The sequence below is a fragment of the Staurois parvus genome, unplaced genomic scaffold, assembly GCF_062004578.1.
Source record: "Staurois parvus isolate SC_StPar_1 unplaced genomic scaffold, SC_StPar_1.0 ptg000315l, whole genome shotgun sequence".
NCBI classification, from domain to species: Eukaryota; Metazoa; Chordata; class Amphibia; order Anura; family Ranidae; genus Staurois; species Staurois parvus.
This window is the reverse complement of record NW_028318111.1, coordinates 61433-333666: the sequence shown is the minus strand read 5'-3', so window position 1 is coordinate 333666 and position 272234 is coordinate 61433. Positions and strand designations below refer to the sequence as shown.

At 45.4% G+C, this 272234-nt stretch overlaps 3 protein-coding genes across 4 annotated transcripts in view; 2 read left to right on the top strand and 1 right to left on the bottom strand.

Moving 5' to 3' along the window:
* The first annotated feature begins 80308 nt into the window (after positions 1-80308).
* On the top strand, positions 80309-150382 carry PRKAG3 (protein kinase AMP-activated non-catalytic subunit gamma 3). 2 transcript variants are annotated; one of them, XR_016313614.1, is made up of 13 exons: positions 80309-80518; positions 91528-91573; positions 93160-93266; positions 95651-95732; positions 104162-104220; positions 111430-111475; positions 111561-111615; positions 114703-114829; positions 120079-120244; positions 135581-135618; positions 136419-136565; positions 141474-141649; positions 147620-150382. XR_016313614.1 is itself a non-coding variant. In XM_089683562.1 (13 exons), exons 1-13 carry the CDS (start codon positions 80468-80470, stop codon positions 147640-147642), a joined length of 1041 nt encoding a protein of 346 aa, XP_089539688.1. In that variant the 5' UTR covers positions 80310-80467; the 3' UTR covers positions 147643-150382. The 2 variants fall into 2 exon arrangements, 1 of the variants encoding a protein (XP_089539688.1); XM_089683562.1 differs by having other exon boundaries at positions 80310-80518; positions 141474-141567.
* An 11904-nt stretch (positions 150383-162286) lies between these two features.
* Positions 162287-249519, top strand: SLC23A3 (solute carrier family 23 member 3). Its single transcript, XM_089683561.1, has 12 exons — positions 162287-162493; positions 175872-176023; positions 193149-193243; positions 205766-205839; positions 208489-208670; positions 217131-217251; positions 217345-217522; positions 217961-218214; positions 242462-242567; positions 244328-244495; positions 246993-247088; positions 249139-249519. Exons 1-12 carry the CDS (start codon positions 162395-162397, stop codon positions 249441-249443), a joined length of 1830 nt encoding a protein of 609 aa, XP_089539687.1. The 5' UTR covers positions 162287-162394; the 3' UTR covers positions 249444-249519.
* A 7875-nt stretch (positions 249520-257394) lies between these two features.
* BCS1L (BCS1 ubiquinol-cytochrome c reductase complex chaperone) overlaps positions 257395-272234 on the bottom strand; it is a 22427-nt gene continuing 7587 nt past the window's right edge. The window contains exons 4-8 of the mRNA XM_089683560.1: positions 270239-270433; positions 266731-266794; positions 262144-262313; positions 261165-261282; positions 257395-257938 (exon numbers count right to left, since the gene is read on the bottom strand). Of these exons, the coding sequence (XP_089539686.1) occupies positions 257686-257938; positions 261165-261282; positions 262144-262313; positions 266731-266794; positions 270239-270433 (800 nt within the window). The 3' untranslated portion in view covers positions 257395-257685. The remainder of the gene's footprint in view (positions 257939-261164; positions 261283-262143; positions 262314-266730; positions 266795-270238; positions 270434-272234) is intronic.

Below are 272234 nucleotides of genomic sequence, written 5' to 3'. Positions count from 1 at the left end.
GGATATAGTGGTACAGTTGAGTACAGTAGGTTTCCATACAAATGTTTTAGTTGACCGTAACAATGGGATGTCATACATTTTAAACTGGGATACATAAAACAATAGATGGGGATAGATGAGCATAAAATAAACATACAAAGAAACAAGGAAGATAAAGAGGGAACAAGACTGAGACTGAGAAAAAAGATTCTTTAAAATTCACAAAACTAAATTTAACCACATAGCAAACCAACACCTACTGAAATGTAACATGTTGCATGAATGCTGACCTGGGGTACCTCCACAATTTGACCATGCATGATGTTACATAATATGTGCTCATCAGATGCTATCAAAGCTCATGTTCTACAGAGTGGTGGGGCATGCAGTAGTCAGCCATGTAAACACAAGCAATCTAAACTGACTGTGCTAATAACTTAGGCTTAATTACTTCTCAGCAGCGTCTTTAAACTCAGACTTCTTACGAGTTGCTCTAAAATTAGTACACAGCTGTATGCTGTCTGTTTAAAGCATGCAGACTGGTGTCTGATCTGTAGCGCCAGTGAGGGGCGGCATCTTGCGTTGTTACAATGCAAGGCACTGTTTACCTTTTTTTTTACTTTATTGAAATGTCTCAAGTGATGTTTCATAAATTTTCATTGAATGATAGATGGTGACTTCAGATTTGCTTCTTTGCATTGCAAAAAAAAAATCAGCATGTCTGCAGTTTTATGCAATACACTACAACCTACCTCAAAGCAGCGTTGTGGTGTACGGAGGGCATATTATTATACAGGATTTATATAGCGCCAACAGTTTGCTCAGCGCTTTACAATATAATGGGAGACAATACAGCAACAATACAGTTCAATACAAGAAGGATAGGAGGGCCCTGATCCTGGGAGCTTACAATCTAGGAGGGAGGGGCTAGTGGTACAAAAGGTAATAACTGTGGGGGATGGACTGGTTGGAAGAGTAGAAAATTCCACTATTAGCTGAGGGCAGGATAGGCTTCCCTGAAGAGAGAGGATTTCAGAGATCTCCTAAAAGTGTGCAGAGTAGGCAATAGTCTGATAAATTGGGGTAGAGAGTTCCAGAGGATGGGGGAGGCTCTGGAGAAGTCCTGGAGATGAGCATGGGAGGAGGAGACAAGGGAGCTAGAGAGTAGGAGGTCTTGCGAGGATATAGTATATAGAAAACTGTTGTGCCCTTGCTGTGACATGGTGTAAATCTGTGTCGGGGGCAGTATTTCCAATAGGAGTGAAGATCAAGAATATGGGAACATGTCAAACTTGAAGGAGGTAGGTTAAAAACTAACCTTAGAAAGTTGTTGGGTTTTTTTGTTTTGTTTTTTATTGAAAGAATAATTGATACTGGGAAGACACTTCCAGCAGAGGTAGCAAATCAGTCAACAGTAAGTCAAAGTTTAGTATCTCCATTCTGTGTTTTGGTTTGGTATATTGTAATATGGCAGCTAGATGTGTTTCTATGGTAGCGATGATATATTTAGATATAGATAGATAGATATATATATATATATATATATATATATATATATATATATATATATATATATATATATATATATATATATATATATATATATATATATAGTGGCATGGATGTATTGGCTTTCTATTCCCTGATAAAGTCATGTGACTCTGTAATGCAACATGTTGGGAGGAGCCAATGACATCACACAGCAGAGCAAGCGGGCTGTCATCTTGCACAAGACATTTACCATTGATATGTATGTATGTGTGCGTTTGTGCACCAGCCTATGTGCACTTTTTAGAAAAACAATAATAAGGGTGCACTGGAGACCTCTGCAGAAGAGCATTGTGTTGCAGAGATGAATAGGAGGCAGCTAGGCACTTGAGCAGCTCTCAGGAGCCTAGACGTCCAACTCTGTGTGAACCAGAAAGACCAAAAAGAAAGGGCCTCTAAGTGCTCTAGTAACTTTATATTATAAAAGCAGATTAAACACATTCATAATTCTAGTAGATAACGGGCTCATCAAATATAGAACCACTGCAACCGTGTCCAACATCAAAAGCTTGGCTTGATTCACAGTAGGCCATGCTGTCCAGCAGCTGTGGAACTGTATCACCATCTAGATCAGCAATGGGCAAACTACGGCCCGGCGGACCTTTTAATCCGGCCCGCAGAGCTAGGCTCCCCTCACAGTCCGCCCTGAAGACCGGTGTAGCATGAAAATCTGTCTCCTATGAGGATCTGTCCCCCTCGACGTATCTGCGCATGTGCCGGAGATCGCCGATCGGCTGCTAATGCCTGAAACTGGCACATGCGCAGATACGTCGAGGGGGACAGATCCTCATAGGAGACAGATTTTCATGCTACACCGGAACGGCGCGGGACAAGGCGAGAGGAACGCGGAGCAAAGGTAAGTGAATTGACACAGGGGGGACTTGGGGACTTAATATGGGGGATGAATTAATATAGGGAATGAATTACTATATGGGGGATGAATTGCTATGGGGGATGAATTACTATATGGGGGATGAATTACTATATGGGGGATTAATTACTATGCTTACTATGGGGGAATATTACTATACTTACTATGGATGACACATACACATAATTTATCTACTCTTGGTCCGGCCCCCGGGTCCAATATATGAACCCATTGCGGCCCTCAAGTCAAAAAGTTTGCCCACCCCTGATCTAGATGGTATCCCAGCTTTCAAAACCAGGGTGGAACGCACAGAAGCAAAAGTGACATCACAAAGTAGGGGGTGGTAATGTGTTTTGAAGTATGCGCTCCTTTATCAAACCAAACTTCCCACCAAGCTTCCAGAACAAAATCAAATTGAGCTGTGCAGTGTGCAACCATTCACAGGGAGCTTTGTATTCTGTGAATGCAAAGCTTCCTCTGATTGGTGGAGGGTGGAGATTGGCTGAGGTGGAGGGGCAGGCAGATGAAGTCACAATCAGAGGAAACTTTGTATTCATTCATAGAATGCAAAGCTCCCCAAGAATGACTGACTGAGAAGCACCCAGCCCAACTCTATTTATTTCTGGGAGCGGAACAGGAAGTTCCCATCCCGCTACTGGAACATGGCGCTGTACATGTACAGGTGCATCTCAATAAATTAACTTTTTGATTATATTCTACTTCAGTAATTCAATTCAAAAAGTGAAATTCATATATAGTTTCATTACATACAGAGTGATATATTTCAAGCATTTCTTTCTTGTAATTTTGATGATTATGGCTTACATCTAGTGAAAACCCAAAATTCAGTAAATTTCCAGTAAAGGTTTCCCGAGCCTTTAAATGCTCTGTCTGGTTCAGTAGGTTAAACAATCATGGGGAAGACTGCTGACTTGACAGTTGTCCAGAAAACAGTCATTGACACCCTCTGCAAGGAGGGTACGTCACAAAAGGTCATTGCTAAAGAAGCTGGCTGTTCACAGAGTGCTGTATTCAAGAATATTAATGGAAGGAAAAAGTGTGGTAGATAAAGTTGTTAAAGCAACATGGTTAACCGCAGCCTTGAGAGGATTGTGAAGCAAAGGCCTTTCAAGAATTTAGGGGAGATTCACAGGGAGTGGACTGCGGCTGGTGGCAGAGCTTCAAGAGCCACCACACACAGACGTATCCAGGGCATGGCCTACAACTGTCACATTCCTTGTCTTACCTGGGCTAAGGAGAAAGGACCTCTTTTCGGATGAAAGTAAATTTTGCATTTCATTTGAAAATCAAGGTCCCAGATTCTGGAGGAAGAGAGGCACAGAATTCAAGTTGCATGAGGTCCAGTGTGAATTTTCCAGAGTCAGTGATGATTTGGGGAGCCATGTCTGCTGGTGTTGGTTCACTGTGTTTTATCAAGTTCAAAGTCAGCACAGCCCTCTACCAGGAAATTCTAGAGTACTTCATGCTTCCCTCTGGTGACCAGCTTTATGGAGGTGCTGATTCTATTTTACAGCAAGACTTGGCACCTGCCCACACTGCCAGAACCAATACCTGGTTTAATGATCATGGTATCACTGCTGGACTGGCCAGCAAACTCGCCTGACCAAAAACCCCATAGAGAATCTGTGGGGTTTTGTCAAGAAGAAGATGACACCAGACCCAACAATGCAGACAAGCTGAAGGCCGCTATCAAAGCAACCTGGGCTCCCTCAGCAGTGCCACAGGCTGATCACCTCCATGCCACAATGCATTGATGCAGTAATTCATGCAAAAGAAGCCCCGACAAAGTATTGAGTGCATACTATACTGTACAAGGACATACTTTTCATTAAGTCAGCATTTCTATAGTAAAAATAATTTTTGTTATTGGTCTTCTGTAATATTCTAACTTTCTGAGATGTTGAATTTTGGGTTTTCGATAGCTGTAAGACATAATCATCAAAATTAAAAGAAAGAAATGCTTGAAATATATCATTGTGTGTGTAATGAATCTATAATATGTTTCACTTTTTGAATTGAATTACTGAAATAAATTAACTTTTTGATGATATTCTAAGTTATTGAGATGTACCTATATAGCAAAGACTACAGATGGGTAAAACAGACCACACTGCCGCTGCATCTGTTAGTAAAGGTAATATTTCCAAGCTGGTCCAAAGAAACTATTTAAACTTCACTAAAAGCTGGTGATCTACTTTAACTTGTATAGAAGCATCAGAATATAATCTCTGGAAAGCAATCCCTTCCTTTAATTACTTGCTGCTCTGGGCAATTTTTTTAATTTTTCACATATGTGTAAATATCAGTATTTTTTGCTAGAAAACTCTCATTCATTATATACTTTCTGAAAGCAGAGGCCCTGGAGAATAAAGTGGTGGCTGTGGCAATTTTTTTATGTCGCATGATATTTGTGCAGCTGTTTATTAAACACAAATTTTTAGGAAGAAATATACACTAAAATGAATATTATTTGTTTTGTATGGGTTTGATGGTCAGCCGGGTGTTCACCAGCCATTTTATTTATGGTCATTTTGAAATATCCTGTTATAGAGCTCTATTGGATTTTGTATATTCACCCACATTTCATTTTTTTATACATCCCCTATTGGTGCGGCTTCACTGACTCGAACGGGTGAGTTTGACTGGAGGTGCCACCTGTCAGCTCCACAAGCCGAGTTAAGTTTGCTGCGGCTGTGATGCAAAGTCTCGCAGCGACCACATTTCTACAATCTCCCTATGGCTGTATGATAGATTTTAGATGGCCATGAAAACCACGGCTTAATGGCCCGTTTTTGCCACAGCCCCCTTTCATGGCTGCCTATGTGAAAGAGGCCTTGGGCTGAAGATACTACTTACCTGGCAGTAAGCAGATAAGGAATATGACTTCTCTGGCTGTTCTTGGCCCTTCAGAATACACTGGATTAAGAGGCTGAACAAGACAGCCAGGCAGCTAACCTTTTTACAATACCCCCCCTCCCCCCCTTAGTTCTCAGACTATGCAAGAAGGAGTAGGAGGATTACACCAATGGTCAAAAAGTCCAAAGTGGTATTTTAATAAAGAATAAATTCCATGAAAGCCGGTGTGTATCGGGGTGGGGGGGTCTGGATACCCCCTTTTTATGAGGACTACAGCACAAGCAAAAAGTGCATATAAAAGTTCACATACGCCCTCCTAACCCTCTTGTATTGAGCTGTATTGTTGCTGTATTGTCTCCCTTTATATTGTAAAGTGCTGAGCAAACTGTTGGCTATATAAATCCTGTATAATAACAATATACACTCACCGGACACTTTATTAGGTATACCTACTCAATTGCTTGGTAACACAAATTGCTGATCAGCCAATCACATGGCAGCAAGTCAATGCATTTAGGCATCTAGACGTGGTGAAGACGACTTGCTGAAGTTCAAACTGAGCATCAGAATGGGGAATAAAGGGGATTTAGGTGACTTTGAATGTGGCATGGTTGTTGGTACCAGGCGGGCTGGTCTGAGTATTTCAATAACTGCTGATCTGTATGGAGTGCATGGGTTGTTACCGACATGTGGGGAAAATTTCATGTCATGAGCACCTTTAGAAATATATTTACAGAGAAAAATGGTGACGTGTTCAGTACTTATTTTACCCGCTATAGCTGTTTGTTTGTCTGTGTCCATGTGCAGAGTGAATGTAATGGGAGGGATTTCATAATTGTCAATCAACTGGAAAATTCTTCCTGCATTTAAAGGAAGTGATATGTAAATAATAAAGCAGCCAACACTCTAAACTGATACCTTAACAGTCAGTGTAATCAAATAATAAAATAGTGCAGCGCTAAAAAACACCATAAATAATATTCAAATCAATAAATCATGCAATTGTCACACACAAAACAATAATTAGTGATAAGATCAATATAGATGTATATGGTGTACATACTAACTAAAGTGCTCACAAAGTGCATCCTGAGGTCATCTACACGGCCTCTATAAGGTGTCATCAATACCACACAAATGATTGGTAAACAATAAACCCCCCAACACCTCCTACTTAAGTAGGTATATCATGAAACTCCTAAGAATGGGGAAATAACACACAAAGGGACTTGTGCAAAATATATAAATACCATAAAGTGACCAAACTAATTATTACATACAAAATGCAATCATAAATAAAAACTGTAAAAAAGGTATATAAATAAATATATATGTAACAGATAAAGTCTCTAATAGTCCATAAATCTTCCAAATCAATTGTGCTTCAAAAAAACTTCCATGCAGAGTGAAAAGTTTGTGAAAATTGTGATGGTGTCTACACACATATCCTCAGTGGCTAAATTGCCCCCTCACCTCCTTTTAGCGAGCCACTGGGCCACCTCGCTTTCAGGGTCACTCCAGGATCCTTCTCTGGCAATAGCTGGTATCAGAAGTAATCCACCTGTGGCCCCCTCTCTGGTAGGTAACACGGTTCTCCAGGCCCCCCATGACATGTACATCTGCTATATAACATACTCTCCCATACCCCCCATGGTGAGAGACAAAAGATCCTCCACAGTGTAGTAATTACAGTAATAAAGCCTTTATTTCACCCCCTTCCAGTCCGGACACTTTCACCCCCTTCCTGTCCAGGGCAATTTTCAGCTTTCAGTGCTATCACACTTTGAATGACAATTGCACGGTCATGCAACACTGTACCCATATGAATTTTGTACAATTTTTTTGAGACAGATAAAGCTTTATTTTGGTGGTATTTATTCACCGCTGGGATTTTTATTTTTTTTTGCTATGTAAATGAAAATGTCCAAAAAAATTTTTAAAAAGTGTTTTTCTTATAAAATTTTGCAAATAAATAATCTTTCATCATAAATCTTGACAAAAATTTATTCCGTTATATTTTTAGTAAAATAAAAATAAGCCAAATTAGTTTAAAACCAAAAATGATAATTTTTAAACTTTTTGTTACATTTTTATATTATTGTTTTTTTTTTTTCTTTTACATATCGTCACCCAAGCAGTACAGTGTCACCATGGTGACACTGTACTACTTGTGGGGGTGATGAAGATTTTTTTTTTTTTTTTTTTTTTTTTTTTTACAGTGATTGCTTTTACACCCATATAGGATGTAAAAGCAATCATTTCTCTTTCTCTCTGTCTGCATTCTTGCAGCCATTGAGAAATACTGAGTGGGCTGTGATTGGTCACACCTGTTGTGAATAGCCTTGTACCATGTGACCTCTGTGATCATTCACAGATTTCACACGTAGTAAGCAATGATGTCACAAGTGACATCTTGCTTACTACTTTGCATGTGATCACTGATTGGTCTATCAGTGATCACATGATCGGGACCTCGTACAGAGGTCCCGTCCGATGATCGGTGTTTCACTGTGTCCTGAGGACACAGCGGGCACCGGATCGTGGTGCTGAACGCTCCCAAGGAGTGCGCACAGCTAGAAAAGGCGGGTGCCGTTTATGAACGGCAACCCGCCCCTGGAGTGCCGCCGTCCTGCCGTTTATAAACAGCAGGCGGACGGCAAGAGGTTAAATAACAAATGCCCACTCACTTGTATAACATCACAAAATCGCATATAAACCTCATGCTTGGGTGTACTGCATGGCTTAGGGAAATTGGGTGTCCTAAGATGGCGTCCACGCCGGATGTGCGTCACCACGTCCTGGAAGCTGCGTCACTGCGTACCAATGCGTTGCGTCACTGAAATCACTCAGGGTAAGTCACGTGATTTCAATGACGCACTGAGGATGTGTGTACACATGATCACAATTTTCACAAAGTTTTCACTCTGCATGGAAGTTTTTATGAAGTTTTTTGAGTATCTCACCAAAAATGACATTTTTGTTGCAGAGGATGCCCAATATCCGACTTGTATCTTAGTGCAGACTTCTGGGAAATCAGCCAACCAATCACACAAGCAGGAAATGACATTTGTGGGGGGCGCTCTGTACACCATCTGTGTGTAGAACACCTCCAGGCTGCCATGTTGTATATTACAGAAGATCACAGCGCTGATGACTGAACAGGAAAGGTCATTTCTAATAACATTCAATTACAATATGACTTGTGTCACAATTCTATACACTACAGGAGATTTTTATTTGCCATTTTCTTCCCCACAAAACTCGTTGTTGAAATGTTTTATATCACAAAATAAATACCGGGTGCAGACATGACAGGAACTACAGAACACGCAGATTAAGAAAAAATAAAAAAATCTGTATTTATTGAGTTACAAAGAGAACAAGAAAAAGGTTCAATATAGAGAGCACTTCGTGTAATCCAGAATACAAGCACATATGTTACATACAGGCAGCAAATAAGGGGGGGGATTATATACAGGCAGTAAATAAGGGGGGTGGTAAATACAGGCAGAAGAGAAGAGGGTGTTATATACAGGCAGTAAAGTAGGGGGGGTTATATACAGGCAGTAAATAAGGGGGGTGGTAAATATAGGCAGAAGAGGGCGTTATATACAGGCAGTAAAGAAGGGGGGGTTATATACAGGCAGCAGAGAAGGGGAAGTTGTATATACAGGCAGTGGGAGGAGGGTGGAGGTATATACAGTCAGTAGAGAATGGGGGGTATAGATTGGCAGTAAAGAAGGGGGGGGTTATATAGAGGCTCAGTGTATACTATGAATGCAGAGTGAGGGATAAGTGGTCAGTTTTTTAAGGGGGGGAGGTAATATTGCGGTATATATGAGCGGTGGGAATGTAAAAAGGATGTGTGAGGTGTATATACAGGATCAGTGCTCAGTATACAGTGGGGGAGGGGAGGGGTGTGGTGTATATACAGAGGAGGGGGGAGGGCTGTGGTGTATATACAGAGGAGGGGTGCGGTGTATATACAGAGGAGGGAGGAGGGGTGCGGTGTATATACAGAGGAGGGGTGTAGTGTATATACAGTGGGGGAGGGGTGTGGTGTATATACAGAGGAGGGGGGAGGGCTGTGGTGTATATACAGAGGAGGGGTGTGGTGTATATACAGAGGAGGGGGGAAGTGTATATACAGAGGAGGGGTGTGGTGTATATACAGAGGAGGGAGGAGGGGTGTGGTGTATATACAGAGGGGTGTGGTGTAAATACAGAGGAGGGGGGAGGGGTGTGGTGTATATACAGAGAAGGGGGAGGGGTACGGTGTATATACAGAGGAGGGGGGAGGGGTGTGGTGTATATACAGAGAAGGGGGGAGGGGTGCGGTGTATATACAGAGGGGGGTGTATACACGGCGGTGTCTGGACTCAGTGATAATATATATACAGGGAGGGGGAGGAGGACTCACCGGGAAGTCTATGAAGGGATTGGCTGGCCGGGGGTGGCTCTCTCCTCCCGCTGGGCTCCGGCCTTCCTCCGTTCCATCTCCTCCCGCCCTCTGTATGCCTCGGCTGGTTGTCCGGACTACCAGGAAGTTGTTGGGGGGAGGAGCCGGACTATGTTTACCTCTGGGCCCCTCCTCCTGTCTCTGATTGGTTGCGGTCATGCTCCCCGGCAGACCCGCCTTCTAGGCGGAGCCCAGATTGTGCGAAAGGAAATTATGAAGGCAGAAACATCTGTAACTGTCCACCAATCAGCTTCATTCTTCCGTGCTCAAAGCTTAACTACATAAGGAGAATAGAGAAGCTGATTGGTCGCCATGCACAGCCTCTCCTGTGTTGATAAATTCACCGCACTGTGATTGGCTGAGCGGAATAGAAGCTCAGTACATGTCCCTCCCCCAGCTTTAGTTCAGGTTCTCATCTATTCTGTGCTGGGGGGAGGGGCATAGAAGGTAATAGATCCCAATGTCTGTATAAAGAGGACCTGTCACCCGGCATCATATCACAGATCTATATTTGTATGTGACACATGTATGGGACGTTATCAATGTTTGTAAATGTTGTCAGGGTGGAGTGACTGAGAACCATTTCAGTTTTGGGTTTTATATATTTTATCATCATCCCGACAATCCTGGTGTTAGAGGCACCGTATTGGTTTCTGGGGGGAATGGGCGGAGATTGTATGTCCATATATGGTCATGTGACCAGGGTGGATTTGAACAGGTTTTTAAAAAAAGTGGGCGGGGCTTGTATGCCCATATATGGTCATGATAGAGGAAGTGATGTCACAGTGAGCAGATTCTATAAATAGAAGTCAGCACAGCAGTCAGCCATTTCATTTGAGCGGTGCACAGGAGAGGACGTGGTTTCAGATTTCTCTGAGATTGGAGTTTCAATCTTTGGACTGAAGAGGACGTCATCATGAACGCCTGGAAGAGATTTTATCGTATTACCAAGAAGTTGGATGAAATCATGGCAGCGTGCGAGGAGGCCAGAGAGAATATCTGTCTGAGGATTCGTAGAGTCGGCCAATGGTTTCTCCATTGTTTTCAGGGATTCGCGGAATTTGGAAAAACGGCTTGGAAATGCAGTAAGTGTTTATATGGATGTTGTACGGCGTAAGAGGAGGAGATTATAGGAGGAGGGAGGAGCTTAGTGTTCGCTCCCAATGTTAGTTCTATTCAGACAGAAGAATCCTCTAATAATAGATCCCACACAGGACTTTAGTAATAATAAGAATCCTCCGAGACTAAAAACAATCATCTTGTGATAGGATTATTTTTAGTATTAGTAAGAATCCTCCATGCCAGGACCGAGGATTGCCATCCTGTGCGGGTCGCAGGATTGGTGCAAACCAGAGGGACAGACAGGAGGGAAGAAGGAAGAATCACTACTGGAGGCAGGATCCCCCAGGAGCAAAACAAAGCCAGGAGGGTGTCATATGACGTCCTCCCAGGATAATAGGATTCTCACTCAGCCATCATTCTACAACGGGGCAATCATTGTACAATGACAGCCATTGCTGTGGTGTCTGTTGTCGGTGTTCGGATAGGGAAGCGGTAGTCTAACGGAAGTACCCCAGCGCAGCCTGGGGTCGGTTCCATTACACCTATTGTACAATGACGGCCGAGTGGGATCCCTATTGTAGAATGACAGCCGAGCGGGATCCCTATTGTACATTGACGGCCCAGCGGGATCCCTATTGTGCAATGACGGCCTAGCGGGATCCCTATTGTAAAATGACAGCCGAGGGGGAACCCTATTGTACAATGACGGCTATACGGGAACCTTATTGTACAGTGACGTACATGCGGGATCCCTATTGTACAATGAGGGCCGTGCGGGAAAACTGTTGTACAGTGACGGCCGAGCGGGATCCCTATTGTACAATGACGGCCGAGCGGGATCCCTATTGTACAATGACGGTCGTGCGGGAACCCTATTGTACAATGACATCTGTGCGAGATCCCTATTGTACAATGACGGCCGAGCGAGATCCCTATTGTACAATAACTGCTGAGCGGGAACCCTATTGTACAATGACAGCCATTGCTGTGGTGTTCAGACAGGGTAGTGGTAGTCAAGCAAAGCAAAGTACCCAAGCAAAGCCTGGGGTTTGTTCCGTTACACCTATTGTACAATGACTGCCGTGCGGGATCCCTATTGTACAATGACGGTCGTGCGGGATCCCTATTGTACAGTGACGGTCGTGCGGGATCCCTATTGTACAATGACGGCCGAGCGGGATCCTTGTAGTACAATGACGACAGAGTGGGATCCCTGTTGTACAGTGACAGCTGAGCGGGAACCCTATTGTACAATGACAGCCATTGCTGTGTTGTCTGTTGTCGGTGTTCGGATAGGGTAGTGGTAGTCTAACAGAAGTACCCAAGCGCAGCCTGGATTTGTTCCATTATACCTATTGTACAATGACGGCCGTGTGGGAACCCTATTGTAGAATGACGGCAAAGCGGGATCCCTGTTGTAGAATGACGGCAAAGCGGTATCCCTATTGTAGAATGACGGCCGAGCGGGATCCCTATTGTAGAATGACAGAAAAGCGGGATCCCTATTGTAGAATGACAGCCGCGCGGGATCCCTATTGTAGAATGACGGCTGAGCGGGATCCCTACAGTAGAATGACGGCCGAGCGGGATCCCTATTGTACAATGATGGCCGTACGGGAACCCTATTGTATAGTGACGGCCGTACGGGGACCCTATTGTACAATGACGGCCGAGCGGGATCCCTATTGTACAATGACGGCTGTGCGGGAACCCTTTTGTACAATGAAAGCCGTGCGGGAACCCTATTGTACAGTGACGGCCGAGCGGGATCCCTATTGTACAATGACTGCCAAGCGGGATCCCTATTGTACAATGACGGCTATACGGGAACCATATTGTACAATGACGTCCGTGCAGGATCCCTATTGTACAATGACGGCCGAGCGGGATTCCTATTGTACAATGACGGTCGAGCGGGATCCCTATTGTACAATGACGGCCGGGCGGGATCCCTATTGTACAATGACGGTCGTGCAGGATCCCTATTGTACAATGACGGCCGAGCGAGATCCCTATTGTACAATGAAGGCAAAGTGGGATCCCTATTGTACAATAACTGCTGAGCGGGAACCCTATTGTACAATGACAGCCATTGCTGTGGTGTTCAGACAGGGTAGTGGTAGTCAAGCAAAGCAAAGTACCCAAGCAAAGCCTGGGGTTTGTTCCGTTACACCTATTGTACAATGACTGCCGTGCGGGAACCCTATTGTAGAATGACGGCCGAGCGGGAACCCCATTGAAGAATGACGGCCATGCGGGAACCCTATTGTACAGTGACGGCCGAGCGGGATTCTTATAGTACAATGACGGCAGAGCGGGATCCCTATTGTACAGTGACGGCCAAGCGGGATCCCTATTATACAATGACAGCCATTGCTGTGTTGTCTGTTGTCGGTGTTCGGATATGGTAGTGGTAGTCTAACAGAAGTACCCAAGCGCAGCCTGGGTTGGTTCCATTATACCTATTGTACAGTGACGGTCGTGCGGGAACCCTATTGTAGAATGACGGCAAAGCGGGATCTCTGTTGTAGAATGACGGCAAAGCGGAATTCCTATTGTAGAATGACAGAAAAGCGGGATCCCTATTGTAGAATGACGGACGAGCGGGATCCCTATTGTAAAATGACGGCCGAGCGTGATCCCTATTGTAGAATGACGGCCACGCGGGATCCCTATTGTAGAATGACGGCCAAACGGGATCCCTATAGTAGAATGACGGCCGTGCGGGAACCCTATTGTACAGTGACGGCCGTGCGGGAACCCTATTGTACAGTGACAGCCGTGCGGGAACCCTTTTGTACAATGACAGCCGTGCGGGAACCCTATTGTACAGTGACGGCCGTTCGGGAACCCTATTGTACAACGACGGCCGTGTGGGAACCCATCATTGTACAATAGGGATCCCACTCGGCCCTCACTGTATAATAGGGTTCCCGCAGGGCCGTCACTGTACAACAGGGTTCCCGCTCGGCCGTCATTCTACAATAGGGTTCCCGCTCGGCAGTCATTCTACAATAGGGTTTCCGCTCGGCCGTCATTTTACAATAGGGTTGCCGCTCGGCCGTCATTCTACAACAGGGTTCCTGCTCGGCCGTCATTGTACAATAGGGTTCCTGCACGGCCATCATTCTACAATAGGGATCCTACTGTGCCGTCATTGCACAATAGGGATCCCGTATGGCCGTCATTGTACAATAGGGATCCCGCGCGGCCCTCATTCTACAATAGGTGTAACAGAACCGATCCCAGGCTTTCTTGGGTACTTTACTTTGTTTGACTACCACTACCCTGTCTGAATACCACAGCAATGGTTGTCATTTTACAACAGGGTTCCCACTCGGCCGTAATTGTACAATAGGGATCCCACTCTGCCGTCATTGTACAACAGGTTTCCCGCACGGCCGTCATTGTACAACAGGGTTCCCGCTCGGCCGTCATTGAACAACAGGGTGCCCGCTCGGCCGTCATTGAACAACAGGGTGCCCGCTCGGCCGTCATACTACAACAGGGTTCCCTCTCGGCCGTCATTCTACAACAGGGTTCCCGCTCGTCTGTCATTCTACAATAGGGTTCTCTCACGGCCGTCATTCTACAATAGGGTTCCCGCTCGGCCGTCATTGTACAATAGGGTTCTTGCTCGGCCGTTATTTTACAATAGGGTTCCCGCTCGGCTGTCAGTGTACAATAGGCCGGGCGGGAAGGAATTAGGAATACCCCAATTTAAAAACAAATGTAGGACTTATGCATATATATGTGTGAAAGAGACCACAATAACAGCGCTCTTAAATTGCAACTAAAATAAATAAATAAATGAATGAAATAAATAAATGTGTACGGGATGTACTGGATGAAAGGGGTGTACAGGATGTAAGGGATGTACTGGATGTAAGGGTTGTATAGGATGTAAGGGATGTACAGGATGTAAGGGATGTACTGGATGTAAGGGGTGTACAGGATGTAAGGGGTGTACAGGATGTAAGGGATGTACTGGATGTAAGGGATGCACTGGATGTAAGGGATGTACTGGATGTAAGGGGTGTACAGGATGTAAGGGGTGTACAGGATGTACGGGATGTACTGGATGAAAGGGGTGTACAGGATGTAAGGGATGTACTGGATGTAAGGGGTGTACAGGATGTAAGGGGTGTACAGGATGTACGGGATGTACTGGATGAAAGGGGTGTACAGGATGTAAGGGATGTACTGGATGTAAGGGATGTACTGGATGTAAGGGATGTACAGGATGTAAGGGATGTACAGGATGTAAGGGATGTACTGGATGTAAGGGGTGTACTGGATGTAAGGGGTGTACAGGATGTACGGGATGTACTGGATGTAAGGGATGTACTGGATGTAAGGGATGTACTGGATGTAAGGGATGTACTGGATGTAAGGGATGTACTGGATGTACGGGGTGTACGGGATGTAAGGGGTGTACTGGATGTAAGGGGTGTACTGGATGTAAGGGGTGTACTGGATGTAAGGGGTGTACTGGATGTAAGGGGTGTACTGGATGTAAGGGATGTACTGGATGTAAGGGGTGTACTGGATGTAAGGGGTGTACTGGATGTAAGGGGTGTACTGGATGTAAGGGGTGTACTGGATGTACAGGATGTACTGGATGTAAGGGATGTACTGGATGTAAGGGATGTACTGGATGTACTGGATGTAAGGGATGTAAGGGATGTACGGGATGTACTGGATGTAAGGGGTGTACAGGATGTAAGGGATGTACTGGATGTACTGGATGTAAGGCCAAGCAGATATTCTAACAGGAAGCTTCACTGATCTACCACGGCGTTCCATAGTGTCACGGTAGTTCATTAAAAACTGCAAACCAACAGCCACTAAGGCTGCCAGGACTTGCAGTTCATTCATGGAAGTCTGTGAATGAATGACCCGGCCATGTGGGTGGAGCCCCACACAGCTGCGCTGTTTTCAAATTTTGCAGATATTAGGTGGGGGTGGGGGGGGGCTGGCGATTCTGCAGCTCTGGGAACATGTGACATGATTTTGATTATCTCTTGCATATCGGCACCCCAGCTGTAGTTGTCAGATCTCGGCTCGGTGGGGGAAAGCAATCCCTTCCTTTAATTACTTGCTGCTCTGGGCAATTTTTTTAATTTTTCACATATGTGTAAATATCAGTATTTTTTGCTAGAAAACTCTCATTCATTATATACTTTCTGAAAGCAGAGGCCCTGGAGAATAAAGTGGTGGCTGTGACAATTTTTTTATGTCACATGATATTTGTGCAGCTTTTCATTTAACACAAATTTGTAGGAAAAAATATACACTAAAATGAATATTACTTGTTTTGTATGGGTTTGATGGTCAGCCGGATGTTCACCAGCCATTTTATTTATGGTCATTTTGGAATCTCCTTTTATAGAGATACCGTATTTTCCGGCGTAAAAGACGACTTTTTACCCCTTGAAAATCTTCTCAAAAGTCGGGGGTCGTCTTATACGTTGCAATAGTGGTGTGACCCTCCTGCGCTCCAAATAATGTGTTTAAACAATTAACAAATAAAATAAATGGACCCCAAACAGCTGCTAGCATTAAATCATATACCAGTGATCAAGTGAATATAAACCATATAAATGCTGCGCTACATTCAAAAATAAAAGTGAATGTGGAATCCAATGACATAAATCAATATAGTGACAATAAAAAACCATATAAATGCTGCGCTACATTCAAACTAATTAAAGTGAATGTGGAATTAAATAACTTAAATAAAATAATAGCAATAATAATAAATATAATAAAAAATGTGCTTAGTGATAACACAAAAATGATGGCAAAACACAAACTAAAATCAATACGCATGTGCATAAAAATGCACATACATATATTACATCACACGTGCAAAATGTGAAGTGAAGTTAAATCTAAATAATACACGCAAAACTCAAAGTCCAATAATGGAATATTAAGGTGAAAAAAGTCCAATAATGGAATATTAAAGGTGAAAAAATTTTGGTTTTGGTAAACTGTGTTTCCAATATGCTGTAAGGTGACCACAGGTGAAACAAAACGTGCAGGTATCTGGGTGTAGATAACTTGTGAATCCAACCACCTTCTGGATTAGCCTCTCACCTCATCTCTTCGACCCTTGCGGGTCACAGAGCAGTATGGATCTCTCTCACAGATCCTCCAGGCACCACAGCACTCCAAAACCACTTCTCAGGATACAATATTCCCACTCAGCTCTTCTCCAAGTGTAGATGAAATATCACTTTCCCAGAATAAAACAAATGGATCCTCCCATAGTGTAGTAATTTTATTATACCATAGGAACATCACATGTATAATAAAAAAGCACTCACGTAGCAGCCAGTCCACATTAAACCCTCATGCTCTCAAATGAGGATATGTGTATATAAGTTGGGTGTACAGCTGAGTCCACAGGTGTACCAAGATGGCCGCCACGCCGGAAATACGTCACCGCGCTACGCCAAGCGCGGTGACGTATTTCCGGCGTGGCGGCCATCTTGGTACACCTGTGGACTCAGCTGTACACCCAACTTATATACACATATCCTCATTTGAGAGCATGAGGGTTTAATGTGGACTGGCTGCTACGTGAGTGCTTTTTTATTATACATGTGATGTTCCTATGGTATAATAAACTTACTACACTATGGGAGGATCCATTTGTTTTATTCTGGGAAAGTGATATTTCATCTACACTTGGAGAAGAGCTGAGTGGGAATATTGTATCCTGAGAAGTGGTTTTGGAGTGCTGTGGTGCCTGGAGGATCTGTGAGAGAGATCCATACTGCTCTGTGACCCGCAAGGGTCGAAGAGATGAGGTGAGAGGCTAATCCAGAAGGTGGTTGGATTCACAAGTTATCTACACCCAGATACCTGCACGTTTTGTTTCACCTGTGGTCACCTTACAGCATATTGGAAACACAGTTTACCAAAACCAAAATTTTTTCACCTTTAATATTCCATTATTGGACTTTTTTCACCTTAATATTCCATTATTGGACTTTGAGTTTTGCGTGTATTATTTAGATTTAACTTCACTTCACATTTTGCACGTGTGATGTAATATATGTATGTGCATTTTTATGCACATGCGTATTGATTTTAGTTTGTGTTTTGCCATCATTTTTGTGTTATCACTAAGCACATTTTTTATTATATTTATTATTATTGCTATTATTTTATTTAAGTTATTTAATTCCACATTCACTTTAATTAGTTTGAATGTAGCGCAGCATTTATATGGTTTTTTATTGTCACTATATTGATTTATGTCATTGGATTCCACATTCACTTTTATTTTTGAATGTAGCGCAGCATTTATATGGTTTATATTGTCTTATACGTTGGTATACAGCATACTGACACTTTTTAGGCGGGTGGCGCGGTGCCGCCGCCGCCGCCCCCCCCCTTCCAACGGAAGGGACACTAAGTACAGGGGTGGGCAGGGGCTGTTTCTTACCTGGCTCCGGTCCCACGATGATCCGGTCCAGGAAGCGCGGCTGCTCCTTCAGTTCAGCCACTGGATGTTCGCACGGCTGCTCGGCTCCGCCTCCTCAGGAGCAGCAGGTAAGTGTTCAGTGTAGAGGTGCTGCTGCAACCACATATGCTGGCTGTAGCAGCACCATACTAGAACAGGGTCAGCAAGTGTAATTGGTGTCAGTGGGAGGAATAGTGCCCCATCATTGGTGTCACTGATACCAACGATGGAACACTATTCCTCCCACTGACACCAATGTTGGGGCACTATTCCTCCCACTGATACCAACAATGGGGCACTATTCCCCCCCCCCCACTGACACCAATCATGGGGCACTATTCCACCCCCCACTGACACCAATGATGGGACACTATTCCTCCCACTAACACCAATGATGGGACACTATTCCTCCCACTAACACCAATGATGGGGCACTATTCCTCCCACTGACACCAATGATGGGGCACTATTCCTCCCACTGATACCAATGATGGGGCACTATTCCTCCCACTGACACCAATGATGGGGCACTATTCCTCCCACTGATACCAATGATGGGGCACTATTCCTCCCACTGATACCAATGATGGGGCACTATTCCTCCCACTGACACCAATGATGGGGCACTATTCCTCCCACTAATACTAATGATGGGGCATTATTTCTGCCACTAATACCAATGATGGGGCACTATTCCTCCCACTGATACCAATGATGGGGCACTATTCCTCCCACTGACACCAATGATGGGGCGCTATTCCTCCCACTGATACCAATGATGGGGCACTATTCCTCCCACTGACACCGATGATGGGGCACTATTCCTCCCACTGACACCAATGATGGGGCACTATTCCTCCCACTGACACCAATGATGGGGCACTAGTCCTCCCACTAATACCAATGATGGGGCACTAGTCCTCCCACTGACACCAATGATGGGGCACTAGTCCTCCCACTGGTGTGCATTGGAAGAGGGGTAGTCTTATACGGCGAGTATAGCCCAAACACTACATTTTAGCAGGAAAAGTAGGGGGTCGTCTTATTCGCCGGCAAATACTGTATATTGGAATTTGTATATTCACCCACATTTCATTTTTTTACACATCCCCTATTGGTGCGGCTTCACTGACTCGAACGGGTGAGTTTGACTGGAGGTGCCACCTGTCAGCTCCACAAGCCGAGTTAAGTTTGCTGCGGCTGTGATGCAAAGTCGCGCAGCGACCACATTTCTACAATCTCCCTATGGCTGTATGATAGATTTTAGATGGCCATGAAAACCACGGCTTAATGGCCCGTTTTTGCCACAGCCCCCTTTCATGGCTGCCTATGTGAAAGAGGCCTTGGGCTGAAGATACTACTTACCTGGCAGTAAGCAGATAAGGAATATGACTTCTCTGGCTGTTCTTGGCCCTTCAGAATACACTGGATTAAGAGGCTGAACAAGACAGCCAGGCAGCTAACCTTTTTACAATACCCCCTCCCCCCCTTAGTTCTCAGACTATGCAAGAAGGAGTAGGAGGATTACACCAATGGTCAAAAAGTCCAAAGTGGTATTTTAATAAAGAATAAATTCCATGAAAGCCGGTGTGTATCGGGGTGGGGGGGTCTGGATACCCCCTTTTTATGAGGACTACAGCACAAGCAAAAAGTGCATATAAAAGTTCACATACGCCCTCCTAACCCTCTTGTATTGAACTGTATTGTTGCTGTATTGTCTCCCTTTATATTGTAAAGTGCTGAGCAAACTGTTGGCTATATAAATCCTGTATAATAACAATATACACTCACCGGACACTTTATTAGGTATACCTACTCAATTGCTTGGTAACACAAATTGCTTATCAGCCAATCACATGGCAGCAAGTCAATGCATTTAGGCATCTAGACGTGGTGAAGACGACTTGCTGAAGTTCAAACTGAGCATCAGAATGGGGAATAAAGGGGATTTAGGTGACTTTGAATGTGGCATGGTTGTTGGTACCAGGCGGGCTGGTCTGAGTATTTCAATAACTGCTGATCTGTATGGAGTGCATGGGTTGTTACCGACATGTGGGGAAAATTTCATGTCATGAGCACCTTTAGAAATATATTTACAGAGAAAAATGGTGACGTGTTCAATACTTATTTTACCCGCTATAGCTGTTTGTTTGTCTGTGTCCATGTGCAGAGTGAATGTAATGGGAGGGATTTCATAATTGTCAATCAACTGGAAAATTCTTCCTGCATTTAAAGGAAGTGATATGTAAATAATAAAGCAGCCAACACTCTAAACTGATACCTTAACAGTCAGTGTAATCAAATAATAAAATAGTGCAGCGCTAAAAAACACCATAAATAATATTCAAATCAATAAATCATGCAATTGTCACACACAAAACAATAATTAGTGATAAGATCAATATAGATGTATATGGTGTACATACTAACTAAAGTGCTCACAAAGTGCATCCTGAGGTCATCTACACGGCCTCTATAAGGTGTCATCAATACCACACAAATGATTGGTAAACAATAAACCCCCCAACACCTCCTACTTAAGTAGGTATATCATGAAACTCCTAAGAATGGGGAAATAACACACAAAGGGACTTGTGCAAAATATATAAATACCATACAGTGACCAAACTAATTATTACATACAAAATGCAATCATAAATAAAAACTGTAAAAAAGGTATATAAATAAATATATATGTAACAGATAAAGTCTCTAATAGTCCATAAATCTTCCAAATCAATTGTGCTTCAAAAAAACTTCCAGGCAGAGTGAAAAGTTTGTGATGGTGTCTACACACATATCATCAGTGGCTAAATTGCCCCCTCACCTCCTTTTAGCGAGCCACTGGGCCACCTCGCTTTCAGGATCACTCCAGGATACTTCTCTGGCAATAGCTGGTATCAGAAGTAATCCACCTGTGGCCCCCTCTCTGGTAGGTAACACGGTTCTCCAGGCCCCCCAGGACATGTACATCTGCTATATAACATACTCTCCCATACCGCCCATGGTGAGAGACAAAAGACCCTCCACAGTGTAGTAATTACAGTAATAAAGCCTTTATTTTACCCCCTTCCAGTCCGGACACTTTCACCCCCTTCCTGTCCAGGGCAATTTTCAGCTTTCAGCGCTATCACACTTTGAATGACAATTGCGCGGTCATGCAACACTGTACCCATATGAATTTTTTACCATTTTTTTGAGACAGATAAAGCTTTATTTTGGTGGTATTTATTCACCGCTGGGATTTTTATTTTTTTTTGCTATGTAAATGAAAATGTCCAAAAAATTTTTTAAAAAGTGTTTTTCTTATAAAATTTTGCAAATAAATAATCTTTCATCATAAATCTTGACAAAAATTTATTCCATTATATTTTTAGTAAAATACAAATAAGCCAAATTAGTTTAAAACCAAAAATGATAATTTTTAAACTTTTTTTTACATTTTTATTTTTTTATATTATTGTTTTTTTTGTTTTTTTTTTCTTTTACATACTGTCACCCAAGCAGTACAGTGTCACCATGGTGACACTGTACTACTTGTGGGGGTGATGAAGATTTTTTTTTTTTTTACAGTGATTGCTTTTACACCCATATAGGATGTAAAAGCAATCATTTCTCTTTCTCTCTGTCTGCATTCTTGCAGCCATTGAGAAATACTGAGTGGGCTGTGATTGGTCACACCTGTTGTGAATAGCCTTGTACCATGTGACCTCTGTGATCATTCACAGATTTCACACGTAGTAAGCAATGATGTCACAAGTGACATCTTGCTTACTACTTTGCATGTGATCACTGATTGGCCTATCAGTGATCACATGATCGGGACCTCGTACAGAGGTCCCGTCCGATGATCGGTGTTTCACTGTGTCCTGAGGACACAGCGGGCACCGGATCGTGGTGCTGAACGCTCCCAAGGAGTGCGCACAGCTAGAAAAGGCGGGTGCCGTTTATGAACAGCAACCCGCCCCTGGAGTGCCGCTGTCCTGCCGTTTATAAACAGCAGGCGGACGGCAAGAGGTTAAATAACAAATGCCCACTCACTTGTATAACATCACAAAATCGCATATAAACCTCATGCTTGGGTGTACTGCATGGCTTAGGGAAATTGGGTGTCCTAAGATGGCGTCCACGCCGGATGTGCGTCACCACGTGCCGGAAGCTGCGTCACTGCGTACCAATGCGTTGCGTCACTGAAATCACTCAGGGTAAGTCATGTGATTTCAATGACGCACTGAGGATATGTGTGTACACACCATCACAATTTTCACAAAGTTTTCACTCTGCATGGAAGTTTTTATGAAGTTTTTTGAGTATCTCACCAAAAATGACATTTTTGTTGCAGAGGATGCCCAATATCCGACTTGTATCTTAGTGCAGACTTCTGGGAAATCAGCCAACCAATCACACAAGCAGGAAATGACATTTGTGGGGGGCGCTCTGTACACCATCTGTGTGTAGAACACCTCCAGGCTGCCATGTTGTATATTACAGAAGATCACAGCGCTGATGACTGAACAGGAAAGGTCATTTCTAATAACATTCAATTACAATATGACTTGTGTCACAATTCTGTACACTACAGGAGATTTTTATTTGCCATTTTCTTCCCCACGAAACTCGTTGTTGAAATGTTTTATATCACAAAATAAATACCGGGTGCAGACATGACAGGAACTACAGAACACGCAGATTAAGAAAAAATAAAAAAATCTGTATTTATTGAGTTACAAAGAGAACAAGAAAAAGGTTCAATATAGAGAGCACTTCGTGTAATCCAGAATACAACCACATATGTTCCAATACAGGCAGTAAATAAGGGGGGTGGTAAATACAGGCAGAAGAGAAGAGGGTGTTATATACAGGCAGTAAAGTAGGGGGGGGGGTTATATACAGGCAGTAAATAAGGGGGGTGGTAAATATAGGCAGAAGAGGGCGTTATATACAGGCAGTAAAGAAGGGGGGGGGTTATATACAGGCAGCAGAGAAGGGGAAGTTGTATATACAGGCAGTGGGAGGAGGGTGGAGGTATATACAGTCAGTAGAGAATGGGGGGTATTCACAAGCAGTGGGGAAAGGGAGGTATAGATTGGCAGTAAAGAAGGGGGGGGTTATATAGAGGCTCAGTGTATACTATGAATGCAGAGTGAGGGATAAGTGGTCAGTTTTTTAAGGGGGGGAGGTAATATTGCGGTATATATGAGCGGTGGGAACGTAAAAAGGAAGTGTGAGGTGTATATACAAGATCAGTGCTCAGTATACAGTGGGGGAGGGGTGTGGTGTATATACAGAGGAGGGGGGAGGGGTGAGGTGTATATACAGAGGAGGGGGGAGGGGTGTGGTGTATATACAGATACAGAGGAGGGGGGAGGGGTGTGGTGTATATACAGAGGAGGGGGGAGGGCTGTGGTGTATATACAGAGGGGGGAGGGGTGTATATACAGAGGAGGGAGGAGGGGTGCGGTGTATATACAGAGGAGGGGGGAGGTGTATATACAGAGGAGGGGGGAGGGCTGTGGTGTATATACAGAGGAGGGGTGCGGTGTATATACAGAGGAGGGGTGCAGTGTATATACAGAGGAGGGGGGAGGGGTGTGGTGTATATACAGAGGAGGGGTGAGGTGTATATACAGAGGAGGGGGGAGGGGTGTGGTGTATATACAGAGAAGGGGGAGGGGTGCGGTGTATATACAGAGGAGGGGGGAGGGGTGTGGTGTATATACAGAGAAGGGGGAGGGGTGCGGTGTATATACAGAGGGGGGTGTATACACGGCGGTGTCTGGACTCAGTGATAATATATATACAGGGAGGGGGAGGAGGACTCACCGGGAAGTCTATGAAGGGATTGGCTGGCCGGGGGTGGCTCTCTCCTCCCGCTGGGCTCCGGCCTTCCTCCGTTCCATCTCCTCCCGCCCTCTGTATGCCTCGGCTGGTTGTCCGGACTACCATGAAGTCGTTGGGGGGAGGAGCCGGACTATGTTTACCTCTGGGCCCCTCCTCCTGTCTCTGATTGGTTGCGGTCATGCTCCCCGGCAGACCCGCCTTCTAGGCGGGGCCCAGATTGTGCGAAAAGAAATTATGAAGGCAGAAACATCTGTAACTGTCCACCAATCAGCTTCATTCTTCCGTGCTCAAAGCTTAACTACATCAGGCGAATAGAGAAGCTGATTGGTCGCCATGCACAGCCTCTCCTGTGTTGATAAATTCACCACACTGTGATTGGCTGAGCGGAATAGGAGCTCAGTACATGTCCCTCCCCCAGCTTTAGTTCAGGTTCTCATCTATTCTGTGCTGGGGGGAGGGGCATAGAAGGTAATAGATCCCAATGTCTGTATAAAGAGGACCTGTCACCCGGCATCATATCACAGATCTATATTTGTATGTGACACATGTATGGGATGTTATCAATGTTTGTAAATGTTGTCAGGGTGGAGTGACTGAGAACCATTTCAGTTTTGGGTTTTATATATTTTATCATCATCCCGACAATCCTGGTGTTAGAGGCACCGTATTGGTTTCTGGGGGGAATGGGCGGAGCTTGTATGTCCATATATGGTCATGTGACCAGGGTGGATTTGAACAGGTTTTTTTTAAAAAAAAGTGGGCGGGGCTTGTATGCCCATATATGGTCATGATAGAGGAAGTGATGTCACAGTGAGCAGATTCTATAAATAGAAGTCAGCACAGCAGTCAGCCATTTCATTTGAGCGGTGCACAGGAGAGGACGTGGTTTCAGATTTCTCTGAGATTGGAGTTTCAATCTTTGGACTGAAGAGGACGTCATCATGAACGCCTGGAAAGCCTGGAAGAGATTTTATCGTTTTACCAACAAGTTGGATGAAATCATGGCAGCGTGCGAGGAGGCCAGAGAGAATATCTGTCTGAGGATTCGTAGAGTCGGCCAATGGTTTCTCCATTGTTTTCAGGGATTCGCAGAATTTGGAAAAACGGCTTGGAAATGCAGTAAGTGTTTATATGGATGTTGTACGGCGTAAGAGGAGGAGATTATAGGAGGAGGGAGGAGCTTAGTGTTCGCTCCCAATGTTAGTTCCATTCAGACAGAAGAATCCTCTAATAATAGATCCCACACAGGACTTAGTAATAATAAGAATCCTCCGAGACTAAAAACAACCATCTTGTGATAGGATTATCTTTAGTATTAGTAAGAATCCTCCATTCCAGGACCGAGGATTGCCATCCTGTGCGGGTCGCAGGATTGGTGCAAACCAGAGGGACAGACAGGAGGGAAGAAGGAAGAATCACTACTGGAGGCAGGATCCCCCAGGAGGAAAACAAAGCCAGGACTTCGGGTTAGTGTTAGGAGGAATATTCCTTGCCTTAAAAACAGGAATCCTCTAGTAACAGAACCCACATAGGACTTTATAGAGGAATCCTTCCAGACTTAAAAAAAGATTTCAAGAAAAAATAGCTGCAAGATTTAGCGGGACCTATTACCTGCATAGGATGTGCAGGGATGCTGGGAGGAAGTTGGAGAGCTCCAGGGGAAGGTGGGATTGGCTGGGGAAGAGGCTCCATGCCAGGACCTAGGATTGCCATCCCGGTGCGGGTCGCAGGAGAGGTGCAATCTAGAGGTTCAGATAGGAAGGAAGAAGGAAGAATCACTACTGGAGGCAGGATCCCCCAGGAGAAAAACAAAGCCAGGAGGGTGTCATATGACGTCCTCCCAGGATAATAGGATTCTCACTCAGCCATCATTCTACAACGGGGCAATCATTGTACAATGACAGCCATTGCTGTGGTGTCTGTTGTCGGTATTCGGATAGGGAAGCAGCAGTCTAACGGAAGTACCCCAGCGCAGCCTGGGGTCGGTTCCATTACACCTATTGTACAATGACTGCCAAGCGGGAACTCTGTTATACAATGACGGCCGAGTGGGATCCCTATTGTAGAATGACGGCCGAGCGGGATCCCTATTGTACAATGACGGTCGAGCGAGATCCCTATTCTACAATGACGGCCCAGCGGGATCCCTATTCTGCAACAACGGCCGAGCGAGATCCCTATTGTACAATGACGGCCGAGCGGGATCCCTATTGTAAAATGACAGCCGAGCGGGAACCCTATTGTACAATGACGGCTATACGGAAACCATATTGTACAGTGACGTACATGCGGGATCCCTATTGTACAATGAGGGCCGTGCGGGAACCCTGTTGTACAATGACGGCCGTGCGGGAAAACTGTTGTACAGTGACGGCCGAGCGGGATCCCTATTGTACAATGACGGTCGTGCGGGAACCCTATTGTAGAATGACGTCTGTGCGGGAACTCTATTGTACAATGACATCCGTGCGGGATCCCTATTGTACAATGACGGCCGAGCGAGATCCCTATTGTACAATGAAGGCAAAGTGGAATCCCTATTGTACAATAACTGCTGAGCGGGAACCCTATTGTACAATGACAGCCATTGCTGTGGTGTTCAGACAGGGTAGTGGTAGTCAAGCAAAGCAAAGTACCCAAGCAAAGCCTGGGGTTTGTTCCGTTACACCTATTGTACAATGACTGCCGTGCGGGAACCCTATTGTAGAATGACGGCCGAGCAGGAACCTTGTTGTGGAATGACGGTCGAGCAGGAACCCCATTGTACAGTGACGGTCGTGCGGGATCCCTATTGTACAATGACGGTCGTGCGGGATCCCTATTGTACAATGACGGCCGAGCGGGATCCTTGTAGTACAATGACGACAGAGTGGGATCCCTGTTGTACAGTGACAGCTGAGCGGGATCCCTATTGTACAGTGACGGTCAAGCGGGATCCCTATTGTACAATGACAGCCATTGCTGTGTTGTATGTTGTCGGTGTTCGGATAGGGTAGTGGTAGTCTAACAGAAGTACCCAAGCGCAGCCTGGATTTGTTCCATTATACCTATTTTACAATGACGGCCATACGGGAACCCTGTTGTACAGTGACGGCCGTGCGGGAACCCTATTGTAGAATGACGGCAAAGCGGGATCCCTGTTGTAGAATGACGGCAAAGCGGAATTCCTATTGTAGAATGACGGCCGAGCGGGATCCCTATTGTAGAATGACAGCCGCGCGGGATCCCTATTGTAGAATGACAGCTGAGCGGGATCCCTACAGTAGAATGACGGCCGAGCAGGATCCTTATTGTACAATTACGGCAAAGTGGGATCCCTATTGTACAATGATGGCCGTACGGGAACCCTATTGTACAGTGACAGTCGTGCGGGAACCCTATTGTACAATGACGGCTGTGCGGGAACCCTTTTGTACAATGAAAGCCGTGCGGGAACCCTATTGTACAGTGACGGCCGAGCGGGATCCCTATTGTACAATGACTGCCAAGCGGGAACTCTGTTATACAATGACGGCCGAGCGGGATCCCTATTGTACAATGACGGCTATACGGGAACCATATTGTACAATGACGGCTATACGGGATCCCTATTGTACAATGAGGGCCGTGCGGGAACCCTGTTGTACAATGACGGCCGTGTGGGAACCCTATTGTACAATGACGGCCGAGCGGGATCCCTATTGTACAATGACGTCTATACGGGAACCATATTGTACAATGACGTCCGAGCGGGATCTCTGTTGTACAATGAGGGCCGTGCGGGAACCCTGTTGTACAATGACGGCCGTGCGGGAAAACTGTTGTACAGTGACGGCCGAGCGGGATCCCTATTGTACAATGACGTTCGTGCGGGAACCATATTGTACAATGGCGTCCGTGCGGGAACTCTATTGTACAATGACATCCGTGTGGGAACTCTATTGTACAATGACGGTCGTGCAGGATCCCTATTGTACAATGATGGCCGAGCGGGATTCCTATTGTACAATGACGGTTGAGCGGGATCCCTATTGTACAATGACGGCCGGGCGGGATCCCTATTGTACAATGACGGCCCAGCGGGATCCCTATTGTACAATGACGGCTATACGGAAACCATATTGTACAGTGACGTACATGCGGGATCCCTATTGTACGAGGGCCGTGCGGGAACCCTGTTGTACAATGACGGCCGAGCGGGAACCCTATTGTACAATGATGTTTATACGGGAACCATATTGTACAATGACGTCCGAGCGAGATCCCTGTTGTACAATGAGGGCCGTGCGGGAACCCTGTTGTACAATGACGGCCGTGCGGGAAAACTGTTGTACAGTGACGGCCGAGCGGGATCCCTATTGTACAATGACGGCCGTGCGGGAACTCTATTGTACAATGACATCCGTGCGGGAACCCTATTGTACAATGACGGCCGTGCAGGATCCCTATTGTACAATGACGGCCGAGCGAGATCCCTATTGTACAATGAAGGCAAAGTGGGATCCCTATTGTACAATAACTGCTGAGCGGGAACCCTATTGTACAATGACAGCCATTGCTGTGGTGTTCAGACAGGGTAGTGGTAGTCAAGCAAAGTACCCAAGCAAAGCCTGGGGTTTGTTCCGTTACACCTATTGTACAATGACTGCCGTGCGGGAACCGTATTGTAGAATGACAGCCGAGCGGGAACCTTGTTGTAGAATGACGGTCGAGCAGGAACCCCATTGAAGAATGACGGCCATGCGGGAACCCTATTGTACAGTGACGGTCGTGCGGGATCCCTATTGTACAATGACGGCCGAGCGGAATCCTTGTAGTACAATGACGGCAGAGCGGGATCCCTGTTGTACAATGACAGCTGAGCGGGAACCCTATTGTACAATGACGTCTGAGCGGGATCCCTATTGTACAGTGACGGCCAAGCGGGATCCCTATTGTACAATGACAGCCATTGCTGTGTTGTCTGTTGTCGGTGTTCGGATAGGGTAGTGGTAGTCTAACAGAAGTACCCAAGCGCAGCCTGGGTTGGTTCCATTATACCTATTGTACAATGACGGTCGTGCGGGAACCCTATTGTAGAATGACGGCAAAGCGGGATCTCTGTTGTAGAATGACGGCAAAGCGGAATTCCTATTGTAGAATGACAGAAAAGCGGGATCCCTATTGTAGAATGACGGACGAGCGGGATCCCTATTGTAAAATGACGGCCGAGCGTGATCCCTATTGTAGAATGACGGCCACGCGGGATCCTTATTGTAGAATGACGGCCATACGGGATCCCTATAGTAGAATGACGGCCGAGCAGGATCCCTATTGTACAATGACGGCAAAGTGGGATCCCTATTGTACAATGACGGCCGTACGGGAACCCTATTGTACAGTGTCGGCCGTTCGGGAACCCTATTGTATAGCGACGGCCGTGCGGGAACCCTATTGTACAGTGACGGCCGTGCGGGAACCCTATTGTACAATGACGGCCGTGCGGGAACCCTATTGTACAGTGACGGCCGAGCGGGAACCCTATTGTACAATGACGGCCGTGCGGGAACCCTATTGTAGAATGACGGCCGAGCGGGATCCCTATTGTACAATGACGGCCGAGCGGGAACCCTATTGTACAGTGACGGCCGTTCGGGAACCCTATTGTACAATGACGGCCGTGCGGGAACCCGTCATTGTACAATAGGGATCCCACTCGGCCCTCACTGTATAATAGGGTTCCCGCAGGGCCGTCACTGTACAACAGGGTTCCCGCTCGGCCGTCATTCTACAATAGGGTTCCCGCTCGGCAGTCATTCTACAATAGGGTTCCCGCTCGGCTGTCATTCTACAATAGGGTTTCCGCTCGGCCGTCATTTTACAATAGGGTTGCCGCTCGGCCATCATTCTACAACAGGGTTCCTGCTCGGCCGTCATTGTACAATAGGGTTCCTGCACGGCCATCATTCTACAATAGGGATCCTACTGTGCCGTCATTGTACAATAGGGATCCCGTATGGCCGTCATTGTACAATAGGGTTCCCGCACGGCCCTCATTCTACAATAGGTGTAACAGAACCGATCCCAGGCTTTCTTGGGTACTTTACTTTGCTTGACTACCACTACCCTGTCTGAATACCACAGCAATGGTTGTCATTTTACAACAGGGTTCCCACTCTGCCGTCATTGTACAATAGGGATCCCGTATGGCCGTCCTTGTACAATAGCGTTCCCGCTCAGCCGTCATTGTACAATAGGGATCCCGCTTTACCATCATTGTACAACAGGTTTCCCGCACGGCCGTCATTGTACAACAGGGTTCCGGCACGGCCGTCACTGTACAACAGGGTTCCCGCTCGGCCGTCATTGAACAACAGGGTGCCCGCTCGGCCGTTATTGAACAACAGGGTTCCCGCTCGGCCGTCATACTACAACAGGGTTCCCTCTCGGCCGTCATTCTACAACAGGGTTCCCGCTCGTCTGTCATTCTACAATAGGGTTCCTGCTCGGCCGTCATTGTACAATAGGGTTCCCGCTCGGCCGTAATTCTACAATAGGGTTCCCGCACGGCCGTCATTCTACAATAGGGTTCCTGCACGGCCGTCATTCTACAATAGGGTTCCTGCACGGCCGTCATTCTACAATAGGGTTCTCGCACGGCCGTCATTCTACAATAGGGTTCTCGCACGGCCGTCACTGTACAATAATGATCCCGCTCGGCCGTCATTGTACAATAGGGTTCCCGCACGGCCGTCATTGTACAATAGGGTTCCCCTTCGGCTGTCATTATACAATAGGGTTCCCGCTCGGCTGTCATTGCACAATAGGGATCCCGCTCGGCTGTCATTGCACAATAGGGTTCCCCTTCGGCTGTCATTGTACAATAGGGTTCCCGCTCGGCTGTCATTGCACAATAGGGTTCCCCTTCGGCTGTCATTGCACAATAGGCCGGGCGGGAAGGAATTAGGAATACCGCAATTTAAAAACAAATGTAGGACTTATGCATATATATGTGGCAAAGAGACCACAATAACAGCGCTCTTAAATTACAACTAAAATAAATAAATAAATGAAATAAATGTCTAGAAAACCCAGAACCTCAAAATAAAATGAAAATTTGTGACACAAAAATTATATAAAAAATTATATAGTGAAAATCAAATAACTGATCCTAAAGCGCAGAGCAAACTCTTGGCGCTCTAGAAATCCTGTATAATAATAATAACAAAGTCCATCAAATAAAGTCCATATACTGTACATATCATATGATCTTCCTTCAATGAAGATATGGAATCTTTCTTTCACACATAATCAATCCTCCACCAATGTGAATGATCCAGTGCTCAACACCCCATCAAAGTGCAAACTCACCAGATACGGGTGATAAACCAGCATATCTTATAGATCAATGGATGTGAGATAAATCAGCAGCATATCGTTAGTAATCATTCATCAGATGATCTCAGTAATCTCCATCATATTGAGCATGAGCCACATGTGAAGAAATAGAAAACATAGATTATAGATAAAAATAGATATAATAAATAGAACATACCTGTTCCAAGATGGCGACGGAGCAACATGCCATCAGAGAGCTCCGTCGCCCCACTGCCTAATCCGCTGCCATCCGGGCGGCAACGTACACTACGAGGGTCCCGACACACCTGCGGCCCCTAGTGAAGCATCCGGGAGGGGTCCTGAGCAGTTTTGGCCCCCTCCGAAATCGCAGCCTACTATAACCGGCGAAGCCGCGGCCTTGATTTATTTGCGGGCCGACTTGCGGCACCGCTGCCGAATCGCGGCGCCGCCGTTCCGTCCCTCGGCTCCTGCCCTCTGACACACAGTGGGGTGGTCCTCCCCAGGCGGCCCCTGACCCTCTCCACCGTCTCCAGGGCCACAGCAGCCTGACGCAAGGTGACAGCAACCACCCCACCAAAGATCCTACAACGGTGCCACCTCCTCTTCCCTCCCCCTCTCTGTTGGGGTCCCCCAGGGCTCTGTCCTTGGACCCCTTCTCTTCTCCATCTACACCTCCTCCCTTGGCAAACTCATACACTCCCACGGCTTCAACTACCACCTCTACGCTGATGATACTCAAATCTACCTATCCACCCCTCACCTCACCCCCACATTCTCCGCCCGCATCACTCACCTCCTAAACGACATCTCTGACTGGATGTCGCTCCATTTCCTCAAGCTCAACCTCTCCAAAACCGAGCTTCTCGTCTTTCCCCCTTCCCGCGCCCCCCCCCATCCTTTCCATCACTACCAACAACACCACCATCAATCCTGCCCAGCAAGCCAAGGTCCTTGGCGTCATTCTGGACTCAAACCTTTCCTTTCAACCTCATGTCAAATCACTTACAAATACATGCAGACTCCACCTCCGGAACATCGCCAAGATACGCTCCTTCCTTACCCCAGACACCACTAAACTACTCGTACACTCCCTGATTATCTCACGCCTTGACTACTGCAACTCCCTCCTCACCGACCTACCCCAGTGCAAACTCTCCCCGCTTCAGACCATCCTGAACTCAGCTGCCAGACTCATCCACCTCACCAGCCCCTCCACCTCTGCCTCCCCCCTCTGCCTCTCCCTCCACTGGCTCCCCATTGCCCAACGCATTAAATTCAAACTACCGTATTTGCCGGCGTATAAGACGACTTTTTGACCCTTGAAAATCTTCTCAAAAGTCGGGGGTCGTCTTATACGCCGGTACACATGTTAGGGGGGCTGCGGCATTAAGTACAGGGGTTTGCAGGGGCTGACGTCTCTTACCTGGATCCAGTCCCACGACGATCCGGTCCAGGAAGCGCGGCGTCTCCTTCAGTTCGGCCACTGGATGTTCGTGCGGCTGCGCGGCTCCGCCTCCTCACCGGTGATTGGCCGCCAGAACTGTAGCTCAGGAAAGGCACACAGGCGGCCAATCACCGGCGAGGGGGCGGAGCCGAGCGGCCCCGCGAAAATTGAGTGCCGGAGCAGCAGGTAAGTGCTCTGTGTAGAGGTGCTGCTGCAACCACATATGCTGGCTGCAGCAGCACCATACGAGAACAGGGTCAGCAAGTCTCAGTTGGAGGAATAGTGCCCCATCATTGGTGTCACTGATACCAATGATGGGGCACTATTCCTCCCACTGATACCAACGATGGGGCACTATTCCTCCCACTGACACCAACGATGGGGCACTATTCCTCCCCCCCACTGACACCAATGATGGGGCACTATTCCCCCCCCCACTGACACCAATGATGGGGCACTATTCCTCCCCCCACTGACACCAATGATGGGGCACTATTCCACCCCTCACTGACACCAATGATGGGACACCATTCCTCCCACTGACACCAATGATGGGGCACTATTCCTGCCACTGATACCAATGATGGGGCACTATTCCTGCCACTGATACCAATGATGGGGCACCTATTCCCCCCACTGATACCAATGATGGGGCACTATTCCTCCCACTGATGCCAATGATGGGGCACCATTCCTGCCACTGATACCAATGATGGGGCACTATTCTTCCCACTGATACCAATGATGGGGCACTATTCCTCCCACTGACATCAATGATGGGGCACTATTCCTCCCACTGGTGTGCATTGGAAGAGGGGTAGTCTTATACGGCGAGTATAGCCCAAACACTACATTTTAGCAGGAAAAGTAGGGGGGTCGTCTTATACGCCGGCAAATACGGTACTCACTCTGACCTACAAGGCCATTCACAACACTGCCCCTAACTACCTCACCGACCTGATTCCCAGGTACCACCCTACCCGTACCCTTCGCTCTTCACAGGACCTCCTTCTATCTTGCTCCCTGGTCTCCTCCTCCCACGCACGACTGCAAGACTTCTCCAGGTCCTCCCCCATCCTCTGGAACTCACTACCCCAATCCATCAGACTGTCACCTTCCCTCCTCACCTTCAGGCGCTCCCTGAAAACCCACCTCTTCAGGGAAGCCTACCCCACCCTCACCTAACAGCCGCTGCCCTTCCCTCCTCCTACCACTCCATCCCCCACAGCCATTTCCTCCTGTACCTCTACCTCCTCCCTCCTAGATTGTAAGCTCGAAAGAGTAGGGCCCTCTTACCCCTTGTGTGCTGTTTGATGTTACTGTACTGTTTCATATATTGTCCCCCCCTCTATTGTACAGCGCTGAGCAAACCCTTTGGCGCTATATAAACTCGATAAATAAATAAATAAATAAATAAAACTCTCTACAGTGTAAAAACGTTTCAGAAATTTTATTCCAACAAATTCCCAATTAAAACTGCACTCACATTAAGCAAATATAAAGCCTTTTAATTTAAAAATTGTTCCCAGCCTGCAGCGCTTAGTACACGGCTTCCAACACACACAGTGACGTCTCACCTGCCTGCAACAGATGACGCGATTGCAGTCATGTGGATCAGACACGTGATAATGGCGTACGTGATGACTTCACTGCTGGATCAACTAACGCGTTTCGTCACACGACTTCGCCCGAGGGTGTGATTAGCAGTGGATTAAGCTAGCTCTTATAGAGCCACACAGTCTCCCATTGGTTGGCATAGATTTACATAGCAACACCTTCTGACAATTGAACACAGGATGACCCAAACTACACTGATTGCCTCATTTAGACACCTTATCAGAGGAGAATATGAAACTACTCATTAGTGTATAGTAGCAGCTCCAATATAATCAACTATTCTAAATACTATATTCATGATGTGCGATGATATAGGCTTTAGGATACATTGATTCTATATCAATTTTTTTCTTTGGTCTATATTTTTCTAAATGTAGGACTTTATTGTTGTTTAGGATAGTCCTACACTTAAAAAAAAATCCTCTAGTCAGAGGCATGACTAGAACATTTAGGGCCCCGGTGCAAGAAAATTTGAAGGGCCTCCCTGAACTCTGACCAAGGCTCTTGCCACCGATACTGGGGCCCTTTACTTCCATTGAATGGGCCCTTTATTACACATACCTTCCAAATGTCAAACTTGAGAATGAAGGATACTTGAGGGAGGCAGATTTTTTGCAGGTAAAAAAATGTGCATTATTTATGTCCAAAGGAGCCTGGAAAGCATTGCACCAACAAACAGTAGATGGCTGATGCCATGCAGGTCTGCAGACCTGTCAGAATATCTGTTTGTCGTACGGGATGCACGGGGTGTATGGGATGTACTGGATGTAAGGGGTGTACGGGGTGTACGAGATGTACTGGATGTACGGGGTGTACGGGATGCACGGGGTGTACGGGATGTACTGGATGTACGGGGTGTACGGGATGCACGGCATGTACTGGATGTACGGGGTGTACGAGATGTACTGGATGTAAGGGGTGTACGGGATGTACTGGATGTACGGGGTGTACGGGATGCACGGCATGTACTGGATGTACGGGGTGTACGGGATGCACGGCATGTACTGGATGTACGGGGTGTACAAGATGTACTGGATGTACGGGGTGTACAGGATGTACGGGGTGTACTGCATGTAAGGCCAAGCAGATATTCTGGCAGGAAGTTTCAATGAACTGCCACAGCGTTCCATAGTGTCACGGTAGTTCATTGAAAACTACAAACCAACAGCCGCTAAGGCTGCCAGGACTTGCAGTTCATTAATTCATGGAAGTCTGTGAATGAATGAATGACCCAGCCGTGTGGGTGGAGCCCCACACAGCCATGCTGTTTTCAAATTTGGCAGATAATAATTGGGGGAGGGGGGGGTGCGGCTGCGGCTACGGGAACATGCTACATGATTTTGATTTATTATCTCTTGCATATCGGCACCCCAGCTGTAGTTGTCAGATCTCGGCTCGGTGGGGTCTGTCAATGTAGCCCATGCTGGTAGGCCTATGCCAGTCTTTGGGGTTGGTTTCCTAAATGCAAATTTACTGTTTGCTTTGCATGGGATTGCAGAACGCACCCCCAATGACCAGAACATTCCCCAAATACGACCATTAAGAAAGAAACCATTAGGCAGATTGTGGCAAGAAATGGCCGCTGTACTTTATTGGTGTTACACAAAATAAACCATTTCCATACTACAATAACCATTGATGATACTCAACATGCAAACTATAATAAAACCTTCTTCTGGCTCAGTTATTGGAACTCGAGCCATCACATCTGTACTTCTGAAAACGTCCCCCCACACAAAGTGCATGCAACAAAAATGGTGGGAGGGGAGCTCTTCTGCTTGCAGGCTGGCCACTGATCCAAATGATCCAGGTGCCCCTTATATCCTGTCCGCCAATGCTCCAGAAACTTCCGTGACTCCCAATTGGTTCCTAGGAATTTGGCTTAACAATTTAAAGGGGCCAACACCAAATTTCCCCACATGTGACAAACCCACCATTTATAACTACAAAGAAGCCCATTTGAGAGGAGAGGGGCCAACAGTTTGCTCAGAGCTTTACAATATAACGGGAGACCATACAGCAACAATACAGTTCAGTCAGGGCCGAACTGACCATTTGGAAACTCGGGCACTGCCCGAGGGCCCGGGGTCAGTAGGGGGCCCCATGAGATGCCCCGGTACCTTTTTCATAGGCTTTTTTGAGTTTGGGCAAGGACACAGGGGCCCAATGATCCCCTATTGCCCGTGGGCCCCATGAGTTGTCAGTCCGCCCCTGAGTTCAATACAAGGGGGATAGGAGGGCCCTGCTCCTCGGAGCTCACAATCTAGAAGGAAGGGGCTAGTGGTACAAAAGGTAGTAACTGTGAGGGATGGACTGGTAGGTAGAGTAGAAGATTCCATTATCAGCTGAGGGCAGGATAGGCTTCCCTGAAGAGATAGGTTTTCAGTGATCGCCTAAAAGTGAGCAGAGTAGGCGATAGTCTGATAAATTGGGGTAGAGAGTTCCAGAGGATGGGGGAAGCTCTGGAGATGAGCATGGGAGGAGGAGACAAGGGAGCTAGAGAGCAGGAAGTCGTGTGAGGACGGTTTGGGTGATATTTGGAGACAAGATTGGTGATATAATTTGGGGCAGAGTTATAAATGGCTTTATATGTGATTGTTAATGTTTTGAATTTTATCCGTTGGGCAATGGGAAGCCAGTGGAGCGATTGGCAGAGAGGGATGGAGGACACTGAGTGGGGGCCAGTGGAGGGATTGGCAGAGAGGGGTGGAGGACACTGAGTGAAGGGATTGGCAGAGAGGGGTGGAGGACACTGAGTGGGGGCCAGTGGAGGGATTGGCAGAGAGGGGTGGAGGACACTGAGTGGAGGCTAGTGGAGGGATTGGCAGAGAGGGGTAGAGGACACTGAGTGGAGGCCAGTGGAGAGATTGGCAGAGAGGGGTGGAGGACACTGAGTGGAGGCTAGTGGAGGGATTGGCAGAGAGGGGTAGAGGACACTGAGTGGAGGCCAGTGGAGGGATTGGCAGAGAGGGGTAGAGGACACTGAGTGGAGGCCAGTGGAGGGATTGGCATAGAGGGGTGGAGGACACCGAGTGGAGGGATTGGCAGAGAGGGATGGAGGACACTGAGTGGAGGCCAGTGGAGGGATTGGCAGAGAGGGATGGAGGACACTGAGTGGAGGGATTGGCAGAGAGGGATGGAGGACACTGAGTGGAGGGATTGGCAGAGAGGAATGGAGGACACTGAGTGGAGGGATTGGCAGAGAGGGATGGAGGACACTGAGTGGAGGCCAGTGGAGGGATTGGCAGAGAGGGGTGGAGGACATTGAGTGGAGGCCAGTGGAGGGATTAGCAGAGAGGGGTGGAGGACACTGAGTGGAGGCCAGTGGAGGGATTGGCAGAGAGGGGTGGAGGACACTGAGTGGAGGCCAGTGGAGGGATTGGCAGAGAGGGGTGGCTGATACAGAACAGTTAGTAAGGTGGATGAGTCTGGCAGGGTATTCTTTGCAATATGAAATTTCACCATATTCACTGGGCCAAATTCACTTGCAAAGTGCAACTTTCCTTGCAAAGCAAAAAACTTAATCAACCCTTTTTGTTATTCCTATGTCCAGCAATACACCTGACTTATAACCACAGAGACACTGAATATCCTTTAGAAAGCTGCTGTAGTCTGGGGTGTGGGAGTTTATAGATGAACTTGGGTTGTGGCCTTTATCACCACACCAGAATGCTTATGTTAATGGTGACGAAGTAGAAGAGGAGTCTGATGTGTTCGCACATTATTATGCGGTGTCGTCAGCTCAGCTTGTTAAACCTCCTCCTGTCCTAGTGAGCACGCAGCGGCTGGTTTAAAGCCGTGAGGCAGTGAACTGGTTAAGGAGAACAGGTCCTGCACTGACAATATTTAGCAGAGACCAAAATTAGCCAGAGCTCCCCCCTCCCCCTTCTGCCCTGGCGCTTACACAGCTGGGGTGTCACTCGGGAGTCCCTAGGACGCCAAGTCCTTCCACTCAGAGCTGTAAGGCCTGGAATCCTGCAGCTGTCACTGAGCTCACTCTCCGTACACCAGGGACTTGTTTCCAAGCCTCCACCAATCAGAGAGCACAAAATGTATAGACTTATTAAAGAAGGACTCCGGTCTAGCTAAAAACCGGATGTGAGAAGCTCTCATGCTCACCAAATACAATAAACGGCGGTATTCGCTTTGCATCATACTGATTAATTGCACGGATGGTACTGTTGCATTAGGGGAGCATTTTTCGTGTCCTGCTTTATATCCACTCATCTATCGCATCCCGTGGAAAAGAATAGGCCATGTTTCAGACAATAATCCCTGCAAGAATGGAAGCTAGAAGGAAAGGAGCCTCTGATAGAACATCCATGTTTCCACATAGGGTTGTTTATCCAATTCCTGCCTAGCGTACGTATATAAACGTCCTGGATGAGAATTGGTTATACCAGGGTCATGCTTGCAGCTGCAGCCATGATCCTAGTATCACATTTTTTCAGCCAGCTTTCAAGTAAAAGCGACCTGAGCAGCCTCCCCACTGCCCCTCACCGTTTCTGGCCTCTCCTGTCCCAGCGGGGAGCCCGGGATCGCTGCAAGCTGTCAGATCAGCTGAGCACAGAGGAGAGGGAAGAATATCCTTTCTTCCTTCTCTGTGGCGAAAGAAGCTGGTATTGAGGATTTTGTGCAAGAATGGAAGCTAGAAGGAAAGGAGCCTCTGATAGAACATCCGTTTTTCCACGTAGGGTTTTTTAACCAATTCTCATCCAAGACGTTTATATATGTACACTAGGCAGGAATTGGTATACCAGGGTCACGGTTGCAGCTGAAGCCATGATCCTAGTATCGCATTTTTTTTCAGCCAGCAACCAGCTTTCAAGTAAAAGCGACCTGAGCAGCCTCCCCACTGCCCCTCACCGTTTCTATCCCCTCCCGTCCCAGTGGGGAGCCCGGGATCGCTGCAAGCTGTCAGATCAGCTGAACTCAGAGGAGAGGGAAGAACATCCTTTCTTCCTTCTCTGTGGCGAAAGAAGCTGGTAATGAGGAGGAATTTGTCACTTCTGGTCTTGGTTCCTTGTTTACCTGTCCGGCAGTCGATCAAACTATGTATGATCAGCTGCCGAGGAGGGATCAGGGATCTCATAGATCTTTTAATAAAGGGTATCTGTCACTGCCTGAACTATCACAAAGGATGTTTAAATAAAAAAATTAAAAAGTTAATTAAAAAAAATGGAAAAAAATGAACGCATCGTCATGGCCTTGTGCACACAGGTACTGCACACATATGTAAACAGTGATTGCACCACACATGTGAGTATTGTGTCAAACGTCATCAATAATTCTAGCACCAGACCTCCTGCGTAAATCTAAGCTGGTAATCTGTAAAGGCTTTTAAAGCGTCGCCTATGAAGATTTTCAGGTACCGCGGTTTGATGCTGTTCCACGGGTATATGCAGTTTTAAAGCGTGACACGTTAGGCATCCATTTACTCAGAAGATGAACGAACGAAACCAGCGCTCCAGTCTTCATACAACCAAGGTGATGCCAAAATGCCAACCGAAGAGGTGCTGCCCTTTTAAGATCGGGGAATCTGACCACTAGTGGAAAAGAACAAACAAGGGCGCACTCTCGTCGTGCATTACCATGGTATAACACGTATTTATTAAATGAAAAGAGAATATATACTTACAAACCAACGTGATAAAAGGCAGTAAAAAGTGGTCCACAAGGACAGTCACAATGCATCTGTATCTACTGGTGCAGATAGGCTAACGCGTTAAGAGCTCTGAGGAAGGGGGTTTAGCTCCCGAAACGCGTTAGCCTATCTGCACCAGTAGATACAGATGCATTGTGACTGTCCTTGTGGACCACTTTTTACTGCCTTTTATCACGTTGGTTTGTAAGTATATATTCTCTTTTCATTTAATAAATACGTGTTATACCACGGTAATGCACGACGAGAGTGCGCCCTTGTTTGTTCTTATCCATTTACTCAGAGCAACATCATCTTTTATATTTTGCCACAAAAAGATTATCATATTATTTCAGGTACTTATATAGCGCCGTCAATTTACGCAGCGCTTTACATATATAATGTACATTCACATCAGTCCCTAACCCTCAAGGGGTGTACAATCTAAGGTCCCTAACTCACATTCATACATACACATACTAGGGACAATTTAGACAGGATCAGATTATCCTACCAGCACGTCTTTGGAGTGGGGGAGGAAACCGGAGTACCCAGAGGAAACCCATGATGGCACAGGGAGAACATGCAAATTCCAGGCAGGTGGTGCCGTGGTTGGGATTCGAACCAATGACCCTAGTACTGCCAGGGGGAAGTGCTAACCATTTAGCCGCTGTGCTGCCCATATTGTGTTTGTATGCACTCTGATGCATTTAAAGTCTAAGTTCACGCTTTGTAAAATATATAAAATAATGCACATCTTTTTTTGCAGGTAAAAAAAAAATCTGCGTTTTATTATTTTTTTTTTACATTGCAGCCTGTAAAGTATTGCATCCGCGATCAGCAGATCATGGGTGCAATATCAGCATCCTGCAGACTTTAAGTAAGCTGTCCATACCTCCTGTACAGGCAGGTAGTTACTGAATGGCCTGAAGAATCAATGAACTGCAAGAGCGCTGACCAGTACAATTGCATTTCACGAGCTACAAGTTGTCAGCCGCAATGGATGATGGTACTTGTATTCTATTCACTCACAGGAAACCGTAAATGAATGACACGGCAGGATGGGTAGAGCTCCACACTGTTTTTAAATTGTGGTAGCAGGTGCGGGGAGAAGATCCTCCATCCGCTGTCACAAAGAAGGGAGCGCTGGTGGTGGGAGGTGGATGCATTAGAGAATGATACATGTAACATACTCCTAAAGGTGAACTTATCCTTTAAGTCATGGGTGCTCAACCAGTGGCGTTACAGCTTTTGCAGAACTACAAGTCCCATGTGGCATTGCAAGGCTGACCGTTACAAGCATGACTTCTAAAGGCAGAAGCATGATGGGAGTTGTGCAACAACTGGAGGGCCACAGGTTGAGCACCCATGCTTTAAGTGTATTTTTTGCTGAAAATTTGCCTTTGATAAGCATCTGTACAAATATTGTGAAACATAAAAAAAATTGCAGCAACCACCATTTTATTCTCCAGGGCCTCTGCTTTCAGAAAATATATAATGTTTGGGGGTTCTAAGTAATTTCACAGCAAAACAAAATGCTGATTTAAACATGTACAAATGTCAAAATTAACCCCGATAGTAAGGCCCCATGTACACGGGACACTTCTGAACGATGGAAACTGACTGCTGGAAAACGTAGGTTAAAAAACGTCTGTTTAGCCGCGTTTATGCGCGTTTGTGTGCGTTTTTTAAAGATAAGCACAGGAGAACCTTCCAAATGCCCAGAATGCACTGAAAAGTGGTAAATTATTAACTATTTCAGACCGTTTCAGAGAAATACAGAGAGTAGAAGCAGAGACAGCAGTATGTGTTGAGATTAGCTTAGGTGTGAGTTGCTCATTAACATTTCTTTTGCTTCCAAGGGTGGGAAAGGTGTCTGGTGGAGGGAGTCATTAAGGTCACCTGGCAGGGGGTCGTCATGAGGAATTTGAGGTGTGAATGGTCATTAACATATGTTTTGTTTCCAATGGGGCAGAGGCCTGAGGTGTGAATTGGTCATTACAATGTGTGACAAGCTTGGTAGGAACATCCTGTGTTCAGTGTTTTGTCCATTTGAGTACCTTGAAAACGCTTTGCGTGCATTTTTTTGTTTCCAAGGGGGGAGAGGTCTGAGGTGTGAATGGTCATTACCATATCTTTTGTTTCCAAGGGTGGGTAAGGTCTGAGATGTGAATGGTCATTACCATATCTTTTGTTTCCAGGGGCGGGAGAGGTCTGAGGTGTGAATTGGTCATTATTATGTGTGACAAGCTTGGTAGGAACATCCTGTGTTCAGTGTTGTCCATATGAGTACCTTGAAAACACTTTGCATGCATTTTTCATGATGAAAAAAAGGCTCTTGACAGCATCGGGAACTGGAAGAGTTAAAAAAAATTGCAAACGCTTATAAACGCGATTTGCCGCATTTACACGCGTTTTGCGTTTGAAACGCTGATAAAATCAACTGCTGAACACAAGTTTGGTGCGTTAAAAAAAAAAACTAAACTCCAATGCCTGTAAACAAAGGAAAACATTAGGGTGAGTTCAGGGGCTGCTGAAAAAAATGCTGAACAGCTCCTAAATGGGAGTTTATCAGCTGCAGTGTACATGAGCCCTAAGAGGTCAAGGTTTTTTTTTTGTTTTTATTTTGTTCTCCTTCCCAAAAAACTGGAGTTCTTTATAAGTTGTAGCTAACCTGAAATGTTATTTTGAATGTCAAAAGGTGGCAAAAATGTATTTGGCAGACAAGTGGGGTCATCCAGTCAGCAGATCAGACTTTCTTGCAGGTCAGCCTGGTGAAAGGACATCCCCTTTTAGATTGTAAGCTCTAACACGCAGGGCCCTTCGAATCCTCCTGTATTGAGTTGTATTATAACTGTACTATCTGCCCTCATGTTGTACAGCGTTGCTCAAACTGTTGGCACAATATAAATCCTGTCTATTAATAATCACCAATGACGGAATATGGACTGCACTGTGTATGACACAGCCTCTCACAGAATAGGGATAGGCATGCGCTCTCCAATATATGCTTGGGAAGTGATGGATTTGATTTCCTCAAAAGAATGTTCTCCTAAACAGGATGAGGAAGAAAAAAATGAGACCAGAAAATCAAGGAATTTAGCAGCAAATGAGGATGCCTCCCAGTTTGCAACACTTTTCTTTTGTATAATATATGTGGAAGGTGCAGCGCTTATAAACAATATATATGCAAAAGTCCCTGGTGGATCAAAAAATAAAGGATATGGGGTAGTCCCGTAAAAACAAGTAAATATAAATAGTTGAGGTGACTGATATCCATGTTGAGGTGGTAATGAAATGCGCACTCACCGGACGCGCATATTAAATGCGCCTTGTGTATAATAATCCTGCTGCCAGGTGATGGGTGGTCTTCCCTCTATCGGATCCTAGGTAAGTTGTCCTTCTCCTCAAGAGGTCCCCCTATATGGTCCTAGTGGATGTTGTCACTCCGGATGGCCTGGGTGGTATGTGGTAATCCGTTCTTGGAGTAGGTCTGTGGACTGTTATCTACCCGGAGGCCAGAATTCCTCCTGTCGGCTCACTGCATGAATGCAGACCACCCATCACCTGGCAGCAGGATTATTATACACAAGGCGCATTTAATATGCGCGTCCGGTGAGTGCGCATTTCATTACCACCTCAACACGGATATCAAAGTCACCTCAACTATTTATATTTACTTGTTTTTACGGGACTACCCCATATCCTTTATTTTTTGATCCACCAGGGACTTTTGCATATATATTGTTTATAAGCGCTGCACCTTCCACATATATTGTCTATTCCATAGGTCATTGGTACCTATCTTGTGCATAGCAGCTTGTTGATTTTTACTAAGGCGCTTTTTACCACTTCTTGTACACTTTTCTTTTGTATGTTTGCACCCCCTGCACCTACAATTCTTGGCAGCCAACTGAGACAATTTTCCACAGGCCTGCGACACAAAGCGTATGTAAAACCTAATAAATATAATGACTCTTTCTTTATCCCCTAAAATTATACCTTCTAAAGTGAAAATCTACACATATATAAGATATAAAATTATAACATAATACAAGATAAAATATAAATAATGTCCCAAAATGTCTCTAAAAATTCAAATCACTTTCTCTTTCACCTCCACATCATCTCTTGTGATACTGTGTACGAATTTCCAGATATACTGATCCAACGTTGAAAAACCTCAAAAAACATAAACTACAAATAGTGTATTACCTTAATTAAATCACAAATGTGCAATATCTGTCATGCACACTCCATAACAAGTGTCAAAACAGTGAAAAAAAAAAAAAAAGATTTATATATATATATATATATATATATATATATATATATATATATATATATATATATATATATATATATATATAATTATAACCAAGGAAATAATAAATGTGCGTGAACAAAATTATTCCAAAATCACTCAGATATGTGTAATGTGTATCTTACTAATTGTGACAGTGAACTCAAACACTACTAATATAAAACAAACAAACGTGAATACAAAATGCTGTGTCATAAAAGTGAACACTCCAACTTAGTGCAGCAAATGAACAATTACCCTATAGAGGTAATAATCCACTTTTCAAAATAATAGATGCTGGCACCTCCAAACTTCTTGTTATCTTATATATGTGTAGATTTTCACTTTAGAAGGTATAATTTTAGGGGATAAAGAAAGAGTCATTATATTTATTATATTACTTTCAAGGGTGAAAGTTTGTTTTCTCTTTTTTTCTTTTGGGTTGTAGTTATTTAAATTTGGGAGTGTTCGCAATATTGGTATGTAAAACCTAACAATGAACTTTTCCTATGTAGTCCATTTTTGTGTGTTGAATATATTTATTTTATTTATTTATTTCAGGTACTTAGTGCCGTCAATTTACGCAGCACTTTACATATATATTGTACATTCACATCAGTCCCTAACCCTCAAGGGGTGTACAGTCTAAGGTCCCTAACTCACATTCATACATACACATACTAGGGACAATTTAGCCAATTAACCTACCAGCATGTCGTTGGAGTGTGGGAGGAAACCGGAGTACCTGGAGGAAACCCCCGCAGGCACAGGGAGAACATGCAAACTCCAGGCAGGTAGTGCTGTGGTTGGGATTCGAACCAACAACCTCAGTACTGCCAGGCGGAATTGCTAACCATTTAGCCACTATGCTGCCCAATATACCATTGAAAGTGTTTTGTTTTCTAACTGATCGATGTAAAAAAAAAACTTGGTCATGTTAGAAATTCAGATTTATCCTCTGCATAGTTCCTGTGTTGTCTCAAGGAGTCTAATTTGCCTCCAATGACGACACAATAATTAAGCCGACCATAGCTGGATAAAATCTCAGGGGACTGGCTGCGATTCGATCCATCTATGGGCAGGCTGGTTGTACACAAGTTGGTCATTCAACTTGGGAACAACCAGCCTTTCAGATTTTGTACATGTGAATACAGCCGGAGGATATAGCCCCTAGCAGTAATCATTGTATTCTGCTGGCCTGGGAAGGCTCCCTGCTGGCAGGACACAATAGCACCGCAGGAGGGATTTCCTCATTAATGCTCTGTGTGATTGCAGGAAAGAAAATCGAATCATCTGGCTTTCCATAGCCTACACATTGTATGGATCAGAGAGTGGAAGTGGTTGAGTAATTTGGTAAAAGGTTAGGTAGGGCTGGTACCACCAAGTCCACAAAAAAGCTGCAAGTTTTCAGCTCATTATTGGCTATAAGCAGAACTTCACCCCAAAAGGGGAAGTTTCCGTTTTTCCGCCTCTTTTCCCACTTCTTGGAAACATTTTAATTTTTTTTTTTGGGATCGCTTAAATTGTCCAAAATGTCTTGGTATGCTGACGCCTTAGGAGTTCCCTTTACTGGAATGAAGAGGCCAAGGCCAAACCCTGAAAAACAACCCCACACCATAATCCCCCCTCCACCAAACTTTGCACTTGGCACAATGCAGTCAGGCAAGTACCGTTCTGGCAACTGCCAAACCCAGACACGTCCATTGGATTGCCAGACAGAGAAGTGTGATTGGTCACTCCAGAGAACACGTCTCCACTGTTCTAGAATCAAGTGGCGGCGTGCTTTACACCATGGCATCCAATGCTTTGCTTTGTATTTGGTGATTTAAGGCTTGGATGCAGCTGCTCAGCCATGGAAACCCATTCCATGAAGCTCTCTACGCACTGTTGTTGTGCTAATCTGAAGGCCACATGAAGTTTGGAGGTCTTTAGCTATTGACTCTGCAGACAGTTGGTGACTTCTGCGCACTGTGCGCTTCAGCATGCGCTGACCCCGCTCTGTCATGTGACGTGGCCTACCACTTGGTGGCTGAGTTGCTGTTGTTCCCAGTTGCTTCCACTTTGTTATAATCCCACTAACAGTTGAGCGTGGAATATTTAGTAGCCAGGAAATGTCACGGATGGACTTATTGCACAGGTGGCCACCTATCACGGGACCACGCTTGGAGTCACTGAGCTCCTGAGAGCGACCCATTCTTTCACCAATGTTTGTAGAAGCCGTCTGCATGCCTAAGGGGATGGATTGTATACACCTGTGTCCATGGAGGGGATTGGAACACCTGAATCACATGATATGGAGGGCGGGCCCAATACCTTTAGCAATATAGTGTATGTGTCTTTATAAACAGTTTATATATCCAGAATACAAAAAAGACATTTTTAATGCAACGCTTAGGATTCACTCAGTCAACGACGTTTATAAAAAAATAACTATTATGTACAAAATATAAAATGCATTCCAAAATGTAATTTAAAACCAATTGTCCATGGGTATACGCTGCAGTACATACAGCACAGTATTTTGCATGTAGCACAGTAGTTTAAAACCCTTGTCAAATGCATTTGTGACACAATCCAAAGTAGGTCAATTTCAAGGGTTTAATTCATCTAGAACTAATATATTGATTTACATAAATATATAGATACATTCCAAAAAATAGGTAGACAAGATGCAAAATCATCTGGCCCAGCCAATTAAGATGGCTGAAAATGGCAAGCTTTGAAGAAGACTGGCCAGGATGGAAGCACCGATAATGGAGGGGAGCAAGGACGTTGCAATGTTAAAAACGATCACTTTGCTGGGTAAGTGCATACTTGGGCATTATGGCAAAAAGATCCTGAGGGCCCCAACTTTTACTTTTTTGCTGTTTTATTTCCACTTTAGGAAACATTTTGTTTGGTTTCTCCTGTGCTCCATCCCAGATTCTCAGTAGTGACAGAAATAGCTAAGGAGTGTGGAAGTGTCACCTTATGACAATGGATGTGTTTGAAATACAGATTGTGTACACATTGAATATGTAAAGTTAAACAGGAAAAGAAAACTGGTAATGGGACATTGTCTGAAAAATTATATTATGACGATAATTCAAGAGCTGGGGCACCCAAAAGGGACCTGCAAACCCAACAAAAATCAGATCTGTTTTGTTTAGTTTTTTCTGTCATTTACAGCAGGGTCATTCAGGGCTTAAAGAGACCTTGTCATCAACTTGAATAAATTGTGGTAAAAGCATAAAAAATGATTAATTTAACCCCTCGCCTACTGTGCACTTATACCCCCTCCCTGCCCAGGCCAATTTTCAGCTTTCAGCGCTGTCACACTTTGAATGACAATTGCGTGGTGATGCAGCATTGTGCCCATATTACATTTTTATTATTTTTTCACACAAATAGAACTTTCTTTTGGTGGTATTTAATCACCGCTGAGTTTTTTATTTTTTGCACTATAAACAAAAAAAGCAAAAAAAAAGTTTTTCTTTGTTTTTATGGTAAAATTTTGCAAATATGTAATTTTTCTCCTTCGCTGATGTGCATTGATGAGGTGGCATGGATAGGCAGCACTGGTGGGAGGCACTGCAGGGCACTGATCAGTGCCAATCTGCTCTGTGACAGCTGCCGGTTATCAGCAGTACTTTCTTCAAGCTGTGACAGTGTGAGCAAAGTGCTGCCGATAACCGGCAACTGTATTTTCTCAGAGATCTGCTGTGTCATTGGACACAGCTGATCACGTGGTAAAAGGCCGCTGTGATTGGCCTTTTACATCATCGTCCGTAGGACACAGCGATTAAGGGGGATCGGCGGGTGCTCCCCCCTGGGGACACGCAGGAGGGCTCGCTCTGGGAAGATCACGTGGTAAAAGGCCGCTGTGATTGGCCTTTTACCTCATTGGACACAGCTGATCCCGTGGTAAAAGGCCGCTGTGATTGGCCTTTTACCTCATTGGACACAGCTGATCCCATGGTAGAAGGCTGCTGTGATTGGCCTTTTACCTCATTAGACACAGCTGATCCCGTGGTAGAAGGCCGCTGCTGTGATTGGCCTTTTACCTCATTAGACACAGCTGATCACGTGGTAAAAGGCCGCTGTGATTGGCCTTTTACATCATCGTCCATAGGACACAGCGATTAGGGGGATCGGCGGGTGCTCCCCCCTGGGGGCACGCAGGAGGGCTTGCTCTGGGAAGATCACGTGGTAAAAGGCCGCTGTGATTGGGCTTTTACTTCATTGGACACAGCTGATCGCGTGGTAAAAGGCCGCTGTGATTGTCCTTTTACATCATCGTCTGTAGGACACAGCGATTAGGGAGATTGGTGGATGCTCCCCCCTGGGGGCACGTAGGAGGGCTCATTCTGGGAAGATCACGTGGTAAAAGGCTGCTGTGATTGGCCTTTTACCTCATTGGACACAGCTGATCACGTGGTAAAAGGCCGCTGTGATTAGCCTTTTACCTCAACGTCCGTAGGACACAGCGATTATGGAGATCGGCGGGTGCTCCCCCCTGGGGGCAAGCAATAAGGCTCGTTCTGGGAAGATCATGTGGTAAAAGGCCACTGTGACTGGCCTTTTACCTCATTGGACACAGCTGATCCCGTGGTAGAAGGCCGCTGTGATTGGCCTTTTACCTCATTGGAAACAGCTGATCACGTGGTAAAAGGCCGCTGTGATTGGCCTTTTACCTCATCGTCCATAGGACACAGCGATTAGGGGGATCGGTGGGTGCTCCCCCCTGGGGGCACGCAGGAGGGCTTGTTCTGGGAAGATCAAATGGTAAAAGGCCGCTGTGATTTGCCTTTTACCTCATTGGAAACAGCTGATCACGTGGTAAAAGGCCGCTGTGATTGGCCTTTTACCTCATCGTCCGTAGGACACAGCGATGAGGGAGATGGGCGGGTGCTCCCCCCTGGGGGCACGCAGGAGGGCTCGTTCCGGGAAGATGTCATATGACGCCCTCCCAGAACTGGGTAACCGCGCTGTGGCCGTCATTCAGCTATAGCATGGTTACCAAGTGGTTAAACACCCTTATGTGACAATGGTGAGCCAGGCACCAGTACTATCACATGTAGTAAATCCCCTGCTCCTCCACACCTGAAAGTAGTAGTGGGCTCCCTCCAGGCAAACCTGCTCTTAAAGTGACACAAAAGGTACAGTTTTGTTTTGTTTTTGTTTTTTAATAACAAACGTTATACTTACCTGCAATGGTTTTGCACAGAACAGCCAAGATCCTCCTCTTCTGAAGTCTCCCACTGGCGCTCCTCTCCTTTCCTGAGTGCTTCCATATGGGAGCGCTTGTGCATGCTTGCTTCCATAATACACACAAAGCACAGCTTGGCCCTGTCCCTGACACTATCTCAATGGCTGTGATGGACAGCAGCGGGAGCCAATGGCTCGTACTGCTGTCTCTAAGCCAATGTGCAGGGAGAGAGCTACGGCTCTCGTGCACATCGCTGGATCAAAATGGGGCTCAGGGGCTGCAGGGAGAGCTGCACACAGGTTTTTTGCCGTTATACATAGAATGCATGAAGGTAAAAAAAAACCTCAGCTTTTAGAACCACTTTAATTTATCTACTGCTGTATATGCTCCAACTTGGAGATTCTCAAAAATATTGAGTTAGGACCACAGTATACAGAGGAGCCTTGGTGTGGGCACTGCGGCTGTCACATATATTTGCATCAAACCCTCTGTTTTAATGTGAATTGCTAGACAGGGTCAATTTGGTTTGTTTGCAGGCTAGCTGGTAAGTGTACTGGGAAATTTTTGTTTGTGATACTAGGTGTTTGCTCATGGTGGCTGAACATAGAAGGCCAGGATAGATGAGTATGTGCTGTTGCAAAGTGATTAGCCTCCCTGGCGGTATTCCCGAGTGTAGCTCGGGGTAAAGTTTCAGCACCACAAGCGGTAACCCCGAGCTACACTCGGGAATACACTGCAGCGTTGCTCCGGGATCTGTTCTTCTCTTACCTTGTCCTGCGCTCCCGCGATGTCCCCCCTGCAGCGTCCCCGGCAATGTCCTCCAGCCGATGCCGGCATCTGTCTTCTGGGTTCCGTTCCCTGCGACGTCGGGACGTACGGGGGACGGAACTGGCGGGAAATTTGAAAATGACAAAAAGTGACGTTCACTAAATTCAGTAAAATCACATAGTATTCCATTACTGTATCAAACCATTTCACATACATTTTGTCCCGAGTGCTTTGTCCGGCGCCCTGCCTGCATTTTTACTGTTCTTTCTGCCTGGAAACTGAGAAACGTCCATGGCGTCCAAAAAGCGTTCCTTTAGGTCAAAAGCGGTTTTAGACCGGCTAGAGAACAGCGATAGTAAATCAGAACCACTTGCAGAATTGAGTGATAATGATTCGTGGGGGAAATTCCTCATCAGACACTGAAAACGATTCTGTGACTGCGCTCAGTGATGTGCGAACTTGGCGCTCTATTTCAAATTTCAGTGTTTTTGGTTTGATTATATTATTTAATTAAATTTATTATTATTATTTTATTATTTTTTATGAATATTTATTATATTATCATTTATTATTTCGTGTTTCAAATTTTATCATACCCGGGATGTTTACTAGACTTTTGTTCGGACAGATTTCAGTGAGTTATTCCTAAGAATTACAGGCCTACAATAAAAAAAAATACATATTTCCATGCAAAAAAAGTACCGCTTTGAGCACAGAAATATGGACATAATCAGACCGCTAGGGAGGTTAAAAAAAAGACGTGCCATGTCCCTGATTTGGAACAAAGTCCTTCTGTCTCTTTTTCCTCCTCATTTTTTTGGTCCGATCTATAAAGTTGTAAATAAAATGCACTATTTATCTTTCAAAAAGTGTTTCACAGTGATAAACCTTTAATCCAGTTTCTAAATTGTTGAATTTGTAAATTTCAAAAGCCAGTAGAAAAGAATAGTAGTGGTAAAAAAAAGCACTTGTGGGTTTAACTAATCTTTTTTTTTTAATTCTCCTTTAAGGGGGTGTTGCAAGGGGTGTGTCCTATGTCTACATACATCTTCTACTAGGTGTCCCTCATTCCCATCTCAAAAAGTTGGGAGGTGTGTGTATGAAAATGGGCATCTCCAGGTACTGGTTGCTACTGCAGGGTGCATCATGGGGTCTCCATAACCCTGGGACAGCTGCAGTATAGTCTCCAGGTTCAGAATTGTCATCTTTGACCAGATTTTGTGAAGCTCAGATGTCCAGTATTGGTATGTGCCAACTTGAAAATAACCATATGACTTATTTTTCTGATTGACAGCAGGTCTAGGAACTAACGTTTTCACAGTAAAGGACGTTTTATCTTTGGACCTTTAAAGTCAGAATGGAGTTACAAAGGAGTTGAGCAACACCCTTGAGGAAAAATATCACCAGCTAGTGCACATTTTAACAGATTGTCAAAGACCCACAGTGTATTGTAGGGTGCTCTGGAGATTCTCCTCCATTGTCTACATTTGCATACCATGGGTGGAGGGTTTGGAGAACTCCACCGCCTGTGGAAATGGCTCCTAAATCTGGCATTGCCAATGTTAAGAGGGACCTAGTTTTCACGTGCAGAGTAAGTTGTGGCTTGTGACTGGTGCACTTTAAAGTGAAACTTCACTCTCTCAGTCAACATTGACTGTTTTTAATCCCTATGCTGCCAGCATTCGTAAATAAATGAGAAAATAATATATTTACTTGTCTTTAAACTTTTATATATATATATATATATATATATATATACCCTGTTCCAAATTATTATGCAAATTCTATTTAAGTGTCACAAAAATTAAATATTTTGTTTTTCAGTGTAGCTCATGGATGGCATTGTGTGTCAGGGCTCTTTTGATCACTGAAAACAATCTCGGACACCTGTGATAATTAGATTGGCCGGTGAGCCCAATGTAAGGAAAAACTACTAAAGGAGGGTGTTCCACATTATTAAGCAGAGCACCATTTTCAAGCAATATGGGGAAGAAAAAGGATCTCTCTGCTGCCGAAAAGAGTGAAATAGTTCAATGCCTTGGACGAGGTATGAAAACATTCGATATTTCACGAAAATTTAAGCGTGATCATCGCACTATGAAGAGATTTGTGGCTGATTCAGAGCACAGACGGGTTGGTGCAGATAAAGGCACATTGAGGAAGATTTCTGCCAGATCCATGCATCGGATCAAGAGAGCAGCTGCTAAAATACCATCACATAGCAGCAAACAGATATCTGAAGCTGCTGGTGCCTCTGGAGTCCCACAGACATCAAGGTGTAGAGTCCTCCAGAGTCTTACAACTGTGCATAAACCTTCTATTCGGCCACCAATAACCAATGCTCACAAGCAGAAATGGCTGCACTGGGCAGAAAAATACAAGAAGACTAATTTTCAAACAGTCCTGTTCACTGATGAATGGCGTGCAACCCTGGATGGTCCAGATGGATGGAGTAGTGGATGGTTGGTGGATGGCCACCCTGTTTCAACAAGGCTGCGACGTCAGCAAGGCGGTGGTGAAGTCATGTTTTGGGCCGGAATCATGGGAACAGAGCTAATCGGCCCCTTTAGAGCCCCCGAAGGTGTAAAGATGACCTCTGCAAAGTATGTGGAGTTTATGACTGACCACTTTCTTCCCTGGTACAGAAGGAAGAACTATGCTTTCTGTAATAAAATCATCTTCATGCATGACAATGCACCATCTCATGCTGCAAAGAATACCTCTGCATCAATGGCTGCTATGGGGATAAAAGGAGAGAAAGTCATGGTGTGGCCTCCATCCTCCCCTGACCTCAATCCTTTGGAGCATCCTCAAGCAAAAGATCTATGAGGGTGGGAGGCAGTTTACATCCAAACAGCAGCTCTGGGAGGCTATTCTGACATCTTGCAAACAAATTCAAGCAGAAACTGTCCAAAAACTCACAAGTTCAATGGATGCAAGACTTGTGAAGCTGCTATCAGATAAGGGCTCCTATGTTACAAGGTAACCTGACCGGTTCAAATGTTTACAAAGTTAAAATGTTGTTAAAAGTTTGAATGAAATAGCTTTTGATTTCAGTAAATTTGCTGCAAACACAACAAATGACAATTTTCAGTTCTTTACAACCTATAAAGTGTTTTGAAACTTCCTGTGCGGAATAATTTGGAACAAAAATCCTGTTATCATTAGGAGGTTTGTTCAATAAAATGTGAATTGTACTCTTATAGGTGATAACATGAGAATTATACCGACTGTTATTTACATCAATTATTTAGGGAAATGAGAAAAATATCATTTGCATAATAATTTGGAACAGGGTGTGTGTGTGTGTGTGTATATATATATATATATATATATATATATATATATATATATATTTCTTCAGTTACTTCCTGGTTTAAAGGAATGATATCATACATCCCAGGAGTCTTCAGGCAGGGAGGAAGGGTTTTCTCAGCTAAGCACACCCTCCTGTCTGCATTCCCGAGCTAAGGGCAGATTCCAGGAACTAAATGCTACATGAACCATCTGACCTTACTTAAGATGACCACAGCCAGAAGAGTTAGGGGGTGTTTTTTTACAGTGATTTCTCAGCAGAATAAACCATGGAGACATGGATGGATGGGGGAGTTTGCTTTGATTATTAAAAATGAATTGAATTGCATTTTTGGTTTGTGGTGCTCAGTGTAGTTCCTCTTTAAGATCTCAAGTTACTAAACTATTACCTTTAGAAACATTGGTGCTAATGGTTTCCTATTATAACTTCTCTCTGACAAGTGAGTAAATATAAAATACAAACATTTAATAGGGAGAGTTATGGCAACAGGTGCACTACGACATCGCAACAAAGTCGTCCGGCCTTCCTACAAATAGGTTAGGTCAACAGCACCAGGGTAACAGATTGGCACAAACCTAGGTCATTGTGTTGCTAAATGTCAGGATATTTTTCAGTGCTGCAAGAGGTGACACTCAGTCATTCCCAGGACACCCAGCCACCTGGTTTTGGTTAAATCACAGCCTGGCAGACACACAACAGGATTACTTCTATGGACGGAGCATCACTGATCACTATAACAGACCACTAATAGAATATATGGTTTGTGGTGTAAAAAAAAAAAAAAAGTATATGATTTCCACACAAGTAACTTTACGTTTGTATAAACACATTCATGAGTTGTCGGACTATACAGCAAAATACAAAAAGGAACACCTATTTACATTATAAAGCTGTCCAAGTGCTGACACTGGGTGATGCCTGAACAAAGATGGTGCTGTTATGTTGGTGAGAAAAGTAGATGAAGGCACTGCCGGTGGGAGTACTGTGATCCCTGTGAGAGGTAATAAATACTGGACACATTACTTAGCATGTGTAAAAAGAATATCAGTGCAAAAAAATTATATAAATATACCAGAGTGGAATGCACACGGAAAGCTGCATTCCAGGGCCATCTTCACTTTGTTTTTTCCATGAGAGCTGCCAATTCATTACTCTGTGGAAATCTTCAGTGGCAGAGATTATTATGATGGTCATATTCAACTGACTAAAGGCGTTTTCTGTGTTTTTAACGTGAGTGCAATTGATGCAGTTTTTTAGGAAATAAATTGCTTTTGACAATATTCCACTATTAGTTTTTTTTTTCTTTTTTATATTGAGCAAATTGTGTGGGAAATCCTTCTATTGGAGCATCTTTCTGAATGGTGGAAGTCCCTATTGGCAGGATATTCAATATCCAAAAAGCGTTTTTTGACTCTTAAGCTTTTGAGAGTCTATTACATTTGGTGAGTAATATATGTTGGTTATCACAGATGGTGTCAACACACTGAAGTTTCTTTTGCACGTGACACATCACGATTTCTTTGGAGCACATTGGATGTGGAATATTTTCAATTTTTTGGATTGGGACTTTTTTTCTGGTTTGGATTTGGACATTATTATCATTTTATTTATTTTTTTGCGCTGTTTTTTTTTTGTTTTTTGTTTTTTATACATTTTATTGTTTGATTATTGGTCAACAATGAGCAGGAGCATTGGTTGGTGAATTTATTTTATAATTAATTTTTTTTGGCGCAGGTTTTGGTTGAATACATTACTTAGCATTCATACACTTAAAGCAGAACTTGCAGTAGAATGTAAGGTCTGCGTATAATGTCCAGGTCCCTTCCCTAACCTTAAGATAGTGGGCTCAAAACATACCTGTAAAGAAGATTTTATACTTACTGTACCCCCATACTCCTTATTGATGGCTGTAATTATTATTATTTTATTATTATACAGGATTTATATTATTATTATTATACAGGATTTATATAGCGCCAACAGTTTGCTCAGCACTTTACAATATAACGGGAGACAATACAGCAACAATACAGTTCAATACAAGAGGGAAAGGAGGGCCCTGATCCTTGGAGCTTACAATCTAGGAGTAATTTCACTGTCTTTCAGAGGAGACGCCTCACTAGCAGGTGAAATTATTATTATTATTATACAGTATTTATAAAGCGCCAATAGTTCGCTCAGCGCTGTACATTACAAAGGGGGACAGAACATGTGACAGAACAATACCAATACAATGCAAAACATGAGGGGATCGAGGGCCCTGCTATTTGGAGCTTACAATCTAGGAGGGAGGGGATGGTGGCACAGGAGGGGATAGCTGTGGGGGATTGAGTGGTAGGAAGAGTGGAGGAGGTTGGCAAGTTAGCAGGGGTGGGGTAGGCTTCCCTGAAGAGATGGGTTTTCAGGGTGCGCCTAAAGGAGAGGAGAGTAGGTGATAATCTGATGGGTTGGGGCAGGGAGTTCCAGAGGATGGATGACACCCTGGAGAAGTCCTGGAGGCGGGCATGGGAGGAGGAGACCAGGGAACTAGAGAGAAGGAGGTCTTGTGAGGAGCAGAGTGTGCGTGCTGGGCGGTACTGGGATATTAGGTCAGTGATGTAGTTCGGGGCAGTATGGTGGACAGCTTTGTACGTCAGTGTTAGGATTTTGAATTTGATCCGTTGCGCAATCGGAAGCCAGTGGAGGGATTGGCAGAGGGGGGTGGCGGAGACAGAGCGGTTGGAAAGGTGAATGAGTCTGGCAGCCGTATTCAGGATGGACTGAAGCGGGGATAGCCAGCGGCGAGGCAGGCCAGTGAGGAGGGAGTTGCAGTAGTCGAGTCGTGATATGATGAGGGAGTGGATGAGCTGTTTAGTGGTTTCTGGGGTTAGGAACGTGCGGATTTTGGCGATGTTGCGGAGGTGGAGTCTGCACAAGTTTGTTAAAGATTGGACTTGGGGCTGGAAGGATAGGTTGGAGTCCAGAATGACACCAAGTACTCTGGCCTGCGGGGCGGGTTTGATGGTGGCGTTGTTGGATGTGATGGAGAAGTCAATGGGGGGTGGTGTCCGGGCTGGGGGGAAGACAAAAAACTCGGAGAGAGAGACTTTGGAGAGGTTCAGTTTAAGGAAGTGGAGCGACATCCAGTCTGATATGTCGCTCAGTAGGTGTGTGATTCGGGCGAAGACCAAGGGGGTGAGGTGGGGGGTTGAGAGATAGATTTATGTGTCGTCGGCATGAAATCATGTAAGACACTCTAGTCCAATGCAAAATACATCTCATGAAATGCTGGCTTCTCTTTTCCCCAAGATCTCACCGGAAGGAGTGTGTCTAGGTATTGGGGACAGAAGACAGGGTGAGATGAGTATAAAACCACCATCCAAATCATCTTCCAGGACAGCAGGTGAGAGACAGGCATCTCCTCCAACAGGTCATGGAAAAAGAAGTCCCTCCACTGAACTGGTCAGTAAAGCTGGCCATATGCTACTAGAATTTGTTCAAAATTTTTCGTGTTAGGATTGTTTGGTCAATTTCCTAATCATTAAAGGGGCCAAATCAATGTACATTTTCAACTGCAGTGATGAAAACATTTGAAGGAACATGATGGAAAACTTTTCTTGAACAAAAAGAATTGCCAATAGTGTGGTTTTTGTTTCAGGAAATTACTTTTGCTGCAAAATTGAATGTTTAAAAGCAAATAAAATTTTGAAATGCTTCTGAACATCTGCATGATGTTTGTCAAGTCATCTGATGTACTTTAGCATTCTCACACAAATGTTTGTAATCTAGCAGAATGTAGGCTGCTTTACTGTGTTCCTCAGTCAAGAGGAAATTTACTGCTTTGAGCCTGGTGGAAGGAGGCTTCTTACAGAATTCTCTACTGCAGTCCTCCACCCAACCCTGGTTTTCCCCTCACCCTCCTTTTAAATGGTGAAACTCTTGTCCATCTTGGTCCCACTCCATTTTCAGTATCTGGAGAAGGTCATTACTGGGTAGGAACTTACCCTCTTGGTTGACCGGCCTGGGCTGATCTTGTTCCCTTCTGGGGTCACCCTCTTTTACCCCAAAACAGAAGTGGAGGTATCCAGGAATTTGCTGTTTTACACTTAGGCACTAGCAGAACATCCATAAGTACCTGGACCAGTCGCATGTAGGTTTAATGGTATTTTTCCACTTTACAAAAATGTATCGAGCCTACTATCATCAGGATTTTTTTTTCAGATGGTGGAGAACAGAATTATGAATGAACCTTACATTTTACTGCAAGGTCCACTTTAAAATGAAACAATAAATATAATGTTAGATCCACTAAAATCTGCAGCCATCTACAATTTTCTACACCAATTTGCTGGTATCTGTGAGAATAAAGTTTTGTTTGTAGAAGAGAGTTTCCATAACCACCGTCCTGCACTTGTAATCGGCTCACTGCCTGTGTAGGTAATCTGCATAGAGCCTTAGGTCATAGGCAGACTGTTTCCATAGACTATAGCAACCATTCTCAACCACTGTACCTTCAGAGGCTTCTAGAGGTTCCTTGAGCTGTGACTAACTTCATATCTGATGGTCAATGCATAGTTTTGGGTACTATGCCACTTGGCGAAACCAGCGCCATGACACCAGTGATCTTTATAGCAGTCCACAAGAGTGGCATCCTAACCAATAATATAAGGGACATTCATCCAACTGACCATCAATGTGAATAGCAATTTTCATGGTGACCATTGTTGTATTATTATTATTATTATTATACAGTATTTATAAAGCGCCAATGGTTCGCTCAGCGCTGTACATTACAAAGGGGGACAGAACATGTGACAGAACAATACCAATACAATGCAAAACATGAGGGGATCGAGGGCCCTGCTCTTCCCAGCTTACAATTGTTGTAAGGGATATTCTTCCCACTGACTATCAATGTAAGGGACAGTCTTCCCAATGACAACCAATGTAAGGCGCATTCTTCCCACTGACCACCAATGTAAGGAGCATTCATCTCACTGACCATCAATGTAAGGAACATTCATCCCACTGACCACCAAGCAAGGAGCATTCATCCACTTATCACCAATGTAAAGAGAATTCTTCTCGATAACCACCAGTGCAAGGAATTGCATTCTTCCCACTGATCACCATGTAAGGAGATTCCTTGTCATTGACCACCCATGTAAGGAGCATTCTTCCCACTGACCACCAATGTAAGGGACATTCTTCCCACTGACCACCCATGTAAGGAGCATTCTTCCCACTGACCACCAATGTAAGGGACATTTTTCCCACTGATCACCAATGTAAGGGACATTCTTCCCACTGACCACCAATGTAAGGGGCATTCTTCTCACTGACCACCAATGTAAGGGACATTTTTCCCACTGATCACCAATGTAAGGGGCATTCTTCTCATTGACCACCAATGTAAGGAACATTTCTGGTGGAGATGCTGGGAATATATTATTTCCTAAAGAAGCAATAATGACAAAGTTTGAGCCAGACAGCAGAGCAGCTAAGGATCTCCAGCATGACCCATGTGTCTGGGGTTAATGTGAGTTCTGAGTGGGAGATGCTGAGAGCGGATCTCAGGGATGGAATTAGCAGCTATCATATTTTACCAACATCCTAATATACTTACTGCAACCGATGCATCAACTTACAACAACTGTGCCCGACCACATCTAAGATATCTGTATTACATTTCCAGCTATGACATGAAATATTTACCCGCCTTTAAAATCATTGCCCCTATTTTAAAAAAAATGTGTGTGTGCTGACCTTAGAGTAGGCTGTAACAAATATGTATACATGGCCAAATGTGGTTTAATCCAATGTCTAGTACAATTTATGATGCGCCTTCCCACTGTCCACATGTGCAGTAGAACCCCACAGGCTTTCCTGAGCAGCAGATGCTCAGGAAAACGCCAAGTTTTTGTTTCAGCAACTCAACTCATTCTGCATCCCCTCCCAGCAGTGAGTTGGAAGCTCTTCTCACCCCGCTCTCCCTCCCAGCTGTGACTGAGCAACTCAACTTCTGCTACCCATCCAAACAGTAACTCAGCAGCTCAGCTCTCCTGCTCCTTCTTCAGCAGATCATCGCTCCCCATTACCCCAACTAGAAGTGATTTAGCAGCTCAGCTCTTCTGCTCCTTCAGCAGATCATCGCTCCCCATTACCCCAACTAGAAGTGATTTAGCAGCTCAGCTCTCCTGCTCCTTCAGCAGATCATCACTCCCCATTACCCCAACTAGAAGTGATTTAGCAGCTCAGCTCTCCTGCTCCTTCTTCAGCAGATCATCACTCCCCATTACCCCAACTAGAAGTGATTTAGCAGCTCAGCTCTACTGCTCCTTCAGCAGATCATCACTCCCCATTACCCCAACTAGAAGTGATTTAGCAGCTCAGCTCTCCTGCTCCTTCTTCAGCAGATCATCACTCCCCATTACCCCAACTAGAAGTGATTTAGCAGCTCAGCTCTCACTACTCCCGCTGATGGCAGTTACTTACCAACTCTACTTTTCCTGATACCAGCCTCAGCAGTAACTTGGCAGCTCAAATTTCCCTGCTACCCCTAAGCAGTGATTTAGCAGCTAAATTCCCCGCTCCCTCTTCTAGCAGTTACATAGTTACTCTGGCTGAAAAAAGACAAAAGTCCATCCAGTTAAACCAAAGAAAAAAAAAAAGTTATAATCCTACACCCACAGTTGATCCAGAGGAAGGCAAAAAACCCAGCAAAGCACGATCCAATTTGCTCCTGCAGGGAAAAAAATTCCTTCCTGATCCCCCGAGAGGCAATCGGATATTCCCTGGATCAACTTTACCTATAAATGTTATATCCAGTTATATTCTGTGTATCCAAGAAAGAATCCAGGACTTTTTTTAACCCCTTCACGCCTAAGGGTAAAACAAATCTAAATGCCTAAGCACAATTCTGCAACGTTGACGTGTTAGTAAAACCGTACATATCATCACAACTACTTTGTACATCCAGGTGGATTATACCTTGTTTTTTTCAGGACAAATTGGGCTTTCATTTGGTGGTAAATGGTAATGGATAGCTCCTAATTTTTTTTTTATTATTAAAGGAAAACTGGACCAAAATAGTAAAAAAAATCATTTTTTTTAATTTAACTGTGTGTTTCTTGTTACGACCATAACCTACCACCAAAGAACAACCCAAAATACATTCTCCAGTTCTTGACGATCGCAGAGATACCATATATGTGTATGTTATTTGTTGTTTGTACCCGTAGTACAGTCCAGAAACAACAGTGCGCATTTTGTTTTTGTCTTTTTTTTTTCTACATAAAACACACTGTCACTGACATTGACATTAACACTAACTGACACTGATACCAATTTTTTTTTAAATCCTGACCTTTGACCCTGACCTTTGCCTTTGACCCTGACCTTGACCCAAACACTAACCCTGGTACTGAACTAGATCAAACCTTAATCTAGGTATTTTTCTTTATTTTTTATTTTATTTTTTAATATTTATTTATCTTTTTTTTTTTTTTTTACAAACTTTTTTTTTATCTCTCTATGTCAGGAGTTCGAGAGATACAATGTATCTCTCTTCTCCATTCATAGAGAGAGAGAAAACAAGGAGGCCGGGCTGCACAGTGATTGATCACTGTGATAGCCAATCAGAGGCTATCACAGTGATCACGTGACCCGGAATCGGGAGTCCCGGGTCCCGATCGTTAGAACGGGACCCGGGGCTCTCAGTGACACCGCGGTCTTGGTGCTGGGAGCGCGCCGAGCGGCGCGCTCCCAGCACAAAGACAGGTACGCAAATATGCGGCCCCACGGAAAAAAGCCCAGGTCCGTGAGGCCGCATATTTGTGTTACGTCGGTGTCAAGGGGTTAAGCAATCCACTGAGCTGGCCACAACCAACTCTTGAGGGAGTCTATTCCACATTCTCACATCTCTCACTCCGCTCCCTCTGCTCCCTTTTCCAGTAGTCAGAAGCCCTCTAATCTCTCATTTAAACACAGAGCAGTTGAACTTTCTTGTATTAACCTATAGTTGGTAAGGTTGAATAAAGACACCAGTCCATCCATTCCAACCTGTATTAGTGTGTGTTCATGTCAAAAAATCGTTGACAGGAACCCTGTATACTGTGTTCGTTAACCACTTCCATATCAGGCAATTTTACCCCCTTCCTGCCCAGGCCAATTTTCAGGTTTCAGCGCTCTCACATTTTGAATGACAATTGCGCGGTCATACAACATTGTACCCAAACTAACATTTTATCATTTTGTTCACACAACTAGAGCTTTCTTTTGGTGGTATTTAATCACCGCTGGGGTTTCTATTTTGTGCTAAATGAACAAAAAAAGACTGAAAATCGTGAATCTGTTATAAAAGTTTGCAAATAAATAATTGTTCTTCATAAATTTAGGCCGAGATGTATTCTGCTACGTCTTTGGTGAAAGTAACCCAAATCAGTGTTTATTATTTAGTTTGTAGGAAAGTTGTAGAGTTCAAAAATATATATAGATCTGAAAATGTATCAATCCTGAAGTACTGACGGCCAATCTAATTTCTTGAGGCCCACAAATGTCAGAACAGTACAGATATCCCCTAAATGACCCCTTTTTGTAAAGTAGACAGTCCGACATATTTTATAAGAGGCATGGCGAGTTTTTTGAAGTTGTAATTTTTTTGTCATGATTTTTCGGAAAATTAAGAAATTAAAGAAATTATTTTCACCATTTTTTTTTTGTACATACTGTCAGCAGTACAGTACAGCGTCATCATATAACTGGTGTGGCAGTGATCAGGGACACTGACTGGTGACAGTACGAAAAAAAAAATTATAAATGTTTATTTATTTTTTATTACTTTTTTTCTTTTTTTTTAAGATTTTTTTTTTTCATTTTACACTATGCCCAAAGTAGTATAATGTTACCATAGTAATATTGTACTACTTTGGGGAAGTGATCAGTATTTTTTGTTTTTTTACACAATTTTTGATTGCTTGTAGCGAAGAATTTCTTTGCTATAAGCAAGCATTTAACTGAATGAAATCAATTCATTCAGGTTTTTTTGTTGTGATTAGCTGTGATTGGCCATAGCTAATCACCTGACACAGATGGGCTGTAATTGGCCCAGCCTGTGCATGTGATCACTGTGACCATTCACAGCTAGACACACTTGTATAAAATGGATGGCATGAAAGGAAGCCATCCATTGTATACAACTGTCATGTGACCTGCTGTGATTGGTCACATGGTACTGGCAACAGGGCTGGTACACAGATCTGTCACCGGCCATGTCTGAGGTACACGGCCGGTGACAGATCTCGCCACAGCACGGCCCTGCGGGTACGCCAAAGTGCGATCCGGGAAGGACGTCATATGACGCCCTCCCGGAGGGACGAGATGTTCTTCTAACCATAGACCGGGCGGCAAGTGGTTAAGATACCCGTCCAAGATCAATACTTCCCGCTGACTAGTGTGGAAGTGAGTGCCACATTCTTACCACACTGACATTGTAAAACCCCCCACGCAGTTATAGGTTAAATTGCTTCTCCTCCAATTTCATTGAGTGCCTGTGTGACTTTTTACACTCCCCGAGACTGAGTAATTTATTACCTATACTAGAATCTCCATTGAGGTATTTGTATATCCATATCCTATCTCCTCTCAAGCGTCTCTTCTCCAGGGAGAAGAAGTTTAATGTTTGTAGCCGTTCTTCGTAACTGAGATTCTCCAGTCCCCTTATTAACTTTTTTGCCCCTCTCTGGAATATCTCCAGTTCCTGCACCTCCCTCCTGAGGATTGGTGACCAGAACTGGACGGCATACTCCAGATGTGGCCAAACCAGAGTTTTATTAATTGTCAGGATTATTGTTTTATCTCTGGAGTAAATTCCCTTTTTAAAGCGGAGTTCCACTCACCCTGTCAAAAAAATAAAAGTCAGCAGCTACAAAAACTAGAAACAGCCACTTACCTGTCCCTCAGTCCCGTGGTGTGTCCTCTGCAGCCCATTTCACCGGCCGTCCTGTATTCCAGGAGGCCGGCATCTTCAGTAAAGGCACCCGGCGGTGCAGCTTGCGGCTTCACAGCCGGGTACCTGCTGCACATGTGCAAGTAGCGCTGCGCTTCATGAATGGTCCTGTAGTCTTCTGGGACCTGTCACGTGTCCCAAAAGACTACAGGGGGGGGGCACCTTCCGCTTCCGATCGCCTATTCGATTGGACCGGAAGTGAGAGTGGGTACCTGTCATATTCGGGTACCCGCTCCCCCCCCCACCCCCCAAAGGTACCAATCCTTAATGGGGAGTGGGGGAGCAGTCCTTAAAGCGGAACTTCCCCTTTTGGGTGGAGCTCCGCTTTAATGCATGCTAATCTGCTAGCTTTGCTTACTGCAGCTTGGCATTGCATGTCATTGCTGAGTCTGTCATGTACTAGGACCCCCAGATCTTTTTCCATCCTAGATTCCCCCAGAGGTTTCCTCCCTAGCGAGTCATTTGTGTTCATATTTTTTAGCACCCAAGCGCATTACTTTACATTTTTCAACATTAAACCTCATTTGCGGAGGTGCATGCGTGGCTGGGAACGCTGATGGCCGCATTCTCCTGAGCTCCGCTCATCTCCTGACCCTGGAGACTCACCCACGGTGCATCGCTGTTCCACAGGCGTCCCTGGGTGAGTCGTATTAGCGGGGCACCCAGCTCTGCAGGCCCCAGCCTCATAATGGGGACGATCGGGCGCTGGAAGCCTCCTTCGCTGCTCCATCGCCGCCCCATCGCCGCTGCAGCGGTTCCTTCTTAGGCCGCAATCCCCGGCCTCAAATACGTCCGCAATCCCGCGGACGTGCTGCAGCGGGCCCCCAGTGGCGGCCGGAGGTACTACATCAGCTGCTTCTACAATGCAGCCAACCTCCTCACTCCCTCAACATCACCAGATGGAGGAATCCGAGCCCCTGACTCCTGTAGGGGGGGCAGTAGAGCACCCTTTGCTGAGCCCTTCTCCATCCGCCCCTGCCAATCCCCATGTGTCACCTAGTCTCACGATATCTGCGCTGGAGGAAAAACTGCAGGTATTTTTACACAATATTACCGCCACTATATCCGCTGAAGTGAGCAAGTTGGCTTTAGCTCTTCGTGGAGAAATAGCGCAGATTGGGGAGCGTGCGGATCAATTGGAGAATAAATTTGATGAATTGGTGCAATATGTCCATGTCTTGGAAGAAGATAATGCATATCTGAAACACACCATGTCCCAAATTCAGCTCCAACAAGAAGATTTGGAAAACGGGGAATGCCGGCAGAATGTCCGTATTTGCGGTATGTCTGAATCTATTTCTGATTCCCAAGTTCGCCGACATCTCTTGTCCTTCACCGCAACTGCCCCCTTGGTCCCAGAAGCCGATTGGCGCATGGACAGGGCCCTCCGATCATTAGGTCCCAGACCTGCTGACTGCACCAGACCACATGATGTCATCGCCCGCTTTAATTTTTTTGAGAGCAAGGAAGCCTTGTTAGCCTCTGTATGCAACATTCCTTCCCTGGAATTTAAAGGGGACAGGCTTCAGCTCTTTTGTGATCTCTCTCCAATTACCTTGGCTAAACGGCGGGCGCTGAAGCCACTCACCACTCACCTTCAACACCATCGTGTCCCCTATCGCTGGGGTTTTCCCTTCAAGTTTGTCATCTCCAAAGATAATTTCCAAGTTACTCTACGTGATCTTTTTGAGGTGGACTCCTTCCTGAAGCAATTGGGACTACTTCCTCTGCTGGAAGACAATTCCTCATTACCGCCTACTCTATCTCGTCCTTCCGCTACCGCCAACAAGATTTGGACACCAGTTCGTAGGGGCCAGAAGCGTCCTTCACGTACTCCACAACGTCCTCGTTCCAGTGACAAGCCTGCTTGATGCTTCTCTGAGGTGATGCTTCTTCTTCTGTGGGCACTTCGGGGTTGTATCCTTACCTCCCCCCTTTCCCTCTCCTTCCCCCCCCCCCCTCTTCCTTTTTCTTTTTTCCTGTGCTGGGTGCCTTCATATGTCATATTTTTCTGGCCAGATTTGCCGACTGATATGTTCCGGTTGTCCTGTTGCCCCCAATTCCGTCCAGACATTTGCCTGGACGACTTGGGTATTGATGTTTCTCCCAAGTCCATATCGTTACAGATATCTATGTTCTTTATTGTAATTTTTTTGGGTTTGTTTATTAATGTTATTAGTTCTCTGTTTTGTCTCATCGATGGTATCTCATTTATCTTTTCTGCTGGTACACGTGCCTTACTCATTGTCATTTTGTGATGGCTTTACAACTTCTGTCATATAATGTTAAAGGCCTTAACTCTGTTCAGAAGCAGTGGATGGCTTTGAAGGACTTCCGATCCTCAGGAGCAGATATTATTTTTGTCCAGGAGACTCATTTCAAGTCAACGGGCTCCTTTCGTTTTGCCTCCAAGGTTTTTTTCTCAATCCTATTTGGCCTTTGACCCATCTGGTAAGGCTGGAGTGGCAATACTGATTTGGACACATTGCTCCCTTCGGGTCGTCTCCTCCAAGGTCGACCCACATGGTCGCTTCATTCTCCTAGAATGTATGCTTGGTGCCACACCCCTTATTTTGCTGAATCTCTATGCTCCGAACTCAGGTCAGGTACAATTCCTTACACAAACACTTGCCAAATTGGGCTCCTTTTCCATTTCACACATGATTATAGGGGGTGACTTTAACTTAATCCTTTCACCGCACAAGGATAGGAAGGTCTTCCTCGAGTCCACTCCTTCGAAGCGACAATGCTCCTCCTCGAAATCCTTTTGCAAATTGATCAGGGAGCATCATCTCTTTGATGCCTGGCGGATTCGGCATCCTACCCACAAACAGTTCACCTTCTACTCCACACCTCACTGCTGCTACTCCCGCTTAGATCACTTCTTTATTTCAGCTCCTCTTCTTCCGCTCCTAGTTTCCTCTGACATCAACCCTATCATATGGTCTGACCACGCCTCCCTGACCTTAAATTTGTTATTCCCCAATGTTATGCCAAAATCAGGCCATTGGCGTCTCAATGAGTCCTTTTTAAGCACGGAACATCTCCATGCTGAGCTCTCACAGGGACTTGATATGTACTTTCAACACAATGTAGGCTCTGTACCATCTACCTCAACCGTATAGAAAGCCCACAAGGCGGTATTTCGAGGCCTTTGTATCTCCATGGGTTCCCGCCTGAAGAAATCCTCAGAGAGTGCCAGGATTACCCTAGTTCGCCAGTTAACCCTAGCTGAATGTAGACTTCTCGCAAAGCCGTCTATTTCTGGGCTGTATAAAGTGACCTTTCTATGTGACCAAATCAAAACTCTTGATGCTTGTAAGTCCACAAAATCTCTCCTCTGGGTCAGGCAGAAATTCTACAAATTCTCTAACAAACCCCACCGTATGCTTGTCAATAGACTTAAAGCACAGTCCCCTTCTACATTGCCGGACCATCTTGTCCAGCCGAATGGGAAATACTTACGATCCTCGTGTGATGGTCTCCCTTTTATTATGAGTCCCTTTACAACTGTTTGACCCCAGACCTCCACTCCCCTCTCACAGAAACTTCTTTTGATAGGTTTTTCAATCCTCTACTATTACCGAAGCTATTGCCTTCTGACATTGCGGCCCTCAACGCTGACATTACATCCGAAGAACTATTTGATAGAGTCAAACATCTCCCCTCACGCAAAGCTTTGGGACCAGACAGACTTCCCTACTCCTATTACAAGACTTTCATTGGTATCCTAGCTCCCCATGTTCTTTCTCTTTATCACGATTTTTTCAGAAGTATTGTTCCCCAAGCTGATTTTTCCCATGCATACATCTCTGTGATTCCCAAACTTGACGAGGACCATTCTATCTTAGATAATTACCGTCCTATTGCTCTACTGAATTCTGATTACAAGATTTTTACTAAGATCCTAGCCAATCGGTTATCTAGGCTCATCTCCAAGCTCATACACAGAGACCAAGTTGGCTTTGTTCCTACCAAACATGCAGCGGATAATACCAGGAGATTCATTGATCTGGTTGACTTGGTTAACCGGTCCTCCATCCCCACTATTTTATTGACTGCCTCAGCTGGCCTTATATGTTTATGGTCTTGGAGAAGTTTGGCTTCCGTGGCCCTTTTGTGGCAGCTTTAAAAGCTCTTTACTTTCACCCTTCCTCACAGGTCAGACTAGCCTCCTTTCTTTTCCCTCCTTTCCAGATGTCGAATGGTACGCGGCAGGGATGCCCACTCTCTCCCCTATTGTTTATCCTCTGTTTGGAACCATTGGCTATTGCAATCCGGTCCCATCCTCACATAAAAGGGAAAATGTCTCATGACCATGAATACAAACTATCCCTATTTGTAGATGACATTCTCCTTACTCTCTCGAATCCCCAAATATCCCTCCCAGCATTACATAAACTTTTATGACAGTTCAGGACTCACTCGGTTTACAAGGTTAACACATCCAAGACTGAAGCACTCCCACTCCACATACTACCAGTTATCCTCTCATCCCTCCAAGACTCCTTTCCATATCGATGGTGCACCTGTTCTTTAAAATATTTGGGTACTAATCTTACTTCTTCTTACAGGTCTATTTATGATGCCAATTTCCCCCCACTATTTATAGCTATTTCCCGTTCCTTAAAGTTTTGGGATACCCTACCCTTATCATTCTTGGGTCGTATCAACGTCATAAAGATGACTGTACTACCCAAACGTTTGTATTTATTTGCAACTCTACCCATTCCTGTTCCCATGTCCAAACTACACTCCCTCCAGAAATCCCTTCTACAGTTTATTTGGCATAATAAGCGGCATAGAATCGCATGTAGTGTGCTACTGTCTCTGCGCTCTAGAGGAGGCCTAGTAGCACCGGATATTGTGACCTACTATTATGCTACTCATCTCCGCTTCATTCCATCAGTCTCCCCCCAATCTATGGACTGAGATCTAGTCCTTACAATTGGCTCTCTCCTCTGGTCATCCTCGGCGGTGGATGTGACCCCTTTCTGTCGTCTCCTCTTCGGCCCCATGCAATTCTCCATGAGTATTAGGAGGAAATGTAGGACCAGGTTTGCGCTGACCTCAGACTGCTCTCCACTGACTAATAGCCTCTTTAACCCCAACCTTCCAGATAGTTTGGCCATGTCCCGGATGCTCCCTTGGGTCACGGCCAAACTCTTCCAATTGCACCACCTACTACATCCTGTTACTCAGAAGTTGCAACCATTCTCCTACCTCCAGAAAAAAGATCTGCCTTCCCAACATTTTTATATATACCTTCAGATACGCCATTTTTTCTCCACTTTGACTCTTGGGAAAACCTCTCCCTTTGAGCGTCTGTGTATACAGGGCCCACATCAAAAGGGTATAATTTCCAATACATACAAACCTTTAATGGACGCTACCCATCTCTCTAATGACACTCACCATTACATGCGCAAGTGGTCCCAGTTTTTGCAATGTGACATCGATCTAACACAGTGGAAGAAAATTTGGGATAAGATGCACTTTCCCCCCCCCAAAAATGTGGGAAAATGTCCGTGCATCAATATGGAGCGGCCGGCCAGGTACTCCCACCGCTTCCACCGTGTTATAATACTGGGCTGGCCACTCAACTCTTCTGTACAGCAGAACCTGCTCCTCGGTCCTACCTGTTCCTCGGTCCAGCAGTGTCCTCACTGCCTTCTCTCCCTGGCGCTGGCATCTTTAGTGTGGGCACCTGGCTGTGACAGCTTGCAGCTTCAAAGCCGGGTGCCCACTGCACATGCGCTAGAAGCGCTGCACTTTGTGAATGGTCCGGTAGTCTTCTGGGACCTGTCACGTGTCCTAGAAGATGGGGAGGAAGGACAACTCTGTGGAAGTGGGAGTGGGTACCTGTCAAATTTGGGTACCCATTCCCCATCCTCTGCTCCCCAAAGGTCTGTAGTCTCTGGTCATCTCCTGAACTATGTCCGCAGTCTCTGGTCATCTCCTGAACTATGTCCACAGTCTCTGGTCATCTCCTGTGCTGTGGCCGCAGTCTCTGGTCATCTCCTGTGCTGTGGCCGCAGTCTCTGGTCATCTCCTGTGCTGTGTCCGCAGTCTCTGGTCATCTCCTGTGCTGTGTCCGCAGTCTCTGGTCATCTCCTGTGCTGTGTCCGCAGTCTCTGGTCATCTCCTGTGCTGTGTCCGCAGTCTCCGGTCATCTCCTGTGCTGTGTCCGCAGTCTCTGGTCATCTCCTGTGCTATATCTGCAGTCTCTGGTCATCCCCTGTGCTGTGTCCGCAGTCTCTGGTCATCTCCTGTGCTATATCTGCAGTCTCTGGTCATCCCCTGTGCTGTGTCCGCAGTCTCAGGTCATCCCCTGTGCTGTGTCCGCAGTCTCAGGTCATCTCCTGTGCTGTGTCCGCAGTCTCTGGTCATCTCCTGTGCTGTGTCCGCAGTCTCTGGTCATCTCCTGTGCTGTGTCCGCAGTCTCAGGTCATCCCCTGTGCTGTGTCCGCAGTCTCTGGTCATCTCCTGTGCTGTGTCCGCAGTCTCCGGTCATCTCCTGTGCTGTGTCCGCAGGCTCTGGTCATCCCCTGTGCTGTGTCCGCAGGCTCCGGTCATCCCCTGTGCTGTGTCCGCAGGCTTCGGTCATCCCCTGTGCTGTGTCCGCAGGCTCCGGTCATCTCCTGTGCTGTGTCCGCAGGCTCCGGTCATCTCCTGTGCTGTGTCCGCAGGCTCCGGTCATCTCCTGTGCTGTGTCCGCAGGCTCCGGTCATCTCCTGTACTGTGTCCGCAGGCTCCGGTCATTTCCTGTACTATGTCTGCAGTCCATTGGTTTAGAATATTTTTTTTCTTGTTTTCCTCCTCTAAAACCTAGGTGCGTCTTATGGAGCGAAAAAATACGGTAACTGGTTTGGGGTTTAGGGTCATTTCCAGCAAAAAAAAAAATGCAGATTTTAACATTTGAAAACATTTTTCAAAATGCCCCGGTAGACAAGTGGTTAGGAAATGTAGTGTTAGACCCTTCTGCTTCTATTGATTGTTGTTATTAGTAATAATATTTGTAGGAGGACTGAGTGGATCAAAATTTCCAATCCAGTTTGTCATTTCTTTACCAACTGTAATTACACTGCAGTCATATGAACAATGTGACGGCTTGGAGAGGCTTGGCATTAAATGTTTTCACAACTCTATTATCTTTTGGCAAACATAATATGAAGTGTTATGCCGTTATCAAATGACATAAATAACTACCTCGTATAATACAGGCAAAGGCGGAAAATTGGTTTATACGATATCTGGAAGCACCGGGGACTAGTACTGGAATACTCGGCCATTGAGGGAATGTTTAAGAAAACTTCTGAAGAACAGCCAGTAACGTCTGGCATTGGTCCCATTGTCTGTGAGAAAAGAACAAAACCATTGCAACAGCCAGGGAGGAGTCCCAACTTCCCTTTCCGCCTATTAATAAAGAAATTAAAGTATATGTAAACCCTAACAATGAACTTCTCTTTAGTGCTCCCTCTTGAGTTCTGCGATATACTATTAAAGCGTTCACCTTTACAAAAGTATAAATGTATAGGTGAACTAGCAGCAGAACACCCTTACCATCCCTTTGGTCCTCATTGTACTTATCATCCCTTTGGTCCTCATTGTACTTATCATCCCTTTGGTCCTCATTGTACTTATCTCTGGGGTGGCCAAGCTGTCAGCACCCCCACAGCCACTCCAGAGGACCAGGGATTTGAAATCTCTGCTCTTCTTTCTCTTCTCCATCAGCACTTCCAGGACAGACCAATTGGATTCTGATTGGTCAGAGAAGAGCAGGGTTTTTATATCCCTGGACCATCAGAGTGACTGCAGGAGTGCTGACAACTCAGCAACCCCATAGATAAGTACAGGACTGAGGGTGTCTGGTGTTAGTTCTGCTTTAATTCTCTTCTGTAAAAGTGAACTAACCCTTTAACAGTGTTTTCTTACATATGGTCAATAAGTGAATAAAATACCTGTTGATCAATGAAAGTCCGTTGAACTCTGCAGAGTTATCACCCCTGCTCAGTTTACCTCCGGGGACTACAGAAAAGCTCAATGTTATGGTATAGAGATGAGGAGGGAGGTGTTCTATAGTACGAGTACTCTGTCTGTGCGAAATCCATTCTCTGTGCTTGGGAGCGTACTATTCAGCATGTTCTTTGCACGAACAAAGCGGAGCATTTATGCGGCCCCATGGATAAAGAACCAATTCTCTGAAGCATATACTGTATATGTGTGCACTCAGCAGGAAGGGGTTAATATGAGGATAACACACACCACCCACACAAGATTTTGAATTGTGTCTGTGGGAATTTGTGCCGATTCATTCAAATGAAAATTTGCGAAGTCAGGTGCTGATGTTAGAAGACCTGGCTCAAAATCGTGTTCCAATCCATCCCAAAGGTGTTCAGTAGGGCTGAGGTCAGGGCTCTATGAAGGCCACTAGAGTTTCTCCACTCCAAACTCATCAAAGTATGTCTTTATGGAGATCTTGGTTGAGACAACCTGGCTCATTCCAATTCATCTCAAACGTATTCAGTAGAGTTGAGGTCAGGGCTCTTTGCGGGCCACTTGAGTTACTCTACATCAGTGATTCTAACCTTAGAGAGACTAGGGCCTTCCATGCCCCACTATGACCATTATCAATGGGTAGATCTTAGTTGGCCTGTTTTGATGAACCCCTTTTTAAACCTTCTCTACGCTGTCCATAAGGAATAATTAAAAAAGTAAACGTTCGGTCTATAAATGCACTTCATAACTTATTATCATAAGAAGCTATAGGGCTGATCCAGGAAAACTGATCAAATTCTTGTTTATTGTTTCCCCCAAAATAAGTAGTGACATCTCTTTGGTCCTTATTAGTTACAGCTCCATTTCTCTGCAAAATTTCAGTTCTCATTTTTAATGTAAAGTTAAGTTCACTGCAGTGTCACAGGCTTGGGCTTGCACAGACCAGCATCAGCAGCATATAGACCAAGATCCTCCATGGCACTGAGATTGGCACTTTGGGCACTCCTGCTTTCCCCTTTAATGAGGGAAAAGCGGCAAGGCTCTGTACTAGTAGGGAAGTGGTATGCATCACTTTACTAGGATGGTCAGGTACCCAGGGTGACCACAGCTGGCCAGGAGGGCCCAGCATCTCAAACCCCTACTCTGGGAATGCAAGACAGTGCTCTTCTGCTGAGCCAAGGCGCCCAACTGCTCCAACAGCTAAAGTCTATCTATCAGAGGATATAGGAAACCAGGGCCCAGAAGGAGGAAGGCTGCAGGCTAGTACCAAGCCATGGCCTGGTGGTTGTGAACCACTGTTCTACACAAAACTCATCAAACTATGTCTTTATGGGGCTGGCTTTGTATAAAGGGGCACAGTCATGCTGGAACAGAAAAGGGTCTTCACCAAACTGTTACCACAAGGTTGGAAGAGCACAATTGTCTATAATTATCTTTGTATGATGTAGTATTAGCAGGATCCTTCACTGGAAACACCAGAACCCAACATACCTTTGACCATAAAATGTGTGTTTATTGGAATATCAGTAACCATATACTGTACTATACATTGCATTATTTAAAGGATTGAAGTGCAATGTGTTGCTTTTTCAATCGTAATGATGACAGAGAGTTTTTCATTACCATGGAGCAAACTGTGCTGAATGAGTCTGTCAATCACAAAAACACATAAAGGGGAGTGCTCATTGAAATCATACAAGAGATCCTTAGTTTGGCACCTTTTGAATGCGGCTAAGTCCTTACTTCCCAGACATTGGAAGACCGCTCATACCCCCTCGATTCAAGACTGGATAAGAAAGGTTAATGTTATTCAGGAATTGGAATGGACACTGACTATGACTGATGACATGGTTCCCAGGTTTCACAAATTGTGGTCCAGTTGGTATGCTTTCACTTTTTCAGAAAGATATAAAGGGCTGATGGACAAATAGCTCTTTTTCTGTTTTGGAAGTTATGCTGGGGAATTCTGGGCATCTCTTGCGGAGATGGATTTGTCCTTACTTGTGCTTAAGTAGATTAGGTGGTGTAGCGCTAATACCATGTGATACTTATGTATACAGAGAGTAGTACAAGCGCCTAAGTATAAAAGCAACAAGCTGCTATGCACAGAAAAGGTACCAATGACCCTAGGAGAAGGCAATGTATATATAAAGTGCAGCGCTCAATAATAAAATCAATGAAAAGAAAATAAATCCTTAATGAATCAGAAATAAATATATGCATAAAAGTTCAAAAAACAAAGGATAGTCCAGCAAATCTATATAAGGATATAAGTGCTCAAGGTGACTTGGATGTGCGGTATCTGTGTGATAGTGATAAAGCAATGCGCACTCACCGGACGCGCATAATAAATGCGCTTTGTATATAAATCATCCAGATGTCGTCTGATAGTGGGTGGTCCTCCCTCTGTTTGGTCTGAGGCAGATGATCCTCTTCCACTAGGGGTCCCCCTATGTATTCCTGATGGGTATTATCCCTCTGGTTAACCAGAGCTTACAATCTAAAGGAAGGGGGAGGTGATACAAAAGGTGATAGCTGCGGGGGATGATCTGGTGGAGGTGATTCAAGTACAGTTCTTAGGTGGAGGTGGGTTAGGCTTCCCTGAATAAGTGAGTTTTCAAATATCGCCATATAGCACAAAGTCCCAAACGTATAGCTGTGATGAATCAATCTTCGACCGTGAAAATGAATACGTGCTCAAGTGCGTCAGACCATCTGTCACCATCTAGCGTGCACGCTAACCTCCAATCTTTGACCCTCAAGGAGTCATAAGGCGTAACAGATCACCAGTTAGTCCCATGTGGGATGAATCTCACTCTCTGGATGGACACAGGATCAGCTTCCACACAGCCCACGGTTAATCAACCATTACAATGGTAAGGCACCTTTACAAAACTCCACTCTCCCAGTGGCTTATAAACAGGGAATCAGAGAAAAATCCACCATAGTGTAATAAAGTAAAGCTTAATATACCATACACAAATGCCAAAGACCTACTCACACATTAAAATCGGGTCATAGACCTACCAGGCATGAACTGTATAACCCACAGTCAGCGTGCTTGCATAGGGAGTCCAAAGATGGCTGCCGTCCGTGCGTAATTTCGTCACCACACTCTAGTCTGACATGTTGCGTCACGATAACACGTGACTTCTGCTATTTTCTTACTTTCTTTCCTAGCTTTTCATTTGCCTCTGTTCTTACTTTTCTTTCTATCAGACTTGATGATTGTACCTGTAAATTGTAAACGTTTTACTATATGAATGCTTCTTAATGTTTTGATTATACTACTGAGTTTGCTCCGAAACTAATTTGTAAACTGTGTATGATTATATGCTATGCTTTCTTGTAGCTCATTCTTGTTCATATGTTCTGCTTTTACTTTCTGAATAAAAGCCAATTGTTTAAAAAAAAAACAAAACAAAACAAAAAAAACACATAAAGGGAGGAAATTACACTGATTTTTCTAAGCCTGGCTACATTCCGATAAATGTATTGATTCGGAGGTGGCTACTTCATAGATTTTTCTATGGAAATAATTTAGCTGTGGACATCACCATGCAGAGGGATAATGGTGTTTACTGCAGGACTAATGATTACAAAAAAATCTAAGTTAAAGGCCAAAAAAAATCTTAGTTAAATACATTGCAGGTGCATCAAAACAAAAATCAAAGTCTTGCAGTTGGTTTTCTTTAAAAATCAGCCACATCCTGAGCAGAAAAGTCTGTGTCCTGCCAGCATGCTGCAGAGTAGGACTCTAATGCCCCGTACACACGATAAGAAAATCGTACAAAACAATTTGCGGAACTGTCACGGATCCACGATCGCCGCCACCAACATGCGACAATCGCCCGACCGCGACTAACAGTAATACGTCATGCCCACGACGTCAGACCCCAGACCTTCTCACCAAACTCGTGACCGAGGGACCGGCCGATCTAAAACCGCGGTGTGACGCGCGTAACAAGGCCACACTCAGCTGCACCCAGCACAGCGATTGCCCAGCTAATGGACTACAATCGGTGCCTGCAGCCTGAATGCGCTTGTTACTGGGTCGGGTTAATTACGCAACTAACCCTCTACTGCCACCACCACTTTTGTCGGAGGCTGGGAAACTCCCGTTATCAAATATACACTATAACAATTGAAATATTGATCTATATAGCACAGTCCGCGGACCTGTTATACAGAGATATACCAAACAGTAGCATCTCTTCAAAGGCAGGGATTCGTGAATTGCAAGTAACCGCTTAGAAACAGTTTAACACTTTCAGAAAGAAAGATTTATTACTAAAAGAGTCAAAACAGGTGCAATACAATATTTACAAAGAGATGTCACAAAAATATATATATATGTATATAAAGACACAGCAAAGAGATAATTAGGAAGAAGATTACAGGGTTAAGTTACTTGCCCATATGCCTGGGTTTGCAGATCCAAGCTGTAGAGCAGGGTGATTTCTTGATCTCCTTTTGTTACGATGTTGCTGGGAGATCTCTGTGTGTGTCAAGCTCTAACTCACTTGTCTCTTCTTAAAAGTCCCTCTCGAAGGGGGGGGGGGGCTCTGACTACACGTTTTGGGAGTGGTCAGTGGGAAACTCAGTTAAAACTAAGGCTTCATAATCCATGACATGAAATATACAGTTGACCTGAGGAATGTGCAATTACTCTGGTCAGTTTGATAATGTGTGGGCTTACATAGTTTTGGGTGACAAAAGTTACACTTCAGCAGACGGCCTGGCTCCAATCTCATGTCTTAACCTGGTTGTCCCACACCATCTGTCAGGAGATAACCTTTGCCTCTCAGGACTGGAAAGGGGGGATGTGAGGAATGATTAGAGGAATACCTTAAATAACAGAAAGGAAAAGAAGAACTCCGCTTCCAGCTCAGATGAGCTAGTTTATTACACAAAAAGAAGGTTGAAGGAGAACTCCGCTGCAACTCAGATGAGCTAGTTTGTTACAGGAACCACTGATCGAACAATTTTCTCTTCGTTGATGAGCAGGATGTTTTAACCGATAACGATACTGTGAACAAAAAAATCCGGTTGAACAACAGTGAAAATTGTTGTCATTTCGCATACGAACGACCGATTTTCTATGCGGTGGTATGACGGTTGTACAAAAAAAATCTATCAAGCGCTATCACGCATGAGCGGAAACAGAAGATGACCCTGTGTTTATGTCCGAGGAATCTTTGTAAACACGAACGAAAAATCCGAATGTTAAAAGTTAGATTGGCCGAATGAGATCATGATACCAGAATTCTGCAGATTATATTTTATGTATCACTATTTATTTAGATACAGTGAGGAACAGAAGTATTTGAACACCCTGCGATTTTGCAAGTTCTCACACAGAAATCATGGAGGGGTCTGAAATTCACATTGTAGGTGCATTCCCACTCTGAGAGACAGAATTTAAAAAAGAAAAATCAGGAAATCACATTGTATGATATGTTAAGAATGTATTTGTCTTGCACTGCTGAACAGAAGTATTTGAACACCTGAGAAACAGCAAGAATTCTGGCCCTCAAAGACCTGTTACTGCGCCTTTAAAAAGTCCACCTCTACTCCACTCATGCCGACTGCCACCAATTAAGGGTAGAGTGCAGCGTGGTGTGTCGGCAAGCAGAGAACACACAGAGGCCGGATGAGACTGAATGATGTATTAAAACAGTTACAATACACAACCAGGCCCGGTGGGCAGGCACAGCCAACCGGAGCCACTTATGAAATTTCTGCAGCGAGGCATATCGTAAGATGATCCCAACAACTTCTGCCATGAGCAGTGGGAATGTGGCCTGGAAGTTCCGCACCCAAGAGGGAGGCTTCGTGAGTAAAGATATAATGGACCCTGCATTTTCCCTACTCCTCTGTAACCTCTCCCTACCACTATGAGCTGTCCGTGCCAGATGGAGAACCTGTCCCTACGCTAGCTACTCACACAAAGCTCACCAAACCTGGGAGCCAGGGTCTTAAGTAGACTCTGCCCTGACCCAAGATGGCTACCAAGGTCAGGTGGAGTGCCAGTGTCCAATCAAACAGCTATCTCCCTAGTGACTGCAGGAAGTCATAGAGGAACCATGTTCCTCACAACTTCCTTCCACTACTGTACTGCCGCTTCAGTGGAGCGCCACCTACAGAGGGGAGTACAGACTGCACCTGCCTACATGTAAGCCATGATGTTCAAGGTGAAATGAAATACGGTGGCTTTCCTCTGTGCCTACAGGCAGAATACAGTTTCACAGTATAGCAATAGACCTTGTTGCTGGCTGAGAAGAGACACAATCCTTCTGTATGTGAATGTGGGCCTGAGAATGTCGCCATCCCACACTGAAGTTGAACTAATGCTGTACTGTAATGGTTTGTTGTACTCCCCAGTAGCCCCTAGGGGGTGTGCTGTTGGACCTGTTTACAAGGTGGTTGTGTGCATCATACTAGGCTCAGGTTTGAGATTAATAAGTAAAATTTATGTTTTTTTACATTTTAGACTGGGGTGCCTTCCAGATTTTGTATTATTTTAAAGGCTGAGAAACGCTGACCTGGTAGAAGAACGTGATGTATCTACTCAGCTGCTTCTCTTCACCCTATTGTTGCATCAGATCTCCGCCAGGGATCTACAAGTGAATTGGCAGCAAGAGAAGTGTTGGCATCTTCAGGCTCCTGCAAGACTCTCAACTACTGGAGAACATATTGGGGACTTGGTGAGCTGCCAGAGACTGGAGCCAGGAAAAGGAGGGGACACATTCTCCATCTGCAGATAACCTCATCCATGGAGGAACTGCCAGAATCTCAGGTCAAGCCCCAGCCAGAAAAGTCAGGTTGTTTACATCAGTGGGTGTAAATATTACTGAGACCTGGCCCAGGAAATTCTTCCAAAACTTTCCATGCCCCAACAGTAAAAAAAAAAAAAAAAAAAGTTTATACTCGCACAATAAAAGTATGGGGATGTAAAATATGTATTGAAATGCTGAAAGGCTATGGATGGGTCAAGGTGCCAGTGTCATGGATGGTGGCTAGGAGACTCTGCAGCAGACTTGGTGGCCCTGTAGGGGATGAGGTTTGCGGTAGGAGCTGGGAGTCTCTCTAGGAGGCAGCCAGAGACATATGGGGAAGGGGGGGGGGGCGGGTTGGACGCTCTGCAGTAGTCTGAAGGGCACTGCAGGATGTGGGTGGTGGTTGGATGGTGATTGTACCGTGCCATCATACCATTGGATGGAGGTTGTACTGTGCCATCATACCATTGGATGGAAGTTGTACTGTGCCATCATACCATTGAATGGAGGTTGTACTGTGCCATCATATACTGTAGATAGATGGAGGTTGTACTGTGCAGTCACACCATTGGTTGGATGGCTGTGCCGCGCCGTCACACCATTGGTTGGAGGCTGTGCCGTCACACCATTGGTTGGAGGCTGTGCTGCGCCATCACACCATTGGTTGGAGGTTGTAGTGTGCAGTCACACTATTGGTTGTAGTGTGCAGTCATACTATTGGTTGTAGTTTGTGCCGTGCCGTGCCGTGCAGTCGCACCATTGGTTGGAGGTTGTGCCGTGCGGTCACACCATTGGTTGGAGGTTGTGCCGTGTGGTCGCACCATTGGTTGGAGGTTGCAGCGCGCGGTTGCACCATTGGTTGGAGGTTGCAGCACGCAGTCGCACCATTGGTTGAGCGTGCGGTCGCACCATTGGTTGGAGGTTGCAGGGTGCGGTCGCACCATTGGGTGGAGGTTGTAGCGTGCGGTCGCACCATTGGTTGGAGGTTATAGCGTGCGGTCGCACCATTGGTTGGAGGTTGTAGCGCGCGGTCGCACCATTGGTTGGAGGCTGTGCTGCGCCATCACACCATTGGTTGGAGGTTGTAGTGTGCAGTCACACTATTGGTTGTAGTGTGCAGTCATACTATTGGTTGTAGTTTGTGCCGTGCCGTGCAGTCGCACCATTGGTTGGAGGTTGTGCCGTGCGGTCACACCATTGGTTGGAGGTTGTGCCGTGTGGTCGCACCATTGGTTGGAGGTTGCAGCGCGCGGTTGCACCATTGGTTGGAGGTTGCAGCACGCAGTCGCACCATTGGTTGAGCGTGCGGTCGCACCATTGGTTGGAGGTTGCAGGGTGCGGTCGCACCATTGGGTGGAGGTTGTAGCGTGCGGTCGCACCATTGGTTGGAGGTTATAGCGTGCGGTCGCACCATTGGTTGGAGGTTGTAGCGCGCGGTCGCACCATTGGTTGGAGGTTGCAGCGCGCGGTCGCACCATTGGTTGGAGGTTGCAGCACATGGTCGCACCATTGGTTGAGCGTCCGGTCGCACCATTGGTTGGAGGTTGCAGGGTGCGGTCGCACCATTGGGAGGAGGTTGCAGGGTGCGGTCGCACCATTGGGTGGAGGTTGCAGGGTGCGGTCGCACCATTGGGTGGAGGTTGTAGCGTGCAGTCGCACCATTGGTTGGAGGTTGTAACGTGCGGTCGCACCATTGGTTGGAGTTTGTAGCGCTCGGTCCCACCACTGGTTGGAGGGTGCACTGAGTATTAATAATAGATCATTCCCCGTGTGTGGGGTGATATGCGGGGATGTTGCTCACTATCGCCCCCTCTGGCTCTCTCTAGTAGAGCAGGCTGTGTGCTCGGTGATGATCCCGGGACTCTCTGACATTCTATCCGGAGTCCGGAGGAGGAGGAGGGGAGATCGGGAGGAGGAGAGCCGGGACACACAGGAGGAGATCTCCGGGGAGGATGGGGTAGGAAGCCGGCACAGCCGGGCTGGTAGAGGAGGCAGACATGGAGGTGGAGTGTGCCATGGAGGTCATGGAGAGCGACGACCCCGAGCAGGTGAGAGACTCCGGGGAGGGGGGGATCAATGACCGCGATCTACCGGGGGAGGGGAATGGGGGGGTCATTGACCGGGGGAGGGGATCAATGACCGGGATCTACCGAAAGAGGGGGGGGGGTCCATTACCGGGATCTAGTGGGGGAGGGGATCATTACTGGGAGGAATGTGATCAGTGATGATGAATATACACAGCTCTATATACCCCCCATATATATATAATTATATTTATCCTTCCGTTTTCTGTATACATCTGTTCTCTCTGTGTTCTATATCTATATACAGGAAGATGACAGATCTCTATGTATTCATCTGTCAGAAATAGAAGATTTGTAAACTTCCCTCTGTATCTGCTCCATATAATGTATCCAAATGTATCGACATACAATGTATCCAAATGAATCTACAAAAATGTATCTGTATACTCATCACTCTGTATACCTCATTATATATCTCTCTCTTTTTGTTCCTCTCTGTGTAATCATTCCTCTGTATATGTAGATCTCTCTCTCATATATATATATATATATATATATATATATAACTGTGCAAAAGGTATAGGCAGGTGTGAAGAAATGCTGTAAGGTAGGAATGCTTATATATATATATATAAATTGTTTCATTTTCTCAACTTACAAAATAATGCATAGTGAGCGCACAGAAGACAAATCCAAATATAATCAATATTTGGTGTGGCCACCCTTTGACTTCCACCCAGCATTGGTTCAATTCTTCAAGCTCTGTTGAAGGAGCAGAGAGACACAAGCACTGTTGAGGACCGTAGACGCAGTGGTCGGCCAAGGAAACGTAATGCAGCAGATGAAGGACACATCATTCTTACTTCCCCGCCACATCGAAAGATGCCCAGTAGTTCCATCAGTACAGAACTGGTGGAAACCAGTGGGACCCAGGTACACCCATCTACTGTCTGGAGAAGTCTGGCCAGAAGTTGTCTTCATGGAAGAATTGCGGCCAAAAAGCCATACCTCTGATGTGAAAACAAAGCTACGCTACTCAACTACTGTATGCATGAAAACATAGGAACTAGGGGGCATAAAAATGGCAGCAGGTGCTCTGGACTGATGAGTCAAAATCTGAATTATTTGCCTGTAGCAGGAGTCTGTTTGTTTCCGAAGGGCTGGAGAACAGTACAATAATGAGTGCCTGCAGGCAACTGTGAAGCATGGTGGAGGTTCCTTGCAAGTTTGGTGCTACATTTCTGCAAATGGAGTTGGAGAATTTCAGGATCAATTGTGTCCTCAATGCTGGGAAATACAGGCAGATTCTTATCCATCATGCCATACGATCAGGGGTGTGTGTGATTGGCTCCACATTTATTCTGCAGCAGGACAACCACCCCAAACATACAGCCAATGTCATTAAGAACCAGGGGTGGACTGACCATTTGGAAACTCGGGCACGGCCCGAGGGCCTGGGGTCAGTAGGGGGCCCCATGGGATGCCCCTGGTACCTTTTTTCATAGGCTTTTTGTTTGGTCAAGGACACAGGGGCCCCATGATCCCCTATTGCCTGGGGTCCCCATGAGTTGTCAGTTTGCCCCTGTTAAGAACTATCTTCAGTGTAAAGAAAAATAAGGAGTCCTGGAAGTAATGGTTTGGCCCTGATTTCATCATCACGGAGTGTGTCTGGGATTCCATGAAGAGACAGAAGGATCTGAGGCAGCCGACATCCACAGAAGGTCTTCGTTCTCCAAGATGTTTGGAACAACCTACCTGGTGAGTTCCTTCAGAAACTGTGTGCAAATCTACCTAGAAGAATTGATGTCAAAGGGCGGTCACACCAAATGTTGATATGATTTGGATTTATCTTCTGTTCATTTACTTTCCATATTGTTAATTGATAAATCTAAACTATCAACACTTCTGTTTCTGAAAGCTTTCTTCATTTACATCTCTCTCTGTATGTGTGTATGTATATGTATATATATATATATATATACACACAGTGCTCAGCATATATGAGTACAATAATAATAATATCTCAATGAACACGAGCAATTTCCAAAATGTTGTCAAAACTGAGTCTTATAGAACATTTGTTTCACTTATTACATGAAAATAAGGTTAATAATAATAACTTAGATTACAAAATCTTCAGTTTTACTCAAATTAATTGATGCAAAAATGAATCTTTTTCCATTCTTCAAGAACGACCTCTTTTAGAGCCTGGATGCTGGATGGAGAGTGATGCTCAACTTGTCTCTTTAGAATTCCCCATAGGTGTTCAGTTGGGTTCAGATCAGGAGACATACTTGGCCACTGCATCACTTTCACCCGGTTCTTCTTCAGAATTGCAATAGTGGCCTTAGATGTGCGTTTTGGAAAAGTGCACAATGACCGAGGGCCACCAATGAAATGCAGCTCCCCGACACCAGCAGCACTCATGCAGCCCCACAGAAGGACACTGTCACCACCATGTTTCACAGTAGGCACCATGCATTTTTCTCTGCTCCTCACCTTTGTGACACCATACAGTTTTTAAGCCATCAGTTCCAAAAACATTTATCTTAGTGCCATCTCTCCAGAGTACAGAGTCCCAATAGTCTTCTTTTTCAGCATGGGCCATGGCAAATTCTAGGCTGGCTTTTTTGTGCATGAGCTTTAGGAAAGGTTTCCATCGTGGACGACACCCATGCATGCCATTCCTCTGCAGTGTATGCCATATTGTGTCACAGGAAACAATCACCCAAGTTTTGGCTTTCTCCTTCTTTAGCTAACTGCAGTGAACTTGCATGGCGATTTTCTTCATCCCTTCTCATCAGAAGATGGTCCTGTTGAGGTGTTAAAGTGGAGTTCCAGTCCCCCAAATTTTTTTCTAAAAGCAGATCCACGATGACATTAAAAATAACAATCAGAATTGGAATAATGCAATATTGATATCTAAACTAAAATCTAAACTTCGCAAATCGTTCACACTTACCTGGATCTGGGAATAAAGGAGTCGCCATGATGGTTGTGGGCATCTGAAGCCTGCAGGTCTTTATTTCCTGAATTCGTTCTGCTGGCTATCCCAGCATGCAACATGCGTTCTCGCGCATGCGCAGTGTAGACAATGCTCGGCGCGACATGTGCAGTATAGGTTGCCATAGCAATGGTGGGGACGGATGAAGTTCCCACCCCCCGCCCGGCAACCTCTTCCAAGTCTCGCAAGCACAGGAAACCAAAGGACTCCTAGGATACAGGAAACGACACCCCGGGAGACCTTGCAAATCACCGATCTACGTCATCGCCTAGGCAGTCGGGACCGGAACTGCAGGCTTGCAGAAGATAAAACGGTGTGTATATAAAAAAAAAAGTCCAACTCGTGCTTCTTTTCACAGGGACTATCTAATAAGGCCAATTAGTAAAAATGGGTGGAACTCCGCTTTAACTTCCATGGACGGCCTTGATGTCTCTGTGAGATGGTTGCAGTTCCATCTTTGTTAAATGTTTGTATCACTTTTGCTACAGTATTCTGACTGATAAGTAAAGCTTTGTTTATCTTCTTGTAGCATTCTCCTTTCTTGTGTAAAGAAGTATTTTGCTTTCTCCGGCCTTGTGACATTTCTCTTCCATGTGGTGTCATTGCTGACAGCATGAAATGGGAGGGGTTTTCTTTGTTAACCCCTTTACACTGATGTCACACACATATGTAGTCTCACAGAACTGGGCTGTTTTCTGTGGGGCCGCATATTTGTGTACCTGTCTTTGTGCTGGGAGCACGCCATACAGCGCTGTTGGAGTGTACTCATTTATGCTGAGCACTGTGTATGTGTGTGTATATATTTATAGTTAAATATTTATATATATATATATATATATATATGTATGTAAAGTGCTGTGTAAATTGACAGCGCTATATAAGTACCTGAAATAATAATATATATATATTGCTTAGCATAAAGGAGTACACCACAACAGATTTGTCTGAAAATCTGTTGGGGTGTACGCAATACATATATATTTATTTTTCCCTCTCTCAGTATTTAATTATATATATATGTGTGTGTGTGTGTGTGTGTGTGTGTGTGTGTGTGTGTGTGTGTGTGTGTGTGTGTGTGTGTGTGTGTGTGTGTGTGTGTGTGTGTGTGTGTGTGTGTGTGTGTGTGTGTGTGTATATATATATGTATTGGTCGGCCTGCTTTTACACGCACATGAACTTTAATGGCCCCCCAGTTTTAGTCCGTAGGGTTCAATATTGAGTTGGCCCCGCCCTTTGCAGCTATAACAGCTTCAACTCTTCTGGGAAGGCCGTCCACAAGGTTTAGGAGGGTGTCTATGGGAAGGTTGGACCATTCTTCCAGAAGCACATTTGTCAGGTCAGGCACTGATGTCGGGGGAGGAGGCCTGGCTTGCAGTTTCCGCTCTAATTCATCCCAAAGGTGTTCTATGGGGTTGAGGTCAGGACTCTGTGCAGGCCAGTCAAGTTCCTCCACCCCAAACTGGCTCCTCCATGTCTTTATGGACCTTGCTTTGTGAACTGGGGAGCAGTCATGTTGGAACAGGAAGGGGCCATCCCCAAACTCTTCCCACAAAGTTGGGACCATGAAATTGTTGAAAATGTCTAAGTATGCTGACGTCTTAAGAGTTCCCTTCACTGGAACTAGGGGGCCAAGCCCAACCCCTGAAAATCAACCCTCCACCATAATCCCCCCTCCACCAAACTTTACACTTGGCACAATGCAGTCGGGCAAGTATCGTTCTCCTGGCAACTGCCAAACCCAGACATGTCCACTGGATTGCCAAACAGAGAAGTGTGCTTGGTCACACCAGAGAACACGTCTCCACTACTCTAGAGTCCAGTGGCGGCGTGCTTTACACAACGGCATCCGACGCATTGCATTGCACTTGGTGATGTAAGGCTTGGATGCAGCTGCTCGGCCATGGAAACCCATTCCATGAAGCTCTCTACGCACTGTTGTTGGGCTCATCTGAAGGCCACACCAAGTTTGGAGGTCTTTAGCTATTGACTCTGCAGACAGTTGGTGACTTCTGCGCACTGTGCGCTTCAGCATGCGCTGACCCCGCTCTGTCATGTGACGTGGCCTACCACTTGGTGGCTGAGTGGCTGTTGTTCCCGGTTGCTTCCACTTTGTTATAATCCCACTAACAGTTGAGCGTGGAATATTTAGTAGCCAGGAAATGTCACGGATGGACTTATTGCACAGGTGGCCACCTATCACGGGACCACGCTTGGAGTCACTGAGCTCCTGAGAGCGACCCATTCTTTCACCAATGTTTGTAGAAGCAGTCTGCATGCCTAGGGGCTTGATTGTATACACCTGTGTCCATGGAGGAGATTGGAACACCTGAATCCAATGATTTGGAGGGCGGGGCCAATACTTTTGGCAATATATATATATATATATAACAACAGAGAGCTCTCTCTCCCCCTCCCCCTCCCTCTCTGTATGTGTGTGTGTATATATATATATATATATATATATATATATATATATATATATATATATATATATATATAGATAGATAGATAGACATACACACACACATACAGAGAGAGAGAGCTCTCTCTCTGTTTATATATATATATATATATATGTGTGTGTGTGTGTGTGTGTATTTATATACAGCATGTGGCATGTGTCTATATATCACAGATACCCAGAATCCCCCTTTAACTGGGCTATTACACCTGCACAGTGAGCCGGCTCTCAGCACAGAAACCTCAGCCGCCCATGGATCCATATGTTTGGTATGTGGACATTAAAACCTACCCATTTTGCCACTACACATATGCATTATATGGGCGGCAAGAGGTTAAAGCTGGCCATACATTATACAATCTGATTATACAATCTCCTTTAGATCTACTACATCAACTAATGTAGTATAAGGTCCTGCCTGGTTTAATACAAGCTGCATGGATTATTTACGTTTTTTCTGCTATTACACAGCTTTGATAAATCTAAAGGAGATTGTACCGAGGTTGTATAGTGTATGGTCACTTTTACACAGATCTTGCATTTGTCATCATCCACCTCTGTTGTTTCTGTCCTCATCTACTGGAGTGGCTGGTAAGGAAAGTGTGGCACAATGTGTCTTATCAGTTGATGTTGGAGCAGGGGCGGACTGACAACTCATGGGGCCCCCGGGCAATAGGGGATCATGGGGCCCCTGTGTCCTTGCCCACACTCAAAAAAACCTATAAAAAAGGTACCGGGGCATCTCATGGGGCCCCCTACTGACCCCGGACCCTCGGCAGTGCCCGAGTGCTCAAATGGTCAGTCCGCCCCTGTGTTGGAGATGCTTAGGGCTCATTCGCACCAGCAAAGTTGTCCAGTGCACGAGCGAGGCAATGTATGTCTTGTGGCATCAGTTCATACCAACAGATGTGTGCTGAAAACAATTAGGACATGTTGGAAAAAGAGAAAAAAATCAAATCCTATAATGCGTTCTATCAACACATTACAGCGCAAGTTCACAGCACACACCAGCATGTACCTAATGTGCACCATGTGGTGTGAATGAGCCCCGCAGGTGATTGTGAAATCATTCCGGTTCTGCTCTCTGTATTCCATAATCCTGGAGTCGTCCTTGTATCACAGAAGGGGCAGCCGGTGATGTGTGTGCGGATGAGTGATCCGGGGATTAATGTGGATTGCAGGAAGGAAGACCGAATTATTTCCATGGCACACTGGATAAGCACAATCCGAGGGGATTTGGCGGTTTCTACACACAATGCATTTTTATTTCTGCTGCCCATTTTATTTTTTAGAAAATATTGATGTCTTAGCCTAGGTGCACTTATATGCAAGTGCAGGACTGCATATTAATCGCACATTCACGCACCGGCATGCAGCCGCCCCCAAAAACAATGCTGCACGGAAAACGTATGGGGGTGCCGTTTAGGACTCATGCACACAGGACGTTTTTACAGCTGCTCCTAGGGGCGCCTGGAGTTTTTCTTTCCTGCCTTTAAACGCCCCTCCATGTTGGCCTCTGAATCCATCCACAAATAAACTTTAGAGGCAGGAAAGATACCCACTGCCAGTGCGACCGCAAGCAGCAAAGTTTTGCCAGAAAAATTGCTTGTGTCTTCTTACCCCCGATTCACACCTATGCGGCCATGTGGGCCGTGTTTTGCTTGGGCAGGAGAGCCCATTCATTTGAATGGACTCCCGTACCCGTGACATGCAGGGAAAGAAGTCCCTGCACTACTTTGGAAAACGCAGCCCGCACGGGAACCTCAGTTCTCAGTACGGTTGCGTTTTCCAGTGCGGGCGGCGTACCATTAGAACTAATGGCACCCACCCACGGGTCCTCAATTATCTGTGCGGGTGGTGTGGCTGCACGGATCAGCAGCGGCACCACCCGCACAGATGTGAACCGGGGGTAAAGCGGAGTTCCACTCACACTGTCAAAAAATAAAAGTCAGCAGCTGCAAAAACTGTAGCTATTGACTTTTAAAAAACAACTACTCGTCTGTCCCACGATCCCGCGGTGCCCCCGCCGCAGCTCGTTTTACCGGCCATCCTGTATTCCAGGCACTGGCATCTTCAGTGTGGGCACCCGGCTATGACAGCTTGTGGCTTCACAGCCAGGTGCCCACTGCGCATGCATGAGTAGTGCTGCGATTCCTGAATGGCCCCGTAGTCTTCTGGGACCTGTCACGTGTCCCACAAGACTATGGGGAGGGAGGGGGGAGGACAACTTCTGCTGCAATCGCCTAGGCGATCGGAAGCAGAAGTGGGAGCGGGTACCTGTCAATTTCGGGTACCCGCTCGCCAAAGCTGCCAATCCTTAATGGAGATCGGGGGACCAGTCTTTAAAGCAAAACTTCCCCTTTTGGGTGGAACTCCACTTTAATGCATGTAAATGCGCATTGATGCAAGTTGCGTTTATCTCTTGAGCGTTAATTCATTTCATTGGTCAGAATAAATGATTTATTTCGGCCAATGAAGTGAATTAACTTCCAAATGCTTGACGCGCCTAAACGTGTTACCAGGGGCGGACTGACCATTTGGAAACCCTGGCACTGCCCGAGGGCCCGGGATCAGTAGGGGGCCCCATGAGATGCCCCTGGTACCTTTTTCATAGGCTTTTTTGAGTTTGGGCAAGGACACAGGGGCCCCATGATCCCCTATTGCCCGGGGGCCCCATGAGTTGTCAGTCCGCCCCTGCGTGTTACACGCTTCTACAAACATCAGGCTTTTCTTTTTTTGGCCAAAACACTGCTGCCAGGAGGAAGGCTTCTAAGAGAGTAAAGAAAATATGTGTATGAGACACATCCAAAAAACGCGGTGCGGTTACCCGCCTATCGAAACCACATGGTGCAAAAACACCATGCGATGCCTGTGTGGCCACGTTTTAGAAAAAGTTGCAAGGACATTTTCCTTACAGAAAACGCAGACAAAGCAGCCAATTCAAATGAATAGGTTGCCGCGCACCTTCAGCTTGCACAGCCACATATATATGAACCGGAGCTTGGGGATGATTTACACTTGCAGTCAGTGGGGGGACCACACCATAACCGTGAGCTAAATGCTAAGCTCATGGTTGTAGCATGGTGTTCCCAAAATCTGTTCAGCTGTCAAAAAAAAAAAACGCATTCAGGAGGTGGCAGTATCCCCTCCCTAATGCCTGTCAGCTGCTCCTGTTATACTGTCTGAAAAGTGATCCATGGTAGGGGTCAGGAGTAAGTAATACAGAGTGTGGGGGTCAGAAGTACTGCAAGTAATACAGAGTGCAGGGGTCAGAAGTACTGCACGTAATACAGAGTGCGGGGGTCAGAAGTACTGCACGTAATACAGAGTGCAGGGGTCAGGAGTAAGTAATACAGAGTGCAGGGGTCAGGAGTAAGGGTGCACTCACACTAGCACTTTTAATTGGCCCTGTTGGCCAATTCATTTGTGTAGTGTGAGTGCTCCGAGCCATGCCCGGGACCACTTGGAACAGATGGGTCACTTATGGTCTGGTACGGTCTGCTGCAGTGTGAATGCAAACCATGCGGGAGTAAAGTTCTCTCCTTAGATACGTGAGTAGGGAAGCAGGGATCTCTGGTTTGGTTTGCAGTGGAGTGTGCCTGGGAACACTTCCTAACAATCCAGTGTGGGCGCAAACCAGAGGTGGAGGGGGGTGGAGTGGGAGAATCGGACTTGGGCATGGCTCAGTTAAACTGTTAAGTAGTGCAGAGGTCAATAGTATGTAACAGAGTGTAGGGGTCAGGAGTAAGTAATGCAGAGTACAGGGGTTGGAAGTAAGTAATGCCGATTGCAGCGGGTCAGGAGGAGGTAATGCCGATTGCAGCGGGTCAGGAGTAAGTGATGCCGATGACAGCGGGTCAGGAGTAAGTAATGCAGATTGCAGCGGGTCAGGAGTAAGTAATGCAGATTGCAGCGGGTCAGCAGTAAGTAATGCAGATTGCAGCGGGTCAGGAGTAAGTAATGCAGATTGCAGCGGGTCAGGAGTAAGTAATGCAGATTGCAGCGGGTCAGCAGTAAGTAATGCAGATTGCAGCGGGTCAGGAGTAAGTAATGCCGATTGCAGCGGGTCAGGAGTAAGTAATGCAGATTGCAGCGGGTCAGCAGTAAGTAATGCAGATTGCAGCGGGTCAGGAGTAAGTAATGCAGATTGCAGCAGGTCAGGAGTAAGTAATGCAGATTGCAGCGGGTCAGCAGTAAGTAATGCAGATTGCAGCGGTTCAGGAGTAAGTAATGCCGATTGCAGCGGGTCAGCAGTAAGTGATGCCGATTGCAGCGGGTCAGGAGTAAGTAATGCCGATTGCAGCGGGTCAGGAGTAAGTAATGCCGATTGCAGCGGGTCAGCAGTAAGTGATGCCGATTGCAGCGGGTCAGCAGTAAGTGATGCCGATTGCAGCGGATCAGGAGTAAGTAATGCCGATTGCAGCGGATCAGGAGTAAGTAATGCCGATTGCAGCGGGTCAGGAGTAAGTAATGCAGATTGCAGGGGTCAGGAGTAAGGGTGCACTCACACTAGCACTTTTAACTGACCCCAGCCCCATGTGCGGGATCACTGGGAACAGGTGGTCCCAAGCAAGGTTCACTGATCCGGTACGGTATGTTATAGTGTGAGTGCAAACCTTGCAGGAGCTCCCCTTTCTCCACAGAGAACTGTGTAGTGAAACAGGGATTTCTGGTTTGGTTTGCAGTGGAGTGTGCTCTAACAATCCAGTGCGAGTGCAAAACAGAGAGGGAGTGGGGAGAGGGAGAAATGAACTCAGGCATGGCTCACTTAAACTGGCCTGAATGCAAGTACACCTTAAGTAGTGCAGAGGTCAGTAGCTTGTAACATAGAGTGCAGGGATCAGTAGTAAGTAACATAGAGTGCAGGGATCAGTAGTAAGTAACATAGAGTGCAGGGGTCAGGAGTAAGTAGCACAGAGTACAAGGATCAGGAGAAGGTTACACAGAGTGCAGGGTTTAGGAGTAACACAGAGTGAAAGGGTCAGGAGTAAGTTACACAGAGTCCAGGAGTCAGTTACACAGAGTCCAGGAGTCAGGAGTAAGTTTCTCTGAGTCCAGGAGTCAGTTACACAGAGTCCAGGAGTCAGGAGTAAGTTACACAGAGTCCAGGAGTCAGGAGTAAGTTACACAGAGTCCAGGAGTCAGGAGTAAGTTACACAGAGTGCAGGGGTGAGGATTAAGCTACACAGAGTTCAGGTGCCAGGGGGTCGTCATCTACCCATGACATGGCTGCAATTGATGGGTAGATTATTACCTGGTTGCTGACCCCAGGGTTAGAGGATAAATTACCACTTTAATAAAGTGACTTTGTCACCAAATACAATTTGAAAAATCCCTCTGAAAGAAGAGAGGTAAAACGTACGATCTACAATCCCATAATTTGACTGAATATGCTTTTTAAATAGGACAGAATGTATATATATATGAAGATTGGCCAGTCTCAGCTTTATGCAGAAGTCATTTGCAGAGACGTTTTTTGCTGAGCTGATTTGTCTTCGCCTGTCACATAGAATACCCCATGTAGTGTGCACTGCATTCCCCATCCTGACATGTTTGTCTTTGTTGTAGGAGGAAGTCTTCCCCTTTCCGGAGTTTCCTATCTTTTCCTCACCAGGTAATATAAGAAGAAATCAATAGTCTTATATTTTTTTCTTTGTTATACAATATCTTGGATGTAAACGGCTATATTTAAACAAATGGATAGATTGTTTCTATGTATAGTTTGTAAGTTTGTATGTAGAATGGATCTGTATTTGTTCATTACATAGACAGTCTATGCTTACTACTCAGTTGTGTTGCCCAATGACAGTACTTAACTGCTTTCCCACCGCCCTATAGCACGGCACAGCCATCCAAAGCAGTGTGATTACAGTGAAGCACCAACACACACCGCCACCCCACCCCTTAAAACCACCCCATTTTTGCTACCCCCTTTGGATGCTAGGATGCTGGCACAGCAACCAATGACACTGTGGCCCAGCTGCCAGTGTCCCAGCAACCAATGATGGGGCAGCATCAATAAAATCAAAGGCTCATCACAAAAAAGACAGCATGGTCCAGTCTCCTTAGATGGTGGCTATTGGGGGACTGTAGGCCTCCAAATGGCTGATGCGTCTCGAGGCAGAACCTCTTCCTCAGAGCCCAAGGGTTCTGTGAGTATACTACTTTTTATTCAATAAAACTCATTTTTAGAAGGTAATGCTCTAGGCCCATGTGCCCTCTGTTTGTTTCTTTGCCCACCGCTTCTTTGGATTTCCCTGGTCCGTTGAGAGCAGTAAGGCTTGCATTCCCAAAAAGTACTCCATGTGGGGTCACTGACGTTGTGAAGCTCTTTGTCCAGCCCAGCAGTTTCAGCATTCATTTGCTCATGCTTTTTTATCTGACTTCTCACCCATGTGCTTGGCTTTGTTTATTCCAGTAAAAAGCAGCAGGAGTGTGCCTGCCTATGAGGCAAAGCGAGGCGACCACCACAGGCAGCGGCACTGAGGGTGGAGTGCCCAAACCACACAGTCCTCCCTGCAGCTCTGTAATGTTGCGTTACTAAGCTGGTTGTTAAGACGCTGGTTTGCTGGACCACACAGCGCCATTGGTTGTTTTGGTGCAGTTGCCTGCCATCACTGTAACAAACAGTAATGCTGTAAGGACCAGCTGCCTGCATCCTAGTATCAAATTGTACCATGCAGTGGCATTGGTTTCTAGGATACTGGTGGCCCAACCAATGTGATGTTACTTGTTGTGCCAGCACCCTGGCAACCAAAAGGGGACAGCAGAAATGAGGTGGCATCCAGGGGTGTGTTTGGGTTCATGAGGTTGGATCCGTGGGCACGGTTATTGATGCTGCCCAGAGATTGGTTGCTGGGACACTGGCAGCTGGGCCACAATGTCATTGGTTGTTGTGCCAGCATCCTAGCAACCAAAGGAGGTAGCAAAAATGGGGTGGCATTCAGGGTAGAGGTGGGTAGATGGTTGTAGTACTGGGGTTGGGAGTAAGAGGGTGCTCAACAATTAACCAAGGCATGCTCCTGTGTATTCTGTGATTACGGGGTGGCCCCCCACTGACTGTTGGGTAAGGAGTTTGCCAAATTTCTCAGGCTCAGAAGGACAGGATGGTCCCGAAAGACCCAAAAAACATCAGAAGCACGTGGTTGGTATTCATGTATTGATTCATATTCTTCTAATAATTGGTGGTCTGTCCTGCAGATTTGGGGGAGGATGCCGGCGTCTACATGGAATTCATGATGAAGAGCCCATGTTATGACGCTATCCCTACAAGCTGCAAGCTGGTTGTGTTTGACACCTCGCTACAGGTCAGTACAGCTATCATCACAAGTGTTGGACCTCTGCAACCTTCTAAGCTAACTTCATATGGAGGTTTATTGTAGACAGCAAAGATAGCTGGAACCCGGCATTGTCATAAATAGTAAAAATATAATTCGTTCACTGATCTTTAAAACCAAAGAAATTATAATGGCTCCACCCACAATTCCACAGTGCGGCACCAACATACATTTATCATTGCAACCCTTGTGCCCAGTATGTTGCCACAAATCACCATTCCATCGCGAGTGATTTACAATTTCAGTGTTGGTTCTTTAAGGGAATCAAGGAACAAAAGCAAAATTGTCACACACATATAAAGCTGCTTGTGTGACTGAGCTATTCATTCAGACTGTGTTGCTGGATGTCGACAAGGGAGAGGAGTTGGGAAGAAGATGTACAGACTGGGGGTAGAGGAGGAGTGAGAATGGATGGACTGGGGGAGGGGAGTGTCTGGACTGGGGGAGGGGAGTGTCTGGACTGGGGGAGGGGAGTGTCTGGGCCGGGGGGAGAGGAGTGTCTGCGCCGGTGGGGGGGGAGAGGAGTGTCTGGGCCGGGGGGGGAGGAGTGTCTGTGGGCCGAGGGGAGAGGAGTGTCGTGGCCAGGGTAGAGGAGTGTCGTGGCCGGGGGAGTGGAGTGTCGTGGCCGGGGGAGTGGAGTGTCGTGGCCGGGGTAGTGGAGTGTCGTGGCCGGGGGGGGGTGGAGTGTTGTGGCCGGGTGAGTGGAGTGGAGTGTCGTGGCCGGTGGAGTGGAGTGTTTTGGTGAGTGGAGTGGCCGGGGTAGAGGAGTGGAGTGGCCGGGGGAGTGGAGTGTCTTGGCCAGGGTAGAGGAGTGGAGTGTCATGTCCGGGGGAGTGGAGTGTCGTGTCTGGGGAAGTGGAGTGTCGTGTCTGGGGGAGTGGAGTGTCGTGGCCAGGGGGGGTGGAGTGGAGTGTCGTGGCCGGGGAAGTGGAGTGTCGTGGCCGGGGAAGTGGAGTGTTGTGGCCGTAGTAGAAGAGTGTCTGGGCCAGGGTAGAGGAGTGGAGTGTTGTGGCCAAGGAGTGGAGTGTCATGGTCGGTGGAGTGGCCGGGGGGGTGGGGGGGTGGAGTGTCATGGCCGGGGGAGTGAACTGTCTGGGCTGGGAGAGAGAAGAGTGTCTGGGCCGGGGGAGAGAGGAGTGTCTGGGCCGGGGTAGAGGAGTATTTGGACTGAGATAGGGGGGTGTCCAGACTGGGGTAGAGAAGTGTCTGGAATGGGAGAGAGGAGTGTCCAGACTGGGGGGAAAGATTCTGGGTTTAAGTTAATTCCCTGGCAGCTAATCAAACTTGAATAGGGCTTGATTACCTGCAGTTGAGACATTGGACGCCTCATAGACACCTGATGTCTCCTTAAAGAGGACCTGTCACCTGTCCATGCTATCACATAGAAGCTGGTTAGCCATCTTGTGAAAGCAATACAATTAAATAAAAAAAGCGTTAAAAATGAAATATTAAACAAAGAAATCTAATAAAATGTAAACATCTCCCCTTCACCCCACACATACATGCAAATGCAGGCATAGGGCGTGTACGTGTATGTAAACAGCAATTTTGACACACGTGAGGTATCGCCACCAACATCGGAGTGAGAGCAATTAATTCTTGGGCCGTAATTCACTGTTGACTCTAAATTGATAACCTGGAAAGGCTATTAAACCTTGCCTATGGACAATTTTGAATGCCAACATTTTTTGCCATATTCACAGCACGTTTTGAGGCTTGACATGTTTGGTATCTGTTTGTTTGATGCAACCCCATCTGGTATATTTTACTAAAATGTGTATTGTAACGTGTTTGTGTGCACTAAAATTCATTTTTTAAATTTTTTTTTAATATGCGCTTGATAAACAGCTGGACAAATATCATGCGATGTGAACACTACCATCATTTCCATTCTCCAGGGCCTCTAGAAAATATATCATTTGGGGGTTCTAAGTAATGCAGATTTTAACGTGTGTGAAAATTTTTGAAAATTGCCAAGGCAGGAAGTGGTTAAAAAAAAGGACCCGGAGAGACAATGGCCTTGTGTGATTCGATGTTGCTGGTATTCATGCACATCGAACATACATGCACTTTCGCAGGCAAAATAGCTCTGCAAATGTTTTATAAATCCCCCCTATTTGTGCAGACTGGCCTGCTATGCCTGTCCCATTATCCCTAGTCTGGTTTATTTGTTTTAGTAAATCATCCCAACTAAGGGAAAGTTCTCCCAGCCGTATATTCTGGGATTGTGTGTCCGTCAGCCAGCTGAACTTTCTGTCCTCACCTCTAGCATTGATTTGTCTCCATCCTGGGTGTCCTGTCCCAGTACATTCTGCTTCTTGGTATTCATCCAAGCCTTCTCTCTCTGCACACAGATAAAGAAAGCCTTTCTAGCCTTGGTGGCCAATGGGGTGCGAGCGGCCCCTCTCTGGGATAGCAAGCAGCACTGCTTTGTGGGTAAGTGTCCGCGGGGCCCCCCATATAATGCTGATGGAACAATTGCACTTTTCCTGGATACAGGCTGAGATGTTACAATATTCTTTTCTTACAACTCCGTTTCTATATTGAAATATATATATATCAGGGGCGGACCGACCATTTGGAAACTCGGGCACTGCCTGAGGGCCCGGGGTCAGTAGGGGGCCCCATGAGATGACCCTGGTACCTTTTTCATAGGCTTTTTTGAGTTTGGGCAAGGACACAGGGGCCCCATGATCCCCTATTGCCCGGGGGCCCCATGAGTTGTCAGTCCGCCCCGATGTGTATATATATATATATATATATATAGATATATATATATATATATGAAATTGTATGAGTTTTCTAAGTTTTCAGCCATGATTTTATTAAAGTCGGACTAAAGGCAAAACGTTTTTGCATTTTGCCATCTCTGGGCAGCACAGTGGCTAAATGGTTAGCGCTTCCACCTGGCAGTACTAAGGTCGTCGGTTTGAATCCCACCTGCCTGGAGTTTGCATGTTCTTCCTGTGCCTGCGTGGGTTTCCTCCGGGTACTCCGGTTTCCTCCCCCCAGCTCCAAAGACATGCTGGTAGGTTCATTGGCTCCTGTCTAAATCACCCCTAGCATGAGTATGTATGAATGTGAGTTAGGGACCTTAGATTGTACGCCCCTTGAGGGTCAGGGACTGATGTGAATGTACAATATATATGTAAAGCGCGGTGTAAATTGACGGCGCTATATAAGTACCTGAAATAAATAAGTTGCATGTATATCATACAGGTGCAACTTTCATGTGACTTTCGAGGGTTTACTTTGAAATCTATGACCCTCAAGTCACATGGAAGTTGGATCAAAGTGCAGGAACTACTTTCTAGTCACTGAGGATTAGGGACTGATATAAATGTACAATATATATATAGCGCTGTCAATTTACGCAGCACTTTACATAAGTACAGGAATACTTCGGTTTATAAATTGAATGCGTTCTCCAGGATGTTTCGTATTGGGAAAAATTTATAAACCGAAACGCGGTTTCCCATAGGAATGCATTGAAAACCAATTTATCCGTTCCGGAGGTTAAAAAAAAAAGTCTTTTATCTGTCTTTATAAAGTGCACTTTAAAGGGACATGATTAAAAAAAAAATCGTAAGTGCATTGAAAACCAAATAATCCGTTACGGAGATAAAAATAAAGTTAAAAAAAAGGCTTATCTGTTCAAAACTCTTTTTAAAGTGCACGTTAAAGGCACGGAGTCGGCACTATAAACCTCCCAAGCGCAATGCATCCTGGGGAGACTTACTTCATATTGCAAAAAATATTTGTAAACCGAAACGCGGTTTCCCATTGAAATGCATTGAAAAACAATCCATTTCGGAGGTCAAAAAAAGTCTTTTATCTGTTCAAAATGCTTTATAAAGTGCACTTTAAAGGCATAAACACTGTACAGGGACATGATAAAAAATGAATTCTTAAATGCATTGAAAACAAATTAATCCGTTCTGGAGGTCAGAAAAAAGTTAAAAAAAAAGTCTGTTCAAAACTCTTATAAAGTGCACTTTAAAGGCACGGGGTCGGTGCTATAAACCTCCCAATGCATTCTGGGGAAACTTACTTTGTATTGCGAAAAAAATTTGTAAACCCAAACGCTGTTTCCCATAGGAATGCATTGAAAACCAATTAATCTGTCCGGAGGTCAAAAAAAGTCTTTTTATCTGTTCAAAATGCTTTATAAAGTGCACTTTAAAGGCATAAATACTGTACAGGGACATGATTAAAAATTAATTCATAAATGCATTGAGAACCAATTAATCTGTTCTGAAGGTCAGAAAAAAGTGAAAAAAAGTTTTATCTGTTCAAAACTCTTTATAAAGTGCACTTTAAAGGCATGGGGCCGGCGCTATAAACCTCCCAGGCGCAATGCACCCTGGGGAGTCTTAGTTTGTACTGCGAAAAAAAATTTGTAAACCGAGGCATTATTTTCAATGGGTTTTCATTTGTAAACCGAAAATGACATTAACCGAGGCGTTTCGTAAACCGAGATACGCCTGTACCTGAAATTAATAAATATCTGTCACATTGTGGAGATTTCCCTTCACTTCCTGTCCCATAGCCAAATCAGGACGTGAGAAGAAATCCCTCCAATGTGAGGGAGTCCCTGAACTAGTGTCCCTATTGGAAGATTTCCCCTCTGGTAACAACCCAAAATTTGGGATTTTCTTTACCTATCACTCTTGGAGGTAAACAGGACAAATAGAGGGTGATGCTCGTAATGGGGACAGCAATAAAGACCTGACAGGTCTTCTAATCCATCTCCACTACGAAGAGATCCAGACTAAAAAATGTTTTGCCTTTATTATACTTTAAGGGCCCGTTCGCAGTGTGCAGCAAAGCATACTGACTGTGTTCATTTGATGTCTACCATCCATTCTAAATGGTACCTCATTGCACCTTTCGAAGGATGCACTTGTCTTTTCAGCACACTGCCATACCACTGCATCTATCATGCGTTGCTGCTACACGTTGCATTAGAATGCATGGTAACTAGTGCTTTGCTGGAGCACCATAGTGTGAACAGGTCCTTATCGATCATCTCTTTGGGGACACCTGCCTTTTGTGGTTTTTGGGTCCTGCTCATGGGTTACTCCTACCACCAGCAGTGCTGTTGAGAAGGACCTTTGTGTGAAGGCAGCGGCCTCTCTGCAATGGTTCCACGCACCCCTTACCGAGCCAGAGCCCAATAAGGACCCTTATGTGGACGCAGTGGCTTTTCTGCATAGGCTTAACACATCCCTTACTAAGCCACAGCTCAATAAGGATGCTTGAGTGGAAACAGAGGCCTCTCTGCAGAGGTTCGACACCGCTTACTGAGCCAGAGCTCAATAAAGACCCTTGTGTGGAAGCAGTGGCCTCTCTGCAGAGGTTCGGCACACCCGTTACTGAGCCAACTGAGACAGATCTCAGTAAGGACCCATGTGTGGAAGCAGTAGCCTCTTTACAGAGATTTGACATGCCCCTTACTGAGCCAGAGCTCAATCAGAACACTTGCTCAATCAGGACATTCTGCAGAGGTTCCACACTCCTTACTGAGCCAGAGCTTAATAAAGACAGTTGTGTGGAAGCCGTGGCCTCTCTGCAGAGGTTGGACACATCCCTTACTTAGCCAAAGCTCAATAAAGACCCTTGTGTGGAAGCGGTGACCTCTCAGCAGAGGTTCCACATCCCTTCCTGAGCCAGAGCTAAATAAAGACCCTTGTGTGGAAGCGGTGGCCTCTCTGCAGAGGTTGGACACACTCCTTACTGAGCCAGAGCTCAATAAGAACACTTATTTGGAAACAGTGGCCTCTCTGCAGAGGTTCCACACCCCATACTGGGCCAAAGCTCAATAAAGACCCTTGTGTGGAAGCGGTGTTCTCTCTGCAGAAGTTCCACACCCCTTACTGGGCCAAAGCTCAATAAAAACCCTTGTGTGGAAGCCGTGGCCTCTCTGCAGAGGTTCCACACCCCTTACTGAGCCAGAGCTCAATAAAGACCCTTGTCTGGAAGCAGTGGCCTCTCTGCAGAGGTTCCACACCCCTTACTGAGCCAGAGCTCAATAAAGACCCTTGTGTGGAAGCGGTGTTCTCTCTGCAGAAGTTCCACACCCCTTACTGGGCCAAAGCTCAATAAAAACCCTTGTGTGGAAGCCGTGGCCTCTCTGCAGAGGTTCCACACCCCTTACTGAGCCAGAGCTCAATAAAGACCCTTGTGTGGAAGCGGTGGCCTCTCTGCAGAGGTTCCACACCCCTTACTGAGCCAGAGCTCAATAAAGACCCTCGTGTGGAAGCGGTGGCCTCTCTGCAGAGGTTCCACACCCCTTACTGAGCCAAAGCTCAATAAAGACCCTTGTGTGGAAGCCGTGGCCTCTCTGCAGAGGTTCCACATCCCTTCCTGAGCCAGAGCTCAATAAAGACCCTCGTGTGGAAGCGGTGGCCTCTCTGCAGAGGTTCCACATCCCTTCCTGAGCCAGAGCTAAATAAAGACCCTTGTGTGGAAGCGGTGGCCTCTCTGCAGAGGTTCGACACACCCCTTACTGAGCCAGAGCTCAATAAGAACACTTATTTGGAAACAGTGGCCTCTCTGCAGAGGTTCCACACCCCTTACTGGGCTAAAGCTCAATAATGACCCTTGTGTGGAAGCGGTGTTCTCTCTGCAGAGGTTCCACACCCCTTACTGGGCCAAAGCTCAATAAAGACCCTTGTGTGGAAGCCGTGGCCTCTCTGCAGAGGTTCGACACATCCCTTACTTAGCCAGAGCTCAATAAAGACCCTTGTCTGGAAGCAGTGGCCTCTCTGCAGAGGTTTCACACCCCGTACTGAGCCAGAGCTCAATAAAGACCCTTGTGTGAAATCAGTGGCCTCTCTGCAGAGGTTCGACACACCCCTTACTGAGTCAGAGATTGAGCTATCTGATCAGCAGGGAGCATGAGCTGTGCTGATTGCAGAGCTACAGTTCGAACTCATCAGGGGGTATGTTGGACCTCTGCAGTGGAACCACTGCTTACCCATGGAGAGCATTGCAGTTTGAACTAGGTTCCCCTCTGACCCTAAACCTCAGCCTATGGACTATGGGATTTGCAATGTGCACATGACCACAACTAATGTGCACTGCTCACTCCAAACAGAAGTGAGGGGGAAAAGGAGAGCTCACAGGAGTACGAGGAGGCAGAAAAAAACACAGTAAGAAACAATAAAAAAAAAAAATGACATGGCCGCTAAATAGTGGATTTGCATGGGTCATATATAAAGATATCAATTCTTGTCACTACAACTCTCCAGCATCTGCCAGACACTGGGGTGTTAGGGTGATAGGTTTGGGGTGGAAAGATCCGTTTAATGCAAAAAAAACAAAAACAACAAAACAGAATTTTTAGTGCAGATGGCTGAGTTAATGTTGGTTTCCCAGAGGATTCTGTGTATGCACTAAATTATCTGCAGAAAGACGAGACCGGACTGTGGGGTGATGAATTCACATGGCTGATGTACAAAGCAGTCACCGGGTCCAGCACTCGGAGCGGTGCCACATACAAGGGCAGAACATGCTGTACAACTGACGGGGGGTCAGCGCCCTTCTGCGACTGAGACTTCCTGATTAGAAACCACGGAGAATAGAATGTTTTTCTAAAATTTTGCAAATAAATAATCTTTCTTCATCAATCTTGACCAAAAATGTATACATTTTTTATTTTTTTATAATTTTATTTATGTTTATTTTTTATTTTTATTTTTTTTTACATACCGTCATCCTAGCAGTACAGTGTTACCATAGTGGGGGGTGATCAAGATTTTTTTTTTTCACACTGCGATTGACAATTGCGCTGTCATGCAGCACTGTACCCAAATTTATTTTTTTGCATTTTTTTTTAGACAGAACTTTCCTTTGGTGGTATTTATTCACCACTAGGATTTTTTTTTTTTTGCTAAATAAATGAAAAAAGACCAAAATGTATACATTTTTAATTTTTTTTAATTCTATTTATGTGTTTATTTTTAAATACCGTCACCATAGTGACACTGTACTGCTTGTGGGGGGTGATCAAGAATTTTTTTTAAAGGCTGTAAAAGCAATCATTTCTCCTTCTCTCTGGCTTCATTTCTGCAGCCATTGAGAAATACTGTGAGAGCTGTAATTGGTCACAGCTTATCACATGGTACAAGGCTGCTGTGAATGGCCCTGTACCATGTGATCTCTGAGATCATTCACAGAATTCACAAGTAGTAAACAACGATGTCAGGAAGTGACATCTTGTTTACTACTGTTCATGTGATCACTGATTGGCCAATCACTGATCACATGATCGGGACCTCACCAGGGGCGGACTGACAAGTCATGGGGCCCCCGGGCAATAAGGGATCATGGGGCCCCTGTGTCCTTGCCTACACTCAAAAAAGCCTATAAAAAGGGTACCAGGGGCATTTCATGGGGCCCCCTACTGACCCCGGGCCCTCGGGCAGTGCCCGAGTGTTTGAATGATCAGTCCGCCCCTGGACCTCACACAGCGGCCCCCGTACAGCGATCTGGACACGGCAGGCACAGATTGCAGTGCTGCGCGCTCCCAGGGAGCGGGGGTGGGACATTTAGAAACATCCCCTTGCATCGGCAATGCTCCCGTCCGACCACTTATTAGCATGGGCTGGACGGGAAGAGGTTAATTTACATGATACCTTCTATTTCTGTATATGGATGATGGCACTGTAATTATTTTAATTAAAACAAAAAAATGTAAGTACCTTTTTTTTTCCCTAATTGATGTACAGCTGTCACATTACCCAGCTCTTTCCCAGACTGTCTGTAGGGAAACAGTGGCAGGAGGAGCTTCTAGCCCTCTGCTGCTGGTCACATGTTCAACATTTAACAAAAAAAAAAACAGCCTATGGGATACAGTGTAAAAATAAATAATGAATATCAATAAACTGTATTAAATTGAAAAAACATATTTTTTAAATAACATGGCTTGGGTGGATTTTTACCAATCACAGGCTGTGTCACGCCCCTCCAGCCTTAGAATAACATTGAGGTGAAGCCTCAGTCACTCAAGATGTAATATCCCACCCCTACTGTGTTTAGCAGGTTAGTGGGTATGGAGGAGGGAGGGAGGGAGTGGGCTGTCATTTATGACTGTGTATACACCCACATGTGTGACTCTACAGCACGGGTGGCAAACTGGCAGCCCTCCAGCTGTTGCCAAACTACAAGTCCCATGAGGCATTGCAAGACTGACAGTTACAAGCATGACTCCCAAAGGCAGAGGCATGATGGGTAGTTTTGCAACAGCTGGAGGGCCGCTAGTTTGACACCCCTGCTGTACAGTCACATGGGCTGCTCAGATGTGATAGGGAGGAAATGTTCAGCATAGAAACTCACTGAAAACTGAGCATGTGCAGTAGCTGCCAACACTGCTCTGTAAAATCCCCAACTGCATTGGGGACATGAAACAGGAGGGAGAGATAGAGAACAGCAGGATCAAGCAGGTTTTTGCAGATTACAGAAATTGAATCCCATAGTGACTGAGTGAGTATGAACAGCATGTAATACACTATTTATTGATAGTTTTTTATGATGTGGGTTTAATGACACTTAAACTTGTCGGTTGGGGGTGGTAAAACTGCAGCTTAACCTCCTATTTCTACTGTCCCTCGGCCTCCCATGTGAACGAGGCCTTTTAGAGCCATGTAAGATCAGGGATATCACTGTACTCGGATACACCACGTGCAGCGTCGCTCTGTTTAGTAAATTGTTCTCCGCTAGGAGGCGATGATGTCATAGCTTGGCTCATGCAGAAAAATGTTTTAACCACCTCCTGTCCGGCCGTTGTATATAAACGGCCGAGCGGTGGCAGTGCAGGGTAGGCTGTTTATAAACGGCCTCCGCCCCCTGCTTGAGTGCGACCCTGGGACCGCGCAGCACCGCGATCCGGTGCCCGCTGTGTCCTCCGGACACAGTGGAACACCATTCGTCGTACGGGACCTCTGTGCAAGGTCCCGATCATGTGATCACTGATTGGCCAATCAGTGATCACATGCAGAGTAGTAACTGACATCATTGCTTACTACGTGTGAAATCTGTGAATGATCACAGAGGTCACATGGTACAAGGATATTCACAACAGCCTTGTACCATGTGAAAAGCTGTGACCAATCACAGCTCACACAGTATTTCTCAATGGCTGCAAGAATGCAGCCAGAGAGAAGGAGAAATGATTGCTTTTACAGCCCTTACGGGTGTAAAAAAAAAAATCATCACCCCCCACAAGTAGTACAGTGTCACTATGGTGGCACTGTACTGCTAGGGTGACAGTATGTAAAAAAAAAAACAACATAAATAATAATATAAAAAAATAATATAAAAATGTGAATCATTTTTTTTAAATAAATTATAATTTTTGGTTATAAACTAATTTGGGTTATTGTTTTTTTTTTTTACTAAAATGATAACTGAATACATTTTGGCCAAGATTAATGATGAAATATTATTTATTTGCAAAATTTTTGGAAAAAACCCACTTTTTTTCAAAATTTTTATACTTTTTCTTTTATATAGCAAAAAAAATAAAAATCCCAGTGGTGAATAAATACCACCAAAATAAAGCTTTATCTGTCTCAAAAAATGCTAAAACATTCATACGGGTACAATGTTGCATGACTGCGCAATTGTCATTCAAAGTATGATAGCGCTGAAAGCTGAAATTTGGCCTGCACAGGAAGGGGGTGAAAGTGTCCGGTCTTGAAGTGGTTAATGATCAGTGTCAGTTGATAATTCTGATCTAATCGCTGACTGTTTTCAGATTTTTGTAGTCTAGCTCTGCGCTGACCGTTCTTATAAAGAGGACCTGTCTCATAATAACCATGGCTCCCATAGACTGGTGACCGTGTATCCTATGTTCTCCCCAGGAATGCTGACCATCACTGACTTCATCAACATCCTGCACAGATACTACAAGGCTCCGCTGGTAAGTGGAGAGAGGGATAGGGGGGGACAATTCTCAGTGGTGCAGACGCAGTATTTTACGGAAAAACCACAGTCTAGAATCAGCCATAAAATAGAATGGCTGCGCTGAAAGTGACAGAATGAAATATAACTGAGCTGCCAACACACCGTGTATAGGATACACTAGACCAGTGTTTCTCAACCTTTTTTCAGTCAAGGCGCCCTTTCAAATTATGGACAGTCTTGAGGCACCCTTTCAAATTATGGACAGTCTTGAGGCACCCTTTCAAATTATGGACAGTCTTGAGGCGCCCTTTCAAATTATGGACAGTCTTGAGGCACCCTTTCAAATTATGGACAGTCCAGAGGAACCCTTTCAAATTATGGACAGTCTTGAGGCACCCTTTCAAATTATGGACAGTCCAGAGGAACCCTTTCAAATTATGGACAGTCTTGAGGCACCCTTTCAAATTATGGACAGTCTTGAGGCGCCCTTTCAAATTATGGACAGTCTTGAGGCACCCTTTCAAATTATGGAAAGTCTTGAGGCACCCTTTCAAATTATGGACAGTCTTGAGGCGCCCTTTCAAATTATGGACAGTCTTGAGGCACCCTTTCAAATTATGGACAGTCTTGAGGCGCCCTTTCAAATTATGGACAGTCCAAAGGAACCCTTTCAAATTATGGACAGTCTCGAGGCACCCTTTCAAATTATGGACAGTCCCGAGGAACCTTTCAAATTATGGACTGTCCCGAGGCACCCTTTCAAATTATGGACAGTCCTGAGGAACCCTTTCAAATTATGGACAGTCTTGAGGCGCCTTTTCAAATTATGGACAGTCCTGAGGAACCCTTTCAAATTATGGACAGTCCTGAGGAACCCTTTCAAATTATGGACAGTCCTGAGGCACCCTTTCAAATTATGAACAGTCCCGAGGCACCCTTTCAAATTATGGACAGTCTTCAGGCACCCCATTCTAAAATGTGAAAAACTATTCTAATAGTTTTATATAATGCAGCAACATCCACACATGTAGGACACCCAACATTAGAGGGGATTTATTCTTCCAAAGCAAATACACTTCTGCACACTGGTACTGACTAGTATTCCAGCGTTTCTCCTCTCCCTCAGTTTTTCTCCATCACTGATCTAATGTGAGCCCAGCACTGATGGAGAGGGGCAGCGGAGGGTCAAACTAGGATGCTGTGCAGGCAGCTGACATCCTCCTTATCAACTGATGATGTCATTGGGTGTGAGGACCCCGGTGGCTAGAAGGTCGTAATGGCGCACAGTGAAAACCTGTGAGTTTGTGCAACTAAAAGGCCGGCTTGTTCCACCCGCTGGCTTGTATACGAGTTTTGGGCAATTTTTAGACATTTTGCCAAGGCACCCCGAAGAAACCTCAAGGCACCCCAGGGTGCCTGGGCACCCTGATTGAGAAAGGCTGGACTATACCAATAAACATCAAAAGCCAAAAAGTGCATCTCCTAAGACAAGTTAAATAGATGATAATATGATAATCCAGAGTAAACCAGTGAAGTAAATGAAAATTATCACATATTAGTTCACTGTATTATCCATGAACACCTTCCACCAGTGATTTCCTAGGAAGCAATTGTTTGTGATCTTCCTCTTTAAATCCACAAGTGCAATTCGTGTTCCACCCACCACTCTGAGACCTACCAGAGAGATTGTGACCCTCCAAAGTCAGCAAATGCTTGTTGTATTCATCAGTATGAAGCACCATGGAATGAAGTAGATCACAGGTCCGCTTTGACCCTCTATACAGTCAAGGCCAGGCATATAAGGGTAGAAGACAAAGCAAGACCACTTCGCGTGGTGTAACTCCGGTATATATTTAGCTTAGCATGGAAAGACATGTCAGCTACAACTCCCAGAATCTTTGAGGGTATGCCCACTGACATCACAGCTTCTGGCTCTATCCAACGCGTTTCATCATAAATGACGTCCTCAGGGGCACCAATGCCCCGATGATGTCTTTTATGACGAAATGCGTTTGAAGGAACCGGAAGCCATGATGCTTAGGCTCCATGCACACTGGGCATTTTATTAATCCTGGTAGCAATATTAATATGTAAAGTTGCATTAAAAACGCAAATTTTTAGCATTTTTGCATTAGCGTTTAGCCGTGTTTTTCTGGATTTTTTGTGTTTTTTACACAAAAAATGAACTTTTTGCTAAAAAAAAATGACCAAAAATGCTGGTTTGCAGCATTTTACCACTTTTTTCCTCATTACAGTGTTTTTACAGCTAAAAAACTCCTCTAGAAACCCACTAGTTCTGGGGTTTTTTCCAGCCAGAAAACGCTGAGTAAAGCCTATGTGTGCATGAACACATAGGATAATATGCTGGGGACAGGGGTGGACTGACCATTTGGAAACTCAGGCACTGCCCGAGGGCCCGGGGTCAGTAAAGGGCCCCATGAGATGCCCCTGGTACCTTTTTCATAGGCTTTTTTGAGTTTGGGCAAGGACAGAGGGGCCCCATGATACCCTATTGCCCAGGGGCCCCATGAGTTGTCAGTCCGCCCCTGGCTGGGGAGTTTACTGGCTGTAGAACAAAACGCCAAAAACAGCCGCTGTGTAGGGCAGCACAGTGGTTAAATGGTTAGCACTTCCGCCTGGCAGTACTCAGGTCATTGGTTCGAATCTCAACCGTGACACCACCTCCCTGGAGTTTGCATGTTCTCCCTGTGCCTGCGTGGGTTTCCTCCAGGTACTCGGGTTTCCTGCCACGCTCCAAAGACATGCTGGTAGGTGAATTGGCTCCTGTCTAAATTGTCCCTAGTATGTGTATGCATGAATGTGAGTTAGAGACCTTAGATTGTACACCCCTTGAGGGTTAGGGACTGATGCGAATGTACAATATATATGTAAAGTGCTGCGTAAATTGACGGCGCTATATAAGTACCTGAAATAAATAAATACAAACGTCCAGTGAGCATGAGGACTAATGCACATGTGCGCGTACCCTCGAGGGTTATGTGCGTCTCTACACACACAATTGCTCCCGAAGAACTCACTAGTGGAAGTCATTCACAGATGATACTGTGGACTATTACGCGATCATTTTCATTTACTTCACTGGTTTATTGTGGACTATCATGTGATCATTTATTTGTGTTTTACGTGTTTTAAGCGCTGTACTGTTTGGATTTTAGAATCAGCCATAGACAGGAGATAACAGTCTGAACAAATGTGTGCATTCAAGGCAAGATATTTTATCTGACCAAAAAAAAAAAAATGTAGGAAGCTCATTTATGTTTAATAGGAAGATATCGAGGAAAAAAATCAATAGTCTATTTATAAAGGAGGCACCGCAAGGTTTGCCCAGCTAATGTGCGCTGGAAATCCCTGCGTCTGTATTTTACAGCTTTCAGCTGTCATTCAGAGAGGATTCACTTATCAGCATGCAACATAAGGCTAGGTTCACACCTATGCAGTTTGCGTTTGATCCGTTTTTACGGTGCGTTGTGCGTTTTTGCACATATGTTTTAGACGTGTTATCTGTTTTTTTTGTTCTTGCTGCTAAGCAAATTTAAAACGCATCAAAAACATGGCAGAAATACATCAAAACAGCACTCATGCTTTTCTGCAGCATTTCCATTGAAGTCCATAGAACCAAAAACGTAACTTTTTGCATTCAAAAAAGTCCCTGACCCTTTCCAAAAAATGCACCGGGTGAAAATGCGGAGATGTGAACCTGTCCCATCGGAAATCACGTTACATGGACTGTATTGTGTTTCTGCAAAAAATGGGGAAAACGCTTAGGTGTGAACCTGGGGTAATCCTAGGTTCACATATGTGCGGGTGGTGCCGCTGTGGATCTGCATGAAAATCCATGCAGCCCCACCACCCGCACAGAGAAATGCGAACTCGTGGGCGGATGCCATTACTTCTAATGGCACACCGCCCGCACTGGAAAACGCAACCGTATTGGGAACCGAGGTTCCGGAGCAGGCTGTGTTTTCCAAAGAAGTGCAGGGACTTCTTTCCCTGCGTGGCACAGGCACGGGAGTCCATTCAAATGAATGGGCTCTCGTGCCCGTGAAAAACACAGCCCACACAGCCGCATAGATGTGCGGGGGTAATAGAGAGCTATTAATTGTAAACAAGGTTCACCTGTGACATAAAAAAAAAAAAAATCAAAGATTCACCCATCTAGCCTACAACATAATAGAGCATTCACCCATTTCAAAACGGGCCTTAACCCCTTAATGACAAAGGTCCCAACAAATCATTTGGAGCCAATGGAGATCTATGGATTTTTCTCTTTATTACAAAGGAAAACTGACCCAAAATAGTTAAAACAATTTTTTTTTTAAGTTAAACTTTATATTTTTTGCCATTACTAAAACCCACCAATAAAAAATAACCCATAGTAAATTCTCTTTCTCCTGACAATCACAGTGATACCACATATGTGTATATTATATGTTGTTTGCAGGGGCATCCCTAGGGTTGGTGTCACCCAGTGCAGTAACACTTAGTGACACCCCCCTCCGATGATCCCTGCAGGATGGATCGGATCTGCGGATTGCGCATAATGGATCAGACTCCGATCCATTATCCTCCCCAATCCGCAGATCCGATCCATCCTGCGGGGATTGTTCGCTTGCAACCTATACGGGGTGACACCAAACCCTCTCCACGAAAAGGCAAGTTTTAAAGCGAGCCGACGATCCCTGCAGGATGGATCGGATCTGCGGATTGGGGAGCATAATGGATTGGACTCCGATCCATTATGCTCAATCTGCAGATCCGCTCCATCCTGCGGGGATTGTTGGCTTGCTTTAAAACTTACCTTTTCGCGGAGAGGGTCTGGTGTCACCCGGTGCGATAGGTGTCACCCAGTGTGATAGGTGTCACCTGGTGCGGCACGCACCCCCCCGCACCTGCCTAGGGACGCCCCTGGTTGCTTGTACCCCAGAAAGAGTAGTGCGCATTTTGCACTTTTTCTTACCCTGCTTAAAACACACTGACATTACAGGGGCGGAACAGCTGGCACAGTTTCTCAGTGGTGTGCCGAGAGGTGGAGCCAGCTGCCGGTCAGGCATCTGGGCGGATTCCGACATTATTGTCGGGATCCCTGTGGAAAGAGAGAAGAAATGTGCCTCTAGGGCATGAGAACAAAACCACTCACATAGTTATGATTTTATTCAGGCTCATCTGTGTTAGGAGGTCCCAAGTCTCTAGGTGGATGCAAAATGTCGCTGCTGCAAACCCTGGAGAGAACTAAGGAGGCCGGCCAGTCACTGTGCATGTGTCCGCGGGTCCAGGGAGTGCAATGTCGGCATGATGACCTCAGCAAAACCACAATGCAATGTGACGCGTTTTGGAGCATACGCCATGCCACGCCGTGGTGTGCCCCTTTCTCGAGCAATAATACAAGCCAATGGGAACCTCTTATATATATTGCCCACCCACAGCACAACGCATGATCTGAAACGCATCGTATTGCATTGTGGTCATGCTGCCGACGTTGCGCTCCATGGTGCACTCCTCTGACACGCACACAGTGAACGGCCAGCCTACATCCTCGGTTCCCTCCGGCGTTTGCAGCAGCAACATTCAGCATCCACCTAGAGACTTGGGACCTCCTAACACAGAGGAGCCTATGTACCACCATGACTGTACCACCATGTAGCACCATGACTGTACCACCATGTAGCACCATGACTGTACCACCATGTAGCACCATGACTGTACCACCATGTAGCACCATGACTGTACCACCATGTAGCACCATGACTGTACCACCATGTACCACCATGACTGTACCACCATGTAGCACCATGACTGTACCACCATGTAGCACCATGACTATGTGAGTGGCCTTGCTCTCCTGCTCTAATAAATTATTTTAATACTACACTTGGAGGCACTTTTCTGTTCTCTTTCATTCCAGAGCCTGCTACAGCCTTTGAATAAACTTGCCCTAGTACTATATTTTATGGACTATTATGACACAACATTGGACTTTCACACGAGGACTATTTGATCTCATTGCACCTTAACCCCCGGTTCACATCTCCGCGTTCATGTGGTCTGCGTTGTGCGTGGGCATGAGAGCCCATTCATTTGAATGGACTCTTGTGCCTCGGGACACGCAGGGAAAGAAGTCCCTGCACTTCTTCAGAAAACGCAGCCCGCACAGGAACCTCGGGTCCCAGTACGGTTGCGATTTCCAGTGGGGGCGGCGTGCTATTAGAATTAATGGCACCCGCCCGCGGGTCTGCATTCTTCTGTGTGGGTGGATTTTTGTGCGGATCCGTAGCGGCACCACCCGCACATATATGAACCAAGCCTTTATCTCTGTTTCGGGATCCCTGCGGAGCCTGGACCGGTAGAGTGATGCCTAAATTTGGGTCACAGGAGTGCAGAACTACGGTCATTGCTGTGACCCACATGGCTGAAAGAGCTTTGGCTATACCTCTTCCTTAACCCCTCTGGAGGTATTCCTGAGTGTAGCTCGGGGTTAACTTTCAGTACCAAAAGCAGTAACCCCGAGCTACATTCAGGAATACACTGCAGCGTTGCTCCGGGATCTCTCTTGCACTTACCTTGTCCTGCGCTCCCGCGATGTCCCTCCTGCAGTGTCCCCGGTAATGTCCTCCAGCCGATGCCGGCATCTGTCTTCCGGGTTCCATTCCCTGCGACGTCGGGACGTACGGGGGACGGAACTGGCGAGAAATTCAAAAATTTTAAAAGTGACATTCACTAAATACACTAAAATCACATAGTATAACATTCCTGTATCAAACCATTTCACATACATTTTGTCCCGAGTGCTTTGTCCGGCACCCTGCCTGCATTTTTACTGTTCTTTCTGCCTGGAAACTGAGAAACGTCCATGGCGTCCAAAAAGCGTCCCTTTAGGTCAAAAGCGGTTTTAGACCGGCTAGAGAACAGCGATAGTAAATCAGAACCACTTGCAGAATTGAGTGATAATGATTCGTGGGGGAAATTCCTCATCAGACACTGAAAACGATTCTGCGAATTTGCTCAGCGATGTGCGAACTTGGCGCTCTATTTCACATTTCAGTGTTTTAGGTTTGATTATATTATTGAATGAAATTTATTATTATATTATTATTTTTAATGATTATTTATTATATTATAATTTATGATTTCGTGTTTCAATGAAATGTGAAATCGGCAGGGTGTGCCCCGCGCCCTGGCCTATAACTGGTGTTTTCCTTGTCTTTAGGTTCAGATATATGAACTGGAGGAGCATAAAATCGAGACATGGAGAGGTAAAGCTGATACAGGGTACTTGGTGATTTCTCTGCCGTTTGTTGGAATTGGAGAGAAATTCTCTGCTTTGTGTTTCTCTTGCAGAAGTTTACCTGCAGAGTTCCTTCAAGCCGCTGATCTATATCTCTCCTTCAGACAGGTACGACTCCGGGTCCAACCTTCATACCAGACTCAAGGATTTGTATTTGATATTTGCAGCTTAAAGTGTATCTAAATCAGAAAACATTTCTTTTATTATTTATTTATTACTTTACTTTTCTTTTATTAGTGTTGGGTATAGCAGGGAGGGGGTTAGAATGCCTGTCAAGTTTTTATTGTCTTGTAGCCCCCATCACGAAGATTTTCTCTCCTTGTCTGTACTGATCAGTTTACGTATTGGGTGTAAGGTTAGGAGTGCTAGTAAGGACGGTCATCTACTTTGGCGGTTTGCATAAAATGTTTGTGAGAGCATCAAATATATCTAATGTGCTTCAGAGGAAAGCCTTCCTCTTCTTCAGGGCTTAAAGCAGTACAAAATCCCAAACCAAAAATATAATATACTGCAGCTTACCAATTGTGACGGACCGCCTGGTACTTTGCCTGGGTGCTTCTGTCGGAGAACTGCTTCCTCTCCGCTGGGACACAGGACCAAGGTATTATAGCTGAGCATCGCACCCAAGTGCTAAACGACACTAGCTTGGGTGAAAACTGGAACTCTTTAATGAACAGAAATACAGGGTTTTTTTTTAAACACTTCAGAAATAGGGGCAGTCCCCCCATGAACAATAAAAACAAATATTACACATTGGGACAAACATCCCACACTGATCAGATAACGAGGTAAAGCTGACACCAGACTAATCCCATCATGTAGGAACCTCCAGGAGGACTAGTCAACAGACAGAAACAATAGGTGACCCAATTAACTCAATTAAGAATGGAACAAATACACAACAGTAAACATATCCCACCCTAATAGACAGATTGCAACAAGAGACCTCAGCATCAGGTTGTTTTGAGCTGATTATATGAACATCTGCACTGAGTCTCAGGAGGGGGCGTTGAAGCAGTCAATGCTGATTTGGGCACAAAGACCCCATATCTGTCCTCCAGTTCACCCGGCCTTAACGCACCTCCTGTATTAGAGCGCCCCCACTCTGGATGATGGAGCACCTTTGGACAGCAGCACTGTCAGTCTGGGGGGAGGGGAGTGCTAGATTATTATTATACAAGATTTATATAACACCAACAGTTTGCTCAGCGCTTTACATTATAGTGGGAGACAATACAGCAACAATACAGTTCAATACAAGAGGGATAGGAGGGCCCTGATCCTGGGAGCTAACAATCTAGGAGGGAGGGGAGAGATAAACTAGATATGCTAACACATTGATGACAAACTCCAGCTCATACTTTATAATTAGTTACAGCAACATTTTATTTCCCTATTGGGATAAAGGTTTTCCTTCCATCCCTCCCTTCCTTCCACCCCTCCTTCCTTCCACCCCTCCTTCCTTTCACCCCTCCTTCCTTTCTATCCACCCCTTCCTTCCTTCCTTCCTTCCTTCCTTCCTTCCTTCCTTCCTTCCTTCCTTCCTTCCTTCCTTCCTTCCACCCATCCCTCCCTTCCTTCCTTCCTTCCTTCCTTCCCATCCACCCCTTCCTTCCTTCCACCCATCGCTCCTTTCCATCCATCCCTCCTTTCCATCCATCTCTCCTTTCCATCCACCCCTCCCTTCCTTCCACCCACCCTTCCCTTCCTTCACCCCTCCCCTCCCTCCCTCCCTTCCTTCACCCCTCCCCTCTCTTCCTCCCTCCCTTCCTTCCACCCCTCCCTTCCTTCCACCCCTCCCTCCTTTCCATCCACCCTTCCCTCCCTCCCTCCCTTCCTTCCTTCCTTCCTTCCACCCATCCCTCCCTTCCTTCCTTCCACCCCTCACTTCCTTCCACCCCTCCCTCCTTTCCATCCACCCCTCCCTCCCTTCCTTCTTTCCTTCCTTCCACCCACCCTTCCCTTCCTTCACCCCACCCTTCCTTCACCCCTCCCCTCTCTTCCTCCCTCCCTTCCTTCACCCCTCCCTTCCTTCACCCATCCCCTCCTTCCACCCCTCCCTTCCTTCCATCCACCCCTCCCTTCTTTCCATCTACCCCTTCCTTCCTTCCATCCACCCCTTCCTTCATTCCACCCCTCCCTTCCTTCAAGGGGGAGACGTTAGTGTGTGTGGGGCTGGGGAGCAGTAAAAATGCAGCTCAGCTGTGAGCTGAACTCCCCCCCCCCCCCCCCAGAAAAAAAAACTATCTGCAGCCCTGCTCCCCCTCACAGAACTTAATCACTCATCCTTCACCTTTGTGAAGCACAGTATCATCTTTAGCTTTAGTAGTAGTGGGAGATTCGATCCAAATATCCCAGACCTTATGGAACTTTTTGGGGCAACTTCAGGAGAGGTACGTCAATTTATATATTGGGACCACTAAGTTGACCAGTTTCTTCCAGTTCTCAAGAGTAGGGGGTCTATCCGATTTCCAGGACAATGGCTTTCCTAGCATAGCACAGCAGACCCAAAAGTGTTCTAGAGGCCCTCGAAAAGTCTACATGATTGACCAAACCCAGGAGACAAATGACTACCATTTGAGGGACTGAAATTGTGGTTACTGAGCAAATAAACTTTAGGATATCAGCCCAAAATACTTGCATGTTGGGAACAGGACCAAAAAACATGAAGAAAGTCCGCAGGAATGTCTCCGCACCCCCAACAAAGAGTTCAGCTTTAAGGCTTGATTCACATATATGCATTTTGAATTCGATGCTTTCTCCAGTGCTTCTTGCAGTTTGTTTTGCGTTTTTGACGTGTTTTGACCACATTTTGTTCAGCTTTTTTTTTTTTTTTTTGGTTGCTGTTCAAAATACAAATGCTAAATGCAGCAAAATTGAACTACCGTGCATTTCAGCAGCTTCTCCATTGAACTCTATTGCCGCAAAAATGCTGCTTTTTGCTTTCAAAAAAGTCCAAAAACGCAGCGGCTCAAAAAAGCACAGATGTGAACATGTCCCATAGGAAACCATGTTATGTGGACTGTAGTGCGTTTCTGCAAAAAGCTCTAAGAAAACGCATTGGTGTGAACGAAGCCTTAAGTCAGGTGAGCAGATGTTTGGCCCTCACCACCCTTTGTATGGCATTAGGAGTTCTCTGATTTACTGTCCTTCTTGTTGGTTGGAGTTTCTCTTCACGCCTTCTGTCTTTTCCAGCTTGTTCCGTGCCGTCTACTCCCTGATCAAGAACAAGATCCACCGGCTGCCGGTCATGGAGCCCATATCCGGGAACATCCTGCACATCCTTACACACAAGCGCCTGCTGAAGTTCCTCCATATATTTGTGAGTGTAAGGCAATGAAATGTTGAAGATTCTCCGTATCCCGTGAAGGCAAACTGGCATCATTTAAATCTGACCTTCAATCTTGCCCAGTTGTAGCGGCTCCTCTTCTGGTCTGAAATGGCTTACCCTCCCCCTTTTCCTTCCTTCCACCCCTCCCTTCCTCCCTCCCTTCCACCCTTCCCTTCCTCCACCCCTCCCTCTTCTGGTCTGAAATGGCTTACTCTGCTTTCACCGCACACTGTGAGCTTCTTAGGCTGGCCATACACGTATAGACTATTGTCCGTTTACAGTGCAAACGACTATTCATCTCTCGACAACAACTTGTCCACTAAACACATAGAATAAAATTCCTCTTCCTTCCTTTCTTTCACCCCTCCCTCCCTTCCTTCCACCCACCCCTTCCTTCCTTCCACCCCTCCCTCCCTTCCTTCCTTCCACCCCTCCCTTCCCTACTTTCTTCCTTCCTTCCACCCACCCATCCCTTCCTTCCACCCCTCCTTTCCTTCCACCGCTCCTTTCCTTCCTTCCATCCCTTCCTTCCTCCCAACCATCCAACCACCCCTCCCCCTCTTCCTTCCTTCCACCCCTCCCTCCCTTCTTTCCACCCACCCCTCCCTCTTCTGGTCTGAAATGGCTTACTCTGCTTTCACCGCACACTGTGAGCTGGACATACAGTTGCAAGAAAAAGTATGTGAACCCCTTGGGATTACGTGGAGTTTTGGATGAATTGGGCATAATATGTGCTCTGAACGTCATCTAAGTCACAACAATAGAAGAACACAGTCTGCTGAACATAATACTACACAAACATTAGATGCTGCCATGGTTTAATTGCACATAACATGTAAACATTCACAGTGCAGGGAGGAAAAAGTATGTGAGGCCCTAGCTTAATGACTTCTCCCAGAGCTAATTGGAGCCAGGAGTGAGCCAACCTTGACTCCAATCAGTGTGATGATATTGGATGTGTTGCTGACAGCTGTCCTGCCCTTAAAAAACACACACCTGTTTTGGGTTTACTGGTTTCAAGAAGCACTGTCTGATGTGAACCATGCCTCGCAGAAAAGAGCTCTCAGAAGACCTACGATCAAGAATTGTTGACTTGCATGAAGCTGGAAAGGGTTACAAAAGTATCTCCAAAAGCCTTGATGTTCATGTGTCCACGGTAAGACAGACTGTCTACAAATGGAGAAAGTTTAGCACTGTTGCTACTCTCCCTAGGCGTGGTCGTCCTGTAAAAATGACTGCAAGAGCACAGCGCAGAATGCTGCATGAGGTAAAGAAGAATCCCAGAGTGTCAGCTAAACACCTACAGAAATCTCTGGCACATGCTAACATTTTTGTTGACACATCTGCAATAAGGAAAACATTAAACAAGAATGGAGTACATGGGAGGACACCACAGAGGAAGCCATTGCTGTCCAAAAAGAATATTGCAGCACGTTTGAAGTTTGCAAAAGAGCACCTGGATGTTCCACAGCACTACTGGCAAAATATACTGTGGACAGATGAAACCAGGATTGAGTTGTTTGGGAAGAACACACAACAATGTGTGGAGAAAAAAAGGCACAGCACACCAACATCAAAACCTCATCCCCACTGTAAAACATGGCGGAGGGAGCATCATGGTTTGGGGCTGCTTTGCTGCCTCAGGGCCTGGACGGATTGTTGTCATTGATGGGAAAATGAATTCCAGAGTTTATCAAGACATTTTGCAGCAAAACGTACCACCATCTGTCCGCCAACTGAAGCTCCGCAGAGGATGGGTGATGCAACAGGACAATAACCCAAACCATACAAGTAATTCAACAAAACAATGGCTGCAACAGCACAGAATACGCCTTCTGGAGTGGCCCAGTCAGAGTCCTGACCTCAACCCGATTGAAATGCTGTGGCATGACCTTAAGAGAGCAATTCACACCAGACATCCCAAGAATATTGCTACACTGAAACAGTTTTGTGAAGAGGAGTGGTCCAAAATTACTCCAGATCGTTGTGCAGGTCTGATCTGCAACTACAGGAAACGTCTGGTTGAGGTTATTGCTGCCAAAGGAGGGTCAACCAGTTATTAAGTCCAAAGGTTCACGTACTTTTTCCTCTCTGCACTGTGAATGTTTACATGTTATGTGCAATTAAACCATGGCAACATCTAATGTTTGTGTAGTATTATGTTCAGCAGACTGTGTTCTTCTATTGTTGTGGCTTAGATGACGTTCAGAGCACATTTTATGCCCAATTCATGCAAAACTCCACGTAATCCCAAGGGGTTCACATACTTTTTCTTGCAACTGTATATTCGTATAGACTATCAGCCGTTTAAAGCGCGAACGACTATTCATCTTTCGACAACGACTTGTCCACTAAACACATAGAGTAAAATTCCTCTTACTTCCACCCACCCCACCCTTCCTTCCTTCCACCCCTCCTTTCATTCCATGCCTCACTTCCATCCACCCACCCCTTCCTTCCTTCCTTCCTTCCACCCCTCCCTTCCTTACTTTCGTCCTTCCGCCCACCCCTCCCTCCCTCTTCTGGTCTGAAATGGCTTACTCTGCTTTCACCGCACACTGTGAGCTTCGTAGACTGGCCATACACGTATAGACTATCGGCCATTTACAGTGCGAACGTCTCTTGACAATAGACACATAGAATAAAATTAGTTCAAACATTCTTCTTCCGGTTCATCAAAGGGCATGGGAAATACTAGACTTATTCGTTTCGATTAACACATAAACATATACACTTTGGTTGAAACAATGAAAGTTTTCACTTCCAATCTGTCAACAATAGCCGGGCCTACTTTTGAAATCGGCTGTAAATCGAGTCCACTAACGGCACGAATGTCGAACGATCTTTTCAAAAACTAACTTTTTCGGCCGATATTCTATACATGTATGGGGGGCATTAGAACATGCAGCAAGTCAGATAGATCTGGTTAAAGCAAGCCCTCATCCACCTCTGTGACAATGGGCACTGTGGAGAATTTCATCTTCAAAATTCACAAGATGTTTATTTTCTATGGAGAGCAGAATCTTGGCAGGCTGCCAGCCCTGTAATATAAACACACATCTATAAAATACAAAATATGAGGAGCCGCTTGCAAAAATATCCAAATACAAGATATAAAATGCTGCGTGAATTATGAACTGTTCATGGACACATGTATTATTTAATGACTTGATTATTGCACTTTTATATGCGCTGATCATTTGATTATATATGAGTAGCGCAATACTTTATTACATTGTAAAAATGCTGTACTTCCCCATTAAGTAATATAATTCAACCACATAAACCAAACCAAGCACCTTTTGAAATAGTGCAATTTTTTCCAGTGAAAATAATATTAGTGAAAAATGATGACACCAGATTTTAATATAGTGAATATCCATGTCACATCATGAAATTGTGAATAAATTCCTCCAGTGCAGTGATTATTCCAGCCATTACTGTGCAATGCAAGCCACTTCCCAGGTTAAATATTATTATTATACAGTATTTATATAGCGCCAACAGTTTGCTCAGCACTGTACATTGCAATGAGAAACAGTACACGAGACAGTACAGTAACAATACAATGCGATACACGAGGGGTTCGAGGGCCCTGCTCCTTGGAGCTTACAATCTAGGAGGGAGGGGATAGTGGTACAGGAGGAAATAGCTGTGGGGGATGGAGTGGTGGGAGGAGTGGAGGAGATCGGCAATTAGGTGAGGGCGGGGTAGGCTTCCCCGAAGAGATGGGTTTTCAGGGTGCGCATAAAGGTGAGGAGGGTAGGTGACAGTCTGATGGATTGGGGTAGTGAGTTCCAGAGGATGGGGGAAGCCCTGGAGAAGTTCTGGAGACAGGCATGGGAGGAGGAGACCAGGGAACTAGAGAGTAGGAGGTCTTGTGAGGAGCGGAGAGTACGTTTTGGGTGGTAGATGGATATCAAGTCGGTGATGTAGTTTGGGGCAGTGTTATGAACAGCTTTGTACGTCAATGTTAGTAATTTGAATTTTATGCGTTGGGCAATCGGAAGCCAGTGGAGGGATTGACAGAGGGGGGTTAGTACGGTGGATACGGAGCGGTTTGTAAGGTGGATGAGTCTGGCCGCAGGATTCAGGATAGACTGAAGCGAGGATAGCCTGCGATGAGGTAAGCCGATGAGGAGGGAGTTACAGTAGTCAAGTCGTGATATGATAAAGAGTGAATGAGTTGCTTAGTAGTTTCTGGGGTTAGGAACGGATGTATTTTGGAGATGTTACGGAGGTGGAGTCTATATGAATTTGTCAGCGATTGGACCTGGGGCTGGAAAGACAGATTGGAGTCTAGAATGACACCTAGTACCCTGGCTTGCGGGGTGGGACTGATGGTGGCGTTGTTGGTCGTGATGGAGAAGTCGGGGGGGGGGGGGGCACAGGCTGGGGGGAAAACTAGGAGCTCAGTTTTGGAAAGGTTTAATTTTAGGAAGTGGAGTGACATCCAATCTGATATGTAGTTCAGTAGGTTAGTGATTCGGGCGGAGACTGAAGGGGTGAGGCGAGGCGTAGAGAGATAGATTTGCGTATCATTGGCATAGAGATGGTAGTTGAAGCCGTGGGAGTGTATCAGTTGGCCAAGGGAGGAGGTGTAGATGGAGAATAGAAGGGGCCTGAGAACAAATATGACCCCTAATCGTCTGAGGTCTTATATACTTACTGTGTATTACAAAAGGGTCGTTGTATAGGTGGTAATGGGCAACCTCTGCAGTGATCCCTCAAAGGATCATATATATATATATATCTCAATGAATTTGCCACAGGATGGACCATAAAAGAAGAAGAGGACCCCACATAGAGTCGAGCTGCAGTATATTACATTCTTATGTTTAGATCAGCCTTTTTCAAGCTTTTTGCCCAAGAGGAAACCTTAAAAATTATTTTCTGGCCTTGGGAAAACCCTGCCAAAATCAGCTCATTGGAAGTCAGTGTGGAAATTGCACCTTACATGGATAACTATAGACAGCTTAAAAGATTATTGGTTTTATGCAGCTAACTCTGCCAGGTTGTGGCCCTGGAACTATGAGGGCACCATAGGTCAATTAGCCACAGCCCAAGGAACCCCAGGCAACCTTTGGAGGAACCCTAGGGTTCAACAGAACCCAGATTGGGAATGGCCAGTTTAGATACACATTAGGTTAGAGTTCCTCAAGGTTTGTAGGTATAATGTGGTGTTCTGGGAGCTCATTGTGAAAATGTCTTACTTGGACTCTTTGTTGTCCCAATGACAGGGGGGCACCATTCCCCGGCCTCGCTTCCTGCAGAAGACCATCTTGGAGCTGGGCATCGGGACCTTCAGGGACGTAGCCGTCATACACGAATCATCCAGTATATACAACGCTCTGGAGATCTTTGTAGAGAGAAGAGTGTCTGCCCTCCCCGTAGTAAATGAGGCTGGTGAGTACAGATGCCTGACTTGCCGATTATTGATCACCAAAGTCTCCATCTGCAATTAATTGTGTTAAGTCTGGAAACCAAGCCTAGGACAAGGAAATACTTAAGCAAAGATAAAAACCACATGTACAACGATCAGTCAGTACTGAGACACAAGAAGGTGAAGAGGAGCTTGTTTCTGCCACCTCCCAAGGTTTAGAGTTGGTCAGTAAAGACACCTATCATATTAAAGGACCAAAAGGGATATGCAGAAGGGGGAAGGGCCAAGTATGACTTTTACTGGAAAATTCAGGATTTGCATATACGTTCATCCATCTGTACAACACTGACTGTTTGTCATATGGTTTTACTGAAGGTTGTGGAATTTTCTCAGGTGTGTTACAGGTTACAGAAGTTGCCTAATGGGCCTCTCTCTGCCATTTGTATTGTAGGAGCTTTCATTTCTTTAAAGCAAACGTTTACTTTGCCTATGCAGGGCAAAAGCAACAGGTTCTCTTTAATCTAATATACAAACAAATGGCAACTACCCCAACCTATAACTAGGCTTTGCAAACAAGGAGCACATGGAAGGACAACGCATGTCAAAAAACAAACAAAAATTCCAGCTCACTTACCAGCCAGCCTGCAACAACCCGAATGAACAGTTCACGTTAAAACAAGGGGTTTCGTTTGCACACATTTGCAAACGAAGCCCCTTGTTTGAATTTGGGTTGTTGCAGGCTGGCTGCATAGTGAGCTGGCAATTTGTTTGTTTCTCTTTAATCCAATTCCTTCCTCTTCTTTGCTCACCTGCTGTCTGGTTCAGGTGCTGTGGGTGGAAAAAAAGTCCTGTTTTTCTGAGTATGGAGGAGCGTATGAGTCACTCCGTGCCAATGCTGGGCCAGTTGCCAAGTCCATAGCCCTGAGCAAGTTATGACTTGAGCAATTCATAGCTCCCACAGGGCAGCTTCTTCTGCTCCTGGCAACTGAACAGGGCAGCGTGGGAGTGTAGAAGAATTGAGTATCTTTTGCTTTGGAGGCGGCCATTACAATGAGCCCTATGTGGGCAAAGCATAGAATCACTTTAAATCGGGGGTGCTCAACCTTTTGAGAGCGAGTTCCACTTAAAGCGGAGTTCCACTCACCTGTCAAAAAATAAAAGTCAACAGCTACAAAAACCGTAGCTGCTGACTTTTAAAAAACAGCCACTTACCTGTCCCTCGTTCCCGCGATATGTCCCCCGCAGCCCGTTTCACCGGCCGTCCTGTATTCCAGGAGGCTGGCATCTTCAGTGTGGGCACCCGGCTGTGACAGCTTGCGGCTTCACAGCCGGGTACCCACTGTGCATGCGCGAGTAGTGCTGCGCTTCATGAATGGTCCTGTAGTCTTCTGGGACCTGTCACGTGTCCCAAAAGACTACAGGGAGGGAGGACACCTTCCACTTCTGATTGCCTAGGTGATCGGACCGGAAGTGGGAGCGGGTACCTGACAAATTCAGGTACCCGCTCCCCCCCACCCCCCAAAGGTGCCAATCCTTAATGGGGAGCGGGGGAGCAGGCCTTAAAGCGGAACTTCCCCTTTTGGGTGGAGCTCCGCTTTAAGTGATATGGTAATCAGTCGTGGGCCACAATGAAATGAAGTGGTTCAGAATTTTGATTTTTTTTTATATATTGAATAGCATAATGAACATTTTCTTCCTGAATGGAGGCTGAAAGGAGAAGAAGCCAGCTTTCAGTGGTTTCAGGAGGAAAATGGAGGATCGGTTCCTGTATATGCCACTGCTGTCCAAGTGCAAAACAGAATGTGAAAGGGAGGCTGCATGTGCCCGCTGAAGCATGGGGCAAGGTCGCCATTGCGACCCCTGGTGCTACACTAGTGGTTGGGGGAGGGGATGTAGTAAATAAAAATCTCGCCTTTGGATTTTACTGCCCCCAAACCTCAACTGTAAACAAGCCCTTATTGTCCTGAGCCTTCTATAAAGCTGTTTTTACACTGATGCTCTGCAGTTTACCCGCAACTTGGGTGCAGCGCAGTGCACCTGCAGCTTTCCTGTGGGTTACCTGCCCTTAGCATAGCAGGGGCGGACTGACAACTCATGGGGCCCCCAAGCAATAGGGGTTCATGGGGCCCCTGTGTCCTTGACCAAACTCAAAAAAGCCTATGAAAAAGGTACCAAGGGCATCTCATGGGGCCCCCTACTGACCCCGGGCCCTCGGGCAGTGCCCGAGTTTCCAAATGGTCAGTCCGCCCGTGCCATAGACTTCTGTTATATCTTGCAGGTGTAGTGCACTTCCTGAAAGTGCACCAAAAATCCTGCATTCGGAGTTTTGCACTCCTGTAACCTATTTTCAGACAACAGCGGGCAAGGCTGGGGAAAGATCCTGACTCCCAGAGTCTGGAGCGGCATCTGGCTCGGCACCTCAGCGATCTACTGAGAGCCTGAGCCAGCCGCTCCCTTCCCCTTCATATCCCAGTGCTCCAGTGAGCTCCAGGGGGAGCAGAGCAGAGAGCGGTGACTGACAGTTACCGCTCTCTGCTTAGAGCGGCGGTGAGAACTCGGTGATCAGTGGTCATGTGCTCGCTGAGTTTTCACACTTAGAGCCGGTGGGGGACAGATGCAGCATTCACCTAAGTAAGTATAATTGGGGAAGAAACTATAAGTCCATACTTCTCTTTTTTTTAACATTCTTTATTTATAAAGCTTTTTCACAGAACAAACATACAACAATAAGGCAAGTAGGTAGATGCCGCCATAAAAGACAACGAACCAGGTTCAGTCCAGATACGTATAAAATCCAATTGCCATCCCCAAAAAGAGCATAGTGTACTACACTGGGCCGAGAGTCATTGCAAACCGACCAGTCTACTAACCATGAGCAAACACTAACCGCATCCAAAACAGAAAACAAAAAGAAAAAGGAAAGAAGGAGAAGGAAGAAAGAGGAGGAGGAAAAGAAGAAAAAAAAAGGGGGAATGGGGGGAATACCCCAGAGAAAGGAAGGAGGGATAAAAGCCACAGCAAAGGGGCAAAAAGAAAATGACGAGAATGATGAAGGGACTTCAAGCCATACTTCTTTTTTAATGCAGCCAGATAAAACCCATCAGAATACATTATATTGTAGGGGATACAGCCTCCGTACCCCGGCAGACCGTGTCCTCTAATCTGTGCTATACATAGAACACCGGAGTCATCGAGAGCAGGAGCTGGATAAGATTTTTCCTCCCCGCAGTGCAGGAATTCTGGGAGTGTTCCATGACCTCTGAGAGCCTCTAAAGGGAAACTACCGGACACTTCTGAATTTTATATGTGTGAGTCCATAAACAGCTGATGGATCTGCAACAGGAGAAATTCTATTATACATCAAATAGAGTGTCATCATAAATTATCTGTGATGCGTTACATAGAAGGAAGGTTCAGATTGACTCCAGGAAATGAAAGAATCAGCCCTCTAAAAACTGACGTGGTAGAAGCTAGAGAACTGAAGAGCTCCTAGGCACAATTCAGTAAGATTGACCCTCATTCTCTTATCCGCAACCCCAACACCAACCCTCTCTGTAACCCCAACACCAAGCCTTCCTATAACCCCAACACCAACCCTCCCTGTAACCCCAACACCAACCCTCCCTGTAACCCCAACACCAACCCTCTCTGTAACCCCAACACCAAGCCTTCCTATAACCCCAACACCAACCCTTCCTGTAACCCCAACACCAACCCTCCCTGTAACCCCAACACCAACCCTCTCTGTAACCCCAACACCAAGCCTTCCTATAACCCTACCACCAACCCTTCCTGTAACCCCAACACCAACCTTCCCTGTAACTCCAACACCAAGCCTTCCTATAACCCCAACAGCATTGCTTCCTGTAACCCCAACACCAACCCTCCCTGTAACTCCAACACCAAGCCTTCCTATAATCCTAACACCAACCCTCCCTGTAACCCCAACACCAAGCCTTCCTGTAACCCCAACACCAACCCTCCCTGTAAACCCAACACCAACCCTCCCTGTAACCCCAACACCAACCCTCTCTGTAACCCCAACACCAACCCTCCCTGTAACCCCAACACCAACCCTCCCTGTAACCCCAACACCAAGCCTTCCTGTAACCCCAACACTAACCCTTCCTGTAACCCCAACACTAACCCTCCCTGTAACCCCAACACCAACCCTCTCTGTAACCCCAACACCAAGCCTTCCTGTAACCCCAACACCAAGCCTTCCTGTAACCCCAACACCAACCCTCCCTGTAAACCCAACACCAACCCTCCCTGTAAACCCAACACCAACCCTCTCTGTAACCCCAACACCAACCCTCTCTGTAACCCCAACACCAACCCTCTCTGTAACCCCAACACCAACCCTCTCTGTAACCCCAACACCAAGCCTTCCTATAAACCCAACACCAACCCTCCCTGTAACTCCAACACCAAGCCTTCCTATAACCCCAACACCAACCCTCCCTGTAACCCCAACACCAACCCTCCCTGTAACCCCAACACCAACCCTCACTGTAACTCCAACACCAAGCCTCCCTGTAACCCCAACACCAACCATCCCTGTAACCCCAACACCAACCCTCACTGTAACCCTAAAACTAACCAGTTTTGTAACCCCAAAACCAACCCTCCTTGTAACTCTAACACCAATCCTCCCTCTAACCTTAGCACTAATCCTCCCTGTAGCCCTAACACTAACCATTCCTCCAACACTAACTCGACCTGTAACCTCAACATTAACCCTTCCTGTAACCACAGCACGAATCCTCCCTTATAGCCCCAATACTAGCCCTTCAATTTACTGTAACACTGACCCCCACAGTATCCCTACTTGTTACCCTAACACTAACCCTCCCTCTACACCCAACACTAATCCTTTCTGTAACCCCAACACTAATCAACCCTCTACCCCAGCACTAATCCTCCCTGTACCCCCAACACAAATCATCCCTCTAACCTCAACACTAATCCTTTCTGTAACCCCAATACTAATCATCCCTCTACCCTCAACACTAATCCTCCCTGTAACCCAACACTAATCATCCCTTTAACCTCAACACTAATCCTTCCTGTAACCCCAACACTAACCCTCCCTCTACCCCCAACACTAATCCTCCCTGTAACCCCAACACTAATCATCCCTCTAACCTCAACACTAATCCTCCCTGTGGCCCTACCACTAAATTTTCCTCCAACACTAATTCGGCCTGTAACCTCAACATTAATCCTCCCTGTAACCCCAATGCTAGCCCTTCCATTTACTGTAACACTGCCCCCCCCACTATCCCTACTTGTTACCCTAACACTAACCCTCCTTGTAATCCGAATGCTAACCATTCCTCCAACATTAATCCTCCCTGTAACCCCAATACTAGCCATTCAATTTACTGTAACACCCCCAATACTAATCCTCCTTGTAACCCAACACTAATCCTCCCTGTAACCCCAATACTAGCCGTTCAATTTGCTGTAACACCCCCAATACTAATCCTCCTTGTAACCCCAACACTAATCCTCTCTGTAACCCCAACACTAACCCTCCCTGTAACCCTAACATTAACCCTCCCTCCAACCCTCACACTAACCCACACTAATATTAAATTATTGTCAGCTCCATCTAGTGGCCATAATGCATAACTCTCCTGATTGAGGTATTTCAGAAAAATACACCATTATGGCCACTAGATGGGGCTGAAAACGATGGGAAATAAAATTATTAGGTAAATTACATCTATTATTTGTGACAAATGTGTGAATGATTGAGATATTTGCACATTTTCTTTTTTTTTTATAAATAGACCCTTATGCATGTGTGTGTATATTTATTTATTTACAGTGTTTTGCCATCTTGTAGAAAGGAACAGGACCTGCTGGGACTTGTAGTTCCTTTTAAACCCGAAGGGATAGTTTACAAAGTAAAGCAGCCTCATCCTATGACCCATGTGGTTAAACATGGAAATACCAAATGGAAAGCTAAATCATGACAGCGGCAGAAATTGGAAGGAGCCCTTTGTACTGTCTTCTTGGTAATCTTACTTAATACTGTGCCTTTAGTGCCAAGCCGGTGACCCCGGTCCGAGTCCAAAGACCCTGTTTAGTGACCAGAGCAATGTCCACCTCTTCACTGCATGAGGGCGCAGCTGCTGCATGTGAACGTGGCATTTCTGGGTATTTATAGCTCTGCTTGTCTATAGTCAATGACGAACATGGCACTTGGTATCCAGGATTTAAAGTCACCTGTACAGCGCTGCACAGCAAGGATACCGGGCATTGTGTAAACAAGGAAATCCTTTCTGTATCCATTCAAGGTAAACATAACCGAGTATGGCCGTTTCCTGTTCAGCATTTGGATCTGCAAAGTGACAGAATAAATAATGACGTGCAAAGGATTTAAAAGCAACAGAAGCCTCTCTGTAACACTATTAGGTATTGTTGTTGAAGGAATTAATCAGCACACAAGTTCGGCTTTTTTTTATCATTTATATCAGTATATTTCAATAGATGGTGTCAGGAGAGGGAGCTGAGCCGCTAAGAGAATATCTAAATGACTTCAAGGCTTCTACTGTGAGAATATAGAACCCGAGGATGAATTGTTCCACAGTGCCTGCAGCTGCAGAGCACAGTGGAGCTTGTTGCAAAGCTCCTTTACTACTTGTTAAAGCGGAGCTCCACCTAAAAAGGGAAGTTCCACTTTAAGGACTGCTCCCCCACTCCCCATTAAGGATTGCCACCTTTGGGGGGCGGGGGGGGGGAGTGGGTACCCGAATTTGACAGGTACCCGCTCCCACTTCCGGTCCAATCGCCTAGGCGATCGGAAATGGAAGGTGTCCTCCCTCCCTCCCTGTAGACTTTTGGGACACGTGACAGGTCCCAGAAGACTACAGGATCATTCATGAAGCGCAGCGCTACTCGTGCATGTGCAGTAGGTACCCAGCTGTGAAGCCGCAAGCCCACACTAAAGATGGCGGCCTCCTGGAATACAGGACGGCCGGTGAAACAGGCTGCAGGGGACACACCGCGGGACCGAGGGACAGGTAAGTGGCTGTTTTTTAAAAGACAGCAGCTACAGTTTTTGTAGCTGCTGACTTTTATTTTTTGACAGCGTGAGTGGAACTCCGCTTTAAGATTTCCATAGTCTGACCACAAGTTCACCCTGTCACCAAATGTACCTTTACACTGTTTCCACAATTATTAGGCAAGTTGTATTTTTGAGGATTCATTTCATTATTGAACAACTACAGTGCTCTCGGTCAATCCAAAATGTTAAGAAACCTCAAACCTGAATATTTAAGAAAGTAAAAGTGAGATTTTGGCTTTCTTAGGAGAATATCTATGTGAGCACAATTATTGGGCAACTATTCGTGTGCAGAATTATTATCCAACTAAATGAAAACCGAAAATGTTCCCATATCTATGTGAGGACAATTACTGGGCAACTATTTGTGTGCAGAATTATTCCAACTAAATGAAAAATGAAAATTTTCCCATATCTCTGTGAGGACAATTACTGGGCAACTATACGTGTGCAGAATTATTATCCAACTAAATGAAAAACGAAAATTTTCCCATCTCCATTTCCCAACAAACAACACAAAATTTACAAATAAACATTTCTGACATTTAAAAAACCCCCCAAAAAACAATAACTAATATAGCCACCCTTCTTTTCAATAACAGTCATAAGGCTTCCATTAATGGAGTCTGCCAGTTTCTTGACCTGTTGACGATCAACTTTTTGTGCAGCAGCAACCACAGCCTCCCAGACACTGTTCAGAGAGGTGTACTAATTTCCTTCGTCGTAAATCTCTAGTTTAAGAAGGGCCCACAAGTTCTCAATAGAGTTTAGGTCAGTTGAGGAAGGGGGCCATGTCATTATTTTTTCATCTTTAAGGCCTTCACTGGCTACTTTAATGCATGCGATGGCATAAATATCATGGTCCTTTTGAAAGATGCAGACTTTCCTGTACCACTGCTTGAAGAACGTGTCTTCTAAAAACTGTCAGTAGGTTTGGGAGTTCATTCTGAGTCCATCTTCAACACGAAAAAGGTCCAACAAGCTCATCTTTAATAATACCATTCCATACCAGTACCCTGCCTCCACCTTGCTGGCGTCGAAGTGGTTCGTCAAAAGTCACTCTCATCTCATCAGTCCATATAAGCTTTGAAAAATCTGTCTTCAGATATTTCTTGGGCCAAGATGGTGGCATCTACCAGCAGTCTAAGTCATTTGGTTGCCTACAAAAGGGAGGCTTTTAGGCCCCAGTCACACCTGAGCATATTGGAATCGTGGGCAGAATAAAGTGATTCTGCCCGCAATGCTAGAATCGCAGCAAAACTTGCAACGTGCTTATGGTGCCATTATTTTGTAATGGCACCCCAAATGTGGTGTAATTTTGCCATGATTGCCGTGCATCAAAACACACAAAAACATGCAACACCAAACATGCCTGGCTTAGTGCCAAAATCTTAGTGCACAAATTTTTTTGGCATGTTTTTGGAGCGGAGAGAGGCCCATTCAAAATAAATGGTGCCACTCCAAAAAAGCGCCACGAAAACGCCTCAGTGTCGCTCAGGTGTAAAATGGGGCCTTATAGGAAAATAACAGATATGATCAATATATTCTTGTGGGCAGATTGTTGTTGAAATGAATCGCCCGGGTCTGTTTAGGGTTGCTAAAAGAGGACCTAGACCATGGAAGCTATACCCATAAAAGAAAGGTAGAGGGCAAAGGACCGGTCACCAGCATTGCCTCTGGTCTCCTGATCTGATCTGTTTTCCCCCTTACTCACCTGCCATACCTTATTCTGGACTGTGTCTCTGCATGGCCATCTTATCAGAGGTAGGGCTTTGCTTCCTCATGTCAGAGCTTTTCCTCCTCATTGCTGCTGGTTGTGACATTTGATGGTGGGAGGGGGGGGGGGGGGATTCAAGAAGCAGCAGAAGTGGAGTAAGCAAAGAAGCACAGATCAAAATGCAGCAGGGAGATATATTTATTTATTTCAGGTACTTATATAGCGCCGCCAATTTATGCAGCACTTTACATATATATTGTACATTCACATCAGTCCCTAACCCTCAAGGGGTGTACAATCTAAGGTCCCTAACCCTCAAGGGGTGTACAATCTAAGGTCCCTAACTCACATTCATACATACACATACTAGGGACAATTTAGACAGGATCCATTTAACCTACCAGCATGTCTTTGGAGTGTGGGAGGAAGCTGGAGTGCCCGGAGGAAACCCACACAGGCACAGGGAGAACATGCAAACTCCAGGCAGGTGGTGCTGTGGCTGGGATTCAAACTGACAACCCGAGTACTGCCAGGCAGAACTGCTTACTGTTTAGCCACTGCGCTAAATGGTTTCACTCCAGCAGATTTCACTCCAGAAAGCAGCACAGTACTGACATCACCTAACCTCACTTCAAATCTCCTGATGCTGGTAGTCAGTGGCCACGGTGCCTTAGATTTCATGTTGTAGATATACAGCTATGAGGCTGTAGGTGCAGGGGTGCCTAGGCAAACTCACATACCAGGAACTGCATGTTTATTTTTCATGGGGGGGAATTAGGAACAAAATATAAAGATTTCAGGATACTTCTTAGGCACTGTTAACATGTTTTCTATAAAATAGCAAATCTTTGATCAATTTTCCATTTTTTTCAGTTCAAATCTGCAAAGTTTGGTTATCTGCTTTAGGTTGCTCTACTTTGAACATCACTAAAGTTCTGTTCTCCTATTATTACCACTGTTTCCCTAGTCTTTTCCATTTCTCTATATGAATAGTGCTGTTCACATCTAAGCTGACTGCATAAAAATGGGACTGATAAAAAAACAATGGAGAACCACCTGCGCTACCCTAATTAAACTATTGTTCTAGGAATGGCTTGCCACTGACACCTGGCTGTACACCTGGATAGAATGGGATCAAAAGTAGAACAAAATTGGTGCTGCGCTCCCACACTTGTACTTATATAAATAATTAAATCAAAATGAGGTTTCAATTACACCCCTAGTGAATCCTCCTGTGTATGATTATCACAAACTCAGTTCTTCATATTACATAGTACATGTTTGTGATTTCACCCTGTTTAGAAACACAAGTGGGTTTATGTACAGTTGCAAGAAAAAGTATGTGAACCCCTTGGGATTACATGGAGTTTTGCATGAATTGGGCATAAAATGTGTTCTGAACGTCATCTAAGTCACAACAATAGAAGAACACAGTCTGCTGAACATAATACTACACAAACATTAGATGTTGCCATGGTTTAATTGCACATAACATGTAAACATTCACAGTGCAGGGAGGAAAAAGTATGCGAGGCCCTAGCTTAATGACTTCTCCCAGAGCTAATTGGAGCCAGGAGTGAGTCAACCTTGACTCCAATCAGTGTGATGATATTGGATGTGTTGCTGACAGCTGTCCTGCCCTTAAAAAACACACACCTGTTTTGGGTTTACTGGTTTCAAGAAGCACTGTCTGATGTGAACCATGCCTCGCAGAAAAGAGCTCTCAGAAGACCTTTGATCAAGAATTGTTGACTTGTATGAAGCTGGAAAGGGTTACAAAAGTATCTCCAAAAGCCTTGATGTTCATGTGTCCACGGTAAGACAGACTGTCTACAAATGGAGAAAGTTTAGCACTGTTGCTACTCTCCCTAGGCGTGGTCGTCCTGTAAAAATGACTGCAAGAGCACAGCGCAGAATGCTGCATGAGGTAAAGAAGAATTCCAGAGTGTCAGCTAAAGACCTACAGAAATCTCTGGCACATGCTAACATTTTTGTGGACACATCTACAATAAGGAAAACATTAAACAAGAATGGAGTACATGGGAGGACACCACGGAGGAAGCCATTGCTGTCCAAAAAGAATATTGCAGCACATTTGAAGTTTGCAAAAGAGCACCTGGATGTTCCACAGCACTACTGGCAAAATATACTGTGGACAGATGAAACCAAGATTGAGTTGTTTGGGAAGAACACACAACACTATGTGTGGAGAAAAAAAGGCCCAGCACATCAACATCAAAACCTCATCCCCACTGTGAAACATGGCGGAGGGAGCATCATGGTTTGGGGCTGCTTTGCTGCCTCAGGGCCTGGATGGATTGTTGTCATTGATGGGAAAATGAATTCCAGAGTTTATCAAGACATTTTGCAGGAAAACGTACGACCATCTGTCCGCCAACTGAAGCTCCGCAGAGGATGGGTGATGCAACAGGACAATGACCCAAAGCATACAAGTAATTCAACAAAACAATGGCTGCAACAGCACAGAATACGCCTTCTGGAGTGGCCCAGTCAGAGTCCTGACCTCAACCCGATTGAAATGCTGTGGCATGACCTTAAGAGAGCGATTCACACCAGACATCCCAAGAATATTGCTACACTGAAACAGTTTTGTGAAGAGGAGTGGTCCAAAATGACTCCAGATCGTTGTGCAGGTCTGATCTGCAACTACAGGAAACGTTTGGTTGAGGTTATTGCTGCCAAAGGAGGGTCAACCAGTTATTAAGTCCAAAGGTTCACATACTTTTTCCTCCCTGCACTGTGAATGTTTACATGTTATGTGCAATTAAACCATGGCAACATCTAATGTTTGTGTAGTATTATGTTCAGCAGACTGTGTTCTTCTATTGTTGTGACTTGGATGACGTTCAGAGCACATTTTATGCCCAATTCATGCAAAACTCCACGTAATCCCAAGGGGTTCACATACTTTTTCTTGCAATTGTATTGTGTTTTTATGTGTTTTGCACATTTATTTTTTGTTTCATATGGTTTATCAAACATCATTGTATAAGATTGTATAATAATATGAAGAATTGAGTTTGTGATAATTATACACAGGAGCAGGGGTGGTCTGACAACTCATGGGGCCCCCGGGCAATAGGGGATCATTGGGCCCCTGTGTCCTTGCCCAAACTCAAAAAAGCCTATGAAAAAGGTACCAAGGGCATCTCATGGGGCCCCCTACTGACCCCTGGCCCTTGGTCAGTGCCCGAGTTTCCAAATGGTCAGTCCTCCCCTGCACAGGAGGATTCACTAGGGGTGTAATTGAAACCTCATTTTGATTTAATAATTTATATAAGTACAAGTGTGGGAGCGCTGCACCAATTTTGTTATAACAATGGGACTGTTGGCAGTATTCTTTATTCTATACAATAAAAGACCACAACTCTTATTGTTTGGTGCTAACTTGGCTGCGGCCATTTTATTATTGGTGTAAAAAACATTCTTTATAACAACTCTTTATTTTTACGTATTAGCTTACTAATAAGTGTAAAACATTTTTAATCTTACTCAAAACCCCCAGCATAGTCACTACGACTCCAGCCGTACTTATGAACAAGCAATATGTCCAAAGTGAATTATGTGCAATAATGAAATGTACAGCGTCCCTCATAGGAATGAACCCCATTGCTCTCTTCCTCAAAATGTGAAGTCTATACCAATACTCATCACCAGCAGGACTCATACCTATCAAATGTTTGGAAACTTTTAGGAACTAAAGAAGATGGTGACTGCAGCTTCTCTCAGATGATTTGGGCCACCTGTGTATTCACTTGGACGGGAGGCTGCTGCTAGCAGGGGGACCTTTATCCAGATGTGTATAATAGCTCTCATAGAGGTTCCTCATAGGAGGCAGTCCAGATTGTGCTCTGCAGGTGCCATTGCAGCTGAAGCCTTTGATCATGGCTCCCAATTTCTCACGCGTGAACTGCGAGATTCGACTTATCACCTCGTGGAGGGGTCCAGATCATCTGAGGATTATTTAAAAGGTGGAATTTGCCATTAATATTTTTAAGCAGTTTTTTTTTTAAAGTAGCGTAATGTTTGACATGTCCTGATTTTTATTCTCCTGCAGTACATTTCATGCAGTATGTATCTTGTAATGCCTGACATGGTGTTGTTGCTTCACTTATCTCAGATCACCATGTACAAATCCCCCCCCCCCCCCCAGAAAAAAACATTTTGCACTAAAAGCCTAAAAGTAAAGTATTGAAGATGAACTCCAGGCATGATATATTTTTTCACAGTTCCAGCTTGGACTGGGGTAATATTTTATTTATATATATATATATATATATATATATATATATATATATATATATACCTGGCCATAACCCTGGAAATCCCTGAAGTCTCCTAGATTGTAAGCTCTCAGGATCAGGCCCTCCTAGCCCTCTTGTATTGAACTGTATTGTTCATAAATCCTGTATAATAATAATAATAATAATGATGATAATATATAAATCCTGTATAATAATAATATATAAATCCTGTATAATAATAATATACAAATCCTGTATAATAATAATATAAATCCTGTATAATAATAATATACAAATCCTGTATAATAATAATATAAATCCTGTATAATAATAATAATAATAATATATAAATCCTGTATAATAATAATAATATATAAATCCTGTATAATAATAATAATATAAATCCTGTATAATAATATAAATCCTGTATAATAATAATAATATATAAATCCTGTATAATAATAATATAAATTCTGTATAATAATAATAATATAAATCCTGTATAATAATATAAATCCTGTATAATAATAATAATAATATAAATCCTGTATAATAATAATATAAATTCTGTATAATAATAATAATATAAATCCTGTATAATAATAATAATATAAATCCTGTATAATAATATAAATCCTGTATAATAATAATAATATAAAGCCTGTATAATAATAATAATATATAAATCCTGTATAATAATAATAATAATATAAATCCTGTATAATAATAATAATAATATAAATCCTGTATAATAATAATAATATAAATCCTGTATAATAATAATAATAATATAAATCCTGTATAATAATAATAATAATATAAATCCTGTATAATAATGTATAATAATAATAAATGAACACAACACTTACCAACCATACTCATTAACTATACAGCTTTTTGCAATGAACATACTTACACATTCTACTATCATTTAATATGATACTTCCCAATAATATTGGCCGCGACGAAAATGGGCGGGTAGGAGGGGAGCACCACAGAGATGCCTCCCTGGTTTCTGTTTTTTTTTTCTATTAACGGACCCCCTTTTATAGCCCTCTTTTCTCTCCAATTCTTCTCTCCATTGGTCACTTTTCTTCCAGGAATGTCTAGGCATAGTGGGGGGCTAAAAACTCCCAATTTCTGGAATCTTCCCCATTATATAATATACCCTGGGGAGGAGCTTAACACTGTCCAGTTGTAGTGGGGGGGGCTATACTTTGTGGGGACTTGAAACTTTATTTTCCCTGCCACAGTCTCAATGGGGGCCCTATTAATTCCCACTTTTCCTTTCCTATTCTGGGAAAATAGATCATATCATGACAGTTGTAATGCCTGGGATAGTTAGTAATCACTACTAAATTGTAAAATTCGGGGGGAGCGTTATATTTCCCAATAAAAAGTGCTATTTTATTTACCAAGGAGTGCTGGAAAGTAACAGAAGGCATCATATGGTGCCTGCTATAAAAATGTTACCTTTGTGTAAAGAAGTATAAAAAAGCTTTTAAGCGGAACTCCAAGCTAAACCTCTTTTTTCCTTAGGCCCCTTTCACATGGGCGGACCAATCAGACCCTCCGTAATCCTCTATGGAGCAACGGATGTAAACGGACTTGTGTCCTTCTACACCTGTCTACATCGGGTCCTGTAAGCGAAAAACAAACAGATACGGATACCTTCCCCATCCGTCTAGCAGATTGGATCGGGTGGCAGTCGGGTGTTAACGGACAGGCAATCCGATTACATGCGACCGCCCATAGAGGACCGCGGGCTGTGTCTGCCTCCGCTCTGCATAAGCAGTCCACCCTGTGAGAAAGGGGATGGGTTTCCACTGCTATCCGTGTCCCTGTCATGGAGATTTCCCTGTTCCAGAGACAGAAGAGGAATAAAATCTCTGCCAAGAAATCTCCCCCTAGCCATTCTGGCGGTGGACATCTTGAATAAGGTCAGATGATTCATGTAGCATTTACTTCCTGGAATCCATCTGCCCTTAGATTAGGTATGCAGGCAGGAAGGTGTGTTCAGCTCAGAAACCCCCCCCCTCTCCCCTCCTGAAGACTCCTGGGATGTATGACATCATTTTGGCCTAGGCCAAACACAAGGAAGTAACTGAGCAAATGTAAACAACAAGTCAAATAATTTCCTGTTAATTTACTAATGCTAGTATCATAAGGATTAAAAATAGTCAATGTTGATTGAGAGAGTGAAGTTCCACTTTAAACTGCAAACTTTCTGCAATGTCCATTTATATTGCATGTCTTCTCTGTGTTTCTTGTGTTTTTAACCCCATTTTATTTTACTTTTCAGGGCAAGTTGTTGGTCTGTACTCCAGATTCGACGTCATAGTGAGTACATTAATATCAATTACCTAAACAGGGGCGGACTGACAACTCATGGGGCCCCGGGCAATAGAGGATCATGGGGCCCCTGTGTCCTTGCCCAAACTCAAAAAAGCCTTTGAAAAAGGTACCAGGGGCATCTCATGGGGCCCCCTACTGACCCTGGGCCCTCGGGCAGTGCCCGAGTTTCCAAATGGTCAGTCCGCCCCTGTACCTAAAAGTGTTTCAGAGAGCCAGATGCTGAGGGCCACTATGAGCTCTGAGGAAGAAAGCTCTCCTTGGCCCCCTCTTCCCTGCCAATTGAAAACTGGTTCCAAATGTCAAATAATGCCAAATTTCAAACAAATTTAATGACAATCACAGTATATGCATGCGATAAAATAAAATAAGCTTGTAACAGTAATAAAGTTGAAATATTATGATGCAATTTGTGGACAGGAAAATGTTCATGGAGCTATTTGGTTCATCTACATTCTGGCCGATTGGCTTAAGTGCATTCTGCTGTTTCATAAATCAGATTTTATCTGAATAGGCACGAACAGCCATCCTGAGTTGCTTAGCCAATACAGCCTTGTCTTTGAGTTCAGACCTTTTTGTTCATGAATGGTTGAACAGAAGAAAAAAAAAGAGTCGATTTCCTATCCACACATACGAGGTGGATTGGGGAATGTTCCCCACTTGGCCTTTGTATTCTGACATGGGGGGAAACTTTCCCGCCATTAGAATGTACTGCTCAGCGCTGCTGGCTATCAACTTTATTTTGTTTTATTTTTTTTCCTCAGTCTATGATTTGTTTTATATTTCAGCACTTGGCAGCACAAAAGATCTATAACAACCTGGACATAACAGTGGGCGAGGCTTTACGGCGGCGCAGCTTGTGCCTAGAAGGTGTCCTGATGTGTTACCCGCATGAGACCCTGGAGACAGTGATAGACCGCATAGTAAAGGAGCAGGTACTGAATGTAATGCTAAACTGTATGCGTTCCCTCTGCAGACAATACTTTCTCAGGGTAAAAAAAAAATAGTCATGGCTGTCCTTCAATGGAGAAAACAGTTCCAAAGGCGCCTCTTCTTGTGGTGTCTGTATGTATGAGGCCTTCAAGTAGAACTAAACCCATTCACTGATGTCTCGTATACCTTTAACCTGCTAATGTACACTATATATCTAAACATTTGTGGGCACCTATTACTTCTATATGAGTTTGTTGGACAACCCATTTCAAAACCATTGGCGTTAATATAAAGTTGGCCACTTCACAGTTACACAGTGTGTCCTTGGGAATTTGTGTCCGTGGCACAAAAAAAAATTGTGAGGTCAGGTACTGGTTTTTAAGTTCATCCCAATAGAGTTTTGTAGGGTTTTAGTCAGGGCTCTGTGAAGGCCACTCAAGTTCCTCCACCAGATTTGTTGGACATCACAATTCAAAACCATAAGCATTACTATGATGTTTTCCACTCCGTTGCAGCTAAAACAGCCTCCTCTCTTCTGGTAAGTCTTTCCATAAGATTTTGGAGTGTTTCTGTGGGAATTTGTGCCCATTCTGCCAAAGCAGCATTTGTGAGGTCAGGTTGGATCAGTGTTTGTTCATCCCAAAGGTGTTCAGTAGAGTTGAGGTCAGGGCTCTGTGAAGGCCACTCACGTTTCTCCACCCAATTTTTTGGACATCCCATTTCAAAACCAAATATGAAGTTGGCCAATTCACAGTTACACAGTGTGTCTTTGGGAATCTGTGTTCATTGCATCAAAAAAAAAAAAAATTGTTCTTCCCAATAGAGTCTTGTAGGGTTCTTGTCAGGGCTCTGTGAAGGTCACTCAAGTTCCTCCACCAGATTTGTTGGACATCACAATTCAAAACCATAAGCATTAATTTGACGTTTTCCACTCCGTTGCAGCTAAAACAGCCTCCTCTCTTCTGGGAAGTCTTTACACAAGATTTTGGAGTGTTTCTGGGGCAGCATTTTTGAGGTCAGGTTGGATCAGTGTTCCTGTTCATCCCAAAGGTGTTCAGTAGGGTTTAGGTCAGGGCTCTGTGCATCCACTTGAGTTTCTCCACACCAAACTCACCAAACCGTGTCTTTATGGAGATGATGGTTGAGAAAACATTGCTTGTTCCATTTCATCCCAAAGGTGTTCAGTAGAGTTGGGGTCAGGGCTTTGTGAAAGTCACTCGAGTTTCTCCACACCACACTCATCAAATCATGTCTTTATGGAGCTGGTTTGTACACAGGGACACAGGCGTAACAGAACAGAGTCTTCCCCAAACCGTTCTGCACAATTGTCTAAAGTGTCTTTGCATGCTGTAGCCTTACCTTTTGAAGGAGTACCCCATGCTTTTGGCCATATTGTGTAAGTTCATAAGTGGTTTTTAATCTTTTTTTTATATGCCTGACTGGTGATCCTGCCATGAAGGACATGGGACAGGCACTTCCTGACATGTGGTGACATCTTTTTGTTGTGCTCTTGTATTGTCACCATGTTGTTACATGGAACCCTACGAGTTACACCCCTGACAGTTTCTCTTCTGTCAGATACTCATCATTCTCTGTTGTGCCCATTATAACCAGCTCCTACCATCCCTGATAAATGTGTATTTATATTATATTACTGAAAGTAAAACAAGAGGAACTGGAACACCCAAACACTTAGGTGTTATAGGTGACAAGATTATCAGGAACATCCAAACACTTGGTGGACAGGAGTAGAGTCAGGAATTGTCAAGGAGTATTCAACACACCATATACTGTAACTAAAAAAAATACTTGTAGGCTGACTAACCTTTTAGTGTAGTTGTGTGTAAAAAAAAAAAAAAAGTAAATGGAAAGGTGAATACCAAAGAATTTATCAATGCAAGAAAGTGGCACATCCTGTTATTTTTCTTTGTCTTTGTCAAGGCAAAATGCCTCCAGGTCATTCATTGGTCGTCTTGCATGAACCGCACATTTGATATCTCCCCAGAGTGGCTCAATGACATTAAGGTCAGGAGATTGTGATGGCCACTCCAGAACATTCACCTTGTTCTGCTGTAACCACTGGAGGGACAACTTGGCTGTAACCACTAAAAGGACAACATTGTCCTGCTGGAAAGTCCCAAGAACGTGCCATGCTTACCTTTTGTGCCGAAGAATGCAAATTTGTCTGCCAGTATTTCCTGTTAACATGCTGCATTCATCTTGCCATCAATTTTCACAAGATTGCCTGTGCCTTTAGAGTTCACAACCCCCCCAAAATAAAAACATCAGTGATCCACCAACATGCTTCACAGTGGTGATGGTATTCTTGTCGCTGTTGACCCCTCTCCAAAAACAGCACTTATGGTTGTGACCATAAAGCTCTATTTTGGTCTCATTACTCCAGATTACAGTGTGCCAGAAGCTGTGAGACCTATCAAGGTGTTGTCAGGAATATTGTAACCGGGCTTTTTTGTGGCATTGGTGCAGTAAAAGCTTCTTTCTGGCAACTTAACCATGTAGCTAATTTTTGTTCAAGTATTGTCATATTGTGTTCCTTGAAACAACCACACCATCGTCTTCTAGAGCAGCCTGTATTTCTCTTGCATTTACCTGGGGGGTTTTCTTTGTGTCCTGAACAATTCTTCTGGCAGTTGTGGCTGCAATCTTTCTTGGTCTACCTGTTCTTGGCTTGGCATCCAGAGATTCCCGAATTTTCCACTTCTTAGTACTGACTGGCATATTCAAGGCTTTGGACATCTTTTTATACCCTTTTCCATCTTTATAAAGTTCCATTACCTTGTTACGCATTTCTTTTCACAGTTCTTTTCTGCTTCCCATGGTTCAGAGCCTGCTCAATGCATTCGTGTGGGAGCTAAAAAACTGACTGACTAATTTAAAAAGCCATAGATGTGGGAAATTAACCTTTAACTGCCATTTTAACCTGAGTATTTCACCTTGTGTGTCTGTACCAAGGCCAAACATTCCAGAGGATGGAAACTTTTTATCCGGGCCATTTGGGTGATTTCTGTTATCATTTTGATTTAAAAAGGAGCCAAACAACTATGTGATAACAAATGGCTTCATATGATCACTATCCTTAACCACCTCCCGCCCGCCACATAGTCCAATTACGGGCGCAAGGTTGTTCTCTCGTTCTGGGAGGCGGTCATATGATGTCCTCCTATTCTCACCGCGCATGCGCGGCTCAGGGAGTGCGCAGCGCGGCGATCGGCGGTGCGCTGTGTCCCTCGGACACAGCGGATCACCGATCACGGAAAGAGCCGAAGATGTCGGCTCGGTCATGTGATCAGCTGTGTCCAATCACAGCTGATCACATGTAAACAGGGAAATGCCGGTTATGGGCATTTCTCTCCTCTCGAGCTGTCACGCTGATGGAGGAGAGGAGAGCCGGTAATCAGCATTCCTCGGAGGGGACATGTGCACTGATCATCAGGGCACTGATGATCAGTGTGCCCTGATGATCAGTGTAGCCCCAGCAGTGCCACCTGTCAAAGTCCATCAGTGCCCGCTATCAGTTCCCATCAGTGCCATGTGCCAGTGCCTATCAGTGCCACATATCAGTGCATACCAGTGCACATCAATGCCACATATCAGTGCCCATCTTAGCTGCCTTTCAGTGTCATCCATTAGTGCCAGTCACTGCCACCTATCAATGCCAATCAGTGCCCCCTATCAATGCCAATCAGTGCCACCTATCAGTGCTGCCAATCAGTGCCACCTATCAGTGCCAGTCAGTGCCGCCTATCAGTGTGCATCAGTGCCAGTCAGTGCCGCCTATCAGTGCCAGCCAGTGCCGCCTATCAGTGCCAGTCAGTGCTGCCTAACAGTGCCATATATCAGTGCCATGTATCAGTGCTGTCTTTCAGTGCCTATGAGTGATGCCTGTCAATGCCCATCAGTGCCACCTACCAGTGCCTCCTCATCAGTGCCCATCAGTGCCACCTATGAGTGTCCATCAGTGCAGCCTATCAGTGCCCATCACTGCAGCATCATTAGCGCACATCAGTGAAGGAGAAAAATCACTTATTTACAAAATTTTATAACAAACACTAAGAAAAATTTTTTTTTTTCAAAATTTTCAGTGGTTTTTGGTTTGTTTAAGAAAATATAAAAAACCCAGAGGTGATTAAATACCACCAAAAGAAGGCTCTATCTGTCTCAAAAAAATGATAAAAATTTCATATGGGTACAGTATTGCATGACCGCGCAATTGTCATTCAAAGTGTGACAGCGCTGAAAGCTGGAAATTGGCCTGGGCAGGAAGGGGGTATAGGTGCCCTGTAGGCAGGAAGGGGGTAGAAGTGTCCTGTAGGCAGGAAGGGGGTATAAGTGTCCTGTAGGCAGGAAGGGGGTATAAGTGCCCTGTAGGCAGGAAGGGGGTATAAGTGCCCTGTAGGCAGGAAGGGGGTAGAAGTGCCCTGTAGGCAGGAAGGGGGTAGAAGTGTCCTGTAGGCAGGAAGGGGGTATAAGTGCCCTGTAGGCAGGAAGGGGGTATAAGTGCCCTGTAGGCAGGAAGGGGGTATAAGTGCCCTGTAGGCAGGAAGGGGGTAGAAGTGTCCTGTAGGCAGGAAGGGGGTAGAAGTGCCCTGTAGGCAGGAAGGGGGTAGAAGTGCCCTGTAGGCGAGGGGTTAAATAAAGGACAGTTTTTTGGTACAATCAGTTATATTTTCTATTTCAATGCCACATATTTCACCATTTATGCCGGGTTATACAAACGTTTGAGCACAGCTGTAGCCATTTACTTGCCATGTGCACACTTTGCTGTGGATCTGACGGTAGCTGATCAATGTCCACAGAACTTAGATGAACTATTATATCAGGTCAGGTGAGTTCAATAACCGGTTTTCCATTTTACGTCTATTTAACTCTTGAATCTCCTTTCATGTCAGGTTCATCGGTTTGTACTGGTGGATGAAGAACGCCGACCCCGTGGAATTGTGTCACTGTCAGACATCCTTCAGGCCCTGGTTTTAACCCCCGCAGGTATTGATGCCCTTAATTCCTAACCCTGGGAAGGCTCTTTTCTACCTTCACCCTGCACCTCCTCCTCCTCTCTAAGGCTCAGGTATGCAGGAGAACAGTGTGAGAATTGTCTGCACAGCTGAAACCTGCACTTTGTACCCAGACCTCTTATGCCACCTCCGAGGCTTTTTGTGCCTTGCCTAAGTTTTTTGCTTTCCTCTGCTGCTCTGAGGTGTCCTGGGTTCAACTGCTCCCCTACCACAAACACGCAACTGTCTTGTTTTACTTCTCTGTCTATTGTAAACGTAATCCTACCAATAGACATTGGGCAGAATGTGTGAGTAATGCATGCCCTGTATTGTCTCCCTGTAAAGACATCTATATAAATGTCCAGGTCTCGACCAAGGTGGAAAGTAGCCTGGGCATATATAGAGTGGCAGCCATGTTTGTGACCCCTGCCAGAACAACATTGCAAAGTCAGCAAATATTTCAGCAGGACAGATGGTAACAATGTATCTCTATTGCTTCTGATAAATGATTGGCCAAGTGAAGGCTTTGACGGCAGGACTAATACATACTAAACACCACATGGAAGCTCAAATAATCTCCCTGAAGATCTGGTATGGGAAAAAAGAAGAGGTTGTCACTCTGATGTATGGTCTAGTTTGATTTGTATTCATTACTTTGATATAGAGCCATGGGCAATGCGTTTCAGGCTCTAAAGTCCCTCTTCATCAGGGCTTGTAAGATTTGACACTGCATAGGTGATTGGATGAAATGATGGAATCAGGGGTGGACTGCCAACTCATGGGGCCCCTGTGTCCTTGCCCAAACTCAAAAAAGCCTATGAAAAAGGTACCGGGGCATCTCATGGGGCCCTCTACTGACCCCCGGCCCTTGGGCAGTGCCCGAGTTTCTAAATGGTCAGTCCACCCCTGGATGGAATACATAGGTTCGACTTGTAAACTCAATTAAAAGGCTTGCCCAGGTCACTGGTGTCGCAGCTAGCCCAGCAAAATGAGCAAAGCCTTCTAAATACATAAACTCTTACAAGCTCTGAAAGGGGACCTCCTTTACCCCTAGAACTTGTTGGCAATATCTCTTTATCCTTGTAATGAATGAAAATTTAATTGGACCATCCATCGTAGCTTAGTGCGCTCTCCTTTTATATCATGTATGCCCCGAATACCCTTTTCCAGGTCTGTTGGGTTCTGCTGAGCTCGTGTTCTGGATCTCTTGGATTTGAGTGAGCTGCTTTTAGACCAAACCTTCGCACCAAACTCCATTTAAAGTGCCTACTCAGACCAAGATCCAGCGCCCCATCAATACGCCTTCTTTTCTGATGCTCTGAGCTTCATCAATTCATTGGCACATTCTAGAACTGTTTGAAAGCCAGTCTAGGGTGAAACTGAACCTGTGGCCAGGCTATGAACAGTCAAGTACTTACAGTGAAGGAAGTAAGTATTTGATCCCCTGCTGATGTTGAATGTTCGCCCCTCACAAAGACATGATCAGTCTAAAAATCGAATGTTCGGTGTATTGTAACACAGAGACAGAATAGCAAGAAAAAAATTCAGCAGAAATGCATGTCTAACAAATGATGCACTGATCTGCATGTTCATGGGGGAAATAAGTATTTGATCCCCTTCACAAAACATGACTTAGTACTTGGTGGCAAATCCCTTGTTGGCAATCACAGAGATCACACGTTTCCTGGAGTTGGCCCCCAGGTTTGCACACATCTCAGGAGGGATTTTGGCCCACTCCTCTTGGCAGATCCTCTCCAAGTCAGGGGCAGACTGACCATTTGGAAACTCGGGCACTGCCCGAGGGCCCGGGGTCAGTAGGGGGCCCCAGGAGATGCCCATGGTACCTTTTTCATAGGTTTTTTTGGAGTTTGGGCAAGGACACAGGGGCCCCATGATCCCCTATTGCCAGGGGGCCCCATGAGTTATCAGTCCGCTCCTGCTCCAAGTCATTAAGGTTTGGTGGCTGACGTTTGGCAACTTGAACTTCTGCTCCCTCCACACATGGAGGACATGGTGGAGAGTTTGGAATCTGATGGTTTGATCTCTCCTGTGGACAGGTGCCTTTTATACAGGTAACAAAATTAGATTAGCAGCACTCCCTTTAAGAGACTGCTTCTAATCTCAGCTTGTTACCTGTATGAAAGACACCTGGTAGCCAGAAATCCTGCTGAATGATTGGGGATCAAATACTTATTTCCCTCATGAACATGCAAATCAGTCATCATTTGTTAGACATGCATTTCTGTTTCATTTTTTGTTGCTATTCTGTCTCTCAGTGTTACAATACACCGAACATTCGATTTTTGATAAATTTCTTTGTGAGTGGGCAAACATTCAAAATCAGCCGGGGAGCAAATACTTATTTCCTTCACTGTACATATTGTTGACAATCAGCAAATAAGCTGTAAAGCGAGCCCTTCATGACCTTTGTAGCTGCAGACACTGTGGAGTAATTAATCCTTACGTTTCACAGCAGATGACCGAAATTATTCCAGCTCTGCTCCCCCTCCCAGAAATCCTGCTCTCTTTTTACATGATATTGGATGCTGGAACACTGCTGAGTCAGCTGGGGGAGGAATCAGGGTGAGCTGAGCTATAGACACAATACTGGGAGGGAGGTAAGCAGGGGAAGCTAACCCTGATAGGAGGGGGGGAGAGCAAGGTAAGCCGAACTGCAGAGTCAGTGCTGGGAAAAGGGATCAGGATAAGCTCAGTTGCTGAGATACTGATGGGAGGAGGGGGGGGAGGTAAGGTGAATTGCTGAGTCAGTACTTGGAAGGAAGTTGAGCTGAACTTCTGAATCACTGCTGGGAGGGGGAACAGAGGGAACTGAGCTGCAGCATCAATGCAGGCAGGAGGGAGCAGGGTGTGCTAAGCTGCTGAGTGCCTTTGCTGTATCAGCATTAGGCATCGAATAATGGGAGTAAAACCCATTGTCGCCTTCAGCATTCATTGATTGATGCATCATAACCCCTAAAATGACTACATTCAGAGTAGTTTAGAATCAGCCCCCAAAACCCAGAAACATTGTTATCGTTCGCTGCACTGCATGCAACGTTTAGTGTTGGCGCACCCTGTAAACCCTGCATCCCTCAGTGATGACATCATCTCTATATGTCACACTGAAATGTTTTTGTTTTTTTTTGCTTTCTGGAATAATTTCCTGGCTTCTGAGAGTTTTTAAGAGGAATGTATAGTTGTTGTGTATATGATTTCTTTCTTTATCATCATCAGGACCAAGATGATAAAAACTGTTTTTAGTCACAAAAAATGAATTGTCGCATGTTAACCTTATGCAATCTTCTATTCATCCACCAGGTGGAGCTCTGGTCTTCTTTTCACATTATTGGCATGATTACTTTTTGCTGTGCTGAATGAAGACTGAATTTAATGAGTCCTTAGAGCAGTGACTCTTCTGTTATCTGGAGCTCAGTTTGAGGCTTTAGGCTGCATTCACACTTGAGCGCTTTGTAACTTGAAGCTTCAAAAATGCTCAAACTTAAAAAATCAATTGTTCTCTATGGTGTCTGTTTGCCTGATTAGGTGTGAACAGGCACCAGAGAGAACAATTGTTTTTTTTAGGTTGAGCTTTTTTGGAGCTTCCAGCTTCAAGCTACAAAATACTCAAGTGTGAATGCAGCCTTAATCAGACAAAGGGAGCTGCAAAGCAAGATTCTCTACTGTACTGACTATTTAATTAACAGATAGTGATATGGGAATCCTTAAGCTGGCTGTAGACGGTTCGAATCTCTGCTGATTTAGCAGGGACAAGCTAAGATTGGAACCGTCTATTGGACATATTCATTGTACCCAATCTGGTTGTTTTACGACTTGGGTACAACCAGTCTGTCTGATTTTTCATGCAATTATTGCCAGCAGCTATAGCAATGAAGCAGCTGGAAGCCGCTTCTCCTCCTCTCCCTCCTGCGGCTTACAGCTGCTTCATTGAAAGCCATACAGGGAGATCTCTGCTTGTCACTGTCCCCACCACCGCTCCTCCCACACACCCCTAGTCCCGGCACTGCTCGCCCCCACCTCATTTCCACTCGCCCAATGTGAGCGGGCGAGAGGAAATTTTGAGGGGTGTGTGTGTGTGTGTGTATATATATAATATTTTTTTTTTTTTTTTGCTACACAAAGATTGTACACAAAGAATAAAAAAAAAATCTAAAACAGCTTAAAACATAGGCTCACATCGATGTGGGTGATGCCACTGCGGTACCTGCATCGTGCCCATGCAAATCGTGGCCCGCACAGGTGTGAACCTAGCCCTAAAGTAGACACGTTAGTAACTTCACAAACATGAATAAATTCCAGCATCAGTTTTTCGTAAAAAGTTCCAATTTATCATTCCAGTCCACTGGTTTTGCTTGGGCTGAGATGTTGCCATCAATCTGCTGCGCACAAGAGGAAGCATTTCCTCAGTCTCCCCTCCCCCAGTGATTAGACGGCAACATTGTAACTTTGTGGCAAGTCACAAGCAGGGGCGGACTGACAACTCAAGGGGCCCTCCGGCAATAGGGGATCATGGGGCCCCTGTGTCCTTGCCCAAACTCAAAAAAGCCCATGAAAAAGGTACCAGGGGCATCTCATGGGGCCCCCTACTGACCCCGGGCCCTCGGGCAGTGCCCGAGTTTCCAAATGGTCAGTCCGCCCCTTTGCCATAGACTTCTGTTATATCTTGCAGGTGTAGTGCACTTCCTGAAAGTGCACCAAAAATCCTGCATTCTGAGTTTTGCACTCCTGTAACCTATTTTCAGCCAACAGCGGTCCAGGATGGGGAAAGATCCTGACTCCCAGAGTCTGGTTGCGGCATCTGGCTCGGCACCTCAGCGATCTGCTGAGAGGCTGAGCCAGCCGCTCCCTTCCCCTTCATATCCCAGTGCTCCAGTGAGCTCCAGGGGGAGCAGAGCAGAGAGCGGTGACTGACAGTTACCGCTCTCTGCTTAGAGCGGCGGTGAGAACTCGGTGATCAGTGGCCATGTGCTCGCTGAGTTTTCACACTTAGAGCCGGTGGGGGACAGATGCAGCATCCACCTAGTTAAGTATAATTGGGGAAGAAACTATAAGTCCATACTTCTCTTTTTTTTGAACATTCTTTATTTATAAAGCTTTTTCACAGAACAAACATACAACAATAAGGCAAGTAGGTAGATCCAGATACATAAAAAATCCAATTGCCATCCCCAAAAACAGCATAGTGTACTACACTGGGCCGAGAGTCATTGCAGAGTCAGTCCGCCCCTGGTCACAAGGTGAGAGGCCGCAGCAGGGGGCTGATCTGTGCCATTCATAAAGATAGCCAAGTCCTTTACAGGCACCATGATTGGTGTTAATGTCCAGGAAGTAGAGGGGCTACTGTGATGTCTGTGAGAGATAATTAATATTTGAAAGTGTTACATTTACATTAGTTAGGGGTGTATTTATAAAAGAATTTGCATAGCTATCCATCTATTGAAACTGCTGGTACACACTGCATTATTAAGGAGCGATAGGATGGATGGCAGGGGCGAACTGACCATTTGGAAACTCAGGCACTGCCCGACGGCCTGGGGTCAGTAGGGGGCCCCATGAGATTCCCCTGGTACCTTTCTCATAGGCTTTTTTGAGTTTGGGCAAGGACACAGGGGCCCCATGATCCCCTATTGCCCGGAGGCCCCATGAGTTGTCAGTCCGCCCCTGGGATGGAGCTAAGGGTTATAGGAAATAAATACTTATTTCCTATGTCTAGTGGCTATAATGTGGTATTTTCCCTAAACCATGTTTTTATGAATGAATAACATTCGACATGTAGAGGAAATAGCCTGACAACATTCAATTTTGCCCCGTTCGCACAGAACAAGTAAGCAGCAGTTTTGCTGAACTAAAAGCAAATAGGTCATTATTTTTATGAATACTCCCTTTAGTATGCATGCACTTATCATAAAAATATATATGACGCTAATTCCACTTTAGGAAAAAAAATGAAAATGAAATTGACCAAAGACAAGTCAGCCATTTCCCATGACTGTGCATCACACTCTCTTTTCTTTTTTATTTTCCAGGTATAGACCGCAATACTTTGTGACAGATCCGCCAGAGCAGCGATCGGACAATTGTCGCTCTGGGCTGTTGATAGGGATTTCTGGGGCTTAGGGGAAAATGAGAAATTCCCTGGAGAGGCTGGGATGGTCGAGTCAGAAATCCGAATCACTTGGAAGGAGCGGTACATTTCATGTTGATGGCCCAGAGATGCCTCCTTATTTATTTAACTCAAGGTTATTGTCTTGAGCTTCTCAAAAAAACGATCCAGCCAATCAGTGACTGCGGATCAAGTTTTGGAACGTGGAGGGGATGTTATTAGGATAAACACTGCGGACGTTGGGAACTGAACTTGGTCGTTCTTTAAATCTAGACATTGTGGAGTTGTGTCCATGCCTCTGCCCTATGGATTATGTCACCGGAGTTAGAGCGGGACTGGCCACTGGGAGACATGGATGTCCATGGATGTCTGTCTGCAGATACAGCGCGTTGTTTACATTGGGAATACCCACATGGCTCATTTACTGGCTTTAAGAATTTATATTTTAGGGCTCCATGTACACGGGGCGTTTGGGAAAACTCTTCTGAACGATGGAAACTGACTGCTGGAAAACGTAGGTTAAAAAATGTCAGTTTAGCCGCGTTTATGCGCGTTTGCGTTTAGAAGCGTATTTAAAAGATAACCTCAGGAGACCTTCCCAAATGCCCAGAATAAACTGAAAAACAGTAAAAAGTTAACTATTTCAGACATTTTGAGAGAAATAGAGGGAGCAGAAGCAGAGAGAGCAGTATGTGTTGAGATTAGCTGTCTTTTCTGGTTGTATTCACTATGGATCCCATCATTTGTTTATTTCAGGTACTTATATAGCGCCGTCAATTTACGCAGCGCTTTACATATATATTGTACATTCACATCAGTCCCTAACCCTCAAGGGGCGTACAATCTAAGGTCCCTAACTCACATTCATACATACACATATTAGGGACAATTTAGAAAAGAACCAATTAACCTACCAGCATGTCTTTTGGAGTGTGGGAGGAAACCGAAGTCCCCGGAGAAAACCCACGCAGTCACAGGGAGAACATGCAAACTCCAGGCAGGTGGTGCCATGATTGGGATTCGAACCAACGACGCTAGTACTGCCAGGTGGAAGTGCTAACCATTTAGCCACTGTGCTGCCCAAAACATCTATGTAGGCTGCAATATGTAACAGTTTTGTTCTTGGGTATCAATCTGTTAAAGTGGCTGTAAACCCTTACATATACCCAGTGAAGTGACAGGTGACACAGAGATAATCCTCCTACATAAGTTGTGCCTTCTCTTCGCTACATTGGTTCAAAGTCCAGAATTTATAAAGCTTGTCTGAGAGTTCAGAAAAAAGGGGGTGGAGAGCTGAAATTACACACAGCAGAGCTCAGGGAGGAGAGTTCTGATAGCTGATTGAAAGAAGGGACAGACCCCCCCCCCCCCCTCCTCCACACAGCTCACAGGAACCTAGCTGAGGCTGTCAACGTGCAGGAGCTCCTCCCCCTGTCACCATTTTTCTCTTGGTGTCAGGAAAACCTGTCAGAAGTGACTCATCCTGATAGCAGAGGAACAAGGTAGCAGACAAAAATGACACTTAGTGCTCTGGATAGAGGCAAGTACATACTACAGAGGGATATGCTTTCTTCATATCATATCTGAGGTTGACAACCACTTTAAATAAATAAGCTGGAAGTCTCCTGCAAGAAAAGAGTTGTTGTAATCAGGGGCGGACTGACAACTCATGGGGCCCCCGGGCAATAGGGGATCATGGGGCCCCTGTGTCCTTGCCCAAACTCAAAAAAGCCTGTGAAAAAGGTACTAGGGGCATCTCATGGGGCCCCCTACTGACCCCGGGCCCTCGGGCAGTGCCCAAGTTTCCAAATGCTCAGTCTGCCCCTGGTTGTAATCAGCTCTCTAGTGGCCTGTGTCTTCTACCTCCCCCTACCCCTTCCAGCACTGCAGCCCCTGTTCGGCAATGTCGAATGCATGTATCCCCTGTGATGCACCTTCGACCTCTACATCAGTTTTTATGTCGATTTCAATGAATCAGCTGGGACAGCTAAACTGCATACAGGATAAAGAAGAGATCCTTCCGGAGTGTTGTTTGTGCTTCTATACAGGGGCGGACTGACCATTCGAGCACTCGGGCACTGCCCAAGGGCCCGGGGTCAGTAGGGGGCCCCATGAAATGCCCCTGGTACCTTTTTCATAGGCTTTTTTGAGTGTGGGCAAGGACACAGGGGCCCCATGATCCCCTGTTGCTCGGGGGCCCCATGAGTTGCCGCCCCTGCTTCTATAAGCCCTTTCAAACATCTATAGAAAAACATGTACTGAGTTTTCGAAGAATGGTTGCATATGTCCCCTTGGAGCCAGATTTCGGCAGAACCAGCCAAGAACCAGTGGAAAGCTACATACAAGCCAATGCAGTTACCTGAAGGTGGAATCCCCCTTTAATAGAGCCAGTGTTGTAGAGAATATATACCAAGGCATGGACCTGACTGGCATATCGGAGTCGTCTGTGGATACCAATACACAGACTGTATGTTAGGATTTAGTCTTCCATTGCATAGATGTCTATTGCCAGTGCTGAATAGGTTAGGGTTGTGTGTCTATTGATCAGTACGCTGATACCTCATCTGACCCTACAGACTGGGGGGTGACTTTTATTTTTTTTAATCTCTGGATCATATTGCTGATGTTTAGGTATTTCTCTTTTTTCGTTCTGTTTGCCAACAGTGTGCCACCAGTAGAAGTAGAAGCTGGATGTCTTTTTTTTCATACAGACCTTTTTTTTTAATACTTTCGCATTGAACACCAGGTTTCCTGTGACTTTAAATAGTTTGTCCGGGCCAAGCTGGCCCAAGTGAACGAATTCCTTTACTAATCTATGTAAAGCACTGTCAGCACTGTATAAAGTGTATGCAGGGCCGGGACAAGGAGTGGGCACGAGGGGCGGTTGCCCTGGGCACTGTGGTATCATGTGAAGTAGGGGGGCACCACAAGGAGATTGGGGGGGGGGATTTGTGTCGGGAGGGGATGGCAGGGGGTAAAAATTGTTTCAAGAGGGGAAATTTGGGGAGGTGTGCTGGGGGGGAGGGGATTTGTCCTAGTAGGGATAATTGGGGGATATTTTTGCTAGGAGGGGAAATTTGGGGGGGGGATTTGTGTTGGGAAGGGCAATTTGGAGGAATGGCAGGGGCAAGGAGCGGGCAGGAGGGGCAGTTGCCCTGGGCACTGTGGTATCATGTGAAGTAGGGTGGCACCACGAGGAGATTGGGTGGGGGGGAATTGGAGGGGATGGCAGGGGGTAAAAATTGTTTTAAGAGGGGAAATTTGGGGAGGTGTGCTGGGGGGGATTTGTACTAGTAGGGATAATTGGGGGATATTTGTGCTAGGAGAGGAAATTTGAGGGGGGGATTTGTTCTGGGGCATATAAGGAGAGAGAGAATTTGAGATGGGGGGGTAAAGATTTGTGCTGGGAGGGGAAATTTCAGTGGGGGGGGGGATTTGTAATGGGAGGAGGGTGATGTAATGCTCAGGTGGGTAAGCATGCAGATTAGTGCATGATTTTTTGGGGGGAGGGGATTTTTGCTGACACATAATGTTCATACATCTTGGGGGATGTAATTTGGCAAGTTGGCTCTGGGCTCTAGATGATCTTGTCCCAGCACTGAGTATCAGTGTACAGTGCTGTGTTCCGGCAGCAGTACAGGAACTTCCTGTCCTGTTCCCGAAACAAAATCGAGTCAGGCTGAGCCATCTACAAGAAGCCTAGTATTTTTTATGAATGAATACAAAGCTTCCTCTGATTGGTTGAGGTGGAGAAAGGAGTGGATGACGTCTCTTTCTCCACCTCAGCCAGTCAGAGGAAGCCCTGTATTCATTCATCAAATTATAAGGCTTCCTGTGAATGGCTGAGCAGATTTTGTTCCAGGAATAGGACGTGAAGTTTCTGTGCCCAAATATATCTATATAGTCCTCCCGTGCTCAGAATGTCAATTGATGAAGAAATAACAAAGGAGTAGCCCACACCTGGCCATGAAACAGCTTTTGATTCAATTTTCCAATTGCTTTTGGTCCCTTGAAAAAGGGGGGATGGCTACTCTTAAGAGCTGTAATTCCTAAACCCTTCCTCCAATTTGGATGTACATACCCTCAAATTAAACCTGAGACTGTGCACTTTCAGCCCATATCCATTATAGAACTATAGATTGAATATGTTTTGGTAAAAAGCTGAACAAAACTAAAATTGTGCCTGTGTCCAAATATATATGGACCTAACCGTATATACCTCTCAAACATAACCCATAAAAACAATTAAAACTGAACTCCGGTCAAAATATCCAGATGAAATGCATATAAGAGCTGTTTTACCAATTTCTGTCTATCCAGTCCCTAGATTTACACAGCTCTGCCATAAAACAGTCATGGTATTCAGGGCAATAGAGCTTTGGCTTCCCTGGAGTACCACAAGCATGGGACCCAGTATGCCCTGGATTAGCATCATTAGTGGCCATGGTGTGGGCAGGCCAGCCTCCAGCACCATACCATCCAATGACATTCTAGAGGCAGGACACTTGGTGACACTTGTTCCTATGGTGTTGGTGGCCGGCCAGCACCGTGGCAGTGCATGATCAGGCAGGGGGGTTTCAGACCTGACCCCAGAATTCAAGAGAGGATGAAAGTCCACCTCCTCTAAACCTGCGCCACCTTCCATCCTCAGCCATGCTGCTGAAGCCAAATGGTAGACCTCTGATGTGAACAGGGGACTGTGTGATTGGTTGGGGAGCTCTGTGATGGGGGACTGTGTGATTGGTGGGTTCTGGGATGGGGAACTGTTTAATTGGGGAGGGGGCTCTGTGATGGGGGGACTGTGTGATTGGTGGGCTCCGTGATGGGGAGACTGTGTGATTGGGGGCTCTGTGATGAGGGGGACTGTGTGATTGGTGGGCTCTTTGATGGGGGACTATGTGATTGGTGGGCTCTGCGTTGGGCAGACTGTGTGTTTGGTGGGCTCTGTGATGTGAAGACTGTGCGATTGGGAGGCTCTGTGATGGGGGGACTGTGTGATTGAAGGCTCTGTGATGGGGGGGACTGTGCGATTGAAGGCTCTGTGATGGGGGGACTGTGCGATTAGAAGGCTCTGTGATGGGGGACTATGTGATTGGTGTGCTCTGTGATATGGAGACTGTATGGTTGGTGGGTTCTGTGATGGGACTGTGTGATTGGTGGGCTCTATGATGGGGTGACTCTGTGATTGGTGCACTCTGTTATGAGGGATTGTGTGATTGGTGCCCTCTGTTATGGGGGATTGTGTGATTGGTGGGCTCTTTGATGGGGAGACTGTGTGATTGGTGCCCTCTGTTATGGGGGATTGTGTGATTGGTGGGCTCTATGATGAGGAGACTGTGTGATTGGTGCCCTCTGTAATGGGGGACTGTGTGATTGGTGGGTTCTGTGATGGGGTAACTATGTGATCAGGGGGGGAAGAAGACTATGTGATGGGGACTGTGTGATTGGCGGGCTCTGTTAAGGGGGGCTGTGTCATAGGAGACTGTGTGTTTGGTGGGCTCTGTGATGGAGAGACTGTGATTGGGAGGCTCTGTGATGGGGAGACTGCGTGATTGGTGGTCTCTGTTATGGGGGGGGGACTATGTGATTGGTGGGCTCTGTGATGGGGGGACTCTGTGATTGTAGACTCTGTGATTGGGGGCTCTGTGATGGGGGACTGTGATTAGGGGGCTCTGTGATTGGTGGGTTCTCTGATGGGGGGGGGGGGCAATGTGACTGAGGGCCTCTGATGTGATGAAAGGATTCTGAGATGGGTGTACCCTGCCCATAGGAGGACCCTAATGTTATGTGGGGTTCTCACGTATAGGGGGGCATCTGATGTATAGGGAGGTCTCTGATGAAATGGGGAGACTGTAATGAGATGGGCAGACTGATGTTAATTTTGTCACGGTGGTTGCCTGCATCTTCCCAGGCTCAGGTTTCCCATTGAGAAGTAACATTTACATTTTTTGTACTGGGGTGCCTTGGGATTTTGAATACTTTTAAAGGGTGCCACCACTGAAAAATGGTTGAGAAGCTCTGGTATAGACAGTCCTAGTGGAAGTATCCTATTCTCCCAATTCAAGTAACCCCCAAAATGTTGGCATAAAGTAGACCATAACTCAAAAAATATAATGTAACAGTCCTAGAGCAATGTCTATTAAAATGTGATGAAACTCAACGAAAAAAAAAAAAAAAAAAGAAAGTCTCATGGAACAAGTATACCTGCGTGTATGCAGAGGCCCGACAATAATAAAGGGAGGTCAAATACAGTATTTCACCAATGGTAGCGTGGCTATTCGTGTTTTTTTAATTGCTGTCGGTGCCTTCCTGCCATAATTGCAACCTTCCCCGCATTTCATGTCCTGGTGGGAGTCTTTCCCCAGTGGGATCACAGACATAAGTAATTACTTGACTCACTCTATATAAAACAAAAAAATATGGCTAGAGTTGTGCTTTAATATAAATGCACTTTATTCTTTTATGTATCTGTCCACCTGAAATAAGGATTTGGTTAGAGAATGTTGTGTTGACCTTCCAACCAACCAACCAACAAACCAACCAACCAACGCCATATATCGCTTGGAATATCAGATATGCCAGAGATATATCAAATATATATGTTCTGTTCTGTTCCTGTCCACCTAGGAGTTTTGGGTGTTCTTGCCCACCTTTGTGTGTCCCAACTTCTCCTGCTACATTCAATGCAGTATGAAATAAATAATCCAGGCAGGATGGTGGGAAACCCTCATAATACGCACAATAGGTGTGCAGATCCGGGAACTCAACTCAGAGATCTCATCAGCAGAATTACTGAGGGGTCATACAGAGGGGTCCTGTCATAGTCACAACCTTGCCCGTATTTCATGTCCTGGTGGGATCACAGATATAAGTAATTGCTTGACTCGCTCTAAATAAAACAAAAAAATGGCTAGAGTTGTGCTTTAATATACATGCACTTTCTTCTTTTATGTATCTGTCCACCTGAAATAAAGATTTGATTAGAGAATGTTGTGTTGACCTACCAACCAACCAACCAACCAACCAACGCCGTATATCGCTTGGAATATCAGATATGCCCAACTACTATTCTGTTCCTGTCCACCTAGGAGTTTTGGGTATTCTTGCCCACCTTTGTATGTCCCCACTCCTCCTTCTACATCCTATACAGTATGATCCAGGCAGGATGGTGGGAAACCCTCATAATACGCACAATAGGTGTGCAGATCTGGGAACTCAACTCAGAGATCTCATCAGCAGAATTACCGAGAGGTCATACAGAGGGGTCCTGTCATAGTCACAACCTTGCCCGTATTTCATGTCCTGGTGGGATCACAGACATAAGTAATTGCTTGACTCGCTCTATATAAAACAAAAAAAAATGGCTAGAGTTGTGCTTTAATATAAATGCACTTTCTTCTTTTATGTATCTGTCCACCTAAAATAAGGATTTGGTTAGAGAATGTTGTGTTGACCTACCAACCAACCAACCAACCAACCAACCAACGCCATATATCGCTTGGAATATCAGATATGCCCAACTACTGTTCTGTTCCTGTCCACCTAGGAGTTTTGGGTGTTCTTGCCCACCTTTGTGTGTCCCAACGTCTCCTGCTACATTCTATACAGTATGATCCAGGCAGGATGGTGGGAAACCCTCATAATACGCACAATAGGTGTGCAGATCTGGGAACTCAACTCAGAGATCTCATCAGCAGAATTACCGAGGGGTCATACAGAGGGGTCCTGTCATAGTCACAACCTTGCCCGTATTTCATGTCCTGGTGGGAGCCTTTCCCCAGTGGGATCACAGACATAAGTAATTACTTGACTCGCTCTAAATAAAACAAAAAAAATGGCTAGAGTTGTGCTTTAATATACATGCACTTTCTTCTTTTATGTATCTGTCCACCTAAAATAAGGATTTGGTTAGAGAATGTTGTGTTGACCTACCAACCAACCAACCAACCAACCAACGCCATATATCGCTTGGAATATCAGATATGCCCAACTACTGTTCTGTTCCTGTCCACCTAGGAGTTTTGGGTGTTCTTGCCCACCTTTGTGTGTCCCAACGTCTCCTGCTACATTCTATACAGTATGATCCAGGCAGGATGGTGGGAAACCCTCATAATACGCACAATAGGTGTGCAGATCTGGGAACTCAACTCAGAGATCTCATCAGCAGAATTACCGAGGGGTCATACAGAGGGGTCCTGTCATAGTCACAACCTTGCCCGTATTTCATGTCCTGGTGGGAGCCTTTCCCCAGTGGGATCACAGACATAAATAATTACTTGACTCGCTCTAAATAAAACAAAAAAAATGGCTAGAGTTGTGCTTTAATATACATGCACTTTCTTCTTTTATGTATCTGTCCACCTGAAATAAGGATTTGGTTAGAGAATGTTGTGTTGACCTACCAACCAACCAACCAACAAACCAACCAACCAATGCCATATATCGCTTGGAATATCAGATCTGCTCAACTTCTGTTCTGTTCCTGTCCACCTAGGAGTTTTGGGTGTTCTTGCCCACCTTTGTGTGTCCCCACTCCTCCTTCTACATTCTATACAGTATGATCCAGGCAGGATGGTGGGAAACCCTCATAATACGCACAATAGGTGTGCAGATCCGGGAACTCAACTCAGAGATCTCATCAGCAGAATTACTGAGGGGTAGAAGCAGGGGCGGACTGACCATTTGGAAACTCGGGCACTGCCTGAGGGCCCGGGGTCAGTAGGGGTCTCCATGAGATGCCCCTGGTACCTTTTTCATAGGCTTTTTTGAGTTTGGGCAATAACACAGGGGCCCCATGATCCCCTATTGCCTGGGGGCCCCATCAGTTGTCAGTCCGCCCCTGGGTAGAAGAAACTGTTATGGTTCAACCCTCAAGCATTGACCAAACCCTGAAAAACCACTCTTGGGTTGACTGACCCTTTATTCACCATTTCTGTCATCGGTAGTTTTATGTATTTTGGAGGAAATGTTTACCTTGTGATATGCAGTAACTTATGTAACCAATGTATTGCCTCTACTTTCTCAAAGGTCATAGGCTGTTATGTATAAAATATTTGAAAGAAGAACTGTCTGTGTTCCTTTTTGCAGTCGTCTGTTTTTTTTCTTCACTCTCCAGCCTACACAAGGTTGAAGAGAAGACGTGGGAGCTAGCGGTGTGACTTCCAGTGAGTGGCAGGAGACATGTGCTGCAATACTGGCACCCCTCCCCCGTCTCTGACTCTACAGAATTTATAACAACCCACGCACTTTTAGAAACACATGACTATGCTTATTATTCAGTCTTCTCAGAAATCTTTTATTTAGCAATATGAATAAAATCAATGTCCTCGTTGTAAAGGTACAGCTGAAGTTTTGGAAAAAATGGTAGATGGCAAATCTGTTAGGACGTTCCCTTTGTTTTCCCATCTTGCTGTTGTGAAGATATTAGGGTATTGTGTTAACCACTTCAAGTCTGGACCATTTGGAAATTTGGGCACTGCCCAAGGGCCCGGGGTCAGTAGGGGGCCCCATGAGATGCCCCTGGTACCTTTTTCATAGGCTTTTTTGAGTTTGGGCAAGGACACAGGGACCCCATGATCCCCTATTGCCCGGGGGCCCCATGAGTTGTCAGTCCGCCCCTGGTCCGGACACTTTCACCCCCTTCTTATAAAGGCCAATTTTCAGCTTTCAGAGCTATCACATTTTGAATGACAATTGCGCAGTCATGCAACACTGTACCCATATGCATTTTTTAGTATTTTTTTTTAGACCGATAAAGCTTTATTTTGGTGGTGTTTATTCACCACTGGGATTTTTATTATTTTGCTATCTAAATGAAAAAGTCCAAAAATTTTGGAAAAGTGTTTTCTTCATCGATCTTGGTCAAAAATGTATACATTTTTATTTATTCATTTATTTATTTTTATTTGTGTCTTTTTTTGGTGTTTTTTTTTTTTTTACATACCGTCACCCTAGCAGTACAGTGACACCATAGTGACACTGTACTACATTTGGGGGGGTGATCAAGATTTTTTTTTTTACACTGTGATTGACAATTGTGCTGTCATGCAGCACTGTACCCAAATTAATTTTCTTAGCATTTTTTTTTGAGACAGATAGAACTTTCCTTTGATGGTATTTATTCACCACTGGGATTTTTTTATTTTTTTGCTATATAAATAAAAATAGACAGAAAATTTTGAAAAAAAACTGTTTTTCTAAAATTTTGCAAATAAATAATCTTTCTTCATAATTGTTGGCCAAAATGTATTCAGTTATCTTTTTAGTAAAAAAAAAAAAAAATAACCCAAATTAGTTTAACCAAAAATGATAAATTTTAACATTTTTTATTTACATTTTTATTTTTTTTTATATCATTATTTATGGGGTTTTTTTTACATACTGTCACCCTAGCAGTACAGTGACACCATAGTGATGCTGTACTACATGTGGATGGTGATCAAGATTTTTTTTTTTTACACTGCGATTGACAATTGTGCTGTCTTGCAGCACTGTACCCAAATTAATTTTTTTTAGCATTTTTTTTTGAGACAGATAGAACTTTCCTTTGATGGTATTTATTCACCACTGGGATTTTTTATTTTTTTGGTATATAAATAAAAATAGACCGAAACTTTTGAAAAAAACCTGTTTTTCAAAAATTTTGCAAATAAATAATCTTTCTTCATAAATGTTGGCCAAAATGTATTCAGTTATCTTTTTAGTAAAAAAAAAAAAAAAATAACCCAAATTAGTTTATAACCAAAAATTATAAATTTTAACATTTTTTATTTACATTTTTATTTTTTTTTTATATTATTATTTATGGGGTTTTTTTTACATACTGTCACCCTAGCAGTACAGTGACACCATAGTGACACTGTACTATATGTGGGGGGTGATCAAGATTTTTTTTTTTTACACTGTGATTGACAATTGTGCTGTCATGCAGCACTGTACCCAAATGAATTTTTTTTTAGCATTTTTTTTTGAGACAGATGGAACTTTCCTTTGATGGTATTTATTCATCACTGGGATTTTTTATTTTTTGCTATATAAATAAAAATAGACCAAAAAGTTTGAAAAAAACGTGTTTTTCTAAAATTTTGCAAATAAATAATCTTTCTTCATAAATATTGGCCAAAATGTATTTAGTTATCTTTTTAGTAAAAAAAACCCAATTTAGTTTATAACCAAAAATTATAATTTTTAACATGTTTTATTTACATTTTTATTTTTTTTATATTATTATTTGTTTTTTTTTACATACTGTCACCCTAGCAGTACAGTGACACCATAGTGACACTGTACTACATGTGGGGGGTGATCAAGATTTTTTTTTTTTACACTGTGATTGACAATTGCGCTGTCATGCAGCACTGTACCCAAATTAATTTTGTTTAGCATTTTTTTTGACACAGATAGAACTTTCCTTTGATGGTATTTATTCACCACTGGGATTTTTTATTTTTTTGCTATATAAATAAAAATAGACAGAAAATTTTGAAAAAAAACTGTTTTTCTAAAATTTTGCAAATAAATAATCTTTCTTCATAAATGTTGGCCAAAATGTATTCAGTTATCTTTTTAGTAAAAAAAAAAAAAAAATAACCCAAATTAGTTTATAACCAAAAATTATAAATTTTAATATTTTTTATTTACATTTTTATTTTTTTTTATATTATTTATGGGGTTTTTTTTACATACCGTCACCCTAGCAGTACAGTGACACCATAGTGACACTGTACTAAATGTGGGGGGTGATCAAGATTTTTTTTTTTTACACTGCGATTGACAATTGTGCTGTCATGCAGCACTGTACCCAAATTAATTTTTTTAGCATTTTTTTTGAGACAGATAGAACTTTCCTTTGATGGTATTTATTCATCACTGGGATTTTTTATTTTTTTGCTATATAAATAAAAATAGACCGAAAATTTTGAAAAAAAACTGTTTTTCTAAAATTTTGCAAATAAATAATCGTTCTTCATAAATGTTGGCCAAAATGTATTCAGTTATCTTTTTAGTAAAAAAAAAAAAAACCCAAATTAGTTTATAACCTAAAATTATAATTTTTAACATTTTTTATTTACATTTTTATTTTATTTTTATATTATTATTTATGGGGGGTTTTTTTTACATACTGTCACCCTAGCAGTACAGTGACACCATGGTGACACTGTACTACATGTGGGGGGTTAAAGTAGAACTAAAGGTAAAACTTTTGTTTTCTTTTCTTCATATTGGATAGAGTAAGGGAGAGTCATCATCCCTACAATGTTTATTTTTGTCATTTTGCTAAAGATAGGTGGCTGAGCCACGGTTTCACCGATTCCTGACTGAGCACCTAAACATAGCAATACAGCCATTCAAACTTGTGTTGCTTTGTGGCCATGGCAAAAAAAAAGTGGCAGGCGGTACCACCGGTGAACCTGACCCTTTAATGTGAATGGGGCCACAGCACGGTGAGTCAGCATTTTGGGGTTAAAACAGGTGATAAAAAGGCAACATATTGCCTCTTCATTGGCTGTCCAACATCTCTGAAAAGTGACCCACCACACGTGTGAACAAGCCCCAACAGAGTCGTGCACTCGGGGCCAGGGTGAGGGATTGGTAGAAGAGGTAGCCGCCTTGGGCGCTTCAGCATTACGGGGTGCAAAAAGTGCAGGACCTATGTTGCTGAACTAGTTCACAGCTCATGAAGTGGGGGGGCGCAGTTTGGCCTTTTTACCCTGAGTGCTCAGGGACCTTGTCCCACCACCTTGTCCCACCACCTTGTCCCACCACCTTGTCCCACCACATTGTCCCACCACCTTGTCCCACCACATTGTCCCACCACCTTGTCCCACCACATTGTGTGTTACAGGACATCTTTGTGGTCTACGGAACCTTTTATTAGATATTTTGCTTCTGTATTTTGTAGAGGAGAAATTAACCCCCTTTTTGTAATTTGTTGATTATCCAATCAAATGCTGCTTCATATCCAAAAGCATTGGATATTCACTTCACCCCAGAGGCTGAACAGGTTGGTGAAGGACTGAAGGAAAGCTGTGCATGTTTTGCTTTGAAGGAACTTTGCCTTGCATTGGTCAAACACATCTTTACGTTACGGCCCACCTGCAGAACCAGCCATTTCCCTCCTCTTCTATTTTGTCCCAGGGGCGGACTGACCATTTGGAAACTCGGGCACTGCCCAAGGGCCCAGGGTTAGTAGGGGGCCCCATGAGATGCCCCTGGTACCTTTTTCATAGGCTTTTTTGAGTTTGGGCAAGGACACAGGGGCCCCATGATCCCCTATTGCCCGGGGGCCCCATGAGTTGTCAGTCCGCCCCTGTTTTGTCCCCTCGACTTTGCATATGGCACCTGGATGTAGCAGAGCCCAAAGAAAGCCATTGGTGGTACACTGATGTTTTGAGGTACAAACAACATGAAGGCACACTGGATTAGAGCTCTGAGGAAGGGGACATGTCCCCTGAAACGTGTCAGCCTTCCAAATGTAGTGAATATGGCATCATCTAAGGCTGGAATTGTGTTTTGAAACACCTGTTTCTTCTCATGTTTGTGAGAATTTGTTTGACTTTTGTATTCAGTAAAAGTTGTTGGTGGTCAGGGGTGGACTGACCATTTGAAAACTTGGGCACTGCCCGAGGGCCCGGGGTCAATAGGGAGCCCCATGAGATGCCCCTGGTACCTTTTTCATAGGCTTTTTTGAGTTTGGGGAAGGACACAGGGGCCCCATGATCCCTTATTGCCCAGGGGCCCCATGAGTTGTCAGTCCGCCCCTGTTGGTGGTAATGCATTAGCCATTTGTACCCTGCTGTGTCTTTTTACAGTTTTCTCTGGAGTTTCCCCGCTTGAGGAGGGCAGCATCGGGTTGAGCATTATGGATCATAACCAGGGGCGGACTGACAACTCATGTGGCCCCCGGGCAATAGGGGATCATGGGGCCCCTGTGTCCTTGCCCACACTCAAAAAAGCCTATGAAAAAGGTACCAGGAGCATCTCATGGGGCCCCCTACTGACCCCGGGCCCTCGGGCAGTGCCCGAGTTTCCAAATGGCCAGTCCGCCCCTGATCATAACACCATTGGATGTAGGACTGTGTGAGCGCTGAAGCGTTAGAACTTTCCTCCTGTTTCACATCCTTTCTATTTTGCATATGGCCCCTGGATGTAGATGAGTCCAATGAAAGACATTGGTGGTACACTGATGTTTTGAATTGCAAACAACATGAAGGCACACTGGATTAGAGTAGGCCTCATGTATACTTTTCTTTTATTAGGTTTATTTCCTATACATACTCTAAACTTCATGCTGTAATACAGATTACCACAGCTCAATTGACTAGGCTATAGGGCTAATTTACCCTTGTGGTTGGGGGTGGTAAAACCTCATGGCTGAGCTGTGTTTTTACTGCCCCTCAACTCCTCACAGACGCTGGGGGGGGTATACACATGCAGTGGCCACAATGTTTTTCTTTGCAGCTACTGCAGGAATGATACTCCCTGTTCCCAGTAACAGAGTACATATGGTCTTCACACAAGAGCTTCGGGTTACTGGAAAACCCCTGTGCATGCAAGCATGACACCCAAGTAAATGACTGACCAGAGACGGGCCTACAGGAAGCAGACAAAAGTTGTCAGTTCAGCTGGTGATGGGTCCTTTGGCAGCGAGAGCCTTCTCGCCTTTCTACTCCATCTGCCATTGCTATTGCGGACAGAGATGTCTATAATCTGTTGTGGAACCAAAGCCTCCCGGATCTCATCCTACAGACCTCACCATACCCCTCCCTGGCTTCTAAGCTTCTTCTTTGCTCTTCAGGTAAGTGACAGCCTACCCCTACCTGGGGGCACACCACAGTCCTGGGGGCACACCACAGTCCTGGGGGCACACCACAGTTATGATAGCAACCTGGAAAAACAGACACATCTTTATGCATTGCAGAAAATGCAAAAAGTAAGCTAGTGGTTCTCAACATTTTTGAGACCAGGACCTAGTAGGCTCTTCCAAAGCCTTCCATGCCTCAACATTAAAGCATTAAGTTTATGCCACACAATCAGGGGCGGACTGACAACTCATGGGGCCCCCAGGCAATAGGGGATCATGGGGCCCCTGTGTCCTTACCCAAACTCAAAAGAGCCTATGAAAAAGGTACCAGGGGCATCTCATGGGGCCCCCTACTGACCCCGGCCCCTCAGGCAGTGCCCGAATTTCCAAATGGTCAGTCCACACCTGCACACAATAAATGTATGGCAATGCAAAGCATGTGTTCAATTGCTTGAAAGCTTTGGATGGGGCTGGTGTCACTGTGGGGCAATGGAGGTTGGGGAGTGGGTTAGGAGACTCTGCAGCAGACAAGGTGGACCTGTAGAAGATCAGATTTCTGGAGGGGTACCTGGGCACTGTTGGAGGCTGGAGGCACTATAGAGGACTGGAGGATCTGCATCAGGCTGGGTGGAACTGTGGGAGGTTGGGGGGCAATGTGGGGGCTAAGGGCTCTCAGGGGGCCTGTGGGCCACTATAGGAGGTTGAGGGCTATTTGGAAGCAGGAAAGCACTGTAGGAGGTTAAGGGATCTGCAGCTGTCTGGAGGCCTGATCTGGCTGTAGGCCGCAGCCCTGTTGGTTGCAGACCACTGGTCTAAGCGATTTCTTAAAGTATATTTGAGGGTCAAATATTTAGGTAACCTCTGTCAGGTTTTGTTAGCTCTCTGAATCTCAGTGGGGAAAGTTGCCTTCATTTCCTAACCTGTACATACAACATTGGGTTGATTTACTAAAGGCAAATAGACTGTGCACTTTGCAAGTGCAGTTGCCCCAGAGCTTAGTAAATGATGTTAAGCTTCACTTTACAAAGAATACCCAATCACATGCAAGGAAAATTTAAAAAAAACAGCATTTTTGCTTGCACATGATTGGACATTTACTAAACTATGAAGCAACTGCACTTGCAGAGTGCACCGTCTAATTTGCCTTTATTAAATCAACCCTAATGTGCCAATAAATGAGAGGAAACCTCTGCAAAGTGGGAGACACCCCCTCTTGGACATTTGTCACAAGAACATGCATCCTCATTGGATGATATTCTTCTATTCCTGTTCTGGTGACAACTCAAAATGTTGGATTTCACCTTTCTTTCTGTCCCAGTAAGAATGGTCATCAGAACAAATACAGGGTGAATCTCCCCAGCAGGGACACAGATGGCAATAAAAACATGACAGAGGTTCTAATCTCTCTAAAGCCAAGACTTATCTAGCCACTTTGCAGAGTGTGGAATGGGGTCCTGCTTAGTGCCTGCCAGGTATTGATAGCTATCTGGTTGTTATTGGGGAGATTTCCACTCACTTCATGTCATAGAGACACAGGAAGTTAGAATAAATCTCCCTAAAATGAGAGGAAATCCCCTTCTGAATTGTCACTAGAGCAAGTGTGGCCATTGACAAAATTTCCTTAACCCCCCTGGCGGTATTCCCGAGTGTAGCTCGGAGTAAAGTTTCAGCACCACAAGCGGTAACCCTGATCTACACTCGGGAATACACTGCAGTGCTGCTCCGGGATCTCTTCTGCACTTACCTTGTCCTGCGCTCCCGCGATGTCCCTCCTGCAGTGTCCCCGGCAATGTCCTCCGGCGGATGCCGGCATCTGTCTTCCGTGTTCCGTTCCCTGCGACGTCGGAACATACGGGGGACGGAACTGGCGGGAAATTAGAAAGTTGTAAAAGTGACATTCACTAAATACACTAAAATCACATAGTATAACATTCCTGTATCAAACCATTTTACATACATTTTGTCCCGAGTGCTTTGTCCGGCGCCCTGCCTGCATTTTTACTGTTCTTTCTGCCTGGAAACTGAGAAACGTCCATGGCGTCCAAAAAGCGTCCCTTTAGGTCAAAAGCGGTTTTAGATCGGCTAGAGAACAGCGATAGTAAATCAGAACCACTTGCAGAATTGAGTGATAATGATTCGTGGGGGAAATTCCTCATCAGACACTGAAAACGATTCTGCAACTTTGCTCAGCGATGTGCGAACTTGGCGCTATATTTCACATTTCAGTGTTTTTGGTTTGATTATATTATTTAATTAAATTTATTATTATTATATTATTATTTTTTATGATTATTAAATTATAATTTATGATTTCGTGTTTCAAATTTTATCCTACCCGGGATGTTTACTAGACTCTTGTTCGGACAGATTTCAGTGAGTTATTCCTAAAAATTACAGGCCTACAATAAAAAAAAATATATTTCCATGCAAAAAAAGTACCGCTTTCAGCACAGAACTATGGACATAATCAGAGCACTAGGGAGGTTATCTGTACAAGTCTGCATAAATGAATTCCTAACATGTCACGATATATGGAAAAATGTAACGATTCACAATTCAAGTGGTAGTAAATCCCAGCTTGTTTACTTGTACCTGCAGGGAAGCCTATGATACATGCACTGCTTAGGAGATATTTACAACAGTGGTGACTTCACCGGCGCATGAGCACTGCAATTTTAATGGACAGTGTACCATCCATTGAGAGAGCCGTGCCGTGGCCGCGACTTCCGTGCACATGCGCGGGAATGCCGTCTTCGCAGCTCAGCCATTCAAGCAGCTGAAGCCCGTGAACCCTGGAAGGAAGACTGGGTGAAGATGGAAGCGCCTACAGCAGTGACAGTGCGCTGCTGGAGGGCTTAGTTTAACCGTCTCCTGCACGCCATGACGGGCTGGCGGCAGTTTTCTCGTGCTTGGAGGACGTCATATGACGTCCTCCCGCTCTAGCTGCACATGCCTGCCCCTGGAGCAATCGGTGGTGCACTGTGCCCCTAGTCTGCTGGTGTGGATTTAATTTATGTACCCAATTTGTCAGACACTGTATTGTACGAGGGGTGTTCAAGTCAACCCGGGACCAGGGGCATTTGGAAACTCGGCACTGCCCGAGGGCCCGGGGTCAGTAGGGGGCCTCATCAGATGCCCCTGGTACCTTTTTCATAGGCTTTTTGAGTTTGGGCAAGGACACAGGGGCCCCTGATTCCCCATTTGCCCAGGGGCCCCATGAGTTATCAGTCCGCCCCTGCCCGGGACTTTTAATTTTCCAGGTATAAAAAGAGATGCTAGCATGGCGGCTCTACACGCAATAGTAAGTGACAAGTGCGTCTTATTACTGGCAGAGCACATGTTGTGGACCCGTCAAGAGACCATTATGCCGGCCATAGATGGGTCGAAAATCGGCCAATTTTTCGCACCATTAGTGGGTTAATTGGTCGGTCGTTTTTCGGGCTTTTTACGCATTTTTTTATCGGGCATGTTGGAAAATTCGCGGCCGATTTTCCCGGCAATGATGGGCAAATCGGCCGATCGTTTTACCGATAAAAAATCTGCGCATGAGCCGTGACCTGCAAGTCGAAGAAAAAGAAGAAGAAGAAAATAAGAAGAAGAAAAAGAAGAATTCCAGTCCGCTATTATATTTTATATGAAAAGTCTTGCGGTTGCAACAATGTATCCATTTGTATCCAAATAAAAACATCTGTATCCGAAATGGATACAAATAGATACATTGTTGCAACCACAATACTTTTTCATGTCAAATATAATAGCGGAGCTCTCTGCAAGGGACAGAAGTAATTATGGGGTTAAATGCCGGCCGTAGACGGGACGTTTACCGTTGGTGGTAACGTCGGCCGATCGAACGACCTATTTTTATTTTTTTTTTTTTTAAAAAAACGGCCGGTTTTCGACCCGTCTATGGCCTGCTTTAATCAAGATGGTAAGACATTGCGTGTGCAACTGAAGTGTTTTCGGGGAATAAAACGTGGCGTTTTTCATGTGGATCTTTTATTCCGTGGTGACAGTATCAACAGTGAATATTATGGTCATGTTCTGAGTGCATTTGTGGAAAAAACGGCCTGATCTGGTCACTGACCCTAGGTTCACATCTGTGCGGGTGGTGCCGCTGTGGATCCGCATGAAAATCCGTGCAGTAGCACCACCCGTACAGAGAATTGCAGACCTGCGGGCGGTTATCATTACCTCTAATGGCACACCGCCCGCACTGGAAAACGCAACCGTACTGGGAACCGAGGTTCCCGTGCGAGCTGCGTTTTCAAAAGAAGTGCAGGGACTTCTTCCCTGCGTGTCCCGGGGCACGGGAGTCCAATCAAATGAATGGGCTCTTGTGTCCGCGCAAAACACAGCCCACATAGATGTGTACCGGGGGTAAGAGTGTCCTGTTTCTCCAGGGCAACACACGAGCTCCTCCTGCTCACATTACAGCAACTCAGCTGGCAGGTACTGCCACATCTCCCTTACAGTCCGGACCTCGCTCCGAGTGATTTTCCACCTGTTTGGACCCCTAAAAGAGTTCCTCGGAGGTCAGCATTTCAGCACTGATGACGAAGTGAAGCCGGCTGTCCTGGGATGGTTCAGGCGTACTGACAAATCTTTCTATACCAAAGCTTTCCAGGCATTAGTTAAACGCTGGGATAATTGCATAAATGTAGCAGGGGAGTATGTTGAAAAATAAATGCAGTTTCCAGTCCTTGAAAATTTTTCTTTATTATATAAACTCCAAAAAGCTGGTTTGACTTGAACGCACCTCATATATTAGTAGTTCTCAGGGGCGGACTGACCATTTGGAAACTCGGGCACTGCCTGAGGGCCCGGGGTCAGTAGGGGGCCCCATGAGATGCCTCTGGTAGCTTTTTCATAGGCTTTTTTGAGTTTGGGCAAGGACACAGGGGCCCCATGATCCCCTATTGCCCAGGGGCCCCATGAGTCATCAGTCCGCCCCTGGTAGTTCTCATATTTTTTTATTTCAGGTACTTGTATAGCTGCATCAATTTACGCAGCGCTTTTACATATATACTGTATTTTACATTCACATCAGTCCCTAACCCTCAAGGGGCGTACAGTCTAAGGTCCCTAACTCACATCCATACATACACATACTAGGGACAATTTAGACAGGAGCCAATTAACCTACCAGCGAGTCTTCGGAGTGTGGGAGGAAACCAGAGTACCCGGAGGAAACCCACACAGGGAGAACATGCAAACTCCAGGCAGGTGGTGCTGTGGTTGGGATTTGAACTGATGACCCGAGTACTGCCAGGAGGAAGTGCTGACCATTTAGCCACTGTACTGCCCATATTGTATGAGAAGGAGGTAGTAGTACATCACATTCAACTTTTTTCTTTCTTATATAAACTCAAAAAAGCCAGTTTGACTTGAACGCCCATTGTATATTAGTAATTCTCATATTTTTTTTATTTCAGGTACTTATATAGCGCCATCAATTTACGCAGCAATTTACATATATATTGTACATTCACATCAGTCCCTAACCCCCAAGGGGTGTACAATCTAAGGTCCCTAACTCACATTCATACATACACATACTAGGAACAATTTAGACAGGAGACAATTAACCTACCAGCATGTCTTTGGAGTGTAGGAGGAAACTGGAGTAAACCCACACAGACACAGGGAGAACACGCAAACTCCAGGCAGGTGGTGCCATGGTTGGGATTTGAACCAACAACCCCTAGTACTAGCCAGGCAGAAGTGCTAACCATTGTTCTGCCTTGCTAATTCTGCTTGGTTCCAGCCAATGGTTGCTGCAACACCCACAGCCATTTTTAATGCAGGAATGTGTGTTTGGATTGTACACTTGCTTATATATATATAATTTATTTATTTCAGGTACTTATATAGCGCTGTCAATGTATGCAGCGCTTTACATATATATTGTACATTCACATCAGTCCCTAACCCTCAAGGGGTGTACAATCTAAGGTCCCTAACTCACATTCATACATACACATACTAGGGACAATTTTAGACAGGAGCCAATTCATCTACCACCATGTCTTTGGAGTGTCGGAGGAAACCAGAGTACCTAGAGAAAACCCATGCAGGCACAGGGAGAACATGCAAACTCCAGGCAGGTGGTGCCATGGTTGGGATTCAAACCAGCAACCCTACTACTGCCAGGAGGAAGTGCTAACCACTTACCCACTGTGCTGCCTGTATTCTATGAGAAGGAGATAGTAGTTCATCACATTCAACTGGACTTGTTCTGTATCTTTGAGAAATCCAAAGACCTGTACATTGGGCGGACAGAGCAACCTCTCAACACGGGAAAAGCCCAATATAGGAGGGCAAATGCTACAAGTCAAGGCTCAGCAGTCTTCCTACACCTTCCAGAAAAGGGACCTTCTTTCAAGGACAATGAGGAGCACATTTTGGACAAAGAAGACAGCTGACTCACCAGAGGCATGAACGAGATCATTTACATCGTACCATCCCTGAACAGAAGTGGGGGCCTTCCACGCCATGGGGGAGATTTACTAAATCTAGATCACTCAGAATCTGGTGCAGCTGTGCATGGCAGCCAATCAGCTTCTAACCTCAGCTTGTTCAAATAATCTTTAGCAATAAAACCTGCAAGCTGATTGGTTTCCATGCAGAAGTATACAAGATTCTGAGTGAACCCGTTTTAGTAAATAAACCCCCATCTGTCTTCCACATTTTTGTTAACATCTCTACCCCAGCGATTTGACAATTCACTCCTTCAGCCATGTAAATTGAGGAAACACACCTTTTTCAAGCTTCCTGCTACCAAAAACTGAATTATTATATATTATTATTGAACAGGATGGTTGCACATCTTTCTATTTCAATATTTTTATTAAGAAAGTTTTTATTTTAATAATACAACAAGCTTAAGATACGCCCACGCAGGAGCAGAGCAGAACAATAACACACATAAACAGATACATCCTGCTGACTCGTATTATCCAAATAACGGAATGTCCAATGACATAAAGGAGGGACGGCAAAAAGCCAAACCAAATAGTAGCAGCAGCAATCCTGCATATTACCGGGAAAAAAAAACTGATAGAAAAAAGGGAAAAGAAAATAGAAAAACATAGAAAAAAATAAGGAAAAAATAAAGATTCAGAGAGAAAACATGGAAGAAAAGAAGACTAGAAGAATCACGGATCCAGGGCTAGCACAGGCAATGACTATGAGAGGCCATAACTAGTAGGAGGCAGGGATGGCAAGGAATAACGTATCCAAGGTTCTCAAACCTTAAGGAATCTCAGATGAGTATCTTTAAGAACGCTAGACATCTGTTCATTGATCAGCATAGCATTCATCCTGGTCTTCACGCCCTGGAAGACAACTGAAGGGGTTCTCCAAGCTTGAGCTATAGCACGTTTGGCCGAAATAATTAGGTAGGATGCCAATTTCTGCTGGGACCTAGACAGACCCAAAATTGGGCAATGCAGGAGGGTCACCCTTGCATCCCTACAGACCGTAATATGAAATAACGTTTGCAGCAAACCAAAAACCCTAGACCAGAAGTCTATCAATTGTTGGCATGACCACCAAATGTGCAAGATGTCCCCACGTAGACCACAGTTCCGTAACCACTTATTTCCACCAGTCGGGTTAAAGTGAGCAGTTTGAGCCGGGACCCAGTACCACCGCAGGAGAACTTTGCAGGCTGCCTCAAGAGTGACGGTAATGAAGGAACATTTCGCTACCATCCCCCAGGCCCTACTCCAATCCGCCGCAATCGAGAAACCCAGATCTCGCTCCCATTGAGAGACATGGTTGCACATCTTTCACACCTCCCACCTGTTTTTGGACCATCAACATCTGCCTTGACACATTCTCTGGTGATTGGATTCAAGTTCTGGTGTTACCTGTGTGGATATAAATGTTGGAGTATCTTTCTGACACTTGTTAGAACCAATGAAGTGGCTTGGAGAATCTACGAAGCATCTTCAACAATTCAAATCAAGTCCAAATGAATGTAATTACTACTTAGATATACCATATCCTGGATAAAGGAGAACTTGTGCAATACAGATAGGAGGTAGGGATGATGGCTGGCTACATTGAAGGATTTGCACACGTATATGGTGAGAATGTGAGATCGTATGTTCATTTCTAGAGATGAGCGAATCGAACATGACGAAGTGGAATTTGTTTCGAAGATTTGGAAAAATTCGATTCGCGACGAATCCGAAGATTAGCAAACTTCGGATGCACGAATCGAATTTTCCCAAAAATTGCGGCGACATGTGTGGCGACAGGAGAAAATGGACAGAGAAGATGGGGCGGGGATCTCTGGGAAGGCGCGCAGACAAGGCGCGCTGACCCATAATGCATTCATGAGTCATGAATCATGACATGTGATCGCATTAGCCAATCAGCAGCCAGCCAGCCAGCACTGTGTAATGGTGGAGCTATAAATCGCGGCCATCTTCGAATTCTCCATTAGCCTCCGGTCATTCAAGAGAGACAGACCTCTGTGTATTGAGGGACAGAGTTAGGGCCACAGAGACTTTAGGGCCACAGAATCGTTACTCAGGGACACAGAATTGTTACTCAGGGACACAGAATTGTTACTCAGGGACACAGAATTGTTACTCAGGGACACAGAATCGTTACTCAGGGACACAGAATCGTTACTCAGGGACACAGAATCGTTACTTATTGTACGTTCAAAGAGTTAAATCCATTTAGACGCCGGCTGGCGGTAATATTTTTTGGGTGATTAGTGCATTCCAGTGACATAAACGTACAGTTTCCAGCCAACGGCAAGCTGCAGTTGACCGATTGTGTACAATAAACTGACTTTCTGCTTCACAACCACTATTGTACGTTCAAAGAGTTAAATCCATTTAGACGCCGGCTGGTGGTAATATTTTTTGGGTGATTAGTGCATTCCAGTGACACAAACGTATAGTTTCCAGCCAACGGCAAGCTGCAATTGACCGATTGTGTACAATAAACTGACTTTCTGCTTCACAACCACTATTGTACGTTCAAAGAGTTAGATCCATTTACACGCCGGGTGGCGGTAATATTTTTTGGGTGATTAGTGCATTCCAATGACATAAACGTACAGTTTCCAGCCAACGGCAAGCTGCAATTGACCGATTGTGCTAAATAAACTGACTTTCTGCTTCACAACCACTATTGTACGTTCAAAGAGTTAAATCCATATACACGCCGGGTGGTGGTAATATTTTTTGGGTGATTAGTGCATTCCAGTGACATAAACGTACAGTTTCCAGCCAACGGCAAGCTGCAATTGACCGATTGTGCTAAATAAACTGACTTTCTGCTTCACAACCACTATTGTACGTTCAAAGAGTTAAATCCATATACACGCCGGGTGGAGGTAATATTTTTTGGGTGATTAGTGCATTCCAATGACATAAAGGTACAGTTTCCAGCCAACGGCAAGCTGCAATTGACCGATTGTGCTAAATAAACTGACTTTCTGCTTCACAACCACTATTGTACGTTCAAAGAGTTAAATCCATATACACGCCGGGTGGTGGTAATATTTTTTGGGTGATTAGTGCATTCCAGTGACATAAACGTACAGTACTATTGTACCGCCACCCTGCGCCATGTGCCTCTGTCGTCTGCTCACGCTGCTGACGGCTTCCGCTTTTTAACCGAGGCCTGTGTTTGGCTTCCGAATACTGCTGCTTCCACCGCCACCCTGCGCCATGTGTCTCTGTCGTCTGCTCACGCTGCTGACAGCTTCCGCTTTTTAACCGAGGCCTGTGTTTGGCTTCCGAATACTGCTGCCTCCACCGCCACCCTGCGCCATGTGCCACTTTCAGGTCTCCTTACACTGTTGGTGGGTTCCATTTTGTGATAGGGTGCTGTATGGCCTTCCATTGCTGCTGCCTCCACCGCCACCCTGCGCCATGTGTCTCTGTCGTCTGCTCACGCTGCTGACGGCTTCCGCTTTTTAACCTAGGCCTGTGTATGGCCTTCAATTGAAGCTGCTTCTGCTCCGCCACTCTGCCATTGGACTCTTGATAGTCGTCTCCCCACGCTGCTGCTGGGGGGACTTTTTAACATAGGCCTCTGTATGGCCTTCAATTTTAGCTGCTTACGCTCCGCCACTCTGCCATGGGCCCCTGTACCGCCTCCTCATGCTGCTGCCAGGCCCTTAATCTGTCATGGGCCCCTGTACCGCCTCCTCATGCTGCTGCCAGGCCCGTAATTGGCATGGGCCCCCGTACCGACTCCTCATGCTGCTGCCAGGCCCGTAATCTGTCATGGGCCCCTGTACCGCCTCCTCATGCTGCTGCCAGGTCCAGAGTGTGTCATGGGTCCCTGTACGGCCTTCCATTGCTGCTGTCTCCATCGCCACACTCTGCCATGTGCCACTTTCAGGTCTCCTCACACTGCTGGTGGGTTCCATTTTTTCATAGGGTGCTGTATGGCCTCCCATTGCTGCTGCCTCCACCGCCACACTGTGGCTCCACACTCTGGTTTTGGCCCCGTGACTGCCCAAATGAGTGAAGTGTGCGGTGATTCTAAGATCGACGGCACTCATCTGCATGTCATACTGACTGACAGTATTATTTCTCTTCCCCAGCAGACTCCAAGGGCATTTAAATTAAAGGTACAGTGTTCTGCACTAATATAAAGGCTCTCTGAAGCCTAGAAACACCCTTTTTATAAGTTAAATTCGCAGCGAATATATTCGCCTCGAATCAAATTTATTCCGCGAATTCGGCGAATCAGCCGAATCGAATTTTTGAATACTTCGCTCATCTCTATTCATTTCCTATGCAGCACATAAAAACCACAGTTTTTATGTGCTGCAGCAACAGCGTGTGACGTCAGCAAGTGCGGCTCCACCCAACGCGTTTCGTGCGCATGCACGTCTTCGTTGAGCATACCCCTGAAGACGTGCATGTGCACGAAACGCGTTGGGTGGAGCCGCACTTGCTGACGTCACGCAGCCGTTGCCAAAGGTCGGAACGGCGGCCATCTTGGTACTCTATTTTACCTTCTTTCTTACTTGTTTCCACGTGGATTGTCTTTTATTCATTATCTAATAAAATACTACACTATGTACTACATTTGGCTCCTGTGGTGAGCTATTCCTCATAGGGGAGGGTCCACCTGCGTTTTTTTGCCCTTGGCTGAGCATCCCCTGCAGAGGCTTCATTGCTGTTACCTGTACCCAGATGAGATGTGCTTACATGCTGTTTACCAGTAGATGTCTGGTGAGTGTACATCTGACAGAGGTGGTGGATTCCGTACTGGATCACTTCACAATATTTCACCGTGATTGCCGTACTTATATCCTTACAGACAATTTATAGCTCTTACTCCACTGATATTTTATGGACTTTATATATTCTCACTTTTATGCTGCACTTTACTGTTTCACATTTATTGAATGATTTATTGAACATTGTTTATGTTTGATTTTTATATGCGGCACTTGACTGTTCCGCTGATCTTTTTTTTTTTTCGCTATATGTCAGATTGATTTTGCACTTTATTTTCACTATAATATCATTCTTTTAGTGCTGCACTTTCTATATATTTATCCATAAGGAGTTGTTACGTATACCTTGGTGTTTGCTGCTTTATAGTTCCAGCGCTCGCCTACGCTTGATATTTATATATGTTCATTTCCACATTGTATTTCAGTTGTTTTAAGACTACTTATTAGGGCTCATGTACACTGCAGCTGATAAGCTCACGTTTAGGAGCTGTTCTGTGTTTTTTTCAGCAGCCCCTGAACTCTCCCTAATGATTTCCTATGTGTCCATGTACACATCGTCGTTTACAGGCAGGTGAGTTTACAGTCATTCTGAACGCAGAAAACTTGCGTTCAGCAGTCGATTTTATCAGCGTTTCAAATGCAAAACGCTTGTAAACGCGGCAAATTGCGTTTATAAGTGTTTGCGTTTGAAATTTTTTTTTAACTCTTTCAGTTCCCGAAGCTGTCCAGAGCCTTTTTTTATCATGAAAAATGCATGCAAAGCATTTTCAAGGTACTCAAATGGACAAAACACTGAACACAGGATGTTCCCACCAAGCTTGTCACACATTGTAATGACCAATTCACACCTCAGACCTCTCCCACCCTTGGAAACAAAAGATATGTTAATGACCATTCAAACCTGAAATTCCTCATGAAGACCCCCTGCCAGGTGACCTTAATGACTCCCTCCAGCAGACACCTTTCCCACCCTTGGAAACAAAAGAAATGTTAATGAGCAACTCACACCTAAGCTAATCTCAACACATACTTCTGTCTCTGCTTCTACTCTCTGTACTTCTCTGAAACAGTCTGAAATTGTTAATAATTTACCACTTTTCAGTGCATTCTGGGCATTTGGGAGGTTCTCCTGTGCTTATCTTTAAAAAACGCTTCTAAATGCAAACGCGGCTAAACGCGTTATGCAAATGCAGCTAAACAGACTTTTTTTAACCTACGTTTTCCAGCAGTCAGTTTCCATCGTTCAGAAGTGTCCTGTGTACATGTTGCCTTAAATTGAACCATCTTGAAGTTTGTAAACTTTGTGAAGACTTGCACATTTTCTTCCCTGAATTTCGGGACCCATAGTCACTATGTGCTGTGAGTAGCTCTGCTGTGTCACACATTTCACAGAGCCCGCCTTCTCAACTACAGAGGTGCTGAGGGGAGGAGTTTCAGGAGGCGGAGTCAGGACGGGAATCACTGCTTGCAGGCAGCAAGGTACCATGGGATATGTAGTCCTTAGAAATGGAAGAGAAGCTGCAAAGCATTCTGGGAGTCCAGGAAGTTGTGGAAAGAGACGTCCAGCAGACAGGCAGCGCTCACAACATGAAAGGAGATGTTTCCAGTAAATGTATATTAAACTGTCAAACATAACTATTGTTTGTTTTGTTATTACAATGCTGATATTATGAAATGAAGGCGTATGTTGTGACTATAGGTCTCTATTAACAGTTCCTCATTTAATTACAATATCATGCTTTTCAGTTAGGCCAGGCCATTCTTCTTTACCCCCGGTTCACACCTATGCGGCCGTGTGGGCCACGTTTTGCACAGGCACGAGAGCCCATTCATTTGAATGAACTCCCGTGTCCCGTGACACGCAGGGAAGAAGTCCCTGCACTTCTTTGGAAAACGCATCCCACGCGGGAACCTCGGTTCCCAGTACGGTTGTGTTTCCCAGTGCGGGCGGCGTGCCATTAGAACTAATGGCACCCACCCGCGGGTCTGCAATTCTCTGTGCGGGTGGTGTGGCTGCACGGATTTTCGTGCAGATCCGCAGCGGCACCATCCGCACAGATGTGAACCTAGGGTAAGAGTAGATCAATGAACAGATTTGTATGTGATGGTTTTTGCTACATATAACAATTCTGATCCATCTGTTCCCAGCACCTCTTGGTCCAGACTTCCCTGCTGTGCACCTGCCATAGCCTTCTCCACCAGAACCTGCGCTTGTCAGCCCCGGACCAGAGCCGTCTATTGGCCAGTAGCCTCTTTGCCTGCGGAATAGCCACCAGCCTACAAAGTGGTCTCGGAACAAGGTAGGGTGCTAAAAACTGATTTCTTATTGGTTCAATGTGAGATCTGACTCCGATTGGGCCATTTCGGAGTACCTCTGGATAGCCACGATTAAAATGCAATGTGAGCTGTTGATTCGGGATGATATTTAAAGTTTCTCCACCTTTTGGGCTGACTATACAGATTACAATCTGATTTTGCAATCTTTAAATCCAACAACTATGGGGTGCAAGGTCCTGCGTAATTGGATACAAACTGACTGGATTACTTAGGTTTTCAACATCAGTTTTGGTAAAGCTCAACTAGATTGTATAGAGATTGTACAATCGGGTTTAAAAATATATGGCCACTTTTATTTGGGCCATATGTTGGTTGACATTATTATTATTATTATACAGGATTTATATTATTATTATTATTATTATACAGGATTTATATATTATTATTATTATTATACAGGATTTATATTATTATTATTATTATACAGGATTTATATATTATTATTATTATTATTATACAGGATTTATATTATTATTATTATTATACAGGATTTATATATTATTATTATACAGGATTTATATTATTATTATTATGCAGGATTTATATATTATTATTATACAGGATTTATATTATTATTATACAGGATTTATATATTATTATTATACAGGATTTATATATTATTATTATTATTATTATACAGGATTTATATATTATTATTATTATACAGGATTTATATATTATTATTATACAGGATTTATATATTATTATTATTATTATACAGGATTTATATATTATTATTATACAGGATTTATATATTATTATTATTATACCGGATTTATATATTATTATTATACAGGATTTATATAGCGCCAACAGTTTGCTCAGCACTTTACAATATAATGGAGACAATACAGCAACAATACAGTTCAATACAAGAGGGTTAGGAGGGCCCTGATCCTTGGAGCTTACAATCTAGGAGACATAGTTTCCTTTCACCAATGCTCATGTCTCACCTCGCACGTATAAATGCATCTGTAAGAAAAGTATGGTCATTTTCACACAGGTGTTCCATATGTCAGTTTTTCATCTGTCCGTTTACGGATGAAAAACAGACCCCCTTGTATTTCTATGGACTTGTGGATGTAAACGGATGATCATCTCACAGGGAGAACATGCAAACTCCAGGCAGGTGGTGCCGTGGTTGGGATTCGAAGCAACAACCCGAGTACTGCCAGGCGGAAGTGCTAACCATTTACAGCCTGGTCTCCTCTCTGCCCCCAAGTCAGTAAAACTGGAATAGAATACCACCGAGGTCATCCCTGGTGTATTTGTTAACTGACTAGGCTTCAACTTTTTTTGGCATGTAGTTTTAAAACAAGCCCGCCTTTATTCTTTCCAGCTCTTTACATATTTAGGTCATTATATTTGTATCATTCTGCATCAATAAAAAGTTAAGTGAAAAGGTGTTTCAGTTTTATGATAAAGCGGATAAGAACGGTGTTATAGTATGTTTGCTTTTCAGCTTCTTTAAATTGGTGTGATTGTTTTTGGTGTGAAAGAATTGGTGCAAAATATTTCTGTCTATGAATTTTTAGTACCCAACGATGGGGCATAAGCATAGTAAAAAATAGTTTTTGTATGTCCTTGCATTGAGCCTGGGTTGATTAGCGCAAGTCAATGCAGCTCAGCGATCTGAGCAAGCTTTTAAAGGGCCTTTTTATAATGATCTCCTTTGGGCTCCGTTCACACTAGCTTTGTCAGCAGGCTTCAGATAGGCGTTTGGGAAGCATTTTTAATGCTTCTCAAATGCCTATGAAAATTCTGCACATGGCAGCACACAGTGCTGTTCACACAGAAGCATTAGCGTCGCATTTCGGCAAAACTGACGCCTATCGAGTCAGGAGGAGTTGAAGCCTCCCATTCAAGTCTATTGTGCCACTCTGCAAACGCCTGCCAGATGTATGCGGTGCGGTTGCAACGCGGTTGCGGAGCGTTAATACCATTTAACTTCATTATAGGAGTTTGTGGTGCGGTTTTAACACTTGGCAACCGCCTCAAAATCGTGCATAGTGTGTTTTGGGAGTGTTTGGGGAGCATTTGAGGAGCGTTAAAAATGCTTCCCAAACGACTGTCTAACGCCTGTCAAACGCTATAAGGGCGTTTGGCAAGAGTTAGAAATAAAGTCCAGTGTGAACAAGCCCTTACTGTATATATTGCTAGATTACACACGCTGTGGCAGTACCCAAATATTGCTTCCCCTTTAATCTTTAAGGTTTCTAAAGCATCTGTTTGCAGAACCAAGCTATCAGCTCGCTTTCTCCCCCTCATTTCCTGTGGATCAGTCTGTTAGCTAAAGGTGCAAACCACAAAAGATTATATCCTGTGTTGTACTGCTTAAAATGTATTTCAAAAGTAAAGTAAAGAGGAAATATATGCATTGTGACGCAATCGTTGGTATATACACATGTAAGATGCTTTTGCAAGGGGACTTAGCTTGCAGACATGAGTCCTTGCTAAGTCCCAGCTGGTAAACAAACGGTTTGTTTTCCTCAAGTTCGTGTCCGGAGTTTTCCTGGTATTCCCAAAGTCGCTACTACAACACTGCAAACCCGCATTGTATGGCCCATTCATAAAATGTGTGCCATGATGTGGAGCATGTGGTTCCCCATGCAGTTCTCTCTGCTTAATGCCGTGGAGACAATCTGTGATTGGAAGAGAGATGGTCATGTGACCTACCAAAGGCTCTCATTTATCGTGGTATAGCTAGTAATGTGTCTTAGATTGTAAGCTGCCAGGATCAGGCCCTCCTATCCCTCTTGTATTGAACTGTATTGTTGCTGTATTGTCTCCCGTTATATTGTAAAGCGCTGAGCAAACTGTTGGCGCCATAAATCCTGTATAATAATAATAATAATATAAATCCTGTATAATATTAAAAATATAAATCCTGTATAATAATAATAATATAAATCCTGTATAATAATAATAATAATATAAATCCTGTATAATATTAAAAATATAAATCCTGTATAATAATAATAATATAAATCCTGTATAATAATAATAATAATATAAATCCTATATAATAATAATAATAATATAAATCCTGTATAATAATAATAATAATATAAATCCTGTATAATAATAATAATAATAATAATAATAAAAATAATAATAATAATATAAATCCTGTATAATAATAATAATATATAAATCCTGTATAATAATAATAATAATAATAAAAATAATAATAATAATATAAATCCTGTATAATAATAATAATAATAATAATAATAAAAATAATAATAATAATATAAATCCTGTATAATAATAATAATAATATAAATCCTGTATATTAATAATAATATAAATCCTGTATAATAATAATAATAATATAAATCCTGTATATTAATAATAATATAAATCCTGTATAATAATAATAATAATATAAATCCTGTATAATAGTAATAATAATAATAATATAAATCCTGTATAATAATAATAATAATGTTTAGCCACATTGAGCTGGACTTGTCCTATAATGTGAAAGACATTTCAAAGCTTATTCAAGCCGCTTCTTGAGTTTTTTTATGACCCTCATTAGAACTGAGGAAATGGTTTGGAGAAACTACACCGCCATACCTTCAACTTTACAGACCAAATCCGGCTGACTTTGTCCAGCTACTACTAGACATTGCCATAAATCATCACATTAATGTTTGTATTGAACACAACTGCTCTGGTGATGCTGGAGGACGGTATTGTGGATGGAAACTCTACTCACTCCGTAGCAAAGGTTTTCTGAAGATTTGCTATTGTTGGCACTAGTACCTTTTTATTTTGTTTGTTTTGTTTGTTTGTTTTTTTTACAGAACATTAAGTAATACAAATATGCCAAGAATGTACAACTGATTAATTGTATTAACTTTTTTGTTGATGGGCAAACAGGTGATTATGTAACCATCACACAATGTTATGTAATTCTTAGATAAACATTGAGGCTCCATGAACACTAGCATATTTTTATCCACTTTCCCGGCGCCCTATAGCAGAAATACCTCTACAGGGCTGCACAAAATCACATATATACCTACATACATACACACATACATACATACATATATATAATTTTGCCGGTGATTCCCCTCTGGCACCCGACGACCGCCAAGTATGACTAATGGTGAAGAGACCTGTATGTAAACAATACAGATCTCTCCCCTGTCAGCTCCAGCACACTGCTTTGTATGGCTCTGCATAGCACAGCCATACAAAGCAATGTGTTTACACAGTGAAACAGACACACAACACACAGTTTACTCTTTGATTGCCCCACATTTTTATTAGCACTGATCACTGTATTGGTGTCACAGGGGATGTCAGTGATAGTCAGTTTCCCCCACTGTCAGAATGGCCGCTGCAGCCCCACTATAAGTCGCTGTTTGCCGCCATTACTAGTACAAAAAAATATATATATATATATACCGCCATTTCACATAAACCAGTTAATTTACAGGTATTGGAATTTCTTTTAGCAAAGACATGGAGCAGAATACATTTTGGTCTAAATTTATGACAAAATTAGATTTTTTAAATTTTTTTACTGGACATGTTTAATAGCAAAAAAGTCAAAAATATTGTTTTTTTTCTGAAAATTGGCAGTCTTTTTTTGTTTATGGCACAAATAATAAAACATGCAGAGGCGATCAAATACCACCAAAAGAAAGCTCTATTTGTGGTCAAAAAAGGACATAGACTTCATTTGGGTGCAGTGTTGCATGACTACACAATTGTCAGTTAAAATAATACAGTGCCACAACGCAAAAAATGGCCTGGTCAGGAAGGGGGGGGGGTAGATCCTCCGGAGGGCACGGAGGTGATTGGAGTCCAATGATTTAGAGGGCTGGCCCAATACTTTTGGCAATATAGTGTGTATATGTATGTGTATATATATAATATATATATAACAAACAATCAATATAATCAAACTGATGCGTGCTTAATAAATATATATAACAGTCTATAAAGTGCAAAAATCAAATGCGTGGTCTGCCAACCTTGTGGCTATCCAGATAAATGCAGTAAAGAGAAAACAGTGATCCCTCTCTCCAGGCATTAAAAGTGGCTAGTGCTCAAAATAAATAAATAAAAATTATATAAATCTGATGCAGTCCAAAATACTTACTACGTTACTATATGTTACTAAATAGTACAGGTGATGAATGTGCCCAAAGTAATACAAAGTGCTTCACTTCTTCATTCCAAAATATATAAGTGCTCTTGGTGACACTCTAATGCAGCGGTTCTCAACCTGGGGGTCGAACGACCATTTCCCAGGGGTCGCCTAAGACCATCGGAAAACACATATTTCCGATGGTCTTAGGAACCGAGACACCGCTCCTGTCTCAGGCGATCTGTGGGCGGGATGATATGCTGCCCCTGTAATCTGGCCACACCTCCGGTATCACTCAACAACTCCGCCTCCTCGCCGCTGATTGGCCACCGGAACTGTAGCTCAGGAGAGGCACACAGGCGGCCAATCACCGGCGAGGAGGTGGAGCTTGGAGAGGAGGAGCCGAGCGGCAGCGCGCGGAGATCGAAGAAGATCGAGGGAGCTGTAGGAGCGAGTGAAGAGAGAGGCCAGAGAAGGAAGACAGCTGACAGGTAAGTGCAAATTTTGCTGCTGCAGCCAGGTATGCAGGCTGTAGATGGGAGAGGGAGAGAGCGAGCCCAGGCTGGAGCAGGAGTCAGCAAGGTAAGTATCAGTGGTGTCAGTGGAAGGGATAGTGCCCCATCATTTGTGTCACTAATACCAACGATGGGGCACTATTCCTCCCCCCACTGACATCAACGATGGGGCACTATTCCTCCCACTGACACCCACAATGGGGCACTATTCCTCCCACTGACACCCACAATGGGGCACTATTCCTCCCACTGACACCCACAATGGGGCACTATTCCTCCCACTGACACCCACGATGGGACACTATTCCTCCCACTGACACCAACGATGGGGCACTATTCATCCCACTGATACCAACGATGGGACACTATTCCTCCCACTGACACCCACGATGGGACACTATTCCTCCCACTGACACCAATGATGGGGCACTATTCATCCCACTGACACCAACGATGGGACACTATTCCTCCCACTGACACCCACGATGGGACACTATTCCTCCCACTGACACCAACGATGGGACACTATTCATCCCACTGACATCAGTGATGGGGCGCTAGTCCTCCCACTGCAAAATTACAGTTATGAAGTAGCAACGAAAATAATTTTATGGTTGGGGGTCACCACAACATGAGGAACTGTATTAAGGGGTCGCGGCATTAGAAAGGTTGAGAACCACTGCTCTAATGAGATAATCCTTGAATGGCTAGAGTGCCTCCTCACCTCTTAGCCTCGACCCCTAGGGGCCAAAGCACTTTAAGTGTTCCACAACTGGACGGATTTCACAACCTGGCTCCAATGGCTCCTCTGGCTCCACTACGATTCCATTCAGCGACTAGCGTCTCTCAACTAAATATTCCACGCCATAGGACTCGAGTAAAGTGGATGTATATGGAGGAATAAACAAAAGAGACCTCCATAGTGCAATACTGCTTAATAAGTATACAAAACGCCAAACAGATGGGCACTCACATTGCTTCCTGTACACTCTTGCTGTTTCCCATGTGCTATGGGTGTACTAGGGGATAAAGGTGTACCAAGATGGCGTTGGACAGGAACCGGAAGTGCGTCTCCGCTCTCCACCGGAAGTACGTCACTGCGCTGTACGCGTTACACCACGGTGTACACGTGGCTTCTTCAGGATTCAGTGAAGCACTTTGTATTACTTTGGGCACATTCATCATCTGCACTATTTAGTAACACTATTGTGGACTGCATCAGATTTATATAATTTTTATTTATTTATTTTGAGCACTAGCCACTTTTAATGCCTGGAGAGAGGGATCACTGTTTTCTCTTTACTGCATTTATCTGGATAGCCACAAGGTTGGCAGACCAGGCATTTGATTTTTGCACTTTATAGATTGTTATATATATTTATTAAGGACGTATCACTTTGATTATATTGATTGTTTGTTATCTCATATCCAGGGGCGGACTGACCATTTGGAAACTCGGGCACTGCCCGAGGGCCCGGGGTCAGTAGGGGGCCCCATGAGATGCCCCTGGTACCTTTTTCATAGGCTTTTTTGAGTTCGGGCAAGGACACAGGGGCCCCATGATCCCCTATTGCCCGGGGGCCCCATGAGTTGTCAGTCTGCCCCTGCTCATATCAATCACTGAGTGTTTATTTATGTATTTCACATTGCACAGTTTTTTTAACGTATATATGGATTTAGATTTTTAGCACAGCCTTAATTTATTTAAAGTTTGATATATATTAATATTGCACTTTGGATATTTTCTTAGCGCTTCACCATTTGTTGGCATTTGTTGGAATATCCTGTGGTATAGGGAATAGGTGATAGCAGCTGGCACGGTTATTAGAAGTGTTAAGCGCAGGAGGATTTCTTTATTATTTGCTAATATATATATATATATTTATATATATACATACAGGTGTACCTCGGTTTATGAATTTAATGAGTTCTCCAGGATGTTTCATATTGCGAAAAATTCATAAACCAAAAATGTGGTTTCCCATAGGAATGCATTGAAAACCAATTAATCCATTCCAGAGGTCAGAAAAAAGTTTTTAAAAAGTCGCTGTCGCTATAGGTCAGAGAATCAGCTGTCACTTTCCCCCCAGCTAAAAGAAAGTTTCCTTTTATTTTATTTCCCCAAAAAACAATGTTTCCTTTTAGTTTGTTTCCCGAGATAAAAGAAACAAAGTATCCTTTATCTCAGGGGAAAGTGACAGCTAATTCTGTGAACTATAGTGAAGAAAAAAAAAAAGCCGGCAATTACATTTAAAAATCGGCACCGGCATACACTTCGTATTGTGAAAATTCGTAAACCGAGGCATTATTTTCAATGGCTTTTCATTCGTAAACCGAAAATTACATTAACCGAGGCGTTTGTAAACCGAGGTACACCTGTATATGTATATATACAGTGGGGCAAAAAAGTATTTAGTCAGCCACCAATTGTGCAAGTTCTCCCACTTAAAAAGATGAGAGAGGCCTGTAATTGGCATCATAGGGAGACCTCAACTATGAGAGACAAAATGAGAAAACAAATCCAGACAATCACATTGGATGATTTGGAAAGAATTTATTTGCAAATTATGGTGGAAAATAAGTATTTGGTCAATATGAAAAGTTCATCTCAATACTTTGTTATATATCCTTTGTTGGCAATGACAGAGGTCAGACGTTTCCTGGAAGTCTTCACAAGGTTGGCGCACACAGTTGCTGATATGTTGGCCCATCCTCCATGCAGATCTCTAGAGCAGTGATGTTTTGGGCCTGTCGCTGGGCAACACGAACTTTCAACTCCCTCCAAAGGTTTTCTATGGGGCTGAGATCTGGAGACTGGCTAGGCCACTCCAAGACCTTGAAATGTTTCTTACGAAGCCACTCCTTCATTGCCCGGGCGGTATGTTTGGGATCATTGTCATGTTGTAAGACCCAGCCACGTTTCATCTTCAATGCCCTTGCTGCAGGAAGGAGGTTTGCACTCAAAATCTCACGATACATGGCCCCATTCAATCTGTCCTGTACATGGATCAGTCGTCCTGGTCCCTTTGCGGAGAAACAGCCCCAAAGCATGATGTTGCCACCCCCATGCTTCACAGTAGGTATGGTGTTCTTTGGATGCAACTCAGCATTCTCTCTCCTCCAAACACGACGAGTTGTGTTTCTACCAAACAGTTCTATTTTGGTTTCATCTGACCATATGACATTCTCCCAATCCTCTTCTGGATCATCCAAATGCTCTCTAGCAAACTTCAGACGGGCCCAGACATGTACTGGCTTAAGCAGGGGGACACGTCTGGCACTGCAGGATCTGAGTCCCTGGCGGCGTAGTGCGTTACTGATGGTAGCCTTTGTTCCGTTGGTCCCAGCTCTCTGCAGGTCATTCACTAGGTCCCCCCGTGTGGTCCTGGGATTTTTGCTCACCGTTCTTGTGATCATTTTGACCCCACGGGTGAGATCTTGCGTGGAGCCCCAGATCGAGGGAGATTATCAGTGGTCTTGTATGTCTTCCATTTTCTAATTATTGCTCCCACAGTTGATTTGTTCACACCAAGCTGCTTGCCTGTTGCAGATTCAGTCTTCCCAGCCTGGTGCAGGTCTACAATTTTGTTTCTGGTGTCCTTCGACAGCTCTTTGGTCTTCACCATAGTGGAGTTTGGAGTGTGACTGTTTGAGGTTGTGGACAGGTGTCTTTTATACTGATAAGTTCAAACAGGTGCCATTGATACAGGTAATGAGTGCAGGACAGAGGAGCCTCTTAAAGAAGAAGGTACAGGTCTGTGAGAGCCAGAAATCTTGCTTGTTTGTAGGTGACCAAATACTTATTTTCCACCATAATTTGCAAATAAATTCTTTCCAAATCAGCCAATGTGATTGTCTGGATTTGTTTTCTCATTTTGTCTCTCATAGTTGAGGTCTACCTATGATGCCAATTACAGGCCTCTCTCATCTTTTTAAGTAGGAGAACTTGCACAATTGGTGGCTGACTAAATACTTTTTTGCCCCACTGTATATATACAGTTGCAAGAAAAAGTATGTGAACCCCTTGGGATTGCGTGGAGTTTTGCATGAATTGGGCATAAAATGTGCTCTGAACGTCATCTAAGTCACAACAATAGAAGAACACAGTCTGCTGAACATAATACTACACAAACATTAGATGTTGCCATTAGATTAGCTGGACTGGTGGTACCCCCTTATCCACAGCCCTGATCCTAGGCAATGGACTGTGTATTGCTATTGATGCACACAGCGTATGGACACACAATTTTAGCGCAGTAGTAACATTGTTATTGAAAGTAGGTAGGTGGTCTTTTTCCTTTTCCTTGGGGGCCCCCTCAAGATACCAACGGTCACACCTGGACACAGCTACGAGATCCAATTTGTGGTTAAAACTTTTCAGAAGTGAGAGTAAACCTTATCTGCTTTTTTGTACGGTTTGCAAAAACACTCATTTCTACATGAAGCTGAGATAGACAGTTTTGTTAGTGTGCACACATCTCATATATATATATTAAACTAGCATCTTGTATTAGTGTATACAAAATGGATTCAGCTATATTCCATTTAATCCTTTCAGTCCCCTCTTTTATCACATAGAGATAACACTTTTCATTGACTTACTCTCCCTATCATCTCAATCCCATGCATTTCCTCATATTGTTGAAGCAAAAACATTTCCTCCCTTTCCTTCTCATTAATTCTCATTTTGATACACATGATCATTCAGTTGTGATGAGGTAACCCCTCACCCATCCTGAACTCCCAGAGGGTTTCTGAACCACTGGCTCCTTTCTATCATATGAAATCTCCAATAGAAACCATAGTGGGACGATGATAATAGTCACTATTGATAAGATAATAATCAAGTTCATCCAGTCCTCACGGGGATCCAATAGGTTGGATAGCAATGTTCTTGGCTCCTTCTTCTGTTGGTTGATCAGCTTGCTTGTGTCTCTCATCTTGGGAAATCCTTTTTACTCTTGATGCATGGATCCAGGTGCCTGATCCTTCAGTAAGAACAGCTGTACGTGTAATGGCCACGATCACTGTAGGTTCTCCAAACCGGGGTCTCACCCTTGGATCCAGTCTTCGGATCACCACTTGATCACCTACCTTGAAGGGGTGGGTTGGTTGATCTGCAGGTAAAGGAAAAGAGGCGGCAACATCACAATATTCCCTATTCAGCTTTTCACACAATGCTTTTACATATTCTGCCTGTATCACCTCTAAATCTCCTTTCTACCACAGAGGGGGTTGCTGTCTAGTCCAAGGGGTAGGGAATGGTCTGCCCATTAGTATCTCAAAGGGAGACAACTTACTCCGTTTATGAGGTGTCATCCTTATTTCAGCTAGTATAGCAGGTAATACAGCTGGCCAATTCTTCAGAGTCCCTCCTGTGGCTTTCACTAATTTATCCTTAAGTGTTCTATTCATTCTTTCCACTACTCCAGAACTCTGAGGGTGGTAAGGAATATGGAGCTTCCATTGAATACTCAAAGCCTTTGAGACTCCCTGAGTCACTGCTGCAGTAAAAGCTGGTCCCTGATCGCTTTCTATGAACAAAGGAGAACCCCATCTAGGGATGATTTCCTTACACAAAACCTTGACCACTGTCTCTGCTGTTTCATTCCTACATGGGAAAGCTTCTGGCCAACCTGAAAATCTGTCTACTACCACCAACAACTTATCTCCTTCTTTTGATTTAGGGAGATGTGTAAAATCTATCTGTAGATGTGTGAATGGTGCCTCAGGGGGTGTTAAATGTTCATGTTTCCCATGCTGGCCATGCCCAGGGTTGTTTTGTAAACAAGTAAGGCACCTTCCCAATGTTTCCTCCACCAAATCATGGAGAAACCATACACAAAACTGTTTGCGCATTTCTTTCTCAACTAACTATTTTCCCTTATGACCTACACCATGAAAATTTTGAATGAATAATACAGCAGCTGCCTGTGGAAGTCCTACAATCCCCTCTTTTAACATAAGACCATGTTTGTCTTGTGTCAAACCTCTGCTAGCCCAAAAATCAACTTCACTCTCAAAGGCTTGTGCCTGCAGTGTTCCTAAAAACTCATTTGACAGTAGGGATGGAGTGGACAACATTACCATAGATAGATCTGCTCGATTATGCAGTTGCCCTGCAGTTTTTGCAGCTGCATCTGCCATAGCATTGCCTTTTGTGACTGGGTCTTTGGCATTAGTATGTGCCCGCACTTTAATGACCGCTATCCTTCTTGGAAGTTGGAGTGCAGCAAGCAAATCCTGGATCAAAGAATGATGGGATATTGACTTGCCATCAGCCGTAGTAAAACCACGGCGTTGCCAAATACGGCCAAAATCATGTACAACCCCAAAGACATATTTAGAATCTGTGTATATGTTAACATCTCTATCTTGATAAAGAGTGCAAGCTCGTGTTAGGGCCACTAATTCAGCTGCTTGTGCACTGGGGTAGGGGATGGAACCTGTTTCAATAATAAGAGGTGGTTCTACTACTGCATAGCCTATGATGTATGTAGCATCACTAGGGCGTGTACAAGATCCATCGACAAACACATCAGGGGCTCCAGGAATCGGAGTCTCCAACATATCTAGTCGCGGAGAAGTGTCAGCTTGGATAACATCCAGGCAATTGTGTTCCTCCTGCAATTCTAGTGACCTTGTGTTGTGAAGATTAAGCAGGGAGGACAATAAAAGAGATGGTCCTGATGTAGATGGGCTGTATTTAACTGTGAGATTATTGGTGGATGTCAAAATTACTTCACATCCCGCCAGGCGTTGTGCTGACATGTGTTGAGTGTTAATGTTTTTCAGTACATGTAGGACATGATGAGATGTGTGTAATATCAATGGGTTTCCCAAAACTATGATAGATGCCATTTCCACAGCTAAGGCACACACAGACAAAGCTTGGAGACACCCCGGCATGCCCTGGACCGGGATGGGCATTGTTTTTGATAAATATGCTACCGGCCTCATGGCACCTCCGTGCTCTTGAGCTAGTACTGCAGCCATGGTTTTACATGCAGATTGACAATACAAATGAAAAGATTTAGTATAATCCGGTAACCCTAATGCGGGAGACGAGACCAGTGCTGTCTTCAAATATTCAAATGCCTGCACCAATGGCAGCGTCCATTCAGTACGGTCTGGCTGATCTTTCAGTGTCACTTGGCGTAATACATTGTCATAATAAGCACAGTCAGGAATCCACTGTCTACAATAGTTTACCATACCTAAGAAGGATTGCATCTGAACCTTAGTTTCTGGTTTTGGTTGTTGACATATTGCTGCCACTCTCCTTGGGCTCAGCCCCCTCTGGCCCTCAGACAATACAAATCCTAGGTACTCAACTTGTGGTGCCACAAACTGCATCTTTTTGCGAGAGACTTTCTGTCCCTGATCAGCCAGAAACCGTAACAATGATAATGAATCAGCCTGACGCCTTCTCGCTCACAGAACTAATCAGTAAATCATCCACGTATTGGATAAGTACTGAACCATGGGTGGGTACCCAGTCATTGAGCATGGATCTACTGGCCATGGTATATGCTACCAGCGAGTAGCCCTGAGAGAGATGGGTCCAGGTTAGCCTCTCCCCTTGAAAACAAAAAGTAAACAATACCTGTGTCTCCGGGTCAACTGGGACACTAAAAAATGCATTAGACAGATCAATTACTGTAAAATGTGTGGCGTTGGCAGGTATAGCATTTACCAAAGTTGTTATATCTGGGACCACAGGGGCAATAGGAATGACCAGATCGTTAATCGCCCTGAGATCTTGTACTAATCTCCACTCACCATTGGGCTTTTTTACCGGATTAATGGGAGTATTGTAGGGGGATACTACCAGCTTCAGTATTCCCCTCTGTTTAAAATCCTCCACAATAGGTTTAAGTCCGTCTATTTTTTCTTTGGACAGTGGGTATTGTTTATGATAAACAGGGTTCCTGGTTTTAAGGGTGGCTTTATACGGTGTGCAGTCAATGAGGCCTGCATCCGTTGTGTTCTTAGTCCATAGGTTTTCAGGGAGCTTATTTAAATCATGATCCATAGCTGGACAGATTAAGAAAGGTGTGTCCAATAGCATACCTTCCTCCGTGATAGACATCACGACTTTAAGGTCAGCTAACAAATCACGGCCCAATAGGGACACAGGACAATGCGGGAGCACATGAAATTTATGATACCAGACCTGTCCATCTTTTGCTTGTACCGGGAGGGGAGGTGTAATGCAAGTAGGGATTTCCTTGGATTAGGGCATCTCTGTACTATAGCATCCAGCTCCTTGGGATCTATTGCCTTTAAAATCAGCTGCTCCCCAATCATCATGAATGGAAAGGCTGAATTCATCATATCTAGCTCAGCTGTCTCATCTTTAACTTCCCCCTTGTTACTTTCTGCTGACCTAAGAATTCTATCACTCTTTTCTACCTTCTTTATCTTCCTCTTTACTTTCCCTTTACCCCTCTCAGTATCCCTTTGACTAACACTCCCAGTTTCCCCATCTGAGCTAGATTCTTCTGACTCCCCTGTATTTATCTGGGAAGTAGCAATAAGAACCTCTTCATCTTCATCTACTTGTTTTACCTGTGGGAGTGCTGGGTATAGTGTGGCTGCATGTGGAGCTGTAGGGGCAGGACGTGCCTCGCTGTGTTTGTATGGCGGTGGTGGTGTGAAATCATTTGCTACAATTAGAGTCTTATAGCCTGGTGCATACTTCAACCAATTCTTACCCCCTTCATACATATAATTCTTGTCCCAATCTGGATTTCCAGTCCCCCAGATACCTACCTAAGGCTGTTCATGCTAACACATTCCTCTAATCATATCCATACACATAGTGTCATTTCCCCCTTCACAAGGAAAACTAGCTCCACCCAGTCTTTTTGACCATCCCACTAAATTATCCACCCAGGGATTAACATAATAAATATCATAAGGAGATACCCTTGCTACATATTCTTTACAAGTTTCATTTAAGGTAGATGTGTTCTTTCCCCTCAGCTTTCTAGTTCTTCTAAACAACTTAATCAACTTTTGATGCGGCACATGATGAGGTCCTTCCTCCTTACCTGAGGAATTACCCATAGCAGTAAATTAGTAAACTAACAAACAAGACGAAAAAACAACAATAACACACTTTTTACAAATAATACAAAGTGCTGTGCCAGGTGTGTCCTGGTATTATTCCCCGAGCCGAGAATCCCTTAGTCTCGCTCCTAAAACTCCAACCACCAAATTTCCCTGAAGTTCAGAATAATTACCTCGGTAAAGAAAGCATTAAAAAATAAAACTCTCACTTACCTTGGCAATTATCCCACTTTCTGACACCACTGAAAGTAGGTAGGTGGTCTTTTTCCGTTTCCTTGGGGGCCCCCTCAAGATACCAACGGTCACACCTGGACACAGCTACGAGATCTCGGAAAGTGAATGCACTCAAATCACCTCAGTTGCGATTGCAAACACTTCAGTTTTATTGGCATAACATCAGGGTTATTATACTGTAGTCTTTAGGCAAACACACCCTCAGACTTTCCAATCAAATACATGTACATTATTTTACCTTAACTCAACAATTATTTGTATGAGGTTTGCATTTTCACTCTTCTGCTTTATCTATCATACCATATCTCCTCTAAAGCCCAGACCATGGCTGTAATCTGACCTAACACCCAATTTGTGGTTAAAACTTTTCAGAAGTGAGAGTAAACCTTATCTGCTTTTTTGTACGGTTTGCAAAAACACTCATTTCTACATGAAGCTGAGATAGACAGTTTTGTTAGTGTGCACACATCTCATATATATATATTAAACTAGCATCTTGTATTAGTGTATACAAAATGGATTCAGCTATATTCCATTTAATCCTTTCAGTTATCAAACTGTCCACATCTCTGGAATCCAGAAACACTTGGCAGCTATGGGGCTGAACTGAATGGGGGGGGGGGGGGGGGTGGACAATAGTCTCAGAAAATGAAGTAGCTATTAACACCCAGCTTTACTATGATGTATAACAAACTGATAAGGAAAATGGTGTAGCGCTGTGTATACTGTGATATACTTAAAATAAATGGTGAAAATCAATAAAAGATGTGAATAAAAGTAACTTGGTTCAATTACTGGTGTGCCACTGTATGTGATTAATAAAAAAGATGTGAATAAAACAACTTAATTCAAAAATATATGAAGTATGGAGTGTAGCATGATTCAAACAAATAGAAAAAAAATGTGAATGCATAAATGTGACATGGAGACACTTAAAGTGAAATCAACAGTGACCAAATCATACACCGTGACAATAGCCATATTAAATTATATATCGCAAAGTCCCAAAGATGAATGAAAAGTGCTGGACTTCAAATCTTCAACCATATATAATTTGCGTGCTCAAAGCTTGTGCCAGTTTATCCGTCACCATCTGGCGTGCGCGCCCACCTCAAATATTTGACCCTCAAGGAGTCAGAGATCATAATGTATCACCGGATGATCCCAGGCAGGATGGATCTCTCCCTCTGGCTGGACACAGGGTCAGCTCCCACCAGAGGCGGACTGACCATTTGGAAACTCGGGCACTGTACGAGGGCCCGGGGTCAGTAGGGGGCCCCATGAGATGCCCCTGGTACCTTTATCATAGGCTTTTTTGAGTTTGGGCAAGGACACAGGGGCCCCATGATCCCCTATTTCCCGGGGGCCCCATGAGTTGTCAGTCTGCCCCTGGCTCCACCGTAATCAGTCACTAAATGGTCAAACACCTTTAAGGGAATCTTCAATGGCTCATATGAAAGAAGTCAAAGAGAGAACTTCCATAGTGTAGTATTTTTTAATTTATTAAGGAAATCCACAATGCAAAAAGGCTACTCACACTTTAAAACAGGGTCACAGACCCATCAGGCATGTCCTGTGTAATCCCACAGTTAAGGTATACATTCATGGAGTCCAAAGATGGCGACTGCCGTCCGTGCGTAATGATGTCACCACTCTCTAGTCCGATGCGTTGCGTCACGCTACCACCAGGGGCGGACTGACAACTCATGGGGCCCCCGGGCAATAGGGGATCATGGGGCCCCTGTGTCCTTGCCCAAACTCAAAAAAGCCTATGAAAAAGGTACCAGGGGCATCTCATGGGGCCTCCTACTGACCCTGCGCCCTCGGGCAGTGCCCGAGTTTCCAAATGGTCAGTCCACCCCTGGCTACCACGTGACTTTTTCAGGGATGAACTGTTGCCTTTTGAGCTTCAACCACCTTCTGGGACCTGATATTTGTATGCATTGAAGTAATATTTCCATTACTTTTATAGTATATAGAACCTCTATATTTTGGGTTAATAGCTGAAATGCTCTTTTTCCTCCTGTGGGTCATGCTCATCCATACTAATAGCTACGTGTAATATTATGACTATGGTATGTACATCAATGAACATGGAAAGATTACATTTCATTGTAGAAGTTTGTTCTCACACATTCTTTTTTTGTTATCCAGGCTGCCCTTGGTGCAATCTCCAACATTCGAGGTGCTTATCCCGGCTGTAATCCTAAACAGCCACTCTGCTCCAAACAGAACTAATATTGGGGTTGGTGAGTCCCAAAACTAGCACATCACTAGACAGTACTGACTGTACAAATATTCTTAAAGTGAAACTTTAGTCAGAAAATGAAGTCCTGCTAGATCACTTTGGACTGGCCCCTTTTACAGGTATAGCTATGTTAAATATTAAAAAGAAGTACCTATGCTGTTTAAAAGATGGTAATACACCGTCTCACCCTGCTCTGCACATGTGTAGTTGCTCTTTTTTTTTTTTTGGCACTGTGCTGAATTTGTAGAGGCCGATCTGCTCACAGCCCAGGGGCAGACCGACAACGCATGGGGCCCCCCAGCAATAGGGGATCATGGGGCCCCTGTGTCCTTGGCCAAACTCAAAAAAGCCTATGAAAAAGGTACCAGGGGCATCTCATGGGGCCCCCTACTGACCCTGGGCCCTCGGGCAGTGCCCGAGTTTCCAAATGGTCAGTCCGCCCCTGTGACAGCCTACAGATTTACTGCTGCTCATGGGCTCTGGGCATCATCAAAAGAAGAATCAGGAACAATGCTGGAGGCAATTTATAGCACACACTTATTTTGGTAAAAAAATTGTCAATGTGGAATGTATGTTTCTTGCTAAAGAACATAATTTTTTTTCATCAAATTGTTATGGGTAAAGTTCCACTTTAAAGTGGCAGAGCCGCGGCTCCATGTGTGAATGGACACACGGAGCAGCGGGTGCCCCCTTAGCAAGCTGCTTGCTGTGGGGGCACCCGACAGGAGGGAGGGGCCAGGTGAGCCTGTGGGGGACCCAAGAAGAGGAGGATCCAGACTGCTCTGTGCAAAGTCACTGCACACAGCAGGTAAGTATAGCCGTGTTTGTTATTTTTTCTTGGGAAAAAATAACCCTTTAGAATCACTTTAAGATTCTCAAACTAAATATGCTGTAACCCATTTTCCAGAAAGAGATAAAACCTTATTTTATTTCAGTTATACAATGCATTATTTGTTAGATCAACAGGAAGTAATAATGAAATTCCAGGTATGGCAGATTTCTCATAGTTACATTGGCCCAGCTTAGGCCAATGTGAGTACAAAGGTGCCCACAGGGATACACCGCCATGTTGCACCTCAGATTGTCCAGGAGCTCAGTGATGCCCTGGTCCAGATCTGGGAGGAAATCCCCCAGGACACCATCTGTGGTCTCATTAGGAGCCTCCCCTGACGTTGTCAGGCATGCATACAAGCACATGGGGGCCACACAAACTACTGAGGACCATTCTGAGTGGCTGCAATGACATTTCAGCAAAATGGACTCGCCTGCTGCATCATCTTTTCACTTTGATTTTCGGGGTGTCTTTGAATTCCGCCCTCTGTAGGTCGATCATTTTCATTTCCATCAAACGATGGGACATCCTTACCTTCCTCACACATTACCCCGTCCATGTCAGTATAAAGATCCAGCAGGAGATTCTTCCCCGTTGAGATCTGATGGGTTTTCAAAGTGTTCCTTTCATTTTTCGAACAGTGTATATATACACTATATTGCCAAGTATTGTCCCCGCCCTCGAAATCATTGGATTCAGGTGTTCCAATCACCTCCATGGCCACAGGTGTATAAAATCAAGCATTCAAAACTATAAATATACCACGGAATATAAAGGCGGGGTAACCTAATAGTGAGCTCAAAGAATGCACCTTTTAATGGTGTGGGTGAAAACCAAAAAATAATATATAGTAAAAAGAGTAGTAGTTGGCAAAAGCAAACTACCAAAGTAGGTAATGAACACCAAAGCAATGTAGCTCATATGTAAAATCACATATTTTTATTAATCCCATGTAAAGAAAAAGAGTAATTTCCGTGGATAGTGACACATACAATCACTGAATACACATTAAAAACAATGACAGAAAAGCAATCCAGATTGCAACATTTGTGACGGGAATCACTTTGGGTGGGGGGCCTATGGAACCCAGCTCACTTTTGAGAGGTGGGGAGACCCCTGTCTAAGCTCCCCATATCCCTATTATGTGTAAGTCACCCTGTGCCTGTTAGGGGTACAGGGTGATCTGTCCTAATATTGGGGTGGGGGGTTGTTGATTGTTTAATGCCATGTGGTTGCAGATCTTTGTTCTATTGTGTGTCTTGCTTGGGAGCAAACTATTATGGGATGTATGTGTTTGTGTATTGGCTTGGTGGGGGGTGTTTCCAGCAGCCCTGCCTCCTGATGGGACTGTCTGTTGGTGTGTCTCTTGTTACTAAAGGTAGATTGCCCCGCCCTGTGTCATTATGCAGGGAGGGGGGTTGTTCCCTTGAATGTATATATCTTGTATCTGTGTTAAAATAAAGGAGTCTATTTCCTGGTTTACTTCAAGACTGGTGGTGTCTAGTCTTGTATGGTCTGCAGTGGTGTCTGTGGTCGGTGTTCGGACGGGAAAGAGGTATAATAACGGACGTACCCAAGCGCAGACTGGGTCAGTTCCATTACAACATTAATATATTTTAGTGGAATTCACTGAAAATTGGTTAGAGATAATTAACAGCGCTGTTATGTTACATATGATACCATATTTTACCATGTAAATCATGGCTTTATATAATTGACATATTGACTATACTTGTTAAATGTTGGTAATAGACCAAAAAATATGGCTGGACATGGATCTAGATGTATATGGACTTCAGATGCCTGGGAACTGCAATGATTAAAATGCAGATAGAAAAAATTTATGTCCGTTTGTAGAATGCAAAAGAAAGATTCTATGGAATTATACAGTGTTGAAAGATTCATACTGTCCCATGTTCCTTCATAGCTTGAATACTGTGTGGTTTAAATCTTGAAATATCCTGAAAATATATGGATATCTTTATCCCCTTAGGGTATTCCTCCAAATAGACATCATGGTAAATGAAAAGTACAGCTGAGATGTAATTGCATGACTTCAGGTGAGGTGTGTAATAGCAAGTAACGATGATTTGTAGTACATTGCAATCACCACCGTCGTAATAGCCGAGAGCCAAGCTGTTTCCAAGAAGTTGAATTCTCAGTGTGCTGTAACTTAGCTGTCATGTAGTAGATATAAGATGAATATCCCACACAGTCCCCATCAGGGGCGGACTGACAACTCATGGGGCCCCCGGGCAATAAGCCTATGAAAAAGGTACCAGAGACATCTCATAGGGCCCCCTACTGACCCCGGGCCCTCGGGCAGTGCCCGAGTTTCCAAATGGTCAGTCCGCCCCTGGACCCCATCTGTCCTTTCAGCCCCAAATCCAATCGCTGTCCAAATCTTGTAGACTTCACCTCCGCAACATCTCCAAGATACGCCCGTTCCTAACCTCGGAAGCCTCTAAGCAACTTATTCACTCCCTGGTTATCTCTCGCCTTGACTATTGTAACTCCCTCCTCATTGGCCGACCTCATCGCAGGCTATCCCCTCTTCAGTCTATCATGAATGCTGCTGCCAGACTCATCCACCTTACCAACCATTCTGTATCTGCCACCCCTCTCTGCCAATCCCTCCACTGGCCTCCACTCAGTATCCTCCACCCCTCTCTGCCAATCCCTCCACTGGCCTCCACTGTGTCCTCCACCCCTCTCTGCCAATCCCTCCACTGCCCTCCACTCAGTGTCCTCCATCCCTCTCTGCCAATCCCTCCACTGGCTTCCACTCCGTGTCCTCCACCCCTCTCTGCCAATCCCTCCACTGACTTCCCATTGCCCAACGGATACAATTCAAAACATTAACAATAACATATAAAGCCATTTATAACTCTGCCCCAAATTACATCACCAATCTTGTCTCCAAATATCACCCAAACTGTCCTCTCTGCTCCTCGCACGACCTCCTGCTCTCTAGCTCCCTTGTCTCCTCCTCCCATGCTCGTCTCCAGGACATCTCCAGAGCTTCCCCCATCTTCTGGAATTCTCTACCCCAATTTATCAGACTATCGCCTACTCTGCTCACTTTTAGGCGATCTCTGAAAACCTATCTCTTCAGGGAAGCCTATCCTGCCCTCAGCTGATAATGGAATCTTCTACTCCTCCTACCAGTCTATCCCCCACAGTTACTACCTTTTGTACCACTAGCCCCTCCCTCCTAGATTGTAAGCTCCCAGGATCAGGGCCCTCCTATCCCTCTTGTATTGAACTGTATTGTTGCTGTATTGTCTCCCGTTATATTGTAAAGCGCTGAGCAAACTGTTGGCGCCATATAAATCCTGTATAATAATAATAATATAAATCCTTTATAATAATAATATATAAATCCTGTATAATAATAATATAAATCCTGTATAATAATAATAATAATATAAATCCTATATAATAATAATAATAATAATAATATAAATCCTGTATAATAATAATAATATAAATCCTGTATAATAATAATAATAATAATAATAATAATATAAATCCTATATAATAATAATAATAATAATATAAATCCTGTATAATAATAATAATAATAATATAAATCCTATATAATAATAATAATATAAATCCTGTATAATAATATAAATCCTATATAATAATAATAATATAAATCCTGTATAATAATAATAATAATCAGGGTGATGGTCAGACCTCATATTGTAGATTGCTTGTCGTGCAGAGTTCCCGCTGCATCGGAAGGCATATCAAGTGGCGCAGTGTCTGTAGCTGCTCTCACCAGTTTGTGATATCAACCACGTGAGACATTGCTTCCGGGTGTGATGACATCAGTACATTACATTGATGCGTTTCATCCGCCAATCAGTGCAGACTTCTTCAGAATAGGGAGGAGACATTGATGGCTGCTTAAATACCCTATATTCTAATTGGGAATAATATACAGCACCCCCCTAGTGACTAAAATCCATCATAACTCATTCAAAAGAATTACAATTGTCAGTATATCAGTAATGGTAAATAATTCACCAATGGCAAAATATTTTAACATGGCAAACATTCAGAATTAATTGATCTCAATTCAGAAATACCTTAAAATTGAGCATAACCTCCCTGGCGGTATTCCCGAGTGTAGCTCGGGGTGAAGTTTCAGTACCAAAAGCGGTAACCCCGAGCTACACTCGGGAATACACTGCAGCGTTGCTCCGGGATTCCCTGCAGTGCTTACCTTGTCCTTCGCTCCCACGATGTGTCCCCTGCAGTGTCCCCGGCCATCTCCTCCGGCCGATGCCGGCATCCGGCTTCTGTGTTCAGGTCCCTGCGAGCGTCGGGACGTATGGGGGCCAAAACGGCGGCAAATTTAAACATTTTTTTAAACTGTCATTTTCTTAGAAATGAATTTGACATAGTAAAACATTCCTGTATCAAACCATTTCACATACATTTTGTCCCGAGTGCTTTGTCCTGTGCCCTGCCTGCATTTTGACTGTTCTTTCTGCCTGGAAATTGAGAAACGTCCATGGCGTCCAAAAAGTGTCCCTTTAGGTCAAAAGCGGTTTTAGACCGGCTAGAGAACAGCGATAGTAAATCAGAACCACTTGCAGAATTAAGTGATAATGATTCGTGGGGGAAATTCCTCATCAGACACTGAAAACGATTCTGCGACTTTGCTCAGTGATGTGCGAACTTGGCGCTATATTTCACATTTCAGTGTTTTTGGTTTGATTATATTATTGAATTACATTTATTATTATTATATTATTATTTTTATGATTATTTATTAAATTATAATTTATGATTTTGTGTTTCAAGTTTTATCCTACCCGGAATGTTTAATAGACTCTTGTTCGGACAGATTTCAGTGAGTTATTCCTAAAAATTACAGGCCTACAATAAAATAAAAACATATTTCCATGCAAAAAAATGTACCGCTTTGAGCACAGAAATATGGACATAATCAGACCGCTAGGGAGGTTAATATTCAAGCCTTTAGGAACCAAAGTTTCAAGAGTGTATATCCAGAATTTCTCTCTCTGTAACAATAATTTATCAAAGTCATCCCTTCTTGGGGAGATATTAAGAGCAAAGATTCCTTTTACCTTTAGATCATCAATTTGTCCATTGTGGATTTCTTTAAAATGTTGAGCTAGGGGATTTTCCCTTCCATTATCTTTGGGTTTTTGTGTAGATCTGATATCTCTCAGATGTTCACCTATACGGATTCTCAATTGACGTTTAGTTTTTCCTATATAGAGTTTTTTACATGGACATTCAATCATATATATAACCTTAGAGCTAGAGCAACTAATAAAATTGTGAATATTACAGAGTTTAGTTCTCCCAGAATTTAGAAAGTTCTTAATTTTATCCACATGGGGCAAATTTGGCAGTGTCCACATGGATACATATCAGACAATGTAGGTTGTCCAGTTAGCCAATTATTTGATATTGGTTTTCTATATTCTGATCTTACTAGTATATCATTTAGATTAGCTGCTCTACGTGCCACTAAAGAAGGTTTTTTTCCCACTATATTTGCATAAATAGAATTGGCTGTCAATATATGCCAATGTTTTTGCATTGTATTTTTTACTTCTTGCCATTGCTGCCCATATTTAGTAATGAACCAGATAGGCCCTTTAAATTTTGGAGTCTGTTCTTGGACCCTTGTATCCAGTAATGTCTCTTTGAGCTTGTGATGCTCTTCCCTTTGCTTTCCTTAGTGTTTTATGAGAATATTCCATCTCTGAAACGCTTATACATGGAAGTAGCTTCATGTTGAAATTGTGTTGTATTTGAACAGTTTCTCCTAATTTGGAGAAACTGTCCAATGGGGATACCTTGTTTTAAGGTTTTTGGGTTGATGACTTGTAGCATGCAATAAAGAATTTGCTGCTGTTTCTTTCCTAAAAGTTTTTGTAGTTAATTGGTCTCGTTCCTTTGTTATCATTAAGTCAAGAAAAGGAATCTCAACCTGACTATAGTTAAACGTCAAGTGAATATTTCTATCATTTAAATTTAATTTGTTAATAAATTCCTTCAGTTGGTTCTCCGAACCTTTCCATACATCATCAATAAATCTTAGCCATTGTAAGACATGATTGATGTATCCTGGCATTTGGTAAACAATTTGTTTTTCCAGAGGCCCAAATGTAAACACACAGATGCTGGTGCCCAAGGGGCTCCCATAGAAGTTCCTCTAATTTGTTGGTAGTTTATACCCATGAATTGGAAACAGTTATGGTTTAGCACAAATCCTAACAGCTCAATGATAAATTCATTTTGTGTTTCCATCAGTGGTGTATTTAAGTTTTGTGCTGCCCTAGGCAACACCAAAATTGGCCCCCCAACATTCCGTCCCGCAGAAAGAGCCTGACACCAATCAACACCACCCCCCCCCGCAAAAAGAGCCTGTCATTGACCAAACTGACCCCTGCCCCCCATCCAAGAGAGCTTTCCAGTACCATCGCCCCCTCCGTCAAGAGAGAAGACACTCACCTTCACCTTCTCATCCCCGGGAATGAGAGTCGGGCTCTGCATACCCCGTCAACCAGCCCAGAACCTCTCTCAGATCCCAGCTGGTTCCCATGCCGTGTGTGTCCCTTCTTCCTCCGGGCGGGCAATGCTGCCCCCCTGAAAAATGCCGCCCTTGCTTTGTAGTAAATACACCCCTGATTGTAGTGGGATACCGCATTTATTCCCCATTTATGTGGGATAGAAGTGTATAAATATTCCACGTTGTCAAGGTCCTACCTTTCCTCAGAGATTGTGTTGCTCCATGTGCTGGCATCCATCTTAAGTTCCTGCAAAGCATGGTGGGAGTCTTTATGCTTTCAGGACTCTGTGGCTCCTTCTCCAAAAGGGTGTGGCTGATCACATTTAAGCCTGCTGTCTGCAGTTGCTCTTTGCATTCGTGTCCTGTATGTTCCTTTGCAGCAAGCTCTTGTTCTGTTCTCGTTGCTCTCCTGGTAACCGACTCGGCTTGGACAAGACTATTCTCTGCTTTATCCCATTACCTGACCTCCCGTTGCTGAACCCGGCCCGTGACCTGAGTATTCTTGTCTACCGTCTTGTACTGTTTGCTCCGTTGTTATCAACCCGGCCTGTCCGACCACGCTCTACGTTTTCCATCTGGCTCCCACCAGCTGTACGCCATTGGCGGCAGTCGTTACCGCAGCTGGGGTAACCCGGGGACCGCGACCTGGTCTCAGGCTGCATCAAGTCCATCCCCACCATCAGGGGCCCTGGTGAAAGGCAGCCTGGTGCTTAGACTCCGCGCCCTGCGCGCCCCTAGCATTGGGCCTGCCTGCCCATTCCACCGCTCCTGCCCTGACACACGTCCACTCCTACTAAAAGGGTTCCTTCTGGTACTGGTATATTTCTAATTTTTGATAATACATCTCTAGTGTCCTGAATATAAGAAGGTAATTTCATTACCATATCTTTATTAAGTCTTCTACATACTTACCACTTTTTTCCACGGTCCATTTACTGCTGACACTATGGGGTTTATGTACTAAAGCTGGAGAGTGCAAAATCAGACTCACTTCTGCATAGAAACCAATCAGCTTCCAGGTTTCATTGCCAAAGCTTCATTGAACAAGCTGAGGTTAGAAGCTGATTGGTTTCTATGCAGAAGGGAGTCTGATTTTGGACTCTCCAGCTTTAGTAAATAAACCCCTATGGGTCTGCCTGGTGGTTTCAAAGGATTTTTATAATGGTATAATAAGAAGGAAGATTATATATTTCTGTTGTCAAAAGATCAAATTCTGATTTCGTTAATAAAGTTTCCTCATAAGCATAAAAGATTTTATCATTCAAAATCTCAATTATTCTTTCAAAGGGATTTCCTGACAATTTCATATAGGTATTGGTGTCGTTAAGTTGTCTTTTGACCTCATCTTCATAATCCTTACTATTTAATAGCACCACATTACCTCCTTTATCACTTCTTTTAATTACTATATTCGTGGCATTTTTTAGCTCAAATAAGGCCTTTTGTTCTTCCTTAGTTAGATTATCAGGGACGTTTTTATTCCATTTTATTTTCTTAAGGTCAGTATGTACTAGTTCCAAAAAGAGACTAGTCCATTTATTATCATTAATATTGGGCATTTTGTGAGATTTTATCCATAATCTGGATTTCCCTTTCCATTTATCAGTCTCAATACCAAAGGAATCATTTTCATTTGTCATTCTCTTCTAGTAGATCAATGAGGGTCTGAAGATTTTGTTCATCTTGTTCTTGATTATCATTTTTTTGTGGTTCAGGCAGGGTCGGACTGACAACTCATGGGGCCCCCAGGCCATAGGGGATGATGGGGCCCCTGTGTCCTTGCCCAAACTCAAAAAAGCCTATGAAAATGGTACCAGGGGCATCTCATGGGGCCCCCTACTGACCCCGGGCCCTCGGGCAGTGCCCGAGTTTCCAAACGGTCAGTCCACCCCTGGGTTCAGGTAAATCATGAGTCATTCGTAATAAAACATTTCTTAAAAATAGATTTATATCTTTATAGACCTCAAATTCATTCATTGTTTCTGCTGAAGAGAAAGACAGACCTTTTTCCAATAGTTTTTTATGGTTAGGATTGAGTTGAAATTCAGATAAATTGATCACTTTTAGATCCTTGGTTTCCTCAATATTAAAGTTGTCAGGACTCCGTGAGTCTTCTGACTTCAGGTCCGACCTGTTGTGTTGGTTTTTATTATAGTTGGTTTTCCTCCATTCTCTTTGTTTCTTGGAGTTCCTTGAATATTTTGTTCTTGTCTTATCCCTTGTTCTGGGTTCCCATTGGATATGTCTAAAAAATTAACAGATCTTTTGTTATTATGAATATTGTCCTCCTCACTATCAGATGATTGTGGGCCCTTTTTATTAGGAGTATAACGTCTATTTCTAGATCTGCTTCTTCCTCTATTATTGGTAAGATCAAAAATTTCCCCCTTACTCCAATCTTCCAAGTCCCTTTTGAATTTTTGTTGTTTTGTGGAATGTAGATTTTTTTGTACCTTTTCAATTTATTTTTTTAAAAGATCATTGCGTTTATTGAATTCTGTTCCAATCACCTCCATGGCCACAGGTGTATAAAATCATCACCTAGGCATGCAGACTGCTTCTACAAACATTGGTGAAAGAATGGGTCGCTCTCAGGCAGGAGCTCAGTGACTCCAAGCGTGGTCCCGTGATAGGTGGTCACCTGTGTAATAAGTCCATCCGTGACATTTCCTGGCTACTAAATATTCCACGCTCAACTGTTAGTGGGATTATACCAAAGTGGAAGCAACTGGGAACAACAGCAACTCATAAGTAAAATTATAGAGCGGGGTCAGAGCATGCTGAAGCGCACAGTGCACAGAAGTCACAAACTGTCTGCAGAGTCAATAGCTAAAGACCTCCAAACTTCATGTAGCCTTCAGCCAGAAGAAAGAACTTCATGGAATGGGTTTCCATGGCCGAGCAGCGGTATCCAAGCCTTACATCATCAAGTGCAATACAAAGCGTCGGATGCAGTGGTGTAAAGCACGCCGCCACTGGACTTTAGAGCAGTGGAGACGTGTTCTCTGGAGTGACCAATCATGCTTCTCTGTCTGGCAATCCGATGGACGTGTCTGGGTTTGGCGGTGGCCAGGAGAACGGTACTTGCCTGACTGCATTGTGCCAAGTGTAAAGTTTGGTGGAGGGGGGATTATAGCGTGGGGTTGTTTTTCAGGGGTTAGGCTTGGCCCCCTAGTTCCAGTGAAGGGAACTCTTAAGGCGTCAGCATACCAAGACATTTTGGACAATTTCATGCTCCAAACTTTGTGGGAAGAGTTTGGGGATGGCCCCTTCCTGTTCCAACATGACTGCGCATGAGTGCACAAAGCAAGGTCCATAAAGACATGGAGGAGCCAGTTTGGGGTGGAGGAACTTGACTGTCCTGCACAGAGTCCTGACCTCAACCCCATAGAACACCTTTGGGATGAATTACAGTGGAGACTGTGAGCCAGGCCTCCTCCCCCGACATCAGTGCCTGACCTGACAAATGTACTTCTGGAAGATTGGTCAAACCTTCCCATAGACACCCTCCTAAACCTTGTGGACGGCCTTCCCAGAAGAGTTGAAGCTGTTATAGCTGCAAAGGGCGGGGCCAACTCAATATTGAACCCTGCGGACTAAGACTGGGGGGCAACTAAAGTTCATGTGTGTGTAAAGGCAGGCGGCCCAATACTTTTGACAATATACTGTGTCTATATATATATATATATATATATATATATATATACTGTATATCTTAGAAACTAACCACACAAATAAAAAATGAATAGATTAAATAAAAGACCCTAACGGAAAAAAATAAAAACAGCAAAGCTGTGGCACATAGGATAGCAAGCACAAACACTTGCTGCTAATAAAAAAAGTGTCCTAGAAAGGGCAGTTAGGTCTGTGGCACAGAGGGGGACACAAGGGTATGTTGCTCACTACACTGCACAGTACAGCACTGTGTAGTACAGTATAGCCCGGTATAGCACTGTGTAGTACAATATAGTACTGTGTAGTACAATAGAGCACAGTACAGCACTGTTTAGTTCAGTATAGCTCGGTACAGCACTGTGTAGTACAATATAGCCTGGTATAGCACTGTGTAGTACAATAGAGCACAGTATAGCACTGTGTAGTACAATATAGCCCGGTATAGCACTGTGTAGTACAGTATAGAACAGTATAGCACTGTGTAGTACAATATAGCCCGGTATAGCACAGTGTAGTACAATATAGCCCGGTATAGCACTGTGTAGTACAGTATAGCCCGGTATAGCACTGTGTAGTACAGTATAGCCCGGTATAGCACTGTGTAGTACAGTATAGACCGGTATAGCACTGTGTAGTACAGTATAGACCGGTATAGCACTGTGTAGTACAATAGAGCACAGTATAGCACTGTGTAGTACAATAGAGCACAGTATAGCACTGTGTAGTACAGTATAGCCCGGTATAGCACTGTGTCGTACAATATAGAACAGTATAGCACTGTGTAGTACAATTTAGCACAGTATAGCACTGTTTAGTCATTGCCGGTGCTAGACTAGTTTGCACCCTAGGCAAGACCAGTTACTTGCACCCCCCCCCCCCCCCCCCCGAGAAACATTTTAAAAACAGTAGAAAATATCAAATCAACAAAACATGAAATGGCAAAATTTCTTTTAATTTGCAAAAAAAAGTGCCATAAGATGCCTCCAGTAGCAATATTAAAGACACAATCAGTGTCACGGACGGACTGTATCTGTGGCTGGCAGTGGCAGGGTGACAGTTGTAGTGAGTGGAGGATGATGGATGCACTCTGACAGATCCCAGCCTGGAATTCCCTCTGTGTGGTATGAATTTTAAAAGCGGGTTTGCTTTATAGCTTTCTATCAGTAAAAGATTTCTAAAGAGCTTTTTATAGACACAGGAACATGAATAGGACCCCATACTAGTATATACAGAAAGGCTGCAGCTTGATCCTTTGAGTGGAACCATGCCTGGAGCTGATGTTCTGGTTTCATTGTGAGAAATGTGTCCTAGCTGTTCCCTAGAGTAGAAAATCGTAATAGAATTATGGAATTTGCCAGCAGAAAATCAGAACAATTACGGAGAAAAATTTGATTGGCCGCAGTTTTATTTATTTTATTTTCATTAAATTACTTTTTTTAACTCTTTCCATTAAGATTCCCAGGGTCAGAAAAATTGTACAGGAAATGAATGCGGACAGCTGCAGAGTGACATCCAGCCAATCAGGGAGGTCAGTATGACATCGGGAAAGGGGATGTGTGTGTGTCTATTTGCTGCAGGCATTAGAGACATGTTTTCACCCCTCCACTTGGAAAAATGCCTTAGATTTTGGTCCGTTAAATACACAATTGTTACATCTGTTCAGTAAGTGCAAAAAAACAGAAAAAAAATGTATACATATATATACAGGTGAAACTCAAAAAATTAGAATATCGTGCAAAAGTTCATTTATTTCAGTAATGCAACTTAAAAGGTGAAACTAATATATGAGATAGACTCATTACATGCAAAGCAAGATAGTTCAAGCCGTGATTTGTCATCATTGTGATGATTATGGCTTACAGCTCATGAAAACCCCAAATCCACAATCTCAGAAAATGAGAATATTGTGAAAAGGTGGAATATTCTCGGCTCAAAGTGTCCCACTCTAATCAGCTCATTCAGCCATAACACCTGCAAAGGGTTCCTGAGCCTTTAAATGGTCTCTCAGTCTGGTTCAGTAGGAATCACAATCATGGGAAAGACTGCTGACCTGACAGTTGTGCAGAAAACCATCATTGACACCCTCCATAAGGAGGGAAAGCCTCAAAAGGTAATTGCAAAAGAAGTTGGATGTTCCCAAAGTGCTGTATCAAAGCACATTAATAGAAAGTTATGTGGAAGGGAAAAGTGTGGAAGAAAAAGGTGCACAAGCAGCAGGGATGACTGCAGCCTGGAGAGGATTGTCAGGAAAAGGCCATTCAAAAGTGTTGGGGACTTTCACAAGGAGTGGACTGAGGCTGGAGTCAGTGCATCAAGAGCCACCACACACAGACGGATCCTGGACATGGGCTTCAAATGTCGTATTCCTCTTGTCAAGCCGCTCCTGAACAACAAACAACGTCAGAAGCGTCTTACCTGGGCTAAAGAAAAACAGACCTGGTCTGTTGCTCAGTGGTCCAAAGTCCTCTTTTCTGATGAGAGCAACTTTTGCATCTCATTTGGAAACCAAGGACCCCAAGTATGGAGGAAGAATGGAGAGGCACAAGGATCCCGAGTATGGAGGAAGAATGGAGAGGCACAAGGACCCTGAGTATGGAGGAAGAATGGAGAGGTCCAAGGACCCCGAGTATGGAGGAAGAATGGAGAGGCCCAAGGACCCCGAGTATGGAGGAAGAATGGAGAGGCCCAAGCACCCGGAGTATGGAGGAAGAATGGAGAGGTCCAAGGACCCCGAGTATGGAGGAAGAATGGAGAGGCCCAAGGACCCCGAGTATGGAGGAAGAATGGAGAGGCACAAGGACCCCGAGTATGGAGGAAGAATGGAGAGGCCCAAGGACCCCGAGTATAGAGGAAGAATGGAGAGGCACACACTGCAAGATGCTTGAAGTCCAGTGTGAAGTTTCCACAGTCTGTGTTGATTTGGGGAGCCATGTCATCTGCTGGTGTTGGTCCTCTGTGCTTCATTAAGTCCAGGGTCAACGCAGCCGTCTACCAGGAGATTTTGGAGCACTTCATGCTTCCTTCCGCAGATGAGCTTTATGGGGATGCTGACTTCATTTTCCAGCAGGACTTGGCACCGCCCACACTGCCAAAAGCACCAAAACCTGGTTCAATGACTGCGGGATTACTGTGCTTGATTGGCCAGCAAACTCGCCTGACCTGAACCCCATAGAGAATCTATGGGGCATTGCCAAGAGAAAGATGAGAGACATGAGACCAAACAATGCAGAAGAGCTGAAGGCCGCTATTGAAGCATCCTGGTCTTCCATAACACCTCAGCAGTGCCACAGGCTGATAGCTTCCATGCCACGCCGCATTGAGGCAGTAATTGCTGCAAAAGGGGCCCAAACCAAGTACTGAGTACATATGCAGCTTCTACTTTTCATAGGCCCGATATTGTTCTATGTACAATCCTTGTTTTATTGATTGCATGGAATATTCTCATTTTCTGAGATTGTGGATTTGGGGTTTTCATGAGCTGTAAGCCATAATCATCACAATGATGACAAATCACGGCTTGAACTATCTTGCTTTGCATGTAATGAGTCTATCTCATATATTAGTTTCACCTTTTAAGTTACATTACTGAAATAAATGAACTTTTGCATGATATTCTGATTTTTTGAGTTTCATCTGTATATAGATATATATGTATTTATTGAAATATATTGAATATGGCCAAAATTGTAGTATTTCAAATATATGTCAATATATTTGGGAAGAATATTTTTAAAATATATTTTTCTTCCATGTGGGAAGCTCCATGGTTTAACCCCCTCAATACCAGCATAGTATATGATTCAGTGTGATCCAGTGTTGCATGGTAGAGTAATGGTCAGTCAAACTATCACTGCACTGAAAATGTAAAGATGGAGGGGTATTACAGGCTGGTAATCTAGTGTTTAAATGGATAAAACATAGAGAAATGTGCATGTGTTGCAGAAATATATATATTTTTTTGTCTCAACATATTCTTCAATCCATCTCTGCCTTTGGACTTTTAATGGAGATTGATATACACATGGGGTGATCCTACAGACTTGGGGTGCTATCCACCTCTCCATAGAGCAGCCCACTACTCATACTCATCAATGTCCTCTCCATTGCAATCCAGATCTTACTCCGGCCAGTTGGACATTTTGTAATTGTGTAAAATACTTACAATTTCTTTTAACAGGTTTCAGGGGCACTGCTAGTTTCAGGAGTTCTGCAAGTTCTTACAGGAATCTCTGGGCTCTGGGGATGGATTCTGCAGTTTTGTGGTCCAATGGTCATTGCCCCGGCGTTGTCCATCATTGGCCTCTCCTGCTACAAGCCAGCAGCCCAGCTCTGTTCCTTCAACTGGAGCATCTCCATGAGGTAAGCCTAATCCAGTCCTATGATGGTGTATCCAGTCGTTTCTACTGTTTTTATATTTTTACGGAAAAACTTCTCCTCTGGGATTTTAAATGCAGCCGCACAATCTCTGTCATAAAAAAACCCCCACAAATTTTATTTATCCAAAACATAAAAGCATGTACATGTCCATTCCATTCAAGTTTAAAGGGAATTTCACAGTTCAATAAGAAACCCCTGAAAGTTGTGGCAAAAGAGCACTGCACTGCTAATAATTCCCCAACGCGTTTCAATTTGACGAACAATCTTCATCAGGGGGTTACAGGTGTAGTTGTTAACCCCCCTGGCGGTATTCCCGAGTGTAGCTCGGGGTAAAGTTTCAGTACCAGAAGCGGTAACCCCCCCCCGAGCTACACTCGGGAATACACTGAGGCGCTGCTCCGGGATCCCTCAATCACTTACCTTGTCCTGCGCTCCCGCAATGTCCCTCCTGCAGTGTCCCCGGCAATGTAATCCAGCGGATGCCGGCATTTTTCTTCCGGGTTCCATCCCCTGTGAGCGTCGGAACATACGGGGGACGGAATGGCGGGAAATTTGAAAATGACAAAAAGTGACATTCACTAAAATCACTAAAATCACATAGTATAATATTCCTGTATCAAACCATTTCACATACATTTTGTCCCGAGTGCTTTGTCCTGCGCCCTCCCTGCATTTTTACTGTTCTTTCTGCCCGGAAACTGAGAAACGTCCATGGCGTCCAAAAAGCGTCCCTTTAGGTCAAAAGCGGTTTTAGACCGGCTAGAGAACAGCGATAGTAAATCAGAACCACTTGCAGAATTGAGTGATAATGATTCGTGGGGGGAATTCATCATCAGACACTGAAAACGATTCTGCGACTTTGCTCAGCGATGTGCGAACTTGGCGCTCTATTTCACATTTCAGTGTTTTTGGTTTGATTATATTATTGAATTAAGTTTATTATTATATTATTATTTTTTATGATTGTTTATTAAATTATAATTTATGATTTCGTGTTTCAAGTTTTATCATCCCCGGGATGTTTACTAGACTCTTGTAGGACAGATTTCAGTGAGTTATTCCTAAAAATTACAGGACCACAATATAAAACGCCAAATTTCCATGCAAAATAATGGTACCGCTTTCAGCACCAAGAATCTGAAATAATCATACTGCCAGGGAGGTTAAGTGGATAGATTCTGTCTCTAGAGGTTGATGCTCCACCAGGGCCGCCGTAAAGTACCCACCGGACCAGCCCAGCATGTTCGCCTCCACAGTGCGAGCCAAGAAATGGAAATACTTAAACTTCCAGATGGAGAGAGAGGACCTGTGTAGGATTAAATGTAAGGCCAATAAAATGAAGCATAATAATAATAACAGAGTGCAGCGCTAAGAGATAAGTGCAAAAAGCAAATAGTCCATAGTTGTTAACTGGATATAAATATATAGTCCCAAGAAATAACTGATGAAGACCAGGAAGCAATGGAAAGAGTGCGCACTCACCGGACGCGCATGGAAAATGCACATAAATGGATGTCTCCTGGAATCCTAAAGTAGATGGAAAGGGTGAATTCCAATCTTTGGATCAATCAGCCTGGGAAGATGTATCAGAGATCCGGAGGTCCCCTTAAGGTTGGTATGATTATCAGCCAGACTCCAAGAACTCCGTCCCTCTGGTGGTAATAGATGAGCACTACAGGGATCCTGCAAATGGATTTAGCTCCCTGATCATGAATGTCCTTGTTCAGTCACTCCTGTTATAAGGTGACAGCGCTCTGTCCTTGTCCCCCAGTTGTGCTCCTGCATTGTCATACAAGCTTCTGATGGGGACTTTCAACGCATATTACACAGGCACGGTCCGCTGTTGTCACCATAGGGGAACCTGCTGTCATGCAGCCACTGCTGGAGTACAGGAATTCCTATAGATAAGAATTGGCTGTAAACAGGCTGCACTGTGCAGTGGTTTTTGCACAGAACACCCCTGATCCCCCGCTGGTGCTCTTGGCTCTACCCCCCTGCTGAGTGCTCTCATAGCAAGCTGCTTCCTATGGGGACACAATATTATTATTCCGCTTTTTATGGGTACACTGTGATTACCTTTAGCTGCTTGGTTAAGAGCGCTCACTTTATACCATTCTTATCCAATAAAATGAAGCATAAATCAGCCACTTGCACAGCACAGCTCTCCAAGCTGGACCAACCACAGACCACAGATGGTTCTTTTTTCTGGCTTTACGTTTACATCCTACACAGGTCCTCTCTCTCCATCTGGAATTTTAAGTATTTCCACTTTTTGGCTTAGACTGTGGAGTCGAACGTGCTGGCGCCCCTGATGGTCAAATACTGTGACCCCTTGTGGGCTTGACTGTGGGGACACTTGGTCCGGTGGGCGCTCTGTGGTGGGCTTGGGGGAGCATCACCATCTAGACAAAGAATCAATCCACTGAACATAGTTACATAGTTAGTCTGGCTGAAAAAAGACAAAGGTCCATCCAGTTCAATCATTAAAAAAAAAAAAAAATTATAATCCTACACCCTTAGTGATCCAGAGGAAGGCAAAAAACCCAGCAAAGCATGATCCAATTTGCTCCTGCAGTGAAAAAAATTCCTTCCTGATCCCCCAAGAATAACTACCCGTGTTACCCCCTGATGAAGATTGTTAGTGCAATTGAAATGCATTGAAGAATTATTGGCGGCATGAAGTGTGCAGTGCTCTTCTGACACAACTTTCAGGGGTTTCTTATTGAACTGTGATGTTCCCTTTTAACTAGAATGGAATGTACATGTACGTGCTTTGGATAAATAAATGTGCTTTATGATAGAGAATGTGTGGCTGCATTTAAAGTCCCAGGGGAGAAATTATCCTGTGAATACAGGTGTACCTTGGTTTACGAATTTAATGCGTTCTCTGGGACGTTTCGTATTGTGAAAAATTTGTAAACCGAAAATTGTTTTCCCATAGGAATGCATTGAAATCCAATTAATCCGCTCCGGAGGTCAGAAAAAAGTAAAAAAAAGTCTTATCAGTTTGAAACGCTTTATAAAGTGCACTTTAAAGGCATAAATACTGTACAGGGACATGATTAACAATTAATTAACAAATACACTGAAAACCAATTAATCCTTTCCGGAGGTCAGAAAAAAGTAAAAAAAAGTCTTTTATCTGTTCAAAACTCTTTATAAAGTGCACTTACAAGGCATAAATACTGTACAGGGACATCACTAAAAATTAATTTGTAAATGCATTGAAAACCAATTAATCTGTTCCGGAGGTCAGAAAAAAAGTTAAAAAAAAGCCTTTTATCCGTTCAAAATTCTTTATAAAGTGCACTTTGAAGGCATAAATACTGTACAGGGACATGGTTAACAAAATGCATTGTGAAAACCAATTAATCCGTTCCGGAGGTCAGAAAAAAGTAAAAAAAGTCTTATCTGTTCAAAACTCTTTTTGAAGTGCACTTTAAAGCAGGGGCGAACTGACCATTTGGAAACTCGGGCACTGCCCAAGGGCCCGGGGTCAGTAGGGGGCCCCATGATATGCCCCTGGTACCTTTTTTATAGGCCTTTTTGAGTTTGGGCAAGGACACAGGGGCCCCATGATCCCCTATTGCCCGGGGGCCCCATGAGTTGTCAGTCCGCCCCTGCTTTAAAGGCATAAATACTGTACAGGAACATGATTAAAAATTGATTCGTAAATGCAATGAAAACCAATTAATCCATTCCTGAGGTCAGAAAAAAGTAAAAAAAGTCAAAAAAAGTCTTATCTGTTTGAAAATCTTTATAAAGTACACTTTCAAGGCATAAATACTGCACAGGGACATGATTAAAAAAAATGCATTGGGAAAACCAATTAATCCGTTCCGGAGGTCAGAAAAAAGTAAAAAAAAGTCTTATCTGTTCAAAACTCTTAATGAAGCGCACTTTAAAGGTACGGGGCCGGCGCTATAAAACTCCCAGGCACAATGCATTCTGGGGAAACTTACTTTATATTGTGAAAAAAATTCATAAACCGAGGCATTATTTTTAATGGATTTTCATTCGTAAACCAAAAATTACGCTAACCAAGGCGTTTGTAAACCGAGGTACACCTGTATATACAAACAGGGACACTGCAGCCTATTGCACCACAGAAGGACCCAACCACACCCCCTTACTTAAGCATTTCTAATGGGTTTGCTAAATGTAGATATTTGTTGTTGAAATTAACTTTAGATCTATAGGCAATTTTTTTTTTTTTTTATTTTGGATAGAGTAGAACCCTTATCAGTTTTTTTTGCCCTCTGTGTTCTTTTTGAGAAGATTTACCTTCACTTCTTGTCCCATAGCAAAAACATGAAGTTAGAAGTCCCTGTAAATTGAGGGAATCCCATGTATGTCCCCCCCTCCCCAGGTCGCCATCCCCAATAGAAGATTTCTCCTCTATTACTTTTCTGGGGACAACCTAAAATTTTGGATTTTCTTTTACTTACACTTTCAATAATAACAATAAACAGGACAAATAGAGAGGATGAATCTTAAAGGGGGCACAGGCTGCAACACAAAACCTGACAGGGGTTCTAGTCCCTCTCAATTCTATCCAAATCTAACAAAAAAAAACGTCAAAAAAAAAAGTTTTGTCTTTATTTACACTTGAAAACATCAACATATTCCCCCGCTATCAACTGTGCGCTGTAAGCGCTGCCAGAAAGTAAAGAAATAAAAAATGGAGTAAATGGCATATCTGAGTTTTTGGACAAAGCTTTGAAAGTACAAACCTTGCCTGCAGTGCCATCTTGGGATTATATTTGGTATTACAGTATATATGTTTTAGCTGCATATCAATGGCAATGGACTGGTGGGAACCCTTCATATTACTAAGTACAAGGAGAAGCCAAAGTCAAACCATGTCTCTTATATTGAAAGAAACGTTTTCTTTTTTTTCCTTTTTTTTTTAAATTTTATTAATATTTTCATTTAAAAAAATTACAATGGACAGCGTATCAAAACATCCAAGAACTCAGAAACAAAAGGAGGTACACATTTCTTGTAGCAAAGCATTAGTTGTCATACATATTGCAACTGTGTGATACAAATAGGATTTTGTAATAAACGTCTCAAATGGTAAAAACAATGATTCTGGCAAGAAGTCGTGTTTTTAAAAGGGAAACTTTAATAGTTTTGGGTTTGTGATATTTGACTTTTTTTTTTTAAATGATCCTTTTTTAAGCTGTTGTAGATCTATTTTTGTTCTTTTAATATACACTATTTGTTTTAGAAATGTAGTACATGCTGCACCCAGGATGCAAGATGCACAGAGAATTACAGGTTTTCTAAAGCTGTCTAAAACCTTTCTTAGCCAGGAGAAGGTGGAAAGAGGGTTACTCCTTTGGATCAATTAGATCTTCATAAATACCAGGCATGTTAAAGATCCCTAAGCTCCATCAGTTAGCTGTAGGGGTAGGTTCACACTGTGCGGGTGGCGCACAAAAAAGGTGCTTGCATGGTGGGCCGCAGGGAAAATGCATGGTGATTATGACCATGCGATTTTCCTGCAGTGCCCACACCTGTAAACGCTTTGAGAAGGTTGAGAAGCTTGGAGGTGCTATTAAGAATGAATGGCAGCCTCTCGCGTCTCCCAAGAGCATTGCGATTTGGCTGCGGGTGCTCGCGGGTGCAGGAACAGCTTGATTCTCCCACCTGCAACCACCCACAGCCAAATCGTGCTGCTCTTAACTAGTTGCCGACCACAGATAGCTGAATGACGGCTACACGGCAGCCGGCCAGTTCTGGGAGGGCATCATATGACGTCATCCCAGAACGTGCTCTCCTGCACGAGACCGGGGACGCGCACCTGGCGATCTCGGTGATCGCTGTGTCCTACAGACACAGCTGATCACGTGATGTGGTAAAAGGCCAATCATAGCGGCCTTTTACCACGTGATCAGCCGTGTCCAATGACATGCTGATCACAGGGAAATGCAATTATCGGGTCTCGGCTGCACTTTCCTCACGCTGTCAGAGAGTGAGGAAAGTACTGCAGAGAACCGGCAGTTGTCAGAGCGGGGATCGGCACCGATCATCAGGGCACTGATCATCAGTGCCCGGATGATCGGTGCCCAGCAGTGCCACCCACCAGTTCCGCCCACCTGTGTCCAGCAGTGCTGCCTACCTATGCCACCCACCAGTGTCCATCAGTGCCACCCACCTGTGTCCAGCAGTGCTGCCTACCTGTGCCCAACAGTGCCACCCACCTGTGCCCAACAGTGCCACCCACCTATGCCACCCACCTGTGCCCAGCAGTGCCACCCACCAGTGCCAATCAGTGCAGCCCAGCAGTGCCGCCAGTCAGTGCCACCAGTCAGCGCCCAGCAGTTGTGCCACTCAGTGCCCAGCAGTGCCACCAGTCAGTGCCCAGCAGTGATGCCAGTCAGTGCCGCCTATCAGTGCTGACTATCCGTGCCACCTATCTGTGCCACCTCATTAGTGCTGCCTATCAGAGCCGCCTATCAGTGCCCTTCAGTGCTGCCTATCAGTGCCCATCAGTGCCCATCAGAGCTGCCTATCAGTGCTCATCAGTACCGCCCATCAGTGCTGCCTCATCAACGCACATCAGTGAAGGAGAAAAATTACTTGTTTGCAAAATTTTATAATAAAAATAAAGAAACTTTTTTTTTTCAAATTTTTTGCACTTTTTTTATTTATAGCGCAAAAAGTAAAACACTCCTCAGCGGCAATTAAATACCATCAAAAGAAAGCTCTATTTATGACAAAAAAATTATAACAATTTTATATGGGTACAGTGTTGCATGACCGCTCAATTGTCATTCAAAGTGTGACAGCACTGAAAGCTGAAAATTGGCCTGGGCAGGAAGGGGGTAGGCAAGTGGTTAAGGGTCCTTTCACAGGATGCGGACCCATTTAGCGGATCCGCTTGCTCAGCGGGGGATCTCTCTGCTGATCCCCGCTGAGCAAGCGGATGACAGGTCTGTGTCTGCTCCGCTGCTGCAGAGCGGACACAGAGCTACTCGCTCTCCTCAATGGGCGGTTGGATGACACCATTGTTGGTCTCAGTGGAAGGAACAGTGCCCATCATTGGTGTCAGTGGAGGAATAGTTCCCCATCATTGGTATCAGTGGGAGGAATAGTGCCCCATCATTGGTATCAGTTGGATGAATAGTGTTCCATCTTTCATATCAGTGGGAGGAATAATGCCCCATTGTTGATGTCAGTTGCAGGAATAGTGGCTCATCATTATTATTAGTAGGGGGAATAGTGCCCCATCATTGGTGTCAGTGGGAGGAATAGTGCCCCATCTTTGGTGTCAGTGAAGGAATAGTGTTCCATTTTTATATCAGTGGGAGGAGTTATGGCCCATTGTTGATGTCAGTGGAGGAATAGTGCCCCATCATTGGTGTCAGTGAAGGAATAATGTTCCATTTTTTATATCAGTGGGAGGAGTTATGTCCCATTGTTGATGTCAGTGGAAGGAATAGTGCCCATTGTTTGTGTCAGTGGGAGGAATAGTTCCCCATTGTTGGTGCCATTGGAAGGAATATTGCCCCATTGTTGGTGTAACTGGAAGGAATAGTGCCCCATTGTTGGTGGCCATGGAAGGAATAGTGCCCCATTGTTGGTGGCCATGGAAGAAATAATGCCCCATTGTTGGTGGCCATGGAAGAAATAATGCCCCATTGTTGGTGGCCATGGAAGAAATAGTGCCCCATTGTTGGTGGCCATGGAAGAAATATTGCCCCATTGTTGGTGTCCATGGAAGGAATATTGCCCCATTGTTGGTGTCCATGGAAGGAATATTGTCCCATTGTTGGTGGCCATGGAAGAAATAGTGCCCCATTGTTGGTGTCCATGGAAGGAATATTGCCCCATTGTTGGTGTCCATGGAAGGAATATTGCCCCATTGTTGGTGTCCGTGGAAGGAATATTGCCCCATTGTTGGTGTCCATGGAAGGAATATTGCCCCATTGTTGGTGTCCATGGAAGGAATATTGCCCCATTGTTGGTGTCCATGGAAGGAATATTGCCCCATTGTTGGTGTCCATGGAAGGAATATTGCCCCATTGTTGGTCGCCATGGAAGAAATAGTGCTTCATTGTTGATGTCATTGGAAAGAATGCCTCATTGTTGGTTTCAATAGAAGGAATGGTACCTCATTGTTGGTATCAGTAGGAGGAATGGTGACCCAAGGGCTGGATTAATGCAAACAAAGGGCCACAGTTTAAAGACCGCTGCTTTAAAGGGTTGTATACAGATTCTGTATATATTTTTTTTCTTTAATACAATTAGGACTTTAAAAAAAGGAAAAAAATGCTTTTAAATATATATATATAAAGTAAAGGAAACATTGTATATACGGTTTATGTTTTCTACAGGAAGTGGAGATCTTGGCTAATCTCAGTGCTCTCTCCTCCTTTCAAATTTAGAAAAAATGACTGACTATGAAATATCTCTAATATTTGTCCTTTACAGCCTCATTGCAGTGACCACATTTTTGTCCCAAACCCTGCGGTCCCTTCACTTCCCTGTCTACATTTGGAATAAGAAAGGAGGAGAAGAGAAGAAGTTTGCTCCAGTCTTTCGCATGTTGTCTGTAAGTCCCGAGTCCTTGTATCCCAGGTATTCATACACGGATGGCCGCAGTGCTTTGGTTTAGAGTTCTCTCTATTTATGGTCATTACAACAGATGTTCCTCTGCATTTCTTGTATCTGGATGGTGTGCGTGTTCTGGGTGCCGCATGAAAAGATCGAGTTTCCGAGTGAATTCCGCCTGGTACAGAACACATCTGGGTCCTTCAACATCAGAATGCACTTGGAGGAAAACTCTACAGAACCGGCCCCATGGTTTCAGTTCCCATCTCTAGGTATGAGTTTACAGAGTGAGGAAAGGTATGGTGAAGACCCATGAGCAGGGGCGGACTGACAACTCATGGGGCCCCCGGACAATAGGGGATCATGGGGCCGTGTCCTTGCCCAAACTCAAAAAAGCCTATGAAAAAGGTACCAGGGGCATCTCATGGGGCCCCCTACTGACCCCGGGCCCTCGGGCAATGCCCGAGTTTCCATATGGTCAGTCCGCCCCTGCCCATGAGTAAAGGGCAGTCATTGGTTTCAGCAGGTTCTCATTTTTACAAACATATCTTTTTCCATAGGACATGGACATCCTTTAAAGCAGGGGTCTTCAAATTGTCTAAACTAAGGGCCAATTTACTGTCCTTTAAATTTTGTGGGCTGGACTGTGGTCAGTGGGACTAATCAGTTCTGGATTCACTGATTACTTTTCTTACCTTCTGTCCATACAGGGGCCTGGGGATGGCCACGGCTCAGTCTGGAGACTCTCAGTGTGGGCATTGCCATGACCTTGACCTCCTGCCTGTCTTCCCTTGGGTGTTACATCTTATGTGGCCGGATGCTGCGCTGCCCCCCTCTTCCGTTTCACTCCTGTAACCGTGGCATATGCATGGAGGGGGTGGGAAATATCCTCTCTGGAATGTTGGGTGGAGTGTGCGGTGCTGGATCGAACATCCCCAGTGCTGGCGTTACCGGAATCACCCAGGTACTCAAAGCTGCATGTGACGCAAGAAACCTAAAAACCCCACCCAGCTTTGTGGTTTTGTAAGGCAGGACAATAAATGAATCGACTACTTTTTAAATAATTTATTTTAGCCATATTACTGACACATAAAGTGGGCAAAATTGTAAAATTATTATTTGTTACTTTTCTGTGACTTCTTGCCATGGATGTACAATAGGAAATGCAATAGCAAGCCGTGTCTAGGAATGAATTGTGTAATTATAACTGTAGACTGCTGTGTATGAAAATCCAGGAGTGTGAGCATAACGTAAAGCAGTATTACACCGCAAAAAACAAAAAAGTTTATATTTTATTTATTTCAGGTACTTATATTGCGCCGTTAATTTACGCAGCGCTTTACATATATATTGTACATTCACATCAGTCCCCGCCCCCGAGGAGCGTACAATCTAAAGTACTATATTGCAACTTACCAATCATTAGATGTGGTGGCTGCATTCGTTTTCTCTTTTTAGGCTTCTTCTCTCTGTTTTCACCTGGTGATCTGGCCAGTAACACACCTCCTGTATTAGAGCGCCACCCACTCTGGATGAAGGAGCACAGGAGGCACAACGGACAGCAGCATTGTCAGTCTGGGTGGAGGGAAGTGTTAGATGTACTAGCAGATTGGGGATACACTAACAAACTGAAGCCAAATTCCAGCTCACACTTTATAAGTGGTTACAACAGTTTTTTTTTTTGTTCTTCTGGGATAAAGGTTTTACACAAATAAAAGCTGATCATTGTAAGCACCCCTGTCAGTAGTAAATAGTTTGTCTCAATCCTCTAACTACTACATCTGCAGAACATATTGTTCTGTTGATATACAACAGCTTTACTGACCTGTTTACCAGGTGAAAAAAGAAATCTATAAAAAGAAAAAAACTAATGCAGTCACTCCATTTGGTGAGATGCATTATAATAAACATTTGCTTTTGGGTTTAATACTGCTTTAGAGCAGACCCATCTGATGTGCTAGGTGTCATATCCCATCTGATGTGCTAGGTATCATACCCCATCTGATGTGCTAGGTGTCATATCCCAACTGATGTGCTAGGTGTCATATCCCAACTGATGTGCTAGGTGTCATATCCCATCTGATGTGCTAGGTGTCATATCCCATCTGATGTGCTAGGTGTCATATCCCATCTGATGTGCTAGGTGTCATATCCCAACTGATGTGCTAGGTATCATATCCCATCTGCTGTGCTAGGTATCATATCCCATCTGATGTGCTAGGTGTCATATCCCATCTGATGTGCTAGGTATCATATCCCATCTGATGTGCTAGGTGTCATATCCCAATTGATGTGCTAGGTGTCATATCCCAACTGATGTGCTAGGTGTCATATCCCAACTGATGTGCTAGGTGTCATATCCCAACTGATGTGCTAGGTGTCATATCCCAACTGATGTGCTAGGTGTCATATCCCATCTGATGTGCTAGGTATCATATTTCATCTGATGTGCTAGGTGTCATATCCCATCTGATGTGCTAGGTGTCATATCCCAACTGATGTGCTAGGTATCATATCCCATCTGCTGTGCTAGGTATCATATCCCATCTGCTGTGCTAGGTGTCATATCCCATCTGATGTGCTAGGTATCATATCCCATCTGATGTGCTAGGTGTCATATCCCAATTGATGTGCTAGGTGTCATATCCCATCTGATGTGCTAGGTGTCATATCCCAACTGATGTGCTAGGTGTCATATCCCAACTGATGTGCTAGGTATCATATCCCAACTGATGTGCTAGGTAGAGATGAGCGAATCGAACTAGGCGAAGTGGAATTCGTTTCGAATATTAGGAAAATTTCGATTCGCGACGAATCCGAAAATTAGCATACTTCGGATGCGCGAATCAAAATTTTTCCTAAAATGGCGGCGACATGTGCGGCGACGGAGCGGGGATGTCTGGGAAGGCGCGCAGACAAGGCGCGCTGACCCATAATGCATTCATTCATGACATGTGATCGCATTAGCCAATCAGCAGCCAGCCAGCCAGCACTGTGTAATGGTCGAGCTATAAATGGCGGCCATTTTAGAATTCTCCATTTGCCTCCAGTCATTCAAGAGAGGCAGACCTGGCTGTATTAAGGGAGAGAGTTAGGGCCACAGAAACGTTACTTAGGGCCAGAGAAACGTTACTTAGGGCCACAGAAACGTTACTTAGGGCCAGAGAAACGTTACTTAGGGACACAGAAACGTTACTTAGGGCCAGAGAAACGTTACTTAGGGCCACAGAAACGTTACTTAGGGCCACAGAATCGTTACTTAGGGACACAGAAACGTTACTTAGGGCCACAGAAACGTTACTTAGGGCCACAGAATCGTTACTTAGGGCCACAGAATCGTTACTTAGGGCCACAGAAACGTTACTTAGGGCCACAGAAACGTTACTTAGGGCCACAGAATCGTTACTTAGGGCCAAAGAAACGTTACTTAGGGCCACAGAAACGTTACTTAGGGCCACAGAAACTTTACTTAGGGCCACAGAATCGTTACTTAGGGCCACAGAAACGTTACTTAGGGCCACAGAAACGTGACTTAGGGCCACAGAAACTTTACTTAGGGCCACAGAAACGTTACTTAGGGCCACAGAATTGTTACTGAGGGACACAGAATTGTTACTCAGGGACAGACACAGAATTGTTACTCAGGGACAGACACAGAATTGTTACTGAGGGACAGACACAGAATTGTTACTGAGGGACACAGAATTGTTACTGAGGGACACAGAATTGTTACTGAGGGACACAGATTTGTTACTGAGGGACACAGAATTGTTACTCAGGGACAGAGACAGAATTGTTACTGAGGGACACAGAATTGTTACTGAGGGACACAGAATTGTTACTCAGGGACAGACACAGAATTGTTACTCAGGAACAGACACAGAATTGTTACTGAGGGACACAGAATTGTTACTGAGGGACACAGAATTGTTACTCAGGGACAGACACAGAATTGTTACTCAGGGACAGACACAGAATTTTTACTGAGGGACACAGAATTGTTACTCAGGGACACAGAATTGTTACTCAGGGACACAGAATTGTTACACAGGGACACAGAATTGTTACTCAGGGACAGACACAGAATTGTTACTGAGGGACAGACACAGAATTGTTACTGAGGGACACAGAATTGTTACTGAGGGACACAGAATTGTTACTGAGGGACACAGAATTGTTACTCAGGGACACAGAATTGTTACTGAGGGACACAGAATTGTTACTCAGGGACACACACAGAATTGTTACTGAGGGACACAGAATTGTTACTGAGGGACACAGAATTGTTACTGAGGGACACAGAATTGTTACTCAGGGACACAGAATTGTTACTCAGGGACACAGAATTGTTACTGAGAGACAGACACAGAATTGTTACTGAGGGACACAGAATTGTTACTGAGGGACACAGAATTGTTACTGAGGGACACAGAATTGTTACTCAGGGACACAGAATTGTTACTCAGGGACAGACACAGAATTGTTACTGAGGGACACAGAATTGTTACTCAGGGACACAGAATTGTTACTGAGGGACACAGAATTGTTACTGAGGGACACAGAATTGTTACTCAGGGACACAGAATTGTTACTCAGGGACAGACACATAATTGTTACTCAGGGACACAGAATTGTTACTCAGGGACAGACACAGAATTGTTACTGAGGGACACAGAATTGTTACTCAGGGACACAGAATTGTTACTGAGGGACACAGAATTGTTACTCAGGGACACAGAATTGTTACTCAGGGACAGACACAGAATTGTTACTCAGGGACACAGAATTGTTACTCAGGGACAGACACAGAATTGTTACTGAGGGACACAGAATTGTTACTGAGGGACACAGAATTGTTACTCAGGGACACAGAATTATTACTCAGGGACACAGAATTGTTACTCAGGGACAGACACAGAATTGTTACTGAGGGACACAGAATTGTTACTCAGGGACACAGAATTGTTACTCAGGGACACAGAATTGTTACTCAGGGACAGACACAGAATTGTTACTCAGGGACACAGAATTGTTACTGAGGGACACAGAATTGTTACTGAGGGACACAGAATTGTTACTCAGGGACAGACACAGAATTGTTACTCAGGGACACAGAATTGTTACTCAGGGACAGACACAGAATTGTTACTCAGGGACACAGAATTGTTACTGAGGGACACAGAATTGTTACTGAGGGACACAGAATTGTTACTCAGGGACAGACACAGAATTGTTACTGAGGGACACAGAATTGTTACTGAGGGACACAGAATTGTTACTCAGGGACACAGAATTGTTACTCAGGGACAGACACAGAATTGTTACTGAGGGACACAGAATTGTTACTGAGGGACACAGAATTGTTACTCAGGGACACAGAATTGTTACTCAGGGACAGACACAGAATTGTTACTGAGGGACAGACACAGAATTGTTACTGAGGGACACAGAATTGTTACTGAGGGACACAGAATTGTTACTGAGGGACACAGAATTGTTACTCAGGGACAGACACAGAATTGTTACTGAGGGACACAGAATTGTTACTCAGGGACACAGAATTGTTACTGAGGGACACAGAATTGTTACTGAGGGACACAGAATTGTTACTCAGGGACAGACACAGAATTGTTACTGAGGGACAGACACAGAATTGTTACTGAGGGACAGACACAGAATTGTTACTGAGGGACAGACACAGAATTGTTACTGAGGGACACAGAATTGTTACTGAGGGACACAGAATTGTTACTGAGGGACACAGAATTGTTACTCAGGGACAGACACAGAATTGTTACTGAGGGACACAGAATTGTTACTGAGGGACACAGAATTGTTACTGAGGGACACAGAAGTGTTACTGAGGGACACAGAATTGTTACTCAGGGACAGACACAGAATTGTTACTCAGGGACACAGAATTGTTACTCAGGGACACATAATCGTTGAATTAAAGAGTATGTCAGACAACATGCAGAGGAGTGGCAGAGGAGGCAATGTTTTAGGAGCGAGCAGACGTGGCAGCAGAGGAAGGGGTCGAGGCAGCACTAGTCGCAGCCAGAGGCCATTGCTCCCGGTGTCATCCAGCGGTCGTGTCTCCACCGACAACCCTGCCGTCATCGATTGGTTGGCTCGGTCGTCTTCCTCTTCCCAGGTCACCTCTGACACCTACAGCCAACGGTCGGTGGGTACGTCAGACACAACCGTTGGTTGGCATGGCCCGGGAGCAAGCCCACTGAAATCACGTGTCCTCTACCTGCCCCTGTCCTTTGGTGTTCCCTCACCAAGCGAAGTATCGCATGCTGTGGGCTCAGCCCCACTGTACAGTGAGGAAGAGCTAACAGAGGGCGGTCAGGAACAGGGGGAGACATCCGCCTCTTCAGCAGCCAGGCGAAGAAGTAGTGGCGAGGAGAGTGGCTCGGTAGCCGGTCTAGAGACAGGTCTGTCTCCTGACCCACACGCAGCCGAGGGGGCTAGTAGTGAGGCGGAGACCCTAATTGATGATGATGAGGCTGATCGCACTTGGCAGCCTCGTCGTCATCAGGCTATTGCTTCCGCATCATCAGGAGAAGAGGGTGGCAGCTTGGCAGCGAGCAAAACAGTTGGTGGGTTGCCCAGGAGGCAGCAGGGTCGCAGCAGTGTCAGTGGAGGCAAACGGCCACGGAGTAGAGCACCAGCTCCACTGCAGCCTACCACCACGGCCAGTAGTGGTGCCGGTGTGCACGGAGGAAGTAGCAGTCAGCCAGTGAGGAGTATCGGGGGCAAAGTTTCCTACTCGGCGGTGTGACAATTTTTTGTCAAGCCGCCCGAGGAAGTAAACGTAGCCGTATGTCGACTATGTGGCCAGAAAGTCAAGCGTGGCCAGGGGGCCCATGTTGGGACTACAGCGTTGCGGCAGCATATGCAGCATCGCTATTTGGTGGCCTGGGAAAACCGTGATAAAGATACGGCGGTTCTGCCTGCCCCAGCCCCTGCTCCATCACCCGCTCCGTTACTTGCTCCGTCACCCGACGTCAATCGCCCTCTATCAGCCAGTCAAGGCTCCAACACCTCTGCTGAGAGGAGTTGTCGCTCGTTGGCATCTTCCGCTCGTTCAGATGCTCCTTCTCCTGGTACTCCTCTTCACGGATTCCGTCAGCAGTCTTTCTTGGAATCCGTTTCCAAGAGACAACAGTTTGCGAGCACTCACCCGACGGTGCAAAAGCTGAACGTCCTCCTGTCCAAGTTGCTGGTGCTGCAGTCCCTCCCTTTCCAAGTGGTGGACTCAGCACCTTTCCGAGAAATGATGGCTTGTGCCGCGGTGGAGAGTGCCAAGCCGTCATTTCTTCGCCAAAAAAGGCAGTTCCAGCCCTGCATTCACATGTAGAAGAGATGGTGGGCCAGTCTTTGAGCATGTCGGTCTCTGCCAAAGTGCACGGCAGCGCCGACGTGTGGAGCTGTAACTACGGTCAGGGACAGTACATGTCATTTACGGCCCACTGGGTGAACGTGGTGCCGGCACAGCCGCACCAGCAACTTGGACAGGTCACGCCGCTTTTGCCTCCACGTTTGCACGTCCTTGGTCCACAAAAAATGTCCGCCTCTACCACCTCTTCTTCCGCCGTGTCCTCAGCCGCCACCCCCGTGCCAAGTCCCATTACCCGACCGGCATATCACATGTGCAGGGCGCAACGGTGTCACGCTGTGCTGCACCTGGTATGCCTTGGCGATTGTAGTCACACAGGGGAGGAACTTCTCAGTGTAATGAACAGAGAAATCGACAGATGGCTGTCTCCTCGCAAACTGAAAATCGGAACCATGTTGACCGACAACGGAAAGAACATGGTGTCTGCTCTGCGTCAAGGAAGGTTGTGCCATGCGCCATGCATGGCTCACGTGTTCAATCTGGTTGTCAAGCGGTTCCTAAAATCCACCATCCCACTGCAAGACATCCTTAAAATGTCACATAAACTTTGCATGCATTTCAGCCATTCCTACACCGCAAAGCACACCCTCCTTGAGCTGCAGCGGCAGAACGGAATTGCACAGCATCGCCTGATCTGCGACGTTGCAACAAGGTGGAATTCAACCCTACACATGTTAGACCGCCTTTACGAACAGCGAAAGGCCATCACCGATTTCCTGACGTTACAAGCGGATAAAGGTACTCCCCTGTGTAACTTCGATGTCAGCCATTGGCAGCTCATGCGTGACTGCCGCTTGCTCAGGCCCTTTGAGGAGGCCACGCTATTCGTGAGTCGGCAGGACTATGGGATGAACGACGTCATTCCTCTGTTGCACGTCCTGGAACAAATGCTGTTAACAATGGCTGGTCAGGGTGCGGTAGACGTGGCGCACAGATCTCAACGCCACATGACCCCTGTGGGGGCAGGACAGGAAGAAGAGGAGGAGGTAGAGGAGGACATTTGTGCTCAGGAATTATTGAGTGAAATGGGTGGTATTTCCACTCAGCGGACAGGAGTGGAGGAGCAGGAGCATCTGGTAGAGGAGGAGGAGGAGGAGACAGAGGACCCAGACGCACCGTGGCAGTATGCTGTGGAGATGGAGGCAGGGAGTCCCTCGCATTCCTTGGCACAAATGGCCCATAGCATGCTCGGTTGCTTGCGTAGCGACAGCCGAATAATAACCATGAGACAGAGGGATGACTTTTGGCTGTCCACCTTGTTGGACCCTCGCTACCGTTCAAAAATGGTGGCCTTTTTCACACCTGCTGAGAGGGAGGCCAAAATAACGTACTATAAAAACCACCTACAGTATGTAGTCAGTTGGTCTCTGCCTTTCTGCGCCAACGTCCATCCTCAGACACTGTGGGCCCTGTGCGCTCGCGTTCCGCTGCCATGGCAGCAGGGGAGGGGTGGGGTGGTAGGAGCAGTGGCAGCTCCACCAGCAGCGGCTGCCTCAGTCTGCAGTCGATGATGAGTAGCTTTCTTCACCAGCGCAGTGAGGAAACTACTAACCAGCCGCAGCAGCAGCAGCAGCATCAGGTGGACCTGGAGCAGGACCTCAAACAACAGGCTTGGGCCTACTTGGACAGCACCCTGCCAACCGAGGTAGACAATCCCCTTGACTACTGGGCAACGAAACTTGACCTTTGGCCCCAACTAGCTGAATTTGCCCTTGAAAGGCTGTCATGCCCGGCCAGTAGCGTGGCATCTGAGCGCGTGTTTAGTGCGGCAGGAGGTATTGTAACTCCGCGGAGGACACGACTGTCCACCCAAAGTGTGGAGAGACTGACGTTTGTGAAAATGAATCAGGCGTGGATTAGTCTGGATTTCAAACCACCAGTTCCTGACACAACTGACTAAATCCGCCATGAATCATGCCCCAAACATGTGCCACTTTCAGGTCTCCTCACACTGCTGGTGTGTTCCATTTTTTGTCATAGGGTGCTGGCAGATTACGGGCCTCCCATTGCTGCTGCCAGGCCCCTAATCTGCCATGGGCCCCTGTACCGCCTCCTCATGCTGCTGCCAGGTCCACAGTGTGTCATGCCATGTGCCACTTTCAGGTCTCCTCACACTGCTGGTGTGTTCCATTTTGTCATAGAGTGCTGGCAGATTACGGGCCTCCCATTGCTGCTGCCAGGCCCCTAATCTGCCATGGGCCCCTGTACCGCCTCCTCATGCTGCTGCCAGGTCCACAGTGTCTCATGGGTCCCTGTACGGCCTCCCATTGCTGCTGTCTCCATCGCCACACTCTGCCATGTGCCACTTTCAGGTCTCCTCACACACTGCTGGTGTGTTCCATTTTTTGTCATAGGGTGCTGGCAGATTACGGGCCTCCCATAGCTGCTGCCAGGCCCCTAATCTGCCATGGGCCCCTGTACCGCCTCCTCATACTGCTGCCAGGTCCACAGTGTGTCATGCCATGTGCCACTTTCAGGTCTCCTCACACTGCTGGTGTGTTCCATTTTGTCATAGAGTGCTGGCAGATTACGGGCCTCCCATTGCTGCTGCCAGGCCCCTAATCTGCCATGGGCCCCTGTACCGCCTCCTCATGCTGCTGCCAGGTCCACAGTGTCTCATGGGTCCCTGTACGGCCTCCCATTGCTGCTGTCTCCATCGCCACACTCTGCCATGTGCCACTTTCAGGTCTCCTCACACTGCTGGTGTGTTCCATTTTTTGTCATAGGGTGCTGGCAGATTACGGGCCTCCCATTGCTGCTGCCAGGCCCGTAATCTGCCATGGGCCCCTGTACCACCTCCTCATGCTGCTGCCAGGTCCACAGTGTCTCATGGGTCCCTGTACGGCCTCCCATTGCTGCTGTCTCCATCGCCACACTCTGCCATGTGCCACTTTCAGGTCTCCTCACACACTGCTGGTGTGTTCCATTTTTTGTCATAGGGTGCTGGCAGATTACGGGCCTCCCATTGCTGCTGCCAGGCCCCTAATCTGCCATGGGCCCCTGTACCGCCTCCTCATGCTGCTGCCAGGTCCACAGTGTGTCATGCCATGTGCCACTTTCAGGTCTCCTCACACTGCTGGTGTGTTCCATTTTGTCATAGAGTGCTGGCAGATTACGGGCCTCCCATTGCTGCTGCCAGGCCCCTAATCTGCCATGGGCCCCTGTACCGCCTCCTCATGCTGCTGCCAGGTCCACAGTGTCTCATGGGTCCCTGTACGGCCTCCCATTGCTGCTGTCTCCATCGCCACACTCTGCCATGTGCCACTTTCAGGTCTCCTCACACACTGCTGGTGTGTTCCATTTTTTGTCATAGGGTGCTGGCAGATTACGGGCCTCCCATAGCTGCTGCCAGGCCCCTAATCTGCCATGGGCCCCTGTACCGCCTCCTCATGCTGCTGCCAGGTCCACAGTGTGTCATGCCATGTGCCACTTTCAGGTCTCCTCACACTGCTGCTGTGTTCCATTTTGTCATAGAGTGCTGGCAGATTACGGGCCTCCCATTGCTGCTGCTAGGCCCCTAATCTGCCATGGGCCCCTGTACCGCCTCCTCATGCTGCTGCCAGGTCCACAGTGTCTCATGGGTCCCTGTACGGCCTCCCATTGCTGCTGTCTCCATCGCCACACTCTGCCATGTGCCACTTTCAGGTCTCCTCACACTGCTGGTGTGTTCCATTTTTTGTCATAGGGTGCTGGCAGATTACGGGCCTCCCATTGCTGCTGCCAGGCCCGTAATCTACCATGGGCCCCTGTACCGCCTCCTCATGCTGCTGCCAGGTCCACAGTGTCTCATGGGTCCCTGTACGGCCTCCCATTGCTGCTGTCTCCATCGCCACACTCTGCCATGTGCCACTTTCAGGTCTCCTCACACTGCTGGTGTGTTCCATTTTGTCATAGAGTGCTGGCAGATTACGGGCCTCCCATTGCTGCTGCCAGGCCCCTAATCTGCCATGGGCCCCTGTACCGCCTCCTCATGCTGCTGACAGGTCCACAGTGTCTCATGGGTCCCTGTACGGCCTCCCATTGCTGCTGTCTCCATCGCCACACTCTGCCATGTGCCACTTTCAGGTCTCCTCACACACTGCTGGTGTGTTCCATTTTTTGTCATAGGGTGCTGGCAGATTACGGGCCTCCCATAGCTGCTGCCAGGCCCCTAATCTGCCATGGGCCCCTGTACCGCCTCCTCATGCTGCTGCCAGGTCCACAGTGTGTCATGCCATGTGCCACTTTCAGGTCTCCTCACACTGCTGCTGTGTTCCATTTTGTCATAGAGTGCTGGCAGATTACGGGCCTCCCATTGCTGCTGCTAGGCCCCTAATCTGCCATGGGCCCCTGTACCGCCTCCTCATGCTGCTGCCAGGTCCACAGTGTCTCATGGGTCCCTGTACGGCCTCCCATTGCTGCTGTCTCCATCGCCACACTCTGCCATGTGCCACTTTCAGGTCTCCTCACACTGCTGGTGTGTTCCATTTTTTGTCATAGGGTGCTGGCAGATTACGGGCCTCCCATTGCTGCTGCCAGGCCCGTAATCTACCATGGGCCCCTGTACCGCCTCCTCATGCTGCTGCCAGGTCCACAGTGTCTCATGGGTCCCTGTACGGCCTCCAATTGCTGCTGTCTCCATCGCCACACTCTGCCATGTGCCACTTTCAGGTCTCCTCACACTGCTGGTGTGTTCCATTTTTTGTCATAGGGTGCTGGCAGATTACGGGCCTCCCATTGCTGCTGCCAGGCCCCTAATCTGCCATGGGCCCCTGTACCGCCTCCTCATGCTGCTGCCAGGTCCACAGTGTGTCATGCCATGTGCCACTTTCAGGTCTCCTCACACTGCTGGTGTGTTCCATTTTGTCATAGAGTGCTGGCAGATTACGGGCCTCCCATTGCTGCTGCCAGGCCCCTAATCTGCCATGGGCCCCTGTACCGCCTCCTCATGCTGCTGCCAGGTCCACAGTGTCTCATGGGTCCCTGTACGGCCTCCCATTGCTGCTGTCTCCATCGCCACACTCTGCCATGTGCCACTTTCAGGTCTCCTCACACACTGCTGGTGTGTTCCATTTTTTGTCATAGGGTGCTGGCAGATTACGGGCCTCCCATAGCTGCTGCCAGGCCCATAATCTGCCATGGGCCCCTGTACCGCCTCCTCATACTGCTGCCAGGTCCACAGTGTGTCATGCCATGTGCCACTTTCAGGTCTCCTCACACTGCTGGTGTGTTCCATTTTGTCATAGAGTGCTGGCAGATTACGGGCCTCCCATTGCTGCTGCCAGGCCCCTAATCTGCCATGGGCCCCTGTACCGCCTCCTCATGCTGCTGCCAGGTCCACAGTGTCTCATGGGTCCCTGTACGGCCTCCCATTGCTGCTGTCTCCATCGCCACACTCTGCCATGTGCCACTTTCAGGTCTCCTCACACTGCTGGTGTGTTCCATTTTTTGTCATAGGGTGCTGGCAGATTACGGGCCTCCCATTGCTGCTGCCAGGCCCGTAATCTGCCATGGGCCCCTGTACCACCTCCTCATGCTGCTGCCAGGTCCACAGTGTCTCATGGGTCCCTGTACGGCCTCCCATTGCTGCTGTCTCCATCGCCACACTCTGCCATGTGCCACTTTCAGGTCTCCTCACACACTGCTGGTGTGTTCCATTTTTTGTCATAGGGTGCTGGCAGATTACGGGCCTCCCATTGCTGCTGCCAGGCCCCTAATCTGCCATGGGCCCCTGTACCGCCTCCTCATGCTGCTGCCAGGTCCACAGTGTGTCATGCCATGTGCCACTTTCAGGTCTCCTCACACTGCTGGTGTGTTCCATTTTGTCATAGAGTGCTGGCAGATTACGGGCCTCCCATTGCTGCTGCCAGGCCCCTAATCTGCCATGGGCCCCTGTACCGCCTCCTCATGCTGCTGCCAGGTCCACAGTGTCTCATGGGTCCCTGTACGGCCTCCCATTGCTGCTGTCTCCATCGCCACACTCTGCCATGTGCCACTTTCAGGTCTCCTCACACACTGCTGGTGTGTTCCATTTTTTGTCATAGGGTGCTGGCAGATTACGGGCCTCCCATAGCTGCTGCCAGGCCCCTAATCTGCCATGGGCCCCTGTACCGCCTCCTCATGCTGCTGCCAGGTCCACAGTGTGTCATGCCATGTGCCACTTTCAGGTCTCCTCACACTGCTGCTGTGTTCCATTTTGTCATAGAGTGCTGGCAGATTACGGGCCTCCCATTGCTGCTGCTAGGCCCCTAATCTGCCATGGGCCCCTGTACCGCCTCCTCATGCTGCTGCCAGGTCCACAGTGTCTCATGGGTCCCTGTACGGCCTCCCATTGCTGCTGTCTCCATCGCCACACTCTGCCATGTGCCACTTTCAGGTCTCCTCACACTGCTGGTGTGTTCCATTTTTTGTCATAGGGTGCTGGCAGATTACGGGCCTCCCATTGCTGCTGCCAGGCCCGTAATCTACCATGGGCCCCTGTACCACCTCCTCATGCTGCTGCCAGGTCCACAGTGTCTCATGGGTCCCTGTACGGCCTCCCATTGCTGCTGTCTCCATCGCCACACTCTGCCATGTGCCACTTTCAGGTCTCCTCACACACTGCTGGTGTGTTCCATTTTTTGTCATAGGGTGCTGGCAGATTACGGGCCTCCCATAGCTGCTGCCAGGCCCCTAATCTGCCATGGGCCCCTGTACCGCCTCCTCATGCTGCTGCCAGGTCCACAGTGTGTCATGCCATGTGCCACTTTCAGGTCTCCTCACACTGCTGGTGTGTTCCATTTTGTCATAGAGTGCTGGCAGATTACGGGCCTCCCATTGCTGCTGCCAGGCCCCTAATCTGCCATGGGCCCCTGTACCGCCTCCTCATGCTGCTGCCAGGTCCACAGTGTCTCATGGGTCCCTGTACGGCCTCCCATTGCTGCTGTCTCCATCGCCACACTCTGCCATGTGCCACTTTCAGGTCTCCTCACACACTGCTGGTGTGTTCCATTTTTTGTCAAAGGGTGCTGGCAGATTACGGGCCTCCCATAGCTGCTGCCAGGCCCCTAATCTGCCATGGGCCCCTGTACCGCCTCCTCATGCTGCTGCCAGGTCCACAGTGTGTCATGCCATGTGCCACTTTCAGGTCTCCTCACACTGCTGGTGTGTTCCATTTTGTCATAGAGTGCTGGCAGATTACGGGCCTCCCATTGCTGCTGCCAGGCCCCTAATCTGCCATGGGCCCCTGTACCGCCTCCTCATGCTGCTGCCAGGTCCACAGTGTCTCATGGGTCCCTGTACGGCCTCCAATTGCTGCTGTCTCCATCGCCACACTCTGCCATGTGCCACTTTCAGGTCTCCTCACACTGCTGGTGTGTTCCATTTTTTGTCATAGGGTGCTGGCAGATTACGGGCCTCCTATTGCTGGTGCCAGGCCCGTAATCTGCCATGGGCCCCTGTACCGCCTCCTCATGCTGCTGCCAGGTCCACAGTGTCTCATGGGTCCCTGTACGGCCTCCCATTGCTGCTGTCTCCATCGCCACACTCTGCCATGTGCCACTTTCAGGTCTCCTCACACACTGCTGGTGTGTTCCATTTTTTGTCATAGGGTGCTGGCAGATTACGGGCCTCCCATAGCTGCTGCCAGGCCCCTAATCTGCCATGGGCCCCTGTACCGCCTCCTCATGCTGCTGCCAGGTCCACAGTGTGTCATGCCATGTGCCACTTTCAGGTCTCCTCACACTGCTGGTGTGTTCCATTTTGTCATAGAGTGCTGGCAGATTACGGGCCTCCCATTGCTGCTGCTAGGCCCCTAATCTGCCATGGGCCCCTGTACCGCCTCCTCATGCTGCTGCCAGGTCCACAGTGTCTCATGGGTCCCTGTACGGCCTCCCATTGCTGCTGTCTCCATCGCCACACTCTGCCATGTGCCACTTTCAGGTCTCCTCACACTGCTTGTGTGTTCCATTTTTTGTCATAGGGTGCTGGCAGATTACGGGCCTCCCATTGCTGCTGCCAGGCCCGTAATCTACCATGGGCCCCTGTACCGCCTCCTCATCCTGCTGACAGGTCCACAGTGTCTCATGGGTCCCTGTACGGCCTCCCATTGCTGCTGTCTCCATCGCCACACTCTGCCATGTGCCACTTTCAGGTCTCCTCACACACTGCTGGTGTGTTCCATTTTTTGTCATAGGGTGCTGGCAGATTACGGGCCTCCCATAGCTGCTGCCAGGCCCCTAATCTGCCATGGGCCCCTGTACCGCCTCCTCATGCTGCTGCCAGGTCCACAGTGTGTCATGCCATGTGCCACTTTCAGGTCTCCTCACACTGCTGGTGTGTTCCATTTTGTCATAGAGTGCTGGCAGATTACGGGCCTCCCATTGCTGCTGCCAGGCCCGTAATCTACCATGGGCCCCTGTACCGCCTCCTCATCCTGCTGACAGGTCCACAGTGTCTCATGGGTCCCTGTACGGCCTCCCATTGCTGCTGTCTCCATCGCCACACTCTGCCATGTGCCACTTTCAGGTATCCTCACACACTGCTGGTGTGTTCCATTTTTTGTCATAGGGTGCTGGCAGATTACGGGCCTCCCATTGCTACTGCCAGGCCCCTAATCTGCCATGGGCCCCTGTACCGCCTCCTCATGCTGCTGCCAGGTCCACAGTGTCTCATGGGTCCCTGTACGGCCTCCCATTGCTGCTGTCTCCATCGCCACACTCTGCCATGTGCCACTTTCAGGTCTCCTCACACACTGCTGGTGTGTTCCATTTTTTGTCATAGGGTGCTGGCAGATTACGGGCCTCCCATAGCTGCTGCCAGGCCCCTAATCTGCCATGGGCCCCTGTACCGCCTCCTCATGCTGCTGCCAGGTCCACAGTGTGTCATGCCATGTGCCACTTTCAGGTCTCCTCACACTGCTGGTGTGTTCCATTTTGTCATAGAGTGCTGGCAGATTACGGGCCTCCCATTGCTGCTGCCAGGCCCCTAATCTGCCATGGGCCCCTGTGCCGCCTCCTCATGCTGCTGCCAGGTCCACAGTGTCTCATGGGTCCCTGTACGGCCTCCAATTGCTGCTGTCTCCATCGCCACACTCTGCCATGTGCCACTTTCAGGTCTCCTCACACTGCTGGTGTGTTCCATTTTTTGTCATAGGGTGCTGGCAGATTACGGCCTCCTATTGCTGGTGCCAGGCCCGTAATCTGCCATGGGCCCCTGTACCGCGTCCTCATGCTGCTGCCAGGTCCACAGTGTCTCATGGGTCCCTGTACGGCCTCCCATTGCTGCTGTCTCCATCGCCACACTCTGCCATGTGCCACTTTCAGGTCTCCTCACACTGCTGGTGTGTTCCATTTTTTGTCATAGGGTGCTGGCAGATTACGGGCCTCCCATTGCTGCTGCCAGGCCCCTAATCTGCCATGGGCCCCTGTGCCGCCTCCTCATGCTGCTGCCAGGTCCACAGTGTCTCATGGGTCCCTGTACGGCCTCCCATTGCTGCTGTCTCCATCGCCACACTCTGCCATGTGCCACTTTCAGGTCTCCTCACACACTGCTGGTGTGTTCCATTTTTTGTCATAGGGTGCTGGCAGATTACGGGCCTCCCATAGCTGCTGCCAGGCCCCTAATCTGCCATGGGCCCCTGTACCGCCTCCTCATGCTGCTGCCAGGTCCACAGTGTGTCATGCCATGTGCCACTTTCAGGTCTCCTCACACTGCTGGTGTGTTCCATTTTGTCATAGAGTGCTGGCAGATTACGGGCCTCCCATTGCTGCTGCCAGGCCCCTAATCTGCCATGGGCCCCTGTACCGCCTCCTCATGCTGCTGCCAGGTCCACAGTGTCTCATGGGTCCCTGTACGGCCTCCCATTGCTGCTGTCTCCATCGCCACACTCTGCCATGTGCCACTTTCAGGTCTCCTCACACACTGCTGGTGTGTTCCATTTTTTGTCATAGGGTGCTGGCAGATTACGGGCCTCCCATAGCTGCTGCCAGGCCCCCAATCTGCCATGGGCCCCTGTACCGCCTCCTCATGCTGCTACCAGGTCCACAGTGTGTCATGCCATGTGCCACTTTCAGGTCTCCTCACACTGCTGGTGTGTTCCATTTTGTCATAGAGTGCTGGCAGATTACGGGCCTCCCATTGCTGCTGCTAGGCCCCTAATCTGCCATGGGCCCCTGTACCGCCTCCTCATGCTGCTGCCAGGTCCACAGTGTCTCATGGGTCCCTGTACGGCCTCCCATTGCTGCTGTCTCCATCGCCACACTCTGCCATGTGCCACTTTCAGGTCTCCTCACACTGCTGGTGTGTTCCATTTTTTGTCATAGGGTGCTGGCAGATTACGGGCCTCCCATTGCTGCTGCCAGGCCCGTAATCTACCATGGGCCCCTGTACCGCCTCCTCATGCTGCTGCCAGGTCCACAGTGTCTCATGGGTCCCTGTACGGCCTCCCATTGCTGCTGTCTCCATCGCCACACTCTGCCATGTGCCACTTTCAGGTCTCCTCACACACTGCTGGTGTGTTCCATTTTTTGTCATAGGGTGCTGGCAGATTACGGGCCTCCCATAGCTGCTGCCAGGCCCCTAATCTGCCATGGGCCCCTGTACCGCCTCCTCATGCTGCTGCCAGGTCCACAGTGTGTCATGCCATGTGCCACTTTCAGGTCTCCTCACACTGCTGGTGTGTTCCATTTTGTCATAGAGTGCTGGCAGATTACGGGCCTCCCATTGCTGCTGCCAGGCCCCTAATCTGCCATGGGCCCCTGTACCGCCTCCTCATGCTGCTGCCAGGTCCACAGTGTCTCATGGGTCCCTGTACGGCCTCCCATTGCTGCTGTCTCCATCGCCACACTCTGCCATGTGCCACTTTCAGGTCTCCTCACACACTGCTGGTGTGTTCCATTTTTTGTCATAGGGTGCTGGCAGATTACGGGCCTCCCATAGCTGCTGCCAGGCCCCTAATCTGCCATGGGCCCCTGTACCGCCTCCTCATGCTGCTGCCAGGTCCACAGTGTGTCATGCCATGTGCCACTTTCAGGTCTCCTCACACTGCTGGTGTGTTCCATTTTGTCATAGAGTGCTGGCAGATTACGGGCCTCCCATTGCTGCTGCCAGGCCCCTAATCTGCCATGGGCCCCTGTGCCGCCTCCTCATGCTGCTGCCAGGTCCACAGTGTCTCATGGGTCCCTGTACGGCCTCCAATTGCTGCTGCCTCCATCGCCACACTCTGCCATGTGCCACTTTCAGGTCTCCTCACACTGCTGGTGTGTTCCATTTTTTGTCATAGGGTGCTGGCAGATTACGGCCTCCTATTGCTGGTGCCAGGCCCGTAATCTGCCATGGGCCCCTGTACCGCCTCCTCATGCTGCTGCCAGGTCCACAGTGTCTCATGGGTCCCTGTACGGCCTCCCATTGCTGCTGTCTCCATCGCCACACTCTGCCATGTGCCACTTTCAGGTCTCCTCACACTGCTGGTGTGTTCCATTTTTTGTCATAGGGTGCTGGCAGATTACGGGCCTCCCATTGCTGCTGCCAGGCCCGTAATCTACCATGGGCCCCTGTACCGCCTCCTCATGCTGCTGCCAGGTCCACAGTGTCTCATGGGTCCCTGTACGGCCTCCCATTGCTGCTGTCTCCATCGCCACACTCTGCCATGTGCCACTTTCAGGTCTCCTCACACTGCTGGTGTGTTCCATTTTTTGTCATAGGGTGCTGGCAGATTACGGGCCTCCCATTGCTGCTGCCAGGCCCGTAATCTACCATGGGCCCCTGTACCGCCTCCTCATGCTGCTGCCAGGTCCACAGTGTCTCATGGGTCCCTGTACGGCCTCCCATTGCTGCTGTCTCCATCGCCACACTCTGCCATGTGCCACTTTCAGGTCTCCTCACACACTGCTGGTGTGTTCCATTTTTTGTCATAGGGTGCTGGCAGATTACGGGCCTCCCATAGCTGCTGCCAGGCCCCTAATCTGCCATGGGCCCCTGTACCGCCTCCTCATGCTGCTGCCAGGTCCACAGTGTGTCATGCCATGTGCCACTTTCAGGTCTCCTCACACTGCTGGTGTGTTCCATTTTGTCATAGAGTGCTGGCAGATTACGGGCCTCCCATTGCTGCTGCCAGGCCCCTAATCTGCCATGGGCCCCTGTACCGCCTCCTCATGCTGCTGCCAGGTCCACAGTGTCTCATGGGTCCCTGTACGGCCTCCCATTGCTGCTGTCTCCATCGCCACACTCTGCCATGTGCCACTTTCAGGTCTCCTCACACACTGCTGGTGTGTTCCATTTTTTGTCATAGGGTGCTGGCAGATTACGGGCCTCCCATAGCTGCTGCCAGGCCCCTAATCTGCCATGGGCCCCTGTACCGCCTCCTCATGCTGCTGCCAGGTCCACAGTGTGTCATGCCATGTGCCACTTTCAGGTCTCCTCACACTGCTGGTGTGTTCCATTTTGTCATAGAGTGCTGGCAGATTACGGGCCTCCCATTGCTGCTGCCAGGCCCCTAATCTGCCATGGGCCCCTGTGCCGCCTCCTCATGCTGCTGCCAGGTCCACAGTGTCTCATGGGTCCCTGTACGGCCTCCAATTGCTGCTGCCTCCATCGCCACACTCTGCCATGTGCCACTTTCAGGTCTCCTCACACTGCTGGTGTGTTCCATTTTTTGTCATAGGGTGCTGGCAGATTACGGCCTCCTATTGCTGGTGCCAGGCCCGTAATCTGCCATGGGCCCCTGTACCGCCTCCTCATGCTGCTGCCAGGTCCACAGTGTCTCATGGGTCCCTGTACGGCCTCCCATTGCTGCTGTCTCCATCGCCACACTCTGCCATGTGCCACTTTCAGGTCTCCTCACACTGCTGGTGTGTTCCATTTTTTGTCATAGGGTGCTGGCAGATTACGGGCCTCCCATTGCTGCTGCCAGGCCCCTAATCTGCCATGGGCCCCTGTACCGCCTCCTCATGCTGCTGCCAGGTCCACAGTGTCTCATGGGTCCCTGTACGGCCTCCCATTGCTGCTGTCTCCATCGCCACACTCTGCCATGTGCCACTTTCAGGTCTCCTCACACACTGCTGGTGTGTTCCATTTTTTGTCATAGGGTGCTGGCAGATTACGGGCCTCCCATAGCTGCTGCCAGGCCCCTAATCTGCCATGGGCCCCTGTACCGCCTCCTCATGCTGCTGCCAGGTCCACAGTGTGTCATGCCATGTGTCACTTTCAGGTCTCCTCACACTGCTGGTGTGTTCCATTTTGTCATAGAGTGCTGGCAGATTACGGGCCTCCCATTGCTGCTGCCAGGCCCCTAATCTGCCATGGGCCCCTGTACCGCCTCCTCATGCTGCTGCCAGGTCCACAGTGTCTCATGGGTCCCTGTACGGCCTCCCATTGCTGCTGTCTCCATCGCCACACTCTGCCATGTGCCACTTTCAGGTCTCCTCACACACTGCTGGTGTGTTCCATTTTTTGTCATAGGGTGCTGGCAGATTACGGGCCTCCCATAGCTGCTGCCAGGCCCCCAATCTGCCATGGGCCCCTGTACCGCCTCCTCATGCTGCTACCAGGTCCACAGTGTGTCATGCCATGTGCCACTTTCAGGTCTCCTCACACTGCTGGTGTGTTCCATTTTGTCATAGAGTGCTGGCAGATTACGGGCCTCCCATTGCTGCTGCTAGGCCCCTAATCTGCCATGGGCCCCTGTACCGCCTCCTCATGCTGCTGCCAGGTCCACAGTGTCTCATGGGTCCCTGTACGGCCTCCCATTGCTGCTGTCTCCATCGCCACACTCTGCCATGTGCCATTTTCAGGTCTCCTCACACACTGCTGGTGTGTTCCATTTTTTGTCATAGGGTGCTGGCAGATTACGGGCCTCCCATAGCTGCTGCCAGGCCCCTAATCTGCCATGGGCCCCTGTACCGCCTCCTCATGCTGCTGCCAGGTCCACAGTGTGTCATGCCATGTGCCACTTTCAGGTCTCCTCACACTGCTGGTGTGTTCCATTTTGTCATAGAGTGCTGGCAGATTACGGGCCTCCCATTGCTGCTGCCAGGCCCCTAATCTGCCATGGGCCCCTGTACCGCCTCCTCATGCTGCTGCCAGGTCCACAGTGTCTCATGGGTCCCTGTACGGCCTCCCATTGCTGCTGTCTCCATCGCCACACTCTGCCATGTGCCACTTTCAGGTCTCCTCACACACTGCTGGTGTGTTCCATTTTTTGTCATAGGGTGCTGGCAGATTACGGGCCTCCCATAGCTGCTGCCAGGCCCCTAATCTGCCATGGGCCCCTGTACCGCCTCCTCATTCTGCTGCCAGGTCCACAGTGTCTCATGGGTCCCTGTACGGCCTCCCATTGCTGCTGTCTCCATCGCCACACTCTGCCATGTGCCACTTTCAGGTCTCCTCACACACTGCTGGTGTGTTCCATTTTTTGTCATAGGGTGCTGGCAGATTACGGGCCTCCCATAGCTGCTGCCAGGCCCCTAATCTGCCATGGGCCCCTGTACCGCCTCCTCATGCTGCTGCCAGGTCCACAGTGTGTCATGCCATGTGCCACTTTCAGGTCTCCTCACACTGCTGGTGTGTTCCATTTTGTCATAGAGTGCTGGCAGATTACGGGCCTCCCATTGCTGCTGCCAGGCCCCTAATCTGCCATGGGCCCCTGTACCGCCTCCTCATGCTGCTGCCAGGTCCACAGTGTCTCATGGGTCCCTGTACGGCCTCCCATTGCTGCTGTCTCCATCGCCACACTCTGCCATGTGCCACTTTCAGGTCTCCTCACACACTGCTGGTGTGTTCCATTTTTTGTCATAGGGTGCTGGCAGATTACGGGCCTCCCATAGCTGCTGCCAGGCCCCTAATCTGCCATGGGCCCCTGTACCGCCTCCTCATGCTGCTGCCAGGTCCACAGTGTGTCATGCCATGTGCCACTTTCAGGTCTCCTCACACTGCTGCTGTGTTCCATTTTGTCATAGAGTGCTGGCAGATTACGGGCCTCCCATTGCTGCTGCCAGGCCCCTAATCTGCCATGGGCCCCTGTACCGCCTCCTCATGCTGCTGCCAGGTCCACAGTGTCTCATGGGTCCCTGTACGGCCTCCCATTGCTGCTGTCTCCATCGCCACACTCTGCCATGTGCCACTTTCAGGTCTCCTCACACTGCTGGTGTGTTCCATTTTTTGTCATAGGGTGCTGGCAGATTACGGGCCTCCCATTGCTGCTGCCAGGCCCGTAATCTGCCATGGGCCCCTGTACCGCCTCCTCATGCTGCTGCCAGGTCCACAGTGTCTCATGGGTCCCTGTACGGCCTCCCATTGCTGCTGTCTCCATCGCCACACTCTGCCATGTGCCACTTTCAGGTCTCCTCACACACTGCTGGTGTGTTCCATTTTTTGTCATAGGTTGCTGGCAGATTACGGGCCTCCCATTGCTGCTGCCAGGCCCGTAATCTGCCGTGGGCCCCTGTACCGCCTCCTCATGCTGCTGCCAGGTCCAGAGTCTCTCATGGGTCCCTGTACAGCCTCCCATTGCTGCTGTCTCCATCGCCACACTCTGCCATGTGCCACTTTCAGGTCTCCTTACACACTGCTGGTGTGTTCCATTTTTTGTCATAGGGTGCTGGCAGATTACGGGCCTCCCATTGCTGCTGCCAGGCCCGTAATCTGCCGTGGGCCCCTGTACCGCCTCCTCATGCTGCTGCCAGGTCCACAGTGTCTCATGGGTCCCTGTACGGCCTCCCATTGCTGCTGTCTCCATCGCCACACTCTGCCATGTGCCACTTTCAGGTCTCCTCACACACTGCTGGTGTGTTCCATTTTTTGTCATAGGGTGCTGGCAGATTACGGGCCTCCCAATGCTGCTGCCAGGCCCCTAATCTGCCATGGGCCCCTGTACAGCCTCCTCATGCTGCTACCAGGTCCACAGTGTGTCATGCCATGTGCCACTTTCAGGTCTCCTCACACTGCTGGTGTGTTCCATTTTGTCATAGAGTGCTGGCAGATTACGGGCCTCCTATTGCTGCTGCCAGGCCCGTAATCTGCCATGGGCCCCTGTAACGCCTCCTCATGCTGCTGCCAGGTCCACAGTGTCTCATGGGTCCCTGTACGGCCTCCCATTGCTGCTGTCTCCATCGCCACACTCTGCCATGTGCCACTTTCAGGTCTCCTCACACTGCTGGTGTGTTCCATTTTTTGTCATAGGGTGCTGGCAGATTACGGGCCTCCCATTGCTGCTGCCAGGCCCCTAATCTGCCATGGGCCCCTGTACCGCCTCCTCATGCTGCTGCCAGGTCCACAGTGTCTCATGGGTCCCTGTACAGCCTCCCATTGCTGCTGTCTCCATCGCCACACTCTGCCATGTGCCACTTTCAGGTCTCCTCACACACTGCTGGTGTGTTCCATTTTTTGTCATAGGGTGCTGGCAGATTACGGGCCTCCCATTGCTGCTGCCAGGCCCATAATCTGCCGTGGGCCCCTGTACCGCCTCCTCATGCTGCTGCCAGGTCCAGAGTCTCTCATGGGTCCCTGTACGGCCTCCCATTGCTGCTGTCTCCATCGCCACACTCTGCCATGTGCCACTTTCAGGTCTCCTCACACACTGCTGCCATTGAGAAATACTGTGCGAGCTGTGATTGGTCACAGCTTGTCACATGGTACAAGGCTGTTGTGAATAGCCCTGTACCATGTGACCTCTGTGATCATTCACAGATTTCACAAGTAGTAAGCAATGATGTAGGAAGTTACATCTTGCTTACTACTCTGCATGTGATCACTGATTGGCCAATCAGTGATCACATGATTGGGACCTCACATAGAGGTCCCGTAAAGCGATCGGTGCTCCTGCACTGCTCCCTTCCGGCCGTTTATGTACATGAGCCAGACGGGAAGTGGCTAACCTAAAGTGATTCTAAAGATTTTTGTTTATTTTTGTTTGTCAGATAACAAACATGTCTATACTTACCTACTGTGTGCAGAGGTTTAGCACAGAGCAGCCTGGATCCTCCTCTTCTTGGGTCCCCGCAGGCTCTCCTGGCTCCTCCTGTCTGTCAGGTGCCCCCACAGCAAGAAGCTTGCTATGGGGGCAACCTCTGCTCTGTGTGTCCATTCACACACAGAGCCGTGGCTTGGCCACACCCTCTCTCCTCATTGGCTGACTGACTGTGATTGACAGCAGTGGGAGCCAATGGCTCCCGCAGCCCATGAGGAGGCAGAGACCCGGGACAGCTGAGGCTGTCATTCACATCGCTTTATCGCGATGAGGCTCAGGTAAGTATTGAGAGGGCTGGGGGGGGGGCGCTGCACACAGAAGGTTTTTTACCTTCATACATAGAATGCATGAAGGTAAAAAAACCTTGAGCCTTTACTACCACTACAAAACTTTTAAGTTAGCCCCACCCCCTGGCCACCATTCTTGCCTGGGCAAGAATGACATCTTCTGCGCTCTGATGTCTCCTGGGATATTCACGTCACGTACCCAGCATGCTTTAGGTTCCATTCATGCCACCGGAGGTGGACGGGCCTGCCAGCGTGTCATCAGGGGGCTGAGCTGCCAGATCCCAGAACAGGCATCTGGCAACCAAAGATGGAGGCATGGGACTATGGCAGAAGCACAGAGGATCACAACAGGACACCCACCGCTGGGCACGTAAGTATGTGAATCGAGCAAAATGCTGCATGACAGGTAAGGGGGGTGGAGGAGGGGAAGACTGAATGTCATTGCTAAGCATTTCATGTCTTATCAAATGTATAAATGTCACTGGTGTTCCTGGAATACAGTATATGATGGCTGAGCTTTGTCTTTTCACCTTCTGTAATCCAAAGTTCACAGGGCACATACCAGGAACGTGGTGCTGATGGATGTTTATGATTTCAGGTGGGTTCCCGTCACTCAGGCCAGTTGAGTGCAATCCTGTTCCTTCTCTTGGGCTGCTCTCCCCGACTATCTCAGGTGCTGATGACAATCCCTTTTGCTGTCCACGGTAGGTTTCCTCTTTCCTGTGCCTTTTGTGCAGATGATTACTATCTAACAACCTACTAAATATGCACTATATTGCCAAAAGTATTGGGCCGGCCCTCCAAATCATGTGATTCAGGGGTTCCAATCCCCTCCATGGACACAGGTGTATACAATCAAGCCCCTAGGCATGCAGACTGCTTCTACAAACATTGGTGAAAGAATGGGTCGCTCTCAGGAGCTCAGTGACTCCAAGCGTGGTCCCGTGATAGGTGGCCACCTGTGCAATAAGTCCATCCGTGACATTTCCTGGCTACTAAATATTCCACGCTCAACTGTTAGTGGGATTATAACAAAGTGGAAGCAACTGGGAACAACAGCAACTCAGCCACCAAGTGGTAGGCCACGTCACATGACAGGGCGGGGTCAGCGCATGCTGAAGCGCACAGTGCGCAGAAGTCACCAACTGTCTGCAGAGTCAATAGCTAAAGACCTCCTAACTTGGTGTGGCCTTCAGATTAACCCAACAACAGTGTGTAGAGAGCTTCATGGAATGGGTTTTGATGGCCGAGCAGCTGCATCCAAGCCTTACATCACCAAGTGCAATGCAAAGCGTCGGATGCAGTGGTGTAAAGCACAGCGTCACTGGGCTCTAGAGCAGTGGAGACGTGTTCTCCGGAGTGACCACTCATGCTTCTCTGTCTGGCAATCTGATGGACATGTCTGGGTTTGGCGGTGGCCAGAACGGTACTTGCCTGACTGCATTGTGCCAAGTGTAAAGTTTGGTGGAGGGGGGATTATGGTGTGGGGTTGTTTTTCAGGGGTTGGGCTTGGCCCCCTAGTTCCAGTGAAGGGAACTCTTAAGGCGTCAGCATACCAAGACATTTTGGACAATTTCATGCTCCCATCTTTGTGGGAATAGTTTGGGGATGGCCCCTTCCTGTTCCAACATGACTGCTCACCAGTGCACAAAGCAAGGTCCATAAAGACATGGAGGAGCCAGTTTGGGGTGGAGGAACTTGACTGGCCTGCACAGAGTCCTGACCTCAACCCCATAGAACACCTTTGGGATGAATTAGAGCAGAGACTGCGAGCCAGGCCTCCTCCCCCGACATCAGTGCCTGACCTGACAAATGTGCTTCTGGAAGAATGGTCCAACCTTCCCATAGACACCCTCCTAAACCTTGTGGACGGCCTTCCCAGAAGAGTTGAAGCTGTTATAGCTGTAAAGGGCGGGGCCAACTCAATATTGAACCCTATGGACTAAGACTGGGAGGCCATTAAAGTTCATGTGCGTGTGAAGGCAGGCTGAGCAATACTTTTAGCAATATAGTGTAAGTTATAGCTATGTGTAAGTTAAGTTATATAGTTATTCAGACTGGCCCCTTTTGCAGATCTAGTTATGTAAAACATTACAACTAAGTGCCTATACTGTTTAAAATCCAGCAATACACTGTCTCAACCTGCTCTGCACATGCTCAGTTGCTGTCTCTTCTTAGGACGATCTAGGATGATTCCTAGGAGGAGCCTAAAGATTTACTGCTGCTCAGGGGCTTTGTACTTTAAAATCTGGGACTGTCTCTGGAAATTGGGAACATCTGGCCAGCCTACCATAGCACAGAGTGCTGCTGCATCCACATGTGAAGTTTAGCCCTTAAGCTTGCACTCGTTTACCTTGTTTGGGGTCCTTATTATGATGTCCAGATAGTTGCAGCTTTTGTAGCCTTTTTTGACTATAGCAACCAATTCTGCTTCTGAAGTGCCCTATCTTCCTTCTTCATTTAGGAGGCACACTGTGTCTGACATTTTCCATGGCGGTGGGTGGAGGTGTCTCCTTCTTTCAGTATGCTGATATTGACTCAGGAAGAAACATCTTCATTGTTGGCTTTACAATGTTCATGGCTCTGCTGGTGCCTCGCTGGGTGGAAGCAATGCCAACCAAACTGGACACAGGTGAGAAAAACTCTGCAGTAGCGGAAATACTAGTCACAGTGTGTCCAGTCTCAATGAGCAGACTTTATACACAATACATGGCTACTGTGCTACTACATAACCCACCATGCACAGATTGAGATTGCAAGCACAAGCCACAGCTAGGAATTGTCCATAGTTTGCATTCTTTCTCCTCTAGTTTTATACCACCAATCTGAACAGGACACAAATCTGGTTCAAATTTTAGTTGGAACCTGCAACCAGAGCATGTAGTAAATTGTTGCTTTTATAATGCCTGGTACAAATCTAAAGGACCTACCTGACATACATACACACAATTGTTACATAGTTAGTCTGGCTGCAAAAAGACCAAAAGTCCATCTGGTGCAACTATTAAAAAAATAACAATTATAATCCTATACCCACAGTCAGGTCCTGGGGCTGCCGGGCCTTTGAAGAGCAGCCTGTTGATGACCGGGCTGCACAGCAGGAGGTAAGCGGTGCCTGCGGCCTGGACAGGGCTAACACAGACCGCGGCCACTGCTCACCTCCCGCTGTGCGGCTATGCCCAAAGCAGGGCTGACAGGAGGAGCGGCAGTGACAGTTCCAGTGAAGAGCAGGAAGCACCACAGAGTACACACAGACACCTCCCCGACGGGCTGCTGCACACAGCCGCACTGAAGGGACAATGGCGGCCTCTCTCCTTCACCCGCCGGCACACTGTTACAGCTCAGCGATGGATTGGGCTGTCTCTTTGCTGGGTGAGCTGTCTCTTTGCTGAATGGGCTGTCTCCTTGCTGGGTGAGCTGTCTCTTTGCTGGACGGGCTGTCTCTTTGCTGGATGGGGCTGTCTCTTTGCTGGACGAGCTGTCTCTTTGCTGAACGGGGTGTCTCTTTGCTGGTTGGGATGTCTCTTTGCTATATGGGGATGTCTGTTTGCTGGTTGGGATGTCTCTTTGCTATATGGGGATGTCTGTTTGCTGGATTGGGCTGTCTCTTTGAATATATAGGGGGCACTGTGATTAGATCTCTAGGGGCACTGTAATGTAAAGGGGCACTATGATATAAATTGAACTGAGCTGTAAAGGGGCACTGTAATCAATACAGTGCCCCTGTGCAGTGCAGTCCCCTTTATATCACAGTGATCCTTTACATTACAGTGCGGAGGACCGACTCCGTGCTTATTCCATGAGCAACTGCCTCGCGATCGCCCTTGCACAAGCCCCCCCCCCCCGGGGAAAAAAATGCCCGGGCCTATTTTCTGTCCCAGTCCAGGCCTGCCCACAGTTGATCCAGAGAAAGGCAAAAAAAAACAGCAAAGCATGATCCAATTTGCTCCTGCAGGGGAAAAATTCCTTCCTGATCCCCCAAGAGGCAATCGGATATTCCCTGGATCAACTTTGATCACACCCAGGGGTGGACTGACCATTTGGAAACTCGGGCACTGCCCGAGAGCCTGGGGTCAGTAGGGGGCCCCATGAGATGCCCCTTGTACCTTTTTCATAGGCTTTTTTGAGTTTTGGCAAGGACACAGGGGCCCCATGATCCCCTATTGCCTGGGGGCCCCATGAGTTGTCAGTCCGCCCCTGATCACACCTTCAGTTTTTTTTTTTTGTTCAACCCAGCAGACTGATCAAAAAAAAAAACTGAGAGATCGCCGTACTAACTAAACAATGTTAGTGCGGTGATCTCTCCCCCCCCCCACCAGAACACACTAATCAGTTCTCGGAAGCAGTTGTCCAACACACCCACAGCGATTCGGAGCAAGAGCTTTCCAATCAGCGCAGAGCACGAGTTTTGCTGATTGCAGAGTTATAGCTCAGACTCATCAGGGGGTGTTTCAGACCAGAGAGACCACTGCTTCCCCACAGAGATCATGGGTCCATCTCTAGAGCAGGGCTCAGTGTTTGCTACTCCCGTATGGGTGCTTTATAAAGGAAACACATTGTGTGACTTAGGAACAAGATGGGGGTTATTTACTGTAACTGAAGAGTGCAAAATCTGGTGTAACTCGGCAAAAAAACCTGAAAGCTGATTGGTTTCTATGCAAACACTTAATTCAACAAGCTGAAGTCAGAAGCTGATTGGCTCCCATGTACAGCCGCACCAGATTCTGTGTGCTCCAGTTTTAGTAAATCCCCCCCCAGGGGCGGACTGACCATTGGGAAACTCGGGCACTGCCCGAGGGCCCGGGGTCAGTAGGGGGCCCCATGAGATGCCCCCGGTACCTTTTTCATAGGCTTTTTTGAGTTTGGGCAAGGACACAGGGGCCCCATGATCCCTTATTGCTCGGGGGCCCCATGAGTTGTCAGTCCGCCCCTGCCCCCCCCCATGTGTTTTTATGCATTTGGGATGTATTTGGCTGAATTAAAATTAGAAGTTTATTTGGGCTTTAATGGACACAGAATGGGCTCCAGGGTTTGTTATAATTACATATATTGTGAATGACTATTCTTGCTCTACTAGTCAGGAATTGTGAGTATTCTGTTCATCCGCCTATCACTGTGTTTCCATCCAGGCTGGCCTGCAGTGGACATGCTCCTGCTCTCTCTTCTCACCACCCCCATTTTTCTAGGTGGATTTTTCTCATTTATTCTGGATAATACGGTGCAAGGTGAGAGATAACCCCACCACAGGAAATATACAGTATGTCCTATACAGCTTGTGTTTCTACCTTAATGAAAATGTAACATCATGGAACTCCCTACCACAGCATGTCCGGTCAGCCCCCACCGTCTGCCTTTAGGCGATCTTTGAAAACTCACCTCTTTAGGGAAGCCTACCCCACCTCCACCTACGAACTGTACTTGAATCACCTCCACCAGATCATCCCCGCAGCTATCACCAGGGGCGGACTGACCATTTGGAAACTCGGGCACTGCCCGAGGGCCCAGGGTCAGTAGGGGGCCCCATGAGATGCCCCTGGTACCTTTTTCATAGGCTTTTTTGAGTTTGGGCAAGGACACAGGGGCCCCATAATCCCCTATTGCCCAGGGGCTCCATGAGTTGTCAGTCCGCCCCTGGCTATCACCTTTTGTATCGCCTCCCCCTTCCTTTAGATTGTAAGCTCCACAAGCCGGGCCCTCCTATTCCTTCTGTACTGAAATGTAATGTAATTGTACTGTCTCCCTTATATAGTAAAGTGCTGAGCAAACTGGCGCTATATAAATCCTCTATAATAATAATGTATTTTTGTAAGTATACGCAGGGCTTTTTTGTGAGAGAATGGGTGAATCTGATTCCCCGATCACTGGCGATGGCCAAAAGTTGGGGTGATAACTCAAGGTTCAATACTACGAGCCATACGCCATATATACGTACATCATATGACTGGCTTGTAGCTTTGCACATTTTCCTTCTTTGGGTTGCTGGTTTTTAGCCACAATAGACCCTGGGGGTACAGATAGGAAAAAGTGGGAGTTAAATCATTGTTAGTGTCTTCTATCAGTGTCCGGCTGAGCACTGGTTAACCTCCCTGGCGGTCTGATTATTTCAGATTTTTGGTGCTGAAAGCGGTACCATTATTTTGCATGGAAATATGTAGATTTCTACTGTAGGCTGTAATATTTAGGAATAACTCACTGAAATCTGTCCGAACAAGAGTCTAGTAAACATCCCGGGTATTATAAAATTTGAAACACAAAATCATAAATTATAATTTAATAAATAATCATAAAAAATAATAATATAATAATAATACATTTAATTCAATAATATAATCAAACCAAAAACACTGAAAAGCACATCGCTGAGCGAAGTTGTTTTCAGTGTCTGATGAGGAATTTCCCCCACGAATCATTATCACTCAATTCTGCAAGTGGTTCTGATTTACTATCGCTGTTCTCTAGCCGGTCTAAAACTGCTTTTGACCTAAAGGCACGCTTTTTGGATGCCATGGACTTTTCTGTTTCCAGGCAGAAAGAACAGTCAAAATGCAGACAGGGCGCCGGACAAAGCACTCTGGACAAAATATATGTGAAATGGTTTGAAACAGCAATGTTTTACTATGTAAAATTAGTTTTGAAAAAAATGCCATTTTTTAAAATTTTCAAATTTCCCGCCGGCGGCGGCGCCCGTACGTCCTGACGTCACAGGGACCGGAACACAGAAGCTGGATGCTGGCATCGGCCGGAGGAGATGGCCGGGGACGCTGCAGGGGACACATCGCTGGAGCGAAGGACAAGGTAAGCCCTGCAGGGACTCCCTATTCAGCGCCGCATGGTAAGCCCGAGTGTAGCTCGGGGTCACCGCTTTTGGTACAGAAACTTTACCCCGAGCTACACTCGGGAATACTGCCAAGGAGGTTAATCTTGTAGGAGGAGTTTTCATTCTCATCTGACTGTCCTATGAGGCTGCCTGACCCTGACCCTCTATCCAGACAGTTCTGATTGGCCCTGTGCTGACCACATGCACCCTCCCAAAGAAAATAAACTCTCTAGCAATACACACTAAACTGAGCACGTGCAGAGTGACTCCTAGAGCTCTGTACTATCAGCAGATGGATTTTTCCAATTCCTTACCGAAATCAAACTATTAGAGTCAATCTGTTTTATTAAACCTGCTTAACTCACCATTCTGACACTGGTTTTAACAAGTGCTTTTCTTTTGTGTTTGCCTCTTATCTCCAATTTATTTATTTATTTTTTAATCTTTTCTGTATACAGGATCTCTGGAGGAACGGGGTCTACATAAAAGCATCTCTCTCTGGCCATCTACATCCGGTGACAACTCACTCCGGGGTCACAAAGAGCAGCTGGCACTTGTTTATGGCCTTCCACCTGTTGTGGCTCGCTTCTTCCCCGCTGTGTACCCATTTACCCAACTGTGCCCCCCTCCATCTGAGTCGGTGGTGATAACAGAGGGGGAGGATCACAAACTGTTACCAGTAAGAGCACCAGTGACTGATTGCGAGCAGGCATGGCTGCAAAGCACAGAAAACTGTGGTTCTGGAACTGGAGGATCTGTATAATGGACTTTATTTATATCTTGTGTAATTGCCAATAGTATTGATATTAAACTGGTCTGTGGAGTTGAATGAAAAGCCAAAGAAATTTTGTTTGACCCAAGAAAATTTGCAACAATAGTACAATGTCTATCAGACTGCATGTCTAATAACCTCTACAGCTGGGGTGCAAACTCAATTCATTATGGGCCACATCAGCATTATGGTTGCCCTCAAAGGGCCAGTTGTATATGTAAGACTAGATATCCAGAGAACCCCCCCCCCCCCCCCCGTTACATCAGATATCAAAAGCCCCCACCCTCCCTTACTTTTCAGTGCACACACCTTACCTTGCTGCTGCTGGAAAGAAGCTGGGGTTGTACCTGGGAAGCAGAAAGTGCAGAGTCTGGAGGAGGGCTGGAGTCAGCTGTCAGGAGTCTGCTGAATGCTGAGACCAGTGGAGGCAGAGATGGGGGGTACTGTGCACAGAGAAGCACAGGATCTGTAGGAGAAGTTCTGTCCTCCTCTCCACTGAGATGGGGGGTTATAGACAAGCATCTCCGCGGCTGCATGGAGAAGCACAAGATCTGGCGGAGGAGTTCTGCCCTCCTCTCTGCTGCTGACTGCTGAGACAAGGTACTGTGGAGTTGAGGGGGCTGCTATAGCTGCAGGGGAGGTGTGAGGGCCACATGAAATGCCCTGGTGGGCCAGACTCAGCCCCCGAGCCTTGTGTTTGACACATGTGCTTTACAGCATCTGTGCAAGTTGTCTACATATCAGGGGCGGACTGACAACTCATGGGGCCCCCGGGCAATAGGGGATCATGGGGCCCCTGTGTCCTTGCCCAAACTCAAAAAAGCCTATGAAAAAGGTACCAGGGGCATCTCATGGGGCCCTCTACTGACCCCGGGCCCTCGGGTGGTGCCCGAGTTTCCAAATGGTCAGTCCGCCCCTGCTACATATAGCTATGAAGTCTAATAGGCACCAAAGGTAGACCCAGGGCACTCAGTAACACAGGTCAGATACACCTGTAAGGGCAGGGACTGATGTGAATGAATAGTATGTCCCTGGTATAATTGTATGTATACATGTGACATTGGGCCTTTAACCCCTTCCAGTCCGGACACTTTCACCAACTTCCTGCCCAGGACAATTTTCAGCTTTCAGCGCTATCACACTTTGAATGACAATTGCGCGGTCATGCAACACTGTACCCAAGTGAATTTTTTAGCATTTTTTTTGAGGCAGATAAAACTTTATTTTGGTGGTATTTATTCACCACTGGGATTTTTATTTTTTTCCTATATAAATGAAAAAGTCCAAAAATTTTGAAAACAAAGTGTTTTCCTTTATACAATTTTGCAAATAAATAATCTTTCTTCATAAATCTTGGCCAAAATGTATTCATCTATCTTTTTAGTAAAAAAAAAAACCCAAATTAGTTTATAAGCAAAAATTATAATTTTTCACTTTTTTAAATTATTTTTTTATATTGTTATAAAATTTTACAAATAAATCTTTCTTCATAAATCTTGGCCAAAATGTATTCATCTATCTTTTTAGTAAAAAAAAAAACCCAAATTAGTTTAGAAGCAAAAATTATAATTTTTCACTTTTTTAAAATTATTTTTATTTTTTTATATTGTTATAAAATTTTGCAAATCTTTCTTCATAAATCTTGGGCAAAATGTATTCTTTTTAGTAAAATAAATAACCCAAATTAGTTTATTACCAAGAATTATAATTTTTTAAACATTTTTTTACATTTTTATTTTATTTTTGTATATTATTATTTATGTACTACTTGTGGGGGGTGATGAAGATTTTATTTATTTTTTTTTTTTACACTGATTGTTTTTACACCCATAAAGGCTGTAAACGCAATCATTTCTCCTTCTCTCTGTCTGCATTCCTGCAGCCATTGAGAAATACTGTGAGAGCTGTGATTGGTCACAGCTTGTCACATGGTACAAGGCTGCTGTGAATAGCCTTGTACCATGTGACCTCTGTGATCATTCACAGATTTCACAAGTAGTAACCAGTGATGTCAGGAAGTGATATCTTGTTTACTACTGCTCATGTGATGACTGATTGACCAATCAGTGATCACATGAATCGGGACCTCACACAGAGGTCCCATACAGTGAACGGTGTACACAGGGGGCACCGGATCACGGGGAGCGCGCACAGGCAGTGAATGCGGGTGACGTTGAGAAACGTCAACCCGCTTCTGCAGTGCTCCTGTCGAGCTGTTTATAGACATGGGCTGGACGTGAAGTGGTTAAATTGTAAGCTCTTTAATCACTTCGCGCTGACGCCTCGCGGCCCTTTAAAAATTTTCAAGAGGCAGGAGGGGTTTTAGGGTCATGTGACCGCTGTGATTCGCCGTCACAGCGGTCAGATGATTCGAAAAGGTCCCGATCGAAAGGGAAGATCGGGACCTTTCCGTGAGTCATGGACATATGTGCTGGGAGTGCGCAGGGTGCGCGTTGACTTTCCTGCATACACTGGTAGTTATTTGTTTCATTCCAAAATTTTCATCTTTCTCCCTTGAATTTTCTCCTCACTGCATTTCAAAACAAACATCAAATTGACCAATTAGTAAATGAAAGGAATGTTCTTAAGATGAAAAGTCACAAACACAATTCTAGTGTATGAGCAGATATAGTTGTCTGTAGGCTACCGTGGTTATAGAACTTGTAAAGTTCTCGGAATTACTGTGCAATGGGCTAAAGAGAGCTTGTAGACAGTCCTCCTTTGGGCTACCTTGAGGGGAATTTACCTCATCCCTTCCTGTCCAGCCATTGCTTGTAGACGGTGGATGGGAAGTTTTGCCGATGCGGGCTAACGCACCTGTACGTCAGCCCGCATCGGCGGCTTCTGAGCGGCTCGCAGAGCGCACACCTGGAAGCCTGGAGATCGGTATGTTGCCTGGACACAGCAGACTACATCACTGTGGCCGGGCGATCACATGGTGATTTACCATATAATTGCTGTGACCAATCACAGCACTCATATTGTAAACACTGAAAGTGAAACGAAAGATCGCATCTCTTCGCTCTCACTGTGAAAGCAGAGGGAAGCGAATCTGCAGCATAATAGCACGCAGCAGCCTCTCAGGCTGCTTGTATACTCACAGACTGCTGTGCCAGCCACCCCAGTGTCCCTGATCACTGCCCCAGTGTAGTCAATAATAAACACGAAGCCAGCCCGTCACCTGTCCCGGTGCTCACAATACCACGGCCATACACCATCCCAATGTCTTAATGACCGCCATACCAGCTTCCTGATCACCGCCATACCCCATACAAGCGCCATGATCACCGCCATATACTATACAAGCATCCTGATCACTGACATACCCCACACCAGCATCCTGATCACCCCACACACCGTACCAGTATCCTCATCACCACCATACTCCATACCAGCGTCCTGATCACCACCATACACCATACCAACGTCCTGATCACCACCATACTCCATACCAGTGTCCTCATCACCACCATACTCCATACAAGCGTCCTGATGACCACCATACCCCACACCAGCATCCTGATCACCACCATACTCCATACACCATACCAGCGTCCTGATCACCACCATACACCATACCAGCGTCCTCATCACCCCATACACCATACCAGCGTCCTGATCACCACCATACCAGCGTCCTGCTCACCACCATACACCATACCAGCGTCCTGATCACCACCATACACCATACCAGCGTCCTGATCACCACCATACACCATACCATCATCCTGATCACCACCATACACCATACCAGTATCCTCATCACCACCATACTCCATACCAGCATCCTGATCACCACCATACACCATACCAATATCCTCATCACCACCATACTCCATATCAGTATCCTGATCACCACCATACCCCATTCTAGTGTTCTGATCACCACCATACCAGCGTCCTTATCACCGCCATACCCCATACCAGAGCCCTGATTACCTCATACTACCACCCTGATCATCGCCATTCCAGTGTCCTCATTACCGCCATACCAACATCCTGACCATCCCATACCAGAACCCTTATCACCACCATACCAGTGCCCTCATTACCGCCATACACCATGCCAGCATCTTGATCACCTCATACGCCATACCAGTATCCTGATCACTGCCATGCCCCATACAGGACTTGAAGTGGTTAAAGTGAAATTCTAGCTTACACCTAACTAGCCTTCCCGCTCTGCTAATACCTATGCAAGAAAGAGACTTATTTTTAGGCTGGGCAGGTCATGTGAGCTCTCCTGTGGCAGCTAGCGGTGGCTGCAAGGGCAAGGAAAAAGCGCTCCAATGGCTAACAAAGTGACCGGACCGGAAAATAGGTAACAATAGCCATCTTTCTTACAAAGGTTAGTTAGCATAGGTGTTATCTCTTCAATGGGATACAGATGGCAGAATAACCTGACAAGGCTTATAACCTTTCCTTACTCTATCCAAAATTCAAAAGAAAAAGAATCCGAAGTAATTGTGCATCGTAAGCAATCAGCTTCTCACTTCAGCTTGTTGAGTGAAGGTTTGAAATGGACACTAGAAACTGTGTGGTTGCCATGCTCAGTGGCTCCAGATTCTGTCTTCTCCATTTTTAGTAAACTCCCCCTGAAAATACTACAAAGTTCTTTACTGCTGTCCCATCTGTGTGTGCACGCTCGACTCTAAAATGGGGAAGACGGTGTACCTCTTTATGGAGGATAGACAGCAGGATCTGTGTGCCTAAAGAATGGTTTACCCATGGGCGTGGTCATCCCATCCTTCTTTACACGACAGCCACTGTGATTAGGAGATGGATGGTCAAAGTTGGCCAGACAAGTGATAAACCACTGGCCGCCCTAGTGAAGAAAGCTCCAAAGATCTCCGTACGCCTTTATGGAGGACAGACAGCAGGACCTGTTCACCCAAAGTGCAGAAAAGCGGTGTGGTGTGGTATGGTATGTAATAAAGAGATGGGGCTTATAGTTTGTAAACTTCTCAAAGAGGATCTACGGCCATAAAAAAAAAAAAAGTCAGCAACTGCAAATACTGCACCTGACAAGTTTTAAAAGCAGATACACACCTGTCCAGGGATCCAGCACTGTCCTCATCTGGGCATGTTCTTTTCTGGCCTTCGAATCACTAGAGCTGCCATATTGACTGTGTTAAGTTGCCTGTGACTCCTTGTGGCTTCACAGCTGGCTCCCCACGACGCATGCATGAGCTGCACTGTGATCTGTGAACGGTCCTGCAGCTTCTTAGGACCTTTGACGTATCCCAGGAGACTGCAGGTAGTGAGGAGGAGGACACATTTCTTCTGGGATCACTCAGGCAATGCCAGCAGAAGTGGGAGCGGTTACTTGTCAAAACTAGGTACCCACTCCCCCGCCAAAGAACACTTTTGCATTAGTGGCAGAGTAGGGGGGAAAGGAGTAGGAACAGCAGAACTTGCAAAACGGTTTAAATCAAAATCAACATTTATTCCTTTAGTCCACCTGGGATCAATGTTTATTTTTTATCTTCAATACATTTTTATATGTTTGCTTACAACCAGAAAGATTTAGAGAACCTCAACCTGGGAATCATCATCTGCAGCACAATCCATCTCCACCTAAAAGAGCCCTGGAGAACACAAACAAGGTGGTTCCATAGACTCTGCACTTCATCAGTGGGGGACCCCAGAAGAGGATTGAGACTGCTCTGTGCAAAACCATTGCACAGAGAAGGTGATTTTGACATTAATAAAACAAACAAAAACAAAAGCTTTAGAAGCAATTTTAATTTATTTCTATGTGTTTGTTTAGGACCAGACTGATTCAGAGGACTACAACATGACTATGACTGATTGTGGTAATTAATCCCACTTAGTGCCTTATCTGCATTAACCACTTCAAGTCCGGACACTTTCACCCCCTTCCTGTCCAGGCCAATTTTCAGCGCTATCACACTTGAATGACAATTGCGCTGTCATGCAACACTGTAGCCATATGAAATTTTTAGCATTTTGTTGAGACAGATAAAACTTTTTTGCTATATCAATGAAAAAGTCCAAACATTCTGAAAAAAAAAGTGTTTTCCTTATAAAATTTTGCAAATAAATAATCTTTCTTCATAAATCTTGGCCAAATGTATTCAGCTATCTTTTTAGTAAAAAAAAAAAGAAAAAAACAAATTAGTTTATAACCAAAAATTATAATTTTTTAAACATTTTTTTTGCATGTTTATTTTTTTTATCTTATTTGTTTGTTTTTTTTTACATACGGTCACCCTAGCAGTACAGTGTCACCATAGTGACACTGTACTACTGTGATGGATTTGGTAAAATGCCTTTTCGGTTTCCTCCTGAATATATATACATTTTATACATATTTACTTTTATATATTTTTTATATTTCTAAATATATGTGTTGTGCGTATATATTTTGTCTGCTGGGCTTTGCAGTCCTCCTTAACTTGTTTGTTCAGCGATGTTCTCAACCCCTCCCATCGAGCTGTGAGGATCTTGCAGTTACGGCCTTGAATATGTGAGGGAATGAAGAGATAACGGCGACAAGTTTCAAGTTTTTGCCTTCTTTCTATATTTCAGCCAACCAAAATGAGCTTTTTAGACTATGATCATATTACATAATAATGACGTATACTCTATTGTTTTCTATGTATAAAAGGTTAAGCACCGCCCTGCAATAAGCAGAGATGAGGACGTGGTTATACTGCACCGTTGTCAGTGTGATCATTTTCCGGCGTGCACGTGCAAATCATTTCTCAAAAAATTAGGAACAGCAGCAGAAATCCTACCCTGCACCCCATTGTGGTTCTCACGACCATTTTAGCTCGTGCCCAACGTGGGGCTCGATTTACAGTGCTGGGACCCCAAAATTGTATGACTTGCTTGGGATTTCCTCGTGACTTTTGTGATTTAACATTGCAGTCTATGGCACTCAAGTTGCACCAAAATCACAGAAAAATAGTGCAGGAACCTTTTTTTGTTGCTGAAAATTAATTGAAAATGAATGCATTTTGACTTTTTGTGTCGCAAGCCGCATGATAAGTCACAGCAGTGTGAACTGGGGCTAACTGGGGACAATGTTAAGCAGGCCATATGTGATGAATTTTTTTTCCCTTCACTACTTGTGGGAGGTGATGAAGATTTTTTTTTTTTTTTTTTTTTTTTTACACACTGACAGCTTTTACAGCTTTTATGGGCGTAAAAGCAATCATTTCTCCACTCTGGCTGCATTCTTGCATCCATTGAGAAATACTGTGTGAGCTGTGATTGGTCACAGCTTGTCACATGGTACAAGGCTGTTGTGAATAGCTTTGTACCATGTGACCTCTGTGATCATTCACAGATTTCACAAGTAGTAAGCAATGATGTCAGGAAGAGGGCTGCAGCTATGGGAACATATAACATCCATTTTTAGTGTGGAACATGTTCCCATAGCTGCAGCCGCGCAAGCCGACCCCCACCACCACCCTCTGACAATTAGTACAGGGAGACGTCTCCTCGTATTATCTGTCAAATTCGAAAACAGTGTGGCTTTGTAGGGCTCCGCCTACATGGCTGCATCATTCATTCACGGACGTCCATGAATGAATGAACTGCAACTCTCAGCAGCCTTAGCGGCTGTGGGCTTGTAGTTCATTCAAGCTTCCTGTCGTAATATCTGCTTGATTGTACATTCTGTATGGCAAGCAGACATTCTGATAGGTCTGCAGGAGATCTGCATGTTATCAGCACTCTACTGATCGCTGGTGCAAGGCTTTCCAGGCTCCTGCAGACAAAAATAATAAATGCACATTTTTTTTACCAGCCAAAAAATGTGCATTTATTATTTTTGTCTAAAAGGTGAAAAAAAAAAACCTTCAGCCTTTAGAACCAAATTACCATGAAAAAAAGATCTGACGGTCAGTCTTACATAAACATGCATTCAAATGCCGTTTCACAGCGTCAGGTCGTGACACAGACAGAATCTCAATAATAAGAAATGGGTTTTATTTAATAATTTCACATCCCATCTTACAAATAAAACCTCATTATGAGGCAAGAAAAATAGATTTTTCTTTCTTTTTTCCTAACCAGAAAAGATGGTGAGCTTGGCACAATTTTTAGGTGAAGGCTGAAGTCTGCAAAGCAACCAACACCGCTATAAAAGAGGGCTTCAGTCTCTTGGCTTGTTCAAATCCTCCCATAGCTGTTACGGAATGAAGACCGGGTGATAACTGAATTATTTGGAACAATACAGATCTTCTTCAAAGGAAACGACCCATCATGTGGCTATGGAGCTGACGTTCTCTATAGCAGCCCTTGGATCATTCTTGTGCAGCATAAAGTGACCCTGGACCTGGGCCGCGCTGATCTTGTCTGAGGCCGACAGAGCCGAGTCTGAAAACTCCTCTGCGGTGTGTGGTGTCTGATCTGGGTAGAAGCGCAGGAACATCTGTGCCAGCTGCCACCGCGTGCAATGTCCTACATACTGCTTTACATCCACACGACCTGGACGAATCAATGCTGGGTCCAACCTAAAAGTACCATGGAGAGAATACAATACACTGTGAGAGATGGCGTTGGCCGAGATTCAAGTCTGAGCAGAGGTTGGATTTGCTGTGTTAACATGTGATACATTTAAGTGATTGTAACTGAAAAAAAACAAAATTAAATAAACAGACTTATACTTACCTGTTCTGTGCATTCCTCTGGGATAGGCAACAAAAAATCACCCTTGGGAAAACCTCCCTACACAAAACACTAAACAGTTATTAAAATTTTGAAAATCCTTACCATTACCAGGAGAAAAGTCAGATTGAATTTTCATGACCTCATCTTTGTAATTAAAGGATAACAGCATCCTTTCCTCTTTGCAGTAAAAGGAAACTACAGTTCCCATCATCAAAGGGAATTGTAGTGAATGTGGGCGGGTACACTAGGCCTGTACATGTTGAATGTGTCTGAGAGTCTCGGTCCGTCCACCACAAACTACATAGCTACATAGTTAGTCTGGCTGAAAAAAGACAAAAGTCCATCCGGTTCAACCATAGAAAAAAAAAAAGTTATAATCCAACACCCACAGTTGATCCAGAGGAAGGCAAAATAACCCAGCAATGCATGATCCAATTTGCTCCTGCAGGGAAAAAAAATTCCTTCCTGATCCCCCGAGAGGCAATCGGTTATTTCACGGATCAACTTTGCCTATAAATGTTATATCCAGTTATATTCTGTGTATCCAAGAAACAATCCAGGACTTTCCTACAGCAATCCACTGAGCTGGCCACAACCAACTCCTGAGGGAGTCTATTCCACATTTTCACAGCTCTCACTGTGAAGAAACCTTTCCGTGTTTGGAGATTAAATTTCTTTTCCTCCAGACGTAAAGAGCGCCCCCTTGTCCTCTATGATGACCTCAGGGGGAATAGCTCTACACAGAGTTCACTATATGAACCACTGATGTATTTATACATGGAGATCATAACCCCCCTTATGTATTATACATGGAGATCATATCCCCCCTTATGTATTATACATGGAGATCATATCCCCCTTATGTATTATACATGGAGATCATATCCCCCCTTATGTATTATACATGGAGATCATATCCCCCCTTATGTATTATACATGGAGATCATATCCCCCCTTATGTATTATACATGGAGATCATATCCCCCCTTATGTATTATACATGGAGATCATATCCCCCTTATGTATTATACATGGAGATCATATCCCCCCCTTATGTATTATACATGGAGATCATATCCCCCTTATGTATTATACATGGTGATCATATCCCCCCTTATGTATTATACATGGAGATCATATCCCCCCTTATGTATTATACATGGAGATCATATCCCCCCTTATGTATTATACATGGAGATCATATCCCCCCCTTATGTATTATACATGGTGATCATATCCCCCCTTATGTATTATACATGGGGATCATATCCCCCCTTATGTATTATACATGGAGATCATATCCCCCCTTATGTATTATACATGGAGATCATATCCCCCTTATGTATTATACATGGAGATCATATCCCCCCTTATGTATTATACATGGAGATCATATCCCCCTTATGTATTATACATGGAGATCATACCCCCCCTTATGTATTATACATGGAGATCATACCCCCCCTTATGTATTATACATGGAGATCATATCCCCCCTTATGTATTATACATGGAGATCATATCCCCCTTATGTATTATACATGGAGATCATATCCCCCCTATGTATTATACATGGAGATCATATCCCCCCTTATGTATTATACATGGAGATCATATCCCCCTTATGTATTATACATGGAGATCATATCCCCCCTTATGTATTATACATGGAGATCATATCCCCCCTTATGTATTATACATAGAGATCATATCCCCCCTTATGTATTATACATGGAGATCATATCCCCCCTATGTATTATACATGGTGATCATATCCCCCCTTATGTATTATACATGGAGATCATATCCCCCTTATGTATTATACATGGAGATCATATCCCCCCTTAATCTCCTCTTATCAAGAGAGAATAAATTCAGTTCCTCTAATCTGTCCTCATGCTTCTAGGAGAACTACAGAAGGGATGTGCCAAGACCAGTGGCTGGGGGAATAGGAGGCATAGCAGCCACTGGTCTTACGAACAGGAAACCAAAAGGGAATAAACTATTTGATTAGAAAATAAATAGGATACTGAACCAGAAGATGGATGACATATTCAAGGTAGGAATTCAGCAACATAGACACGTAAAGAAGTTTTTGGTTAAATGGTTCTGGTAAGTGGTTAGCACTTCCACCTGGCAGTACTCGGGTCGTTGGTTCGAATCCCAGCCATGGCACCACCTGCCTGGAGTTTGCATGTTCTCCCTGTGCCTGCGTGGTTTTCCTCTGGGTACTCCAGTTTCCTCCAACACTCCAAACACATGCAGGCAGGTGAATTGGATCCTGTCTAAATTGTCCCTAGTATGTGTATGTATGAATGTAAGTTAGGGACCTTAGATTGTAGGCCCCTTGAGGGTTAGGGACTGATGTGAAAGTACAATATATATGTAAAGTGCTGTGTAAATTGACAGCACTATATAAGTACCTGAAATAAATAAAATAAGTTTATAAGACTCCGATCCATTATGCTCAATCTGCAGGTCCGATCCATCCTGCGGGGATCGTCGGCTTTCTTTACAACTTACCTTTACGTGGAGCGGATCCGGTGTCACCCTGTATAGGTTGCATGCCTACGATCCATCCTGCGGGGATCGTCGGCATGCAACCTATACGGGGTGACACCGGACCTGCTCCATGAAAAGGTAAGTTGTAAAGAAAGTCGACGATCCCCACAGGGGATCGTTGGCTTGCTTTACAACTTACCTTTATGTGGAGCGGTTCCGGTGTCACCCTGTGCGGTCGGTGTCACCCAGGCCGCACCCCCTGCACCTGCCTCGGCATAGAGCCAATCACATGACCAAAAATAACAGGCATTACTCACACTAGTAGTGGTGAGTTGCATCAGTGGAGGATAAGGAGCATGCTCAGGACAAAAAGAACCATGAAGACAAAATGGTAAGAGACCTTTTTTTTTTTTTAAATAGAAAAAAAGAACAATTTATGTTTTAAAAAAATTGGGTTTAGTGTCACTTTAAGTACTGTACTAAAAAAAAAAATGTGCTAATAATTTTTTAGCACTCTAAGTTTTTTTTTTTGTTTTTAAGTACTGCACTAAAAACAATCCACCGTACCTGTCAATGTGATTTGTAGTCATGAAAACAATTCGAGCTTCAGTAGAGGCCACCCCATCCAGGGCGTTTAGCAGACCACTGAAGGTCAGGCGTCCCATACCCTGATAGGCAGTTGGATCTGTAGAAAGGAAGATAATCGTAAGGTATATGGAGAATCATAGACACAAGACTACCTGCCAGACTTGCTGACAACTATTTAATAAAACACTTTGGTTTTTTTTTCATACAAAAGCTTGCATCGCAATTGGTCAGAACTTCTGCCAAAATAATCATATGTTCAGAAATTAGAATTTTTGTACTCACCATTAAATCATCCATTGAAACACACAGGAAGTCTTTAACCTGTGGGCAGCACAGTGGCTAAATGATTAACACTTCCGCCTGGCAGTACTCGGGTTGTTGGTTCAAATCCCAACCACGGCGCCACCTGTCTGGAGTTTGCATGTTCTCCCTGTGCCTGCGTGGGTTTCCTCCAGGTACTCCAGTTTCCTCCCACATTTCAAAGATATGCTGGTAGGTTAATTGGCTCCTGTCTAAATTGTCCCTAGTATGTGTATGTATGAATGTGAGTTAGGGACCTTAGATTACGCCCCTTGAGGGTTAGGGACCTTAGATTGTACGCCCCTTGAGGGTTAGGGACTGATGTGAATGTACAATATATATGTAAAGTGCTGCGTAAATTGACAGCGATATATAAGTACCTGAAATAATAATAACTGTAGCAAAGTGTAATTTCTTCAGTGTTGTCACATGAAAACAGTTAGGGACCTTAGATTGTACGCCCCTTGAGGGTTAGGGACTGATGTGAACATAATATATATATGTAAAGTGCTGCGTAAATTGACGGCGCTTCAGGTGTTACTTCTATCTCTACTGGGGGGGGGGGGGGGATTTCACCCTTACTTCCTCAAAAACATAAAATTCAATAATCACAGTAGAAGTCGAGGGCCTATAGAGACACAAATGGATGAAAACTCACTCTGCTTGGCCAGATCACGGCTTACGAAAGCAGCGTCCACATCCTCCAGCAGAATAATGCTCTGTTGCGGGGCCACACTCAGCAGGTGGTTGAGGCGGTCATCGGAGAGGCTGTTGTCACTAAGGCTCATCAGACAGATGCTGTACTCCAGCTCTCCTGCCAGCGCCGTGCTGAAAGCACACACAGAAAGTACAATATCAGTGATGAAAAAAGACAGTCAGTTTTTCTGTAAGCCCCCGGTCACATCAAAGCTGATTTTGAAATCGTGCGACTTACAGTGAAGTCGCACGATTTCAAAATCGGGTGACCTGCTGATTTCAGTTGTGATTTGACAAAGATGTCTATGTAAATCACACCAAAAATAGTGCATGTACGACTTTAGAAATCGGTGCAGCTCCGACCAAGTCAGAACCATGCCAATATGACAGTTCTGATAGCGGACACTAGGGTGCGACTTGGCATACAATTTGCAAGTCGCAGGGCATGCAAATCGCATGCCAGGTCACACCCGATGTGACCGGGTGTCAATAATGAATGGGAAATTTTAATCACATACACTATATTGCCAAAAGTATTGGGCCGGCCCTCCAAATCATGTGATTCAGGTGTTCCAATCCCCTCCATGGACACAGGTGTATACAATCAAGCCCCTAGGCATGCAGACTGCTTCTACAAACATTGGTGAAAGAATGGGTCGCTCTCAGGAGCTCAGTGACTCCAAGCGTGGTCCCGTGATAGGTTGTCACCTGTGCAATAAGTCCATCCGTGACATTTCCTGGCTACTAAATATTCCACGCTCAACTGTTAGTGGGATTATAACAAAGTGGAAGCAACTGGGAACAACAGCAACTCAGCCACCAGGTGGTAGGCCACGTCACATGAAAGGGCGGGGTCAGCGCATGTTGAAGCGCACAGTGCGCAGAAGTCACCAACTGTCTGCAGAGTCAATAGCTAAAGACCTCCAAACTTGGTGTGGTCTTCAGATGAGCCCAACAACAAGGCGTAGAGAGCTTCATGGAATGGATTTCCATGGCCGAGCAGCTGCATCCAAGCCTTACATCACCAAGCGCAATGCAAAGCATCGGATGCAGTGGTGTAAAGCATGCCGCCACTGGACTCTAGAGCATGGAGACGTGTTCTCTAGTGTGACCAATTACGCTTCTCTGTCTGGCAAGCCAATGTGCGTGTGTGTGCTTGGCCTCGTCCGACATCAGTGCCTGACCTCACAAATGTGCTTCTGGAAGAATGGTCCAACCTTCCTATAGACACCCTCCTAAACCTTGTGGACGGCCTTCCCAGAAGAGTTGAAGCTGTTATAGCTGCAAAGGGCGGAGCCAACTCAATATTGAACCCTACGGACTAAGACTGCAAGGCCATTAATGTTCATGTGCGTGTACAGGCAGGTCGACCAATACTTTTGGCAATATAATCTTTGTGCATCTCTTCAGGGAATCCTATCCTGCCCTCAGCTAATAATGGAATCTTCTACTCTTCCAACCAGTCCATCCCCCACAGTTACTACCTTTGTACCACTAGCCCCTCCCTCCTAGATTGTGAGCTCCGAGGATCAGGGTATTGTTGCTGTATTGGCTCCCATTATATTGTAAAGCGCTGAGCAAACTGTTGGCGCAGTGGTGCAAAAAAGTATTTAGTCAGCCACCAATTGTGCAAGTTCTCCCACTTAAAAAGATGAGAGAGGCCTGTAATTGGCATCATAGGTAGACCTCAACTATGAGAGACAAAATGAGAAATAAAATCCAGACAATCACATTGGCTGATTTGGAAAGAATTTATTTGCAAATTATGGTGGAAAATAAGTATTTGGTCACCTACAAACAAGCAAGATTTCTGGACCTCACAGACCTGTACCTTCTTCTTTAAGAGGCTCCTCTGTCCTGCACTCATTACCTGTATCAATGGCACCTGTTTGAACTTGTTATCAGTATAAAAGACACCTGTCCACAACCTCAAACAGTCACACTCCAAACTCCACTATGGTGAAGACCAAAGAGCTGTCGAAGGACACCAGAAACAAAATTGTAGACCTGCACCAGGCTGGGAAGACTGAATCTGCAACAGGCAAGCAGCTTGGTGTGAACAAATCAACTGTGGGAGCAATAATTAGAAAATGGAAGACATACAAGACCACTGATAATCTCCCTCGATCTGGGGCTCCACGCAAGATCTCACCCCGTGAGGTCAAAATGATCACAAGAACAGTGAGCAAAAATCCCAGGACCACACGGGGGGGCCTAGTGAATGACCTGCAGAGAGCTGGGGCCAACGTAACAAAGGCTACCATCAGTAACACACTACGCCGCCAGGGACTCAGATCCTGCAGTGCCAGACGTGTCCCCCTGCTTAAGCCAGTACATGTCCGGGCCGTCTGAAGTTTGCTAGAGAGCATTTGGATGATCCAGAAGAGGATTGGGAGAATGTCATATGGTCAGATGAAACCAAAATAGAACTGTTTGGTAGAAACACAACTCGTCGTGTTTGGAGGAGAGAGAATGCTGAGTTGCATCCAAAGAACACCATACCTACTGTGAAGCATGGGGGTGGCATCATCATGCTTTGGGGCTGTTTCTCCGCAAAGGGACCAGGATGACTGATCCATGTACAGGACAGAATGAATGGGGCCATGTATCGTGAAATTTTGAGTGCAAACCTCCTTCCATCAGCAAGGGCATTGAAGATGAAACGTGGCTGGGTCTTCCAACATGACAATGATCCCAAACATACCGCCCGGGCAACGAAGGAGTGGCTTCGTAAAAAGCATTTCAAGGTCCTGGAGTGGACTAGCCAGTCTCCAGATCTCAACCCCATAGAAAACCTTTGGAGGGAGTTGAAAGTCTGTGTTGCCCAGCGACAGCCCCAAAACATCACTGCTCTAGAGGAGATCTGCATGGAGGAGGAGATCTGCATGGAGGATGGGCCAACATACCAGCAACAGTGTGTGCCAACCTTATGAAGACTTCCAGGAAACGTCTGACCTCTGTCATTGCCAACAAAGGATATATAACAAAGTATTGAGATAAACTTTTCATATTGACCAAATACTTATTTTCCACCATAATTTGCAAATAAATTCTTTCCAGATCAGCCAATGTGATTGTCTGGATTTGTTTTTCTCATTTTGTCTCTCATAGTTGAGGTCTCCCTATGATGCCAATTACAGGCCTCTCTCATCTTTGTAAGTGGGAGAACTTGCACAATTGGTGGCTGACTAAATACTTTTTTGCCCCACTGTAAATCCTGTCTAATAATCATAGTAATGTGCAGAGTGTGGGCGATGATGTGACCTATGCATTACATGGCTGACAAGAGGTTAAACTGACCATTTTATTTCAGTTCTGGACGGAGTGTAAAAGTGTTAGAACCCCTGTTTTTCTAGCCGTCTGTCTCCACTGGGGAGATTCACGCTCACTATTTTTTTCTGGTGAGCCATGTTAGCGACAGAAAGTGGGAAATGCAACGTTATGGCACTAGAATTTGAACAAAGGGGGAATCTTCCACCATGGACACCTGTTCAGGTGACAGCAGTTAAAATGATCAGTGTAGATCAGTGGCCGTGAGCGCCGATCAGTGTGGGCTGGGGAAGGAGGGGGGCTTGCGGGACAGTCCCACTGTCAAAACACAATAGCTCAACAGGGAATATCACCACACTAACATCACCTAGTTAGTACGGCGACCTCTCCAATGATATCATCATTTGATAAGAAGGACATCAGGCACCCTCACAGCATCCTTGCTTGCCCCTCCCACTCAGCACTGGGGGTCACACTAGCTGAGTGAGTGAGAAACGGAGGGAGAAGAGAAACATGGGAACACTAGTCAGTACCAGTGTGCAAAAGTGTATTTGCTTTGAAAGAATAAATCCCCTCTAATGTTGGGTGTCCTACGTGTGCAGAGAATGCTGCATTCTGTAAAACTATTTGTTTCGGGGTTTTTTTACATTTTTAAATGGGTGCCTCAAGATTGTGCAGAAATTTAAAGGGTGCCTTGACTGAAAAAAGGTTAAAAAACACCGATCTATAGTACCTCCCTCCAATCTATAGTACCTCTCTCTCTCCAATCTATAGTCCCTCCCTCTCTCCAATCTATAGTCCCTCCCTCTCGCCAATCTATAGTCCCTCCCTCCAATCTATAGTCCCTCCCTCTCTCCAATCTATAGTCCCTCCCTCTCTCCAATCTATAGCCCCTCCCTCTCTCCAATCTATAGTCCCTCCCTCTCTCCAATCTATAGTCCCTCCCTCTCTCCAATCTATAGTCCCTCCCTCTCTCCAATCTATAGTCCCTCCCTCTCTCCAATCTATAGCCCCTCCCTCTCTCCAATCTATAGCCCCTCCCTCTCTCCAATCTATAGCCCCTCCCTCTCTCCAATCTATAGTCCCTCCCTCTCTCCAATCTATAGCCCCTCCCTCTCTCCAATCTATAGTCCCTCCCTCTCTCCAATCTATAGTCCCTCCCTCTCTTCAATCTATGGGCTTGTACATACCCAGAACCATATTGTTTAATGTAGAAAGATGTTATTTTATTATTTTGTTGAGCTGTCCTTCTGATTATTGTCCTTCAAGTGATACTTACATAAAGCTGCTTTTCCCACACCCGGGAGGTCCGTAGAGCAGGTAGCCCCTTCTGTAGGGTATTCCTGGATTTAAAAAAAAAAAAAAAAAAAAAGGTAACGTTCAAATGTAACTGAGAAGAGATTGTGAAAGAGTCTATTAGTGATGCCTAAACTGTGGTCCCCCTTACCCCTCCCCCCACCCCACGGCACTCCAATTCAGAGTAGCAAATGAGGAGCGGCTTGTAGCCCAACTTCGTAGTCAGCACTTTATAGCTGTCAGTCAGTGGGGGCATAGAAATAGAAATACAGCAGGGCTGCAACTCACTGACAATTTTTTTTTTTTTGCATATTAACAGCCCCCCCCCCCCCGAAACAGAGATGATGATGGCTCAACAGCTCTGGTATTAGAAACTTTAACCACTTCCTGCCCAGGTCAATTGTCGCACTTTGAATGACAATTGCGCGGTCATGCAACACTGTACCCATATGACATTTTTATCATATTTTTGAGACAGATAGAGCTTTATTTTGGTGGTATTTAATCAACTCTGGGTTTTTAATGTTTTGTTAAACAAACCAAAAAAAACTGAAAAGTTTGAAAAAAACATTTTATTTCTTAGTTTCTGTTATAAAATTTTTTAAATAAGTAATTTTTCTCCTTCACTGATGTGCGCTAATGAGGCTGCAGTGATGGGCACTGATAGGCTGCACTGATGAGGAGGCACTGATGGGCATTGACAGGCATCACTGAAAGGCAGAATTCATATATGGCACTGATAGGCAGCACTGATAGGTGACACGGACTGGCACTGTTAGGCGGACTGACAGGCGGCACTGACTGGCAGCACTGATAGGTGGCACTGAAAGGCCGCTCAGATGGGCACTGATATGTGGCATTGATGTGCACTGGTAGGCACTGATATGTGGCATTGAGCTGGCACTGGCAGGTGGCATTGATGGACACTGATGGGTGGCACTGATGAGGATACACTGATCATCAGGGCACTGATGAGCAGTGTAGATGTCCCCTCTGAGGAATGCCGATTACTGGCTCTCCTCTCCTCTGTCAGCGTGACAGCTCGTGAGGAGAGGAATGCCGATAACCGGCATTTCCTTATTTACATGCGATCAGCTGTGATTGGACACAGCTGATCACATGACTGAGCCAAAGTCATCGGTTCTTTCCACTGATCCGCTGTGTCCCAGGGACACAGCGCATCACCGATTGCCACGCTGAGTGCCCCCCGGGGGCGCGCACGCACGGTCAGAGTGGGAGAACGTCATATGACGTCCTCCCAAAACAAGAGAACCGCCACCCGCCCATCATTTCCTTATATGGCAGGTGGGAGGCGGTTAAAGTGGTTGTAAAGGCTCAAGGTTTTTTACCTTTATGCATGAAGGTAAAAAACCTTCTGTGTGCAGCAGTGCCCCCAGCCCCCTCAATACTTACCTGAGCCTCATCAAGATCCAGCAATGTGAGCAACAGCCTCAGCTGTCCCGGGTCTCTACCTCCTCATTGGCTCCTGCTGCTGTCAATAACAGCCAGTCAGCCGATGAGGAGAGAGAGAGGGTGGGGCAAAGTTGTGGCTCCATGTGTGAATGGACACACAGAGCAGCGGGTGCCCCATAGCAAGCTGCTTGCTGTGGGGGAACCCGACAGGAGGGAGGAGCCAGGACAACCTGCAGGGACCCAAGAATATCAGGATCCAGGCTGTTCTGTACACAGCAGGTAAGTATAGACATGTTTGTTATTTTCCCTCCCAACAAAAATATGAACCTTTAGAATCGTTTTAAAGAAAAATTCCAAGCTCATCAAAGACTTTTCCAAAGTGTATCTCTAGGCAAAATCTTATATTTTTCTTAGTTTTGGATAAAATATAGGAGAGTAAGAACTCGCAAGGCTTTTAATGCTACCTGTGCGCCCCCCACTAGCAGGAGATTTGTCCTGGTGAGCGTTTTTATCAAGACAAAAAAAAAGTGATGAGAAATCCAAAATTTGACAAATATCACCAGGACAGGAGGTGAGGGTGAAATCTTCCCCTTGGGACACCAATCCATACACACATGTGAAGAGCCATTTTTATGCATGTGGGACGCACAGGCGACCCGTGTAATCCTGCACAGGCAGCCTATTCAAATCAATGACAGGCGGCAGGCTGCATCAATCTGCAGATCAAGCTCTGATCTGAACAGACGCATACTCTGAGATATGCATGGAGATCCGTGCCGGTCCATACAGCCTCCAGGCAAAATCTGTCTTTTATTTGAACAAGCTGCCTGCGGGGAGCACCTGTGTATCCCCTGCGGGCAAAAACGGCCCTTCGCATTGGGAGTACAAACTTGTATGTGTGTGTGATTGAGGCCTTTAAAGAGATTTGGTTTATTTAACCACTTCCAGTCCGGACACTTTTACCCCCTTCCTGTCCAGGCCAATTTTCAGCTTTCAGTGATATCACACTTTGAATGACAATTGCGCGGTCATGCAACACTGCACCCATATGAATTTTATAGCATTTTTTTGAGACAGATAAAGCTTTATTTTGGTGGTATTCATTCACCACCGGGATTTTTATTTTTTTTTTGCTATAAAAATGAAAATGTACAAAAATGTTGAAAAAAAGTGTTTTTCTTATAAAACTTTGCAAATAAATAATATTTCATCATAAATCCTGGCCAAAAAATTATTCAGTTATCTTTTTAGTATAAAGAAAAAAAAAAAATAACCCAAATTAGTTCATAACCAAAAAATTATAATTTTTAAAACATTTTTATTTTATTTTTTTATATTAGTATTTTTTTTTTTTTTTTACATACGGTCACCCTAGCAGTACAGAGTCACCATGGTGACACTGTACTACTTGTAGGGGGTGATGAAGATTTTTTTTTTTCTTTTTTACACTGATTGCTTTTACACCCATAAAGGATGTAAAAGCAATCATTTCTCCTCTCTGGCTGCATTCCTGCAGCCATTGAGAAATACTGTGAGAGCTGTGATTGGTCACAGCTTGTCACATGGTACAAGGCTGTTGTGAATAGCCTTGTACCATGTGACCTCTGTGATCATTCACAGATTTCACACGTAGTAAGCAATGATGTCACAAGTGACATCTTGCTTACTACTCTGCATGTGATCACTTATTGGCCAATCAGTGAACACATGATCAGGACCTCGGACAGAGGTCCCGTATGACGATCGATGTTCCACTGTGTCCAGAGGGCACAACGGGCACCGGATCGCGGTGCTGCGAGCTCCCCAGGGAGCTCGCAGCAGGGGGTGGGGAAACTCTTTATAAACGGCCACCTGACCCTCCACTGCCACCATCTGGCCGTTTATATGCAATGGACGGACGGGAAGTGGTTAATTCTCTTTTGTGTCACACAGATAAGAAGTGAGGGAATCTTCAAAGTGAAGCACAAAACCCCCCCCCCCCCCCCCCAAAAAAAAAAAACACAACCTGGCAGTGTTTTCCCTCTTCCCATTTCAAAAAAAGAAAAACCAGATGCAGAAACGTTTGGGTTTGCTCTTGCCTCGGTCTATATACCACTTGGGGTTGTTGATGAATCCTTTCACATCCTGAACAATCTTATCAGAAATTCCTTCCTCCAGCACTACAGAGGTTATTGGCCTTCTTCGACGCGGAAACCCAAACGGCCGCCAGTCCGCGCCCATGGCTGTGTACATGACGGTCTTGCCTTCTTGCTGTCGCAGTGCCAGTTCTCTCGCTGTCAGGGATTACAAAAAAACCCACCATTTTAGTAACTAGGGATCCAAGTAGGATCATTATTGCATGATTGTCAAAACAACTAAGAATGGTTTGCTTTAAAGCTAACCTCTAGAACTTCGAGAAATGTTAATTGTGCTTATGGAGTACACTAAAAAGTCTATTATTTATCTTAAATTTCCCCCAAAAAATGTGCACTTCCTGTGCCTTTAGAGTAGAGCACTATTTCTTCCACTGAAACTGAAAATGGGGCACTATTCCTTCCACTGACACCAAAGATGGGGAACCGTTCCTACCACTGACACCAACGATGGGGCACTATTCCTCCCACTGACACCAACGATGGGGCACTATTCCTCCCACTGACACCAACGATGGGGCACTATTCCACCTACTGACACCAACGATGGGGCACTATTCCACCTACTGACACCAACGATGGGGCACTATTCCTCCCACTGATACCAATGATGGGGCACTATTCCTACCACTGACACCAACAATGGGGCACTATTCCTACCACTGACACCAACAATGGGGCACTATTCCTACCACTGACACCAACAATGGGGCACTATTCCTACCACTGACACCAACAATGGGGCACTATTCCTACCACTGACACCAACAATGGGGCACTATTCCTACCACTGACACCAACGATGGGGCACTATTCCTCCTAATGACACCAATGATGACTATTCCTCCTAATGACACCAATGACGGGGCACTATTCTTCCCACTGACACCAATGATGGGGCACTATTCCTCCCACTGACACCAATGATGGGGCACCATTCCATTTAATGACACCAACAATAAGGCACTATTTCTCCCACTGACCCCAACAATTGGGCACTATTCTTCCCATTGATTCCAACGACAGGGCACCATATCTCCCAATGACACCAATGATCGTGCACTATTCCTCTCACTGATACCAACACTGTACCGTTATTAATTTTTTTGAGGCAGATAAAGCTTTAATTTAGAGGTATTTATTCACCACTGGGATTTTTATTTTTTTTGCTATATAAATGAAAAAGTCTAAAAATTTTGAAAAAAAGTGTTTTTCTTATAAACTTTTGCAAATAAATAATATTTCATCATAAATCTTGGCCAAAATTTATTCGGTTATCTTTTTAGTAAAAAAAATAAAATAACCCAAATTAGTTCATAACCAAAAATTATAATTTTTAAAACATTTTTATTTTATTTTTTTATATTAGTATTTATGTTTTTTTGTTTTTTTTTTACATACTGTCACCCTAGCAGTACAGTGTCACCACGGTGACACTGTACTACTTGTGGGGGGTGATGAAGATTTTTTTTTTTTCTTTTACACCCATTAAGGATGTAAAAGCAATCATTTCTCCTCTCTGTGTGCATTCTTGCAGCCATTGAGAAATACTGTGAGAGCTGTGATTGGTCACAGCTTGTCACATGGTACAAGGCTGTTGTGAATAGCCCTGTACCATGTGATCTCTGTGATCATTCACAGATATCACACGTAGTAAGCAATGATGTCAGAAGTGACATCTTGCTTACTACTTTGCATGTGATCACTGATTGGCCAATCAGTGATCACATGATTGGGACCTCACATAGAGGTCCCGTACGATGATCGGTGTTCCACTGTGACCGCAGGGAGCGCGCACAGCTTGAAAATTTTTTTACATACTGTCACCCTAGCAGTACAGTGTCACCACGGTGACACTGTACTACTTGTGGGGGGTGATGAAGATTTTTTTTTTTTCTTTTACACCCATTAAGGATGTAAAAGCAATCATTTCTCCTCTCTG

What these genes read in the sequence shown, in the direction of transcription:
- PRKAG3 (XM_089683562.1), top strand. Translation starts at nt 80,468, where the DNA reads ATGGAGGTGGAGTGTGCCATGGAGGTCATGGAGAGCGACGACCCCGAG. An exon ending in ACCGCATAGTAAAGGAGCAG is followed by an intron (nt 136,566 to 141,473) that starts GTACTGAATGTA and finishes CTTTCATGTCAG; the next exon opens with GTTCATCGGTTTGTACTGGT. An exon ending in CCTGGTTTTAACCCCCGCAG is followed by an intron (nt 141,568 to 147,619) that starts GTATTGATGCCC and finishes TTTATTTTCCAG; the next exon opens with GTATAGACCGCAATACTTTG.
- SLC23A3 (XM_089683561.1), top strand. Translation starts at nt 162,395, where the DNA reads ATGTCTATAATCTGTTGTGGAACCAAAGCCTCCCGGATCTCATCCTAC. An exon ending in GTTTCAGTTCCCATCTCTAG is followed by an intron (nt 217,523 to 217,960) that starts GTATGAGTTTAC and finishes CTGTCCATACAG; the next exon opens with GGGCCTGGGGATGGCCACGG. An exon ending in GCGTTACCGGAATCACCCAG is followed by an intron (nt 218,215 to 242,461) that starts GTACTCAAAGCT and finishes TTATGATTTCAG; the next exon opens with GTGGGTTCCCGTCACTCAGG.